This window comes from Marmota monax, unplaced genomic scaffold, assembly GCF_021218885.2.
Source record: "Marmota monax isolate L192 unplaced genomic scaffold, Marmota_monax_Labrador192_F-V1.1 WCK01_AAM20220418_F8-fsc00088, whole genome shotgun sequence".
In the NCBI taxonomy this organism is placed as follows: domain Eukaryota; kingdom Metazoa; phylum Chordata; class Mammalia; order Rodentia; family Sciuridae; genus Marmota; species Marmota monax.
This window is the reverse complement of record NW_026694492.1, coordinates 7,199,017-7,487,374: the sequence shown is the minus strand read 5'-3', so window position 1 is coordinate 7,487,374 and position 288,358 is coordinate 7,199,017. Positions and strand designations below refer to the sequence as shown.

General features: G+C 44.3%; 3 protein-coding genes and 1 long non-coding RNA gene across 24 annotated transcripts in view; 1 reads left to right on the top strand and 3 right to left on the bottom strand.

Annotated features, from left to right (window-relative positions):
- Sec11c (SEC11 homolog C, signal peptidase complex subunit) overlaps nt 1-12,678 on the bottom strand; it is a 17,495-nt gene extending 4,817 nt beyond the window's left edge. The window contains exons 1-3 of the mRNA XM_046419496.1: nt 12,502-12,678; nt 4,206-4,315; nt 344-493 (exon numbers count right to left, since the gene is read on the bottom strand). Of these exons, the coding sequence (XP_046275452.1) occupies nt 344-493; nt 4,206-4,315; nt 12,502-12,588 (347 nt within the window). The 5' untranslated portion in view covers nt 12,589-12,678. The remainder of the gene's footprint in view (nt 1-343; nt 494-4,205; nt 4,316-12,501) is intronic.
- A 40,971-nt stretch (nt 12,679-53,649) lies between these two features.
- On the bottom strand, nt 53,650-105,833 carry LOC124075850 (O-acyltransferase like protein-like). The gene is made up of 15 exons (XM_058571369.1): nt 105,620-105,833; nt 93,056-93,195; nt 91,436-91,514; nt 86,745-86,886; nt 84,758-84,984; nt 81,251-81,430; nt 80,417-80,519; nt 73,862-73,963; nt 67,631-67,796; nt 65,332-65,411; nt 63,166-63,279; nt 61,078-61,210; nt 58,074-58,260; nt 54,856-54,998; nt 53,650-54,533 (listed from the first exon to the last, which is right to left on the bottom strand). The coding sequence occupies exons 1-15, from the start codon at nt 105,765-105,767 to the stop codon at nt 54,408-54,410; spliced, it is 2,070 nt and encodes a 689-aa protein (XP_058427352.1). The 5' UTR covers nt 105,768-105,833; the 3' UTR covers nt 53,650-54,407.
- An 8,874-nt stretch (nt 105,834-114,707) lies between these two features.
- Znf532 (zinc finger protein 532) lies at nt 114,708-221,705 on the bottom strand. Of its 20 annotated transcripts, none has more exons than XM_058571362.1 (11): nt 220,696-220,860; nt 218,891-219,000; nt 209,313-209,407; nt 173,784-176,143; nt 161,446-161,627; nt 156,975-157,151; nt 149,806-149,968; nt 145,701-145,982; nt 121,665-121,777; nt 118,682-118,829; nt 114,708-117,230 (listed from the first exon to the last, which is right to left on the bottom strand). In XM_058571362.1, the coding sequence occupies exons 4-11, from the start codon at nt 176,124-176,126 to the stop codon at nt 116,736-116,738; spliced, it is 3,903 nt and encodes a 1,300-aa protein (XP_058427345.1). In that variant the 5' UTR covers nt 176,127-176,143; nt 209,313-209,407; nt 218,891-219,000; nt 220,696-220,860; the 3' UTR covers nt 114,708-116,735. The 20 variants fall into 20 exon arrangements, with proteins under 20 accessions (XP_058427345.1, XP_046275365.1, XP_046275361.1 ...); XM_046419409.2 differs by lacking the exon at nt 209,313-209,407 and adding an exon at nt 219,086-219,167 and having other exon boundaries at nt 220,696-220,859; XM_046419405.2 differs by lacking the exon at nt 209,313-209,407 and adding an exon at nt 219,086-219,167 and having other exon boundaries at nt 218,891-218,958; nt 220,696-220,859.
- Nucleotides 221,706-244,022: 22,317 nt separating this feature from the next.
- LOC124075865 (uncharacterized) lies at nt 244,023-281,024 on the top strand. 2 transcript variants are annotated; one of them, XR_006846194.2, is made up of 3 exons: nt 244,023-244,515; nt 268,333-268,469; nt 279,857-281,024. It is a non-coding gene; the product is annotated as an uncharacterized LOC124075865 (long non-coding RNA). The 2 variants fall into 2 exon arrangements; XR_009224523.1 differs by lacking the exon at nt 279,857-281,024 and adding an exon at nt 270,723-271,842.
- The last annotated feature ends 7,334 nt before the right edge of the window (nt 281,025-288,358 follow it).

Genomic DNA, 288,358 nt, shown 5'->3' with positions numbered 1-288,358 from the left:
TCAGAAAATAATTCTTTATCAAAAGAATCCTGTTACAATGTGATTTGACCCTGTTCAAGACTCCTTCAAATAACTAATGTAACACATTCCATCTAACATTTGTGTAGTGATTTGACTTTTTAGGTGCTTTTGTGAACATAAGTTCATTTAATTCTCATAATCATCATATGAGTTATTGTGGGCAAAATATTATCACTCTTGCCTTACAAACTGAGGCGGCTGGTCCAAAGTCATTTGGTTAGTAAATGGCAGAACTAGGAACATAACCCAATGCTTTCACTACTTTTTAATTCACCATCTACCAAAATTTACAAAAACAAAAGAAGAAGAAAGGCCTCTTTACTTTTCATGAACTTTGATTACTCTGTGAACTATTGGAATGTCTCGTCCTTCAACTTTAAAAACGACTATTTCACCAGCTCTAATGGGGTCTTCCCGGAAATTTGTGAGGAACAGAAGGTCTCCCCGGTGAAAGGCCGGCTCCATGCTGCCACTGGAAAGAAACACAAAAGTGAACATCAGTGTCACCCAGTGTCCAAAAGGGAATGATGACAAACTTACCAGTCAGAGCTGAAATTCCCGTCAACAGTCTGCAAGTCCAAGACACTCTAAAGGGAGCCCAGTGGTTTCCTTCCTGCTCTGGAGACAGGATGAGAGAGGATACAGTTTCTACCTAGCTTGCGGCAGGCAAGGGTCCCAACAGGCCCCTCTGCAGTTTGCATCAGGGAAGAAAAGAACCAAGGAGCATGTGGACTCTGCACAGTAAAAGCTGCCAGTTTGAGCCTTCAACAAGCCCTACCTCTGCCAATCGGGGACTCCTCACTCAGAACTTTAGGCCAGGACCCACTGGCTAGTGCCTTAGGGCAATTCTTTCATTCCTGGATACCCCAGCACCCAGGACAATGTTACTTGTTTAAGAAAAGAAAAACAGAAAAGTGACTAAACCCTAGGGAGCAGGACCTGTCCTACAGCCTTGCTGAGGGTTGAGACAAAATTTGAACCCTGGTCTTGCTTCCTGCAGCAGCACCCTTCCAACCAGGTCCTTCCTAAAAAGGCCCAGTGTTAATAAGGACTGACTGATTTCGATGTGGAGGTCAACAGATAATCCCCACGCTACCTGTTCAAACTCATGCCAAAGCGTTTGGTGGATATAAAGTGAGCTGCAACCTACTGGGAGCTGGAATTTAAAAACTGGATTCATTTCCACATGCTCCTGCTTTGTTTTAATGTATGAGAAAAGAATAAGACCTAGAAGTGTGCCTGGACTGGGAAGGTGGCCGATCAGCAGACAGCAACACCGGTCTAGCTGGAAAGAAAGGGGAGGAAGCAGCGGGCTGCCAAGGCCACAGAAATGGCCTCAAAGGCAAGCGCAGCACAGGAGGCTGCCCTCCTCTCCATTCCTCCTGCCCCCCTGAACTTCCAGGGGGTGCAGAATGCAGGAGGGAGAAAGGCCTATCCCGGAGCCCCTGCTGGGAGCTTTGTTTTAAAATGAAACTGAGGCAGGATAAAAGAAATAAAGAGAGGGGCAGAGAGGAGACAAAAGGGAGGACGAGGATTAGAACTTTAAAGTCCTGCGGCATACCTTTCTAGGCCTGTCACTCTCCAAGTTAGTTCTTCTCCCAGGCCTGTCACTTCTAAAGTTCTGGGAAATCTATAAATCTTAATTACCATAAACTCACCCACTTATGAAAACTATCTTGTGTACTGTTAATTAGCTATATAGTAAATATATTAAGCAGAGAGAGACAATATTTTAAGAATCGTATAATGTAGGGTACTTGCCAACATTATCTACTGATGGATAACAGAGACCATGTCAAGCCTAAGGATCCCGAGAATTGTCAGACCACCATAAACCATCTTGAGACCACCAGGCTGACGTCATCCTCACATACCTTCCATGCCCACTCCTCACCAAGTAACTTTAAAAGAGCCGGAAAACCCCAAAACATCTCCCACTCTCAAGATGGCCTGCATTCTCCCTTGAACTTGCACTCCTTACTTTACCCCCCTCTTGAGGGACCCACATTATCTCTTGAACATGTCTCTGCTTTCCTAACTAAATCTCCCTACCTCAACTGACACATCCTTAAATTCATTTTTGTGATGTTTATCGAGAGCCCCCCGTGTTCTAAGTTGAGGTCCCCCTCTCCAAGAATTTCTCAGACCTCCTCCAGTGACAAAACCAGTTGCCCCTGAGATAGACACCAGATCAGCACTCAAAACCAAGAAATCTGAATAAAAAGGGAGAAGATAAGCAACAGGAATGGCTAAAAGGGCAAGAAAAAGAAAATATCTGAGCAAAACAAATATGGGTGTTTTCTTTTGTTCCCCAACATGGAATTTTATTTTGTCTTCTTCTGATAATGACTCAAAATTGCTTCAGGGTTTTGTCTTCTTTTAAAGAACAGCAGCTAAACTACTCAAGATGATTTCTTGAGATGGCTTCATCTCTACTCCTTCCACAGAATTCCTGAGGACACACAGTAGGAAGATATTTATAAAAAATGGTCTTGGTCCATGGAAACAGGACCACCATGAGGAGAACCTCCCTCCATAAGTCTCAGAGGTCAGAAGAGCACACTGAAGCTTGGCGTTGAGGGACAGGATGTGTACCATTGGGAAAGTGGTTCTTTTAAATATTTTCCTAATAACAGCTTATTGTTTTCTCCTGAGCCAGGGGTTCCCTCAAGGCCACATACCCTTCAGGACATCAAAAGTTTATGCTGCCAAATTAAATGGCTTTAGAGTAATAAAGGACACTTTTTAAAAGTTCCCATACACTGTACTCTCCCAATAACTTCCATGTGCAAGCATGTCTGTGTGATTTGAGAAGGAGGGCCGGTGATCTCAGATCCAGTATTGTTCTTCATGTAGCCATAAAGTCAGCCAAGGAGAAAAACTTAAGTCAATTTGGAATCAAATGACCATATTTGGGAGCCAGGAGATGCTCCAGGATGGTCTTATCCAGTGTCTTAGATCACTGGGTCTTATTGCCAACTCTGGATCTAGATCACTGGCCTGCCATCTCAAATCATACAGTTTGTTTATAACTTGGTCTCACGAGGCTCCAAGTTCCTTATCTACTAGGTGAGAAGATCCATCTAAATTTGAGGCTTTTAATTCTCCTCTTCCTCCTTCTCCTCCTCTTCCTCCTTATGGTGGTGGAAACAAAATCCAGAACCTTAGACATGGTAGGCATGCACTCTATTACTGAACCCCCTTCTTCTTCAAGGAAAAAAAAAAAAGGCTTAAAGTCCTTCCTTCAATGAGATATGACCAGATAAAATACCTGAAAGTGGAGCTGCTGCAAGTGAAATAAAGCTAGGTGCTGGGGGCCCAGAAGCCTGGTCCCTTTCTCCCTCCTCATCTATTCACCACTCGAGGGACCTCCCAGAGCACAGCGTGAAGACCAGTGAGACAGGGTCCCCTTGGTTCTGTTGTGAGCCACCCCATCCTCAGGCTTCTACATTTACGAAAACTCGACATCTCTACAAGTGTGCCCCTTGGCCAGTCACACGGAAGCGTAGACAGGGCTGCAGCCCATTACATGGTAGCAGGCCCCAGGGAGGGAAAGGGCACTGGCTCCAGCACTGGTCAGCTGTGACTCTGCCCACATGACTGCTGCACCTCCCAGCCTGGAGCAGTGAGCCCCAGTGATCTGAGATTCAGTGGACATGACTTCATAGACTGCATGAAGTTGACTGAAATATTCACTCTTCTAAAACAAACACGCTGTACTTTCATAAGCATAACTGTCTCCAGAAGATAGCAGCCATCTACAACAGTAGCACTGAAGCCTGAAAAAAGAACAGGCCCTTGCTGGGCACCAGGGAGACGCACACATCCTATCAATTGCATGAAGAAGACCAAGAACATTATTAAAATTAATCATGTTTAAAAATCAATTTGCACACCAATAAGGTACTAATACCATATTGCTAAACTGTCATTTTGAAATGGATTAAACGTACCAACATGACATGATTAAAACTATAAAATGTCTTTTGAAAAGGATAAAAATTTTCAACAAAAGTCAAGAAAAAATGAGATATTCTTGAAGCAGATATCAATAAAGAAAACTCTACTAGTTTATTAAATTAGAATCTTTAATCATAGCTGTCACACAGGTTCTTGCTCAAGGCACCCCGTCCTGTCTTGGCTAAGCAGTGTGACAGAGCCCAGGGCCAGCTGGCGGGACCTACCTCAGCACCACCACGATGGGGCTCTCACTGCCCGTGAGGACGATCAAGCCTTTCCATATCATGAGTGCAGAAGACACAATCATGGCAAAGTTTAAAACCTGGTAGTAGAGCTGGAACGAGAAAAGCCAAGCTCAAAGTGAAACCAATGGCAGAATATTCATCAACCCAAAGCTGGAGACCCACTTATGAAATAAAACAAAAAAGATGTGATTTTACAACATGGAACTAATTTAAACAAGGTAGGAAATCAGGTGGCATTCCAACTTTCACCCATGAAATAAGTCCTTCAAATAGAGTCTCTCCTTCAGTGAGAAAAAAGGAAGCAAATCAGAGTTATTCATACTGAGGGCTAGCTTTTTTCAAGCCCCCATGAGGTTCTGCTAACCACTCTCAAACCCCTCAGGGAACTTGCTATACAATTCCACCACCAGGGCCTCCAGCTCTAGACTAGCCACAGGCCACAGTTCTCCAAAAAAAAGCATGTGCCTAATCCTCAGAGGCTTTGTGAATCCACCCAGAACTACCCTTCAGTAGCACAGCTAAAGATAGCCTCAAGTGAAAGGGTCACAGTACTTGGCAATGAGGCCTCTGCACCTGAAAATTACCTGTTGAAAGGAACAGAACCTTTAAATATCCAGATGTTAAATTTTCCGGAAGCATCTAAAAAGGTGAACAGCAAATATTTGGTTGAAACACCCACAAGGTGGGATGATGGAAATCAGTATGGAGATTCCTCAAAAGAGTAGGAAGGCAACTACCATATAACCCAGGTCTACCACCCCTTGGTATCTATCCTGAAGAATTAAAGCCAGCAGAGTACAGCAATACACGCATGCCTATGTTCACAACAGCCAAACTATGGAACCAGCCTAGGTGTCCATCAACGGATGAATAGATACAAAAAATGTGGCATATATACACAATGGAGTTTTATTCAGCCATAAAGAAAAATGAAGTTATGTCATTTGCAGGAAAATGAATGGAATTTGAGAACATTATATTAAGTGAAATAAGCCAAATTCAGAAGGTCAATGGTTGTATGTTTTCCCTCATATGCAGAAGCTGGAGAGGAAAAAGGAAAAGAAAGATGTGTGTGTGTGTGGGGGGGTCTCATGAAAATCAAAGGGAGATTAGTAGAGTAGAGGAAAGGAACCAGGAGGAGGGAGGAGCAGAAGGAAAGGGGAGATACTGGGGAATGCTGTTGGACAATGTTATATCATGGGATGCATGAATATGTAACGATGAGTCCTACCAATATGTATAATTTAATGCATCAATAAAAATATTTTTAAAAACACAGGTGAGGAAGTCACACAAGTCAATATATAATGGCCAGTTGTCAGCTAGGAGAATGATGTGTTAAGCTGCCCTTGGCCCACTTCAGACCACTTCTGAGCTTGACAACCCACACATCTCACTCTTGCTCCCTCCCTGCTCCACAAATGCTAAAACACAGGTGTTTCTCAAGACTGCTGCCTGCCACACCTCTTGGGGACTAAGGGGCAAAGCAACACTTGCACACAGCCCAACTCCCTTTGAAAACTGCAGCAGTATTGTCAGACAAATGCTTATCATCCTTCAAGATGCTAAGTGACTAAGTCCTTTGTACCTAGTACTACCCAAAGGGTAAGCTCCAGAGGGCCTGGCCTTCCCCGCCCACGGGAAGGCGTCTGACTTTGTAGCTGCTTCAGTCTTCCCACTACCAACTCCTGTGTGTGTCGCAGTGATTTGCAGAGCCATGTGGATCCAACTCAAACCCAGACCTCCTCATCTTCAGCGACCTTCTTCCCCCCAACCCCGCTGGACCATCCACATGTGTAGCAACACACCTATAATGTCATCTGCTCCAAACGGATACCTCTCAATGATCCCTCCCACCTGGCTGCATAGGCCTACTCTCCTGGCACCTGGGATCACCTACATGTCAGTTCTCTGGTTCTTTCAGGACCTCCATCCCTCACGTGTGCTTTCTATAATTGGCATACAGCATGCAAGCCGCTCAGGTACAGTGTCCACCTTCCATCAAGCCTGGAAGCCCTTACTCCAAAGGCTTCTGTTCATCCCTCCAGCGAGTGAACTTCTAGACCCTCATCTGGGAGGAGACCTTGGAGTAGAATGGGGAGGACAGTTAGGGGGTCTCACGCTTCTGTTTTTCTAATTTACTTCAGCCCTCCCATCCCCTTTGCCCTCAGCTTCAGAGACATCTGCTGCCATCAATTCTTGAGTCTATGAGGGTTCTGCCACACAAAAAGTGAAGCACTGTTCCTCATTCTCCCCCAGGGCCACACAGGATTTTGGCTTTCTCAGGCAATGTTGGTTATCATTCCTCCATGTATTCTGCAGCTTCTAGTATCTGGCTGATCTTCTTTCCTTGCCTGGCCTCCTTATCTTGGAATAGCTGATGACTTCCAAAATCATCTTACTGTAGTTCTAGTGGTGCTTCAGGGGAACTGAAACTAGATCAGTCAGATCCCCATCTTACCTACACATCAGCTCTCCAGGACATCCTTTAAAACTGGGTTTGGAACTAGGACCCAATCACGTTCTGAACATTGTTTCCTCAAATACCCAAATTTAAAATCAACTGAAACAGAATGTGGGGTATGGGCTCTTTTTGAGGATTGAATGTTGTTTAAGAATAAATTCTGGCATTCTATCGCAAAGTAGTGTGTACGGTATATTTAAAAATAACCAGAGAGAAGATTTTGAATGTTTTACTACGAAGAAATGATAAAGATTTAAGGTGACAGATATGTACTTACCCTTATTTGATCATTACACAATCTACATATGTATTAAAACATCACATTGCACTCCATAAATCTGTATGATTATGTATCAATTAAAAAATTAAACTACAATTTTAAACATAGTTTAAATGGTTTAAAATACAGTTTTAAAAATGCACAGGACTGGGTAAATGTGGCTAAAGACACTCAGGAAGAGCTACTAAGGAAGTGCCATGTCATTTTTTTTCTGGATGTGTAGACCTCCCTTTACAGCAGGGGCTCTCAAACATCAGCATGTACAAGAATCATCTGGAGGCCTGATGACTACATTTCCAACAAGCTCCAGGTGATGCTGAAGCTGTTTGTCTGGGACCACGGCTCTATACCATTGGTTCTCAACCTTGGCTGTATTCTGGATTCAAGTAGGAAGCCTTTCAAAAGTAGGATACCTGGCCTTCATCCCAGACCAAGTGAATCAGTGGTAGGGAAAGGGAACATCCATGTTTCATAAACAGCCTATCCAGTGATTCTGACGCATAGCAAAGGCAGAGCCACTGCTCCTGCCCATCAGCTTAAGTTGCTCCATCTTGAACCCTTCCTCCACTTCATATCCCCCTTCACCTTTAACACTCTTCTCTTTCATAGCCAAACTTCTCAAAAGAGCACCAAACCCAGGCAGAAATCTGAGAGTCCACTCTTTGAACACTTTCTTCTCTGTCTTCCTGCCCGTTCTTCCACTTCCATCTGAACCTCCAAATGAGGCCCTAGTACCATCACACTACCGACTCTCAATCCTGAGATTCCCAGCCACCTCCCTGACACTTGCATGTCTTTAAAGGTAGCTGAAACTCTACATGTCAGAACTGAATTTTCCTTTTCCAGAAAAACTTGCACGTCCAGTGCTGTCCAGCTCAATAAGTGGCATTGCCACCTAGTTGTTTGGAGACACTCCCTTCCCATCCACTCTCTGCAGTTTACCTTCTAGACATTTCCAGGATGAGTACAGTTCTCTCTATTCCCACTGCCACCATTCTCATCTAAGCCACAAACAGAGCCCATGGAGCCCCTGCAAGAGCCTACCATGGGTCTCCAGAGATCCACACATCTCTCCCAATCTATCCTACACTTAGTACTTTTTTTCACATGTATGTCTGGTCATCTGGTCACATCAATGCTCCGCTTAAATCTTTTCAATTGCCTATCACAGCTCAAAGGATTAAGACCAAACCTCAATTTAAGCACAAAGGTTCTGTGTGACAGAGCCGGGAAGTACCCCTATTGTTCAACTTCAACTCGGGAAGCTCACGATGCCCAGATGAACTTGTTGTATTTGTCAATGATCCAAAAAGCATGTGCTTCTTCCCAATTCAGGCTCTTTACTCAGCTCCTTCCTTTGCCCAGAAGGCTCTCGCCCTGGACCCCATGGCACTCATTCATCTTTAAGTCCCACTGTAAACACCAGTGTCCATGAGAGGCCTTCCCTTATCTGCCAGACCAAGAGTCAGTAAACTTTGTGTAAAGGGCCAGACAATAAATATTTGGGGTTTACAGGCCACATGATATCAACCAAAACCACTTAACTCTGCCACTGTAGCCAGAAAATACCCAGAGACAATTTATAAAAGAACGAACATGATTATGTTCCACATGACAACTTTATTTATAAAAACAGGAAGACCACTAGAGTTAGCCAATCTTTACTGTAGGTCAGCCTAGGTCTTCGTATTACATATTCTCACTGCATCCTGTACCTCCCATATTCAACACAGTTCTGGCAAAAAAATAAGTGCCAAAATTGTTGAATAAATAATGATAAAATAAAACATCTTTGATACATGGTGAACGCAAATGAACCATTAGTAAGAAAAACACCATGGGGCTGGGGATATAGCTCAGTTGGTAGAGTGCCTGCTTTGCATGCACAAGGCCCTGGGTTCAATCCCCAGCACCCCATGAAAATAAATAAATAAAATAAAGGTATTGTATCCATCTACAATAAGAAATACTTGAAAAAAAAAAAAACCAACACACCAAAATCCCAACAGAAAGAGGTAAAAACGTAAAACTGTACTTTTCCAAAGAGGAAACACAAATGGCAAATAAACATTTACAATGTTCAAACCAAAAATCCTGCCTGTTTCCCCCTCCCACCCAATCCCCACCCCAGCAAATTTAAAGTTTTTATTTTTTTAATTGTTTTTTAAAGCTAAGACTCAGTGTGGTGGGGATGGAAGTCGTTTTAACCATTCTGAAAGCAATCTGACACTAGTATCAGGAAGTTACTCTTGACCAGGTAATCCCACTTCTGGGAATTCCATCCAAAAAGCAGAGAGGGAAGTATGACCCGAAGATGTTTATCACAGCCAACTAGCTAACTTGTTTGCTTTCTCTGCCTTATTTCTGATAATGTGGAAAAGGAAATAAATTACCAACATCAGGAAAATAATTGAGTAGAAAAATGGCAGATTACTCTTCCAAATAATGCATAAATAACTTCAATGACTTGATCAAACACTTAAAGGATGTTCAGAAAAAAATGTAGACTGCAGTAGAATCTCAACAAACCATAAACAAACACAAGGAAATGCTCCATGACGCTACCAGAGGCAATCTTAGGATGATAGAATTATGAGTCATTGAATTTTCTTCTTTAAACTATTCCCTATTGTTTAAAATTCCTATATGGGCAGGGATTAAGTCCAAAACCTAAGGGGGGAAACGTGTTAAAAGGAAGTGCTATTTGAAAGAAATTAAAACAATCACTTTGAAGAGTGCGGCAAACACTAAAACATATTCTGATGTGATGTAAAGTAGGGAAAGCAAAGCTTGAAATTGCCTCTTGCCAATATTACAACTGTGAAATATGTAATTTGAGATAGTTATGAAGGATACAACTGAAAGTGGAGATATAAAATGCAAACTAAAACAACTGTTAAGGTATTTGGGTGCAATAAATGAAAACAGGAAAGTAAATATAATCCAATACAAAACTACACCATTTTAAACTACTTGGCTACTATGTCAATAGTAAATTATGAAACTATCACTGTATTTCCAGGAGAACAAAAAATGGAAACTGAAGTGCTAAGCGGACACTGTTAAACCACTGCTTTTTAAAGTCAAATCAGCCTTGCAAGTCACATCTGTCTAAAGCAGAAGTTGTCACTGGAGTTCACATTCAAAACCTTTCCCACCTGCTGTGCTTGACTTAAAGGACTTGATAAACAATTGTTCTTTCATTATGAATTACAGGTCTGATTAGGAAAGCCCCAAACCATGGTTTTAAACATTTTAGACAGGTTTTTCAAACCATCAGCCTCCACCTTGATACAAGAAAATTATAAATTCTTGCCACTTGTCTTAGAACTTGTTCTAAGAACATATTTTCTAGTATCATTGTCTATGCTTGAAATTCTTTGAGAGAAAATAAAATCAATTCTTCAATAATAGTTCCTTTGAACTAGGCATCTATCTGCCAAGAAAATGATCAGTAGAAAATGGCATATATAAAAACATAATAATCAAACTAAGTACAAAACCACAAATCACAATTCCAACATCCTACTTTTAACATATGAATCTGAGTGTAGGTTTGACATCCTGGAATCTAGAAACAAAATTTTGACCAAACTACTGACAAACTGAATGAGTTAGAAAACATACACCGCCACATTTTTGTTTGTATTCCTCTTTGGCTACCAAATTTGTATGCTTAGCACTTAACAACTCTAGCAGAGTTTAGAAGTAAGCCCACACTGAGTGGTTGCCAACCAAAGATGAAGTAGTCACTTTATACGAGTTTTAAAAAAACATTTCAGACCAGATATTCTGGCTACAGAGCAGCAGAAATGCCAGTAGCTGTATTTCTTTCTCTCTTCCTCACTGCAGAAACAAAGAGCCCTTGTTTTGCATGTGGCTCTTGCCTTAATTAATAGTAAGCAGGGGCAGCAGAGAAAGGAGGTCCCGCTTCCAACATTGGCAAAGCATGCAGGCCTGACAAGGTGTCACAAGGATGCTAATTTGAAAGGAAAAAAGAAACAAAGAAACAAGCAAAAAAAGATAAACTTTAAAACAAAAAGTACCACAAGGCAGTATATTTCAGCTTCTACATTTGAATTAGAAGATTAATAAAATAAGCAATGCAACTAGCTTCTGACAGGCCCATCCCTGAAGAGTGGGAACACCCAGGGCTTCCAAAGGGCAAACTGGGTTAGGGATTGATACACTCACTGGAAGGCTTTCTCTAATAGTCCGCAATTATAGCCATAAGTAATCAGCACCAGTTTAAGAAACATTTTTAAAAATCTAGCCAATAATCTGGATTTTAAAATACAGCTCTGTTTCCTGGAGAATCTTCCTGCAAACAGCATCAATGCTCAGATCATTAGCTTTTGGTGTTTCAAGCTAGTAGTATACTCTACAATTTCTCTTAATCACGGAAACCACAGGAGCTCATCAGCTATGCATACCTAGATACAATCAGATCCTAAACAGTTTTGAAATCCAAGTCATCAAACTCTCCCACATTGCTACTCTGGTCTGAAATTCTACAGAAAAAAAAAAAAAAAAAAAGCGCCCAAAGGAATAAGCTGTGCCTTGCCACAGGCATCATTTTGCATCCTCATATAACAATAAATGAAACTGGATCAAAATCATGAGCATTAATACCATTTTCAAAGACAATCAAAACCCCCTAGCAAAGGTTTCAGTATCTATCATGATACGGAGCGCAACAGGTCCTCCAACCTAGACGCTTAAGTAATACATTTTTCCTGGCTGAGAGGGCTTCCAGTCCCTTCTCATTCTTGCCATACGTTGAAGGGACAAGGACCCAAAGACAGTGATGATGGCCAAGAACTGGCTAAGGAGAGCAGTTTTCCTCTGAGGTCCTATCACGAAGGAATCAGAAATCAATTTCAGCTAACCAAAGACCCCCCAGGTAACTGCCTCCCATATTCATGGTGCAGACAGCATGATTCAATCTGAGAGGAAAGTTAGAAGACGTCTGGAATTCCCTTTTGAATACTGCTAGGTCCACAATGACTGAGCAGCACCTATGAGATCACTAGGCACGGAAAAACCTGCCCCGGCAGGGAAGAAACAGCTTTGGGAGGTATCACTGGACAGCTCCCATTGTCAAAAAGTTCTTCCCTTCTGCCCGCCTCTCTGCCAATTCCATGCGCGCGCAATCAGGCCTCTGGATGGCTACAAGGAAATGTGTTCCTCCTCACTGAGGGGCCCTTCAAATCTGCGCACAGACAGCTGTCACTCGCGCTCCAGTCATCTCTCCTCGCTTTCCCAGCCATGTCATCCACTGCACTGGGCTTCTTCTATTCTCTTCTCCTTCCTGATCATCCTCCCCTCATTTGCTCTTATCAGTGCAAGAAAGCACACATTTGCCCACACGTGGATCTGGGAGGATTTGAACCCAGAGGCTCTGAAAGCTTCGGGTCGCCACCGGGTCGCAGTCACCCGCAACTGCCCTTGTGCAAACGCTACTCTCTAAACCCAGACACCCAGCTGCCGCAGCGCACCCCCTGCGAGCCCCCAGCCCGGGCATCGGTTACCTGACGCTTGTTCATCTTCCTCAGGTCCCCAAAGATGTCCAAGCCGGACGCGGGGAGGTGCGTCCCCACGGCGCCAGCGCGTACCATGGCAGGGTCTCTGGGGGCCAAAGCGGCCCGCCGGCTCCGGTTGTCACAGACCGCTGCGGAGCACCGCAGGCCCCGCCCACCAGCCCCGCGTTCTTGCGGACCACGTGACCGGCTACATGCTTGGGCGTCTGGGAATCGTAGTCTCGCGAGTCTCGGTCACGGGTCCGCCCCGTACGAATCGAGAAGAGGAAAACTACTATGCCCAGAATGCCGCGGGCCGACAGCCTCGGCCAGTGAAGACCCTGGGCTCCCAGGGAGGGCAGCGACTGGGCTCGGGAGCCTTCACCGACCCTTCCGAGGGACTGTGGGGCAGTGGGTGAATCCGCATGTCTTAGGGGCAACTCGGGGAAGTGACTGCTCAAGAGAAACTGAATTCCCAAGACTCTGGTCAGGCGCCAAAAGGACACCTAAATATCCCTCGCAATTACCTAGCCGTGTATCTTGGCCATTGGATGACTGCGACACGGGAAGGCGGAGCTTCTGCCTGGGGTCGGACAGTGCAGAATCGGGGTGGGGCCCAAAGTGGGCACGCCTGATGGGCGGGGCCTGAAGAGGCGGGGGTTTTGAAACTGCAGGGCTCCGTGTGCTGAAAGACTACAAGAGTAGGGTTTGAATGCAAAGGAGCATCTTTGAATCGTCACGACCAAAATGTGTAGAAACAGATATTAATTAAATGAATAAATAACCACCTAACTCTTATACACAAGGAGTCAGAGACCCAGAAAGGTTTAATGATATGGCCAAGTGGCAGAGTCCGAAATGGTAATCATATTATGAAATGACAAGTCCTACATTACCAAGTCCTAACTTTAGATTACCTTTGATTTATTCACTTACTCGCTTCTGCCTTATTTATTTTGTTCCTTTATTTATAAATCTTCATGGAGCTCCTAATATACACCTAGTTCAATTCTAACACTTGAGGAAAATCAGCAGAAAAATTAGCAAAAATCCTTCGCGTTTTATGAAGGCAAACATAATAAGATAAGCAGATTATAATAGTACCCGAAGGGTAGTGGTGGTGCTGTGGAAACAAACAAGCAGAGAGGCTGGATCCGGATCTCTGGAGGAAGGGAGCATGCTGCGATTTAAAATATGCCAGAACTTGACTTACCATGAAGCTAATAAAAGGTGAGCTTTTAGATGCTTCTTGCATAGATTCTTTCCTGGTAGAAATACAGCCAAAGAGCTTTGTAAAGTTTTCCAAAGAAAGGTACTCAGATTGCTGTTGATTAAGAGTTCTGGGGGTTTTGTTTGTTGGGTTTTGGTTTTTGTTTTGCATTCCAACTTTCTCTCCATCATACTTCTATGGGGGTGGGTACAGTAAGCATTTGGGGATCAAATTAAGGAGAAGTTGAGTTGGAAATACACTTAGTGGATATATTTATGTGACTTATGGTCACTTCCTGTCATCCTAGTATAGAAATGGCTTTAGAAATACTGTCACCCATTGTGCCACCTCATGACAGGAAGTTGCACTAGAGGTGGCATCTGATATGAGGCTATCCTACAACCCCTGGCCTCAGAAGTAGGAGAGGAGAAACAAGGTTTGAAATGTACAGATCCAGAAACTTAGCTGTGTTGCCGAGGGACAGAAAGTGGAGCATCTATGCCCAGCCCCACCCTGGTGCAGTGTTTTCCTCTCTGGGGAAAAGGTGAAAGATGAGATGCTTACCTCTAAACAACTACCATGAGTAAAGAGACTCAACACTCGGTAGGCCTTTTTGTAATCTGGAGGATATATATATATATATATATATATATATATATATGTATGTATATATCTTTGAGTGTATATTTTAATCTATCTACAAGTGACCCCTGAGGCTGCCAGTTTTCAGAGGTAACATAAACCAGGCATGCCTCCAGGGACATGGGAGGCTGAGACAGGAGGATTGAAAGTTGCCAGCCTCAGCAATTTATCAAGTCTTAGCTAATTAAGGAGACCCTGTCTCAAAAATTAAAAGGGGTGGAGCTGTAGCTCAATGATAAAGTGCCCCCTGGGTTCAACTCTAGTACCAAAAAAAAGAAAAGAGGCAACCATAACAAGAAAAGGCTCTGCAGCAAATCCAGCTCCTGTGCATTTAGATCTCATGATCCCACTGATGCAATAGTAACTCAAAGTGTTGTTGATAAATATGACAGATGTATCAAAACTCTAGCAAAAGAGGAACAGGACAGATTTTTAGGATAGTGAAGGAATTTGTGCCCTCTCCATAAATGACTATACTCTTTTTGAGAAACAGCTTCTATATTGCCATTGGTCCTTGGGAGAGCCTGAATGCCCAGCAGTGAGATCTCAGTAGACCATACAGCCCAAGCTTCCTATCAGGTACTAAGTGTTTTATGCCCCATCTAGCCATTAGGATGAATGGATGGATGAATGGAAGGATGGAAAGATGAATGGGGCAGGAATTTATTTACAAATGAAAATGGTACATAAGAGACCACTCTCAGGCAGATCCAGAGGAATGAGTAACTTGAGTAAGCAGGTGTCTCCAGCTCCTGCAGCCTAGTGCATTGCCTCCTCTCCTTCAATCCCTCCCTTCACTCCCCTCTTGAGGATTACCTCATGTGCAGTTAACTAAGAAAGCAAAAACTCAAGTCTCATTTATAATTGGGTCTATATGATACGCCAGTACTCCCAGAAAGTGAGTATTATGTAACACAACAGCCCCACAGAGGTGATCCTAAAGGACACCCAAAAGGAAAATCTTCCCAGTGGACAGAACTGCAAGTAGAACACTAGATTGAAATATGGCCAGAAGTCTGGATCTACAGTAATTTGCGGAATTTTGTCAATGATTTGACTGGGTCACTTTAGATGGGGAAGGAGCACGATTGGAATTTGGTGATGAGGATGTCTTTTTGAAAAAGTATGTGGCTAGCTAGACCTCTCAGAATGGGTACAGCCATGAAGACGGTGATATCCCAACTGAATTCCTACATCTCCTTTAAAGGAGGCTCTTAATAACCAGGTAGGCAGAATTACATTATCCATGAATATCAGTTAGACTCTTTGGTCATTCCAACACTTGCTCAATATTCCCATAACTTAAGTAGGCTTAGTGCAAAGACAGAAGTTTTACATGGGCCAACAACATGGACTTTCCTTCCCTAAGGCTGATCTGAATAATGATTACTGATTGCCCACTGTGAAAATAGTAAGACCAACATTGAGCCCCAATATGACATAATTCCTTGGTCAGAGCAGCCAGTTGTCTAGTCCCAGATTGGTTACATTCGTTATCTTCCACCATGCAAAGGGCAGGGAATTGCACTCACTGATATAGATACATCTGTACCTATGGACATGCCTTCCTTGTCGCTAATGCTTCTGCCAGCATCATCATTTATGGCTTCTGCCAGCATCATCATTTATGAACTCACAACATGACTCACTCACCATCATGGCATCTCATCAAGGAACTATTTTCATAGCAAAGAAACATACAGAAATTGGCATGTGGCTAAGAATAATATGTTTTTACTACATACGTTCTTGTCCATGAACAGCTGGATTGATTGAACAGAAGACTGGCTTTACTGAAGACTTGATAGTGGCACTAATTGGAGACGATACTTTGAAACATTTCCATTTTTTCTTCTGGGATGCAGCATATGCTTTGAATTGATGACCATTCTATAGTGCTCTCTCCATAGCCAGACCATACAGGGCCCAGAAATCAAGGGGTGGGAGTGAAAATGGTTCTTCTCACTATTATACCAAATCAACCATTCTCAATGGTTTAGCTTCCCATCTTGGCAACTTTAAGCTCTGCTAGTTTGGAGGTCTTAAATCCTCAAAAAGGAATGCTCTCACCTGGAAACACAGCAACAAATCCATCAAATTGGCAGAAGAAATGGCCCCCTGATCCCTTGTGGGTCCTTTTACCACAGAACTAGAGAGTATTAAAAAATGACTGATATAATTGATCCTGATTGCCAAGAGAAAATTGGATTATTGCTACATAATGTGGCCAAGGGTGATTATATCTGGAATCTAGTCGATCTTCTGGGATACATTTTAATTTGTCCATGATCAATAGAAATTGTTAATAGAAAACTACAGCAACCCGAAAAAATACTATTGAGGACCTATACCCTTCAGCAATTAAGATGTTGTTCCTTTAGCAGATAATCCTGATTAGCCAAGGCCAGATTGGAAGTAAGGGAACTATATAGAATGAGTAGTGGAAGAAGAAAGTCATATCCTCTTGAGTTTGTGAGCAATTTTAGAAATGAGGATTATATTAGAGTTGCAAATTTTCATTTTTTCTACTATACATACACCTTAATTTTTAATATATAACATTTTCTTCTCCCTCCTTCTTCCCATTACTAATTTACATGAAGTTGTTGGAAGTTAATTTCCCAATTTAGTCTTTAGGCAACAGAATATTCAGTGGAGCTGGGTCTGAATTTGAGAAATAATTAATAGAGCCAGTGAGGATACAATGACTGGGACTGTAAATGACCTCATTTTGGAGAAAGTGAGAACTTTGTTTTGCCTTTACAAATATTAGCTGTAGCTTGTTAGTTGGAAACATAGGGTATTTTTATTGTTTTCCAGAAGTTCAAGTGTGAGTAGAAGAATGTAGATGAAGCAGAGTAGCTGAACCCCTTGCCAGTGGTTAAAAATTATAGTAATTATAAATTACTGCCTCTCTGCAAATCTACCCTTCCTCACCCTGCTTTGTGATATGGAGCCGAACCCTGTAAACATTTCTCCTTTGCCTGCTGGCGCAATGCTAAACCATGCCAGTAGAGAGCGCTGGAAGGACACTGGAGGAAGGAGGGGTGCTGGTGTCGCTTTTCTCCTTGTCCCTGAAGGATGCAGATGCCAGTAGCATTGCAAGACTCAGCGCTGCTCACCCTCCAGCAGGTTGCAACTGGCACCTCAGAGACTAGCTCCCATTGAGTTTTATAAGACCTTAGCTGGCTTCTCAGTCACTCTCACTGGCTCCCCAGTGGGCAGGCTCCTCTTGCAACCTGTCACACCTCAGAGAACTTCTCTGCTACCCAGAGGGTGGCACCCTCACCCTCTAAATGGAAAACTCAGCCCTCAGGAGGCAGAGCCTCTCCCAGGCTTCTTTCCTTGGGTTCTGTGCCTCAGCCCCATAGTGATTGTTACTTTCTGATCTGCTGTTCCTGTATTCTTTACAGTTATTTTTACCTCTTAGTAGTTAATCCACTGTTACTAATATCATTGAATTTTCCTTTTTGGGGTTTTTGTTGAGATCTGTCTCTTGACTGATATAATTAATCATTCAGGAGGCTGCTCCAACCCCCGAACAGTGTCTTACTCAACAAAGTTCGTTGTTCTAGTTATTTTAATCACAAAAGTAACAAATGACTATTCCACTGAAAAACCAAATTACACACACACAAAAAATGGAATTCTCTTCATCCCACTCAACTCAGCGTAGCCCCGTTCACTTCCCAAAGTTGATGTGTGTCCTTCCAGTCCTAGTCTCTCTCCACTGATGAATTTATTTCCCTTTTTGCTTTTGAAACAATGTCACAATGGGTGGTGGGTGTGATTTATGTGTGTTGGATCTGTAAGATGAAATTCCTAGAAACTGAATTATCGAACCAGAGTATGAATATTGAAAATCTAGCTGTCCCTCCAGAATAGCTAAACTAAGAATATCCCTCACAAAAGGTTTGACATCATGTGATGTGAAAATTGGGAGGAACCCAAAAGTCACATGGTTAAAAACTTTTTGACCTTATTAATGACAAACCCAGGGTCCAGAGAGAGAAATGATTTTTCAGAGTCACAGAATTACTAAATCTGGATGGGGTAGGGGAAACTTAAGTCCAACTAGGCTTGAAGGGATTACATTTTAAATAATAGTTAGAGGGAGGACTGAGAAAATGCTTCACATAACACTCTTCTAATGATCCTACATTTCAAATAAAATAGTCTGTGCTTCTTCAGCCATGGTGATTTGGTAGCCTGAGTGACCCAGCTATTGGCCAATTGTTCCGTTTAGGATTGTAAGGTCTAATGTTTCAAAGGGAGTTAAAGTCCTTCTGGGTCAAGTGTCTAGCCACAGATAGCATCTCCTCTGGCAGACTAGATAATCACAAAGCCTCTGTTGAAATGTTATTGAACAGCTCCTCAATTCCCTAGTGAAAATAGAGCAGAAGCTGACTACTTATCAAAAATCATGCTTCCCTCTCTTCCAGTTGCACCTTTTTATATAGTAGACCTTTAAAAACATGGAAGGAGGCTCACCTGATGAAGGTGAACTGGCAGAAATAGGAATACCAGCCTCCCATCCTTCCAGCCTCACATGCCACCCACAGGGCAGGGAACACTCTCGGTGCTGTCACTCTAACAGGTTGGTGTTGGAGACCCCTCTTGGACCAATTCTTGTTGCTGCTGGGCTCCTAGTCTTGTTGGTTTGATTTGTTCCTACAAAGGAAGTCACTAAATCAAGTGAGATCTCAAAATTCCATGGGGCACCTGAAGAGCCTCTGCCCACCCTTGGCTGGCTCTCAGCCTCTCCCTGGCTCTGTCTTTGCTCCTCGTTCCTCATTCCTCCATCTTCAATTGCACTGTGATAGCAAATACAGGATTTTTACTCTTGTGGGCTGATTCCCTCCTAAGACCCATAAAAAAGAGCAGAGTTGACTTACTGTTGGCTTTACTGTCGCCATCTGGGGAGGAGCATTGGCAATCAAGCCTTCCTTTATTATTCCTTTATTTGTCTATTTGTCTTTGTAGATGGATCCTTTTCTTTATTATATGTTGGAAACCAAAACATAGTATTGTTTTATTTCTCCTTTATAAATGGAGAAGGAAACGTGTGAATTTTCCTTATGAAATTCCATAAACACAGGCTGACCCACACACTCTTAGTCGTTCTCTGACGCTTTCGATCCCCTTGGGGGAGAGAGAGAGAGAGAGAGAGCCCAAAAGAGAATTCTAAGAGGTCTCCCATACGACAGTTGGCTCACTCCCTTAAATATTAAGCTATTTGCTCCATCAAGCACTTGGAATTCAGAGCTAAAAAAGACAGTTTTTAGGCACAGCCAATGCTGTGAATGTGTAGGCATGATCACCATGCAGAATGAGAGAGGACCTCCGTAGACTCAGAGGTGTACCGTCTGGTTCAGAACCCCTTAGCACACCAGCATGACCTTTGTGAGCAGGAGGGGTGATTGCTCATGGAAATTCAAACACTGCAGAATCTTGGGGATTCTGGTCTGCTAAGGTGTGATGAGAAGACGTGGCACCCATTTACAAATGGGAGCACAAACAGGAAGACATCAGATGAATGACTTGGACTTCGGTGGACTCCAGCACTTCTGCTGGGAAGGACTCATGATGTCTCAGATCTGAGTCAGAGGCACTTGATTAATGGTGCCAGACACCAGCTTTTTGAGTCACTCCTGACCTTCTCCATCTTTTGTACCTGCAGAAGGATATGCTTCAGAAGAACAGCACCGTTACCCAGGGATGTCACAATCCAGGGTGGAAACTGGGGCTGCCTGTCCCTCCTCCACAACTCTTCTTCTACTCCACTGCCCGAAAGACTCTGGTCAAAATCAGTCATTTCTTATATTACCACCCTCTTCTACCCCAGCTGACTGCTTTGATGACCCCTTCCTCCTTGTAGCTGCTGCAACAAGCCCCAACCAGTGTGATGCTTTGGAATGTGTCAGAAATAGTTAGGGGTGGGGAGGTGGAAAAGAACATGACATTCATTAACAAAAGATGCTCATTTTGATTTTGTGTCTCATGTTATTGATGCTCATGAAACAATCAAGAGCTCTTAAAATTTGGCCTCAAAGTTTAACTAAATGCTGTGTGTGTGTGTATGTGTGTGTGTACACACGCGCGTGCACCCTAGCATAGGACCTTGTGATCTAGCATAGGACCTTGTGCGTGTGAGGCCAGCACTCTACCCAATGAGCTACATCCCCAGCCCTGAATGCTTTAGTTTTAAAAATCTTAGGGAGACATTTTCTCCCTACATGCTGATACATCAGTAATTTCCACAGGAATTTGAATAGACACAAGAAGGCTGCATCCTGTGGAATTGAGCAGCCTGGAACAAGACACAGGACATCCACATTGTCCCCAGGCTGTGTTCACAAAGAGCAGAGTCACCTTGAGCTACCCATCTCTGGGCCCCAGCTTCCCTACCTCTATGGAAACAAATCTGTAGCCTCTAACATTTTGTGGCAAGTTCCCCAATCATAGCCTCCAGAAAACAAAAATGGTTTAAATTTTATTTTCCTGAAACTCAGAGAAGTTATATTAAAGTCGTCTTCTGTCTGGTTAGCAGCAACAAAATAATCACTCTCTGTGTCACAAGTGGTCAGTTTGAGGGGACGTTTAAACTCCCTGCTCTGCCCACTCTTTCTCCCCAGATAACAGTGAGTTCAGGGAAGTGTGTGGTCACTTGCGGGGCAGTTTTTTTTTTGTCTGCTTTTCCCTCTGATCTGTCTCATTCTTGCTCCAGCATCCTTTGAAGTGGAACTTGTCTGGTCTGGTCCTCAGGTGTGACCTCTCTTCATAGGGACACTGTCTGAGTCGCCGGCCTCTGTCCTCACTGCCCCACTAAAGTGTCTGAGGCACTGCCATGGCCTCTGGCCTTCCTAGCCACATGCATCATTAGTGGTCTTCTTTGAGTTCACCAGTCCTCTGCTTTTGGGGCCTTTCTTGACTAACTTCCCGAGCTCATCTCTGTTCTGTTATCCTACACCTTTGCAGTTCAGGGACGTGGCAAGGGAGTTGACACTCAGAGATCCAAGTGACACATTTCCACTCTGGAATTATCAGTCTTGGAGAAGACAGGTATTTTTATCCCTCACTCCCCTTTGGGGAGTTGGGACTCAGCTGGAAAAGGTCAGATGCCAAGACAGCCCTTGCAACCTCAACTCAGTTTTTTCTAACTTTCCTTCCCATGCCTCAGCTTCGAGAGCTTTGAAGGAGGTTCAAAGGAAAATGGGTGATTCTAGACATTTTCCTCTTGAGATTTCTCTGGTCTTATATCTACATGGTGTCTCTGGCCTTAGAAGTCAAGAATTTACCACCTGAGCCTCTGGCTTTATAATAACTTCTTTTTTCACCAAAGTTGGTAACTCATGTGTAGCTGTCTTTGCTGGGACAAGGACCGTGTCTTGGGATTGAAATGACACTATTAAAAGAGTGGACATGGGGATGTAAAGCAAAGCTATGGGTCCTATACATGTCAGTATGACAATTCAATGACTGGGTGAACTAACCTAAGTTAAGAGTGCTACTCATTCAGAAAACTTCCTAAAAATCAGGAATTCACAGATCCTCACTACTTACACTGTTCTAGAACCCAAGGATTCAACAAGCACAAGACAGACAAGGTCCTTGCTTGCATGATACTTTATTCTAGTAAGGAAAGATACTAAACAAACAAAAAAATAATTAGACTAATACAAAACATTTATAATTGTTATAAATGATGAGAAGTGTCCAGCCATTCCATATCCTAGGGGAAGAACATTTGGAACCTTGAGATCAACAATTACAAAAGCCTGAGATAGAAAAGAAACTAGAGGAGATGTGTAAGAAGGATGTAAGAAATCTGTGCAAGGCAGGTCAAACATCAGAATAGCACAAAGGCATTATTCACATATTGAAATTTAGATAGAATAGGGTGTTTCAATGAGGTAGGGTCCCCTGAAATTGAGATGGTGGTAGGGAAGTAGGGACAACCAGAATGTCATTTAATGATATATTTTTCCATCATTAATTCAGTTACTCATTCATTCATCCTCTAATTACTCATGGAGAACTCTAGGGGTTATACAAACAGAAAAATCATGGTCCTGAATCTCAAAATGCCTACAAATCAGGGTTGGGGATTTAACTTAGTGGTGTAGCATGTGCTTAGCATTCATGAGGCCCTGATTTACATCCCTAGCACTGCAAAAACAAAAGGAAGAAAGGAAGAAAGAAAGAGAAACTACAAGGAAGGGAGAACCTATCAAGGAAGGAATTGGGACATATAATGAATTACATTCAGGTGCAATGCATTAAATGCACACAAACACATGCATGCACAGATCTTCAGTGCATCCTGGTCTGGAGGCAATGGAAACCCAGATAGACTGAAAGGGAGCCAAAAGTGCCCAAGGTTATTTGTCACTTGCTTTGCAAACCAAACCTTTGGAGGGAGAAGCAAATTCTCTTTTATAGGTTCTAAGGTTCTGATTTTTTTTATTTCTTTTTTTTTTTTGTTAGTGCTGGGGATCAAACTACCACTGAGCCATATTCCCAGCCCTGGGTTCTGATGCTTGCAATCAAAAGTCCTGACTTTGAAAACGATAACTTCTACAGGGAGTTTAAAAGTCTACGGTAATTAGATGGTAGCATGAGGAGCTCCATGGACCCATTCACTAGTGAAAAAAAAAAGCAAAACTGGTGAAAACAATCATGTGAAGTCTCTGGAAATTGTCAAAAGGAATGTACAACCAATGAAGAAACACTTATTCAAGAGGACCTATTAGTGCTCAATAAGAATAGTAAAAGTTAATGGCGTCTGAGCCACAACCCGGTCCCCTCTGCCCAGCTCAGCTTGACAGAAGCTCCACTCTGGGTGGGAGGGTAAAGAAGATGGGCCACATGTGGCTACTTCGGGAGGCTAAGTCCCAGATGAAAGCACCAGCAGCTAAGTGTCTTGTAAGGGTTCACTCTCTGCTACCAAGAATGGCTCCTGGCTGCTGTCTCTTCATATGGCAGAAGGGACAGAATGGCAGAAGGGCAAAAGGGGACATGCAGGCTCCCTCAAGCCTTTTTATCATCTCATCTGTAAAGGCAGAGCCCTCACCACCTAATCACCCGGCAAAGGCACCACCTCTTAATGCTATTGTACTGGGGGTCAAGTCTCAGCAAGAATTTTAGAGGGGCCTTAACATTCAAACCATCCCAGCTAGCTAGTTCACCAGCAAGAACCAGGGCAACAGGCGGCTCCCAAGAGCCCTCCCAGGGTCAGGAAAACCTTCCACTGCCCTTGGGTATATAAAATGGTGCCATCACTCTGGGAAGCATGTAGCAATCCTCAAATGCTTAGTTTAGACATAGAAGTACTGTATGAGCCAGTAATTCTACTCCTAAGTATGTGCCCAAGAGGAATGAAAATATAAACCCATGCAAAACCATACATGTTGGTTAAATCAGTATCATTTATAACAACAAAAGCAGAAAAAATCCAAATTATCCATCAGCTGATGAATGGACTAGTAAAATACAATATCTTCATACAATGAAATATATGACAATAAAAGAGAAATGTAATACTGATACATGCTACAACATGGATGAACCTTGGAAAGCATTATGCTAAGTAAAAGAAGTGACGTACAGGAGACCACATATTGTATGTCTACATTTATATGAAATATCCAGAATAAGTAAATCTTATATAGAGAGAGATCTATAGAGACAGAACTGGTGTGTATGGAGACAGGACGGGGGGGATGGGAAGCGTGGGAAGGTGACAGGGAGACTGATAGGTGAAGAATATAGGGATTCTTTTAGGGGTGATGAAAATACCCTAAAATTGTGTTCATGGTTGCACATCTCCATGCATACACTAAAAGCTCTTAAAGTGGGTAAGTTATACGGCATGTCAACTATACCTCAATAAAGCTGTTTTTTAAGGGTTCTATAATGCTTTGATTCTCTGTTATTGGCTATGACAGCATAGAGAAAACCACTACTGCTCCAGAAGATTGGGTGCAGAGTCCTGGTTAGGGTACCATAGGAATAAGGAAGAAAGCAGGTCACAAGGCAGCCCCAATACCAGAGGTAGGAAAAAAGATTCTTCCCCATTATTAGAGCAGTAAAGAATAATGTGCATTTTTATAATAAACCACACATACCTTAACTTGTGCACTGCAGGTTTCTGTTTAAATTTTCCTTGATTTCATAACAGAATTTTCTTTGGGGAAGTTTTAGAATTTGAATGTCCATCTACTCCCTGGGGAAGGACAGTTTTGGGGCCATTAGTCCTCAAAGCAGGTTTTGGGGGTCAGTGCAGGGCAGTGTAGAAAATCCAGTGCCTCAAGGGGTAGAAGAGGGAGCAGCAGGTGTGTCCTGGAGTCCTCTGCTTTGGGAGGACAAAGTCTAGAATGGAGCATCCAAACAGGCAGGAGTGCTAGGGAAGAACCTTCTCAGGTGACAGGGGATCCTGCAGGCTGGCTGACCCCAGGCAGCCAGCCATGTGTCAGCAGCAGAACACCCCCACCTGCCAGAGCTGTGGGATGTTAATCTGGGACCAGGATCTTAAGATGTTTCCATAACAACAACGAAGTTGTTCTTGTGAGCCTAGACCAAGTCCCCGATACCAGGCAGAAGGCAATTCCCAGGACAGGGGCTGGGATCAACCAGCAGCAGACCTGGGAAGAAGGGCTTCTCCTGCCTTTGCTCGGGATGAATTCCGGATCCAGCAGCAGGGATGAGCCAGACAGCTCTGAGAGGAAGAAGTCGGACAGAGGCCGGCCCCCCGTGCTGGACCCTGGACTCAGGCCTAGAACTAAGGGAATTTTCACAGACTAAAAATTGAAAGTAATCGTGAACGTGAAGAAAGAGGAGGCCCCAAGTGAGAGGAATGAGTGGAAACGTGAGCTGCAGCGTGTCTGCAGCCGTGTGCTCATTTTTCTCTGGGCTGAGGAGGGCCCCCCTGGAGCAAGGTTTCTATGCTGATCAAAATTCCTTAAGAGGATCCTTCACAAACAACAGCATGTCGAGAGAAGAGCTCTGAAACTGGGGAGAGAGCACTGAAGTGCCACAGCACGTTAGAGATGGATGAGGAAAAAAAAGAAACGAAGCCTCATTGGGGTCGTAAACAAGAAGAGGGGCAGATGGGGGGAGTAGGGACAGAATTATAAGTGCTTTAAACTAGTCGGTGGGGAGGACAGACTCAGAAGGAAAAGCCAGGACCAATCTGTGAAAGATGTCACTTTACAGGGAAAATCCAGAGTGGAAAAATGAAATAGGATTTCTGGTAGGGGTAATGAGTCCCTGGTCCCTGGAGGTATACAAGCAGAGATTGTTGGGAAACTATAGAAGAAATCTGTGCATTTAATAAAGAGAAAACCAGGATGAACTCTAAGTATCTTATGATCAGAGATTCTAAGTCTCTGAGACCTAAAGGGAGGAGCAGTAAACATAGTTAGCAGGAGTCCTTTATGGAGAATGGATTTCAGGGAGAGCAGTTAATCAGTAAGTAAAACAGATTGGAGAGTGTGGGGGCTGGGGGTGGTGGCCAGTTGGCAGAACAGTGGACATCCCTAAGATGGGGTTCCTGCTGCTCCTCTTTTCTTAGGAACTGGCCCCTCTGCTCGATAGCCACAGGCTGCGGAAGTATCCTCTGGGTTGAATAGGATCCTGACCTCAGTCATACAACTGACCAGCCCCAGTGTCTACTCCAGTGGACTTCCTGGGCCCTGTCCAGAATGGGCTTCTGCCTGAGCTTACCCAGTAATCCCTTCTCCAGCAATTTTAGATCTGGAAGTCTTTCCCTTGGTGGCCAAGACTACCCACTGCTATGTGTGCTTCATGAGCCAGACAAGAAGAGACAGGGAGAAGGAGCCCTGCAGGGGTGCCCAGGAAGACAGAGGTTGGAGGTGAACAAGCCCTGCTCACCAAGTTCCACTGTTTGCCAGCATAACCTTGTTCCTACCCTGGATTTCTGGAGATCCCCTGGTGTCCTCATAATAAAGTCCCTTTTGGTTTAAGTTGGATAAAGAGCAGTTTCTGTCACTTGCTACCAAGAAAGTCTCAACCAATTCAAAGCGTTTTTAACAACAGCATAAGAGGAACAGTCGGAACAGAAGGGGGGTGCTGACTTCAGTCAGAGACGGAAATGATGGGCCGTCACACTTCCTGTCTGACTCCCCACAGAGGCTCTGAGGCTGATGCCTGAGAACATGCTCAAGTGCCAATTTACTGTGAAGCTGGTAAATTGGCCCTGGAACAGATGCTATGCAGAATGTGACTTAATTTCATTAGCAACTTTGCATTTGCCAAACAATGTTTTTGCCAGAAGTGCCAGCACATCAGGGTTGCGTGTTTGTTAAAATTAAGCAAGATCCCAGGGAGCCCTGGAGAGGGTCATAGGCTGCCTGGCAGATTGTCTCCCGGCTTCCTGCAGCAGACCCACAGAGTTGAGATTCCCAGGAGCCTCTGTTGCTCGCTGCCCCCAGCTGGACTGGGATGGACCACAGGGGAGGTTTTCCACCAGAGCATCACTCAGTCCAGAAGGCTCTCTAAGAGCTTCCTAACACCCACATTGTTCCACAAGTGGCACCGCTCATGCCCACCCCCTACCCCAGAGGGACAGCCATCGCCTCTGCAGTTGGTAGTCAGTTTTCAGTCATTAGAGTGCCTTTCCTCTCCTCTTAACTGCTTTCAGTGGTGTTCAAGCAACTACGCCCTCCCCTCACACAGAGTGGATGAGCCTTAGTTGACTTCTCTCACTGGTAGCAATCCTTCTTTCCTTTGAAGCAAATGCTCTTTTTCATTAGGGCCTAATGATAATGGCTTTGAATTTGCCAGAAGGACTGTCTCAGCCACCCACACCTCACCTTTGGGGCAAGACCCCAGTCCCCGTCACCAGTTTCACCATCAACAGCTTCATGCCCCTCAAGGAACATGGTCTCAACAAGTTCAAGGCTCTTTATAAGACATCTTCGGGTTGTTCTCTCACCAGCAAACATGCTCACTGGGGCTATTTTTCATCCACTTGTGGACTATGAGCATGTATTCACACACAACTAAATATTGTAGGTCATATGTCTCCGTATTGGCCTATCCCTGAGCACAGAATACCTTAACAATAATTTTGTCATGAATTTGCACTAATAGTATGTTTAGCTTAACAGATTTACATGATCTTTGGTCTAGAAATAATTCCTATGGTCAGGACTTGCCAGAATTCTTTGGATGGTAAGTGACTCAAGGCGGATTCGGCTTTCTACAACCTTCTAAGGAAAGGCAGGTTGTTGAACCTCAGGACTCACGTTTCCTATTTTTTTTTCTCTTCCTCTTATGAACACGTTAGTTTCATTCTCCCAGGCTGACTTTTTCCATGGGGCCAAAATCTAGCTACCTTCCCTGCTTCACCTCCAGAGAGGAAAAAAAAATCACCTAATCCAGAGGAGAAGCTCTGGAGTCTTCTACCAGGTTTACTTACCCCTTACTCCAGCCAGGGGTAAGAGGAACCATGACTGGAGCCTCCTCCCCAGCGCCATGATTGGGAGGCTACAGGTTCTGGGAGGGGGCTGTTTCCCAAACAACCACGTAGTCCCCACAAGATGGAGGAGGTTCTGGATAGGACCAGACAACAAAGAGCCACTCTGGAGGTGTCCGTACCATTTCCAGAAGAGGAGGCAGAGGTCGAGAGGCTGGGTGATTTGTCCATCCAAATCCCAGACTGGAAAGATAGTTATAGTTTCCAATCCAAGAGTGAGACAGAGTTCTGACAACTGTTGTTGAACATTAGGGGTTGAATATTTGAGATCACAGCAGTCTTGGAAACTCTGGATTTTTTAAAGAGCCAAATACTCCCAGGACAAAACTTCACATGTGGTGGAAGCTCAAATGCACTGAATTCTACAACATGTCAGCACTTAATTATTTTCTTCTTATTCCTAGTCTCTCGTCCTCTCTTCCCTGGCGTCTATGATGTCATGAGAGGGGGAAATGAAAGACTCAGAGCCTCCTGGTATAACCAGAATGGCAACTCAGTTCTAGAGCTTTTTACCTTCTCTCAATCCGCTTGTCACAGTCAGCTCCCCAAATGCTGAGGAGCAAGCAGGATTCCGGAACAGTGCAGGTGAATGTGCTGTTTCAATGCAGCTTTTGTGCAAAGCAATCGGGGAAAGAGGCCTGTAGCTGGGGGATGGCAGGTATTCTGCTGATGGTGTTCTGAGTGATCTACCTCTTTGCCCTTGAAGAGGTCCAGTCATATGGCAGTTGTAAGCTTCCCTACAGGACAGACCCCTTGGGCTTGGGTAGGAAACGCCCAACCTTCTTGTAACTCTATCCTCCTTCTGTTGTCTCTCCTCCCAGACTCCAGTGCCCCAAATCCTCCCCCTATACCAGACCCAGCCTCAGAACGGGCCTATGTTTCTCTTTCCTATCCCAGCCTTCCTCCCATCCATGATGACTTTGCGATAATCTGGAAGTTTTTGATGGGAAACCCGCAGAGACATTATCCTTATCCAAGTCTTTGATTTGCAAAACATAGTGAGTGCTTAACTGCGAAAAAGTCAATTGGAAGGACTTCCATTTTGAACAATATGGCAGACTAGCTTTCAGAGACTCAATACAGCACACGGAACTCTGCTTTAGAAACGGAATGCACAGTTGAACTGTCAGGAGAATAAAGGAATTACAGATATGTATAAGATGTAGATTCCTAGCAGCATAGAACCTGGATTTTAATGGGCCACATGCACAGGGACCATGAATATCCCAATTTACTTTTCAAAATGTTTAAAAATATAAAATTCTCATACAGTGAGAACAAATCAAAGTTTTATTTAACTCAGTAATGAGAGAAGCAGAAGATGGCAAAACTAGTTCGAGGGGGAGATACCAGGAATCCACGTGTTAAAATGGTTCAGGGACACTGGTTACACAACTCTGAAGTCAAACAGAAAGAGGGGAGTGGGGCTCCCGGAGAGTCAAGGATCTATCTTGGGAGTGTTCTAGTTCTTAAAATTGTTGGTGGGTATATATTTACTTATTTATTTTTACTGAAACTATGAAGATAAATTAAATAACCTCTTGTAGGCATGATTTATTTATGATATATTACACAAACACACGTGCACACGCGCACGCACACAGTCAATTGGTATGAAAACCAGCAAACCGAAAGAGAGTGAGAGAGCAGAGGAGCTTCCTAGATGCCTGGATGTCCCTTAGATTGTTTAGGGAAACACCTCCTCTCCATCTTCTGCATGCCAGAAACTGCACTGACCTGCTCTGACACCTCCATCCCTCCACACCCTCTTGTGGATGTTCCGAGTCCATGCCTCCCCTGGCTGGCTGTCCTACCCATGCAGGAGACTCTGTCACAGAGACTTGCTCCTGTTACGATTCCTTTGTCCTCCTTACTAGACTAAATAGCTTCTGAGGGTTAGGTCTATGTTTCGTTCAGATCCTGTATCTCTTCAGTGACAAGAACACAAAAATAAATACATACACACACACACATACACACACACACACACACTTTCCCGATTTTTTTCCCCTCTAAATTGGGAGGACTATGATTTGGGGAAGGATGGATTTAGGCATGTAATGGTTTGGATCTGGAATGTCTCCCAAAGGTTTGTGTGTTGAAAGCTCGGTCCCCAGGGCAGCAATGCTTAAAGGTGGGGCCCTTGGAAAATGTTTGGAGCAGAGGGCTCTGACCTCATCCATGGATTCATCCATTGAAGGATTCATAGGTGAGTAGACTCTTGAGAGGTGATGGAAAGAGAAGGTAGGATCTAATTGAAGGGATTTGGTTCCTGGTGGCATGCTCTTGGGGACTAAAACTTGTCCTTGGCTGCCTCCCCCCACCCTAACTCTCTTTCCTGTTTGCCATGAGGCTAGAAGCTTTCCTCCACCAAATCCTTCTGCCATGATACTACTACTTTCTACAAGCCTAAACGCAATGGAGCCAGCTGACTCTGGACTGAAACTATGAGCCAAAATGAACCTTTCCTCCTTTAAATTGGTTTTCTCAGGTATTTCATCACAGCAACAAAAAATCTGACCCACATTTTTATTAAACTAATAGCTCAATAGATGCTGCTGTTAGTAATAATAGAAGTTCTATCACTGAGCAATCTACTGGGCACAGAGAACCTTCAGATCCTCCAAAGGAGCCCTCATTGGGGAATACACTGGACCCAGCCTTGGCTTGAGGCAGGCAATGGCACATCCTACCCCTCTGCCCAGGATGAGTCCTCAGCACCATCATTAATTAACAGCCTTCCTTTTAGCACAACCTAGATTTTATATAACAAATAAGGGAAGGAAAGTATCTAAAGTCTTCTTAAAATAGACCTTATTCTTGGATAGAGCCCATAGGTCTCTCTTCATACGCTAAATGTTGTCATGTCAGTAGGTGATACCTGGAATTGTTGCAGTCATATTTGTGACTAATCTGAAAATGAAACTAATTCCAAGGATGGCAAACTAGAGAGATGACGTTATCAGTCAGCTGGAGGTAAGTTATGCTGCAGTAACAAAACATCTACAAACCTTAGTAGTTAACAACGATATGGGTTTATTTCTTGCTAACATGACATGTCCAACATGGATGAGCTTTGCCTGGATCTTTTTTCTGGAATCACTTTGTGCAGACATCTCCTATCTGGAATCTGTTGATCTCATGACAGAAGGAAAAGAGAAATAACAAAACCTTCCAAGAGAGCATTTAATGCTTCTGCTTAGAACTGGATTATCTCCCTAAGCTCACATTTCGCTCACCAAAGGACATCATATGGCCAAGCCTGATGTGAATGGAGTGGCATGGCATAATCTTAACTGAAGGGTTGTGGCAAATATTTTGGAACAATCACGCAACCTACCTAGGTTGGTGAGAACCTAAGAATCTGGGTCCTTATTGACATCACTGAGTTACACTCTGTAACCTTATAATTTTCCACATCTCTGGACTTACTTGGGAGATATTTTTAATTGACTTCTTCACCTCTTCATTGTTTAAACCATAGTTGCTTTAGTCCACAGAGATTGGGTGACCTCTTCCAAGGACATTGGTTATTTGCACATTTTTAAGCAAGAAAGCTCAAGATTTCTGATTATTTGACCCCATAAACATGACATAGCAGTCCTTAAGCTTTATAAATAGCCTCAAAGAGGTCAGGGGGATTTTTGTGGAGCAAGGCCAGTTAGCAGAATTTTCAGACTCATAATTCAGCTAATTTGCAGTACCTTTATTCAGATAGTTGTAGAGGTGTGTGATGAATTTTATTTATCCAGCAAATAATCCCCCCCCCACACACACACACAGGGGATATTTTTCTAATACTGAGGATTTACCCTAGGGGTGCTCTAACACTGTGCTATATCCCTTTTTATTTTTTTTTTTTATTTTTGAGACAGGGTCTCACCAAGTTTCTGAGGCTGGTCTCAAATTTGTGATCCTCCTGCCTCAGCCTACTGGGATTACAGGCACGTGCCACCATTTTCAGCTCAAACCACTCCTGCCCCCTTTTTGTTGGCACACTATAATTATACATAATAGTGGGATTAATCATGCCATATTCATATATGCATATAATTTGTCAAACAGCCCCATCTCTTCTATGCGGAATGTCTGTCCCCTTCAACGTGTGCCTCAGGCTGACTCTGACTAGTGTCTGTTCTTCAACTTTCTGGCCATAGAGAGCCTCCCTGGAGTCTCCAAAATGGCAGATTGCAAACAATAGAAAAACACCCCATCTCCAGCACACCAAGTAACAGAATTACTGTAAGCAGGCTGCAGAGATGGGACCCAGAATTGAACGACCTGCTTCCCCCAGAACCTTGACCAGGGGAGAGGTGGGGCCTGGCTTCAAAACTGAGTGAAGCCTGAGAATGACACACACACTCTCTCATTGTGTGTGTGTGTGTGTGTGTGTGTGTGTAGATCAGCTTCCTCCACATGACACAAAGGTATCTGTTGAGAACTCTCGAGTTTTAGGTTTTCTGACTCCCCCAGTTCAAGTCCTACATCCCAGGGAAAGCCCAGCTTGGCCTGGCTTGGGGCAAAGATCTACCCCTAGTCAACTAACCTAGGTCAGGGCCTTATGATTGGCCCAGTGGGGTCAGGGGCCAGGTATGCAAGGACCCAGCAGCTTCTGCAGGGACCACCACGTTGGAAAGTGGAAAGGAGCAGTTCCTAAAACGTCGGGGGAGCTGCCCTTAGAGGATGGGCAGGAGATGCTGGGCAGACACAGGACAGACATCCACTCTGCCTTTGTGCTGTGACTGCATGTCTGCTCACTCCCCAACTAAGCTGCGTCTTGGGGTAGAAAGCTGGTTTTCCCCAGTGAAGACACACCTCAGGCAATGGGGTGCAGTGGAATGACCTCTGACACCTAGTCCAGGCCTGATCCTATCAGTGTGACCTCAGATAACATCCCCATCTCTAGGTGACAATATGCAGAGTGGTGCCAACCAGGAAGCTTGACCAAGCCTCAAGGCCTAGCATTTTATTGAGAGTCCATCACGTAGACATCTGCAGAGCTGCCTCCAGCCCCTCCAGAGATCGAGCTAATACCAGGTGATCCAAAACCTCCCTCTCAAGTTAGACTATATGATGTCACCCCAAGCCCCCAAGGAACCACACTCTTGCTGGGCATAGAGATCCAAGGAGTTGGAAATCATCTCTTCGGAGTCACAAAGAGGAGACTGCTCTTGGTTAAGGCTGATTCCTCATTGCATCGTCATAAATTTCTTATATTATTAGGTATAAATAGTGCCTCAATCAACCCTGTACCTTGTCTTATCTTACCTTTACATCATGCCATCTAACTGGGGATGGAGCCCTTGGCAATCGTAGAACAAATATTTGTACCAGATCAGTTGAAGACTGACACACTTTAGCACATACTGAGAAGTGGACACTCTTGCGTCCAGGAATGGCGCAAACAAAAGAGAGAGGCTGGGTATGCAGGGACCATTTCCCAGAATTTTCTCTCGAAAAATTCTGGGAAAAGCAGCCAGCAGTGCATTTTGAATTTGCAGGCAATTTAAAAACAAAACATCTTCATTCAATTTGCTTTTTAGGGAGTCTATAGTCATATACTCAAGTTCAAAAAGTAGAAAGTGTGTATAATGAGATGTCCTCCCTCTCAGGCAGGCAACCCCAAATGGAATTCAAACTGATGGAAACATCTGCTTATTTGCTATCCCCACCCTTGTGTCCCTGGAAATATTCTGCTCTCAAGAATGATTTGAGGGAACTTCATTCAGGTTTCGTTTGGACCAAATGAGCCGCATATACAAACGACAGTCTTCATCTGAGTTGTGTGTCCTGCTCTCTGCCAGGCAGGCATGGGGTAGAATTCATTAGAAAATCCTGTCGTTCTATTGTGACCTGGTCACCTTGCTCTGAGACTCTTTCCTGCGTATTTTGGCAAACTCGGGGCAGCTTCCCCGGGATGATAAAAGATGATCTGTCCATGGAGTGAGGGTCTAAACCCGCACATCCCCTTTGCATTCAACGTGTGGATCTCCTCCCGTCTCTATCCAGGTGAACTTTATTTTACTTTGCTAAATAATGTGTTTTCCGTCCCTTTGCCTTGCCAACTGGAGGCCCTGAGACCAACACATACGTTCAGCTATTCACCTGGAAAATAAAGCAACAGTATTCTAGGTCTGTTCATCTCCAGGAAGCCTGCTGAAGCGCCATGCGTCAGGCGGGCATGCTGCAGAGCACACAGGTTAATAGGGACCAGCTTTGCAAACAGCAAAGCCCAGCTGGTGAAAACCAGGGAGAAATGACATTTGCAATTACCTGTTTGTCAGAAGCCGTGTGGAGAGTGTCTGGGGAGCATTTCATTTTGAAAGCACTCCCCGCACGCCCACTGCACTTCTTGGCATCCATTATCAGAGTTGGCAGCAACTGGGCATCTCTTCCCTGTTTCTCACCATTTGTGCCAAGAGAACAGAAGACAGGGAAAACAAAGCCCGGAGGGTCGGTTACCTGAACACTGCCAGCTCTCTTTCCCAGCAGAGCTTCTAAAACCCTCAGAATTGTCTTTTTGAAATGCTGCTTGGGACTCTTGACCCTACCTAATGCGCTGATGCCACACCTTGACCTTACAGTCTGCAGGGGGTCTCAGGAGCCTGGCCTGGGTGTGCCTCCTGGCTCCATGGGTCCATCTGCTAGGGCTTCCATCACAAGTGCCAACTGGGCTGCCTGAGCAACAGACATCTATTGTCTGGACTCCCTGGAGGCTGGAAGAGTGAGAGAAAGGTGTCCACAGGTTGGTTCCTTCTGGGTCTATGAGGGAAAATCTGCTCCAGGTCTCTTGCCTAGCTTCTGCCAGCTGTGAACACTCTTTGGCCTCCCTAGCCTTATAGGTGTATTAGTACGTCCACCTTCCATGGCATCCTCCCTGCACGCGTATCTGTGCCCCCATTTATAAGGCATGGTCGTGTTGGAACACGACCCTTCTCCAGTGTGGTCTCACTTTCCCTAGGTACACCTGCAGTGACCCTGTGTCTAGTGTCGTCACATCCTGAGGTACTGGACGTTAGGACTTCAACATTGGAACTTTGGGGGAGACACAGTTGGATTCATAACACCAGGTGAGTGACCTGGACAGGTTTCTCAACCTCAGATCCTCCACTTCCTTAAAAGTCAGAGCCTGCCTTCCAGTGGACACCTGTGAGCTGCGCATTTGATAGTTCTGCACAGAACCTGGCACATAAAGTCCGTCCGGTCTCTTCAAATGATCACAAGGGCTTCCAGATTCATACTCTGTTGTTGTCTGATCAGTTTGGCCTTCAAAGGTCTTATTTATTGGGTTCTACTTCTGTTTAGAGAGAAATCTGTACTGCTTAAAAACAAACCAATGATCTAAAAACAGCAGCACTTGAGGAGGATGCAGAGTAGTACTCGAGATCAGACGAGTGGGACCCGAGCTCACCCAGCCCTGGACTGAGCCACAGGTGATGGTGAACAGTGGGCCCCTCATGTGGAGACAGGATGACCCTCCCAGCCCTCTCACTCTAGGGGACAGCAAGCAAAAGAACTTCTGGGAAAGCCCTCTGTGAATTGTACACAGGAGAAACACAAATACGAGAGGGAGTCGCTTCTCACCCACACCAGTTGAGAGAACTGTTTGCCAACTCCGCATCCTATTGATCCCAGTAATCGCTGTCTCCATCGCTGCCCACTGATTTATGGGGTAAGAGGCACCTGTAATGTCAACATCATTCATTAGACCTCACACCACCCCCAAAATCAATATCAACGTTTCAGGATGGAACAAGTCTTCAGGATTTGCACCACGCCCATAAATTAAGCAAAGTTCTGGGCTTTGTCATTTAATGCAGCTGAGTGTTGGCAAAAGAGAGAAGAAGAGATGGAGAGAAAAGGAAGGAACAGGTCCAAGGAAACCGGGATCCCAAATGCAAGACTTTGGGACTCCATGGCTCCAGTGGGCGCTGGCACTTAGCCAGTTTTTTGGCCCCCGATCAACCACACCTCCTGATTGACACCTTCACAATCTTCCCAACTTCTTGCCACCGGTTCATGCAGATTCCACTCGCCAGCCCCCTGCGGCTCTGGGTTCAGGTTTTTCTCCCACTTAGGACTGTGCCATTTCTTCAGCCCAGGCTTCACCGTGGCCTGACGGCATTCCTTCCTCGCAGACCCTGCAGGCTCATTCGCCCCTCTCCTTCTGTCCCCTCACTTAGGTCTGACGTCTACGCTGGCGCCTGTCCCTAGCTTTAATGTTCTTGGTCGGCATGTACTTTCCAGAAAGATATTTCCCTGAGCAGTGGGATGATCAAGGCGGATGGACAGCCAGGGCTCCCTTGGGGCTATGAGGCCAACCAGGCAGGGCTGAGAGACAGACCCACCAGAAGAACCCGGGCACTGGAGGAAGGCAAGACAGCCAGTGATCTGGAAAACACTCAGAATCCCAGAAAAGCAGCAGGAAGGCCAGACTCCCCCAGGGACTCAGGGAAAGCAGGTCAAGAAACCCAGGGAGAAGCTGTTAGGAAAACCCAGTCCTTCCCCCAGATGCCAATCTAACAACAAGCACAGGCTTCTGAGGAAAGGAGTGAGGAGAGTTATTGCTTTGCTAGCAAAGGAGAAATGCAGGACTCCTATCCCAGGGGCTGTGACTGGGGCAGGGAACAGGGGCTTTTTAAAAATGTGATTCAAAGGCTACACCCCAGCTGTGCCCTGTCAGGGGTCATAGTTCACTTGTAGCCTTCAGTGAGTCATTCGTAGCCAACTTGCGAGTCTGGACTCCTCGATTCCTGTGGTCTATGAGCCGAAGAATGGATACCTGGGCCTAGGATAGGAAGACGGCTAACCTTGCCTCCCTCCATGAGGAGTGAGGGAGAAGGGGAGAAGAGAACGGAAAAAAAGAAAGGGGGAAAAATATATCAGTTTTAAAATAAGCCGCAGTGGCAGAGCAGCAAGGGTTATGTTCAAAGCATGAAGTGGACCCCTGTTACAAAGCCAAAGACCCAGTGCAAAGTCCTGTACGTTATTGTCAAATAAACAGATGACCTTGAAGGCTGAAAAGAGAAGCCCCTGACCCTAACGCAAACATTTAGCCCATCAAAGGAACTTGCCTATGATTCTTCCATGGGCAGGGCGAGACAGTGCAGGGAGGAGCTACGTAGGCACCCGTGCTTCAACTCGAAGACAGGGCCAAGGCCGAGACCGTGGTGGGTTGCAGACACCACTTTTCTCTCATCCCTGCATTCCTGAGCTCTCAGCCAGGCCACGTGAGGGTTTCCGAAGCAGCCTGTGTGCCCAGGTGAATACTCAGCCTTCCTCAGAATGGGCCTCTCAGCCACCCACGGTGTCCCAGGTCCTTTGTCATCATCTCTCTTTAGAGCTCCAAGACCCTTTGATTGGATTTTTAGAAAAGGCTGTAACTGGAAAATATCCGCCACAAGAACTGTGCAAGAGAAAGTCCCTAGTCCCTGTGACCTGATGGGCAGGACAAGCGAAAGGAAAGGTCACCACCTCCAGGAGGCAGGTCACAAGCTGTGTCAGTCAGCTCCTTGTCACTGTGACAAATACCTGAGAAAAACAGCTTAGCAGCGGAAAGGCTTATTTGGGCTCCTGGTTTCAGAGGTTCAGTCCGTGGTCAGCCGGCTCGTGGCTCTGGGCTTGAAGTGAGGCAGAGCATCATGGCAGGAGCTCATAGTTCCTTTGTAGCCTTCAGAGAGCCATTCGTAGCCAACTTGCCCAGGAAAGCTGCTCAGCTCACGGTACCCCGGAACCAGGGGTGGGGAGAGGAAGGAGCCAGGGACAAGGTATAGTCCCAGTGGCATGCCCCCAGTGACCTACTTCTCCAGCCTTGCCCCACCCTAGGGTGGAAGCGCATTGGTCCCCACGCCACGGGTGAGGGGAGGGTGTCTTTGCTGGACAGTTTTGCATTGTAATGTCATGGGCAGCAGCTATCTTATAGACAAAGTTCCACTATTTTTTTTTTTTAAGAAAAGGGTTTCTTTTATACATCTCCTCTTCAACACTGGGAAATATTGTCTCAAAGAGTACCTAGAAATACCTTAGTAGAAACCTAAAGTTTTGAAAAGTGTTCTGGGTTAAATCGTGAACTCCAAATTTATATTTTGAAGTCCTTCCTCTTGATACCTCAAGTGTGGCCTTGGAAACAGGACCATTGCAGATGTAACTTGTTAGGAGGGGGTCATCCTGGAGTAGGGTGGGCCCCTTTTTCAACATGACTGATGTCCTTATAAAAAGGGGACTTTGCAGACAGAAACATAATCAAGGGGAATGCCATAGGCATTTGTGCATCAAAATGTGGATCTGTAAGCCAAGGAACTCCAAAGTTGGCCAGCAAACCTCTGGAAGCTCAAGTAAGGCCTGGGGAATTCTCCCTCGCAGTTCTCTGAAGAGCCAACCCTGCCAGTGCCTTGACCTTGAACTTCTAGCCTCCAGAACTGTGGAATAGTCATTTCAGCCACCTACTTGGTGGTACTTTACTATCATAGCCCTAAAATCCTCATACCAAAGGCACAGCAGTGGATATGAAAGATAAAGGACAATTTGAACAAAACTGTCTATTGCTGTGTAAGGAATTCAATAGAATCCAGGTGTTGGGGGAAGCTGAGAAGCACATAGTTCAAGAGAAGATTATTTTGCTTTCTAGGAAAGAATTCTCTGCTAGAGAACCAACACACTCATTTGGAAATCAAGCCTTGGGGTTTTAACCAAATTCTAACTCTTACTTCCTTTTGTTAAAAGTAGCATCCTAGCTGGGCATGATGGTACATGCTGAAGTGACCAGACCCCTGGGACTTGACCAATGGGGGGACACAAGGCAAGCACTTGAGCTCTCCCTTTCTTGCCAAAAAAAGAGGCTGAAGCAGGAGGATCACAAATTCAAGGCCAGCCTCAACAACTTAGAAAGGCCCTAAGTAATTTAATGAGATTCTGTCTCAAAATAAAAAGGGTTGGGGATGTGGCTCCGTGGTGAAGTGCCCCTGGTTTCAATCCCTGGTATAAAAAAAAAAAAAAAAGTAATGTCATAATGTGATCTCAGGTTTCAGTTCCAGCTCCTAGTTCTTTCCTGTATGTGGGATAAATCCCTGGTCAAGCACAGTGGCCAGGTGTCTCAGCCCACAAGACAAGAACAGTCCCTGGGCCTGCCAACTAGAGGTTCCCTGTCCTTCTTGACCTCTTAGAGAGATTTGGCAAGAAAGGGAGAGCTCAAGTGCTTGCCTTGTGTCCACCCGTTGGTCAAGTCCCAGGGGGTCTGGTCACCAGCTCTTGGTCTTCTCCAGGGAACAGAGGCTGGAGGATCAGGCCATGGAAAGGAGGGGTGGGGAGGGGTGGCAGAGCCCTGTAAGCCTCTGCAGGGGGAAGTAGGGAAGGTCTCATCCTGCAGCCAAGGGACAGGTGCCAGCAGAGGACAAGGCCAAGTGGGGGAGCTGCCCACAGTCCGCAGCCTCTGTGTACTCAACCCAATGCTTCCCTGAGCACCTTTGTCCTCAGGCCTGGAATCTGCTGCCCAGGATTGTCTCCTGGTCCTTAAAGAGTGCTGAGAGAGGGCAAAGCCGGGGGAACTGGCTGGCCTTGGCTCAAACTTTCCTCTCAGTTAAGAGCTGTGGGCCTTGGGCAAGTTACTCAACCTCGGAGTCTCACTGTCCTTGGCGGTATTATGGAAACAATAGATCAGATTAATTATGAAGTGAATGAGGTAAAATAATCTATCTAAAGGGATTGGCACATCGTCCAGTGCCTGGCTGTCACAAGGCACAGACTCCCCCCCCCCTCCTCTCTCCTCCTTCACACACACATCCTCCTCCTCTGACTGGCAGATCCAGCAGACCCCTAGGCACTGACCGTTAGGCGTTGATTTGACTCATTCTATTAGTGCAGTGAGAGAACATGGTTTCTCTGTCCCCACTGCAAAGTTCCAGGGGCAGGGGCTGTGCTACCTGTGGTTAGAGAATGAGGCAGATCTTCCTGCTGCACATGAGAGGACACTTTTTCCACTTTAACAAAGAGCCACAGAGAGGTGATGTGAGTACCCTGGTGACCAGGCAAAGAAACCGCATCCTACTCCCAGATTGCACCTCAGCTGGGAGTAGGAGAGTGACAGAGTGTGGAGGAAACTGGCCCTCCTGCCTTCCTGAGTGGGTGGCACATCTCTGCTCAGGAGGCCAGCGTCAGGCGGACCCCACCTGGATTACACAGAGTGAAGGCATCTGCCTCTAACAGTAGGGTTTCGGATTATTAAGAACTTACACTGAAGTGTATATTATGGACATGAACTTCAAATATACTAAAAGAGTTTTTAAGACATTAAGTCTTAATTTTCTTATGTTTATGCTATTATTGAAAGAAAAAAATAATTTTTTTGATATCAAAGATTGAACCCAGGGGTGCTTTACCAGTGAGCCACAACCCCAGCCCTTTTTATTTTGAGACAGGGTCTCTCTACATTGCTTAGGGCTTTGGTAAGTTGCTGAGTCTGGCCTTGAATTTTCAGTCCTCCTGCTTCAGCCTCCCAAGTTGCTGAGATTATGGCTCCAATTTTTTCTTTTTAATGGAATACCAAAAAAAAAAAGTTTAGAGTCAATCGTTTTGTGATTTCAAAATCAAAAGTAAAATGTGGATATGGTAAGACATGAACTGACAAAGTGACTGGAATTCAATTTAAACAGACATTTAAATTTGTTTAGAGGGAAAAATGAGTGCATGGGAAAACACTCCTGTAATTGTACATACGCATGAACAGCCATCTGTCCCCTCTCTGGGGCAGTAAAATTGTGAGTGATTTTATTTTTTCAGGTTCGTTTCTTTTCCTTTCGCTCCCATTGGGCTCTGCAAGTTTTCTGAATTGAGAATGTGTTTCATAATCAGAAAGAAAAAAGTCATTTTCAAGAGATGTTTGAGGTTGGTCGTCGTCTAAGATGGAGGCAATTAGGCTCACATTCTCCTGTCTTTCTACTAATGAAGGCAAGGAGAGCTCCAGGGGGTGCGTGAGTGCTGAAGAATCCCTAATAGAGAAGATTCTGGAAACTTGCGGGTGGACAGACGGTGAGAGGCAAGAGTTTGAGGACAGGGCCATCATGGCCAGGGGTGGGTCTCCACCACGTTGGAGTCCCAGCTGCAGGAAGAAGGACTAGCCCCAGGAGCCAGCAGTCCCCTCCTTCCTCCAGGTGGAGCCATCCATTGGTGGAGCTTGGTCACAAGGCCGTCCCTGCAATGGGAGCCGGGCTGTGGGGCCTGCTGGGCGGCCACCTGCCTGGCTAGGAGTCTGCTGTGAGGAAAGGAGAAAATGGATGCTGGGCTCAAACAGCAGCCTCTCGCACAAAGATGGCGAAAAAGGAGAAGACGCAGGGGACTGGAAAGTGAGAACAGAGAAAAAGGAAGACTCTACGTGGAAGGGAAACCTCCATTTGCTGGGGAAAGCCCTGGGCTAGGTTTCGGCCAGCCCCTGCAGCATCAGCAGGCCCCTGGGTAGCTCTTCTGTGCTGGGGGATGGGGGTCCGTGGCTGCCCCAGGGAAGGAGGCTGTCCTACCTGCCGGGACTTACCTGGCTACACTTCAGACTCAGTGGCTTCTGTTTGTGAATCGTTGCTTCAGACTTTGTAAAACCATTTTTCCTTTTCCTTCTTATGAGTCCACTCTGCTTAAACAACTTGACCAGACCACTTGAGTGGACTGGACAGGAAAGTTGGGGACCATCCCCTACTAGCTTGAAAAATACAGTAGACTTTGCTCCCTTTATATAGTGCTTTCTCCTTTTCAAAAGGTTCTTACAGATGTCTCACTTCCCTCCTTTAACAGAACTGCAAGGAGGAAGAGCCGCTGTAATACTAAGAATTATGGAGAGCCAATCCTCTGGGGTCAGACTTCCTGACTGTAATCCCAGCTCTGCCATTGACAAGCGGTGTGACCTTGGTGACTCACTCAACCCCTATGAGCTTCCCTTTTCTCAAGTGTTAAATAGGACTCTAAGTAGTGTCTACTTGAAAAAATTATTCAGTAAGTATTTCTAACAGTTGCTATAAGGATTAAATGAGATAATTCTATCTGGTATAGGGCAAGTACTTTATGATGGGGAAACTGAGGTTGATTCCAGTGGTTTGCTCCAAGATTCAAATCTGTCTTTTAACTTCTAATTCTACTCTACCTCAAGGCATGGATTCGGGGAGCTCAACAAAACAGGTGAGTGGCTTGCCAGATAAAATAAAAACTGATTTAAAATAATGAAGCAAACACAAAACATGTGGATCAGAAAAGAAATCCAAGGAGTGGAGATACCTGTAGCACAGAAAAGAGCCCAGAAGAATGAGACATGGACAGAAGGGTACGAAGGCCTGGACCTCATGTCCCAAACAGGGAAACTGAGGCATGAGGCAGTTGATGCAACTCCGGAAACTGGGCTGCATAGAGTCAGATCCTCAGATGGATGCAGGAGAACTTTCTCATTCTGGAACGTTCCACCCAGCCATCCACCTGGGCTTCAGCCTCCCAGCTCCTGTGGAATTAATTGTCGGGAAGGACTTGGGAGGCTTCTCCCTGGCTGTGCTCACTGCAGTCAGACAGGCATGGCTGGCGGAGGGAGGAAGGCACACATCACAGTGTGCTCTCCTTCCCATTTCATTGTAATCTCCTCTGGGGGCAGGAGACAGATAACCTTTCAATAATCTGAAATTCCAATAAAAAGAAACCCTCTCTGAAAAGTACACAGTGTTTGGGAGGCTTTGGTATTTAGTAGACTTTAAGGATTTTCATCAGCCCTCCAACTCCTCTGTGTGCTTTGGAGGCATGGAGGAGACTCATATTAGCTGAATCAAAGGTCACTACCACAGAGTTGTTTTTCAGCAAAATAAATTTGACACAGCAAAGTGGAAAGCTGTAGATAGATAGGGAGCTGCTCCTAACACCCCCAGGGCAGGTGCAGCTATCATTTCTCACATCCCGCAGGTGCAGAGGAAGGTCTTTCCACCGGTGCTTGTAAATTTTTTTCTTCTCAGTTTTTATTCTTTTCCTACCTTCTCACTCTTATTTCCTCTCTACCCCAAGATTCACCTGGCTTTTCAACCATGCACATCTCCACTCAAGTAATCCCTTGCTGGTTCTCAAACTTGAGAATACATCAGAATTACCTGGAGAGTCTGTGGAGGGGGACCCCAGAGTTTCTGATGCTAGAAGTCAGGGAGGTATGGAGAACTGGCATTCCTAAGGAGTTCCCAGGGATGTGCTGATGGTGACCGAGGGACCAGGAATGACTTGCTTAGATAACCTTCCTTCAACATGTCCCTTAGCCAGTGCTTCCAGATATCTCTACACTCTCTTCTTACTGTGGTTATAAGGAGACCTTCATTGTCAATATCACAGCACTCCGATCAAGACTCCAAGATACACCAGTGCAGCTTCCAGAAGGATCTGTGGAAGCTAGCCTGAGAGCCTGGCACAGCCAGAAGGCAGGAGGAAGTCCTAGCCCCAAAGCCATCCCAGAGAGCACTCTGACCTTCCTTAACTCCAAATGTAGTCGCAGGTTCCATGTTTCTCCCTAGTTTGTGACATCTCTGGATTGGCCCTCGACGCTGGTTAGGATCCGAGGTCCTGGAGGCTGGAGCTGAACAGGAGTCCCAGCCATCCTCTGACCCAGGAATGCCGGAGGCCTCTAAGGGATCTCCACCACCAGGAGCCAACATCCTCCCTCAGTCCTGGTGGGGGTAGAGGGCAGGGGGACACAGCAGGGCACTTGACTGATGCATTGGGCATTAAAGACCCAGGGACACTGATAGGCAGTCCTCATCATGAAAAATGAAAAATAAATAAAACATCAGGTGTTTCAAGTTCCTCGGAGGGAAGGTAGTGGAAGTCACTGAAAGATAGGTTGTTTTCTGATGAAAATAAATATATTGAAATAATAGCTTTTTCCAAAAGGATTAAGTGCAAACCTTATTTGGGCATTCTAATTTTCACTGGGCTTGCCATTTGAAAGGAAGCCACCAGTCTCCTTTGACTATCCTAGTCCGATTAACAAGTTTTCCTAGGAAGCTTCTGAGGCATTTCCAGAAGGCTGTGAGGGCCCTCTGCAGGTTCCTCAGCTGCTGCCCTCTTGTGGTCACCTAAGCGCATGCCACTAAAGCACCTGTTTGTTCCAGCCCACAGGCGCAGACAGAGCCCAGCACTTGAGTGTGCTCAGTTCTCTCTCTCTCTCTCTCTCTCTCTCTCTCTCTCTCTCTCTCTCTCTCTCTCTCCTTCCCTAGTGACTGACCCTCAGTACCATCTCGCCTTAGTGGCAGTATCCCCCTTACCTGCAAGGTGCAGCTTTAAACCTCATGAAGTTCTGAGGAATACCCAGAGGCCAGCTGAGCATGGAGAACAGTTTCTAGGTTTGGTCCTGGCAGGAAGTGCCCGCCCTCTTTTCCAGCCCAGAAGTTATCACAGTGGAAAACGGGCAGCGGGAAAGCAGCTCCTGTGCTGATGGCTTCTCCATGCACTTCTCACTGGGAGGGGTTGAGACCCACAGTGGTCCTAAAAGGGGACATGACTCTGAGACTGGCAGTTGGGAAGGCACAGTCAGGGGAAAGGACAAGTTTCACTGCAAATCATTTGCCAAGTGCAGAGAGCCTCCTCTTGTCCCTCTGCGGCTACCTCTTCCCTGGCTTCCTGCAGCCACTCAGGCAGAAACTGTCTCTGATGTTCCCATCTGCCCTGGTCCCTGTCACCACTGACCCACCTGCCCCTGGGTGAAGTCCTACCAATGATCGCTTAATCCTAGAAACTCTAAACCTCTATCTTCTCCATCGTGGTCATTACAACCTGCTTAGGTGCTTTGTACAAAATTGCAACTGAGAAACCAAATTTCTGCAGCTGGGCATGGTTGACGTCACCACCCAAATGTCAAAGGTCAGACTGTGATGGAGCCAATATTTTGCATTTTTAAAATTTAGTTACAGTTCAACAGTGTTTCTCCAACACTCCCCAAAGTGTTGGAAGAAGAGGAGAATCTCTAAACCCTTAAAAGTCTCCTGCTGCCCCTCACAGTGGTTGTATAAAAGAAGACCAGGAGGCACAGTTGTCCTCCAGCCTAGAGATGGTAGTGGGGATCCATTCAGGGTAAACAAAGTCCCCATGGGACTCGGGTTCTGTTGATCATGCTGGACACTGATTTGCTGTGTAACTTGAAGCATGTTTGTCTCAAGTTCACTCTGTAATAGTTTTTTTTAAATGTCATAAATCTTTTTTCCCTATTTTTATTGGTGCATCATAGTTGTACATATGGTGGGATTTGTTGTTACATGTCTGTACATGCACACAATATAACAGTATAATTTGGCCAATATTATTTTCAGTATTTCCCCTTCCTTCTCCTCTCCTCCCTCCCTCTGGTCTATTTTCTCCGTTCTACTGATCTCCCTTCAATTTTCATGAGATTCCCCAGCACCACCACCTTTCTTTTCCTCTTTTCCCTGTAGCTCCCACATCTGAGAGAAAACAGACAACACTTTGCCTTCTGAGTTTGGCCACTTTCGCTTAACATAATGTTCTCTAGTTCTAACCATTTTCCTGCAAATGACATAATTTCATTTTTCTTTATGACTGAATAAAACTCCATTGTGTATACACCACAGTTCTAAGAAGGGGTTTCTACTTATCTCAGAAGGTTTTATGAGGCCAAAGGAAGCTATTTCCTGCTCCATCCATTCCCAGTGCAGAGCTGAAGGCCACAGTGTTCCAGGCTCTCCAAGGGCCCTCTGGGTTTCTGGCCTAGCTAAACCCATGAAGAGTCCGACCATGTTTGCAACATCTGGGACAACAGGGGCGCCTCCTGGGAAATGTTAGGAGGCCGAGTGTCACTGAGAAGAAGGTAACATCTTGGAGGAGATGTGGGCCCCTCAGGTCTCCCTTAAGCCTCCTTGGTCCTTGTTACCCTTCAGGTACTGAGGAAACAAACCTCTTTGCAGGATCCTCAATGCAAACATACTAGATCATTCCCATCTTCGAAGCCCCCCTCCCACTCCAGCTTCCAGGTCTCCCTCCTGCCTGTCTCAACCAAACTTCTGGAAAGAATTTTTCACAACCCCCCTACCCCTGCCACCTGGTTAATCTGCTCATCCACAAAGCCACCAGGACCTGGAGACTGAGAGGGGGCTCTAGAGGCAACCCACATAGCGCCCCACCTTGCACAAGCGACTTCTCTCTGTGCCTCACTTCCTCCATATGTAAACCAGGATGGTGAGAGCACTTGCCTGGGAGTGAGCTGCAGTTTCTGCAAAGTGCTAGATGAGCCCTCCACATACATTAGCCTTCATTGTCCTTCAAGTCTCGGTTGAAAACTAGTTTCTCAGAAATTCCATCTCTGGCCTCTCAATTCCGATCACGCTGTCATAGTTCTCTGCTAAGTTGTAAACATGGATTTTTGGTATGATTGTTATTATCCTCACCCAGGACACTAGAAGATCAAAGAGAGTAGAAATGGCACATTTTCCATATTATATTCCCCACAGTTTGACACAGTACCCAGCATGTAGCAGGAACAAATAAATATCTGTTGAACATACAAAGGAATGAATGAATGAAAGCTCAGTCCAAAGAATTTGTGCCCCAAGTTCCTGGATGAATTCACCATGGAAGAAATCTTTGGTCACAGGATCCCTGGTGGCTGAAACATCCACTGCGGCTCCCAATGTGAGCCTATCAGGGACTTCACTTCTGCATGAGCAAGCTCACTTTGAGCCACAGCCTGTGCAGGTCTTGGAGAAGTTGCTATTTGCATTTAAACATTATACATTCAGACTCAGAGATGTAGAACAGGTCTGTTTTAGTCAGCTACTCCAGCACTGTGATTAAAAGACCCAACCAGCACGATTAAAAAAAAAATTAAAAATGTAGATGAGGAAAGGTTTATTTGAGGGCTCTCAGTTTCAAAGGTCTCAATCCATAGACAGAAGGCTCCGTTCCTCGGGGTTCACAGTGAGGCAGAACATTGTGACAGAAGAATGTGGCAGAGGGAAGCGACTCACATGGTGATCAGGAAGCAGAGAGAGAGAGAGAGAGATCTACTCTCCAGATACAAATATATACCCCCAAACCACACCTCAATCCCTACCTCCTCCAGCCACACCCTACCACCTGTTACCACTCAGTTAATTCCTATCAGGGGATGAATTCACTGATTGGGTTAAGACTCTTTCAACCCAGTCATTTCTCTGAACCTTTTTGCATTGTCTCGCACATGAGCTTTTGGGGGACACCTTCCATCCAAACCATAACAAGGTCCTATCACTCATTGAGTCCAGTGGCTCAGAAACCCAGTTACTCATAACTTTGTGAAGTTTTGGGGAAAAAAAGAAAGAGAGAAAGAAAGTACCTCCAACCCGCAAATTGCCAGGAGTCTATCCTAGAACCCTGGAGTTTTCAAAAGCTCTTTGGGTCATTCTGTTGCAGAGGTTCTAGGACAGAGACCAGCATGCCCTCATCTTGTCATATGGTCTTTTTACAGAGGAGGAAATGTTTACTCTCTCTCTCTATAAAGATGGTGTGAACTTTTGAATGAACACAGAAGTTAGCTGATAATTCGCCTGGGACTGGAAAAACTTCAGTGGCCTTACAAAACAGCACATGAGACAATTACTACCTGGAGGATTCATTAGCATACCAATGAGGTCTGATCAAAAGGCCGTGACAGCACCTCCTCCTCCTCCTCTTATGAGGAGGGTAAATATCAGCTTGTTTGGTGACTCAGTCACACGTCCTCCAATAGACTCCTCACACTTGGCAGGGGCACTTTTGCCAAGTTCAACACAGTATGGCCCAGTGTTTCCAAGGGCTGACAGCCCGGTCACCAGTCACCTGTGAACACTGCAGTCATCACCATGATCCTCTAAGGCAGGTTTATCAACCTAGGCACTTATGACATTTTTTATTGGATAATTCCTTGTCAGGTATGGTGGGGAGTGAACTATCCTGTTCACTGTAGGATGTTTAGCACATCTGTGGCCTCTACCCACTAAAAACAACTAAAAATGCCTAAGGCCCCAGCATATCTCTCCTGGGAGGACAAAGTCCTCCCACTCTTCCTTCCCACAGAGCATGCCTCTAACCTCATGAATCCACCTAACTAAGAACCTCAAGGACTGCAACATGAGATCAGGAAGTTTCCCTGGAGCCTTTTTCCCCATGGAGAAAATATAAAAGAATATTGCTAAGGATTCCATGAACAAGACTCAAAAAAAGATAAACCAAAAAGAAAGGACTAATAATTTTGCCTGCATTAAAGTGTAAAATGGTCACAGGAGAGACATCATATATGAAGTTTCAGCAGACCAGAAGAAACTCTTTGCAACTCAAATAATTGACAAAGGATTAATTTTCAGAAAACATAACAGATATCTCAAAATCAGGAATAAAAAGACAAGCACCCAATAGAAATATAGGCAATGGAAAAGGTAGGCTATCGGTGAACAGGTAACCAAATGGTCAAAGCACACATGGAAAGGACCAGCTACCTTGGTGGACAGGCAAATGCAAATTGAAATGCTCATATGCTCCCTTACACAAAGTACCAGGGAGGCAGGAAATGAACAAGTTAACAGAGCCAAGTGGTGGGAAGGCACCTAGGCACTGGCATCTACCACCACACATTACTAGTGAAGGCGAAAACTGCTTTAAAAAATCCCTTCAGAACATTATCTGTCATTATTGGTAAGGCTGACTCTGCCATTACTCTCCTAAGACATCTCCACAAGGGTACAGCCATGTTTGCAACCGTGCAAAATTGAAGACAATCCAAATGTCTGTCTACCAACTGGTGAATGGGTCAACAATTAAAATGCACAGGCACACAATGGAATAGGATTAGCATTAAAAATTAATGGACTGGCTCTATGAACCCTGTTTAATGGGGAAAAAAACACATTTTTGAAAGGACGATCCAGCATGGATCAATTACACAGAGCTTAAAAGCAAAGAGTGCTACATACCATTTGTAAACAAATGCATGTTGTTAAAAAAAATTCAGAACATGGATGAAACTTGGATAAAAGGGAGGAAAGAAATGGCATGCAGGGGTTCTACAACTGTGTTTATGATATTTTATTTTTAAAACAAAAAAATGCTTGGAGAGGAAACACAGTGGTATGCTAACCTGTATTTAATTAGGATGACAGGGATGTGAGGTATCAATTATGTCATTCTCTAGACTTATTTGAATGTCTGAAATATTTTATGTACTGAACAATAACTATGTCTGGAAGAAGCAAAACTACAGGGATTGAAAACAGGTGGTTGCCAACAGCTAAGGAGGAGGGTCGGCTTAACTATAAAGGGGCCCAGAGAATTTTCACGGATGAGGGGACCATTGTATATTTGCTGTGGTGGCATAGAGTTTGTTAAAACTCACAGACAGTACACTTTCTTAAAGGCGAATTTCATTGTATGTGAGTTATGTGTTAATAAAAATCAAAAATATCTACTGACAATGGTAGGAACAGGAGGTACAGAATTAGACATCAATTAATGTATAAGTTATGGAAAAAGAAATGCTACAAACAATTGGTTGTTACTTGAGATGAACGCATTCCTCCTTGTAAGCAACGCATCCTCTAAACTCAATCCACATTGGAAATGTGGGGAGTCAGTGCATCTGTCTATACTGCAGAATGTGCTGAAATGACCGGTGCTTTGTCCATCCAGAGCAAAAACACACTTCCGGGCTGGGGATATAGCTCAGTTGGTAGAGTGCTTGCCTCACAAGTACAAGGCCCTGGGTTCAATCCCCAGCACCACACACACACACACACACACACACACACACTTCGAGTCCTTTTCTCCTGCTCAGGTCACCCAAATAGATTTGAAGATCCTTCAAGACAGGATTCCCAACACCTATTAATATTCCTGATGTCTTACAACTAGGTGGCTTTCAGAAATATTTGGCTTGGACTGAATGAATGACTGAAGGAAAAAGATCACTTCTTGCCTTGGCATCTGCTTCTGTGTTATTGGAAGTAATGTCTTCTCCTTCCTCCCTGACAGAACGATGGTTTTGTTGATTTCTCTCCTTCCTACATGATCGCTTCTCTGCAAATCCCTCTTACACTCACCCTTCCAGATGTCAGAGCTGTTCTCAGGTTTGTGGTCACCCTTGGCTGTCCTTCTCATGATCAAGAGTGAGCCACTGAAAAGGAGGCGAAGCTTTCTTAGGGTCAGCAGCCTCCCTGTCTGTCCAGCATAGAGGGGTCCCAGAATAGGAAAGGCTCAGTGTTAAAACCAAGAAGGTTCTAGGAAAATCAGGCTGCATCAATCCCCCTTCTCAGCGTCCACGGTTTGAGCTAGTCCACTTTCAGCTCCACTGGAGAGGGTGTGGCTGGAACGTTTTTGGAACAGCCTCTTAGGTTAATATGTTGGGCTTTCATCTTGGGCTAGACCTCCCTGGAGAAACTTCCAGCCTCCTGCCTGAGGAGCCAAGGCCTGTCCAGCCAGGGTTCTGGCAGCCTGCAGGACGGGGTATCCATACAGTCCCTTCCTTCTTGAGATTTCAGTGCAGTGCCCACATCCTCCCTTGTGCCTGGCAGCCTCTGTCCAGAGTCCTGCTCTGTTGGCCTCAGCGCATCAGCCTTGCCCACCCTCATGATTATAAGATGCTACTGCAAGTCTAGATACCTGGTCTGACAAGACTGAGGGTGGCAAGGACGAGGACTCACCCTGATGTCTACTCCTTCCCTTCAGCCAAGCAAGACCATCTTTCCCAGAAGTCCCCAGGGCACGTGTCCTTGTGTCTCATTGACTTATATTCTATTTGGGGTCGAGGGAATAAAGCTGTAAAGGCTTCCCACCCTTCCAGGTGCCCTTTGACCTCCCAACTTTGAACATTACTGACAGGGGGACCAGGTGGGCATTGGGGGGATGATTCTTATAAAATGGATCATATCTAAGACCTGGCTGAGAGGGGCTTGCCTATCTGATGAGAAGCTTCCTGGATTAGACTCATGGGAAGGAAGGAAGGGTGGCCTCCATCACTTTGTCAGCTAATGTCTATTTAGCACTGACCGTGAGCTCGTTGGGGCGCTAAGGGGTACAGACACAGCGGTGAACAGGAAAATGGGGGAGAGAAAGCGATCATCACCCAGACCGCCTGACCACCCTCCACCCCAGAATCTAGACTCCCGCTGCACCCAGGGGAGATGGGCCTGTGTCAGGATGGCTGAAAACTATAAGAGCAATTTTCGTCAAGATGCTAACCCTAACCCTAACTTTAACCCTAACCCTAACCAGTGCTGCTCTAAGGCCTGGCTGAGGAGGCACACAGGGCATGAGTAGGGGCAGAGGGTGCTCTACTACTTGTGGCATTTGTGCTCTGAATGCACACCGTGGTGGGAGCACCCGCCAGCTCAGCCCATGTGAAGGCTTGGGAGAGAGGCATGGGGACATCAGCAGGTGTTGACGCGTTGCCCACCCCTGGTCTATTTGTCTCCACAGGCTAGTTCTTGGGGATAAAACATGGGTGTCAGAATTTAGAAGAATTGGAGGAGGCACCTATCAATTTATACCTATTCTGCTCTGAAAATGTTATTTTGGTAGATTTTTCCCCTCTGTCATTATATGAATTTCAAACACATACAAAAATGGAGAAAATTGTCTAATGAGGTACTATGTACCCATCACCCACCCAGCTTCAAAAATTAACCACATGAGGCAGGGGTGGTGGAACACACCAGCTACTCAGGAAGCTGAGGCAGGAAGATCTCGAGTTTGAGGCCAACTTGTGCAGCTCAAAATGAGTTATTTTTTAGATTTTAAAAAAATTGTGGCTCAGAGGTAGAGCACTCGCCTAGCACGTGAGAGGCCCTGGGTTTGATCCTCAGCATCATGTATAAATAAATAAATAGATAGATAGATATTGATAGATAAATAAAGGTATTGTGTCAACTACAACTAAAAAATATTTTTTTTTTAATTAAAAGGAACTGTGAAGGTAGGTCAGTGGTAGAGCACTTCCTCAGCATGCATGGATTCCACCCCTAGTACTGCAGCAATAAAACAATTACCCACCTCAGTATTCATTTCTGCCAGTTTCTCCCAAAATTATTTTGTATCATTTTGTTCATAATTATTTAAATATGCATACAAAAAATTAGGAACTTAAAATATATATGACCATAATACTATTACTGCATGAAACATTTGATAAGTCCTTAATATCATCAAATATAATTAGGTATTTGATCAGTGTTCAAATTCCAATTGTCTGATAAATGTCACATGCCTTTTACAATAAAAAATTTATTTCAGCATCCAAATAAGGTCCACAGTTCTATAAATTTTAAACCTCCAGGGAATTCTGGTTGAAAGAACAGAATTACACTTCTCTAACACCAAGGTTTACATAACCACAATAGGAGGGAAGGTGGTTTTTTTTTTTTTTTTTTTCCTTCCTTATTAAAAAAAAAAAAAAATCATTGCAAGGCTGTCAATGGAAAATCATTTCCCCAGGCCCCAGGTTTCCAGCCTCATAACTAGAAGCATTTAGCAATTTGGCCAAAGAACAAAGTTGGCAGGTGAGTCATTTCCCCCTGGAGTCCACCCACGTTGCCAGGTTACCTGGTCAGTGCCACTGGCCCTTAGAACTCCTCTGAGGTCTAATTAAGTTAGAGGGCTCAGGTGCCCGTGGAGCCACCAGGGGGCGCCCAAGGAACTCAATGAACTTCACCATCATCTTAAACCCAAAGTGGCTGCTTTATTTTAGACAGAAGAGATAGAAGACGCCAAGTGAAGATTGATCCTCCCTCCTTCAGGTCAGATTTCAGCAGCCAAAGACCAGCTCTCAGGGAAATGTGGTGCTCATTCCCTCTGCAGCCTGGAAAAGGCCAAGGTAGCTGTCAATTGCCTTGTCGGAGGATTTGAAGTTTCCAGACCTCCCCACACAGCAGTGGCCTTTCTCTTCAATCTACTTGACAGCAAAGTGCATAGCAGTGGCCCATCCCATGTACAGGAGCACCTGGTAGCTCCATGACTATTAATATGTACTTTGATTACTAAGTAAACCGAGAGCTGTATTCTCAGCAATGTTAAACATCTGTAATAAGGATGTAGTTCAATGGTGGAATGCTACCTTAGCATGTGCAAGGCCCTGGGTTCAATCTCCAGCACCACCAAAAGAAAGAGATATTCATAAGTGTAGATAGTTGAGGTGAAGCTAAAAACCCAAGGCCGAGAGCCTGGTCCTCCGGCCTTATGAGTCCTAGAGTGGTTATCACGGAGCACCACAAACTAGGTGACTTAAGACCACAGAAACATATCCTTCCTTCACAGTTGTAAGGGTTACAAGTTAGAAAGCAAGGTACCAACAGGGCCACATTCCCTGACAGCTCTAGGGACGGCCCATCCTGCCTCTTCCCTGGTGTTCACCAGCATGCTTGGCGTTCCTTGGCTTGTACACAGTCATCTTCTCCCTGTGTGTCTTACATTGTCCTCCCTCTCTGTGTGTGTCTGTCTCTGGGTCCAAATTTCCTCTTTTTATAAGGACACCACTAGGTTAGATTAGTCTTCCAGCTCAGCAGCCTCATTTAAACTTAATTACCCCTGTAAAGATGATCTCCAAATAAGGACACATGCTGAGGAACTAGGGATTAGGACTTAGGCATATCTTTTTGGAAGGACATAATTCAATCCACGACAGGAACCATGTTGTAGAAAAGATCATGTTCAAGAAGAAAGTGATCAGAAACCCCACGAATCATGTGTGCTCATGGGTCATGCCACCCAGAGGTCCCAGAGTAAAGACCACAAAGAGTCATAACAACACACAAATGATCATGGTGTGGAAAGCTACATGTGATTTTACTGAGAAGAGCACGCATCAGAGCCCAAGTGAACCTCATAAGCCAAATTACAATAAATTCACTACATTGGATCATTTTCTATTGTAAAAAAGAAAATTGAAGCACGATCACATTTTAGAGCCATTTGAGCAAATAACAATCACGAATCAAGCAGCCCCAAGGCACAAGTGGTCCAGGAGCTCCCGAGGAGGGAGTGCGAGGGGGACAGGCGCAGGAGGGAAGCAAACACAACATGTGATTGGTGACAGTTACAGAGCTGCCTTATTTAGTCTCTGGCATTGGAAAGTCCCTGGTTATATAAGTTCATTGGCTGCTCCGGGTTGATTAAGTTCTGTTTTTCTTTATTATAAATATTTACAAGAAATAGCTCAAGTTAAGTTTTGCTTACATCTGCCAATCCAGCAAGGTTCAAGGTCACTTAGGAAGGTTAACTGGCTTTGTCTACTCTGGACCCTCCAAGCCTGGCTCCATTTTAATTTTACACTATGATCATTGATACAAGAAAAATCAAATGCAAGCCAAGACCCAAAAAAAGAAATCCAGATTTTTGTTAAAATGATTCAGCCGAGGGCGATTATTGTGCTCCTACAAAAATTATCATAGAACACTCTTTTATTTTAAACACAGAGAACTTGTATGTATTAAATGTTCACGAAACAAGATTCACAGCTCTTCTCAGGAACACAAGCATCCTTTGCTTAATGAGGACACCAGGGCCTCTGCTTGTCACCACCAACAAAGGGCCATCCACTCTTCTGGGTTTTAGTTAGAGTGTTCATGGCTCTGCAGGCACCCGGCCACACAGGGTCCACTTCAGTTCCTGCCACGGCCTCTCAATGAACAGCGTCAGGGCCAGCCCAGAGACGAAGGTCAGCACACAGTGTCCAGTGAAAAGATAGAACTGTAAGGGAAAGGGGTACAGCGGATGCACTTTTACTCTCCAATTCCCTCATGTTTGGATCTTAGAATGTGTCATTCTGGTTATATGAAATGGCTCTGTAGAACAGACAGTCCCAGACATTAAAAACTAAAATAAAGATGTCACCCTGTATAAAGCCCTTCCTCTTTCTCCCCAAGTAAAACAGAACAATCAATCTCTTTGGAAAACCAAACAGGCTTCTCACAAAGCCGACACTTTGCTGTGTCACTGCAGAGAAAAAAAAAAAAAAAAACAACTGTGGTTCTGTGACAGAACTGGGGACTGGGGGCTGGGGCTAACTCACCATGTTGGAATCAGTGTAGTGGATAAGAGTCTCCTGAAGTGCATTGTGCAGGATGATCAGAACCGGGTGCACCAGGTAGCAAGCGTAACTGATGCCGGCCAGGAAACTCCAGATGTCACAAGAAAGCACCCTTTTCACCAGACCTGGAGGGGACACACACTGCCTCGAAGCCACAAGCCCCTCTCTGAGTTCTTTGGGGGCCCTTATTCAGCCTACGGAGTCTCTAGGCTCCCCACTACCCCCACCCCATTGGGTTTTTTCCTTCCCTGTTGCTATATCCCCAGCATCTAGAACATCACTTGGCATAAAAACAAGTATACAAAAGTACTTTTTGTAATTAAGTGAATAAAAAAACAAGATGGATTCAGAGATAAAAGATGTATTTGCTCTGAGCAGAATCCAAATTAAGGTGATCCAAGATATCACCAGGCAACAAAACAAAAAACAGTTGGAGGAAAATTAAGTCATCAAAGAGCCTAATCTCAGACAGGTATGCCAAGCACACAAGAAGGCCCTGCGAAGCCAAGAATCCCACACACAGTGGTGAGCCACAACGGACACCAGCAAATTGTCATCACTTTGTTAATGGAGCTAATGCAGATTTTATTGGTTTTGTAGTTTTATGGTCATTTTATAAATTTGGGGGGGCTTTATAAATGTATGTGCTATAAGAACTTGTATCCAGATTTATGTTTGTTTGTATTTAAGTAAAGTTAGGAGAAAAATAATTGAGGCCAACATGAAAGATCCAAAGAATTTTTAGCCCTTTAGAATGAGTCCAAACATAAGTTCAGGGGCCACAGCTAAAAGTGACAGGATTTCAGCCAAAGGAGTAACATGGTCAGGAGATGAATGGTTGTCTAAGGGGACAACTTAGAGGCTAACGGGATCTGCATGGTCTATGTTGGTACAACTAAAAATGATTGGAACGATCATTTGAACCTATAGATCCTCCTTCATCCTGAGAGTCTCAATTAGACACTTCTTGAAATGTCACCTTTTTCTAAAGGTCATCAGGAATATACATTTTCTCAAAACTTATCTGAACACTTAGATCTCCTGCATTCACTTACTGATCAATATTTTTTTTTTCCTGGTAGTAGGGATTGAACTCAGGGGCACTCAACCACTGAGCCACATCCCCAGCCCTATTTTGTATTTTATTAAGAGACAGGGTCTCACTGAATTGGTTAACACCTTGCTATTCCTGAGGCTGGTTTTGAACTTGTAATCCTCCTGCCTCAGCCTCCCGAGCCACAGGCAAGTGCCACCGTGCCTGGCCTGACAAATTTTGATATCTTGTAAACAGTATTGGAGACATGAACCCAGGATAACAGTCACACCTGTACCTGTGGATTGACTCGTGACAGCCCCCTTTGATACATCACTTGGGAATAAACAAAAGGGCTCATTTGGCACCTGGAGGAAGAGAGATGTCACCTTACTCACACTAATGACTGAGAAAAGTCACTAACGCCACTGTAATGATATAGCTGCAGATTTGTTCAGTCTTCTAACAAGCAAAGTCATTCTTCTCTCATGGTCATTTGCATCAGCTAGTCATTCTTGATAGCAGCAGGACACAGCAGACAGGAATCCCGTGACATTTGCCACAGTACTGTGAACTGCCAGGGCTGGGCCAGGGGCAGTAGCTGCTCACATTCTGAGGTTCTGGGAACTACTCGGGGGCATTGTCCCAGAATGGGGAAGGACCTATGGCTGTGGTCAGGGGGTCTGAAGTTCACCATAAATGAAGACACAATAGTCAGCAAGAACACAGCCCTCTTCCTCTTCAATATCACCTTCATATTTAAGCGAAAGCTTCTAAAATTGGGACATTGGCCTGGGGAAATGGCTCAGTGTTAGACATTTACCTATCAAGCATGAGGCCTTGGGTTCAAGCCCCAGTGCTGTAAAGTGTGTGTGTGTGTGTGTGTGTGCCTTATAGCCAGGCATGGCAGTGCACACCTGTAATCCAACACACAGAGGAGGCTGAGGCAGGAGGATTGCAAGTTCAAGGTCAGCCTCAGCAACTTAATGAGATCCTGACTCGATAGAGAATTAAAAGGGCTGAGGATGTGGCTCAGTGTGGAGTACTTGCCTTGCATGTGCAAGACCCTCATTTCAATCCTCAGTACTAAATGGAATATAACAGAACAAATGATCACTAGATTAAAATTCTCAAAAATTCAAGAATTATTCTAATCAACATCCAAAAGGGGGAATGTTGCTCAGAAACGAAGAGCATCAGCCTTTGACGTTATACTGCCTTGGGTGCTCCTTCTAGCTCGGCCACTTCCCAGCTGTGTGGCTTTCACTTCATGCATTGTGTTCTCCTAGAGAAACAGAGCTCATTATAGGTGTGCCTATTAGGGGCATGACCAGCGTTACCTGGGGCACCAGAGGTGACATTTCCACAGGACCTGGTGCACATCCTGGGCTCCATCAGCCATGTTAGAATCACACCATGTTTCCGACCCCTTTGCTGAGGCTGATAGGTTTGGGTTCCCAGGTGGGGTCTAACCTCATCCCAGAGATGTTCCCAGAGGGTGAAGCTGTCGTGCCTCTGCTGGCCCTGGCTCTTCATCCTCAGGGATTCTGGAAAGTTCAGGGCTGCAACTTTTTGTGGACACTGCCTACCAGCCTAAGTCCTGCCATCTGCTGACCCCATGCCCTCTCTTCCTTCCTATCTCATGCCAAATAGAGAAGAAAGAGAGGAAAATGTTAGAGATCTCTAACCTGGAGATTCTTTTCTTTCCATTTTCACCTTTATCTGCTTGACTCCAGCACCTCAAAAGCTGATTTGACAGCAGCAGTTTCCTGGTTATGGAAGGGGGTCTTGGAAACTTTGACTTTACCTCCTCAGAGGAAGAGACAAAGGCTCAGGGTGGGTTGACCAGAAGTCTTATCTCCTAGCACTAAGTTACTGTTTTCTCAGTGCATTTCTCTACCTGAATTCTTTCCAACTTCTAAACTAGCTTTACTGTCTCCAGTAACAACTTTGTCCTCAGAATTACATTTGTACACAGACCAACATAAAATCTAAAACAGTATGTGGGGTGTTTTCTCCAAGGATATACACAAATGGATGTTTCTGAGTCAGTAGGAGCCATTCATCAACCACTCCAGTACAGAGAAGCCCCTCTGGGTACACACGCTGTGGTTTAGATTTGCCACCCTGTGTGAGCGCCAGAGCAGAGCCCAGGGCCACCTCCTACCTCCATAGCCTTCCTGGCATGCAAAGATGACCCAGCCCACGGCGGCGGCCCACAGGGTCCGGTGGAGGGCCTGGTAGACTGCGGCGGCCACCCAAGTCTCAGCGGAGAGATCGTCCAGCACGTATGCCAGAGTGACAACCGTGAACAGGGTCAGCAGGGAGCAAGTCCACCCCAACAGGGCCTGCACCTACAGGGAAAGGAGAAGTGGCTCACAGCCCATTGAAATAATCGTGCATTCATGTCTGCTTGCACAGACTCACTTTTTTTGGGGGGGGGCGGTTATTTCTGTCGCTTCAGAAACCTCAACTGTGTAAATTTGACTCAGGTAGAGGACTCAGCCTACCAGTTGCCACAGGTGAGCAATGGGTGGGCAGAGAGGTGTGTCTGACTGTAAAGGGGTGGGATGAGAAGGTAACGCCGTGTGGTGATGAAGAGTTGTGCCTTGACTGCGGTGGTGGTTACTCAGATCACCACAGGGGACAACACGGCCCAGAACTACATGTTCATAAATGAATATAGGTGAAATGGGTGGGTCTATGGATTGTGCCTATGTCAATTCCTGGGTGTGGAAATACACCCTGAGCTGTCACTTGGTACCTGGCTGAAGGGTGCACAGGACCTTTCTGTATCCTGTGAATCTACAACCATCTCAAAATGAAGGTTAAAAGAGAAAAAGTCAATTAGGTCATGTTCTAACCTGCTCCTACCACTCCTGACCTCCCATTCTGCCTCTTAACCAGAGGTGGCTCTTTGCTGAATCCTGCCCCACCTAAGTGGGAGAGCCCACAGGCCACCTTGCCTGCCTGGACTGTGCCCTAGACACCAGGACACAAAATGTTGGAAGGGAGAGTGGGGAAGTTCTCAGCTCTGACAGCTCCCTGACTTAAATGCTACTGCTTAGTCTGAGGTCATGTCTTACGGCACCTTTCTTGACCTTTTTATTTCCAAATCATCTTCCACGGCTCTGTCTTGCTTCCCCATGTTCTAGTTCTCCAGCTTCTGTGATGATATCTACAGAATGGAGCCAACTTCAGATCAGTCCACCATCTAGTCTCTTAGACCTTCTAGGGTCTCCGGCTCTTGCCCTAGTTTCCAGCTACAGGGAAGGAGAGGCAAACCCTCAGGGGCTCTGAGCTCTGTCAGCCTAGGATCCCCTTCAGCCCACTGCTAAGTCCTTGGCCTTGACCGCCCTGCAGCCTTATAAAGTGCATCCCAGCTGCATGCTCTCTCCCTGTCCTTTCTTCTACCAGTAGTGCATCCTGCCTGAACTCATCCCAAGACATGGTGCATGCCCAGCTCCTTCCAGCTTGCACTCGGTCCTTATTTTAAACCTTCTTAAGCTTGAGTTTGTTCCACCTAACGTGTCCCTGTTGTTCTTCCTCTGTGTCCTAGTTCCACACTCCCTGTTCCTGACATTGGCTCTTGAAGTGGTTCCCCAATGCTCTGTCTTCATCTTAACCTTTCCCCTTTGCTCACACTCATCTTCACACCCCACGTAACCTGGACTATGTTGAAACAAGCCTTCAATGGTGCTCTGTTATAATCTACAACTGAATATTCTATTTCTATGGAATATCATATACCCAACCTATTAAAAAGTCACATGGCCCCTTTACTTCTGGTTAAATCCTATCTTTTGTTCCTGCCATGATCAACACAAGAAGATTTTTACAAAGACCAGTGTAAAAATGTCTGTGAGGTACACACACAACCGAGGCAAACAAAAGGAGGGTCTTACAGAAGCATTTGGGCAGGAGTTGTATCGTGCTAGTGCAATGGAATTCCTTGCTTCCACTGGAAAGCAAGTTCTCTTTCATTCCTTCATTTATTGAATGGCTTCAGTGAGTTAAGATCTCAGAACCAGGCGCCACAGATTCAGAGGTGAGTAAGAGATGCTGTGCCCTCAAGGAGGAGAAAGATATTGGCCAAATTATATTATTATGTGGTGAGCATGTAGGAAGATGTTACAACGAATCCCACCATTATGTATAATTATATGCACCAATAAAAATATTGTTAAAAAATAAATTAGAAAGATAAGAAGAGACAGAACCAGGCAATGTGCAGGGAGGGATCCAACCGAGCCTGGAGGGATAAGTGAAGGCGACCTATCTGAAAACCTTAAATGAGCCTTTGAGGAGAGACAGGAGTTAAATCAGGTGAAAGGGAGGGGCAGTGGGGGACGTTGGAGGGTGGAAAACACGTTCCCAGCAGAGAATGAAGCATGAGCATCTACACAGATCAAGAAAGAGCAGATCTGGGATCAGCACACCCAGAGGCAAGAAAACTCGTGAAGAAATCTAGGGAAGAGATAACAGCTTCAACAAAGTTGGCTTCAGAGGTCCTGAAAGCACAGCAAGAGAAACAATCTGCAGGCTGAGGCGGTTGGCTGGAGCTGGAGGAGTGGTCCTTGACCAGGAGGCATGGTCTGTGACCAGGAGGTGTCCCTGCAAGCCCAGGTTTCCAGCCTGAGCAGTGAGCTTGAGTGGTGAGCCAGAATCACTGCCCACAAGAGAGCCAGGGAAGGAAAGATGGGCTCAGGGCCCACATGGAAGGCAAAGGAACAGACTCCCCATGTTTAGACACCTCCCATCTTGATTCCCAGATAGAACCATCAAACCTGACCAGGAATCCTGTCTATAGAAACTGCAGGGATTTAAAAACCCAACCCACTCTGTCCCCTCCCATGAGGGCCTTGCCATGATAATCTCATGGGCATGCATTCCCAGATCATTGTCTGAACCAAAGTTCTAATGGAGGAGACTCCACTGAGCTCTAAATTGGAAGCTTGGTAACAGAAACTCCTTGAAGAGAATTGGGATCTGGCAAGAAAATCAATTCCTTCCTATCTTTTAGCACAAAGATACATCCACAACACACAGCAGCACAGTAAATTACCCTATAGTCTGATTCCTCCTGCCCACGGCTAGGATGAGTGTGAACAGATGGCTGCACCAAGCCAACCAACCCAGTGCCCTTACAGGGAGGCATGGGAAAACCATACCTTGGTCTTGAGAATATTTGACTGATGGTTTTGGTGCATGAAAATGCTCAGAAAGAGGCCCACAAGGAATGGTCCATATCGGCAGTAGGGCTTGGTGTAGTATTCCAAGAAATACATTACAGTCTCATTTTCACTGAAAAAATACAAGAAAATAAAATAAAAGGTTATGTTTCTTCTAGATATAGAAATGGGAATCTCTGAGATGTCCATTGGGGTAACCAGCAAAACCAAAGGTAAATTTGGGCACATTTGTTCATTTATCTACCAATAGTGACCTGCCTTGGGTTGCAGTTGGCTTGTCCAAATTCCATGCCCAATCCCTAGGATACAGGATGACATTGTTCACTTTAAATAATTGTTTCTGGTGGCTGATACTCCAGGATAGCTCTGAGAACATGATGCCCAGAAGAGACTAATATGAGGGAAAAGCGTTCTGAGAGGTCCAAGCTGGGCTCCTGAGAAGATACCAAAGAGTATTCTTGGATGCTGTGATTTCCAAAGTATGGTCCCCTGACGTTAACAGCAGCAGCATGTTTAGAACTTATTAGGAAGTCAAATTCCTGCCTTCCCCTCCCTTGACCTACTGAATAGGGGGAAACTGGTAGAGGAGCCAGCCATCTTGTGATAAGAAGCCTTCCAGGGGACCCTGATACCTGTCAAGCTCGAGAAGCACCACCTATGGAGTATCTGTCACAGGAAATGTCCAGGTTACACTCAGGCGCATTAAATAAGAAACTGTGGGCATGATACCCAGAGAGGAAGATGGTCAAAGCTCATCTGGGCTTGCAAAGCGCAGCCTCGATTGGGAACTGTGCTTTAAATGTATCACTGTTCCCCCACCGAAGCTAAACATGCTCTCAGCTCTGACTCCCCTCACGGCCCATGCAGGGACAACCAGGCAGGGAAGTTTCCTGAGGATCAGGTTCTTCTAACATAGCTGCACACTAAAATACCTGGGGAATGCTTATGAAAGTCAGTTGTCTGGATTCCATCTCCAGAGATTCCCAAACAATTGGCCCAAGGTAGGGCTAGAAGCACCAGTAGGATCTAAACTTCCCAGGGGGACTCTAAAGCGCATCCCGCAGAGGGAACCACAGGGGTAGGCATGAGTAAGCCTCCTTTCTCCATCACCTGGACACACCCACAGAGGCAGATGACATTTATGGGAAGGGCATGTGCTCTCCTGGCCAGGAGGTTTGCTGTGTAGTTTCATCCATTCATTTAGCAACACGTCCCGCCCACTCACAAATACGTAGGGAGCACTTATGTACCAGGCCTGTCCGGACCATTTTATATGGGGAGGTCCATGAAGGGGAGGCTGGGAATGTGACATTTCACAGACATCTGAAAGAGGTGAAGGAGAAAGCCCTATAGAGATCTTAGATCCTATGGAAGAGCATTCTAGACAGGGGGAAGGATAAGTGTGACGGCCCTGTGCCAGGAGTGTGCTATGTGGTGGACGTGAGGTCACTGTGGGTCTGGAGGCAGCAGGCAGGAGGGGGAACAGATGAAGCCAGTCACTGGGGGAATCAGCCCAGATGGCTGACCTGTCTGATGCTCTGTGTCACTCTGCTGAATTGAGAATAGATGAGCTGGTGATTCCACAGCGTGGTTATTAGGAAGAATCATACACGTTGCTCATCGGAGAGGAAAAATAGCATCGTGGGTAAGGTCCTAGGTTCAATCACATCCAGGCCATCTAGTAGTAGCCTTGTCACCTCGAAAAGTTAGCCCCTAATTCCTAAATTCCGGTCCTTCCATCCAACAATAGAGATTCGGAGCAGCCATTCACACACTAGAGGAGAAGCACCTTTTCGCCACGCGGGGGCGCTCCTTTCCTCTGAGAAGCATTTCCATGGGCGGCGGCGTGAGTTCAAGAGCACCCCTCGAGGCAAGTTGAAAGGTTCAGAAGTTTGGAAGCAAAAATGCAACCGGCTTTCTCAAGCAGATGGAAAATTTCCCACCCAGCTTTCCCAGGAGCCGAGCCGGTGGACACAGAGCAAGCAGCCTGGCATTCAGCCGCCCTCCCTGGGAGGTCTGGCATGGGAGGGCAGGAGAGGGACAGAGGGACAGGCTGGGAACCATTACCTGGCTGCCGATGGAGACGACACGGGAAGTCTGTAAGCCAGTGTGAGCAGAGCAGTGGCAGTGAAAGATGCCAGGAACAGCAGGGCCCCGAGGAGGACAAGCACATGTTTGCTTCTGCAAAGAGAGGACATGGGGAGGAGGGCCCTGCAGGTCCTTGCACCACCAGGTTTATAAAGCCTGACAACCAAGGAGCTCCTGCTGGCCTCGCTTTGCCAGGGGGTGGGGGTGGGGAGACCCGATGGACCAGGCGAGCTGGGCTGAGGTGGGAGGACCTTTACTAGCTGTGTGACCCTGGACAGGGCCTTGAACTCGAGTTTCCTTGTCTAGAAGCTTATGATGCCGCTCAAAATGAGGCCATGCCAGGGAAAGTCCTTTGTCATCTACACAATACTATACGGATGTAAATGGTTGATTAAAGAGAGAAATGAATTGCTCAAGGCAGGTAAGGTGGACACTGACACTCACTCCAAGGACATGGGAGGGGGACAGAGTAGGAAGGCGATCCTGGTGTCCCCCTGCCAATCTGGAAGCAGGCCAGAGATAAATGGGTGTGCACAGTTCTTGTGGAAGTAGGATTGGGGATGGGGAAGAAGAACAAGAAAGCGGGAAAAGCCAGTACAAGGTTATGTGCTATCAAGGTCACCAGTGCTCAGTTCTTCCAGAATGTTCTTCAGAGCCTCATGAAATGTATCTCAGAACTGTCCTGGGGATGAAAGAGGGAAGCATTTTCCCAGTGTATTTCATTTCCCATGGGTCAAGGGTGGCCCCACACAAATTAGTGCTTGTGCACCTTGGAATTTTGCATGTGTAAGACTAGAGGGTCCCTGGAGTCCCAGCTATAATACTGAGAGGCTCTGGTAAGAAACAAGAGCTTTGTAAACCCAGGCTCTGAGCAAGGTGGAGTCTGTACTGGCTCATAGTAGTAAGTAAGGGTTGGGACTAAGAGGCTCTGCAGTTTTGTAGAAATGTCAAACACGGGTGTCTCGATTTTTAAAAAGTAATTCATCGTTATGATTCAAGAGCCCCAAAGACATTCATACCCTTTGGCCCAGTAATTCCTCCTAAGGATATGCTTTCTAAAGAAATATTGGAGTTGGAGGTAAATGATTGCCATGAATATATTCATCAGGCCATTATTTATAAAAAGCATAAAATTGGAAAGAATCCAAGTATTTAACAATGGGAGAAGGTATAAGTAAATCACAGTTCATCCAGGAAATGGAACGTTATGCAGGCTTTATGATTATGTTTTCTAAAAGTAAAATAGTACAGGGAAATGTGTGGGTCACAAGCTATTAAATAAAAGATAGAAACATATTTATACAGAACATTTTCATGTATATAATGCTGGGCAGAAAAAAATATCAGTAGCATAATCATCAAAATATTAACAGTGATTTTGCCTCACCTTCAGTGACGAGAGACTGGGTGACTGTATCTCCCTCTTTTAATCCTAATATTTTCCAATATTTCTTAAATTGAACAAGTACTTGGACAAAAAACAGAATAATAAATCTCTTAAAATATGGCATGAGTGGTCCACAAACTATAAATCTCTGCATGAATTATTGAGGCCATAAAGTATTTCTAAAACTAACAAAAATTAAGATGATAAATACCCAATGTGGGGAAGCAGGTACCCTGATACATTGTTGAGTGTGCTGTAAATTTCTTTTCTTTCCAGAGAGCAATCTACACTAAGAAACGAGCAGCACAGAATTGCTCCTACCCTTTGACCTAGTAATTCCACTTGGAAATCTGCCCCCATGGAAATAACCAGGAGAAGAAGTAGTGTGTTCAAAGACATTCATTGATGTGCCATTTATAATCATGAAAAACTGGGCTCAATCTAGTTGCCCAGCCACAAAAATGACATATAAATCCTAAAAGTGACAGGTATGCAGGTTATGTCAATAAGTGGAAGTGTTTATAAGAAGAGTTGACGTGGAAAAACCTGAACGGTAGATATTACCTACATGCTAATTATAACTCTGCAAAAACGTACTGACCTGGGCCATAAAAAGAGAATGTGGAAGAAGGTAAACACAGAGGACATGGGACCTGCATTTCTGAAAACTCATTTTCTCAATTTAAAAAATCTGCTCTACACACAACTAGAGCACTTTCTTTAGAGTCTCAAGGGGCAGTTATCCCAGTTAGACTCACTTTCTGTAGACAAGGACAATCAGCGGTGTGGTGAGGTGGAACTGGAAGTCGTTGGCAAGGTACCAGGTCCAGCCATTACACTGCAAAGAGAAGCCAAAGTGACCTCTTGCCTTCAGGTCTTTCCTCTTGCTCCACATCTCCCACCTGCCTGGACTTGGAGGAAGAGCTCAGTAGGTGGTTGGGATGAGGAGCTGGCTGGGGAAGAGAAGGAAATTTGAGCAAGCGCTATTTCACATCCCTTGGTCCATGGATTCTTGGAACGAGTCTGGATAGTAGATTTTACCACATGGAGATTCGGACAGTTTTCTCTTTTGTTTTTAAAAAACCAGTAACCCCGTCTCTTTTTTTTTTTTTTTCAGTAATTCAATAATTTATTCCTCTAAAAAAGTGTGTAAAAGTATATATCTCTCATCCACAAGGTATATATGAATGACATTTAAAATGGAGGCCTTTTATTATTGTTTCTTTTTATCAAAGTCTTTTAGTGTACTGTACCAGCGCTATACTGTAGTCTTTTTTTTTAAATGAACTTCACATATTTTTGTATTCTTTCAAATTGTTTGCTATATATAAAAGAAGCTCACTGCAAAATGCTTGAAGGAAAAAAGAAAACAAAAAGAAATTCAGAACTTCCCAGAAATGTACAGCTTTTACATTTAAAAAAGTTTCTGAAATATACATACAAGCATGCTGGACAATCCCACCCTTCTCCCCTCCCCACTGCCCCTTTTTAGTTCAAACCATGGTTAAGAGTTCTGATTTCTGCAGAATTTCCAAAATTAAAAATAAAAAAAAATAAAATAACTTTTCACTCTGTAGCAAATCCAGGGCTTGTACATTTCAGATTAATTCAGTAAAAAAACTCACAAGTAAAATAATGCATATTTAAGGGAAATATTATACAGACTTTTTCACACAGAAGTACATAATAAGATTTTTTTTAAATCTATTGCCATTCATTTATTTTTGCACAAAAACGTATAAATATGTCACCAGCTTTTCTTAACTTAAAAAACTTAAATAAAAGACACCAGATGAAAACTACCCTTTGCTGCCTTTTTAAAATTTTTGTTGGTTTTGTTTTTTTTTTTTTTTTTTTTTTTTTTTTTTTTTTTCTTTTTCTGCTAACCCCGTCTCTTTGAACAGTTGTGGGAACTGGACTCCATCATGTTACAGGAATGTGCAAGGTAATTATCAAAACAGTGCAGTTGGAACTCAGCAGTTGGTGTTATTTTCTTTCCCTTGCCTGGTCTTCGCCCCCAACTTTAGGTGGCAAAACTGTGCTCATTTGGAACCACGGCGTGGCTCCAGATGCACTTGGGTGGAAGCCCCTGTGTTCCCATACAGGGTCCACGTGGGATCGTCTAGGCAAAACCACATGGTTGGAACTGTCCATGGATATTGAGAAATAAGGTAGTTACCTCCACTTTTCCTTCAATGTGAGGGGACGGTTTTCCTGTGCCTTGGACCCCAGGGTCCCAGGGCACTCAGACTTCTGCCAAGGAAGGGGCATCTTTGTCCACAGTTGAAGACAATGTTTCATAGTGGGGAAAAGCATGAGTAGCAGTCTTGAGGGCCTTGGCACCCTAGCTTCTGGGTATCTAAGGTGGACTTCACCTCAAAGAGGTAACTGGCTTCTGTCCTTGTCCCTGACTCCCCAAAATGGGAACACAGTCTGCTGGGAAGACAGACTGTCTCCCAGGACCCCTGTCACCAATGGACTGCTCGTCAAAGCTGCTGGGCATTGGCCATTTCATTAGTAAGTGGTTATGTACAATAATTAGGGACCTGCCACACTTAGGAAATTCTCTTTTGGTTCCACTTTCAAGACATTTGAGGGATTGGTGACATGATCTAATTACAGTTATTTCAGTTTTTTTCATTCCACATTTATTATGAGGACTCTGGGGCTTTGGGGTAGCCACAACATGAACGGATCTTGTAGTTCTGAACAAGCTCTGTCAGGTCTGGCTAGAAATTGAGTAGAATTTCCTATGGTGAGGGTGTGGTGGGAGGCTCCACCCCAGGATAGGCTCTTGGTGCATATGGTGAAGATGGTGTCCTTTCCTTTGGGGTGAAGGACATGCACTGGTACGGGACCATGATGGGGTTGGGGCTGTCACCTAGGGACATGGACCTTGGAGGTTACCCCTCACTAACACTACTATGCCCTCCTCTGCTTCCCACAGCAGCTGCCCCCTGTGTAGACCGACACAGCTCCACCCCAGGTTGGCTCTATCCCGTGACTGAGGCACCGGTGACCCACCTGCCCTTACAAAGCCAACAGCTCGAGACTCACCGCATTCTGGACGGACACAAAGTTATTTAGCAACAGCAGATTGGTCCACCAAGCTTGCCGGCAGTTGTCCCAGTGGAATTTGGGTACTTCCCAGACAGGTCCCCAGGGAACAACAGGGAACAATCCAACCAACAAGCACACTGAGTGCAGGTGAAGAGGCTGCAGTCTGGCAGGAAAGAGCAGGAGAGAGGAGGTGACTCTCCAGAGGTCCGCTCAGCCCCATGGTGGGCGCCTGGGGGACGGAGGGTAGGTGCTCTACAACAGACTGTGTCGGAGGCCAGCCTCCTGCCAGCACGCTCCAGCATTCAGGCATCCAGGGGTCCAGGATCACTGCTAAGCTGCTCCCATGTGCTGTGTCATGCTACCTCCTGACACAAAATCACCGTCATTTACTGCCTCTGTGATAGAAGCTTTTTAGATATTTCTAACCCTCAGACTATCCAGTCAGGTAGCCCTTTCCTCCCTTTTACTGATGAGGAGATTAGGGTGACTTGCCCTAATCACACAGCAGTGCTGAGATCTGACACGGGTTCGTGTTCTTTCCACAGCGCCTCGAGCAATAACGATCTCCTTCCTCGCTCCCTCTTTCCCTCTCCCCTTCTGGGCCTTCATCTCTTCCTTCCTTCGTACCCCTCCTGCTCCGATGCAGGACCCACAGTAGTCACAAAGGTGAAGCATAAGACTCCAGGTGTCCAGATCAGTGTGGCTCAGTGGAAATGGAACGTGAACCCTGTCTATCACCCCCCATTTGGCATTTTCTAGTAGCTGCACTTTACAGAGTAAAAAAAAAAAAAAAAAAAAAAAGTACAATTAATTTTAAGATCACTTATTTAGCCCAAAATATTATCATTTCAAACATGTAACCAACCTAAAAATGTATTAGCAAGCTATTTTATATTCTTTTTTACTAAATCTTCAGAACCCAGCACATACTTTGCACCTGAGGGACATCTCAGTTGGCCACTGGTGTCTGGCAGAGTTGGGAGTGAGGTGTGACAGGGCATCACATACAGTTCTGGAAGGGATTCTGGGTGCACTGAGGTCAGATCACTCTTTTTAAAAAGTACATTCTGGGCTGAGAGTAGATCAGTAGTAGGATAAATATTTAGCAAGGCCCTGGGTTCAATCCCTAGCACCACAAAAAACTAAAAATGAAAGAATATATATGCAAATGCTAACTCAGAATAAAGCGGGGGGCACTAGGGAAGAATAGCCTTAGATATATACCTTAGATTAGATAGAGGGAAGTTATGGGAGTGGAAGGGGATGTGGGGATAGGAAAGGTAGTAGAAGGAAACAGGCATTATTACTGTATGAATATATGTGACTGCATGACCAGTATGATTATGCAACATGTACACTCAGGAAAATGAAATTATATCCCACCTATTTATGATGTATCAAAGTGCATAAATGCATTCTACTGTCATGTATTAATTAAAACAAATAAAATTTTAATTAAAAAATTAATTTAAAAAAATAATACATCTTGATATTCACTGTAGTTTTTCTCAAGTAGAGCAAGTAGACCCCATAGAACCTCTTTTATGGTTTAGATATGAGCTGTCTCCCAAAAGCTCATTGTTAGACAATGCAAGAAGGTTCAGAGGAGAAATGACTGGGTTGTAAGAGTCTTAACCGAATCAGTGATTTAATCCCTTGGTAGGGATTAACTGAGTGGTAACTGAAGTGGCAGGGTGTGGCTGGAGGAGGTGGGAATTGGAGCATGGCTTTGACTATATATTTGAGTCTACCAAGTGGAGTCTCTGTCTCAGCTTTCAGTTCACCATGATATGAGCTGCTTCCCTCGACCACTCTCCCCTGCCATGATGTTCAGCCTCACCTCGAGCCTTGAGGAATGGAGCCAGCCTTCTATGGACCAAGACTTCTGAAACCCTAAGCCCTAAAATAAACTCTTCTTCCTTTATAATTGTGCTGGTCAGGTCCTTTAGTCACAGCATTGAAAAAGCCAACTAACACAACCTCAGATCATTGGGATGAGGCATCCGGGCTGGGTGGGGTGCAGGCAGGACTTGGAGCATCTCCACCCACAGCTGCAGGACAGTGAATCAGTACCAAGCATCAGGCCCGTTGGGCTCCCGGGCCTCTGGGCAATGAGAGCATCCTACACAATGTCCACTGGGCATGCGAGGAACAGAGATGGAATTGTTGATCAAAGCGAGAAAAAGCAGGTGAGGATGTCAAGTGCACCTTCCCAGATCAGCTCACCTCAGTGTCTGCTTGGGCAGCAGCCCTCCTGGGGCCTGAGGCCTGCCCTGCCAGCCATCTGACCAGAGGCACTGCAGCTGCTCCTCCGAGCCTCTGGCTCCCACCTCCCTGGACGCCCTTCCCACCATCTGCCACCTTCCTCTCCCTGGAGAGAGTGTCTACCCTGCTCCCCTCAGAAGCAGCACTCAGGACAGATGCAGTCAGGGGGGACATCCCTCCTGCCCCACCCCAGCAGTGCGCCCACCCCTTCTCCATCTACCTCCCCTGGTACTTGTGAAAATGAAGGCTCAGAATCAGTGGGTCTCGGGGGGATGGGCCAATGCTGTTGGGGGAGGGCAGCTACAGGAAAAGAACCAGAACGTGACTTCTAGATTTGCCTTAAGTCTTCACATCTGACTTCTCTTCTTCCTTCTTCTTTAAAAGAAGGATGATGCTTTCTGCCTCCTAAGCTTTTTTGAGAATGCAATGAGCTAAATACACGGACAGTTTGACACAGAGGACCACAGAAATTAATATGTGCTGTTTCTTTTTTTTTCCCCCTTTGGTACAGGGGATTGAACCCAGGGGCATTTAATCTCTGAACCACATCCCCAGCCCTCTTTATTTTTTATTTTGACACAAGGCCTCACTACGTTGTTACGGATAGCCTTGAACTTGTGATCCTCCTGCCTCAATCTCCAAGTCCCTGGGATTAAAGGCGTGTGCTACCACACCTGGAGTAGTGCATCTTTATCCAAGCTTCCAAGAGTTAAAGTCAAAGCGGGTTTGAAAAGTGGGATCCTTGGACCAGGGTGTAGCTTAGCAGTAGAGCACATTGCCTAGCATGCATGAGGCCCTGGGTTCAATCCCCAGTACTCCAAAATAAATCATTTAAATAAATAAATAAATAAAAATAAAGACAGAAAAAATTTAGAGGCATACAAATCACCAACTCCACTTGAAGGAATTTACCCCACAAACATACCCATCCAAGTGCACAATAACATATATACATTGTCTTCTTGCCTAAGACAAGAAGTTATAAATTACCTCCATGCCCATCAATGGAACAGGCTAAATGCATAATGGCTTCCTACAACATAATGCCATGCAGGTGACCTCTAACATCAGCGACACCAAATCATTAAGTAAAAAAGCCACGTGCAAAACTGTGCAATATGTAGGACAATGCTCTTAGGGGTGGGGAGCAGGGGGCAGTGCTTACAAATACAAGGAAAGTCTCCACTAGAATTCAACTGTTAACAGATGTGTGCTGTGGGGAGAGAGGCTGGAAGGGGACCCCCTTATTTTAGTTATAACTTTCGACTACAGTTAGACACTGTTCATCAGAAGCTATAATATAAAACAATTTTTAACATGTGGCTCTCAGTTGGAATTATCCTGCAGCTCCCGGGTGTCTGTGCCCTTCATTTCCCAGTAGATGATCTTTTTCTGATTTGCCCCCAGCCGTGGGGTTTTTTGAATTTTCTTATAACTTGCAATAGCTCCCAACTGGTCTCCCCACTCCAGCCCTGCCCCCTCACGTCCAGCTCGCTGTGCTGCAGCCAGGGTGAATCTTGTAATCTGACTGGACCACTCCCCTGCAGACCCCTTCGAAGGCTTCCATCTTAAAACGACGTGGAAATTGCTCCCCCAGGCCCCACGTAACATGCCCTCTGACCTCATTCCCTCCTGCCCTCCAGGCTGCTGGCTCTGCTCCCAAGAGCGTGTCTGGGCTCCTTGAAGTCCTTCCAACACACCAACTGCACCCCTTCTCAGGACTTTTTCACTTGGTTCCCCCTGAGCATTTCTTTGTTTAGAACATTCCTTTTCTTCTTTCAAAGTCACCTTCTCTGACTACCCTTCCAGAAGCAGACCCCACCTCACTTCCCTCTCCAAATGACCACTTGGTGGCCCTCGTCACCACTGACCCGTTCTCCATTGACTGGTATGCTGTAACTTGATGTTGACTCTCTATGTGTTGAATGTGTTCCTCAACGCTGGGAGGAGCTTATTAAAACACTGAATCTAGAACAGTGCCTGGCACAGAGTGAGTGGACGAAGGATCTCGCCTCCTGTCCTCTTGGAGTATTAAATCCTAACCAGGTAGAATCAGGGAGTTCTGCCGGCATGAATGAGAACACCTGAATGTCCCAGCCCGTGGTGGTTTTGTCCCTGGGGACCTCACAGGCTGTGAGTTCAGACTGTGTGTTGGTGTCAGGTTGGAGTCATCTTCTTCCTAGTCTCACTGCAATCTGCCACTTTCCCGGAGTTCTCTGACCGACAATACTTCCATCAGGCACCATGTTGCTCAGGCCAGGAAATGCTAGATTTCTCCAGTCCTTACTCCCTCTGCCAATCACCAAACCCTGCTCTCCTTCCTGGATATTGCAGTCACTTACCCACAAGTTCTCACCACTACTCCACTTCCACTGGGGCTTCTCCCACCCCACTTCTTTATCCGCTTGTAAAAACCCTCCTGGATCCTCCATCCTAGCTCCAGATTTTTCTCCTGAAGCAGGTTTCCCAGAGAAACCTGCCAGACGATGGCATCTGATCCCTAATGGTCTCCAACTTTGGCCTTTAAGCCAGTCCCTCTCCTTCAGGAATCCTCAGGGAAGAACAGGCTGCTTAACCCAGAGCCTGTCACCCAAAAGACATTGTGCATTCTATCCTTCCCAGGAGGAGGGCTAGATTTGGTAGCACCTTGGAAAAAACCACAAGGACCATGGTAAAAAGCCAATAAAGGTCCACTCCTGAGCTCATCCTCATTCTTAGCCAATAGGAAGGAAAAGGGAAAAGGAATAAATAACAACAATAACAATGGTAGCTTATACTCACTGAATGCTTACTACCCACCAAGCATTTTCTAAATTCTTCACAGGCATTATCTCGATTAATCCTTGCAAGAGTCCTACAAGGTTAAGTGCCATTATTTGCCCCATTTCAGAGATGAGAAAACTCAAGCACAGAAAGGCTGAGATGCTTACTCAGTCACACAGCAGTGTCTGAGCCAGAATGCCGGCTCAGCAGTAGAGCTATGGCCTCTGCTCTTGCCCACTTCATTTAACTAGCCCTGAAGGTGGCTTTCACTATTTTGTGAACAATGTGGTGTACCAAGATGGGACTGGAACAGGAGTCCTGAAAGTGGGGGTCCAGCTCAACTCTAAGCAGGACTGAAAAGATGTATAAATGGAAGAGTTGGAGTACAGGTGTTGAAGTCTCCTTTTCGCCTTAACTTTGACATCGCATTCTATCACTGCCACTTTGCCATCACTGGTTCTGTATTGTGTCAATCTTGGAATCCTTTCTGCTTCAACCAACCCCCTTCCCGCAGGAAGCCATAATTTCCCGCCTCCCTCTCAGCAGAATGGCCATTGAGCTGAGCTTCACCCTGTTCCCTTCCCGGCTGTGTCGTCTTTTATTTTTATCATTACTATTCATACTCTGATTTACAAGGTCCAGTGTCGGCCAACTCGCAGTCACACTGATTCTCCAGTAGCATATAGATATCATGGAAATTGGTAGTACTTTTATCAAAATCTGCTTTCCATTTTTTGAGGAATTAGGGAGCTTTTGCCAGTGGAAGATACAAATTTCATGGCATTTATTCTACCAGAACTTGAACTACACACACACACACACACACACATTTTTTGTATAGGGGATTGAGCTCAGGGGCACTCAACCACTGAGCCACATCCCCAGTTCTATTTTGTATTTTATTTAGAGATAGGGTCTCATTGTATTGCTTAGTGCCTCACTTTTACTGAGGTTGACTTTGAACTCGCCACTCTCCTGCCTCAGCCTCCTGAGCCGTTGGGATTACTGGCGTGAGCCACCATACCCAGCTAGAACTTGAACCATATTAAATCAGCAAAAACCAACTGTATTTAAGGAAAAAAAATATTTTCTTAGTATATTTTGCTTTGGAAATTCTTTCAAAAGAGGATTAAGCACTGAAAAAAAATAAGAACTTATTATACAGCTACAATGAAGTAAGAAATTATATAAAAAACCTACCTTATAAGACGATTAAGAAAGTATCTGAGTATGACTTTAGGGGTTAGTCCTTTGTCTGAATTCTGTTGAATCTTTAGAAATGACCTTGCACTTAACCAACCACTAAGAGAAAGAAAAGAGGAATTACTTATCAATAATATAGTTCATTTGTTGATAAATGGTCATGTCAGTCAGGATAGACTAAGTGATACTGCAGTAACAAACAAGCTCCAAATATGAAAGCAACAGTTGTTTGGGTTGTTTTATTTTGCTCATGAAACATACAACCGATTGCCTGGGTCTTGATATCTCCTTGCTTTGGAACTTAGGCTGATGGAGTTGCTGCTATCTGAAAGTTCACCAGTGACCATAGCACAGAACAAGAGTTCTGGAGGATTTTAACTCAACAATTCAGTTCTAGTCTAAACATGACACGTTCAAAGTTCTCAGCATAGGATTTAAAGCACTTTGCATAATGGCAATACGAGGTGCTACTTGTTAGTCAGAACTAGTGATGTGGCCCACCCAGGCCCAGTGGGGCTTGGAGAGTGAAATGTTGCCAAGTTCCTGGAGGGTGGAGTTCCAGAAATACTTGGTCAACAATGCTGATAGCTACCATGTTGGTCTTTTCAAGTAGAAACATCAAGGACTTCCATTTCTACAGTATGGCATCACCTTCAAAGTACTTTCCCCAATGAGATTGCCTTTGCTTCTGCAGCCACACCAAGAACTACTTCCAATAAATGTTTATTGAGTGAATGAACTCACAGGTCTATTAAGTCAAAGGGAAGACATTATCATTCCTCATCCCTAACAGGAAAAGTGAAATTCAGAGATGATTAAGAGGGTTGCTCAAGATCACAGTTAGAATTCCTAACCGACACATCCCAGTGGAAAACTCATGACAGACAGAATGTTCAGCAAGAGGAACGGAGGTGGTGGGTCATGGCGCTGAGTTATAACTTTTAGGTGAGCAAGTGCGTGAGTGAGTTGCCCAACCCTGTGGCATTTAGACCCATGACCTTTGTGGGTGTTTCTCTAAGGATCAAATTTATTTCCTATTGCAAAACAAGGCTGTGTGTGTTGGGCCCAACTTGGAAGGGATCCTGGAGGGCTGGAGAATGTCTTCATTCTCTCCCTGCTAAATTTGCCTTTGAAAAGCAAGTTGGATTCATTATAATAGGAACAAAATTTATAGAGACATGTAAGAAAGAGTGCTGCAGGGTGGAAGTAGGACAGCCAATTCTGATTCCGGCTTCCTCTTCATTTCAGAAAAGGATAAATCAGGGCCATCCTTTCTTTTCAGAGAGACTGGGCACTCCCCTCTACAGCGCCGCCCAGCCTTCAGGTTCATAAGCAGAGGGCACTGAGAAGCCTGGCAGGAAAACAGGCTGTGGGCAGGATGATGGGCTGCAAAAGACTACGTCCCAGAGTCCTGAGCAGGATGGGAATGGAGAAGTGTGAGGCCAGCTGGCGAGGTAGGAAAGGATCCCAAACAGTCATCCACTAGTCACTTTTTTTTTTTTACAGTGCTAGGGATTGAACCCAGATGTCCTCTAGAACTGAGCTACAATCCCCAGTCCTTTTATTTTTAATTTGGAGACAGTGTCTCATTAGGTTGAGGATGGCCTCCTCCTCCCACCAAGCCTCCCAAGTAGCTGGGCTCCATTAGTTATTATTATTTTTTAAATATTTATTAAGTTATAGTTAGGCACAATACCTTTATTTTATTTGTTTATTTTTATGTGGTGCTGAGGATTGAACCCAGCACCTTGCACGTGCTAGGCGAGCGCTCTACCGCTGAGCCACAACCCCAGGCCCTTCCATTAGTTATTCTTAAAGACAATCAGCAGTCTTTGGTTCTGATGCATATATATCAGTGACGTGGCAATTAAAACATAGCTTCCATGAAAAACATATTAGAGGCTGAATATCTGAAAGGCTTGGGACAAGAAGTGTTTACAGAGTTTGAAATGTTTATACATAATGAGTTATCTTGGAAAAGGAATCCAAATCTAAACACAAAATCCATTCATTTCACACTCACGTAGCACATGTAGCTTTGAGGCAGCAGCATGTTTAGTGTGCTTGCATTTTGTCTGCAGCCTGTCACATGAGGCCGGAGTGGACATTTCCACTTGTGGCATCATGTTGGTCCTCGAAGGTTTGAGAACAGTTTAGATTTCAGATTTGGCATGCTCAACCTGCATTCTTAGGTTCTGATTGACACCTTACTTGCTGGGGAGATATGGACAAATCAGTTCATCTCCAAATACTGAATTTCTCATCTGTAAAAATGTAGATAATATTGTTCCATTGTTCAAATAAAAATTTTAAATAAAGGCAAATGGGACCCTTCTAAAGGAATAAAATAAATACTGAAGGAAAAAAGTCACAGAGATAGGCAGTAAAAAAACAGAAACAAATAAGGACAAAGAAGAAAGAAATGTCTTTCTTTGACTCTAGATTGGAATCAGGATCTACCTCGTTCCCCCATCTGTCATCCCCAGCTCTTCCCCCACCCACCCGCCCTGGGCTCATATGGGGCTTGACCTTAGCAGGCATCAGGATCATTTGGGGGGCTTGTGACACCCCAGACTGCTGGTCCCACTCCCTGAGGGAGTGGAGTTGGGTTGGGCTGGGCCTGAGAATCTGCACTGCTACCAAGCTTCCAGGTGATGCTGATCTGAGCATCACTGGTAAAAGGCTCAGCTCTCTTCCGCCCAGACCAGTCCACATGTGAGGAAGGCAGTCTCCACATATTTGGAGTATTCGTGGATATTTGGCAGTTCAACAACTTTGGCCTGTGGATATAGGGATACATGAGGCTACTCGGTGGCTCCTCTGGTGTCTGAGATTCCCACTGATGGCACAAGGATGGCCAGTGGCTTTTCATGCCCTTCATCCTTCCCTCCTACTGGCTGCTTTCCCAGTCTCCAGATTGGTTCTAGCCATCTTGGTTTGTCCTTGCCAGCTTTCCTCCCAGGGCTCAGGCCTGCCAGTCAGACCCGTTCCAGCCTATGGCATGGGTGTGTGTGTGTGTGTGTGTGTGTGTGTGTGTGTGATGTGCATGTGCATGTATGCATGCCTGGTTTTGCCCTTTCAGGGAAAAGAGTTCTGGTGTCTGATGCTGTCCCACAGGCAGCCCTCCCCATTCCCCAGGGATCCTTCACAGGTGTCCTGTAACTGTGTGCCTCACCTGTCTGCCCAGACCCCACTGTGCTCTCTGGAAAAGTCTAGTGCCCAGTGGCTCCTGTATCAATACTAGACTTTTTGCCGAGTGCTCTGAACTCCGCCTGACTGGGCTGCTCTCTCTTGTCACCTTGGCCACCTTCTAGCTTGAGCCACTGCCCTCACAGGTAGGTCTCAGCTCATTCTGCACCCCACTTGCTCTGCATTATAAAGAATTATCACAGCAGAGTCTTGAGATAAAACAATGGAGAAATGATTCATTTCAATGTAGAGCAGCCCTCTATGGCTATCCTTGCTCCAGGCCCTGGTGACACAGCAGCACACAGCAGAGAAAAAAGTCCTACTGTACATTCCAGTGGAAAAAGAAGGAGAACAATCAATCAACCCATCAATAGTATGTTACATAAAGAAAATCTCAGGAAAAAATGAACTAGAGAATGCTGGAGGGGTTCATTTTAAATGGGGACCAGGGACAAGAAACACTGGGCTGTGAAGGTGACATTTGAGAAGACATCTGATGGAGAAGAGAGGAAGCCACCAGGAGAGTAGGGAGGTAGGTGTTGCAAGGCTGGATGGGGATTAGTAATCCATTACTAATGCTTTGCCCAGCTGGGAGCTAGTTCTCTCCTAACGCCATGGTTCATATACTTTTGAATTTCCTGGGCTTGGAAAAAAGAATTTTTTTTTTTAATGTGGAAACATTGCTCTGTTGCTATGGTTATTTGGCATCTCCATCATGTACCCATGTGTCCCTTTCTCTTCAGTCATTCCCAACACACTATAGCTATGCCCTGAAGCATTCTGTGGATGACCAACCACCCTGTGTCCCCCACAAATCATACGGCCCACTCCATTCCTTTTCGCCCTTAAACAGCAAGATGTCTTAAAAGAGCTCCCCACAGTAAGTGCCTCTACCTCCCCCCATCTTTACCTCACCCTGATGGGCTTCCGTTTCCAGCACTTCACTGACCATGGCCCTGATGAGGATACCCAAAGTCTCCAGCTGCCAAGTCCAGGGATCACTTCTCTGCATATTCAGCTCCCAGGGCTAGGTCCCTCTGACCACACCCCTCCTTGAGCAGCTCTCTTCCCTGGGCTTTCTGGTGTCCACAGGGTCTACCTTGTGCCCCCTTTCACAGTCAGTCATTCTCAATCTCCTTTGTGGGCTCCTCCTCTTCTTCCCAGCTTCTAAGGGTTAGGACACCAGAGACCCTGGTATTCAGTCCAGATCTGTCTTTCTATTACCCTCCTAGTGTGATCAGTTTCAATACTATGGCTTTAAACCCTCCTCTCTCCCAAGGATTCCAAAATCTATGCCCCCAGCCTTGACATTTCCACCCATCCCCATAGTCATGTAATGTCAGTCATAGTCTCATGACATCTCCATGTGCATGTCCCAAGGGCCCATGTCCCAAACAGAAGTCGTATCCTTCCCCTCCCTGCTTCTCCTCCAGTGTCACCCATCTCAGTGAATGAGTCACCACAGACTCAGTAACTGAAGCCAAAACTTAGAAATGGTCCCCAGCTCCCCTGTTCTTACACTTCACATCCAATCCATCAGCAGGTCCTACCAATTCCACCTCTAAGACCCATCTTGACATGACCTTCTCCCTGCCCCAGCCTTATTAATTCTTATCTGAAATATGATGAAGATCACATAATCGACCTCCCGCCTCCACTCCTGCCCTTCTTGGGTTTATCATTCAAATACACAGGAGCCAGAGTGATGGTTTCTAAAAATAAATAAAACCATATCACTTTCTGAATTAAAACAACCAACTTCCTGATCCACCAACACAAAGTCAAACTCCTTGGTGTTCCCGTCAGGTCCTCCGTGGCCTGGCCCGGCCCGTGGCTCCTCTTCACCTCCCCCTCCCCCTCCCCCCCACCTCCCCCCTCCCCCTCCGTCCCCCCTCCCCCTCCCCCCACCTCCCCACCATGGCTCTGCTCCAGCCTCCTTTCCTCTCCTTCACAGGGTCTCCTCGCTCTTACCCTGGCTCTTCTGCACTAGTCAATCCCTCAGCCTGAAACCTTCTCCCCTGGTTAGCTTTCCCCAAATCTGTTTCCTTCCTGCCATTTTGGTCTCCGCTCAAACAGCACCTCACCAGGTAGCCTCCTCAGACCTTCTCTAAACATCTGCCCACTCCCTCTCCTCCACAGCCCTGTTCTGTTTTTTTCCTGGTATTTACTTAGACTATTTTTTCTTTTGTTAATTACCTCCCACCCCCTCCCCACTCACTAATGGAAGCACCAAGCAAGATCCTCATTTGTTTTATCCATGAAATAACCTTAGGGCATGGAACAATGGCTGACAGAGGGCATTCAGTACATAGTGGGTGGTGACTGAATGCACACCCTCTACTGTCACCATCTCCCTGGGAAAGAGGTGAGGACATGGAAAAACACAGAACATGAACTCTGGAGTCAGATCCTGGGCTCAGATCCCATGTCCACTAGAACTATCTCCCTCAGTCTCAGCCTCCCTGTCTTCAAGTGGGGATCTTTAGTGCATGCCCACGATGGCTATTACAGAGCCCTCCAAAGGAATGGGGTGCTGACCCATGCTACAGCGTGGTGTACCTCAAAAACCTCATGTTAACTGAAAGAAGGCAGGCCCAAGGGCTGTGTGTTGCATGACTGCACACACATGAATTCTCTAGAAAGGGTCAATCCATGCAGACAAAAAGCAGACAGGTGGTCTCTAGGATCTGAGCAGGAGGTACTGGGGAGTAACTGCTCCATGGGCATGTGGGGTGATGAAAACGTTTAGGAGCCAGATAGGGGTCATTGCCAACATTACTGAGTGTGCTGAATGCCACTGGGTTTTACACTTTGGTTAATTTTATGTTATATGAATCGCATCTCAGGAAAAGGAGGAAAGAAGGAAACAATCCCTTTATTACACAGGGATATCAAGAGGATTAAGTGAGGTAATGCTTCCAAGTACTTAACACAATACCTGCCATTTATTAAACAATTAGGAAATTTTAACTTTGCATTAGTTTAAATAAACACAATTTTAGGAAACATCACATCATTTTCTTCATTTTTCACATTTCACTGTAGTGAGAATTAGAAACTTCATCATGAATCTGCACCAGTCTAAGGACCAGATTTTGAGAACCAATGAAATAGACAATTTTGGTAAAGAAAATTGACTTTTGTCAAAGGCCCAATTCTTAGAGTCATCCTAACTTGTTCAATGAACCATGGATACTGAAGGGAGTAGCCTGTGACAACAGCATCGTCTATAAAAGGACAGAAGCAAAGGCCCAGGCAGGTAAGTGTGGAAGATCAGCCTTGCTCACTAAGGCGAGAACGGCGATGTGCGTGCACACGGCCCAGAACCAGCAAAACAGAGGCAAATGCAGTCAACTTGATTACCTGATCAGGAAGAAGGTATCAACCCCAAGATAGAAGGGGCCACTCCGAGAATAAAGGTACAGTGGGTTTTTAAGCACTCTGGTTTTCCATTCAAGCACGTTATCTGTAACAAACATGAAAAAGCAGGGGTTTTTTGTTTAATGGAGGAAAGTCACATGATTTCTCAATTCAGAAAAGCAAGAGGAACACCATCAACATTCGGTGCATTGGGAGGCCCTATGAGCCACTGGCCTTCACTAAGGGAACTTAGATTGGGAACAAAGGTGTTGACTAAAGTCGCTGTCACTAAGGCTGTGACCTCCCTTGTGCTCTCACGGTGCTTACAGCCCCCATGGACTCTAGCAACGTCAGTCCAGGTGCAGGTCACCTAGGAGGCTCCTTCAGTCTGCCCTGGACCAGCCCCCTCTCTGATTCTGATTCATGTGTGGTCCCCTGCTAGACAGCAGCATGGTTATGGTAGAGAGTGGCAGCAGAGGGCTGTCAAGAAAGGCTGATTCGATGCCAGCAAATCAGGTTTACTTATGCTTGCCTGTTTCCAGGTAGGAAAAAAAAAGAAAAAGAAGTTACTTTCTGATTTTATCAACCATGTCCCAGAGGAAACCCAGCTCTCTGACTGATGAATATATAATACCCAGGAATCGCTATGTATGTGATTATATGTAGTATTTATACCTAGGAGTGGCTCCTCTGAGCCACTCACTATAGAGGTCACAGGCTAGAGTCTCTAAAACAGGGGAGCTGCCATGCTCATGTCCCATGGCCCAACTCCATCTCACATGGAAGGTTCTATCCTCCCTGACAGTTCTCAGAGGGAAGGCACACAGCTCTCCGCACCCAAAGACAGCCACGCGGTCATCTGGCTGGTGTGTCCTGAGATGATCCAGAGGAGACTTAAGACACGGATGCCATTCAGTGCAGGGCAGGTGCCTCCTGGCATCTTTGTAGTCCAGATGGCCGGCATGTTCCTCTGCCAAGAAAAGCACTGCAGAGCATGATCCACGGCTCCTAGAAACCCTGGGCCAGAGCAAAGTTGTTACTGTCCACCCTGAAGGCCAGCCCTATCAACACAGCACCCCTTAACAGGAGCCAAAACACACAGAGATCTTGGCAGCCACCTGAAGCTCTCATTCCAACCCTGGACTGCTCCACGGTCCCCACTAGACCCATCTGCAGACTCTTGCACACCTCCCCACCCCCAAACCTTGATCCTCCCTAACAAGTTTGACCTGAGGTTGGTGACCCACAAAGCCCTGCACAGAATGCACTGTCCAGATGAGGCCCCAGGATGCCAGTTCCTGTCCCCAGGCCTTTATGAAGGTTGGGGGAAGAAGGTAGACATCAGTAAGTAATCACCTGATCCACAGAACCTGTATTCCACTTGAAGCGGCATAGCTGGTGCTCACCCAAGGATGAACCACCACAGTAACACCTTAACTCTGATCTAGGACAGGCATGGAGATAAGAAAGGTGGCACAGTAACAAAGGTACAGGCCTTATAGGTGCTCCTGGCTCTGAATCTGGCTGTCATTTATTAGCTCTGGGATCTCCGGAAAGAGAATTAACTTCTCTGTGTCTGTCTCCACACCTGCAAAATGGGACTCAGAATAGATCTTATAATCCCAGGATCATCATGAAGAACAAAGGAGCTAATACCCTGAAGAGAGACCAATCCATAGACAACATGAGATCACAGCTACTGTTATCACTATTTTAAGCCTTATTGCTTTAGGAATGAACACTCACTCCTAGTTAATTTATTTCCTGTATTTTTTAAGATTTAATTTGAACTACCTTAAGAGCAGATTAAGTGGCTGGAATTGTGAAATAAGAATCTATGAAGCTCAAAATAACTTCAAAAGACTCCCAGTTTTTCCTGTACAGAACTTAGTGCCTTAAATTGAACATCAATGTTTCTTTGCAGAATTAGAACTTATTCACGAATGAGACCTGGCTTATAACCAAACTCTGGAAATCTAAATCAATTTCTTAAATGAAAGAACTTAATTACCTAGCATTTGAGGTTCTAGGGGTAAATCTGAGTTTTCCACGAAGCCACTCACTGCGAAGTACCTCTGCCCAGAGGCCCAGCACTCGCCCTTTCATTTAGGAAAATCGTCCTGCACTGAGACTTGGCAATTAACTGCACACAGCCAGCAGCTTTCTACACCTGGTGTCACCTGACTCCTCCTCGGTTTCCTGAGAAGACCCGTGCTGTGATACAGACACAGGACCAGGGCCTGCCAGGTTCCCACAAGTGCTCTAACCTCCTTGATCCTAGTTTCCTCACTTTTAGAATGGACAGTTTGGGTAAGATTCTAGAACAATGCCAAAGGTCTAGCTGAGCTCAGTGCTACCTGGGTGAGCAGGTACTCAATACATTGTTGTTGTTGATGATGTTGTTGTTGTTGTTATTATTATTTTCTCTAATTCTATTTGGGGATGAACTTAACCATCAGGGTCATAAAAATCATCTGAAAATAACTGGTCTGTAGGGAAGACAGCGTCTCTGATTCCCCTTTGGCTCATTTGTAAATGGAAAGTTTTGTAAACCACAGGGACATGGGGAGGACTGGATGAAATAATGCATGTGGTCACTGGTTCTCAAAATGGGAGTCCCCAGACCAGTGATCAGAGTTGTCACAAGTCCTCCAGGTGATTCGGATGCACACTGAGGTTTGAGAACCACTGAGTTTCTCTGATCACAGAGTTTCAATTCGGGTGAGGAACCTCAAGTTTCATCGGTGGATGCCTGACGCCACGCCAGGTGTGTCTGCCCTAAACCTTGCCAACTGGTCTGAAGTGGGGTCTCTGGGGGCTGGAGAAGTGCTGATGAGAGCCATGCAGGATTCTTCAGTTCCCTTCACTCTGAAATGCAGCTGTCCCTGCTGCCTACTCAGCAAGGTCAACGCAGTCCAAGCAGAAAGTTTGAGTAAATCAAAATCCTAACCTGTCCCTCTCCTGGTTTGACTGAAAAGAATAAGGGAAAGGAGGATGAATTCAGAGGAGGTAAATTCACATAATCTCATTTAATTCCTTCAACAAGTCCCATCTTGTGCCCTTGTTTACACATGTAGAATCTGAGGCTCATAGAGGTCAAACAATCTGACCAAGGTCAGAGTTAGCAATTAAGGCAGGCTTAGTTGGGGATCTCTGAGCCTGTACTCTCTGCTATGCTGACCATGCCACCCAACGAAGAGCAGAGCAAAGTCTGGAACTTCATCGTGCAAGAAGTCATTGAGAGATTCCAAGATCTGGGCAGTCACCATAATTGTTCTCAAGATCTGACAGGATCATCAGGAGAGTCGATCTTCCAGATTGATCTTCCAGGGCCCAGCAGGCAAAACCAGACCCACGTGTAGACGTTGCAGGGCAGCAGGACCCTTGCCCAGGAGCTAAAAAATCTGCCCTCCATCACAGCTGCATCCTGGGGAGCTGCCAACTGCTTCTGACTTGGAGAACAAGTGGGTACCAGTGACCTTGAGGTCCTCTCAGCTCCTCCTTGGACTATCTCCAGCTTAACACAAATATGTTTTGTTGTTTTTCTCCTTGCTGTTGTTTTTGTTTAAAATGCAAATGGGGGTCAGGAAAAAATCATTGCTATGCTTTCCACCATGGACATGTTCCCTGAAGCACTTTATCCCATATCATTTTCTTCTGGCCCATTCACTGATTTTTTTTTTTTAATTTCTTTTGCCCTCATTCAAGTTAAGGAAGAACACTTGTATAGCCCTAAAGAGAATCTGCCCAAATTACTCCACGTGTCCTAGAGGTCTTTGCCTGGTGAGGCAGTTCTTGTGCACAGTGTGTGCATAGGTGCTCTCCCCTGCAGATGGACAGGTGCACATGAAGTCAGTGCCCGTGGCTTCCCACTAAAACAAAACACAGAGCATCCCTCTCAAGTCCAGCCTCGTGCGACATCTCTCTCTGGCTCAGATCCACTCATCAGCTTGTGTTGCACACTCACCCCTACCCGGGCTTCAGGTTGTGTATAAAGCATTTATTTACCTTAGTGATGGCAGAAGCACCTCTGAGCCCTGTTGAGTTGTCCTGAGACTGACCACAGCACAACCCTGAGCTCGGTCCTGACCCAGTCTTTGATGAGCACAAAAACACACTGGATAATTGTACCCAAGAAATAAAGCGGCCTTTTTGGTGACCTTGCTTTGCCTGGGCACCCGGGTGGGAAACAAAGGCGGACTTGTGAGCAGCAGGGAGCCGGCCTCCTCAGTGACATTTAGAAGCTGCTGGGCATTCACTAGAACCCAGCGCTGGAGGGGTCATTTTCCAACCAAGTCACCTCTCTTGGGTGGTCTTAGGTTCATGAAAACGCAAAATGCCTACCTTTTCCTCCACTCGTGGCTCCTGGGGGAGAGAGCTGGGTGGGGCAAGCCGTCCACTGGAACCTGCTTCTTGGCCACCTGCTCTCTGCCTCTCTCAAAGGCACACTCCCATACTGGGTGGAAGGTGTCCCAGGTGTTGGTGAAGTCCCAGGGTTAGGGCCCTGTCCCCTGGCCGCCACGAGGATGGTTCCAGCCAGAGGGAGTGCCAGGCCCAGCAAGGTGAGAAAGCTGCGAGGAGAAGACACAGGGCTGGGCCTTACCTCCCTGACCCCAAAGGGAGGGGCCAAGGAAGGAGCCGACAAACACACCCACTGAGTATTCATAACAATTTTAATAGTGGGGAATGACATTCTAAAGATAACAAATAATGAAAAAAATGACAAAGGAGAAGATTAATGAGTTTCACTTAACTCCTTATTATCATTGGAAAAATTATCATAAGCAAACCAAACACGGAGGAAGATATTTGCAGCGATATGACTAAGGATTAATATACTTTATAAATGTAAGAAACTTTAAAAATCAATAAGAACCCAACTAATGCACACAGGAGAGGGTGAGGAAAATAATATAAGAGAAAAATACAGCGGTGGATAAACTCAGGGGAAAAAAATCTTCCTTACCAGTTTTTTTTTAAAAATGTAATTTAAACCAATTTATTCATTTATCAGATTGATGCCAGTTTTTATAAAGGTGGTTTTCGATGCTGGTGAGATGGGAACAAAGAAGACGTGGTCATTCCCACTGGGACAGTAGGAATGAACTGTTGAGGAAAACATGGTCAAATGAGTCCGTTGTTAGGACCTGACAATTCCACATCTATCTGCTTTGTCCTCGGGAACAATTAAAAATGCAAACAAGAAGGAAAGGGCAAGATACTCACAGGAGAGGCAACACCTCCAAGCAAAGAAATTCTCTTCACTGCAGTCACATGACAGCTAAGTTCTGGACCATTCTGCGACAGGACTTGTTTCTCAGTGGTTATGAAACCCAGCCATGTATGGGTGTGGTCAGCCTTTCCCTGGTACATTTTGCTTCTTCTTGTGAAGATTAATGGAGACCTCTCTATTCCTTATCCCACTCAGGATACTGTGACAAAGTGCCACAGATCCGGTGGCTTATGAACCATAGAACTTGATTTCTCCCAGTTCTGGAGGCTGGGAAGAGCAAGACCAAGGAGCCAGTGGATTCGGGATCTGTAGGGCCAGCTCTCTAGTTCCTGGAACCTACTAGCTGAGCTCACATGGCAGAAGGGGCTAGGGAGCTCTCTGGGGTCCCTTTTATAAGGGCACTAATCCCACTCATGAGGGCTCCATCCCACAATCTCATCACCTCCCAGAGGCCCTATAGGGTACTGATTTAACATCTGAGCAGCCATCTTAAATGTTGACCGCCATCTTATGAGGTAAGTTTCACTTTCCTGTACTTCTTACCCGAACTCCCCCTACCCCATTAGTGAACTACCCCATGGTACCATAACCCCAAGCCAGTCCCAGAAGCACACCACCCCTTGACTCTGGAAAACCCCATGGTGCCCCAATCCCATGCTCTTCCCACCGGCCTAGCCCTGATGTAACACCCGCGAGCCTATCCCACAGCGCCACAGCTACAACTCCAGGCCCCTACCCCACAAAAGCGGAACACCCAAACTTCCTGGGGCCTCTCTCCTCTCTATGGACAGATGGCCTTTGTGTGTCAGCTTTGAAGAATAAACTTCCGCGTGGCTCTCTACCTGGTCTCCATCCTTCATTTCTCGCTTGCCTGTCTCTTGCTGTCTCACTTTCCTTTCAGGCCCCACCTCCCCAAACCACTACATTGGGGTTAAGTTCCAACACAGGGGTTTGGGGGACAAACATCCAGGCAAGGCACATTGGCCAGACATGGCTCCGTGAAGGAAATTAGGTAACTAAAAGCAGTGGGGGAGGGGAAGTTGATAAAGAGGTCCCAACAAGACCACCGGGCCAGGTGCCTCAGACGCCTCTACTCACAGACACAGGGCAGCAAATGTGTCCAGGGGGAACAGTCCAGCAGCACATCTGGCCACACTCCCAGCCGACAAGGAGGAAGAATTTGCTGTAAAGAGGGAGAGGGAAGGAGCCAAGAACGAAGTGTTTCTGAACCTCAAAATATCTACCAAGAGAGAAGAAGAGGCTGTGTTAATTCCTGAGTTTACTACGATCCTTTGCACTTTCACAAGTACTTTCCTATTATTTTAAAATGAAAGTCTGACATTAGAAAGGGAAGATGGCCTTTGTATACAGATCTTTCATTTCCCTGGATGGATCCAACCTCAAACCAAAAATATTCTTTTTGAAAAATCCTATCTGTAATGAGCGCAGACAGACTCTCTTCCTTCTCATTATTTCCTAAACAATACAGTATTATTTACGCAGCATTCACCTGAGATGCTGGGCATCATAAGTAACCTAGAGATGATTCAAAGCATTCAGGAAGACATGTGAAGTTTCTACGCAAGCACCACACGGTTTTATCTAAGGGACTTCGGCACCCATGGAGCTGGGGATCCTCGGGCGTCTTGGAATCACTGTGTGTGCTGTAGGGAGAGGGTAGGGGAACCAGGGCACAAATATGCTGGAAGCCACAGAGCTTGGCCCTCAGCCCAGCTGGAAATGGACCACGTGTCCTGAATGCACAGCCTGTCCGCTCTCCTGCATCCTTTCCTAGCACACCACCCTGGGAATGAGAAGCCTAATAATGAGCCATTTCTGGTTCAGATCTCTCTCTGTGAACAGGTCGCCACAAGAGAGAGAAACAAATGCAATATTAGATGAAAAAATACAAAAGGAAGCTGGAAGTCTGGGGGAGGGAACCATCCCAAATGGAAGCCGAGAAGCATTGGCTTAGGACACAGTTAATGAGTCTCTGGAAGAAATCATAAAGATCTTACTAGAAGACAAGCACCAGTGTCTCAAATGTTATTGAGGCTTCAAATCACCTGGAAAGCCTACTAAGGGTCACTCTCTGCCTCCCCTTCCTACAAGCTTCTGATGCAGAGGTCCAGGAGAGACCCAAGAATCTGCATTCCTGCAAGCTCTCAGGCAGCACTTTCCAAGGCTCAGCAAAGGGTGAGGATGTGGTGGGTTTCATATAGCCACAGGGCCAATCATGAATAACAACACATGCTGCTGTTTGTTAAGTGCCTACTAGATGTCAGGCATGTTTTGTTCATTATTTCTAATCTTACAACAACCCTACATGGGGATTACTACATTCCTTATTTTACAGACAAGGAGAATCAGCCTCTGATAAATTCATAAATTGAGCATAGTGATTAAGAACAGGTTCTGCTGGGTGTGTATATCTGGAGTTCCAGCAACTCGGGAGGCTAAGACAGGAGGATTGCAGCTTCAAGGCCAGCCTCAGCAACTTTCTCAGACACTGCCTCAAAACGAAACTTTAAAAGGGGCTGGGGATGTAGCACAGAGTGCAAAAAGAACGTCCTAGGTTTGGGATCCTGGGTCTATCTGTACTATGTGACCTTGGGCAAATTATATAATCTCTCCTTGACTTAGATCCCCACTCTTGGTAAAATGGGGATAACAATAGTACCTCCCTTCCAGTGTTGTGAATTCACACCCAGCTCTAAATTCTGCTACAGTCGATAAAATCAATGAGCTGCCGGTGCACATTCCATCGGCCTTAAGTGTCTGTGCCATCCCGGGTTCCAGACCAACACAGGAGACTATGAAGCCTTTACTAGAAACTTCATTGATCTGTTTCCCACTGACCTCCCACCCCACCCACCTTGCCTCTTCCTTTGCACCCACAGACCAAGCCCTCTCCATGAAGTTTCCTTTCCCCTGTCCACTGCACTCCCCACTGCCCCTCAGGTTGATGCTCACCCCGAGCACTCAGTGTAGGATCAACATTCATTTCTTAATAATGTCTCCTAATAGCTCAGGTCCACATATGTTCCTGGCTAACTTGCAGGTTTCCCAAAATGAGTAACACTGAGTTGATTTGGTACCCCCAGCACACGCGTGCGACATCTCATAAGGCCAGCTATGAAATTGCTCAAGAAATACTTTCTGGATTAAACTAAGAACAGAAGATGACATTCTGTGAAGTATTTTAGATTCCTTTTGAATTCCTCACCAGAAAGGCACTTCTGGGGATAATTTAAGGAGTTGCTACATATCCAGTTTCTCAGTCAGCAACGGGGTATCCATTCTGCAAAGTGCTGGTTGGTCTACTAATTCTAATCATAATAGGCAAAGCAAGATGAAATTGGCTTAATAAGGTGCAGAAAATAGAAGTCTTAAGCACTGATTCCAAGCCACTAAGAACTCAGTGCTTTTGGTCTCTGCAGAACAGTGTGATCATCATAAAATGATATAAAATTTCCGACCAGACAGACTCCTAGCAAACCCCTGAGAGTAGAAATCTGTAGCCCTCTGGTGTTGCCTCTGGAATTTGTTGACTCGGTGCTAAACAGACCCTTAGAACAAGGCTCTTCTGTTTTAGCTCTTGTGCTGTCCGCACGACAGGTAAAGTGGCTGGCTTCACATTGCACTTCAGTAGGCTTTGTCCAATGTTTGCAAGCGTTCTGAGTGCAGCGCCCTGGGCTAAGAGGACTAGGAGTCCTACACCACATGACCAATGCCCTGTTGCACTTAAGGGAACTCAGATAATGGAACCAGTCCAACAAGTCCATGTTAGGTAGTGTTCTAGGTTAAATTAAGTCTCTTCAAAAAGGTGAGTCCAGACTTGGGTGTGGTGGCACACACCGGTAGTTCCAGCAACTCTGGAGGCTAATACAGGAGGATCAAAAGTTGGAGATCAGCCTGAGCAAATTAGAAAGGCCCTCAGCCACTTAGTGAGATTCTGTCTTAAAAAATAAAAAGGGTTGGGGATGTGGCTCAGTGGTAAAACACCTCTGGGCTCAATCCCTAGTACCAAAAAATAAAAATAAAATAAACCCAAAAGGTTCAAGCCCTAATCCCTGGTCTCTGGGAATGTAACCTTATTTGGAAATAGGATCATCCTCAAGATAGCTCATTCTCAAGAGCTCACAGTCTGTTGGGTAAAATTTTACAACCGCTTTATCCCAGCCTGTGGCCACAGCTGTCCTTTCCGCCTGCCCTGCGTCTCGATCCCAGTAACACTGTGGTCATCTTCACTTGGCCTTTCTCCTACAGTGGCCCCTCAGCTGGGCCTTGCTAAGCTGATTGTCCCCACATCTATAGAGGGAACCTTGGCAGCTCCATCAAAAACCTTCAAGGCATACCTGACAAATCCCTTCCGGATAGGGACCTTCCCCGGGGCAGAGATGCTCTCATTCCTACCCTGGCCTCTGTGCCAAAGCGGGAGAAAGGCCTTAACCCCAAAGACTAACTTCCACTAATACCCACTAATCCCCGTGTCGGCTCTGCTCACCCAAACCAGGGCCTTCCAGTTCATCAAAGAGGACCTTCTCATCTTTCTCAGAGTGTGAATTTCTCAAAATATCTTTTTTATTGATAGCAGTTTTCCAAATGTTTCATTTTATTCCAAAGGCGACTCTGGCAGGTAAGCTTAACATGAGCCAGAAAAAATTAAATCTCTTTAATAAGAAACATGATTTACTCATTAGACTTAGGGAGTCACTCGCTCACATGAAATGCCAATTTTACAAGACTTTCTAATGCATCTTTGTTTCTAGGATACTTATGGCTTATCCAATAAGAATTGAATTTGATTCTTAACAAATTGAGGCTTTTGGAGTTTGTTTTTCTGATGACTCTGGGGACCAAATCCAGGGCCTCACATGTTCTAGGCAAGAACTTTACCACTAAACTACACTTACCAGCTCTTGTTTATTTAAAAAAAAATGAATTATTAGGCTAGATAGACAGTGAACCCAAAGCTGCAGTGATCATTATTAGTCAGAGGACAAGTTAGGTTTTCAAAAACTTAGCTGCCATATCAACGTTTTAAAGGAGAACTCTTAATAATTGTCCCATTAGTTCTCTCTTAGATGACCACAATCAATACAAAAGACATGAGTGGAAAAAGAATTTAGGCTTTCAAGCTCTTGCTCGGAAAAATCTGAAAGACTTAAAGGAAGTCAAGCCAATTTCCATACAGAAGCTAAAATTTATTCTTTCTCCATAGCCAAGGTCAGGAGTGGTCATAAAGCCACAGAAAGCTAGAGCCAGGTGAACCTGAGAGCCCGCCCACTTGCTGCATAGAGGAAGAGACTGAGCCTGTGGAGATTGAGTGATTTGCCCAGGATCACGAAGCTGGGAGGTGACAACCAGGACCAAATGCTGGGCTCTTAACACCGCAATGCTCCGGCCTCCCCAGTCCTGGTTCAGGAGCACCTTCTGATGAAGCAGGTGCCAAACACATGCGCCCGAGCAGAGTGCACACACCGTGAAACCCAAGGCCACCCACCTCCTATCTCAGGCCTGAGAGGCAGCGGTGTGAAGGAAGACGGTTTAACTCCACATTGTTATTACGTGAATGTTCAGCTCTTGTCTCCTCCTCTTCTTTCTCTTTGCCTCCTGCCTACTCCATGACATTCACTTCTGCTCCCAGCCCTCAACTCTTTTCTCTCAGTTGAGAGGATTGATTGGGCTGGAAGGTTGGCTCACTCCCTGGGAACCACCCGTCTTGCCTCTAAGGAGTTGGGGATGTTCAAACTTGATACTGAAATAATAGTTCCTCTTGTACCTACCCAGCCGAGACATCGTCGTCACATCCTCTTCAGCACAGGAATCAGGGACACATATGCCCACACTATAATCGGCTCCATCCTGAGAAACAAACGACACAAAGCTCTTTAATTTTAGTGTTCGCAGCATGTATGCATGATCATTTCCAAGTAATGCTGCCACCACACACCACCCATAAATTCAGCAGATTGGAAGAAGGATAGAAGGGTGTTGGAAGGAGAAAGTTTTCTCACTTAAGACATGGATTTTCCATCACAGAGCGATTCCAGTGAATGTCTACATCATCAGATGCACATATATTTAAATTAAAATGTATCTCCAGATTTAATGGAGCCGATTATTTAAGAAGCAGCCACCGACGGGTTTTGGATAATCTGACCCAATGAATCTCTCCTCCAGATTAGAAGTCATTAAGTGCTGATTCCCCTATCATTTTCAACACAATTGATAAGTTGCCATTTCAGGGTAACAGGACACAAGAATCTAGTAAAGATTTCATTAATCAATCAATCTGATAATTAGAATGTCTGTCCCAATAAAGAGAAGATCAAATTATAAGTAAATTCTGGAATGCTTCTTCTAAATGTATAACATTCCTGATTAGGCCTGACCTTTTTGCTGTGATATCAAAACCATTAATCTGCTTTGAAAATGACGTTTGTACACACTGATTAAAGTCTCAAGCAATCATTATCCCAATCCTCAGCAAGACAAATGAGGCTGACTGATAATATCCCTGTCTCCATGGTTAACCACTGCAAGCATTTCATAAGCTTTAATGTCAGAGAGCTTGCATTTCTTATTGTTATTTCAGATAACGGGTTTTAGCCAACTAGTAATGTTTCTTTTAGTCTTGTGTGACAAGTATAAAAACCTATCCTCTAGTTAATAAAAGGCTGTGCTATTCCTAGGGTTTTTCCCCTGAGCTGTAAAAGGATTAACATACTTTGAAGACAGTGAGCCCCACATCATTGGTCAACTGATTTAGCAATGTATTCATAAAGTCAAGACCCATCTGCTAGGATAACCTCAAATTGGTGTTTAGAGCTATGTTTCTGGAAAAAAGGGTTATAGGTAAAGGAAAGTCTATCCTCCTCTGGTATTCCAAAAATTGATGGGGATTCAGGAGCTAGTGCTTAGAACTGTGTTCCAAGCTCCTTGATTTGATACACACCATACCAAGCAGTGTCATATCTTTGAGAGTAAGGATGTCGAGAAGGGACATGGGGAGAATGGTGAAAGCCCTAAGAACCCCAAGAATAGAAGACTGAGCTTATAAAGAACATCCAACAAACCCAAAGAACATGTACAGGATCTTGCTATCGAAGGTGCTGGCCAGGACTTGAACTTGAATTCCCTATGAAGGCCCTCCAGAGGTCTTGCCCCACACCATGTGGTAGGAGGAATATGTCAAGATCCATGTGGTTTGGGGATAAGTGCCTCAAATAATTCCCCACACTCAGAAGAAGCTGAGCAACTATTTAAATAGTTTTGATTTTTTTGCAAAACATGGCAATAATTTTTGATGTTTTTAATTAAGAAAAGCAATCCGTAGAGTTGTATTGTGTTCTGTATCTTTATACTCACTTGACCTTCAAGAGCAAGCAGTCCCCAACACTCACCTGCTGTACATAAAGCTTGCAGTACTGCCCTTGGAAGCTCCCTGCTGGGCCCCGGGCGGAGAGGCACTCACTGTATGATCCCAGCCTGTCCACGTTTCCATTAAGAACGTTGCTCCCAAGCTTCCCCACAGAGTCATACACTGAATTTCAAAGCAGAAAAGGTTTGCAAAATTAGCATCCTTATGTCACTTTCAAATGAATTTATAGGAACTTGGCTTCACCTTCCAAACCTATCACACACTTGTTTGACCAAAAAAGGAGGAGAGACAGATTCACACAGCCTCGCTCATCACCAGGACAGAATGGTGAAGTGCGTACTCTTGCCATTACAGGACCTGTCAGCAGTTGCCGAAAAGATTTTAAAAAAAGAAAGAAAGAAAAGAAAAGAAATCAAACTCTTTAATAAATGCTTTCTGAGGAATGAAAAAAATGTAACTACAATCTGGTAGCTTTTCTTTCTCCACTCACATACTCATGAGAGAATACTCATGTCTTAAAACAAATAAATAAATCTATGTGTCTGATTTTGTGGGATCTTATTTTTGGAGAGAGCTAATTTTTTTTTTTTGAACCTTAGAGCAGAAGGGACGAGGGATCAAGCTGCACAGTCAATGCCATTCTCAGCCCTCGTCTTGCAGAGGTCCTCTTTTGCTTGGGTGATTTTTTTTCTTTCATTTAAAAAATTTATGTCCTTTCATATTTCTTCATCTACTCCTTTCCCGTCCCCAATTTCCCCTATGTTGGAAGTTTTTGTTTGATGCCTTATGTTTGAAGCGTATCCTCTCATTTATAGGTGTTCTTGTTTTGTATATGTGCGTTTGCCACTTACATGAACAGTTGTGTGTTCCAATATCCTTCTGTTTATACACATGTTGCTCAGTGCTTCATTTTTAGTATTTTATGCATATCTAGTGCAGGGTTTCTAATTGATGTATAGTAATCCATCACTAAATTTGATTTAGCTATTCTTCAGGTGATGGACACATAAATGGCCCCACCTATGCAAACACATGGTGGTCAATTCCTTGCACCTGTGCAGACACTCACACACAAACATGTATACACACATACTCAGACCCTAAGTAACAGCCGAATCTATCACACTGTGGGCGCAACAACCAACATGAAGCTGGAATGTGTCAGGCACAGCTTTGAGCACCTTCTGTACACTCTCTCCCTTGACCCTGGGAGATAACAAGAGAAGTAACCATTGTAATCCCCATTTTTCAGATGTGGACACTGAGGGAAGTCAAGTCCCTCACCCAAGGTCACATTACTAGTAAGCAGTGGGGCAGGTAGGAAAACTGAGGCCCAGAGGTGATAGGCAATGTGTACATCATGTAAACGTGCCTCTTAGTGGTTTTTCTTTTTCCTTCAATTTTTATTGTTTTCTTTTATATTGTAAATCTACCTTTTTTTTTAAGAGATAGCAAAAATCAGAGCTATGTGTTCAAACTAACTGGTCAAGACTGGAGGTGGGTGTTTAACCCAGTTTAACCTGAACCCTCTAAAATAGACAAAAAGACCCTATTTTTACTTGTCAGTTTGGAAGATAACTTCTTGTACATAACTAAAAATAATGATATTCCTTAGAGTGAGCAGAGAGAAAACCCCAAATATAGCTCCTCAAATTACCGAGCTACTCTCACACGGCTGTCTTTCTCCTCACAACCACGACTGAGCTCCTGAGGTTTAACCCATTTTGTCCCATGGTCCCTTGTGTTGTACACCCATAAAATCTTAAATATTGATATTAAATATAGTATCAATACATAATATAATCATGTAAACTGTAACATAATAATAATATAAGAAGAATATGATTATATTAATGCATAAGTTCTACAGCATGATTTCCAACCTATTTTAACATGCCTGTGTCAAATTTGTTGAAACATCCACACACCTGAAAATGTGGGACTTAATGGATTTTAATTTTGATATCAAGTTGAGATAACTGCATTTTGTTTACATGTATGCTTTTTTCAAAAAAGTGCTATGCTATTTTGAAAACCTCCTGGCCATTATTGGGCCAAAAAAAAAAAAAAATCCCCTTGGCCATTTGTAGCCAGCAGTCATTTTTTAGGCTAAAACTGAATAAAAATGATGAACCATGTCCTTCCCCTCTTTTATTTTTTATTTTATCTTTGTGTGTGTGTGTGTGTGTGTGTTTTGTGTACCAGGGATTGAGCCCAGGGGCACTTAACCACCGAGCCACATCCTCAGCCCTTTTTATTTTTTATTTTGAGACAGGGTGTTTTAGTCACTTTTTTTGCTGCTGTAACTGAGAAACCCGACCAGAACAGCTGTATAGGAGGAAAAGTTTATTTAGGGGCTCACGGTTTCAGAGGTCTCAATCCATAGACAGCAGACTCCATTCTCCAGGGCTCCAGGTGAGACTGAACATCATGGCGGAGAGTATGGCGGAGGGAAGCGGCTCACATGATGATCAGGAAACAGAGATAGACTCCATCTCCAGATACAAAATATATACCCCATAGTCACGCCTCCAATGAACCACTTCCTCCAGCCATAACCTGTCTCCTGTTACCACTCGGTTAATCCCATGGGGATTAATTCACTGATTAGGGTAAGGCTATAACCCAATTATTTCTCCCTCCCCCTCATGGTGACACGAGGTTTACTGTTTCCCAAGATTTGGACGGAGTAAAACAAGGAACAAACCAAATATGGCCACCATCCACCCACCAGTGCCCCGCTGAGAGGCTGTGGAGTGGACACTGCCATTGAGACTGTTTGGTCCTGACGGGTCCAAAGGCCAGGCTTTTGTCCTTCCTCTCCATCTCATGAGCTGCCCCACAGCCTGCCAATAGCTGCTCTTTATGTTGAAGTTTACCAGAGTTGGTACCTGGAGTTTAACCCAAGATTCCTTCCTAACTGATGTGCCCAGTGACCAGAAGTTCAATGTCTTAGAATCTGCCCAGGGAAATATGTGAGCACGCATTGCAAGATGCTTGTGGTGATAATGCTTGTAATGGCCATAAAAATAGGATTCAGAACAGTAGATTGAACCAAGTGAAAGCACCATCTTATAGGACAAAACTAGCTTAGTGTTGGCAGTTTCAAATAGTTCTCCCACTCAGGAAATAATTCAATGAGCAGTAGGACTTTCGTGTTTCACAATACCATGCAAAAACAACAACAAAAAAAATAGATAAACATATTATTATGTGGGGGAAAAGATAGTTCAAGAACATCTGCAATCCTGGCTACTCAGAAGTCTGAGACAGAAGGATCACAAGTTCAAGGCTAGCCTCTGCAACTTAGTGAGGCCCTAAGAAACTTAGCAAGACCCTGTCTCAAAATGAAAAATAAAAAGGACTGGGGTGTAACTCAGTGATAGAGCACCTGTGGGCTCAATCCCCAGTATAGGGAAAAAAAAGAAAAAGACAAACTATAAATATACTAAACAAACTCATCTTTCTATTAGATGTATATATTTTTAAAAAAAAAAAAGCAAGAAGAAGGTTCTTGGAAGTTCTAGAAAAACATACACCATTGTAACACTTTGTTATCCAGGAAGGGGTCTGGTATTTGAATGACAGAATTAAAAAACAAACAAACAAAAAACACCTTGGGCTTTGTATTGTTTAGATTCCTTTACAGTGTGGGTAGATTCATTTATTACTTATATGTCATAAAATATAAATGCAATTTCAAATTAGTTCATTTTTTTAAACTTCAATCGCTCCCCATTGTCTAGAGCGGGGCTTGGTAGAGCACACCCCACCTTTTGTCAGTAGGCTCTGTGGCACACAGCCACAGTCATTTGTTTTCCTATCTTCAGGGCTTTTGTATTCACACGGACAGAACAGCAGGCTTAAGTAGTTGCCCCAGAGGATATCTGGCCCACAGAACTGAAAATCTTTACTATTTGATCCTTTAGAGAAAATTTTTCAACTTCTTATTTAGAGCTGTGATTCTCAATCCTGGGACGTTTTTTTTTTTTAATACTAGTGCCCTGGCTCTATCTTTGCAAAGGATGCAATGTGGGCTCGGGCATTGATGTTTTTCAGTTCCCCAGGTGATTTCCAAGAGCAGCCAGGCCTGCCTACTCTGACCTGTAGGATGAACTCTGAATTCCCAAGACCAAGCGCTTCCTCGGCTCCATGGTAAGGACGCACCAGGCTGCCACTTGTCTTTCTGCCTGGGTTATCCCGCCTTCTCCTCTACTGGCACATGGTGAATCATCCTTATTCCGTCTCACCCAGGAAATACTCCAGACTCTTGCTCAATGCATCACACCGTAAGGTATGTCACTGTGTACCTGTCCCCCAAGAAGGCAGGGTCACACCATGTCTTAGTTAATGCATAGCTCAGAGAAGGAGCCCAGTGAACACTTGCTGAACTGAATTAATAATTGAATTGGTAAAGTTGGCTCAAATGCCCCAAATCCAACTGGGCACACTTATATTCCCAGCTGTTCTGGGGGCTGAGGCCAGAGTATCACAAGTTCAAGGCCAACCTAAGCAATTTAGCCAGACCCTGTCTCAAAATAAAATTTTACAAGTCTGGGTATGTAAATCAGAAGTACAGCACATATTTACCATGTGAGATGCCCTGGGTTCCATTCCCAGTACTGGAAAAAAAAAATCCAAAATCCAGCTTCACTGTCCCATAAAACAAAACAAACAAAATGATCATTGGATGCATTTATTAGAAATAGACGAATGATTTTCTAGGTACCTTCTCCATCACTGATGGGGTACCCCACACTCTTCACCTAGAGTTTAAGGGTCTGGAACTGTAAGGGTTGAGGGGACAGAAACAAGAGAAGTGCCAACACTGAGCATGCCTTCCCCTGGGGTAAACTCTCGAGGGTGCTTATAGAGGGTACCCAATTCCTCATCTGAGAACAGTAAATTTTAGTTTTTTCTTCCACTTGGCATTTTGCTTTGCAAACTGGTTGCACTTGTGGTTTTTTAGCTCAGTGTGTTTTGTGTGCTATACAAAATCTCAAATTTCAATTACTTCTTTCCTGATGATGAACTCAAATGGACAAGTCGCCCTTTTCCAGCCTCATCCCTAATTAGTTTCTGTCAAGAACCTAAGAGATAACCAGGGCAAGGCCACCATCTAAATCAAAATGCACTGTGTCATCGGGGGAGGGAGGAACAGAAAAAACTAATGATTAATCACACCTGCTACTTCAGATCACATGGTAGTTATTCCAGATTTTCATTTTCAAAAGATTAAAAAAACAACTTGTTTCAATTCTGTAGGCCTAATTGGCAGACGAATCTTTCTCATAAGGTGGCAATGATATGTGGATATTAAAACACGCAGCCAATGTGTTTTTGGCTGGATTTGAATGGCAGAAAGGAAGACCTGGGCCGACTGACTTAAATTTTAAAATGTGATGGGATCTGGGTGTGTGGCTCAGTGCTAGAGTGCTTGGCTAGCATGCACATGGCCTTGGGTTTCATCCCCTACACCACAAAAAAAATCAATAAATAAAATGTGACACATTTACACAATGAAGTTAAAGGCAATAGAAGCTTCTGGAATGCTAAGCCACAAATAAATCCCAAAAGAAATAATCACCTTCAGCATTAACAGCAAATATTTATTAAGCATCTAACAGATTTTTTTTCACTACAATGAAGATTTTTTTAAAAAACTAGAATGCATACTTGTTGCCCTATAGTTGATGATACAGGGCAAACACACATAAAATGCTGACCATCCTGTGCTGGGAATTTCCTTGTGGTGAGAAAGAGATCTGCACATGCTATCAATTTCATGTCCAATTCCCAAGTCAGGCTCTTTGCAAACACTCCCTTTGTGTCTGGTCAATGATTAATCTTAGACCTGCAGAAAAGAACAGCATGTATTTTCATTTCCTGTAGCTACTATAACAAATTACCACAAGCCTAATGGCTTAAAACAACAAAAATTTATTTTCTCACAGATCTAAAAAGCCAGAAGTCTAAAATCTCTATCACTGTGACAAAATCAAGGTGTTAACAGGGCTGCTCTCCTTCTGGAGGCTCAAAGGGAGAATTTATTCATTGCTTCTTTCAACTTCTGGTGACTGCCAGCCTCCCTTGGCTTGCAGCCACATCAGTCTCTGCCTCTGTGGCCACATCAACTTTGTGTGTGTGTCTGTGTCACATCTCCTTATGCCTCCCTCTCTTAGAATACATGTGGTTATGTATATGACCCAACTGAATAATCTAGCACAATCTCCCCATTTTAAGATCCTTAACTTTATTTGGGGGTTGGGGTACCAGAGATTGATCTCAGGGGCACTCAACCACTGAGCCACATCCCCAGCCCTATTTTGTATATTATTTAGAGACAGGGTCTCACCGAGTTGCTTAGCACCTCAGTGTTGCTGAGGCTGGCTTTGAACTCGTGATCCTCCTGTCTCAGCTTCCCATACTGCTGCAATTACAGACATGTGCCAGCGTGCCCAGTGGTCCTTAACTTAATCACATTTATAAACACCCTGTTTTCATATCAAGTAAAATTTGTAGATTCCCCAAATTAGGATGTAGATAGCTTTGGGGAGAGGGCGTGTTACAGCCTGCCACAGCAAGGATATCTGATATCCAGCAAACCCAGAAGTTCCATGGAGCCCACTATGTCACCCTCGCTCTAATGGATTTTCTGATTTCTGCATCTTTTCTGTTCCAAACTCCAGCACCGGCAGAGGGACTGGCACTGAGTAAAATACCTTCCAGATTGCAAGCTGGGTGGGAGAAGAGGCAACATCCAAAGACTAGAAAACCAAATAACCCATTCCTCCTCTCCTGATGATGAAGAGCAATGGCTGGGGTGGAGTTCTGGTGCCCACCTACGAAGTGTCCACTTACCGACCACCTCCCCTGACATGGTAGTCTCATTATCCCTTTCAGCACCAATGATGAAGGACACAGATGAGGCATAAAATAATCTCTCCAGGAGATCAACTGTGAAGCCCGAGGAAGCCAGCCATGGGCATAGGAAGCGAGGCATCCTGGCCACAGGGACTTCGTATAGGAACCAGGGAGGAAAAGGGTTAAGAAAAAGTGAGAGCAAAAGTAGCCACTTGGGGAAGATTTTGAGGATGTTAAGAGATGAGAGAAAACAGGAAATGAACAGCCCTGCAGGCTGCTTAGGAACCAGTAGGATCCCTTCCTCCATCACTCTGTCCAGAGGGAGAAAGTCCAGGAAAATGCAGAAGTCCCCGGAAGCCAGGGCCCAGTGCAGAGCAGACTTAGAATTCCATGTGAGCAGCTCCTCCAAAAGCCTCAGCCGCAGACAGTGTCAGGAGCGGTCAGCCTGGATTTGATAAACGGCTTCCCACGGGTCAGCGGCATCTCAGGGAAGAGGAGGCCCAGGCCCTACCCACGATGGATTGGCTTGTTTCTTTTTTTCCATCCCAGTTGATAAATGTGAGCTTTTAATTCTAGAGAGGGCGTTTGACAAGCCGCAGTGAGCTGCATTCATTTCTGTATTCATTTTCTAGAGTTGACCTAACAGATCTCCAAACAGACCGGCGGCTTAGACAAGGGGAATGGATTCTCCTGTGGCTGCGGAGACAAGAAGTCTGAGATCACACGCTGGCAGGCTTGGCTCCGTCTGGAGGCTCCGAGGGAGAGTCTGTCCTGTGCTCTCTCCTGGCTCCCGGGGTGGCCAGCCTTCCCTGGCGTTCCTGTGCTTCCAGCTGCAGCGCTCCCGTCTACGCCTCCACCGCTGCAGGGCGTCTCCCTGTGGGTGTCTGTGTCTGAACCGTCCTTTTTTAAGGAGGCCAAGCGTTGGGGGCCCACCCTCACCCAGTATCACCTCATCTTGACTGCCTGCAAAATCTTGACCCCTCTCTCCAAGGAACCAGAGAGTTAAGGCATCACCATATCTTTTTGGTGACAAAATTCTGACCTCAACACTCTCCAAGTGGGTGGTTTTATAAACTGTACTGACATAAAGGACGTGTGGCATGTATTAGTTTGCTAGCATTGCCAAAACAAAATGACTCAGACTGGGTGCTTTAACAAATAAGAATTCACTGTCTCACAGTTCTGCAGCCTGTTGTGTCCAAGACCTGGCTGTTGGTAGAGTTGGTCTCTTCCAAGGCCTCTCTCGGGGATGCCAGATGGCTGCTTTCATGCTGTGTCCTCAAGCCGGCTCTCCTCTAAGCATGTCTGTCCTAATCCCTCCTTTCTACAAGGGCACCTGTTGTTGGATGGAGACGTTCTAGTCGTCTCATGGTTGTCTCATTATCTCTTTGAGCACCAATCTCCACATACAGTCACGAGCTGACTTCCTGAGGTTAGGATCTCAACACACGAATATGGGGGAACACAACACATAACAAACACAAATGACAAGTAATAGTGAAATCCACAATATTTCTTAGTATAATTCCACATATAGCCAATTGATCTTCATAGAATCCTTGACTGACTCTTTTTTTCCCCCTCCAAACTCTTGCATCCACAGCCAATCTATGGTTTTCGTTGGCCAAAAAGGATTATCCTGACATGAATATTGGTTGGTATTTCTGTTCATCTTAGTGAGTCATATGAACGTGAAATAAGAAAGCTGTGTGTCAAAACTGCACTCATGAGCTGGGGTTGTGGCTCAAGCAGTAGCACACTCGCCTGGCATGCGCGGGGCGCTGAGTTCGATCCTCAGCACCACATTAAAAAAATAAAATAAAATAAAGATGTTGTGTCCGCCAAAAACTAAAAAATAAATTTAAAAAAAAAATGCACTCATGTGTCCGAGATGTGCTGAATTAGATGATGGGCTGAGTGTTAAAGAATATTGCCTCACCTTTCTGTGATGTTGATGGGAGGGCTCAATGCTCTACACATCTTTAAGTCAATCTGCCTTCCTAACCATGCCTCCATCAATTTCTTAAATGGAGACAATCAATGAAACAAGAAAGTAAACTCTAACTTGTAGCACTTACTGACCTCTATGGTGAAGATACTTCCTCCATGACTGATTCTACCTCCCAACACGATGTCCTGACCGTGGAGACAGAAGGCCATGAGCAGCAGTGTAGCAGCAATTCCCACCATTCAGACACAAGCAATGTGAGTACCTTCAAAAGAACTGATGACAGAGGGCTGGGGATGTGGCCCAGAGGTACAGCACTTGCGCAGCATGAGTGAGGCCCTGGGTTCCATCCCCAGCTCCCCCCTCCACTCACACACACACATAATAATAAAATGTAGTCCAATAACCAGAGAGTGATGGACATTGATCACTTTTTACTTTTGTTCTGAACAACTTAATTGTGAATTCACATGATTTAACCCTTAAAAACAACGGTTCAACAACCAGCTTGACCATTTAGCAGTTGACTCTGGCAAGCCAGCCAGATGGGCTGTCGCATACTGCTGGACCTAGAAGTTGAAAGTTTTTAAAAGCTGCTATAGATTTCCAGAATGAGGGACACACCGCCCAGCCATTTCACAGGTGAGGAAACTCGTGGAGCAAACTGACAGGACTTGGGTGCAGTCACAGCTTAGCACAGTTCATAGGACTTGAGGGCGCCACCTCCAGTCACTAAAGCTTGATTCATTTACAAGAAACAATGGGAAAAGGGACCAAGTACCTTGGGAAAGTTCTAGAGGTCAGATAGAGAAAAGGAATGAGGAAGAAGGCCGGTCAGCAAGGCAGGGCGTCCCAGAGGGCACAGTCCCTGGCGTGGAAAGAGGTGAAGGTCAAGAAAAAGGAGGCAGCTAACACTACACTGGTCAGAGAGAAAGACAACTGAGAAGTCGGTCAGCAGGGAGGACGCCAGGGTTCTTGAGCTTGTGAGACTCTGGCCTCAGCCTCCAGAATAGCTGGAAATACAAGGGTGCCCAGTTGGATTTGGGGCATTTGAACCAACTTTATCAAAGATGCAGTTTCTATATGTGATAAGACATTTCTGTGGATTATGGAGTTTAAAACAACAAAGTCAAAGAGGAAGACAACTGAGAACTAAAGAGACCAGAACGTTCTCTCAAGGGCTCAACAGTAAACAGATATTAAATAAGACCACCAGATCCCATGGAGCACACAAGAGTATTTGGGGCATTTCTTTCCCATTTAAGATGGTAAACCTGTGTCTGCTAAAAAGCAAATGGGAGGCGTAGTGGAAAGGAAGACACACAGCCTCGTTTTAGAGATGTAGGATGAGTCTTCTGTCTACCCCTGAGACCATCCTCTCTGCTCAGACTGAGTCTCTAGACTTCAGTCTTCTGCTCTAGAGCAGCCACGACTCCAGTTGCCCTCTGCAAGACCAAACATCCCTGCATGTAGTCCACGGGCCTTTTTTCCACCGTACTCCTCAGCACCCACTCGTTACCCAGAATCAACACCAGTTACCATCTCTGCACCACTGGGAATGATGTTTTAAATGTAATTATGCGATATTTAATACATTTAGTGGGTGGGGTTGTGGTTCAGTGGTAGAGCGTGTACTTTGCACGTGTGAGGGAGGCACTGGGTTTGAGCCTCAGCACCACATAAAAAAAATAAATAAAATAAAGATATTGTGTTTAGAAAATTTTTAAAAATATTTAAAAGGCATAAAAAAACCCAGACATCTATATTCTTATCATTTATCTTAAAACAAAACTTGACTACTCATTTGAAATCTCATATGCGCCCCATGTATCTCCACCCTTACCACCCCTCCAGACCTGCCTCGGGACTGAATTTGGAAGTTGGTCTCATGTTTTCCTTAACATTTATACTACGGACACCCAGCCACACAGAGCCTTCATTTGCATTAGTTTAAACTTATATACTGTATATAATCTTCTGCAACTTGTTTTCTTCCTTCTTGATGTTATTTCTGTGTATCTGTGGGCTGATACATATACCTCTCATCCCTTTTTGCTGCTGGATCTTTTGTTTTTGGTTATTTCAGGCAAGGATGGAAAGTAGGCTCTGAATCGGGGGCTCCGGAATCTGACGACTGTGGGCTGTCATAATGTGGGCTCAAGGCCTGTCTCTACCCCTTGCTTCAAGTCAGATTGTTGACATCTCTGTGGCTTGGTTTCCTCATTTATAAGTCAATGCTAATAATTCTCTCCCCCTCCTTAAGGGGGGTTTTGGGGACTAAAAGGGGCAACTGCACAGGGAGCAGAAGGGGGTCTGCTCCGTCCAAGTGCTCACTAACTAGTTCTCTTCCCTCCACATGCCTGTCAGGAAAACCATGCTGAGAACCAAGGTCAGAAACACACGCTGTGCTCAAAAAATATCAGGCAAAATGTCAGAGCGACGATGCCAAGTATTTTCTGGTACATTAGAATGAAAATCGGTTAAAACAACTATAGATAGATGTGTTCATCTATTAGCATAAATTAACAGTCACCTAGGCTACTGATGTTTGTCATTCAATTCTCTCGACCACTTATCTTGGGCAATTTTTTTAACTAAAAAAAAAAATAGTTTTCACATATCAGGCTCCCACAGATGGAACATGGTTGGTGTATGAGGAGCGTAACTTGTGACTGTGACTAATGATGACAATATGTGCCACCACCTCGTCACCAGAAATCTGAGCCAGCCATCGCACCTTCTGGGTTCTCTTGGCTGGCTTATTTGGCCGGTGTTTGTCACAATGTTCCCTATCAATATCACCAAGTGTTGTAGCAAAACATGATCAATTCCAAAATGAGACTTGAAGAATGGCTACTGGACTTAATTGGGTTTATATTTTATCACCATTTCATTGGATACCAGGACATCTGAACACTATAGAATAGCAACTGTTTCAAATCATGTGTGATTTTGAGTTACCCTACATTCTATCAAAATGCTTTTCCTTATGATATATATTATGCTACTAAGTGGTTTTCAATACAAAATAAACTAGTTGTGAATTCTCCATGGAAGTGGAAATTGCTATGTTGGTTTATCTGGCTCTAGAAAGAGGGAGTTTTTACATTTTTCTTTGTTAGTGGTTTTCATCAGCCACAGGGAATCTTGCTCCTGGGACAGAGTTTTATCCCACTAAAAATGAATCCAATTTCCTGACCCTTTAGCTGCAAGAATAACTTTGGGAAACATACACAGAAAAAAGAAAAACCAAAACACAAATTGTAGCTGCTCGAAGTCCATACATATCACATGCAAAGAGGCCGGGCTATAAATTCACTTCTGGCCCAAGGTCAGCGCATATTTCAACACACTCATTAGAATCTAGTATCAAGGGCATACATAATGAACAAGAACTTTTTCCCTAAATAACAAAGCAACTCATTATCTACAGCAGACTAAACATCTAGAAAAAGAAATAAACCAAGCTATGCCTTGGGACAGTAAAATGTTATCAACTTCAATAATAGTAATCAGTACCACAGTTTATAAGCAATTCTCTTCTCATTTGAAGTTGGTTCTCCTGAGAGTTCTCTGATGAGACAGGCAACCGAGCTTTCTGCAATAAAGTCTCCTCCCTCTTTGATTCCTGGTGCCATTTGTAAGCTAAGCCTCTCTCACTTCTTTATTTGGTCCTGTGTTTTTCATTCTTACGAGTTTGTTTACCATCCTTCTAGCACAAACCTCAGACTGCCCTGCGTCCACCTCCCCAATGGTCCAGGGAAGCCTACTTACTTCTCAGAGCGTATTCTTTGGGCTTCACTGAATTCAAATCAAAAAGGAATTCATCAGTATCTTGCATGCACTTGAGAGAAATGTTTCTTGCAGAAAAAACAAATGATAATTGAAAAGAGAGCAGGCAAAATAGTAAAGTTGAAGCCATTATGATCTCTCAACCCGTCAGAATAAACCTTCCTTCTTAGACAAAGAGCCTTATATTTAGGAAGCACTTCTCTACGATGTGTTGGGGGTAAATGTGACATTGCTCGCTCCTTAACAAGCAAAGAGACAAACCCGTCTCTTCAGCCACCTGCAGAGATGAACAAACCATGGAAACCAATTTATATACAACTTGTTATTGTTGAGTGAAATAACTGCTACGCACATGGGCACCGCCGACCACCTGGCTTCCTTTAGTTATGCAGATTAACCTTTCCAGCTAACGTGGATAAGGCTTGATTTTCTCCAGTTAGATGATGTGGTGTATCTCTCTGGGTTTAAAAATATACCAATGACGTTAAGTGGCAATATTTGGGTTTTGCCCAGGAACGATGATTAAATCCAACCTATGACATGTTTGGACAGATGATAAGCAGAGAAGGGCTTTTCTGTGATCCGGATAGATCATGCATCTGTTGATGGCTCTGCTGGACTTTGAAAGTGGTGTCAGCCCTGGAGTGACGCACTCCCCCACAGGAAGGAGAAGCGATCGCAATAGGACAGATGGACACACATCCACACAAGCAGATTTAGAGCACACATCCTGGGAAGGAAGTGTTGCTGACGAAAGACGGGGTACCTGTGTCCACCAGCTTCAAGGAAACATAGAAAGTGTCAATTGGGATTTCTCTTGATGTAAATATTCGTTCCAGAAAGGCTTTCTTTAAATAGCAACCTCTAGATCTCCATTTAAAAGGTGACGCAATGTCTGGGAATCTTGTTGACAGTGCTGGTTATACATCTGCTCATGGGGGCGGTTGCGACTTGGTGCCACTTCCTGCTGCCTGTGGGTTTCAGAGCGTCTTCCAGCATCCCAAGCCACTGCCTCTCTCCTGGCATGTGCTCTGCCTCTCCTCTTGGTTCTTGTTCCTACTACGCTCCTGTCCAGCATTCCCTTCTCTGTCTATCCTCATCTGGAGCCGTATCATCCATTCCTATTTATTCTCAGTAGGCGTTGACTCCTCTGGCACATCCTCCCTGCAGGGAACAGGCAGGGGAACAGCCTGGCTGAGAACTCCTGGCTTAAGTACTGCCTGGCTGAGTACTCCTGGCTTAAGTACTGCCTGGCTGAGTACTCCTGGCTTAAGTACTGCCTGGCTGAGTACTCCTGGCTTAAGTACTGCCTGGCTTGAGTACTCCTTTATGTGCTCACATTGGAGGCATCTTCCGACTGGAAGCTCCAGGAGGGCAGACACCATCCTCCTTTTATTTTCCTGGACTTCTTTCAGAGGCAATTCATGCCATGATTAAAAGTCAAACTTGTCACTACCCATGTGACCTCTGCAATTAGGCTGTCTCATTGACCTCATCTGGGAAATGAGAATAATGATAGTCTCTACATCCTGAAACCATGAGATTTAAATAACATTTTTAAACTCCTAAGAATACTTGACCCACCAAATACTCAAGAAATATTAGCTGTAGTTTTTATATTCTAAATGTCTACTATTTTTTGCATCTGGCTATGTATTTACATCAGACATCTAGAAAATGTACACTCAAGGGGACCTTGAAGTCATAGACCTGTCATAGATCCTTAATGAACAGCAGCTATTGCAATGATGTGTTACTTTTTGTTATCAGGCTAAATTTAAAACAAACATTCAAATACCACAGGCTCAGATTGTTAAGGCCTTGTTGGGTGGGTAGTTTTCTGAAAAACAAACAAACAAACAAAACCAGATCATTAGATCCAAGTTGTAAAGGTGAGAGTTTCAAAACATTAGAAAAGAACTTTCTAGCCATCAAAATAAGAAGCCAGGCATGGTGGCAAATGCTTGTAGTCATAGACACTTGGGAGGCTGAGGCAGGTAGATCCCCTGTGCTCACCAACTCAAGACCAAGCCTGGGCAGCATGTGAAACCCTGTCTCAAATAAATAAATAAAACCCTCGAAGATGAAGGGGGGTTTTTCAAATGCAGCAGAAGGCTCCAACCTTGGAGGGTTTCTGTTACTGGCTGAACACTGGACTAGTGTGTTAAGAGAAGAGATTCAAGGACTGAATGATCCTTGTGGAAGGGAGGTCTTCCATGACTGAAATCCTCTGTGTTCCCTTCAGGAGTATCTCCTGCTATATTGGTCCATCGGTTGGAGAACGTTGTCAAAATGAAGTAGAATATTTCAGTGCAAAAAGCAAGATAGCATCCAGCCCAGAACTATACCCCAAACAGCAACTTGTGTTGAACAGGGAACCTGGCGAGAAGGGGAAGCTCTGGGAATGAGATGGAGCAAATTATGCGGTGTGCCTGCACAACTATGTCACAATAAACTCCACGATTATGAATAATTACGATGCAATAATCAAAACATAATGAAAAAAAAAGAAAGAAAAGGAACCTAATTTGACCACAAACCAGGGTTTATGTTTTGGCTCTTAGAATCTGGTTCAGTTTCACTGGCTTAAAGTCATTAATGAGCCTACCACGCAAGGGTTTTGTTTATTAATTTGGAGCTCATAACACAAAAACATTAGACTCTTGTCGTGAACGAATGTGTCACCATTAGAGTTCCTTACTAAGCCCTCTTCCTATCTTAAAAAATGTGTGGAAGAAGGGAATTGGAAAAACTAGAAGCTTACATAATTTGCATGTTTATGAATCAGAAAAATTTCAATCTGGATTTACTTACAAGACAGTTGCTGACATAGAGTCATTAAAAATAAGAATGATATTGCTTTTAGGATTCAGTGTTAAATACCCCATCTTTTGTCAAATAGGGGAAAAAATATGAGCACAACTCACAAGCACAGATTAATCATTAGCAGTTCAAACCACTTAAAATGGTTTTAAGACATCACCTAGATAAAAGGGAAAAAGAAAATTTTGCTTTGGGGTAATTAATAGTTCAAGACCCTTCTAATGTTTGCCCCTCACCAAGAAATAAAATTATGACTGGTCAAGGTTCAAGAATACGCAGTCATTTTACCAAGATATGCTAGGCCTCTGTTTTATGCAGGGCAGTGTACTGAAGGAAAACAGGACAGGAAGATAAATAATGCCTTCCTTCCCTGAAAGCAGCCTTTATCATGTCCTGAAGCAGAAGCCACCAGCTGGCCCATGCTGTTGTGAACACCAGTCGCTTAATTCAGGGGACCGGCTATGGAAAGGCCTGAAGCCTCTATCATTTGGCAGTGAGTTTGAGAAAACAAGGATCTGTCTTTGCTGACAAGAATCAAGATCATCTTGATGGAAAAAAATGTAATATCTGCTGTTCTCAGGCTGCAGAATGAAAAATGCCTCTTGCACTGAGAAGAAATGGCGACTGCAGATTAGGAAGCAAGCAGAGTTCATGGAAAAGCTTAGAACATTCATCCAGAGGATGGCAGGCAGCAAACAGGCATATAACACCAGGCAGGGCTGAGGGCCGGGAAGAGCCCCGGGGAGCAGGTGCGTGCTGCTGGCCCGTGGATCATCTGGACAAAGGAACTGGAAATGGTTTTCTGAGCAGGAAGCTTCTGAGCCGACCAGAAAGAAATGAAACAGGCCACATGGGAATAACTGGAGGAAGAGGCCACCAGAAAAAGGAGCGGTGAGGGCCAAGGTCCTGAGATGGGAATGTGAACAGTACATGGGAACAGAAAAGAGGGGGAGGTGACAGGATGTGGCCGAGGCAGATCTGGGATTAGGTCCCACGGCTACTGAAAAGCACACATTTATGTTGGCAAATCTCTTCTAAAATAGCTGACACGGGCATGTCTGCATGGTGGCTTATTCAGAGGGCAGCAAGGCTCTCAGCTTCATGCTGTCCCACCTTGGCGTGGGCACTCCATGCATTCTAGATGGCTCAGAAGCTCCTTTAAGGCAGCCTAGCTTTCCTCACTGTGATCAAACAGGTGCAATTCACTCGTCACCACGGTGCTACCATCATGCTGTCACCATGTCACCAGAAGGAACATGTTCAACTGTCTCTGCTTCTCTTTTTTCCCCATATTAAAATATATGTATATATTTTTTTAATATATTATCATAGTCATAGATGGACACAATACCTTTGTTTTACTTGTTTATTTTTATGTGGTGCCAGGGATCAAACCCAGTGCCTCCCACACGCTAGGCAAGCCTTCTACCACTGAGCCACAACCCTGGTCTCTTCCCCACGTTTTTATTAGTGCATTGCAGTTGTACAGAATGGTGGGATTTGTTCTTACATATTCACACATGCACACGATATCACAATATAGTTTGGCCAATATCATTCCCAGTGTTCCCCCTTCCTCCCTCCCCCAGAGTCCCTTTCCTCTATTTCATTGCTCTTCCCTTGATTTCCATGAGACCTGCCCCCCCCCCACTTTTTCTTCCTTTTCCCTCTCTAACTCTCACATGTAGGTCTCTGCTTCTTTGTGCCACCTACTCCAGAGTCAAGTCAGGAGCATGGTTTTGGTTAAGGGTTGGTCTTCATCCCAGGCCAGAGGTTAGGCTGCCAGGGCTCAGGCATGTGACCTTCTGGCCTCCACAGCAGGAGGTTAGATGGGTCTTTGGCCATGATTCATACAACAGCAGATCCCCCAGCACTGGAAGGGGAAGTTCAGGTGCTCAACTGGCAAAACCAAGATGAATATTGAGTCCCCTGCTTACAAAGACACCTTACAGCCTCCACACCATGGCAGCAGAGGCAGTTGCTTCCGATTGACTCAGCCTCAGCCTCCTCTCCCATCAGCAAATCTGCGCCTTACTTGTCCATTTTCACAAGTGACGTCTATTCTCCAGAAATAACTAGTCCAGTTAAGCCTGACTCGACCCAAAAATCAGAAAATTACTTGTGGGTAAAACCCTCAGTTTCTGCAGCTGAGTTGGAGGTGTGCTGTAGAGTGCTCTAATCCTAGTCTTTTTCTAACATGGTCTTGCAGACGTGGCCTTCCTTGTGTTCAGAAACAGATCTGCCGCGGAGTGTAATTTACAATTATAACTTTGAGAAAAAGCTTGGGGAGAAGCAGCCTGCCATAAAATAGCAAAGCGAATTGAATAATCAGCTCCCTTAAATACCATAGAACACTAGAAGTAGTGCTTTGTTGCGACTCAGAACTAACCTCACAAGTTGAATTTAGAAACTAGTAAAAACTATGTCCTGGGGAATGCTATTCTGTGTCCTTGATTAAAAATGCTCCCTGGGGATAGGGGCTAGGATGAACCTGGTGAGGGGACCAGGAAGAGAAGGAAAATGTCGACTCTCCCTAAGCACCCTTTTTGTTCAGACAGCCTACCTGGGAGGTGGCATGCACGTAGGTCTGCCATCCCCCCTTCCTGTCCCGCTGGTGCCCAGCATGCTGACCTCTATGGGCTATTACCGTGGCTTCCTTGTCCTCTTAGCTTTGGTCAGTGGGAAGTGCAGGCAGGAATATTTATGAGGAGACAGCTCCCTGGGCTTGTCACCGTGGCCCTGCGGTGGCTGTGCTCTGCCCTGGCCATGGCTGCTGTTGAACGGCCCGGATTCATAGCTCTCTCACGTCTACTTAGGGTTTTCAGACCTGAGGGTTACAACCCAAGCTTCTTTAAAGCGTGCTGTTTCCAGCTGGGACCCTAATTAAACAAAATCAAATGTGGGGCCCCCCTAGATCTACCCTTTCAAAGAAGGCAGCAAATATAAATAAGCAAATTCCCAGAAAAACAGGCTGATTATGAAGGTTTTTTTCATCTGAAAGTATTTTTTACTAAAATGTTCACCCAAATCCACCAGGATGGGAAAGTGGGACAATGAATGAGAAAAGAGAATCCTCAGGGGAAACTGGCAGTATGGTGACACACAACTAAACCATCAGGGTCACCACGGGTGAACTAATCACACAGAGACAGAGAAAGGCCTTTTTCTTTGGGTTCTGTGACAGCTCCTCTGACCCAGCTCTGACAAAGGAGGCAAGGCCGGCAAGAAAGAGAAAGAGCAGGCCTGAACCCGGTTTTATTGGGGAGAAGCCATTTAAATGAGGCAAGGGGTCAGGTTTCAGGGGGTTGAGTCTAGCTTCCTGATGTCTTGCAGGTCAGCGGGTTGACTGACATCTTGGAAGGCCACGCCCATCTCATGTGCTGTGTGATGATCAAAGGCAGAACCAGCGAACGGGACACCTACGTGCATGGTCCAGAAAGAGCTGGGTCGTCAGTCCAGTCTGCTTTGTGCGCTTGAGATGCTCACAGCTCACACACACAGCCCACAGCTGGCTCGCCCCATCTCCATATTCCCATCGCTCAAAGTTAGGGGGCGCTCATCTCCTATGTGGCAGCTCCCGACATGGCAATAAATGTGAAGAGAACACAATAGCCAAGTCTCAAATTCAGCCTCACACCCAAACCACGTTGACTGAGGCTGGACTGTTCAGAATGAGTGATTTGGGGGTAATGATGACTACAGGATTACAACTGGCTAGCCTCAAAACTTCTGGTAGCAGAGAGGCTCTTTGCAGAGATATAGGAATTTAGGGCTATTAATTTCCCTCTTTGTAGTACTTTTGCTGCATCCCATAATCTTGGTATGTTGTGTTTCTGTTTTCATTTGTTCCAAGACGTTTTTATCTCTTATTTTGAGTCATTTTTTTAGCAGCATGTTCAATTTCCATATGCTTGAAAAATTTCCAAGATTTCTATTATTACTAGTTTCATATCCATTGTGGTCAGAAAAGACATTGATATAATTTCAATACTATTAAATTTGTTCAGATCTGTTTTGTGGTCTAAACTAATGATCGATTCTGGAGAAATTTCCTGTGTACTTAAAAACCATGTTTATTCTGATGGTCGTGTTGCTCATCTCAAAATGAAAAAGGGGCTGAGTATGCAACTCAGTGGTGAGCACTTGCCTAGCACATGTGAAGCCCTCAGTTCAATCCCCATTCTCTCTCTCTCTCTCTCTCTCTCACACACACACACACACACACACACACACACACACACAATTATACAATGATAAAGGAGTCAGTTCATCAAGAGGTTATACCAATTGTAAATATATATGCACCAACATCTAAATATATAAAGAAAATATTAATAGATTTGGAGAGAAAGATAAACTAATACTGAAATAGTAGAGGACTTTAACACTCCACTTTCAACAATGAATACAGCCAACAGGAAATGAATAAAGAAACATTGGACTTTAACTACACTTCATTTTTTATTTTTACTTGGGATTGAACCCAGAGGTGCTTTACCACCAGTTACATCATTGGCTAATTTTTTTTGGCAGGGGGCATGAGTACTGAGGATTGAACTCAGCCACTAAGCCACATCCCCAGCCCTATTTTGTATTTTATTTAGAGACAGGGTCTCACTGAGTTGCTTAGCGCCTCACTTTCCCTGAGGCTGGCATTGAACCAGCAATCCTCCTGCCTCAGCCTCCCGAGCTGTTGGGATTATAGGCATGCACCACTGTACCCAGCATTAGCTAAATTTTTAATTGAAAAACACTTTAAACAGTTCTTGCCAAATCACCCAGGTTGTCCTCAAACTTGTATTCCTCCTTCCTCAGTCTCTCAAGATGCTGGGATTATAGGTATGTGCTACCATGCCCAGTTTCCTCCCCCTCTCCTAAAACTTTTGGCTTTAAGTCCATTTTGGTTAAATAAAAAGCTTAAAGCTCTCTTTTGGTTTCCATTGGCACTGAATATCTTTTCCCATCCCTTCACTTTCAGTCTCTGTGTATCCTTATAAAAGTGGGAGAGTCAGTTTCTTAAAACAGAGCATCTAGTTGAGTCTTTTAAAATTTTGAGACAGGATCTCGATAAATTGCTTTAGTTGACCTTGAACTTGCAATCCTTTGGTCTCAGTCTCTGGAGTCCGTGGGATTAAAGGTGTGTGCCTCCACACCTGGCTTTTTTTTTTTTAAACTTAATCACTATCTTTTAATTGGGGAATATAATCCATTCACATTCAAAAGTAATTACCTCTCACTAAAAGATTTGCTGCCATTTTGTTATTTATTTTGTGATTTTAAGGGCTATACTTTGTTATCTTCCCTTTTGGTCTTATGGGTTTCTGAAGCACTGTGCTTCAAATCCTTTCTGTTTAGTGCATCTACTATAGTTTTTTGCTTTACAGAGAAGTTCATATGGTCATGTCCCAGTGGCTTACAACTTCAATGAGGATGTGAGGTTCATAATTGAAAAAAAATAATTTTAAAAAACTACTTCAGTAAAAACAAGAACAGTCGGGAATCCATTTAAACAAAAGAACAAATTATGCCTGAGTAGGAGCCAAGTTTTTAAGGTAACTGAGTGTACGGTTTCTCATTTTAGAAAATTTATGCTAAAATTAAGAATCACAATCTGGAATCTTTATAGCACCTGAAGTTTGTAGGGTCTCTGTATCTGCACGCGTGCGTGCGAACTAAATAAACAGGGATGTGCTAGATAGCATTGCCCATCTAGCACAACCCTGTTTATTTGTAGACTATCCTTTGGGGTAGGTCAAGTGTTCCTCCAAGTCATATTTTATAAAGTTCTTCAGGAATATCTCCCTCTTTTTCTCTTTCCAAGTATGCATTTGTTTTTTGAAGTACTTATAGCATGCATATATTAATGTGAATTTTTATAGTAATATTGGTTGCCCTAAGTTTTCAAGAGGAAATTTCACTGTTGATCAAATATTCTGGGGTGAATCACACTGGTGAAAAGCACCCACCAGACCTTTGGGATGGGACAGTTATTCTTTGGACTACTTAGTGTGGTAGGAGTTAGGAAATTTGCAGAAAATGTGTTTTGGAACAAGAAGTGGTCTATGCCATGTAGTCTAAGCCTATATTTTCCCTTTTCTCACTTTTGTTAGGTATCATTTTGCTGTAATTCTTTCTGGAACTCCAGACATTTTTAGAGACTTTCATGTACCAGGCATGGTATTTCAGAATAGAAAGACTTTCAGGTTATCTTATAAAAGCCACAGTGCCAAAAACAAAAGTTCTAGTATCGTGTTTTGCACATACTTTTTATTTGTTGAATAAATGAATATTTGTCAATATGTACATAACCACATAGAGCGAGCACTAGATTTAGAGCAAAATATTTGGGTTCTAATATGCAAAGCCACTTACCAGCTATGAGGGCTTAGGCAAAGAAGTTAATCTGAGCTCAGCTTCCTCAACTGTAAAACTAGGCTATACAGACCTGTGCAGCCCATCACACAGGTTTATTGCAAGGTTCAAATGCAGAAACATGTGAAAGTGCTATGAATACAACTTAGAGCAATACAAATATAACCATAACAAGTAACAGCAATTGAATTTCAAGTTGAGGAATACTTAATCACACCCTTGGATTGTACCGATGTACTGATGGAGTCAAGAAGAAAGTGACAAAATAGCTGATCACCAATGAGAACAAATACGCTGTTCTTCTGAGTGGAAGAATTCTGCAATATCCTGTAGCCTGTCCCAGCAATTAATCACTTCCTAAACTTCATGAAGATGTCAGAGACCCACCATCAATAACTCTCTCACAGAAGCACAAGGGCCAAATGTCCCACGTTTATTTACATATGAAATGTGTGTAATACAGTTATGATGGATGTAGTCATAACACCTGACAGCAGCAAGACCTTTTGAGGAACCGAACGTTGGCTACAGTCTATCATGCAAGTATCTATATATACACAAAAGAATTTCTTTTCTTAGAAAAAAAAAATACAAAACATGTTCAGGGATAAATATAAAATGCAAAGGAAAACACAAAACAAAAACCAAAAAATGATAACTCCCAGAGAACTATAAACGGAAGGGACAGAAGAGTACCTCTGCAGTGCTTCAATAAAGCAGAACTACGGATGAGAGCTGTACTTATTGAAATGACTGAACAAACCCAGGTGGCTCAGTGCTTCATCTAATGGCCAATTGCAATATGCAGGCTGCTGCGTTGCCAAGTCGGTGGTTGAAGTTGTGCATCCCAACTCTAAGTACCAGAACATTTGGCAGTAGCACCCAGAACAGGAAACACCAACTGTTTAGACAGCTAAAGGGTTAAGTCAACTGTGACTTTTTTTTCCCTGTCAAGAGTCAGAGAAATACTTGATATTCTTAGTTGTGTCTGTGTGATAGTTAATAAGTTATGTGACAAAAACCTGACTAGACATCTATTGATCTAACTACGGATTTGTAACTTTTACAGTAGTCCAGCCCTTTCGTAGCTTGATCTCCTTGTGCTCTTATAAGTCAGCCTTGGAAATTTCCCTAGAGAACAATGAACCCCATATTTTCCCCCTTTAGAATTAATTCCTTTCTTCCCCATTCCTCAAAATGGAATTAAGGAAACCCACAACCCTTACAGGATTCTTGGCCTGTTCTGCCACTGCTGGGAAAGAAGGGACCACAAGGCTGCTTTAATCAAGCTGGTGGCTCTGACCGAGCCTTGCCACTCTGAGCTGGAGTGCGGGTGTCCCAGCGGCGCCCTGGCCCACTTCGGGCAGGCACGCTGAGGATAGTGCTAAGACACTTAGAAGTTTCTAGTGTTTTTGAGACCCACGATCACCTACAATTTATGTAGTGAATTCTAAAAATAAAAAACACTAAAAAAAGGCATTATGTTAGCCTGTAATTTGTTAACCCATTCAAATGTGTAACATACAAAATGGTCTTTTTGAATTCAGGAACTGCCCCTGTTACTAAGAACTCTGTTTTAAAGAAACAGTACAAAAAAGAAAAATTTTAACCCAAAAAAACTCAAAAAACATTTTCCACTAAATACTGATACAAACATGTAACAAAGAGTATAAAAAGTTATTCATTTAAATATATACAAACTCTTTTAAACTCAAATACTGTTGTAATACTTATCGAGGATATATCCAAGGAGGTGAGGAAGGTACATTGAAAGAGAATATATTGCAACAGCCTAGACAGTACTGTTAACTCTATTATACTGCAAACTTTTTGTAACAAAAATGTCCTTTTTCTGTCTTTTGAATTCCAATGTGGACAGGGGTTTTCCGGGGGAGTGCCTGCGCTATTTCTCGGCGGAGCTCATTCTTTTGGATTTGATGAAGGCCATGCCGTGTGTCCGCATGTGCGTGTTTAAGGCAGCTTCCGTCTCAAAGGTCTTGGCGCACACTTTGCACTTGCGGTCGGACGCCACGCCGTCCGCGGCCTCGTCCTCGGGGTTGGGCTTGTTCTCCTGCTGGATGTCTTCCCCGGCCCCGTTCTGCTTGGACACGGGCTGCGGCTCCTTGAGCTTGTGCACGATGAAGAGGTGCCGGGACAGCGACACGTGCGACGTGTAGCACAGGCCGCACTCGCGGCACTGGTAGGAGGAGCCGTCCGACTTGTGCTGGGGGATGTGCTCGTGGAACTGCAGCAGGTTCTCGGTGGTGAAGCCGCACACGGCGCACTTGTGCACCTTGAAGACGTTGATCTTGAGCTTTTTCAGGGGTTGAGTGATGGCTCCCCGGGGAGGCCTGAACTCTAAAACCGGCTCTTCCAACTTCCGCTTGGGGCTGGGAACCTTTGAGGAAAAACACAAATCAGCACACAACTGAAAACCGCCCTGCTCTGCGGCGGATCCACGCCTTTGGAGCTGCCAACATACTGTATGCTGTGGGCTTGGGGACCCTACAACGCTCCTTCACCCCTAACAGGTCTGGAGTTCCCAAATTCCCAGGCATTGCTCCACTTGGGGTGGAGGGGGGACAACAGGGAACAAAGAAGTCGCTGCTGCTGTGGCACTTCTGATCCAGTGGTGCAGGACAACCCCAAACAGAACAAGGAATCTAGGAGGAGTCAGACCCAGGACGACAAAACAGGGTGGAGCGGACATGCAGGGAGTGTTAGGTGAGTGGGGCTTGTTAAGTGAGCCAGGGAAGGCCATGGTGACAAGGGACAGGCCAACAGGGACCTGACACAGTGAAGGGCAGAGGCCCAGATACACGAAGCTGAGGGTAAAGGTGTTAGGGGGAAACAGGCCTGAGTGCTCAGGGACAGCAGGGCAGCTGTCCACTGTGGATGAAGTCAGGGAGGGAAGGGGGACTGTAGAGGACCTTGTGGGAGACAGAATGCTGGGGCTCTTGCTTTCACAATGTGAAGCTGAGGAGCCAGTGCAGGGTCCACCTGGCCAGCACCTGCTCCCACCACAGGCAACAGCCCTCCGTGTCCTCACTCAGCTTCCTGCTGGATCTACCTTTTCCCTCCATTCCAGCTTCTAAATCCCTGACTACATAGAATCCCCTCACTGCCACAAACCCAAAACCAAGTGGTATTTCCTCTTGAGGCCCAGTGGCTTTGCCCTATTCCCAGGGCACTTCTCTCACACTACCTTGACCCAAAGCTCCTTCTGCACATGCGTTCTTTAACTTCCTGGGGGAAGGCCAGCGTCTTGTTGCAACCCTACTCTGACTGGTATTCTGATGAGGTTTATCTCAACAATTAACTGGGTAAACTGCTTTTAGCCGGTAATGGCTGCTGAACAGTCATCCCTCGATTTCAGGACCACTTGGCACAGCACAATGCCTTGCATGCAGGCTTGTGTATGGGTATACACTGCAGGCTGATTGAAGTCCACTACCTACTAATGTAAGAACAAGGCACAAATTTGTGGTCTTATCTTTTATCCATTCTAAAGAGAATTAAGGAATTGCTTTATTTGTTATGAGGAATGATACACTGCCAATAAAAAAAAAAGAATCTAGCTTTAACATATTCCTCTAAAAGACAACTGTTGTAAGTCGACATAAAATTTGGCAAGTTATCTATGCAAGTAGATCCCTCAAGCTGTTTTCCAGAAGGATACAGAGGAACAAAGGTTATCTTTCAGGAGAAGCTGAGGGGTTAGATTAGCCATTATTTTACACCTTTACACATAGTGTAGAATTTTTAAATCGTGAAACTGTACACACAAATGGAGACTTAGAGACAGAATAGGGAAAGCCAGCCACACAAGAGCCAGCAGCAATGTCTGACCTTGGTGTCTTCCTTTATTTCCGTCTCCTCCTCGTTGGTGGCTTCCGTCATTTCTTTCAGGTCAGGGTCCTTGATCCCGTGCATCAGCTGGATATGCTTCTCCAGCATCAGCCGCTTGGTGAAGGTCCGCCTCGAGTCCGGGCAGTGCCTGCGGAGCACAGGGAGAGAGACTGCCGCTGAGGAGCGGCACCTGGCACCAGAGGGCTGCACCACCAACCGCACACACAGACCCTCAGAGGGGCCGCACCACACCAGGGGCTCAAAGCAAGATGAGCAGTGCTGCTGTGCATCGTGGGAGTCCCTGGACACTGGGAAAGTTTGTTTTTCTTCTTTCCTTCTTTATTTTTTTTGTTGTTGTTTGTTTGTAAACCACTGTTTATTTTGTGTCCTTACCGGACCAGTCCAATTTGTTTCAGAGTATTTATTTTGTAGCTTTGGTCAAAGTAGGACTTAATTTGTTAATTCTAAATGGATCTTGATTTTTTTAATTTTTTTTTTTTGTAGTTTAGATGGACACAATACCTTTTTTTATTTATTTATCTTTATGTGGTGCTGAGGATCGAAGCCGGTGCCTCACAATTGCTAGGTGAGTGCGCTACCACCGAGCCACAACCCCAACCCTAAATGATCTTAATTTTAAAATGTAGAATTTAAAATTTCCAAGTTTCCTTTACAATGACTCAGAGAATCTCCTCAGAATTTACATCACAATAGATGTGCCAGCCTAAAAACAGTCCCTCTTGGACCCTGTCCTTCTGATATTAATTCTCCCAGGCTACTCTGCTGTGACAAGATGGAACATCTGGCCCAGCCTCCTCATCAAAACAGAGGCAGCGTATTTATAATCACAGCACCAAATACGGTTGTGCATCAGTAGATCAGGAAGAAGAAAAGTGAACAGATATCCAAGGTAGTTAATTTATTTAAGTTTTCATTTAATTTTGGGGAAAAAAATACTAGATTATGAAGATCCTTTCTTGGAAAGATATGAATTACTGTCATCTTAATGAAACAGGCCAAAAACAGGTTTAAGAAAGGTTAAGAGCCCTGGTGACTATGGATAACATATGTCAAACACCAAGAACACCACAGCAGGGAAGGGGGATGAAAGGCACCCGGGGTCTTATTGAGCACCAAATCTGCCTCCTTTGAAAAGGTTTCTGAGGGTTTTGCAAGGACAGGCCTCAAACCCTGATGATTCCAGCAGCATCAGGAGCTGGCCAGCACCATGAGCAAGCACTATGTGTTATAAAGGGATTTGCTGGCAGTATATCAGCTGGAGAATCCCAGCCTTTCACCACCTTGGGGTGACATCACCAGGATAGAAATAAAGTTACTGTAAAGGAGACCAGGGCATCCCTCCAGATTCTGACCAAGTGTGTCATCTCTCCCACCCCCCATGCTGGGGATTGAACCCAGGCCCTCACACACACTAGGCAAGAGCTCTGTGCTACATCCCCAGACTTTTTTATTTTGAGACGGAGTCTCACGAAGTTGCTGAGGCTAGCCTCAAACTTGTGATCCTCCTGCCTCAGCCTCAGAGCATCTGGGATCACAGTCCTGGGCCACATACCCAGCTAGATTCTCATTCTTTTGGCTCAGTCTTGAAACACAGTATCTGTAGAACATTCTCACCTCACCAAGACCACTCCCCACTTCAATTTCATTCCTGTGTTTTGCTACTCAGGAAACTCTCCCTAATTCACCAAGTCCCAGCAAACACCTGCTGATCTGAGAGCCAACCTCAGGACTGTCTTCATCATGAGGCCAGCCACCCTCCTCGCTTTACACACTGGCTCTCTGTCTTCAGGGTCCCTCTCAGTGCCCTCTCTTGTGAGAAGTGCCGTGTTCTCTCAGCTCACTTCACACATGTTCTGGTGCAGTGTGTGAGGAAGACTCTCCTCTAACAATGTGATGCAACCTGTTCTTCACATACAAAGCAGTTTCTGACCAGCCACTGACGTGGGATTTGTGTTGGTCACTCCGTGCCTCACATCAGTTTGATCCCAGCCAAGGGTGTGTGCTGGGAAAAGGCTATTTGCCCTAGTGGCAGATGGTAGCCAAAGTGCCCAAGACCTGGTCCAGTACTAAATCCATGACTGGCCCTCTTTGGGCCTCCTGTGAACTCAAGTAAACCACCCCACCAAATCAACTTGGCAAGACCAACCATTTCATGGGAACCCAGAGTTGGGTGGCTCATTCAATGTAGGCCAAAAAAACAATCCCTTTCCCCAAATCCTCAGTAATAAAAATATATGCCAAACAAGCCAGACTCTGAAAATCAAGGGTTGAATGTTTCCTCTCATATGTGGAAGCAACAGCAAAATATGGGGAGGAGGTGGAGAGGTGGTTGGATGTCATAGGATATAGGGAAGATCAGTGGAGCAGAGGAAGGAGATGGAGGGGATGAGGGAGGGAATGGGAAAGGGGAAGAAACACAGAATGAATCCAACAAAACCACACTCTGTGCACATATAAATACACAGTGAATTCCACCTTTATGTATAAATCAAAAATAAATAAACAAGAGGAAGATCAGTAGAGGAGAGGAAGGAGAACAGGGAGAGGAAGGGAGGGAAATGGTGGGGGATTGGGGTCTGAAATGGAGTAAATCAAATTCCATGCATGTATGATTTTGTCATAATGACCCAACTATTATGTATAACTATAATGCCCTAATAATACATACATACATACATACATGCCACTGAATAACGTGAGAATATACACAGGGTGTGCAGGAAAGTATTCCAATATTTTTAAGCATGACTAGTGAGGGTCTTCTCGCAGGCATTGTTCTGTTGAAATTTCAATTGAAAAACCCAATTGAAACACCCAAGGCCAAAACAGAATATAGCTAAGACAGAAATTTAGAAACTGGTGCAGAGGAAGAGGAATTAAAAGTTCCTGGTGAAATATGAAACCCTTAGGGACACCCCGACAGTCCCTCCCCTGTGCTTTTGTGGCAGCGACGGCAACTTACGAGCAGGTGTACACCTTCCTGATGCCTTTGTGCTTGATCCGATTGTGGCGGCACAGGCTGTGCGAGGAGCTGAAAGACTTGTCACACTGGCGGCACGGGTGCTTCTTCATTTGCTGCATCAGGAGAGAAGAGAAGGTCACTGGAGACAGGGATGACAGGAACATGCTAGAGGCAAGGGCTCTTCCAGAGGTGCGGGTTCAACAACCAGTACATGGGAGTACAATAGCAAAATTTCAACAGAACAGTGCCTGCGAGGAGACCCTCGGTGGCCGGAGGGAGGAACAGCCAGGCTAGGTCTCTTCTCAGAGAGCTGATGATATCAAAGGCAGTGCATCCCCCTTTCCTGGTCTTTATGAAAACATGCAGAAATGAAGCCCAAACAGAGCACAGCTTCAGATCACTAGTGACAAGAAGATGAGAAGTTTAAGTACTAGCACCCAGATCGAGCCCAAAGGTTCCTACGACCCAACAAAACAAATGGCTCTCTTTCTTTTTGGTGCTCTAGGGCCTCAGCACGCTAAGCAAGTGGCTAAAGCTGACTTTCATCTCCGTAAAATCTTTTTTTTTTTTTAACACAACACCTTTATTTTATTTATTTATATTTATATGGTGCTGAGGATCAAACCCAGTGCCTCACACATGCTAGGTAAGCGCTCTACCACTGAGCTACAACCCCCGCCCTAAATATTAGTTTATTCAAGGTGCTCTAACTTTATTCATAACTTCTAAATTCAAATTTTATGAGTTCATTATGGCTACTCAGTGACACTGGGAACAACAAAAATGGAAAAATGGTGTGAAGAAAGTGCAAAGTAGATAATTCTGTTTCTGAGATTTTTCTTCCCACTACTGGGGATTGAAACCAGGGTCTCCTGCATGATACGCAAGTACTCTATCACTGAGCTATACCTCCACTGTTTTTGTTTTGAGACAAGTTCTTGCTAAGCTGCTAAGTCTGGCCTTGAACTTGCAATCCTCCTGCCTCAGCCTCCTGCAGCAGCAGTGGTAGCAGCAACTGTTTCTTGGATTTTAAGGCCATATGCGTCCTATTTCCAATGCAGTGAAAGCAGATACTGAGGGAACCAAGGCTTTGAGTGGACTTTGGATAGTTAACTACAGTCAGAAAAGGACCAAGTTTTCCTGCTCAATTCTGAGTTATTTTTGTTTTTAAATCTTTAAAGAAGCAGCTAATTTATAACCTGGCAAGGTCCCCAAAATGTTCACATAGAACTTTCATCAGATAACAAATGCAGCAAACATGTGGGAGCCCTTCCTAAGCTTCCTCGCCATCTACTCCCTTATCTTGGCAGCTTTCAGGGCAGAAAGCCTTTCTCCTCTGGCCAGAGCCCTCTGCTGAGTCCCCGGCACGGGCACACTCTGGGCCCTGGGGTGCAGACTCTGACGGCCACTGCTTCCCCTCTGCTGAGTCCCCTGCGCAGGCACATTCTGGGCCCTGGGGTGCAGACTCTGACGGCCACTGCTTCCAGATGGCTCTTGGGAGTGTGTCCTGGCTCGCTGTGGACTCCCCCACAATTGGACATTCCCATTCTGATAACAGGTTTCTTCTTGTTTCTTCGTTTTCAGGTCTCTTTCTTTTGCAGGTGACTTTGAAGAGGTTTGAGGAAAGTCACAATGTCACACCACCTGAAGAAATAGCTGCTTCACCTTTTCCTGAGAGTTCCACCTCACCCCCAAGAGGCATCTGCCTCACACCATCATGCAAAAAGCCTCCTCAACAGCCATCACCCTTCAGAAACACCCACACACCCAAGGTTAAAGGCTGTACAGATTAACCTCAAGTCATGCGATCCACCTCCTTCAGCTCTATCCTAACACTTTTTTTTTTATGAAAAAAGAAAAGCCAAACCAATTCTACATTTTAATTCTACAATTTAATTTTATAATTTATCACAGCAGCAGTTCCTTTAAACATTAACTCCTAAACTCCAAACCCTTCCACAGGGACTCTGTTCTGCAGATACACAGCCTCTACCCACCGCCTTGTTGCCAGGGACATGTTCCAAGTTTCCCAACAGGTGTCTTAAAGCCTCAGGTAGCACCAAACCCCACAGATATCACATCTTTTCCTATACAGAGGTTCCTTGACTTAGGAAGGGGCTATATCCCCATAAACCGATAGGTGGAAAATGCATTTAATACCTCAATAAACCCACTAGAAAGCTGAAATGTAAGTCAAACCACCTCAAGTGGGAGACAATCTGTAAATACATACCTATGATAGAGTTTAATTAATAAATGAGGCACAGTGAAAAATTCAACAACAAATAAAATAGAACAATTATAACAATTTAACATACTCAAAGTTATGTGCATGTAGTCAGTCTCTCAAAAGATCTCACAGTATTTTCACCTTTTCACTTACATGAAGCATTCTGGCATTCCTGAACTGCTGATGTCACTTATTCTCACACTTTGGGGCCATTACTAGTAAAATAAAGGTTACCTGAACACGAGTCCTACAACCACAATAGCCAAGATGGCTACAAAGTGACAGTTCAATTCCTGGGTGAGATGGAGCTGCCATGACAATCAAAATATGTAACAGATGTAATGGACCTCTAAAACTCCCAAGTGTCCCCCCATAGAGGTAAGGCCTCTCCTACACCCGGCTCTTAGCAACCATGACCTGTTTTCCAGCCCCCTAGCCTTGTTCACCAGAGCCTGCGTGAACAACTCTTCTCTGTAGCACATTAAATACTCAGTAAGTACTGTGAATGAAAGGATAATGAAGAATAATTCTCCATCAGAAGAAAATGAGTAGGTCTACAAAGTAATCACAAGCTGATAAAGTTAGGACTAAGCACCGGACACAGCACAAGCACTGCCTATTTTTCAGAGGGCAGGTGAGACATAAGCATGTTTAAGTACTGATGAGAAAAAGACTGAAAGAGGACAGGCCAGGAGTCAAAGACAGGGAGGCGGGAGAGCTCCGGCAGAAGGAAGAGCAGCTCTTCCTGTGGCCTGAGCAGAGGCCCACCCCGAGACAGGTGCAAAGCCTGTTAGAGTAAGTAGTGGGTGGGGGAGAAAGAGACCAGGAAATTGAGGGAATTCCTGCCCACCAGCTTCCGGTTCCAACCTGAAATATATATGGCACTTTTAAATACTGTGGCCTTCCTTTATTGTAAAAGTAAAAAATGCCTATTTCAAAATGAGAGAATATAGATGGCCACCCAACCATTTTCAATTTCTAGTAATAGATCCTTCCCATTTCTATTCTGAATATATATACTCATCAGTATTGATAAAAATGAGCTGACATTAGATTTTTTCCATCTGATCATTTTCACTGATGAAGTACACACATCTACCTATATTTTAACATGTTTACATTCTTTTTAATGAGTGCAGTGTATTACATTGTATAAATGGACATAATTTATTTAACTAATGTCTAATGATGGTTTAGGTGTTTCAACTTCTTCCTGAGAGTCTCTAATCCCAGCTCACTGTTATTCAACTCTGCCCAAGTGGTCCGTAAAATATATTTCCCTTTTTCTTCAAGGCAAGTGATGCTGAACTCCCTCTGTGTACTCTCTGGTCTCTATTTCTTTAGTGACTTACCCAGTCATGTCTTTTATTCAGTTTTCTGTGGAGCAAGGGCAGGAGAGAAAGGAGGTCAGAGAACAGATTGGAAGATCCATGGTCTACGGTGAGGCCTGGAGATGGTCATGGAGAAGACACTGGAGAGACTGAGTGGAGGAGTCATATGACCTACACGTTTGATGTGCCATTCTAGCTGTCAAGTGTGGCTTCTGGGAAACCAGTGAGGAGGCAGTGAAGCTCAATGGCTAGAAGGTAGCCAGCTGCAGAATTTGTGGATAGGGGAATGTGAGTGACAGAGGGGAGAGCAAAAGGGGCAAAGGATCCTTCCAAATTTTTTGACCCAGATCTCTGTTAGAAGAATGTTGCTGGTTACTAAGTAGGAAAGAGTGAGAGAAGTAGGGTTAGGGTGCAGAGGGATCAAGAATTCTGTTTTAAATATACTAACTCTGAGGGCCCCATGGAAGATCTAAACAGAGAAGGCAAACAAGTGGTTAGATTCAAGTCTAGCTCTCGGGAAAGGCACCCAGGAGTCACAAAGACATGAGCTAAGACCTTCTGAGAATAAATGGACACATTAACATTCCTAGCTGGATGGATGAGAAGACTGAGGTAGGAGGAGAAGAGAGTATCCCGGAGGCCTGGCAGCGAGCATTTCAAGCAGGACCTCCAGACAACTGCTGCAGACAAGGCAAGGGGAAGACAACCGAGAAAGCCAAGACCAGGCGTGGAAGTCACTGGAAACCTCCTCAGTATGTTGGTCAACGGGGAAGATCACAGTCTAGCTCGGAGGACACAGGGGAGTGCAAGCACAGAAAACTGCTTCAGGGAGACGTGGTAAAGGGAAGCGGAGGGAAAAAATGGCAGCAGGGAAGGTGGGGTTGGATAATTGTGCTTTATCTACTGTGGTAAGAGGTACCTTGGCATGATTTTGAAAACTATTGAGAAAAGCTGAAGATACCCCTGAGTGGTCAACAAAGGGGCTGGAGATGGAGGGACACAGAGTCCCCACGGAATGGAAGAGCACAGAGTATGTAAATTCAGATCAAGAGAGTCTTCACAGCCACTGCTCCTGAAGTGTACCACAAAATCAACTTCCTGGCCTCTGCAACTGTCCACAATCTAAAGAAGACAAGGACATTAAAGACAGCCTTTGTTGCTAGCAACTCTTCTGACAGTGGATTAATATCTAGAATACGTAAAGAATCAAAAAGCTTAACAAAAAAATTTAAAAACCCAATTGAGAAACGTGCAAATGACACTTTTCAAAAGAAGAAATACAAATGGCCAACAACCATGAAAAAATGTCCAACATCATTACAACTAGGGAAATGCAAAGCAAAACTACACTGAGATTTCATCTCACTCCAGTCAGAAGGGCAGTCATCAAGAATATAAAACTAATAAATGCTGGAGAGGATATAGAGAAAAAGGAACTTTTACACTGTTGGTGGAACTGTAAATTAGTGCAACCCCGATGGAAATCAATATGGAGGTTCCTTAAAAGACGAGGCATGGAACCATCAGATGTCCGAGTTATTCCATTCCCCAGTATTTATCCTGAAGAATAAAGCCATCATACTAGTGATACATGCAAACCCATGTTTATAGTAGCACAATTCACAACAGCCAAACTATGGAACCAGCCTAGATATTAGTGGATGAATGAATAAAGAAAATGTGAGATAGATACATATTCTCACAATGAAATCTTATTCAACCATAAAGAAACATGAAGTTATATCATTTCCAAGAAAATGGATAGAACCACTGACCATTATTTCAAGTGAAATAAGTCAAACCCAGAAGGTCAAGGGTCATATGTTTTCTCTCATATGCGGAAGGTAGAGAGGAAAAAGGAATTTAAAAGGTGGGGGCTGGGTAGGGATCTCAAAAGAAATCAAAGAGAGATCAGAAGAGGAAAGGGACAGGGGATTGAGAGGCAAAGGATGGGGGAAGTGCTAAGGAGTAATACTGGTCAAACTACACTGTCATATTGTGTGTATGTACAGATATGTAACAGTGAATCCCACCATTATGTACAATTATAATGCACCAATAAAAACATGTGGAAAGAGGTGTGGGGGTGGGGGCAGTTTTTGATCTCCTTGCGGTCCATTCAAACCCTTCCTGACCTCTCCAGCCACCCATGGTCTTCTCTTCCTCTCATCCATATCCCATACACCTACCAGAGCAAACCACTGGGATTGCACATTGTGAAGGTCACTCCTCTGCCTAACACCCATATGGTGCTCCTTATAACAGGAGTGAGATCTGAGGCCCTTGGACTTGACCCCTCCCCAATCCCAACCTCCCTCCACATGCTTTAGCTCAAAATGCTCAGAACTAGGTGTCTACAGGCACTGATCATGTAGCATGCTCTTTGTACCAACCAGCTCTATCCTCCTTCTGACTGCTCAGCTCATGGACAAATACCTCCTGTATATTCTTCAAACACCATTCCGGGCAGTCTCTTCTGTGAAGCCTTTCCTGGCATCTCCCATCCCCTGCCAATCTCCCATGAAAGAGTGGCCCTTAAATCTTTGCTTCTTTGGATCCTAGATATAAGTTTAATTCCTCTCTTCTACACATCATGCTGAGCTTCAATTTTTAATTCATTTCTATCCTCTAACCTTTTCCAATGTGGGACTGTATTTCATTGTTCACTCCAGTCACTGGGCCTCAATAAGCACCGAGCTGAAATCTGAATTCAAAGGTCTCATTTAGTAATTAAATATTCCCTTGCAATTCCTCTTAGACACCCAACTCTTACACTAACTTTTGCTTTTAAAACATTTATCTCTTCTCTTTCTATCAAACCAAAAGCATCTGTAAGGCATGGTTTCATATACATTGTTCATATCAAATTATATGCAATTTGGAAAGTATTTCTTGAATTAAGGAGAGAGGTACATACAGAAGAACACACACATGCCCAGGGTTCAGCATGCCAGGGTGTGAATGATGACCTGTTTTTAGTTTCAGAAGTGCACGTCATACCTGTGATATGCAAGTGCCCAGAAGAGAGAAAGAAGAAAGGAAAGGGAAAGAGAAAAAGGAAGATAGGTTGAACATCCCTAATCTGAAAACAAATGAGTGAAAGTCAATGCAAATATTTCAAATTCCAAAAATATCCAAAATCTGAAACACTTTTGATCCCAAACACTTTGGTTAGAGATGCTCAACCTGTAGTACAGACTGATAAATCTGAACAAGTTTTTCAAAAAATCTACAATCTAATCTGTCTCCTATAAAATAAATGAGCTTTTCTACAAAATAGAAATACACTGATTATATAAGTTACACTTTAATAAAGTTGATTTTTTTTTAAAATCACTTAACATGAAATATTAGTATACATATAGTAAATGAAAGTTCTAATTTTAATTCAGGTTTAAGCTTTTCATCAGGATAAATAAAAACCAATACTTTGTAGGGAGTAAAGTTTCTCAGTTACTCCTATTAGATCAGGATATGGTCACTATGTAGACACAAAGTGGAAAGATTTCACTCCTGCTATATAAATCTGACCTCCAGTTATACCAGGTAAATTACAGGAAATAAACCTGCTTATCCAAGCCACTGTGCTCCCTTAGCAAGTGGTCCTTAACACAGACAAGAAGTAGCCTTCTCCTGAAATTTGAAATACTGTGAGTCATAAATTCTAAAGTCTTTACTGAGAAAATTTACCGTCTGGGGCACTAGTGAGGTTTTTCAGTTCCAATTTTACTACATCTAAGAATAGACAAAGAAAGGGGTATTTTGATGCACACAGCACAGGAAACTTAAACTGCCTACATGTAAAAAAGCTTGGAGAAATATAATTGTTGCATGCTAAAATTAACTACACCATCAGGGTTGCTACAAATTGGAATTGAGTAGCTTGGGGGAAAATACCTAGGCACAGAATATAAATTTAGAACATGGGCCAGTCAACTTTTTCTATACAGGGACAAAGAATAAACATATTAGGGGGTTGGAGTCGTAGCTCAGTGGTAGAACTCTTGCCTCGCACGTGTGAGGCCCTGGGTTCAATCCTCAGCATTACATTGAAAAAAATATATATATGCAAACACATACACACATATATAATAAACATGTCTATCTACAACTAAAAAAAAATTAACAAAAAACACATTAGGGGCTGGGGTTGTGGGTCAGTGGTAGAGCACTCGCCTAGCATGTGTGAGGCCCTGGGTTCGATCCTCAGCACCACATAAAAATGAATATTTTGTGTACAACTAAAAAATCAAAAAACCAAAATAAATAAATAAATAAATGCAGTCGTTAAAACACACACACACACACACACACACACACACACATTAGGCTTTGAAGGCCATAAAATTTCTGCTGCAACTACTCAATTTTGCTCTTGTAGTTTGAAACCAGACACAGCCAATAGTACATGAATGAATGGGCATGGCTGTGGTTCAATAAATTATTTACAAAAAGGGATGGCAGGACCATGAAATGTAGTTTGCTAATCCCTGATTTAGCCCATTGTCTCACACTCAATAGAAAAGACAGACAAATCACAAAGATGTCAGGACCTGTCTATTTAACATAGTGGATAATCGATCTAGGTAATCTATTCAACAATGTGGATATCAGTCTAGGTAAACCAAGTCCTAACTTACAAAGCAAGGGGAATGCTTTTGTTTCATGGAACATGCTTTGCACAAGTTCTGAGTACCAGCAATACCATTGTCATGTACCTAGACTATTGAGGTAAAAATTTTGAAATCAACATTTTTCATAAGCATGAGTGTTTGCTGCTATGCTTATTTAAAAGAACAAAGCAAAAACAAGTCTCCCGACTTTCTAATTATAAGAATACCTGGTTTGCTCATGACATCATACAATTTAAAACGTAGTGACACAGACAAGTAATAAATACACAGTAACGCAAGGCCAAATCCAGAGCCGATGAGAAATAAACATGTGCTGCTCCACAGCATCCATGCCCAGAGCACATCCAGACACTGGGATATGGAAAGTTCTGGAATGAAAGGCTCACTTCCTAACAAAGCTGCAGAAACCAGGGCAATGAAACTCAGCAACGCCTGCCAGGTTTGGTGGGGCTGCCTGGGATGCCCCACGTCTGCCCCCACTGAGCAGTGGCCCTCTACAGTAGAGGTTTGGGGTTCCCACCAGAGATGCTGAACAGCCCACATCTGAGGCCCTCACACAATAGATCCTGACTAACCCTTCCTCCTCCTCCTCCTCCTCTTCCTCCTCCCCACAATCAACATTCAAAAGAGAGGCTGGAGCTGAGTGGTACAGCACCTGCCTACCGTGGGCAAGATCCTGAGTTCAGGCTCCAGGAGAGAAGGGTGGGGGAGGAAGAGAGAAGGCAGACAGGTCCTCTGTGGCTTACGCTGTAGCCTCCTGAGCTGCGTGATGTGAAGCTCACCCCAGCTGCCCAATCTTCTGCATCTGGTCAGTTTCGTTCCCCCTTCTACTTTCAGGGGTTGGTCCTATCTCCAAAATCTCCCTGTTGCCTAAAATGTTTGCCTATAGAGGTGACCTGGCATCGCCCATCCTCAGAGAATCCAGGCTTCAAGGAGGGCCCACTGCAGGGTATATAGAACATTTCCTTCTCATATGACTCTTCATAGAATCTTTTTGCCCTTTTTCATTAAAAAAATGATGTAAATAAGAAAAGGTCATTGTCAAAGTTTTTTCCCTATCATCAATAGTATTTTATAAAAGGACTGCTATGGAATATTTTTTAAAAAGTAGAATCTTTCTAAATATTATTCATCTCCACAAATAAAAAGACAAAAAATGAATCATTTCTTTTAAATATAATTATTTTTTTTTTTTTACCAAATGATCTGCAAGGAATCTGTTAATAACTTTAAAAAGTGAAAAAAAGCACAATTAAACATTCCAAAAGCGAACATTAAAATTCATGAACTGGTTACTTTCTGTATGATGTAGTCCTAACCCTGCATCACACAGGATTTTTTCATTGGTCTAAATAAGTCATTTTAATGAAGAGCTGCTGCTAGGTACAATCAAGCAACAAATCCAAAGGGGTAAGGAAAAAAAGGGCTGATGCCCCAGCGACCCCTGGAGTGTTCCCAGGGAGGCATCCTGTGTGCTGTATGAAAACAAGCTCACAGACAGCTGGGCAGAGGCTCCTCCGTGCTCCTTGACTTGGTGTTGAGCTCCGTTCAAATTCCTTGCTTTGGGGCATGAGACTCTGAGTTCCCCTTCTCTTCCCTGAACCAGCCTGCTAGCTCGCTTCATGTTCTGCAGTGTCATCCACGCACTCCCCGGCATTTCTGGGGACTTGCTGAAGCTGACTGCTCTGAGCCTTTCTCCACGTCCGCATCTCACCCTAGGGTCTGGCTCTTCTGCCAAACAATAAGAATTTGTTCTCCCTCCAAAACCTGAGGTGGCTACTTTAAAGCCACACCTGTAAGCTTTGGCACAGGGGCTAAACTGAAAAAAATTCCTGCTGTCCTTCTGGGTCTGAAGTTTGCCCCATCCATAAACTAAAGAGAGTAGGAATCCATGACCCCTGTTACTTCCAGGGCCCTGTTTTACAATTCCTTATTAACTCTGTCCCAGAATGACCTTTTATTTCCTTTGACATTCCCACTTGTGACATGTTATTTATTTTCTGGCTTTTGAGAGGTTTTTCAAGGTAATGTCAATCAGCAAGCAGTCATGGATTAAATTCTGAAAAGCTAAAAATCTAACTTGCCAGTTGGATTTAGGAACACTTTCCTTAAGAAATTACAAAGGATGGTTGCATTCTTGTACAAGTCCGTGACAGCCTCAGTGCACAGCAGAACCTCAATCCCGTAACAGTATCAGGAGTCTGACCACACGGTCAGCACTGCTTCCATCAGCAAACAGAATCCCAGACCAACCTGGACCCTCAAGACATGAAGAAATGACTCCCTGTCCCCACAAGACTTGCAGCCCCTCTACTGCCAGGGATCCCAGAGAGGGAGGGAGCCTGAGGCACAAGAAAATTGGACAGATGGATGATGAGAGGCATCACAGGAAGGGACTCTAGACTGGAGAGATGGATGGGCCCGGGGCAGGTAGCAGAGGGAGAAGCCAAGGCTTTGCTATCTAGTAAGTTCCCCTGGGGTAGAGAGCTGCACAGAGAGAAAACTCCAAACTCAAAGTGGAGGGAAAGAACCGGGAGCTAGGCCCACTGTAGCCGCATGCAATGGAGGGAAAGAACCGGGAGCTAGGCCCACTGTAGCCGCATGCAATGGAGGGAAAGAACCGGGAGCTAGGCCCACTGTAGCCGCATGCAATGGAGGGAAAGAACCGGGAGCTAGGCCCACTGTAGCCGCATGCAATGGAAGCAGAGCAGTGCTGTCTGGGACGGTGTGGGAACTTGGCCTCTGGCTGTGGTGGTATTTTTAATAAGCTAAATATTATTTATTAATTAAATATTAAATAAATTTTAATAAGCTAAGCTAGCAAGTCCTGGTACATTCACCCAAAGCAGACAGCGACGGGAACGAGGCTCATGTTTTTCCTGTCTCGGAAATAGTGCCAGCCCGGCGTCAAGGAAGCCTCCACCTTTTGAGCATCCTAGAAATAAACAGGAAAGGCTGGGGGCAGGAAGCATCTTCCAAAATAACAGCAGCCCTGCAGGCAACACACTACATGTGTCTGGATGTCGGTAAACATCTTAGTCACTGTGTTTTTTAAGCACCCAACCTGAACCAGCCACACTGCCCGCGCCTTGTGGGGAATGGACTCTTTGGAGACACGCCATATGTACTGTACTTTCTGTGCAAAGATCCAACCCGATATCCCCAGCCCCAGTGCTCTCAGTGACTGTCCCACCCCTGTTTAGTGAGCCTGCACAGATCCATGCCCTCATGGGGATAATTCTGGCCCAAGGCTTGCCTCTGCCAGGTGGCAAGGTAAAACCAAAGATGCAAATCTGTGGTTATGAAAAGGAGTGAGCACAGGGCCACCGTCAGCCCTCAGCCACACTGCAAGCTTGACCCAGCCTCACTAGCCCAGCATACCACGAGGGCGACCACTGTGAGCCCTGACTCCTTTCTTCTCATCCACTGAGCTCTAGCATTAAAGTGCCAGGATCTTTCTGCCCTTGAGGACATTATGATCTGTTGAAGAAGGAAGACAAAATACAAAGAGGTCATTCCAGATGCAAGAGGGCCACAGCAGGGAATAAGAGAGCCTGGTGCTGGCCATGAAGAGCTCACAGGTGCAATGAGGCAAGGAAGGAGATTTTTGGCAGAAGGTACTGAAGGAGCAATGACAAGGGAGAATATGGCACATGCCAAGCAGCTACAAACGGTACTATATTGCTGGAACAAGAACAGGCAACAGGGGACATGAAAGAGGCAGAGCCTGCATGCTCAGGGCTTCAACCCTCCACATTAAAACACTCAGAAGGGGCCCCCCAGTACAGGCAGACCTCTGCTTACAAAAGAGGACCCTGGCAGCTGTGAGGATCTGCCAAGGCAAGTGCTGTTATAGGGGGGTCTAATCTATAGTCGGCTCTCCACATCCATGGGTGCTGCATCCCCAGCTTCAACCAAACACAGAATGAAAATACTTGGAAACACGACTGCATCTGTACTGAACATGTATAGACTTTTAACGACAATTTGCATAGCATTTGCATTGTATCAGGTAATCTAGAGATGAATTAAAGTACACAGGAGGATGAATGTCAATTACACACAACCACTGTGCCATTTTACATAAGGGACTTGAGCATCCTGAAATTTTTGGTATGGGGGCAGGGAATAGCAGCAGTTCTGGAACCTAGCCCTGTGATACTGAGGGATAACTATATGGGATTCTAATCACTAGGGTCTGGCTCTTTGGGGGGATTGGGCCCCCCACCTACTCTAGCACTACAAAATAAACAAACAAACAAAAGTAAGCTTATATTAGCTCCTGAAATGCAAGTTATTCTTCAGCATCATCTTCCTGCTGGGGCAGCTTTTACAAGCTCTCCAGCATGGAGAGCTAGTACCCTAAATAGCTTCTCTCTCAGCTGTCAACTGACTTAATTCCTTTACAGCAAACTTCTCCGAGGGCAGGAGAGTAGGAAGGAAGGCGTGTGAGTGTGAAGGTATCACCATTAACCAGGAGAATCTAAAAATAGACTTCACTCCCACCCAGGTCCTGCTCACCTCCCCAGTCCCAACCCAGACAACAGAGCCAGAAGAGAAAGCTCCCTGTCTCTGATGGTGACCAGAGGACCTCTGTTCTGACACCCACTGACAGGCAGGGGCCTCTCCCGTGCACCTCTCCATGTCCTGAAATTCCTCCAGAAACCACTCAAAACCTTTGCCAGGGTCCAAGTCTGGCTATAATCCATTCAGGGCCCAAATACCTTCTAGGTGATCACTAAGAAATAAAATGCAGGCTACTCTAAAATATGTCACGACTTTTCAAGACACCTGCTCCATGCACTTATGATTCCACAGTGCTACTAATCTCAACTGTGACTGGGTCCACTGAAGTGCTGGGTCCCAGCCAGGACTCTGACTTGTACACGCAAACCTGCTACCCACACTGCCACACGCTCACAGGATGGGGGGAGCCAGCTTCCACCTCCACCCGACACTCCACTGAAACCACTGAACGTACAACAGAAGGAAAAACTTGATGGAAAGGTGCACCTGGGGCTGGGGTTGTGGCTCAGCGGTAGAGCGCTCGCCCAGCACGTGTGAGGCCCTGGGTTCGATCCTCAGCACCACATAAAAATAAATAAACAAAATAAAGACATTGTGTCTAACTACAACTAAAAAATAAATACTAAAAGAAAAACTATAAAAAAAAAAAAAAGAAAAGAAAGGTGCACCTGATCGAAAAGACTGAATGAAATGAAAATTAGGCCGTTTTTGAAATGGCAGCTGCTGTGTCATGCAAACACCACTGCTAGGCACAGCACCAGTCCTCTGAGCTCTCAGCCTGAACCCAGTCCTGGAGGGTCCCTGAGCCTTGCTGCCCTGTCCGGTAACAGCATGTACCTCAGGGACTTACTTCAAGGTCCAAAGGAGGTAACAGATAATGCCACCCAGAAAAGTCCTTGATCTATTAGCCCCTGTCACCATCACCATCCCATCTTCAAATTTAGCCACAAGTTACCAAAATCATCAACAGTTAGATCTATGTTTCAATGGTCTTTGAACTAAAAAGTTTCAACATCATTTGACAAGTCATTTAAGTTTTTCATTAAGTCATAAAATAGGACTTGGATAAAACTAGATAAACTATACCATTATAATATCCAATAAAGTAAAAGCAAACCTAATATATATAAATTACAATAATTAACTTTTATTACAACAATGAAATTATGAAATATATAAGAGGCAAGGTCTAAAAATATCTAAAATATGACAATAAAAAATACTGATGAAATACTAATTTTGGTGGCCAAAATTAGCAAGTTTCATAAAGACAGCAGTGATGAACATTTCTAACACAAAGCATTAACAGATGAACTCTAATTTATGTTTTCTTAGCCCTTGGATTTCACATCTGATCCAAATGTAGAACCAAGTAAGAAGCCACACTTTTCCAACAACTGAACAGGAAACAGAATATCCAACTGCTTTTTCTTTTTGCAGTGCTGGGGATGAACCTGGGGCTTTGTGCATTTATACATGCTAGGCAGCACTCTACTAGTGTGCTTTCAGCCTCCGAAGATGCAACTGATTTAAATACATCTCTCCAAAAACCTTGAGTGATCACAAATAAGCTCTGTACCAAAAAAAAAAAAAAAAAAAGATAGGAAAAATGATTTTCCACCTCTTGCTGGAGTAATATGATTTTGGCAGAAAGTAAATATCCCCACAGCTAGAAGATGGCTTAAGAAGGATAAAAATCTCTCATCTTCCCACACTTAGATTAAATAAAAGATCTTTTAGTATTCAGAGTAACACACAACTCACGGCAACAGTAGGAACTATAATGGTAAAAAAAAAAAAATGAAAATGAAACCATCCGGCTAAACTATGCAAACTAGACGCTATTTTCATAACCTTAATTAACTGTCATCACCAGGGTAAAGGAGGAGGATAGAAACAAAAGGAAGGGGTGATACTTTCAGTTTCACAAATTTCACAAAGATTGGGGGAGGAAATTATGCCCTCCAGATAAATATGAGTAGGATCCAGGTGGAGTAGGGGGGTACTTTAAAAAAAATTATGTGCAAAAAATACTGTGCAAGTGCGAGACTCTGCAAAGCCCCACAGTCCACCTGACCCTGACCATGGCTGCCCCGAGCTGGGGACCTGACCCGGCCAGCACCTGCGCATCAATGGCTCCACTAAAGCTCCAGGGCTCCTGTTCATTCTCCCCTCTCCTTTTCTGCTACTGCCCTTTTCCTTAATGAACAGCAGGCATTCCAAGTCCCCTGCACCTATAGGAAAAGCAGGAGGTAGGGTCTGTGGCTTTACCTTGAAGGGGTTACGAACTCTTTAGGAACAAAACACCAATGCATCCTAAGACCAGGCATTAAATTATACCAAACAGACTTTGAGCTTAACTGCCCCTCTACTTAATAAAGCTGAAATCTCCTACTTCTACAGAGTTGTCCCTTAAATTCACCACCAGGAGAGAACACTGGGTGGAGTCATGTGAACAATAGCACCTGGGATCAACCCTTCTCAAACATAAACCAGCAAAGGAATACGGCCAAGTCACACAAGAGAGGGCCACAGCAACACGCTGTATTGGCAGACCCCGGTGACAGTTTCCAGCCCTGGCAACACACTGGAATTAGCTTCACAAATGCTAGAGTGGGGCCCAAACAAGGCCAACTAACTGATGTGGAGAGCAGCTCCCCTGGGAGATTCTAGGGTGTGGCCCTGTGTTCCACACATGACCCTACAGCAGACAGTGACTTCTTCCTGGAAGTTGTTTCCATCCAGAAATCAGATCAACTGTGCAAAGAAGTGCTTTTTATTGGCTTTGGTTAGTTCAAGGAATGACTTTGGGACAGTGACTGGTTTAAAACAGCCCCCTCAGATTGGCTATGGCTCTACTCCATGTGCCGCTGCATAGTAGGTGGTCTCACTTCATTCCTATGTCAGAGACTGGAAGGCCACTTTAGCCCTGGGGTCCTTCCGGTTTCATGTATTTACAGATGGGCATTTGGCCACTGCCTGAATAATTCTAGTGACATGTGGACAATTCACCCATCCTCGGCTCCAGTTGGCCTGTAATTACCCTGCACCAGACCTCTGAAGACATATTTCGAAACTCCCTTTGACCCCGAGTTCTCCAGTCTTCCAGGCACTGTCTGCAGTCGACTCTCACCAACCTGGTCACCCTCCCCAAGGCCTAGTTTGTTGGCCTGCACCATCTCGGATTCAGTGAGGCAGCTTGCTGGGGGTGGTTTATGCTACTTGTCATTCCTTCTCCCTCAGGGTACACAGAAGAATACACTCCTCAGTCTCCTTCAATTGGGTTCTCCTATGATTGCTTCTGGCTAATGACATGTGTGGTGCATCACATCAGAGTAAGAGAGGATGAGTATCAGGTATGGTTCTCCAGTGCCCATCTGCCAACTGGGTACCTATGTTCAAAGAGTAAGGTTTAAAGAAATAGCCTTGACCACTGAGTTTCTAGTGGAAGAGCTGGCTCCCCCAGAGAAAAGCTCAAACCATGGCAACCCCAGCATGAGCAAACTTGTATTGTATAAATCAATGGGCTTCGGAGGATTATACTGCCACTTAGACTAAGCCAGGGGTTCTGAAAGTACAGTCCCAAGTGTAGCATCACCCGTCACGTGGAACTCACAGGAAGGCAAATGATTAGGTTCCAACCCAGACCTGCTGAATCACAAACTCTGGGGGTGGTGACAATCAGGAGTTTAACAAGCTCCAGGGGATTTGGAGGTATGTTCAAGTTCTGAGAAGCAATGACTAGGTGACAGTGCCAAATCAGGAAAGGGTACTGGCCTCCTGGATATGATGCCATCTCTGCAGCTGCAAAAAAGATGGGCAGTGTCGACAAGACACAAACGAAGACAAAATGTTTTCTCACATAACTTAGCTAAGTCACATCTACCTCACATAATATCTGTGTGCTTGGCTTTTCTTTAGTGAAAAGCTCTTGATCAAATTAACAACTATCTTGCAAAATCCCTCCCAGCTCCATTCCCTATCACATTGCTCATAGAAAGCTTAGGCAGAATCTGATCCCGGGTGGAAGCTCTCTCCGGCACAGCTTCCACGATCAGCTGTGTATTCAACACTCCATTCAGCCCCTTTTGCACTGTGCTAGGCAGACTAATATCCAGGGAGAAAGTCTGTCGAAAGTTTTACTGACTCCAACTTTCTGGCTGTGGGGTCATTCTATCGATCACCTCTGAGAAGCAAATAAGATTAATTAGATGTTCTTAGTCTCCATCACATTCTTTTCCCCAGTGCTCAGGCAGGACCCAACTACTTTATAATTCTGCGTCCCCCATAGTCAGGCAGACTTTGTACTCTTGTGAATCCACGGGAACTCCTCGTATTAGATGAGCAGACTATTCGGGTAGACCTCATGTTCCATGACATACCTATCTGCAAGCTCCTTTGCCCCATGTGACGATGGAGAAGTGGACATCCTTACACCAGCTAGACCACTTGTCAGGGCCTTGGCTCTCTTTCTAGGCATCTGCCCCTTATGAACACTGGTTCCATTTAAAGAAGCAAGTGGAGTTGTGCAGTTTTTTCTGTCTCTTATCAACTGTGAATGTCACATCATTTCCCTCAACAACAGTCCAAGTTTGTCCTGCCCCTTCAGTTCACAAAACATGTCCATCAAGTATTCCTTCCAGTAGCTTACTCTAATTATAACTGAAAGCATCTGATAAGAGCCTACAAATTGCCAGATATATCACTGCCTCACACTACATAACTGGGAAGTCACTTTGAGGCTTATTACCTTTTCCACCCACACGGTTTCCCCAGTTACAACTTCCCATGCTCAGCAGGAATCAAAATATAAATCTAGTTTCTTAAAATTGTGTTTGCTACCAGGAATGATAGTGTAACCCCAGTGTCTTGGGAAGCTGAGGCAGGAGGATCACAAGTTCAAGGCCAGCCTGGGTAATTTAGTGAGATTCTATCTCAAAATAAAAAGGCCTGGGGTCACAGTCCAAAGGGACAACATCCCCTGGGTTCTATCCCTGCAAAAAGAACTAGATCTGGAAAAAAAAAAAAAAGTTTACTATCATTCTCAACTGAAGGATCTGTGGGCTCCCAAAAGAAATGGATGACTGTAGGGCTGAGGAAGGGAAAATAACAAATGAGCCATGCACACACTGTGACACCAGAGAGATGTCCTACAAAGGGGTTTGTCAAGAAGTCATGGGAGCTGGGAAAGGAAAACCCTCTGGTCATTTCTGGGGCCATTTGAGCAAAAGTATAAAGAACAAAAGCAATGGATTCTGTGTCACTGGGGAAAATAATTATTTATAAGTCTATACAGCTCTTAATAAAAACTGAGCTCATCCTTACAACAGAGTTTCAACGAATAAACACAGAAGCAGGGATGGAAGCAGAAAGTGACCAGGAGGCAAACACCAATGGTCACTGTGGAGGGTGGATGTTCAAAGCAGCAGGTGAGAGAATGATGAGAAACAGTTATGTTCTGCAGAGTCTCAAAGTATCTCCCCACACGGTACTTATTAATAGCAATTTTCAGAGAGAAACCTGTTAGAAACCACCACTACCAAGTGTTCAGGAGCTGAGTCATGAGTCACCAGGCACAGCTAGTCAGACTGCACTGAGAAGGGACAGCACTATTTCTGTGATATCCCAACCAAAACAGACAGCCAGAACTAGTCACGAGAAACGGCAGACAAATCCAATGGCAGGGCATATATCCAATAACTATCATGCTCAAGCGCCCACATTGTTGAGAGATGAGGAAGAAAACTGTCATGGAGGAGACTCAGGAGACAGGCAGCTGAATGCAAAACTGCATCCTAGGCTGGATCCCAGATAGGAAGAGGAACAACTGGTCAAAGTGGAATGAGGTCTTGAGTTTTGTTAATAGTACCTACTGATGTTCAAGGTAGCTGCTGCGCTGTGAGTATGTAAGGCGTCAGCATCAGGAAAGCTGGGTGACAGCTCTACGTACAGAAGCCATTCACTATCTTTGCAATTTTTTCTGAGTCTAAAATCACCCCAAAATGAAAAGATTTAAAAATACATTTACATGATGTGAATTTAGAAAGTCTAAACCATTTATCCTGAAGAGCTTCTTTCATGGAAAATTTAATTTTTTAAAACGTTAGCCTTTGGAGAGGAAATACATAGAGAAAGCGGCTACCTCCTAAGACATTTGATCTTGCGGTTTAAAGGACGCTTCTTGGTGAGTATTATTATTTCTACACTAGAACTATGTAGAATGAAGCTGAACAGGTACTTTCTTATAAAGTCACTGCAGGTTATGGTGCCAGAACTCAAACCCAAGTCTGTCCGGCTCCAGAACCCCAGGCTGCTCCCAAGTTACAACACAAAATTGATCCACATCCACACGAGGAAGAACCTCAAAAGGTGGTAAGATTCCTCTGGTTGCATCTGAGCTCCATAATTCAGTACATGCCACTCTGCTTTAGACTCTTCCGATGAACAAGTTTAGGAATAGTTTCTTCATGAATAGGGGTGGGGTGACCAGGCGGCGAATGAGAAAAGGACTACAATTATCAGATTTCACAAATACAAGTAATTTTTACTTTTTTATTTTACTACCAGCACCGATAATTGCAGAAAGTTTGATCTATCTATAAGAATGACTTCAGATATTATTTCTTCCGGAGGATCTTAATTTGAGGTTTCTGGAAAGGGTTAATGGTTTGGTGAGTTCATCAAGTTAACGACACAGATGAGCCCATTTTATGGCTGAGAGCAGAGATTTCAAATTTGAAAGAATTTCTGTAGTTAGTAAAATGATCAGATGTCTGAACCTAGCCCTCTGCTGGCATGGCATATGGACTTGTGGCTCAAACAGAGCCCCTTCCCATGGATGCCTGCGACAATCCACAGAAAACTGCTTTCAATTTTGTGTCCCTCCAGGGGCTCCTTCAGCAAGCACAATGCTGTAAGCCAGAGAGGGCATGGTAATAAAACAGACTCAGAGACTGCCTGCCAGAGCTCATCACTAAAAAGAACACCTGAACCTAGCCACCACAACAGAGGGTAACACCAGCTTCACTAAGTGATCCATTTTACTAGTGGTTTTAAGAAATTTCTGTAACCATAACTATTTTAAATGCTCATGTTTTATATATTTTTCTTTTTAAAATGCTAAAGTAATAATTCAGCAAGTTATAGGTTTTTAAAATTACACCTTTAGTAAATGTATCTGGCTTATTGTCAAAAAATGTGTGTTTTGACACGATATCATATTACAACAAATTACTGGAAAAAATTTTGAACCACTGAAAGCGGTACCCGGTTAGTAGTTTGAAAATGCCTTAGAGAGACAGAGAAGCTAGTCACTGAATATTTTTTAAAATATTAAAGACAAAGTTACAGAATATTTTCCTGTAATAAGTGAAGCTCTATACAAAATATCTTTTAGTAAAGATTTCTTGGTTGGGAACTGAGAAGAGGAAGATGGTCAAAAGCAACCAATGAAACCAAAAAAGCCAATGAGAAGCAATGATTTATCTTAACATAAAACTTTAACTTACACCAGTTGGGCTTAACCTTAAATCTTTTCTCCAAGCTATGCCCAAGTAATAATCATACTTAATAGTAGAAATAACAGTGTATTATGGTTAGCAGAAAATGTCTAGATTATTCCAAATTATTCTATACACATATTTATTTTTAAGTCATTATTATGGTATTGAAATCACGTACATCTTCACAGTTCACTGGTTCAGAACATTTTACATACTTACCCTGATATATAGTAATATTTTATCAGCTAATCCAATAAATATTATGAGCTCCTGAGACCTTCAGCCAAATAGAGTTTTCAATGTCCTACATGTGTACAGCATAGTTCATGTTTACGTCTAACCTTAAAGGACTGGAGGATGCTCACCACCTGACATATAGATCTTTCTAGGTCCCTACAACACTAGAAACTGGGAGGTCACTGAAGCCCATGTAACTGCCATTCTAAAGAGGAAGGTAAGCCCAGGGATTAGATGTTTGCCAAATCAGGACACAATCTAGATACTTTAATTCAAAAAAATTTTTTTTCAACTTACTACAACGTAGGTGCTGTCTAGCAACTGAAGAAAGGAGGGAAACACAAAGTCTAATGAGAGAAAGAGATAACGGACGTGCTTTGTCCAGTCTGTTCTGATAAGGAAAGTGTTGTCATGGAAACATTCAGGCAATTGGTTTCATTGGTTGCTTTTGACCATCTTCCACTTCCCATTCAGTCTTGGGACCTGCGAGGAATTTCCAGCTGAGGTTGCGGTCCATACTGAGACCTAAAGGACTAAGAAGTTAGCCACCAGAGAGGTTTGATCTTTCAAATTAATGAAACATCACCTGAGAAGCTCTACAGGCCCATGAGCAAATGTTGCTAGAAACACTGAAGGTAGTTTGGGAAGGGTGCACCATATGAAGACAGGGCTAGAGGAGGGTGGAAAAATCAGACCTAGTACACCATGTTAGGCAGGCTAGACTCGTCTAGGGTGATGGCAGCACAACATTTTATGTAACAACATGACATAATCAGATCTGTACCTCAGAAAATACTCACTGCCTACAGTGACAGTAATAATCCAGGCAAGAACTGATAGAATAGGTAGTGGCTATGAGAACAGATAAATGGCTGGAGAAAAGGGTACCTAAGAGATGGCTGGGAGCTTTGAAGAAAGGAGGAATCAATCACCAAACCAGTAAGATACAAGGCTCTTGTGAAAGCTGGGGGTAGGTGAATAGGTGGGTTCTCTGGAGAGCTTCCAGGTAGTTTCTGTGAGTTATGCAAGAGGTTATAACACCTCCTAAGTGGTCGGATTTTAAAACTGGAATTCATGCAAGAAACCATGGCTGGAGACACAGATTTGGATGGTCGAGGTAGAGATGAAGCTGAATTTCCCAGAGGAGTTAAAAAGTTCCTAGGACAGAAGCGTGGTCGGTGTTCTAGCAACTGTGAGAAAACCCAAGAGAGTAGAATTCAATAAGGGCAGAAAATGAGTTTTTGAAAGAGCTGCCCATCATGTGAAACACAAGTCAACAGAAATAAGGACTGGAACGTGTCCAGTGGACTCGAGGAGGAGATCTGAGCAAGATGGGTTGGGCGACACGGTGGCGTTGACACACACAGGTGTGACGGCGCATTCCACAGAAAGGGAAGGAAGCTTGGCGCCTTGCAGGAGGTCTGAGACGGCACAGGCAACTGGAGGCTTGGTGTTTAGAGGGAAGAGAGGGGTGTTCTGTCAGAAAGAAGAAAAGAACTGGAGTAGACATGAGTGTGCTTGCAGGGGTTCTAGTTGGACACAGGGGTGCAGAACGTGAGCCCTGGTGTGACACATGACACTCTGCGTTTGCACCCAAAGACAGACAGATCTCTCCTTCCCCCTCTACTGTCCCTTTGTTCTTTCAGGATTGGAACTGCAAATTAATGTGATGTTCCTCGTTCTGAAAGGCAGGCTCCCCAGCCCTCTGGAGGCCAACCCCACCTGTTCCCCTCTGCAGACCCGCACACCCAGCCCAAGTGCTCCCAAGTGCTCCACGGAACACGCATACACGTGGGTACACCCCAGGCGAACTCCATGGTTTCAGCGAATGCCAACTTTCACCTCTCTTTTCCAGAGCCATCTCCTCATCTTATTTTCTAGATCTGGCAACTATTAGATGTGCAAGAGAAGGTTTCTTTGGTTTTGTTTTTGTTTTTGTTTTTAATAAAAAGAAAGAATTTGGAAATGTTACACACTTGACAGAACATGTACAAGCAGTGAAAGCACTGAACCACATGTAAATATTAAGGTTGCTCCTGTTTTAACAATGATGAAATCCAACTTGGGCACCAAGTGAAGAAGATCTCCCTGACTCACCACAGCAGGCTCTAGAGAGTCACAGTGGGGCATTGACAGAGGGTGGGCAGGAACTGCTCCAAAGGAACCACCCAGTATGTACAATGAATGTGTAAGGTTCTACATTAGGGAAGCCTAAAATCAAGACAATTAAATAAGTGATGTGCCACTAAAGCCAAATATATGCCATAAGTAATATTTTTAATATGATAGAGCTACTATAGTGAGAACACATACAATAAAAACACTTCTTTGCAATCTTCGATCACTGTGAGGTTCAATGGCATTATCCCACTTGAATGATTAACAAGGTAACATGTTAGTTAACTTCCTTAGTAGCTCAAATAAATATAAATAAATTAGATCAATAAATGTAATTAACACATAATATAACAAACTTTAAGGAACTATTACAAATTAACTCCCATGTACTCTTGACACAGTATTGTTGTTCTACTGCTAAAGCAACTTTCTTCAAAAATATTATGTATCTGAACCCACTAACCAATTTTAGTGTCCCTAAAGATGGGATAAGATGGTATTATGTTCCTTATGACATGATACAAAAAGAATACACCACCTATAACATATTCTTACCTAAAAACCTCAACCTGGATCTAATCATAATTCTCAGTTATGGGATAAAGAGGAACAAGTTAACCAGTGTAAAAAAGAAGCAATTACCCCAAACCAGTAATGTGAGGGATAATCTAAGAAACAAATAACCCAATTTTTCCAACAAGTCAATGGCACATTAAAAATAAAAATAAAGCAGAAGGATTGCTTAAAGAGATTTAAATTATACAACAGCCAAATGCAATATGCAGAGTTTCTGAATCCTGACCAGACAATCAGAAAATGTGAGCACAGTCTACTATCAATATGTAAGTACAGTATTAGATGACACTGAAGATAACTGCTGATTTTCATTAGGTCTAACAAGGGGTGTTTTAAAAATTTCTTATCAGTTGGAGATAAATACTAATCATTAAAAAAAAAAAAGAAAGAAAGAATGTGAGTATTGCGACTCCGATTTTTCAAGATTTTGAGTTGCAGGACTTCTCCTAGGAGTCAGGGATGAGGGTTTCTCTTCCCACTACAAAGGAAGAACCATGTCAAGTCACACGCACGCCACCAGCGGTTCTCAGCACGTCCACTGCCTGCCTTCCTCCTCTCCCTGGTCGGTCACAGAGCTGAGAGGTAAATCCAGATGCCTGTGACTCTGGTTTACCTGGTTCAGCTTCCTCAGCTGTAAACACGACGTAGTGCACAACTTACTCCTCGTCTTGGGGTGTGCAAGTGAAGGCAGTTAGCAAAAATCACAGAATGAGCCTGGGAGGATTTGAAAATGTCCATTTTACAGATAAAAGAACCGAGGCACAGAGACATGGAGTGATTTTCAAGGTCACGCTACAAATTGCTGACAGAGCCAAGCCAAGAACTGAGTCTTGGAAGGTCGCCAGCTGGCGCTCCTCCTTGCGCTCTTCCCTCTCACTGACCTTCCCGTGTTCCTTCCTCATGTGGGAGATGTACACATCCCTCTGCGTGAACAGGCGGTCACACTCCCAGCACGTCCACCCGGGACTGGCCACTTTCTTGCTTTCCATTGACTTTTTCACAGGAGATGGAGATTTCTTTTCCGATTTCTCTTTCCCATTCATGGACTTGGTGTCCTCTTTGTTCTGGTTTGCTGAATTTTGAGTTGCAGGCTTAATGCTCAAAGGCAAGTTTATGCCCAAGTTTGGAGGCCCTTCAATGCTTTTCAATGTTCCATGCATAGACTGCATTATAAAAAGAAAAGAAATATCATCACAAATCACACTACCAAAGGAAAACACGTGTGTAGACTACTGCCAATGCTTTACAGACACTTCAGCGGGATTTTATATTCATTCAGAAATACCTCCTAATATATAAAGGAGCAAACCTGAGCTAAAAAGACACATTTTAAAAATGTTTATAAAGGAGCATTACCTTTTATGGTTATTGTAAGTTATATATTTCTACTTCAAGGAATTTTTAAAAGTTTACATATCTGTGCCATTTTAAAACTCTTTAGAGATAGACCTCTGAAATGAATCAAATTAATCCTGGTACTCTGTCCTCCTCCATGTTCTAGAGTAAGTCCTTCCTACCACAGACTATTTCTACAGAGCATTTTACTTCCCTTTCTGCAGAAACGTTTAAACAGGCTAATATACCAATATGCATCCACAAGCTTCAGCTCAGCTTGAACCTACACCGGAGAGCTAAAGTTAATAGGAACCTTTCTCATCTTTCCCGTTTTTCGCATTCTTGAGATATTTGCAGGTTGGGTTTTTGCTGGGTTTTCCGGGTACCTATCCTGATCCATCCCTTATTACTAATAGCACCCAGATTTGCAAACTGTACATGGTTGTATTCAAAAAGCCTTTTGAAGTCACATAGTTTATTAACATAATAGCAAAATAATCGTCTTAACTCACGGGATTTCAAATGTGAGTTAGGTAAAATTAGTGCAATTTGATCTATAGACCAGCTCACTTTAGTTTTCATGTCTGCTCTGAAGACATGGAGTCCAGAGAGAAAAGGAAACAAATCTGAATCTCAGATACAATCTCTTCAGGAGGACTTCCTCTTCCCATCAGGACTTGGGCAAGCACCTCTCCACTCCTGAACCTCTTGGTTACAGAGACTGGCGGTGTGGAAGTGCTCCATGCTCCTCAGCAAGTGTGCATTGAAGACGCCATTCCTTCTACCTGCTCCAGCACACTCTCAAGGGAAGGTCTTCTCTAAATAGCACCAAGAAGTGGCCTCCTTTATCTAGCACCATCTTTCCCCAGGAGGAAAAGGGGTTCTACTGACTTCCTCATCAGCAGAGGTTACAAGGTTTACTCCCCAACAGACAGCCAGTCTAAGGGTGGCAGAGAAGGTCTACTCACGCTCCTCTGGGAGACAAGGTTTCCAGCAGACACAAACCACTCCTGCTGCTTCCCACCATGTGAGCAGAAGGTTTGTGTATCTGAATGGCTGTTTTCAAATCAGATTCTGATTTTTTACCTTTCTTAAGCATTTTAAACCCAAAGAAACAAAACTCAAAACCTTCTAAAAAAGGTTTTCCTGAGTTCTTAGGCAAATACATTTTTACTAACTGAAAAGCTGAAGAGAGGGTAAAGTAATAAAATAACATCAAAACCAAAATGTCTTTTTTTTTTTTTAACAATACTGGGGTTTGAACCTAGGAGTGCTCTGCCATTGAACTACACCCCTGGACCTTTTTATTTTGAGACAATCTAACTAAGTTGCTGAGGCTGGCCTCAAATTTGCATTCCTCTTGCCTCAGCCTGCCTCGTAACTGGGATTATAGAAATGTACCACCACACCCAGCACAAATGTCTTTTTTTAATAAAAGAAATTCACCTTGTGATGGAGGTGTTGTTCAGTGGTAGAGCATTTGCCTAGTATGTGCAGGGTCCTGGATTTGATCTCCAGGACCTCAAAACAAACAAACAAACAAAAAAAAGCAAAGAAAGAACTATAATTTAATTCCTTTAGAATTGATTTTTTCTTTGCTCTTATAACAAAAAAATAACTTGAATGACTATAACAAAAAGATTGCTTCAAATGTGAATGTCAACATGAAGTTGACTACAAAGTCAATGAATCTATATTTGTTAGAACAAAGAAATAATAAACAGGGTGCAGTGGCACATGTCTGTAATCCCAGCTACTCGGGGGGCGGAGGTAGGAGGATGACAAGTGTGAGGCCAGCCTGGACAACTTAGCAAGACCCTGTTTCAAAATAAAATATAAAAGGTGCTGGGAATGTAGCTCTGTAGCAGAGTACCCCTGGATTCAATCAAAGAGGGAAAAAAGGACAGGCAGGAAGAAATGAAGGGAGGGAGGGAGGGAACAAACAGGGTCAAGTTGGGCAAATAAAGAGTCACCTATAAATGAGTGTGTGGAATGTCCCCATCCACTTCTTCTTTCCTTCCTCACAGACACCAGGCAAAGTAATGAATGACACAGCAAAACCTAGACATGTCATCTTAAAAAGCAGGGCACCCCTACAACTTTATCTTTACCCCAAACATAGACATGCAGAACATTTTAAGATGCACTGAATATACTTGAGAACATCAGTGAACATTCCCACTGGTTTCGTTTCATGCAGTCTTGTAAAGGTTTAGATTTTTTTTTTTTTAGATCCTGTCCTTGTGGCCATAGGTCTTTACCACCCCTCTCAGTCTCTACTCCTTGGAACCTCATCCACCTCCAAACCTGCTATTAACACAAAGAAGACCCTAACCAAAAAGCCCACAGCCCGACCTGCAGATGCAAAGACAGTCCCAGACAGCAGATCGCTGAGAAAACTCCTCGGAGGCAATGTGTCTCCTCTTTTTCTCTCTCTTTTCTTTCTTTGATTGGTCTCATACGTGGTTTATTAAAATATTTTGTTCTAATTTCAATGACCCCATGTTTTTATCAGTAGCTTCTATTTTCCTGTCTTTGTTAGTATTTATTGTTGGAACATTCTTTTATAATGTGTAAAATATCTTAAAAGGATTGTATTGGACTCCCACATACTTCTCGTGCATTTTACTCACAACAGTAAAACCGCCACAACTACCTACACCTGCCTGCAGGAGCAGTCTCTCCAAGGCACTGTGTGGATTGCTGGTAGAAGTTGACTCTGTATAAACTCACACACGATCAAGACAGGGATCTGCAAGGACTCGCAGTCCATTCACTGAACTGATACAAGACTAGAATAATTTACAGACTTTATTTACTCTCTAACTGACTTTTTATTTTTGGTATTTTAAAAAGAAAACAACTAAAAGAAAAGAAATTGAGTTTATGATGGCATTGGATAGTGCCACTGGGTAGCACTTCCTAGGTGCACACGGAGTGAGCTGCCACCCACCATGGTGACGGCCAAGCAACGAAGGTGAAGCACAGCCTCAGAGACTTAGAAGGCTGAAAACAGATCTCAGTGCCCTTTTGGGAAATAGAGAGCAGATAATCCAACAGAATATTTATTTACTTCATTAGTTGAACTCTTAATAGGTGCCAGGTACCTGCTACATCCTGAACATTTAAGAGTCAATTCACATGCAATTTTTATTTGGGGGGCGTGGAGAGGACAAAAAGACCCAAGAACATCAAATAGGAAGCAAACTTCTTAAATGCTTAAAACTTGAGTGCTTAAACAATTTCAAGGGGAAACATTCATTTATCTAAATACACCAATATTTGAATGAAGTGATATAATTCATCAGAGCCCCTATTTCTAATCTCATACAACACAGAGATCTCAAAACTGTAAACTTCACAGTCATCATTTTATAGACATAAAGAGGAAAACTAATACTTTAACATTCTTATTATTCTTTTAAAATCAAGGCACATTTGCTCCTTTTCATGATTTTTATGGCGGGCAGATCAGGACTCAGTGAAGTGGACACACGATGACGGCATGTAGGTTACTCATGACAATGACCAGCATCCATCCCTTCCCTGGACAGTGCAGCATGCTTTACAGCAATCTGCAGTTCAGCTGGGGCTGATGACCAAAGCAAGAATCTGCAATTCACTTAGAGGAGAGGAGAGATGCTCACACACCTTGATATGATCCATCATAAGTTGCTTCTGTGCATATAAAAGAGAACAGTCTGGACACTTGAAAACAGACACCTTCTGGTTTTCAATGTGCTGGTCAAAGTGGCGGTACAGCAAGGTTTGCAGGGTGAACACAGTGTCGCACATGGAACACTTATAGATTATTCTAAAATAGAAGAAGCGCAGCAAAATAAGGTCAGTCAACCTCATCGCTCAAGTCAAAGGAGCTGCTACTTGACATCTGAAGAACTCAGGAGGCAGAAGCACACATACAAACACAATTAAAAGAACATTTTAGCTTTGAAACAAACTTTTCAAGACAACTGGCATCACTCAATCACAGATCTTAACATTTGAGTAAAGATGTATTTGCTACATTTGTTTATAAGTGTAAATTAGTGGCTATTTTACTACTCACAAATCTACAGCTGACATGCAAAAAAAGCATTCTTTTTTTTTTCTTTTCTTTTTTTTAAGGTACTTTTTAGTATCAGACAGGGCAATAATACAGCTCAAAGGTAGTACCCTGGCTTGGAAAACAGTTTAATCAAGAGTTAAGCAGCCCACTCAATTCTAATGCCAGAATGAATCGTTACTTGTTACAAGTTTTTAAGTCAGCAGTAATTTTACACTTAAGTGTGAACATTTCTATACCAGTTCTTAACACAGGAAACCCTATGCCAGTAAACAACTATACACTGAGACAAGAAGACAAAAAAGGAAACCCAGGGCTGGGCATGTAGCTCTGTGGTAGAGCACTTGTCTAGCATGTATGAGGACCTGGCTTCTGCAAATAAAGAAAAAAAGAAAAGAAAATTAAAAAAGAAAACCCATGCCACAAGAAAGTTCAGTGTTTCTTGTGCTTTAAATGGCGTGGGTACTCCCTTGGCCACTGCAACCATTTCCACATCTGCCACATTACACCCAGTTCATGCAGCAGACTGAGTCTTCTGCACAGAATCCGTTCTACCTGTCCACATGCTTCACTCAAACTTGGGCAAGACAGGCCACCCCATCCTCCACCTCAACTGACCAGGAACTCCAGCCACAGTAGATCATCCCTTCTGGGTGACTGCTGTGGGTCATCCCGGCCCTCAGAGGAGGCCCTGTGGGAATCTGCTTGTCCTCCAAAGAATGTGCGAACAGGGTACAAAAAAAATCTAGGGAGCAGCTTGGGAAAATGTCAGAGGAAAACTGGTGAACGTAAAGGCCAGGGAGGAGGGAGGAGCGAGGAGCAAGGCCAAGGCCGCTGCAGAGCTAGAGGAAGGAATGCCCCCTAAGGCCACTCAGGGTCCTTCTTAACACAATGCTTCTCAAGATAGCTTCACACTTCACTGTGCAGTGTGCTGCCAAAACAATTACAGATTTTACTTTTTTCTACACAAGATTTTAAAATTTAATTGGAGTGGCATATGCTTTCCCAAAGTCCTGCCTGATGTTTTCCCTTCCACCTCTGACTGGGAGTGGGGGGTGAAGACCAGAAGAGACCAAAGGATTTGTAAGACCTTAAATACAGCCCAATAATGATGCAACTGTCACAAGTGTGACGAGAATTATCTCTTTACTGATGGAATCACTCAGGACTGTGACAGCCCCAATGTTCAATGAGATAAGTGCTTAAATGCAGCAACTATATGGAGATCTTTTTTAAAAACTATATTGTAGTATGTCAGAATACATTCTACTGCCATGTATAATGAAAAAGAATAAGAAAATAAAACTTTTTAAAAAGATATCACATACATATACCAATGATATAGAGAGATTTTCACAAAAAGTAAAATAAAAAACACTAGATAACAAGACAGTTATATGATCACATTTTTTTAAAGGTGTAGAAAATAGAAGGCATATAATTATCATCATCTCTGTTGGGTGACAGCATATGTGTTCTTTTTACTGTTCTGCTTTGCTTGTTCATATTTCCTCCCCCCCCCCGCCCCCTGTAATTAAGATATAACCATTAAAAGAAGAAGAGCTTCAAGAAAAGAACTAAAACTTATCAGCTGGACTGAGAATTTTCTCAGGATTCTATTCTCCCATTTTCAGAAATAACTGCTTCATGAAAAGCAGCACCGCTCTCAGGTTACTCGCTCCACATTCCTTTGGGGAGGGTTGGTCTGTTCCGTTGTTGTTTCATACTTACTAACAGGGAAAGTATAAAATGAGGTCATTCACTTAGCATATTTCTGAGTCACCTGAGGATCAAGTGGTCAGGATGGTACTGGAATACCTCCCACAAAATACTACAGAGCACAGAGAGAGATGTGGTGACATGACAGTGGAGGGGCCGGGAGACGGGGAAGGCCACATCACCACTAAGGAGCAGGACAGGTGAACGTGGCCTGCGCAGGCGAGCACAGAATCCCTTCTGAGGCATTCCTGCAAGAGTGCACGCCCTGGGCCAGCTGTGAGAAAACAGCCAAGGGCCGGCGGGTCATCCCCAGGACAACAGGCAGGACTGTGATCCCTTTTGGATGGCCATGGCATGGGGCCAGTAGGAGAGTATCTGAGCAACTATTCCAGATGGAGGCCGGGGAAGAAACAGGACAACTAAATCCAAAGGGCGTACCCAGATTAGGATCTTGGACATGAAAAGAAAAATACACTGACGGCCATCTAAGAACTGGAAGACACTGTAATCAACACCTGCTTCCTGAGAGCGGCTTGTGAAAAGGGCTGACATGAGTGTCCTTTCCAGGGGGGGAATAGAACACAAAGAAGCATTTAGGTCATGATGCCCAACCTCCTAAACATGAGGGGTGACAGGATACGAGAACAATGGGAAGGACCAAATACTGTAAATGAAAATAACCAAAGAACCTGGGTGAAGGGGATGCGTAAGTTCTAGTAAATGCTCCCCACGCTGTTGCAGGACTGAGACTATTACCAACTGCTGCTAACATTTAGAAAAGTAAATAAAGGTACCACAAAGCTCACAGGCATGATTTTTAGGGATGGACCATAAAGATGGAGCCAACTTTCCAACAATAACCAAGAAGCCCCAGGGAGACAGTGTGCCAGGCAAGGGTGGGAGAGGCTTTCAGACAGGGAAGGTCTCCTTGGTGCTAAGGGAACTCTGCACCTGCGCAGCATGAGGGGACAGAGAGAACCCTGGTGTGACGGGTCCCCAGAGTGAAAGGGGGGGTGCTACTGAGTTGTGAAGAGCTTGGGAAGCCAACCGTAATATTAATCCCGTGTGTAAGCCATGCAAATGGCAGGATTAACTATACCATAACACAGAGGGGAGGAAAGGGGAGAAGAGGAGAGAAGAAAGGGAGGCAGAGGGCGGAAAAGAAAAGAACAGAAAGCTAAACCCAAATGTTCTCATTCAGGTCAAATTTACAGCCGCCAAAACTCCCCGGAACACTGTGTTACACTTGAACTAGGTGTAAAGACATAAATGCATAAAGGACTCTAAGCCTTGAAACTGTTGCCATAAACCCCACATTACCATTGACTGATCCCACCAGATGGGAAGTGCACATCACACACCTAACCCCCATACCCAGGCTAGGTGGATTTACACTCATGCCAGTTCCCAGGTGGCATGCTGACACTTAGATTAGATAGTTTGCTTCATGTTAAATAAACCCAGGGCCATGGTTCAAATTCAGCTGTTTCTGAGACCTGCGTAGTCCTCTACCATGCTGATATCCTAACCTGACATGTCTTTATGTCTTAGGAACTTGGTAAAAATTCTGTCTCTTACATAATTCTAAACTTTGGAGTTCTCATTTCTCCACTGATATACATTTAGAAATAGCAAATAAAAGGAAAGCACAGCAAAAGAAACTGCAGTTAATCAGATGTCAAGGAAAAATTAAAAGACAACATTTTATCCCTACAAAATACAGAGGTCAACACTGAAAATGCTTCTTGAATAATCCAGAGAAGATTAAGGGGTGTCCAAAGGTTCCTTTTAGAAAACAGAGACATACGCCTGCCCATAAACTGAAAAGCAAGAAGCAACAGGCTTCCAGCAGTCCTGGCACTCAGTGAACATTGTGCAAGTGTGGTGAGGTCAAAATCCTGCAGGAAGGAGATGGAGGCGAAGGAAGGGGGCATGGGGTTGGAAAGACAGTGGAATGTGATGGTTATCATTACCCTAAGTACATGTATGAAGCCACAAAGAATGTGACTCTACTTTGTGTACAACCAGAGATAAAAAAAAAAAAATTGTGCTCTATACATGTAATATGTATTTTAAGGCATTCTGTTGTTATAACAAATTAAATTTAAAAAATAAATAAAAATAAAATCCTGAATTGTGCTTTTCAAATTGAGGTGCTAGGGTTGCAGGCTTTTATGGTGTATTTTCAAATACCCATGTATTCACTAAATATAGTAGGAATTATTTCAGAACTAATCATTAAGAAATAGTGCAAATTGTGTGTGATTTTAGATCATTTGCATAACCACCTGTCAACTAAACACTGTTGGAAGATTTCAGGCTCAAATTTCCTTTGGAGTACGGACTACTTAATGCCAAAATAAAGCTTTTGGGTCAAATGTAGGCCAAGCAACTACAGGATGAGAAGTTTCACGGTGGTTGGAACTGGGGCAGGTGGCAAGGGAAGCACTGTCTCAGGCTCTGGTCACATAGGCCCACAAGCCCCTCGGAGCTACATCAGCAGCATCCTTTGCTATAGACAGGCTGCAAGCAAAGACAACAGCCCAGCCCAGCCACACATCAAACTAATACTAACTTACACTTCATTAGTGTGTGAGTTTTGTTTGCCATTTCATCTGCAAATTTGTTTTAGTTTTATAGTTTAAACCACAATAGTTTATAATCAATTTTAGGCCTGTACTTATTAAAGTATCATGGTAGTAAATCTATTTAAGAAAATATGGGAATAATTTCTTCCTAAGCAATACAGTAGCCTCCTCCCTTTACCCACCAGGTACAATGTTCCAAGATGCCTGGTGGATGCCTGAAAGCCTCAGATAGTACCAAGCCCTATAGTTTATTGCTTTTCTCTCTTAACAGTGCTTATCACACATTGTGGCTATAACGTTTGATGGACAACAGCAAAACTAGCACTAATACGTTTTTCCTTCATAATTTCACAAATAGAAGATTTGTTCTTACGGTAGACCTTAGCAACCTCAACTTAAGATTTTTATTTTCTTTCCCTATTAAGGTCAAAAACTTTCACCCCTTTTTATTTAAAGGTAGCACTTTATGGCTTCTCTTTGGCATATCTGAATTGCCAGTATCACTATATCTGGGCTTTAGGTCCATTATTAAGAAAAACAAAGGTTACCTGGCCACAAAGGTTACCTAACTGTGGTGTGCCTTCCACCAAAGTCCATCTACTAACCAAGCTTGTCACCAGTGACAAACAGGCCAGCAGCATACACGGTGTGGACACAATGAATAAAAGGATGATTTGTGTCCTGACAAAGCAGGATGGTGGGAGAGTCTTTATAAATTGTTTATTTCTAGAATTTCCATTTAATATTTTTAGACCATGGCTGATACTAAGATCAAAGAAAATAAAATGGCAGATGCAGGAAGTAGAGTGATCACTGTACTAAAATTTGAGAAATACTATTTTAGCTTATTTTAATATCTGCTGCCCTGTATTTTCAGGTTAAAACTACTATGCCAGATTTCAAACAACAAAGTTTCATTTATTTGAACAGAGAATCAAATAACTATATTCACGTGAGAAAAAGGTTACATTAGTGCCCAGAAGTTTTATTTTTATCAACACCGAAGACGCTAACATTCACTAATCCCCATCTTCATAGTCAACATCTCAACGTGCACACAGATCCTCGAATTTGCAACTGATTTCACTCTGAGAAACGATATACAAAAGATCAAAGTAAAAGTCCTATTAGTATAAAATCAGATTTTAACATTTTTTTAGCAAACAGTTATTTCTAAGTATTCAATAACATTTTCCCAAAACTAAATACTATAATAAAAACTAGATATAATAGCGAGAGAAAAAAATACAGATATTATATCACATACCTGCATTTTCTCCCCAATAATTCCTTGATAAGCAGTTATGGGCAAAAATACACCAATGGGGGCTGGGGTGTAGCTCAATGGTAGAGCATTTGCCAAGCATGTGTGAGGCACTGAGTTCAATTCTCAGCACCAAATACATACAAATAAGTAAATAAATAAATACAATAAAGGTTCATTAACAACTAAAAAAATATTTTAAAAAAAAACTTATTTGAACAGCAAATCCAGCCTCATGTAATTAGCAAACTCTACATTGCAAATGAATTCAGGAATAAAACGAACACAACCAGAAGCATGTAATCCAGTGCCGTGTCCACAAGGGGCAGAGCCATGAAGAAAGGAACAAATGCTTAGAGCCTACTGCAATAGCCACACAGGATCCATGAGTTACACTTTTTTTTTTTTTTTTAATTCTTATATAGTGCTGAGGCTTAGAACCCAGTGCCTCATACATGCTGGGCAAGCGCTCTACCACCGAGCTATAACCACAGCTCCAAGCTACATATTTTTCAGATATATGATCTCATCTTCTTCTACAGACCCTGGGATGTAAGCATTACCCCCACTTTAGAGGAGAGAAAATAACAATCAAGACAAGTAAGCAACAGTCAAAAGCTATGCAGCCGGCCCATGGTAGAATTCCTTCTCTCCTGTGGGCAGGAGGCCCCCTCTGCTGAAGGCCACTCCACTATTACTCCACAAAGCAACAATCAATAAAATGAAGAGTGAGGTGAAGACAAAAACAAACTTTAATTCTACTCATCAAGGACTTATGCTGGCTCTATAATTAAGTTCAGTAACCAATGTCTTCTGTTGACTTCATTTTATAAACATTACTGGGAAAAGTGTATCCTATAGAAACTATGTAAAATTTTAAAGTGGAGAGGTTGGTGATGTTGTTACTATTTTCCTAGAAGTTGAAATCATCTTAAGAATAAAATAAATATTTGCTTGTTCAGCAAAAATTTGTGAAAGAACATGAATAGTAAGTGACATTTTTGGACAAGGACTTTACCTGAAAAAAACAGAAAGATTTGGGTGAGCTATGATTTATATTCATAGAGCATCAAAATCAGCATTGCTGAATAAATGTTTATATCTTAAATGTCATTGAGAGAACAATCACCTCCTCTAAATGACTATTTCAGCAGCGGAGTAAACATGAGAAGTCAGCGTGACTTACTTTGGTTCTCCTATCTTGATGCCAGGATGCTGTGTATAGGAGTGGGAATGTGTACTCGGGGCAGACTTAAACGCCATTGGGCAGATAGGGCACTTGTAGAAGACTTCACAGTGAGAGCCTTGAATGTGAGACTTCAGTGCAGCCACATCAGAGTACACAACATTGCAATGTACACATCTGTCAGAAAAACAACACAGTCGTTAGCACAGAGCACTAAACACACGTGACTTTGCTGTTGAAGAACTGGGTAAAAGGAACCTATTTTATGGCCCCTTTGGGTTTCCAATGGCTTTTTGGAGGTATTTTGTTTTTCTGTTTTCACCAGATTAAACTTATTTCTACAGGATTAAGAGGGAAGATCATGAAAAAAAAAGAAACTCAAGTGAGTTTTTTGAGCATCTTTACACTAACAGACTATGACAACCAGGTCAAGACCCAGGAACACAGCAAGACGCCATGACTCCTGCCTTTGAGGAGGACTTCCAAGGCACCAGGGACTAGGGTTTCCCATCCTTCCCAATATCTAGTGGAAGATACCTCCACAGTCTAAACTGCACACCTCAACAGAGGCCAGACGTGACAATGAACACTGGTCCCAAAGCCATAGGCCACTGTCTCCCAGTGCACACTGTATGTTAATGGATGGTCACCCATAGGGTTACCATAGGATGGAGGTCAACCGCCTAATTTCTGTCTCCTGAAAATAAATGAACACACCTGCATTTGTTATTAAAATTACATGAGTTATAAGCTTCTGAAAAATCAGCATTTCTTAAAAAAAATGCCTCCTAGATAATCTCCTTATTTGTTTGTTTGTTTATTTACTTATTTATTTATTTTGGGGGTAGTGAGAAGTGAACTCAGGGGCACTCTACCAGAGCTATATCCCAGGTCCTTTATTGTGAGACAGTGTCGCGCAGGCGGCCTTTGAACTTGCAATCCTCCCACCTAAGCCTCCCAAAGTAGATGGTTTTATAGGCATACAACAACTGTGCCTGGCTTTACTTCTTGAATTTCTAAATAATTTGACAACTAGCTCATTCCCTGTTCAATTTAACCCCACAGAAACAAACTATAAAATTAAGAAACATTTCTCCCTTACCTCATCTTTTTCACACAAGGACTCTCAACAACACTTACAACTCCTCCCACATGATGGCAGAGTCTTCTTTGTTCATAACTGGAAACCAGTTAAGAGTGGTCTCGCTGTAGACCCTTAGGAATCTCCAAAGATATACCTCAAATGCAACTGAACATGTGTTCCTGGATATGTGTACATGAGTCACCTGGGGGGGGAGGCTCAGATAGGGCCCACCATCCAAGAAGCAGTGCCCAGGGACTTCTAATAACCTAAGACATCTCTATTCTTAGATGCTCCCTTCCAAATCAAGGAAAATGCTTCTAAAGTCACACAGACATGGCATGGTGTGAATTATACGTGTTCAATAAATCATGCCATATTGGTTTTACAAGAATTTTTTTGAGTTGTAATTAATGCATTAGCATTTTCAATGTCTTAAGGCATAATGTTCAGCAACACAGGCACTAAAAACATTACTAACAACAGGAGAATAGAAGGAAAGCTTCGCTATGCTATCTACTGGAACTGTAATTTTAAGCAAAAGAGGAGTCACCCAACATACTCAAATTCTTTTGGGTTAACTTACTGTGTTATTTTGAATAGGTTAATGTTCCTCTGCGGGCCAGTTGCTCATGTGTTAAATGACAAGCATTGAAATATATCAGTCTTACTTCTTACCCACTCTAGAAGTCTATGATCCCAAGGAAAGGGGGAGACTGTCAAACAGGAAGATGGGTTACTAATGAAAACCAAGAATACACTACGCCATAAACCTCAAATAAAGATCTTCCCATCAGATGTAGGAAGGTGGTGTTCAAAATGCAAAACACCAAGGAAAGACAAAAAGGAGCAAAGATAAAAGCTTAATCCCATGAAGTCAGTGGGACTAGAACGTTTAATTTATAGAAAGTATGAAGTATCTAAACTACAGGTGGCATTTTTTGAGACAGGAGAAAGTGGCAATGACTCAGTCCAAAAAGTATTATAGAGGTGAAGGGGAAGTCCTCCTTAAGAAAAGAAAGCAGGGCATGTTTAAAGTCCTAAGAAAGGACAATGTTGTAAAGCCTCTGCCCAGAGAGGACAGGGAGGTTCAGGGCAACCGAAATCAATAGGGAATGCAAATGAGACAGGCTAAAAGAAACAGAATTTAAAGGGCTCATAGTTTTACAACGCTACTAAAAATCCTATCGATTGAGAAATATTTGTATACCCGACGTCTTTTATATGCTGGGTACCAGTCACGGTTCTTTATTTTTTGAATATTTTTTAAATGTTTATAGTATGTAATCCTATAATAATCCCCTTGTAAGATGTAGAGCCAATGTTTTGGGAGGCAGAAAAATTCAGAAAAATACTTGACTTTTATCCATATTCAATATTTATCAAGTTACCAGGAGCCAGGGTGACCCCTCAGTATTCAGGAGATGCAATATGAGCAAGAAGAGAGAAAGTGAGGCTGGGGGTGCCTGCAGGCCTTCATCCAGGGAGGAAGAAAACAAAACAAAGGAAGGCCTGGGAACCCAGTGAGCGGCTTCTCTGGCTACAGATAACAAACTGAAAACAATTAACCCTGGAGCCAAAAAGGAGAGAGAGGCACAGCAGGGCCAACCCAGCCAAAAATCAGAATGGACCATTATGTACAACAGCAAGAAAAGAAACTTTATTTCTCTTCTAGAGAAGAAATAAACACAAATTAAACTTCAAAATAAACAAACAGAATATTTTTACAGTTCACAAATCCTCAAGTCCAGGGTAGAGGAAAGGTCATCTATACTTAACACAAAACTTTTAACAAAAATTGGAACTCTGTTATTCAAAGCACCACATTTAAGCAACTCTAAAGATGGGGCAAAAGCAAAGCTGGATGTCTTTTCCAAAACAAGTGACTGCTTTCAGGCTGCATGAGGAGCATTTTAATTTACAAAACATACAAGAAGCTGCTCCTTCTTTGTCCGCTCCACCTAGGTTTGCTTTCATTATATCAGAGGGAGAAGGGAAAAGTTTGAGAGAAGTCTAGACAAGAGAACTAACAGCACCGGTAGAAAGGGGGGGGGGGGGGGGTCTACTCTCACATGCAGGGTCCACTGAGAGTTTCAAAACGTGATGATAAGGACAAAGGGTTAGCCTGCGTGGACTTGTGGAAACAGGGACCTGAGTATCTTATTTAGCTCTATAAAATCCCGAGCCACTAAAGGCAGGTACTCCCCCAGTTTGTTCTCTGAAGCACAGAGAGAATACATGAATTTCTATACAATCAGTTATGGACAAAACTGATACAAAAAAAAAACAAACCTGGTTTCTTGATTTCTAAACCAAAAATTTCCTAACAGGATAGATCCAATCAATAAAATAATTGTACACTAAAAATTTGAAGGCATGAGCTGAAAATGGAAAGCCAGCCTCATATTTTAGTATTAGAAAATATGGGGAAAGCCACCCAGGAACCAATGATACCATAACCCAAGTTTAAATAAAGTAAGATCATAAAATCATACCAACTAGACCTTGTTCCTATAAAATACAACTGGATTACAACTAAAAAAACAAAAAACCTACCGCATATTAACAGTCCATTATTAAAGCTACCAAATAACCAATGTTAAGATAAACACACAATACAGTAATACCTCTATTAACAAAGACACTTATCAATGACAAGTTCACTTGGGAAATTTTAATCAAATCGAAATAAAATATAGCACATGAATGCATTTTAGAAGGTCATGAAGTAGAGAATAAAGTACTTCATCACTCAACACTAACTAAACTAGCCTTGAATTTGCCAGATGTTGTAAAATACACATCTGGGAATCTTCAGAGACAGTGAAAGGGACCATAGTTATGATACATAAAAGAGACAAAGGAAAAACCTAGACTCAGGTAAAAGAGAAGGAAGGGAAAGAAGGTCATTTGAAATGGAAATCCTTTCCAAAAAGAGCAATGTTAGAAAAGGACGTAAACCGGATCCTTCAATGTGGATAAAGTAACCAACCATCATACCATTTCTATCTTCACTAGCAAAGCAGAAGTGTTTAGAGGTGCAGGAATGCATATTTTTGCAGGGGTTAAAATGTGGGGAATGTGACAATGAAAGTATGTTTAAAGGGTGCAGAAAGAAAGTCAATCAAAGCCAAACCTCCATACGTGTGCATTTTGGCTACAAGACGTGCATTTTGGCTACAAGACGGGCCCTCTTCCTCAGCTTTGTGTGGAGCAGAAAGGGCCAATGTTGAAAGGATTAAACAGACCAACTCTACTACAAACCAACTAGGACCTGTTAATCGAGGTATCACCACACCACCCTGAGAACTGTGAGCTCAGACCACTCAAACAGCAGTGTAGTTATAAGTGTACGAGCTGAACTTGCACATAAGTGAACAATATACTAACCGAAAACCAACTCTCCGCGTGTAGTGCAGACAGTTCTTGGTGACGTGGGTCTGGAAGTGCACCGACCTGCAGATGGCCCCACACTCAGGGCAGGTGTAGGGAGATTTGTGCTGATGGATTCTCTGGTGTGATGCGTAACTGCACTGGTTAGGAAGCAGCATCTGGCAGATAGTGCAAGTCTTCTAAATAAACCAAAGGGGGAAACAGGGTTGGTCCTGCTAAGTTTCTTCTAATAGGCAAAGAACCTTGGTTAAACCTCACAGTAATTACACTTCTCTCATTTCAAACACTACTGCAATTGATTCTAAGTCAAAGGGAAATGCAATGGAAAATTCTTTACCCTGTAAAAGAAAAATAATCTCTACTATGCAGTCAGGTTTGTCTCAAAATAGGAGTTCCAATTTTATTATTTTTAATTTGTTTAGCGTGAAGAAAAGTTATTAGGAAAGCTGTTCCTGTGAATTATGTTAGCAATTCAACTTTCATGTAAAATAATAAGTTCATGGGTATGTGTATCTTGACGGTAGTCACAGTTTCCATAGTTCATAAATTTTCTTCAAAATTACAAAAATTAAACAGAGGCTAATCCAGTTTCTTTTTTTCTCCCCGTCACTTCAGTTATTTAAAATCTGAAATACAGGAATGCAAAAGGATGGCCATTAGTTTTCTTTGCACTTAAAATCGTCTTAAATGGATGAACTGGCCATAATATGATTTATAATTAAAACCAATAAACTCAAGCCTCAACATGAGTTTAGATATTAAATTGAAATTTTATAGCTTAAGATCTGATTACATATAAAATAAAATGAAAACTGAAATCCTTTTTGAAAAAGGTTTTATCATTAACTATCCATGAAAAACCAAAATCACTATTTTTCTTCCCTTTATATGTAAGTAGCAAACATAGTCTATTTTAAATACATAAAAGAAAAAACCTTAAAATGTAAACTAAAGACTTATTACTTCCACCCTAAAAATACACCCAGCATAGCATATGAGATAAAATGTGCTTGAATACTTTTAAACATTCATGCAAAAACAAGTATCTACTATCTTCTAAAATACACAACTTGAATTAAAGTCAAAGTCTCAAAATTTATAGATTTTTGCTAATATTTAAAACACTCTTAATATATTAACAACAGAGCTAGAAATTTTTTAAAGGCTTTTTTAATGCCCTAGGTTTAATCCCCCATAAACCCCTCCCTCAAAAAAACAAAACAAAACAAAACCAAAAAAAACCCTCATATCCTTCTAGCTTTTGAATCAAGCCCAAAACTTAAGATTTAAAATTTAAACTACAGAGTGACTTAGACCAAGAAAAATAGGAAACTCACTTGAAAATTCTCTCTTGGTTTTCTCCTGAAAGGACTAAAGTACAAATTTTATCCCATAAAATGTTTATTATAATCATAAAATAAGAACATTACAGGCAGCTTTGATGAGGTTAGTGTCATTTAAAAATAGCATTCCTTTTCTAATAACATATTTCAAAGGTTAAACAAGCCACAACAAGGAAAACCAATCAACAGATTCATTAATTACAACATTCTGTTAACGTCTACATTATCACCAGTAATCATTTGTTTCTTTGAACTAAAGTCTTCTATCTACCTTCACAGAGTCATTAATACCAGGCATCCAATTATGATGACTAGTTTTCCACAGGCATCTTAAAATGTCTTGAATTTACTTGGGAATAAAACTCAAATTTTTCAATTTTAAAAAAGTCAAAAGACATTATTTATCTACACATATACACATTTATGCATATATACATACACATAAATTATATGAATGTGTGTATATATAAAATATAAATATAGACTGTCCCATTTCACCATGAGCCAAGTGGCAAATTGGGTACATAAATAAGTTTAAATACACCATCTCATTTATTTTTCATAATAATTTGTGAAGTAGATAATATCTCCATTTTACAGGTGAGGAAATGAGGCTTTGCAAAGTTAAGAGACTTTCCTAAGGCCCCCAGCTTTAAGTGCAAGAACCAGCATTTGAACCAGGCTCTATCAATCCAGAGGCATCTTGATGGAGGGGTAGGGAAGAAGTAGGATGGAGGTCACAAGAAATAAACAACAAAAAATGCACATCATTAAAAAACTATTAGCAAATACACTGAATGCCAAAGATGACCATGTTATGTTAGGATCAGAAATTATTCGTCTTCCCCCAAAGACTCTGTTATGAAAGTAATGTGATTATACTATTTTTATAATAGGAACAAATAACACCTAAAAGGGAAGAAGGTGTGTTTCCTAAAAGCTGAAAAAACTTTTCATCAGGATATAATTTCAACTGGTTACCCCACAGAACACAAAAAATTCACAATGCACCACTGAGGTCCTTCACCACCATCATCATCGTCACCACCCTGCCTCCCGCCTCCCACGCAGGAGGAACCTGCACTCATCCATTTCCACCAGCTGAGGCTTTTCACTCACAGGGTATAGAAGGCCTGGGAGAAAGGGGGCCAGGAGGATACAGCCTCAAATCAAAGTGCTTTCACATTCGCAATGGCTGAAACAGGAGCGTGTGGTCATCTGGGAATCGTGCTGGGACTCAGGGACCTTACCTGTACTTCACACAGACCTATGTGTATTCTTGTGCATACACTGCTTTTACTCCTGAAAGGGGGCAGGGTGGTCTTTTGGTTGTAGACATTCTCCTCCTCCATGCTCACTCAGTACCAGTACTTTCAAACTGATATGACATCGTTTACTTAACTGTACTCCCTCCTGTTATGTAACTGCACCTGTTACAGAAAACATGTCATCCCAGCTCCCGAGACAGTGGTGATGGGTTTTCACAGCACAAAGGGGGTATATTCCACTGCTTTTCTGGAAGCTCTGAATTCATGACAAAAATGCACATTCTCTAGATTTAGGGAATACATTTGAGCAGAGAGACAGACAAGGATTTCTCCACAGACTATAAGAATATGGCTTTCCCTTTCTTTTTTAATCAAGGAAAGTAAAATATACCTGAAAAGTCTAACTCTTCATTGCACAAAATTGAGACTACTTTACTAGAAGAAAGCAGTTCACCCTGACAGTTCCTGTCTTTTGAAAAGAAGAAAGCGTTTCATGTGTCTCTTGACGTTTAATTTACACTATTAGAAAAATGGATATTTTCAATACCTAAATAATAAATAGCTAATTTCTACTTGGGGCAGGTTCATTTGCTCGGGGAACTGTTAAAAGTAGACATTACTTTTCAACAGCATCACTTAGTCCTAGAAAGCTATACGAAAACAAGGCTGAAAAGTAATTATGTTCTGCTTCATAGTTACTCTTCTTAAGCCTTTTTTAAGCCAATTGTGGCACTAAAACTGATGGCAGGCTTGCAAATACTGGCTGGGGAAAGGGAAGGGGCCGTAATGGCCTGGGAGTCAGAATGTGGAGCTTGGCACTCTCTTCCCCTAAGTGAGGAAATGTCTGAGTAACAAGGAAAATAATTCTACATATTTCAATTCATATTTCAGGCAGAAAAACAGCCTCGGGAAGGTACAAAGAGAGGGTGAGAAAGGCTAGAGAAACATGAGCCAACATATCTAATATTTACGCTCAACTTCAAATGGACCAACGCCTGCAACAGCATGAAACATGGATCCAAAGGCCCAACACTGCCAGCTCAGCAGTCAGCCAGATGCTAAGTAAATTACTCCGCCTCATTAGCAGCAGTTCCATGATCTCTGTCTATAATTACCAAAAAAATAGTAATAACAAAGCATACCAGTTTGCTTTCTGGCCTTCGTTTTCATCCAACTTCACAAAAAGAACACAAAGAAAACATTCTGTTTCAGATCTCACTTAAGTGGGAATAGCACTTGCTGCACATACCTTTGTTCCCAAAATACCTTTGTCCTCAAGTCATTGGCCACAATCAAAATCCCTAATAAGAGTTCACTGTTTAAAATGAGCAGATTTACAGAAAGCATGTATCTGACTAAGATGATCATCTAGGTACACTGAGCTGGTAACACTAAAATACAAACTGGGACAGGACTAGTCAGATCAAAATAAAACTTCAGTATTTCAGAAAGCAGGATCCAATACAAAGAGTCAAGTGTCTTTAGCTCATAATATCATCAGGGAGGAGCTGGGGTCCTCAGTTTTCAAAAGAAACTGCCTGAGTAGAGTATACCCGGAAAGTCGAACTGGCAAAGACTGCTCAAAAGAATTTAATACTTGCTCTGTTGTGTTAATGACACCTGAAACTAAAATGAATGAACAATCTGAAAATGAGGACCACTGTGGATATGTAACCTTTATCTGTACTCTTAAAGCTCATGTGGTGTAATCCCAAAGTCTGTTCTTACATGATTCCTAAGCTCCCACCAGCTGTAAAATTCTATGCTTCTATATCCTAAGGAATCTGTGTGAAGTGGGAAGATACAGAAGCAGCAGTAAAGAAACCCTGCTCTGAAACCCTGGTTCTGCCGCTAATTGGACATTTGTTTTTCCAATTGTAAAGAGTAGACCAAAGGGCCTAGCACATGTGGCTGGTGTAGATTCCAAAGAAAGAAAACAGATTTTTAATGATTAACAGGGTACCACATCCATTTCCAGTCTGTACTTGGCTAAATTCAGTCATGGTTTTATTAAGAGGTGAAGCAGTGACATTCCAATGCTGAAATATCAATTATGAAAGCTACAAAAAACTAGAGCCATCAGCTCCTGCCTAGCTCAGGAAAAGGCGCAGGCCCCTCCAGCCTCAGTCTGCTGCTCACTCTCTCAAGGTGCCCCACAGCAGAGATTACCAATCAGACAGGTCAGAACAGGGACCCACAACAGGGACAGATTTATTGTTCACTGCCCTGAAGGGCTGAGACCCACCCCTCGGTGCCATCACCTCCTCTGTGTAAATGCACATGGGCAGGCCTGTTTAACCTCAGCCTGTGCATGCTTTAGGTTCCTGGACCACATCACCTGCCATGTGTGATAAAATTCCAAGACTCAGATACAGGCTTGGGAAATGTCAGCGAAGAGGGCTGGGGCCAAGCCCTGTGCTTCAGCCCAGCTCTCCCCAGAGACCTGGGCCAGGGTGCCGCCGAGCACAGAAACGATGCTCTAGGCATTGCTACTTCTGTACAGATCAGCCGCAGAGCATCAGGGGAAGAAGAGCAGGCGGCAAGCAGAACTCAGCAAATGCCACCAAAGCCTTCCTTCAGGACGTAACCGATGGGCACGCCCTTGGAAGGCTGAGCACCCAAGCAAGGGAGGTGGTTCGGGAAGACGGCCAAGCAGAGCCACAACCCACGTTCGCGGAATGGGAGGCCTCACCAGGTTCACTGGGTTTGAAGAAGTACAGGGGAAGTGGCAAAACGGAAGAGAGAAGATTGAAGTAAGAAGGGAAGCGTGCAGGCTTCTTACAGCTTGGTGTAGAGCACTTGTTTGCCCACAGTCCCTGGGATCCATCGCTAGCACCAGAAAAAGATGGGCCTTGAGTAACCAGCAAAAGGCTGCCCTCTGGGCTCACCAGAGGAAGAAAGAGGAAGACCCTCCTTCCTTCCCGACTGCTGTGACAGAGGGGGCTGAGGACAAGGAGGCCGACACTGGGCAATTGAGACAAAATCCCAAAGAGTCATACTGAACAGGAAGGAAGCCTAACTCCAAAAACCAGCCCAGAAAAGCCCCAGGCGAGAACATGGTGGACAGGACATATCCCTGAAGACAGAACCGCACTGGACCTCTAAAAAAGGGTGTAGAACTTCTAATTCCAGGAAAGGAGAAAGAAAGCACCTTTCCCTATGCTTCGAACTGAGGACTACTAGAAACCCTGAGCACCCACAAAAGGACTCTGGCAGCGGGGAGCAAGAAGGCAGACTGGCGAGGGACCTGGGACGGAGGAGTGCCAGGCTGGGGTTCCCCCATTTCTTCCAGCCTCACATGTCCCAGACTAGAGCGAAGAAGCTGGCAGCCCAGACATGCCAGAGGCTAGAGACAAAGCCCGAGGAACAGGAAAGGGCGGCCTCAGAAGAGAGGAAATGCTCAGACAACGGCTCTGCTCCAGCCAAATCCCACAGAAACACTGTGGCCCCACCAAGCTGTGCCAGGCTCCTGCCCCCTGAGACTGCTATGAGCTGTCCCAAGAGTCCTGCCCAGATGGTGTCAGAGGCGCAGAGAGAAGGGGCCTTGATAATGAGCCTCCACCAGCTCAGGGAGTATTAAAAAAGTGCCCCCAAGGAAATCTCGGGGCCCAAATGATTTCACTGGAGAATTCATCAAATGTTGAATTATATACACTCTCATCCAGAAAACAGAAAACGAAGGATCACTTCTCAATTCATTATATAAAACTAGTATCAAACTACCCCAAACCAGACAAGGACAGGAGGAAAAAAGAAACACTCGTGAATATAGATGCAAAACTCCTTCGCAATGCCAGGTGCAGTGCACATCTATAATCCCAGCTACTCAGGAGGCTGGGGCAGGAGGATCACAAAGTTCAAGGCCAGCCCGGGCAACATACTTAGTGAGACCCTGTTCCAAAATAAAATATATATTCTTTTCAATCAGGGTGTGCTGGGGGATGTAGCTCATTGATAGAGTTCTCCTAGTCTAAATCCCCAGTACTACCAAAAAGAAAAAGAAAAAATTCCTAACAAAATATTAGCAAATTAATTCACAATATAGAAAAATAATTATGTTGCTTGACCAAGTGGGATTCATCCCAGGGATGCAAGGCTGTTTCAACATCTGAAAAATCAATACAATTTACCCCTAAAATATTCTGAAACCAATAAATAAGTTTAAAAGAATCAGAGAATACACAATAAATATACGAAAACAGGTAGCATATCTACATGTTTGCAATGAATATACGTACACCAAAAATATGAATGTGTACTTCCAAAAAACAATTTGGCTGGTACGTGTAACTCAGTGGCAGAGTACATGCCAACCATGCAGAGGACCCTGGGTACTATCCCCAGCATAGCAAATTTAAAAAAAAAAGGAGGAAAAGGAATATGAACAGAATTTATATAACCAAAATAAACAAAAAAGAGCTAAATAAATGGACAGCCTGAATTCACAGACTGAAAAAGTTAACACAATGAAAATTGTTTCTCTCCCAAATTGACATAAAAGCTTAATGCAAGTCCTGTCTAAATCCCAGCAAGACAGAAAGATTTTGGAAGACATAGCCAAGATTATTCTAAAACTTATACGGAAAGGCAAAAGAATAAGAACAGCTGAAACGATTCTGAGAAAGAACAAGGTCTACTGGGTGTGAAGATATCACATGGTTACAGCGCTCAGGGCTGGTGGCAGTGCTAGAGGGCAGACAGATGTAGGCTGGGCAGAACAAAAAAGCCAGAGACCACCCGACACAAGCACACCTGACTGACCAACCCCTGGCACCTGCCAAAGGCACACAGGTAGTTCACTGGAGGAGAGAGCCTTTTCAATAAATGGTGTTGGAGGAAGTAGACATGAAAGAGCAGAAAAAGAAACTTGCTAAGTTTACATCGTACGCGAAAATTAACTCCAGCAGGCTTAATGTAAAACACAAAACTAAAACCCTTTAGAAGCCCAAGAGAAATTCTTCAGGATTTAGAAATTCTTCAGGATCTTGAGTTCTTGGCATCAAGAGCATAAGCCATAAAAGATAAAAGGGAAAATTGACAAACTGAGCCTCATCATAATTTTTTTTTTTTTTTTGGCTTGGCCAGGGACTTGTTAGGAGGGTAAGGAGATATGCTACCAACTGGGAGAAAAGACTTACAACCACATATTCAACTAAGGACTAATATCTGAACTCATGCCAGGTGTGGTGGCATATGCCTATAATTCTAGTGGCTCAGGAGGCTGAGGCAGGAGGATCACAAGTTCAAAGCCAGTCTCAGCAACTTAGTGAGGCACTTAGGAACTCAGCAAGACCCTGACTCTAAATAAAATACAAAAAAGGGCTGGAGATATAGCCAAGTGGTTAAGCATCCCAGTACAAAAAAAAAAAAAGAACTCATAAACCTAGTTTTAAAAAAATCTAATTAGAAAATAGGCAAAAGATATGAAGAGATTTCACATAACAGGATATATCGCAAACCCATAAAAAGACATTTACCATCATCAGTCAATGGGGAACCAAAACCACAATGAAATAACACTATATACCTACTAGATGAGCAAAAATAAAATTTAAAATGGTACCATATCAAATGCTGGCAAAGATGCAGAGAATGGGATGATTCACACAGTTTACGGGAATAGCCACTCTGGAAAACAGTTTCTTAAAAATCTAATGTGATCTGGGTTGTGGATATAGCTCAGTTGGTAGAGTGCTTGCCTCACATGCACAAGGCCCTGGGTTCAATCCTCAGCACCGCAAATAATAATAATAATAATAATGAAATGTAATCTAATGGCCACTACCATACACGCCAGTAATTACACCCCTGGGCATTTATCCCAGAAAAATAAAAACCTATGTTCACACAAAAACCTGCACACAAATGTTCACAGCAGCTGTGTTCCTAAGAACCCCAAACTGGAAACAATGCAGGTGTTATTCAAAGAGTGATTGATTATGTAAACAAACTGGTACAACCTCATAATACATACCACACAGCAATAAAAAGGGACAAATGGTGGAGGGTCCCCAACTTGCAATGGTTTGATGTATGATTTTTTTGATGTCTAAAAGCGATACACATTCAGTAGAGCCATACCAGGGAGTTTTGAATCTTTTTATCTTTTCCCAGGATACACACACACACACACACACACACACGCACACACACAGTCTGATATTCTCTCAATACGCTGGCAGTGGCGGCCAACGTGTCACAGCTGACAGTTAGCCATGCCATCACAAAAGGAAACCCTCTACAGCACCCTGCTGCTAAGCTAGGATGTTAGGCAGATCAGGAGAATTCTGTACATTTTTTACTTATGCGATATTTTCAACATGATAGGTTTATGGAGAACATAACCCCATCATAAGTCAAGGAGCATCTGGACTGATATAGGCAACAAGCTGGATGAATCTCCAGGGAACTGTGCTGAGGGAAAAGAGAGTTGTATAGCCATATGGTTCCATCTATATGACATTTCGAAAATGACAAAATACAGAAATGAAACAAATAGTAATCACTCGGCATTAAGGTTGGGGTGGCAACTGGAGTAACTTTTACGGTGATGAAACTGTTCCATTTCTTGACTCATCAGTGTCCACATCCTGTTGTGATACTGTTCTACAGCTCTGTGAGATGTTACCATCAGGGGAACCTGATGAAGGGTACATGAGCCCTCTCTATATTAATGATTCCATGAATCTAAAATATCTCAAAATAAAAAGGAAAGAAGGGAGACAGATCCCTACTGCCAGTGAACTAGTACCCCTTTCTCCAGGCCTGTTAACTCAACTCAAAGGCGCCAATGAAGGGTGGTGGTCTTACTGGTCTAGCCAGGACCCATGGTCAACCCCTTCCAACCCTCGGAACCGTAACAGAGGTGGCCAGGCCAGTTCAGGAAACTACTATGGATGGTTCTCTGAGACGAGTGTGCAGACTGAGGGAACGCTGTCTCCAGACAGATCTCCCAAGAGCCATGAGCTGTGGGAATAAGGCTTTGCTCCATAGGGGCCCTACCTCAAAAGGCAGCTGCAGTGAGGCTATGGGGAAGTCCTTACAAATGTGGGTAAGGAGCCCTGAGTCTCTCAATTCACCAATAAGTTACCAAGAGCAGGGAGGTCAATGGAAGATGGGAGGCAACATTTCAAATTCACAGACACAGGAGGCAACACGGCAAAGAAGGGGCTCAGCCAAGGTTAGGGTACTGGAGATGCCACTCAACTCCTAAATTCTATGAGAAGACAAAAGTATTCTAAGTGCCAATCTCAGGAAATTTTCTTTTTCTTTTTCTTTCTTTTTTTAAAAATTTTGTTTAGTTGTAGATAGACACAACACCTTTATTTTATTTATTGATTTTATGTGGTGCTGAGGATTGAACCCAGTGCCTCACAGGTGCTAGGCAAGCACTCCATCACTGAGCTATACCCACACCCATCAGAAAGGAAATATTTCTATAGGAAGATTTTTTTCCCAACTAAGTTTAAGTTCACAGACTGTAAATTGGCCAAGCGCCATGTGATGAGCAGACTGGAAAGACGGACTATGGACTGATCCCTATTCATCTGGTCCTTCTGTCTTACTGCAGCCCTACCGCCCGCTACCACGCTTACCCAATGCCACACCTGGTGGCAGCAAGGGCGAGGAGGCCCCAGCTCCCGCATTACGAAGCCAGCGTTTCCAGCTTGCCTCCCAGGCAAGTCTAACTGCGAGTGCAGAAGGAGAAGCAGCCGCTCCATACAGAGCTGGTGCAGCCCGGGCTGCTGAGGCAGAACCAGACTCCCCATCCGTCCACGGGAGAACCACAGCAGTGTCTGAGGCAAACAAGAGGTCGTGGGGGGTCTTCTGGGCCATGACTGCAGTGAGTGGTGGGGCATCAAACACCAGAAGAAGGTGACAGGGGCACTTCTGTCTCCCGCCATTCAGGCCTGGCTATACAGTCGGATGAAGCTCACTACCTGTAAATCCTCTTCTCAGGGGTGCTGAGGGGGTGACTTAGGCAGGCTTAACTGGAGAAAGGAAATGGAATGATGGTCCATTTGTTTACCTTGATGTTTACCTAGGCTTAGAGTTAAAACAGAGTAAGGCAGTTACTTATTCCTTAGGATTCCAGGTGACATAGGGGACCTACATGTTTTACCTGTCCCAACAAAATACAAAAATGACAGTAAAGCAACCACACACAGGAGAGAGAGCCATACCCTTTTGATCCCAGCTTAATGCCGAGCCTAAAAGGTCAATAGAGAACAGGAACGGGGGAATACAAGACCAAGGAAAATGTCTGCATCTTTGCCCATGTCCTTCCATGTTCCTGGAGAAGAAGGGGGTCCCAGAAAAAATAGCCACATCTGAGGGCAGTGCCAAACTGAGAACCTTAAAACTAGGGACCTGTGGGAACCTCCAAGGCCAACAGGGAGCCCACTAACCAGAAACAGGGCTTGGGACAAACACTGTAAACAAATGGCTTTGAGGTTTTCCTTGGCTTCTTTTACTGCATTCTTTTAAGATGAAAACAAATACTACCCTTTTGATGAAGAGGCAATAAGATAAGGGGGCATCCAGATAGAACCCAAGCATCATCGCTAGGTTCCACTAAGTTCCAGCAATCACTCCTGACTACAGAACTGCTTCTCTTCTGACGCACTCAACAGTCGGAGCCAGGGACACATTCAACATGCAAACCCGCAAGAACACTGTCAAAACTCTCATCGCATCTGTTGCCACTAAACTGAAAATCACTGGAAAAATACTGAGGCATTCTCGATCTTTGTTCCCCAAATTCTAAATCCTACAAATAACAACCCAGTAGTTGCCCTTGAAGAACCAATCACCAAAACTACCAGACCAGCACATGCCTCCTGATGAACAAGATACCCGAGAAAGACCACCTCCCCGCTGGATCTCCATAAAGACAGACAGAGTATTAGCTCAAACTGGCACCCCTCCCCCATCAAATTCCACTCATTTGCTGATTTGGACAGTATCATACATTTCTCTAACTGGAAAGTATTTCAGCATGTGAAAATATTTTCGAATAGTAGGTATATTTGTTAAACATTTAACATTTAACTAAAAGTTGTCTCAGAGAGAGAAGCAAATGACAGAGATAAAAGATGAGGTCCACTGTGAAAGATATTTTACCAACACGGATCTGTACTTCACTACAAAATCACAAAAGCTGCAAACACACACAAAGGTATCCCATGTACACAGTGATGGGTTTGTCATTTGTGGCTTCCACTCACTGTAGTAAAGAACATTACAGAACATACTGTTGAACCTTCTTAAGTAGACATGCCATAAAAGTATGTATGCATTGGGTATGTTTATGAAAGCCATTCAGTATTATAAATAATAACAAGTAATTTTTAAATTCCAAAATTGTCACTAGTAACTCAGGAACTGATGACAACTTGATCACTTAACACAATGGGATGACAGTATAATTTTATAGCTAAATCCAGATTCCCAACATATATTCCAATGACCAATTACTTAAACCTAACTACCGTAACTAAGCCATCACATACACTTTTTATATAGCTAAAAGAACCATCTTTATGGTACAACATTGCTTCTATTCTATAGAAACAATCCTTGCTCTCTCCAGTGCTTACCTGCACACACGCGCGTGCATCCCTGTCCACGTAACTGCACTACCACCCCTAAAATCAAGCATCTTATTGAGCACTCACAGCTACAGACCCATCACTGAAACACCAAAATTTAAATGATACTCTACTTGTCCACTCGTATCTGCAGCCTGCTGGAAATGTGTGGCCAGCGACGTCTCGTCCTGGAAGACTTCGTTACACTCCAAACATTTGAGACTGTGTCTACAGAGTTTGGAGGGGTCTTCATCTAGGGGCATAGCTGGAGTGATGGGTGTGCTTGAAGGAGCGGATATGACGGTCCCAGTTATGCCAGACTGGATTTTTGTTACAGTGTGTGTGCCAGTTCCCACAGAACTCTGCGGAGTGGAGGATGAAGCGGGAGTATTGCTAGACGGAGAAACTATCATTTGATCTGCTGGGACTGGCTTTAAAATTAAATGGGAGCACTGCATTACCACTCCTTTCTCCTTATGCCCACGAGCATGGGAAAGGAGGCTGCATTTGTTGTAAAAAACAAGGTTCTTTGTACAATGGTTGCACGTTACTTCGATGCGCACACTACGCCTGTCGTAGTGCTGGGTCAGGCTCTTTTCCAGTGCAAAGGAGTCCCCACACTCCAAGCACTTGTACCCACGCGTCGGTAACGTGATCCCTGCATTGGCGGGAGGACTGAGGTTTGGGATGTAAACTGGGACTGGATTGACACTGCTCAGCACCTTGTTGAAAGCTTCCACCACAGAACTCTGCAAGGACGACACCACCTGGACCCGAGACACCTTTTTGGGTGGTTGTGAGGCCGCTGCATTGATTATTGCCTGCTTTATTTGTTGCTGAGGTTTGGTTAGCACTTGGCGGAGTTCAGAGGTGGCCTGGGCACCCTGAGGCAGAAGGTTAAGGTTGGCAAGGTGCACAGTCTTTGGCACGAGTTTGGCGTTGGCCAGGCTGGATGCCGGGACCACGACAGTTTGCTGCTGGATGGCGTTGGCGGCTTTAATGATGGCGCTGCTGGCACTCTGAACAGAGGCAGCAGATATGACTGTGGCTTTCACCGTGGTGTTATTAGCGAGCTTCAAATTGATGACCTGGGACCCTGCCGTCTTGACAGCAGACACAGGGAGGAAAGCAGTGGCCACAGGCTTGATGGTGACCTGTTTAGGGGTCAGCTCTGCAGGGGAAACTGCATTGGTAACAACAGCTGACTGGAGAGGCGCCCTGGGCGGGGAGGAAAGGACAGCAGCAGATGCTGGAGATGAGAGGAGGGATGTCACAGAGGCCATCACGGATGCTGTCTGCTCAGAAGGCTTCTTCACAGAGTCGAGATCGACTTCCGGCAACACCCTCGTCACAGTTCTCTTGATCTCGCCGGAAGACGTCTTGATGGTTTTGATGCGGACCTTGGGGATGGCAGGTGTGGGTCCTGCGGGGGAGGATGGGGAGCCTTTGCTGCTGTTCTCGCTAGACACGCTCCGGGGACTGTCCGGTGGCTTTAGGGAGGCTTTCTTGGTGCCATCAATAAGACTCTGGGATTCGGGAGACTTGTCGGCGGCCCTCGGGCTATCGTGCGCGTCTTTTGGTAACGGAGAGGGTTCCCTGGAGTTGGCCACTGGCTCTTTGCTGCAGTCCGAGGCCGCCTTCTTGGCGCTCAGGGCTGCGATGGCTGCTATGCACGAGGAGAGCTTGGAGGAAGACTTGGTCTTAGGCGGGGCGACACCAGCAAGGCTCACGTCACTCTTCTCGGAGCTCAGCTTCCCATCCAGGACCCTGTTCTCAAGCACCTTTTCCGAATTCTCCTTCAACTTATCCTCCACTTTTCTGACTTTAAAAGGTTCATAAACACTCAGATTTATGGAGTTGGTTTCTGTTTCTCTCTTAACTTTGTTTTTTTCTACGCTGCCTGAAGTAGAGATTCCAGTTTTGCTGGAGTTTTCCCCTGCAAGAGCCTTCAGCTTGTCGTAGTCCTGCTGGGGTACGGACCCCGCCAGCACATTCGGTCTGAAGCCTGAACGCACGTCCTCCTTATCAGGGGGGTCGTCCACCTCAATTTTCTCGTCGTCATCAAACTCTTCAGCACTTGAGATGGGGCTGAACTGGCTGAACGTGGAGTCTTTCAGAGTCCCCTCGGAGGCAGGTGCGTCCCCTTTCAAGGACTTCGCTCCATCTTTACTGTAACTGTCCAGCGAGGATGCAGTGAGAAACCCGTTATGCAAGCCATTGCCTGTGGGGTTGTGTCCGTCCTTCTCGGGGCCCTCCGAGGAGTCAATGTTGCGAACATTCTTAACGATCACGCTGACACCCACATCGGAAGAGGATGGCGTGTGAGAGTCCTCGTCCCCATGGGCGTTCTGCTTAATGTGGCTTTCGTGGTCATCGTGTCCAGACTCAATAGCTGCTTTGGGATCGACCATATCTGGGATGTCAAATGCTGCCAGGAGGTCATCAAAGTCTGGGGTCTTCATATCCCCCATGGTCATGAATTTGATCAGATGTTCTGTTAAAGGAAGATAAAAGAATTCCATCAACTGGTGAGGTCACTCTCCCTGTGGGGTTTATACCAATACACTGATGATCACCAAGGAAGCACAAGTTGGCAAAGGCACTTGGTGTAACATTCAGAGAATATGTACAAGATCCATATTTACAGTTTCAAAAGTAACCTCTCTAAAATGCTATCCGATATCACCAGTGTGACTCCTATCTCAGGAAAAGTCAGCCAGTCAACACTGCATAGGTCAGAAAGGCGGGTTTGGTATAGAAACTAAAAAGCTGTCACGTATAACTGAATTTATCACACCATTTTCATACACACTGACTTCCAAACATATTTTGAACTTGAAAGTATTTAATTCCACAGCAAAATTATCAGTATTATAGTCACCATCAGACTTTGGAATACTATAATAAAGCAAATAGATTATGATCAAAAAACCAATTATAAATTTCAATATTCATCCATCAGAAGAAAGAAATGGGCACTCAAACCCACCACAGGATATCCACTACTAAGTTCCACATGGGACTTTTTAAAAACCCCTAAGGAGCTGATTCCATCCATATTTATTTAACCCTAATTTTCCCTATTATGTTAAAAGAGAAATAGTCCTGGTCAGGTACAGTGGTGCATGCTTATAATCCCAGTGGCTGGGGGGGCGGGGCGCTGTGGCAAAAGGATACCGAGTTCAAGACCAGCCTCAGCAACTTAGAAAAGCCCCAAGCAGCTTAGTGAGATCTGATATCAAAATAAGAAATGAAAAGGACTTGGATGTAGTTCAGGGGTTAAGTGACTCTGGGTTCAATTCTTAGTATCAAATAAATAAGTGAATGAATCATTGAATGAATCAATCAATCAAAGGAGCACTCCTGGATGGAAGGATAGTTAGTTTTAGGAAAATGGACAGTCACAGCCATTACCAAAGATGAAAGGGAAATGCATGCAGTACTTGGGGTCTTCACAGGGGGCCCTTCATCCCACCTGCAGAAGACAAGTGATAGTAAGGATCAGATACAATTTCCACTTCAGGAGAGATCATTCTGCTCTCTGAACCCCATACTGCTCATCTTCAGATTCTATTATGTCCTGGCATGTCCTCCAGTGTGTGTGTGTGTGTGTGTGCTTGTCTCTTCTCACCCCCTGGCCTGTAAACTGCCTGAGGACAATGTGCCACTCCTCTGTACACTACCCACACAGAGCATTACTGGGTCTAAGTCAAGGCCAGAGGCTGGATTTATAACAGAAGAACAGGTGTCGGCCCAGCTTTGTCACTAGGGCTGAGACCCTCGGGAAGCAGCAGAATCTCCTTGGACTTGGTCCTTCTTTCTGCATTGGAGGCAAGCAGCCAGAAAGAGAAGGAAAGGAAAGAAGGAAGAAGAAAGGAGAATGGACGATAGGAAAGGGAGAGAAAGAGAAAAGGGTCGGGGAGAAGAGATTAAAAGGAAAGGAAGAGCCGGGCGCTGTGGCCTCACACCTGTAATCCCAGCTGCTCAGGAGGCCGAGGCAGGAGATCACGAGTTCAAAGCCAGCTTCAGCAACAGCAAGGCACTAAGCAACTCATGAAACCCTGTCACTAAATAAAATATAAAATAGGGCTGGGGATGTGGCCCCTGAGTTCAATCCCCAGTACCAAAAAAAGGGCAGTTGGAGAGAAAGAGGCATTGAACAAGCGACAAAGTCGTAAGGGAGGAGGGTTACCACTGACACAGGCAACCGCAAAGGAAGAATGAGACTAACCAGGTGCACACATACCAGCTCTCCAGGATTTACTATGCTATTCCTCCTCTAACCTATTCAGTGGCTCCCGGGATGCTGTCTTCCTCATTTTCCTCAAGTACTTGTGCTTTTATTTCTTGTACAATCTGTAAAAGATGGAGCATTCCTGGTGAAACTAGCAACACAGGGGTCAGGGATCTGGCCCTGAATATGCATCCCTATGAAAACTGATAAACCACAAATGCACAACTCTCTCTGGGAAGACAAACCCATTGAGGATGAAATACATACCTGAAGTATTAATCACCTTCCATTCACACATCTCAGCCACACAGAGCTGGAGAAATCTTGGTATAAGTTTCTCCCAGTGGTTTGCTTAGCTTGAAGCAAACTGGTCACTATTCTCTGCCTACTCCATCAGACTGGGAAATATATATACCCTCAGCATCAAACCACTACTAAGATAAAAGATGCTTAGAAGGGGCTGGGGCTGTGGCTCAGCAGTAGAGCACTTGGCTAGCACATGCAAGGCCCTGGGTTCAATCCTCACCACCACATAAAAATAAATAAAATGAAGGTATTATATCCAACTACAACTAAAAAATAAATATTTTTTAAAAAGATGCTTAGAAAAGAAAATATTAATATTTTACTGATGTGAAAATATACATGAGAAGTCATACCCAGGAGGAAAATGTAACTAAACATTTAGACTGCAAAATGTGGAGAATAAAAAATCCATCTGTCGATCCTATATCCACACAGGAATCCACCCACGTATGAATAGCCCTTGAATGCCACCACTTTCACTTTTAAGCCTCACTCTGCTGTTGTGAATTGAATGCCCACAATAAGCTGCCTAAGCAGAGCCGCCCTGCAGTCTGTCTTTACCAACCACAGGGCCCTAGGTTATAGGCCACCATATTTTGAAAACTTATATAAAGGATCACGACTCACTCCCTGCCCCAGTACCAGGGTGGGAAGGTGAATCTTTACCCAGCTCCAAGACAACCCCAGTGGTAACTAGGCCCTGCCTAAGTCCTCCTAGCCTATCCTTACAGCTGCATGGGACTTTTGTCACTAACCATGTCTTTGTGATTTGGTAAGCAAAACACATCACACTATTCCTACCAAAGCACGGTCAGTTCAGGTACAAAATGATGGAAAAGATAATTCAAATATCTGCTGGTCATGAGAACCAGGACATACCACCGCAAGAAATGACAAAAGGTCACCATGTGACACAAAACTTGAGCAACTGGCAGTTCAGATGGCAGTGCAGTGGGTAGGTATTCCCATAAACACTTGCAAGATTAAAATGCGATTTTGAACACCTTCCATTCCTGCTGAACCACAGGCTGCAGCATTAGACCCTTCAGTAAGGGCTGACTTGTTGCACCCACACCAGCACATCCTTTGCTATCCACCCAGCAGGGTATATGCATGGGTGCCTGGCCTGCAAAGCCCAGGGGTCAACGAGGCACTCAGAAAATGCTCCAGCAGTTGCTCCTCCATCGGGACTGAGTGTGCCCGGCCTCCCATTTCTTAACTCCACCCAAAGTTTACCTTCCTTTTTTCTTGCAAGGTATGAGAAAGCCCAGGGTAAAACAGTGGGGCACCCTGAAGATGTGAAAGTGAATTACCAGATTGAAAAATATGAACCAGCAGGGCGCAGTGGCACATGCCTATAATCTCACCAGCTCAGGAGACTGAGGCAGGGGGATCTCGAGTTCAAAGCCAGCTTCAGCAACGGCAAAGTGCTAAGCAACTCAGTGAGACCCTGTCTCTAAATAAAATACAAAATAGGGTGGGAGATGTGGCTCAGTGGTTGAGTGCCCCTGAGTTCAATCCCTGGCACCATAAATAAATAAATGAATAAATAAAGTGAAGCAGCTGTCCTCTTCCCCTGAAGGAAGCCTCACCACAAGCTCAAGAGGCATCATGAGTGAGTGGCCAATGGGAGGCCCGTCACGTGGTCTGAAACTTGAGGTCACTGTGGCAGGTGGACTCATCTGTGCCATGTAGTCAAGGTAATAAACATCCTGTTGGGTAACTTCACACTCCACTTCTACACCCACAGGCACACTGGCCTGTCACCGCCTCCCCTTCCCACACTCTGGAAGGCAGAAGCTAATGTTCCCGGTGAAGGGAGAAACCCACTCCACTCCCACTGCATTTCTCAGTTACACTGAGCACAAAGAGAACGACTGTATCTGGAAGTTTCCCTCTTTCCCACCCAATCCCCAGTACTACCATCTTAAAAATAGATTCTTGTTCTTAAAAACATTACAAAAATAAACTTCAGTCTTCTCTTTTAAAAGATAATATAGAGCAAGCACCCTTGTTTTAGATTCCCTTGACAGTTTGATTTCCAAACAGAATAATCTTTGCTTACTGTAACTATGACTTTCATTTCATTTACACCCTACAAAATATATCTTCTTTCAAAGGTTATCAATGGTGTTTTAATTTAAACCAAACCCCATATCAATAACTAATAATTCACTAACGGCAATTGTGCTTAATGTATAACATCCTTTCCCACCAAAGACACTGAAAGTATCTGGAGGAAAAAAATACTAGGCCCATTTACAAAAAAAGGAAATCAAAAGAACTGAAGTCTGTCACATGGCTGCTGCATTCCATCCTATAAGACAGATGGACAAAACACTTCCTTTCCTACCAAAGTTTCTTAAAATTACAGAAAGATATTTCACCTTTGTTGACAGAAACCAAAATTTAACAAATAGTCAAGAAAAAATTGAGGAAAACCTATTTATTACTTAATTATATACTTCTTATCCTTTGCAATTAAAAAAAATGTTCAATAAAAAATAGTGTTCTTCTCAGTAATAAAAGAGGATGGGTGACTTCCCAATTTCCAACCAGAGAAGTCAGTGTTAAAACCACTGAGTCCTGACTACAATGATTCCCACAGGGGAGACACGGGCCTAATCATCCCCAGCTCTACCTCCAAGACACAGAGAGGTTAATCTGACCAGTGAAAACATGAGATGCCCCATTTAAAAGAAGAAACTAGCATTCCCCTTAATGAAAATCAATAAAACTCTAAATCATAATAGTCCTATTTAAAGAAAAACAAATGAGTCTAATGACTATCTTGACAGTATTCTACAAGCATCCCATTAAACAACTAGATATGTCATTCTCTTTTGGAACTTCCTGTTGCTATTCTAGACAATCTGGTCATTGTAATTGTTTTTTTTAATGCCATTGAATTTTTTAAAGAAATAATTTAACAGATTAATGGATCTAATGCATGTTCTTATATCCTTCTTATCCTTCTTTCAAATATGAAATGTTCTTATAACACATGTTTACATTATGCAATGTTTCAAATTTAATTTGTTCCTTGTGACAAATGAAGCAAGCATCCCCAGTCTTCAAGGGAGCACACAGGGATGGGCTTCCTCTGGCTGCCTACATCACATTCTAGCTTCTCCCACAGCCCACGATCCAAACTTCAGCTCTTCCTCCATTCCCAATCTCTTCCACCTGGAGGAGTTTCAGGACCCTCTACAGTACAGTTCTTCGACCCACTGACCTTCTGCTTCTATCCCCCTCCAATCTGAACTGCTTATCAAAAAAAAACTTCCTCCCTACAATTCCATTCCCAGCACCCACTCAGTCCAGTTATGCAGTCAGCCTCATGCTTCTTCACTGTTCCTAAACAGCAATGGCCAAGTTAAAAAAAAACAAAAACAAAAAACTAATCATCTGCACCTCTGGAGCAGCCGTGAAGGATCCCTGGCTTCCTCAGTAGAGGAAGGTGCGGGGGACACACTGGGCCTCAAAATGTGAAGATACCCCAATTTTAGAAAACCATACACATGCATGCATATGTGAATACTTAAGTGCATAGAGTTTGAGGGAAAATAAGCAATAACAAAAGGACCGATGTGATCTCTTAAAAATTCAAACCCTGAGTAACTCTCAACCACAGGCCAGAGCACCATATAGGTCTAAGTTACTTTCAACCACAGAGAAGAAAGGTGACATATAAGAACACTGAGTCCCCTCAATCCTCTCCCCTTGCAGCACTGGTGGGGGTCGGATGGCAAAGCCACGTTGAAGGCAGAACTTCATTTTCTAAACAGCCTACTCTGGGGTGACACTGCAACAGCAGAGTTTATTATATGCAGGTGAGAACAGACTATACATTTAGTTAATTCTGTACACGTGTTAACACAATTCTGTCAAATATAGTTGCTATTATCCAGGATAGATAGATGGATATACTGGCTTCATTAATCCTGACGATATCAATTACGAATCTACAAATTGATATTTGGCCAAGACAATATGTTTTCTTCTTCAGCTAACAATATTTCTGATTTGAAATACAACAGATGTGAACATTCAAACTACTTCTGAAAATATAAACATGAAGCTGCTCACTAATGCCATTAATCAGGGCATGGTCTTGGGAAATACAGAAATAAACCTAGCTAGGGCCCTTGCTTTCAGTATTCTACACTTTCCCCTCAAGGGTCTACACACAGGGTCCACCCTACCCATTTTCCCTCAGCCCTGCAGAAGCAGCTAAAAGAACTTGCCATCCACGTTGGCAAAGACGCCCGCAAATCTCGGTCCTCCCCAGAAGATCAGCTTGCTCCCCTTACTCCCAGAACTCCTGGCCCAAAAGCTCAGTGAAAACTGGCTTTTTTGCCTTTTCCAATTATTAAGGGAAGCTCCTGAGAAAGACCTCTCAAGGCCTGACTGTGCAAGTCTCTGCGTCTACCCTCCTGTGGTCAGGCCGCAATGTCAATAGGCACTGAAATTTCCCCCTCTTGCCTTTCTTATGAACACCCACTCTGCAAGGGGAGAGTGGCTCTTTCCAATTTTCCCTCCTGGACTCCACCTCTGTTTATTTTTCTGCAGTTAATGTAAAGAAAACAGTCACAAGGCTGCCCAGGGCCTTTCTTCACAGTCCTCCATTGGTCACCGCCCTTCCACTCTGAGTCACACGTATCACTTCTGCCTGCTGGCATGGAGGCTCCCCAGCCTTACCCAAGGGACCCTGGATGCTTCTGTCCCCATTCATGTGCCTCCACTGCTCAAGTTTCCCAGCACTGGGACAAATCCTCACTTCCCGATGCCTTCCCAGACCTCGGCAATCCACTCTATGGAAACCACTGTCAAAATTCAGGAGGACTCAGGGGAGAATCTGGGGAACGATGGAACTATTCTGTATTACAAATTTGACGATAGAGACATACTTCTATGTACCTGTCAAAACCCTGAGAATTTTAAGGTACCTGTGGGAAGGGATACATATATTTTATATGTAAATATAAACTAAAAAAATGCCAGATGCTGTGGCCCACACCTGTAATCTCAGCTACTTGGGAAGCTGAGGTAGGAGGATCACAAGTTCAAGGCTAGCCTCAGTAACTTAGCAAGATCTTGTCTCAAATAAAAAGGGCTAGGGATGTGGCTCAATGGCAGAGGGCCCCTGAGTTGAATACCAAGTATTGCCAAAAATAGAAACAAAATATTAAAATGTTTAAAAATCAACTAAGAATGGAAGGGGAAGACCAAAACAAAAGACCAACTTTAACAAGAACCAAATCATACACCGTAAGGCCAAAGAGGAAAGGAACAAATACTGTCCTCTGATTAGTTAACAACAACAACAACAAAGACTGCTGAAATCTGAATAAAGGTTCTAGTCTCATTAGCAATATTGAACCAACTTTTTGTTTTTTACTTTTGATAAGTGTGTTATAATTAATGCAAAACATTAACCTAAAGGAAAGCTGAGTAAACAGTACATGAAAACTCTATACTATTTTTGCAACTTTTTTATAAGTAAAAATTATTTCAAGATAAAAAGTTAAAAAGGAAAACACAGGCTTTGTGATATAAGAGAAAGAAGACAGGCCTGGAAATGAATTCTTTTTTTTTTTTTAAACTAAGCTTTATTTTATTTATTTATTTAATATTTATTTTTTAGTTATCGGTGGACACAACATCGCCGTTTGTATGTGGTGCTGAGGATCGAACCCAGGCCGCACGCATGCCAGGCGAGCGCGCTACCACTTGAGCCACATCCCCAAGCCTGGAAATGAATTCTTGTTGCACTACTCACCACTGCTAGCCAGGAGCCCAAGGCAGTCCCCTCACCTCTGAGCATCCCCTCCTCACAGGTACAAATGAAGGGGCACACTGTCACTAAACAAGGTCAGGCATCCCCAATCTGGAAATTTAAAATATGAAATGCTCCCAAATTACAAGCTTTTTGAACATCATGAAGGTACTAAAAAGTTTTGCTTTTCAGAGCGCTTTGAATTTTCAAATTAGGGATGCTCAACCAGCAAAATCTAGGGGAATATCCCAAAAACCTGAAAACTCCAAAATCTGAAATACTTCTGATCCCAACAATTTCAAATAAGGGATACTCAACCTACAGCACAGGGCTACTATGAAACAAAGCAAGTTTCTCACAGCTAGAAAACACTCCAGCAGGGCTGGGGTGCAGCTCATGGTAGAGCACTTGCCCTACATGTGCAAGGCCCTGGGTTCAATCCCCATGATTACCCGCCAAAAAAAGACTCCAAAAGCAATCCATTCCCAATCTTTGTTCCCTTGTCCCTGTTCTTGTTGCCCGTGACTTTTCTGTAGAATTTCATTTTCCAGTCGTCCTTTCCTCTTGCGGACGTCAGGGCACTGCCAAGGGCCTGCTTGGCTTCTCTGATTTACTGGGAACTTTTGCTTCTCGCCCTTCAAGAGTCCCTTCAGACTTGGTCATCTACCTTTGTTCAACGGCAATCTCAACAACTCCCACAGTGCATTCCAAGAATGCCCAGGTTTCTGCCCTCACCAGGTTCACCCTTAAGGGCCATCCAGCCAACGGCCAGTATGATATTCTGCCTGGCTCTCCCAACAGGATGCCAAACTTCAATGCAGCCCTGGTGTTCCTACAACCTACTCCTCCTCCAAACCCTGACCATGTTTTGCCCATGACAATCACCTTCTCTACGAAACAATAAAACTCCTCAGGCATCCTTTCAACTTTGATACTGGTTCTGTAGTGTGTTACCAAGTTTTGAACAGAGACAAGACAGAAATACATATAACCAATGCTAGATTTTTCTAAGTTAGGCAGATTTCCTTCATAGACTCTATTATGCTAATGAAAACCATAAATCTCTAAACTGCAATGTCAATACTTTTCCAATTTTGATCAACAAACAGGTCATCTTTCCTGCTCTGAACACAGATGTCAACATAGTCTGCCAAAGGATACAAACATTTTTATTACTACCAGTTATGCATTATTACAGTTTTTAGTGTATCTTGTCCCCTAACTCTGTAAATACCTATTAGCTAATGTCAAAGGCAACAAAATGATGCTTTACAATACTTCAATTTCCACATTATTAGAAAGTTAATACCTTTTCCCTTGTGGTTTGCTTACTAGTAATAATAGAACTATTTGTTCAATGAATACTGAATGAAGCAATGAAAGAACATGAATTTCCTATTTGCTTCTCTGCAGCTCCGGAGAGTTAAGTCAGTGTCTAAGGACAAACCCAGGAAAAGGGAACAAACATTAAGCTCCTAACTGCCAACACACAGCAGCAGGTGGGAGGGCACAGGGCCTCCAGCGCAACTCCACTCTAACACTAAAGGATCCCTGGCTGTTTGCATCCCCAAATTTTCCACCTAAACAATGAGGGAACCAACACACACAGGGGTATGTAGAGGGAATCACATCATAATCAAACCCGTGGCACAGAACATTAAGCACAGAATTCAAATCACAAGGAACCAGGAGTCAGAGAATTTCAAGCATTCCCTTCCCTTTCCATCAATCGAGCATAGACAGACCTACTTGGCTGACAGCTGGGAACCCTCAGCTAAGGAGTACAGAACGAGGGTCAGAGGGGGTCAGCCTTGTCAAACCCAGAACCAGGGGCTGCAAACAAATGACCCCCCCAGATCAGAAACAGGGAGGCAGGCAGAAGAGCTGCTCAGACAGGAGGCTTGATCGCACGCGACATGCTCACCTGAGCCCCCAAGCCACAACACCACCACAGACACCAACGTGGCACTTCCCAGTTCATAAAATGTCCCAGGAGCAGCCGTCACATCTGAAAGGCCCCCAGCTCCTCTGTGGTGCAGGATGCAGGGGTTTCCCCTCTATGCCGGGTGGGAGGTCAGCAAGACGAGTCCTGAGAGCCCTCCTTCTCCAGGTGTCAGGACCCCACCAGGAGTGCTGCCCAAAGCAGCCGAGGATTTGTAGAAACTGAGTTGAAGGTCTCAACTAATTAAAAAATTAATCAATAATGACTGTAGCATGAGGAGCAGAAAAAGAAAAAACATAACGATCTGTTTTGAGAAAAAGAGTATATTATTTTTAGTTTACAGTTTATTCACTTAGCAGTGAGAAAGTAGTTCTCAGAAAGGGTTTCCTATAAAGGGCAAACATAGAGAACAGACAACATCCTCAAGATGTGAGTCTGCACTGTGCCACTTGTCCAGACTTTAATTAGCCTCCTTCATGGAACTCTCTGCCAATCCTGGACATCCTACACAGTGCAGCTGCACTTTCAACTGGGAATACCACAAAGGTACTACTTCCTGGGACCATGTTATTTAAATTATTTATTTTTGTCTTGACAAAACCAGATACTCAAAATATAACTTTCCTAAATTTTTAACTAACTCATGAATCTGTAAAATTCTTAGAAAACTGTAATAAAAGACACAAGATTACAAAGCAAAAATACCATCACCCAAATTCTATCTTTATAGCCAGGTTTCTATAGAGTATCAACACTGGAATCCAGACCACATAAACAAGCGGCTAATTCCTTATCTGAGTAATAATATTTTGTTATTAGTCTGGCATTCTAAATTTGACAACTATTAAAATTGAAACTGGGCAAGCCTGCCTGCCTGCCTGCCTGCCTTCCTTTCTTTGTATCTCTCTCTGTTTCTTTTTATTATTTTGCAATACTAGGGATTGAACCCAGGGACACTCTATCCCTAAGCAACATTCCCATCCCTCTTTTTAATTTTTTTATTATGGGGCAATAACTACCAACTAACTACCAACACACAGCAGCAGGTTGGAGGGCACAGGGCCCTGCAGCGCAACTCCACTCAAACACTAAGGGCTCCCTGGCTGTTTTGCATCCCCAAATTTTCAACCCAAACAATGAGGGTATCAACACACACAGGGGTATGTAGAGGGAACCTCGTCATAATCCAACCCGTGGCCCAGAGGCTAGCCTAGATTTTGCGATCCTCCTGCCTCAGTCTGAGCAGCTAGGATTACAGGCATGCACCACCACACCCAGCTCAAAGCTGGGCAATCTTATAGGAAGATTAGATAGGAAAAAGTGAGGCCAGGAAAGGTGAATCCTGGCACAGATACCTCAGTGACCAAAAGTGAGGAAGCCATCTTGGACCCAAGATGAGTCGCTTCTAACACAGCCCCATTCCTTGGAGTAGGGAGAAAATGCATCAGAAGATTTTGGAGCATCTTGCAATGCCAGAAAGTAAAACTCACCTCCCAAGATGTAAGAACTACAAAGATGGATCGTGTCAAAGGGATACAGAAGCCAGTGGAAAGCTGAAATTATGAGTGGTAAAATAAATAAAGCAGGAATAATTACAACTTAAAATATAAAATAAATAGCCACAGGTCCACATTGATATAAATTATAAATAAGTAGATAAATAGGGAAAAGTACCAAATCTCTGTGAATTCCAACAATTTATGAACAACCCCCCCCCCACCATGCTTGCCAGCACACTGGGGCCCAGGGTTCAACCCCCAGCACGGGGGAAAGAATCTCAAAGAAAGAAAAAAACTACCCCCCACCCTTAAGGAAGTAAACAGCAACTCCCACCTCTTAAGTGACCTTCTTCCAAAGAATGCAAAATGGAAAGGGACAACAAAAGTAACAGCAGAGAGGCCTGTCCACTCTTCCTTGCCTGGTGACCAGGGACAAGAGCACCATGATAAATCACGCTTGACAGTACATCTCCTTGATGTAAAAAGAACAAGCACGTCACTTCTGAACTCTCCTTCCAGAAACACAGTGCCCCGCTAAACATCAGATCACTCCTCAGGGGGAGCCTAAAAAATCCCCACCCGTCCTCCTCAAAACTGCCAAGGTCACAGCAAAGGAGGCCAAGGGGCACAGCAAGCTGCCAGAGTCAAGGGCGGCCGAGGGAGACACCTTGGCTAAATGAAGCATGATGTTCTGGGTGGCCCTGGGACAGAACAGGACATTAAGTAAAAACTCAGGATCCCTGAATCGCGCTTTATAAAACAAGGTGGACTCTGGCCTTATAAAACTAGGTGGAGAGCACGATAGTTAACAGGGGTACGAACGTGCGAGGTGGCGCAGGGGGCAGAAGCTGTGAGCCCCGGCCCTTCCACTGCAAAGGGGCCAGACAGAGAGAAATCACTCCTAACGTGCCACATAACAGCTCAGACATGGGGTGATTAAGTTTCTATTTTATCCTCTTACCAATACATTGCCTCAAGGTCAGTCACTGACTAAACAAAATGACTTAGCAACTTCTAAATCAGAGTTCATTAGAAATAGAATTTTCGAAAGTGCATTTTCCATGCTTTCAGCACACAGTGATGGAGCTGATCAAAGCTGATCTTCCATGGCTTCCCAGCCCCAGTCTGTGGCCAGAGGTGATAAATTATTTACCTGGCTTATCTTGTGGACCAATAGCAGATAGGCCACCTGACAACGGAGTCACTGATAACCTAACATACAGAACTAACAGCTTTAAAAAGCAAGACAGGGCCTTCCTAAAGGTCTCATGGAAAGAAATGGACTCTGTCCCCTTTACCATCCCTCAGCATGTCCTGACCAGGCCAGCCTGTTCTTCCCCAGAAACATAACCAGGTCTTATGATTCCAAAAGCTAACAGCCATAAATGGGAACTACTGTTTCCCTTTAAATAACTTATGTACAGTATAGTTTCCCAACCACTCATGAAATCAAGTATGAAAATTCACATATACCACAAAGCCAATATATTTACATTAATAGCCAACACACAGGAAAAGAGAACAATATATACATTTACATTTTTTAAACTATGGTGAAATACATACAAGAGAATTTCATCTTAAGAATAGATATTTATTTTTTATATGAAGAGTCTATAAAATAGCAAAAGCAAAACTGCTACCTATTTATTATTAAGGAAAGACACATAGAAAAAGAAAAAAAGTTATTTGATCTGTCCTCAAGGTAGGCTGAAAATTTCTTTAAAACCTCTAACAGGCAATTTAATAAATGTACACACTCTACAATGCTTGGACTTCAGTTTTCTAAAAACATGTTTACTAAACACCCACACATGATATACTAGTCACTCCCCTTCTGAAGTTAGACCATAGCTCTGTATTTTCTTGAGCTACCTGGGTGAAGGGGATTTATAATCAGATACCTCACAATCCTTTCAAATAAATTTAAGAGGAATCCATCATCTTTTCCTCAAAATCAGACTCCTCTCTTTCTACACTACTAATTCCTCCAACTAGAGTTTCACCTCCTATTATTCTTTCTCGCCAGGCCCTGTGCACGCTCCTTTGGCAACGTGGTTTACACGCATCCTTTTTAGAAACCATGTCACTTGTCTCTCACGCAACTTGTCTTATGCCTGGACAAATAACGGGCTACTCCATTTCCCCACCCTCTCATTAGAACTGACAGATTCATCTTCCCAAACACTCTTTTAAATTTTATCATTCTGCCTGTTAAAATTACTTAAATCTCTTTCCAAACTACATCTAAACTCCTTGGCCTCCCACCCAACACCCTGTTCCATCTGACCCCTGCCCACTGCCCACATTGCAGGCCTGGGTGTGTTCTCGACAACCCGCCCTTCCTTCTTGATACAAGCTTCTCCCTGACGTTGTGTGCCTACACACACACACACACACACACACACACACACCCCTCTCCAATGTGCATAACCCATTCCTCAGCTTCTGAAAGGAGAGACTCAAATTTTCTCATCTTTAAAACGGGAACTAATAACAACCCTATCACAGGGAGCAGGAATACTGTGCATATGAAAACATATAGAAAGCGCTGAGCACACAAACCTTAAAATACTATTTTCTTCCTTTCTTTATTAGTTCTAACTAAACAAAGTAGAAAAAAAGAAAGAAACCTGTATTAACAGATAATGAAGAAGTTCTAAGGTGACGGAGTTTGGAGGAAGAGGAGGAGGCGGGTTCCTGGGCACTCTGCAGAGGGCAGCACAGCCTCCCCAGCACACTGCACCTCAGCTTGGAACGAGGACATGCCTCCTGATCTACTCTGGGGATCGGTCATTAGGAGAGTCACCTGGAGTTCACAAGTAGAAAAGATGCAGCATTTGCTCTTAAAAGGAAGCAAAATTTCATCAATTCTCAAAACACATTATCTCAGTGTTTTTCTCTGACTCTTGGGACATGTCTTCACAGTTGACCACTATCCAAGAAAGGGCTGGCATCTCAGCCCACCCTGCCTAACCCACCTCTGCCACTTGACACCTGGAGCCCACATCCAAACCAGTCCAAACCCACACTGCTAAGGCCGACATATACTCATCACAGAGCTCAGTATGATGTCTCCTCCATGTTAATATTTGAAATGTGGCGAGGACTGGCCACAAAACAAGCGGAATGAATTATGAGTTTCTAACCCTTTCCTCCTGAAGTCTCACAAAGATGGCATTAGAAGTGTTCTGTTAAAGATATAAACAAGCAAGTACAGGGAAGGGTGGGTACAGCCCAGCAGCAGGGTACTTGCCTCACAAGTGCAAAGCCCTGGGTTCAATCCCCAGCACCATTTTTTCTAAAAAAGCAAATACAAAGACACAGAAATACATTAGTAGTTGCTTAGGGCCGGGGGTTTGGGAGAACCAGGGAGGGACAGCTAAAGGGACAAGTTTCTTTATGAGATGACTAAAATGTCCTACTACTGATATAACGCTGGTGAACACAAAAACAACATCAAATGGTACACTTTACACGGGTGAGTCATGTGGCATGTGAACTACAGCTCAATAACTGTCACCAAAATTACGCGTGCCCAAGGACAGAGCATTAAGAATGGGGTCAAAACTGAGGTAAGCCTGGACAAAGGAAGAGGACAGGGAGAGAGAGATGCCTCCACAAGTGGACAAGTTCCATGCCAAGGTCTGGGGAAGTCTCAGTGTAGGTGGAGGATGCTCAGTCAGAGGATCTCCAGGACACTCAGAGCCCGGAATTAGCAGACAAGGGGCCAAGCATGAAGGAAGCGGGTGCAGCCTAAAGCAGGGCCAGATAGAAGTGAGTCCACCCAGCCCTTGGCTCCTGTTTCAATGGGCAGAGAGAAAGGAAGAGGAGACGTCCCTAGGTTATCAAAACTTTGGAGGCTCTGCAGGGAAGGAGATGAGACAGGAGGCAGCACAGAGTTGGGCCATCCACTTCCTTCACCCCTAAGGCCAAGGCCACGCCTACTCCCCAGCAAGAGCCCAAAGGAATGTGCAGGAAATTGGCTCCAGATGCTGGCCTGAGGGGTCCCATCCAGAGAAGAGTTCAGCTCCCTAAGGAATCAGAGAAGCCCCCTGGGGACAGTTCCCCCTGGGCAGGCACAGCTCCCAAGCAGCTATTAATAGCTGCATCTCCAAAGCCGATCAATCACCAGGCCTATGATCACAGGCCTATGCCGCTAGCACAAGAAATCTAAGGCGAAAAACAAAAGGTAAAAAAAGTAAGACACCACAAGGAGTTAAGAGAAGAATATCATATACATACATTTAGAAGCCTCAGAGAAAAACAAAGTTATAAATATTTTTTAGAAATTATAAATATTCATAACCAAAGTAAAAGATAAAAGTGAAAAAACAGTTAAGGAAACCAGGATATCTCTCAGAGAGTAGAACTAGAAAAAAATAAAGATAATAGGAGGAAAAAAGAAACATGAAAATCGAAAGTTCAATCCCATTGGTCCAATATCTGACTAATAAGAGTGTTCCAGAGGGTTGGGCACGTGGCTCAGTGATAGAGTGATGGCCTGACTCATATTTCCAAGGTAAGGGGGTAGGGATGGGAGCGCAGAAAAAGAAAATGCACAAAGAATACTATCTAAGAAATAAAAGAACCTCTCCCAAGACCAAAGGAGCCAACTTTAAAGGACTCTCACAGAACCACCAGACAAAATACCCAGATAAACAACAAATAATCTTTTCACGTAAGTCTCAGTCCATTGTTTATCTGAGCATCTTGTGCTTTCATTTGCCACATCCAATAACCCTCTACCTCTGACAGCTCAGCATATCACATGGAAAGGTCCAGAGTGGGCTGGGGATGTGGCTCAAGCGGTAGCGTGCTGGCCTGGCATGCATGCGGCCCGGGTTCGATCCTCAGCACCACATACAAACAAAGATGTTGTGTCCACCGAAAACTGAAAAATAAATATTTAATAAAAAAAAAAAGAAAGGTCCAAAGTGCAGAGAAAATCAGAGCACCAGAAGCGCAGCAGCAGCGCAGCAGCAGCCCAGCAAGCCGGGGCGCAGGTTCGCAGAGCCCAGGCATGGGTGAAGTGGGGTGCTGGGTGCAGGTGTTGTCATGAGCGCCCACAGCAATCAGTGGGGCACTTGGTACCTTCAGAGGAAAGGGCCTCTGCCTGGGCCTGTGCGCTGGACTACCCATTGATCTCAAGAACTAACAGAGTCTGGTTTTTTTCAGTCTCATAGGACAGTTTGGCTCAGTTTTAATTTTGGAAACTGGCTAAGCAGATGGGAATTCTGGGAGGGAGCTAAATGTGGGGGTAGGAGGTAGCCTATGTGCACGGTCATAGCCTCTGCCCTTGACAGCCTGGGAATCCCAGTTAACTTCCCCTCTGCAGGGGCAGGAGTTTGAGGAGGTGAAAGGCAGGGGAAAATAAAAGAGTTATCTTAGACAGAAAATCCCTCCGAAGCTTCCACTGCTAAGACACCCGGGGCCCAGAGGATCCCCATTACAGCCCACTTCCACCCTGTGCTCCCTGCAGATCCAGCTGTCACTCCAGCTCTGGCCATCCAAGCACGAAGGCATGTTAAACCCCAGTGTGGAAGCAGATGCCAGAGAAGCCAGCTGCAGGCTTTGGATGGACATTAAGGGCCAGGCCACAGACAGAGCTTGATTTAAACCTTTTAAATATTTAGGCATATAGTATAGCTTTTTAAATATTTAAATGTACCTTTTAAATATTTAATTATATCTTTTAAATATTTAGCCATCTGGACTCCATTTAGATTCTTGCCCCAGGTCCTACAAACATTAAGAGCAGATTTTGGGCGATTATTATTATCATCACTATTATTCCTATTGTATACGTCTAGTAAGAAAGTTTATTTACCTTTCTCAAGGACATATGGCCAGTAAGTGAGAGAAGGTGGTGAGAATCCAGACCTGCCTCCACACTTCAGGCTTATAACCTTCTCTATGACCACAGACAGCTAAAATGAAGTCATCCAAATTTAGCAGTATAAGCACATTATTTAGAAATAAGAAAGTCAATAATAACAGATCAAAAACTTCAAATTAACTGCCTACAGGAATTATGACTGGAAAATTCTATTTGATTTTTTAAAGTACGTGTGTACACACACACACACACACACACACACACACACACCAAAAATTCCCAGCAGCTTGAGAGGCTGAGGCAGGAGGATCATGAGTTCAAAACCAGCCTCAGCTATGGCCAGGCATTAAGCAACTCAGTAAGATCCTGTCTCTAAATAAAATACAAAATAGGGCTGGGAATGTAGCTCAGTGGTTGAGTGCCTCTTTCAATCCCCAGTACCAAAAAAAAAAGCTTAAAATTTTTAAAAACAGTTAAAAACTAACTTCATGTCTCTTTCCTCAATGTAAGCAACTTAAAAATCACAGCTCCTCCAGCCTCATTCCTCCCAAAACACAAAATATGGGAATTGTGGTTTTTCTAATGGGAAAGCACATCTGACACAGTAGGAAAATGTTTCACTCTCTGTAACCATTAAAGAGTCCTCCTGCATTCGGTGTGGTCTCAAAACTGTTTACAGTAAAATACGCAAATGCTATATCATTCTCACAAAATGTTAAGTAAATGAAAACTCAGGTAGCAATTTTAAATTGCAAAATTACATTTTGTGAATATGCAGGAAGGACTATTCAATGTATTTTTCTTTTTGAACACCAACCTCTCAATCTCAATGAATTTAACACCCTCAGTCAGTGAGAGGTTTTTTCTTTTTTAAATTAAGGAGAAGGGGGAGGGCAGAAAAGCTCTCAGTGTTGGACTACTTTTAGATTTACATTCCAAAAAACCATACAGCTTATAAAATTATTTGTTAATTTAGACACAGAGGACTGTCATGTCAAACTTAAAATCTAATAAGAGTTCACATAATGAAATATTAATAACAATCTCCTCTTAGACCAAGACCCGTATCAAAGAGAAATTCTAACCCAGAGAATGTTGTGTATGTATCTGTTCAAGCCCTAGGGGAAAAACAGAAAGAAAAAAGAAAAAGACTTACAACCCAAGACCTGACCCCAAACAAGCCAGGGCTCTTTGAAGAGTCAGGTCATGGGGCCTTTCATGCCTCCTCCACCCTGCCAGGCTGCCCGCTTTAAAACCACAGTCCCTAAGTCCCCAGGGGCTGGGATCTGTCTCCCACACACTTTGCTTCTTTATCTTCATGAGCTCCATGTGTCAGCCTTGCCTGGCCGTCTGTCCTCCTCCCTCCCAGAGCTCCTGACAATGCCTCCATCTAAGTGATCAAGCTCAACTTCACATCCTTCCTATGTATTGGTCTTTTCAATATTATACACATGCTGTGTTGTCACTTTATTTATTAAATACCTCCAAAGAAGGAATTGAGGTAGCTGAAAGAAATACATATATAAGAACCACAGTCAAAGACAGAAGGACGCAAAGCTATCATATTCCTGTATGGAGGTAAACACATGGATGCAGACGGCATGTGCAGGAAATCTCCTTCCCTTCACCAGCTTCCTCTCCTGTGGCCTGGCCAGGTCACAGGACACTCGCCAAACAGAGCTGCAGCCTGCACTTCCTTGAGGGCCTAGATCAGGAAAATCAGAGACAGAAAGCAGAACTGCAGTTACCAGAGGCTGGGGAAGGTGAGAAGGGAGAGTGTTCTTTATCTGGTTCAGCCTATGTTAGAGATGATGAAAAAGTTTTAATAGAAATACCACAGTTCACTATATTTTCATGAATGGTTAAGATGAAAAGCATGTTATGCACGTTTTACAACAATTGAAAAAAAAAAAGTTCCGCTGATTTAAAAACTAAAAAATTTTAATAATGAATTCTAACGTCTGCAGCCTTTGTGACATCATCAAGGAAATGGTCAGATAAACACCAAGAGTACGTTAGTTAACACCAGCACTGAAAGGGGTAAGAAGCCCTGGTTATCCTCATTTGTCCATTTCTGTGACTTAATACTCCCACCATGTAGGTTCCAGGCAACGAGTAAGATGTCACATGTGCGGCTGTAAAGAAAGATACACAACAGGCTGGTGAGCTGACAAGAGCACTGACATTTCCCCAAATGCATTGTATGCACAGATCTAGGAGCAAAGAAACATCAGGGTCAGATGGCTACACAAAGTTTAAAACTGGTTTCTTAACCACACACCTTTCCCAAATGTTTATTCCCACTCCTCCTTTGCGAACTTCAATATACTTGTGCACATTCTACTTGCAGTATAGAATGTTTTCTAAATCTACCTGACCTCCGAACCCTCTTGCCCCTAAAAGCATCTCAGGGGTGTGCTGTTCCTTTCTGGGAAAGGCCGCCTTTGAGAAATGGGTCTGCTGGCTTGCAGCCAAGCACAGAGCAGCAACAGCCAGGCCTGCAGGAAGAGCTGGCCACCTTCAGCAGAGAGCCATGAGACCTTCAGTGACTGGCACCTTGGTGGACAGTCCAAGTTGGGCAAGCTGATTTGGGGTCAACCTGTAGCAATAATTTACAATAAAAGCCCCATTAGAGCCTCTGCCAATGGCCCCATGCCACAGGGTTGGGAGGAAAGGAAAGGGAAGGTTTGGGCACGTTTCCTTTGTCCTTTCTTCCAGGATAGCAACTTTTCTCTCAGTTCCACATGCTTACAATGCTACAAAGCCCTTATGATTCCAGTAGCTCCCCAATATCTTACTGTTCACGCTAGTCTCTAAAACATTCCAGGCAGGAAACATGAAGAAAAAGTGCTAAAATATCTAGAAAAAAAGCAGAGAAAAACTCTGTTCATAAAATGCCCAGGAATGCCCCCAAATCAAGGATTTCTAGTCTAATGAAATTGAAGGGGGTCAAAGGGAGAAGAAAGCTGCACACAGGGAAGTAACAAGGAGGAAAGACTGAGGCCCACGCCCAGCTAAAACCCAGCCCAGCCCTGTACTAGTTTGGGTTAGTAAGAATGTTACTTTCACTTATTTTATTATTTAAAGCCTTTCTAGACAGAGGAAGTCTTTCTACTTTCAATGGAAAGATGAAATCACACATGCACGCTTTGGAAAAGTGCTCTGAAGAACGGCAAGACCAATGAGGGTCCCCAGGAACAAGACAGGAATTGGCCACAGGAGGCTGGGGAGACTAAAACGGGCTGGGAGCTTCGCTCTTCTCTCAGTGGTGAGTCTAGAACCAGAAGAAAATGCTTCTTCTTACTACCAAAGACGGAAAATGTGAGACAGGAAAAAGCCACAGTAAACACACTGAACATTTTTTTTTTTAAGCTTTTCGAAGGATTGGGAAACTCAGGAACCACCCAGGAGATCTATAGCTTAGGTAAAGACATGGTCATTCTCCCCCGACATCCATCATGGCTCTCTGTGGCTTATACCATGGGAAACATAAGGAAAACCCTTTGCAGATAAAATTCAAGCCAACCATTCACAGGTAGAGTGAGATCTCCAAGCAAGACCAATACACTGCATACTAAGTGCTTGGGCCCAAAAATTTATGCAGCTTCCCAATTATCTTATTTCTAAAAGCCAACTATTAACTTAATAATAGGGAAACAGTCATTGATGTCTAAAGCAATTCACAGAAACTTCTAATTATTCTTCTTTTTCCTTTGAACTACAAATCAGAAAGAACTGAGTTGATAATCTAGAATAACTTGCTTTCAGTTAATTGATGAGCATATTCCTTAAGACTCTACATACACAGAGCACTACAGAAACTAGTAAAGAGCCTCATGTCACCTGCCAGCAGCATCACCTGCAGTGATGGCAGGCCCATCCTGTGCCTTCCACACCATTCCATCCAGGGACCTTCCAGCCAAAAACACTGCTTCTTCATTAGAACCACTCCAACTTGAATGCCCAAGTAGTATCTTTGCAAAGAGTTGTATTTAAGGGTGAGATAAAGCTCAGTGGTGGAGGGCTTGCCTACCTAGCATGCATGAGGACCTGGGTTCAATCCCTCATGTATTTAGCTCACAGGCTGCCATCTATTCAAATGTACCTCTTTCACTCCTGGACTGTATTATCAGAGCAGTACCTACTCCACCACTCTAAAACCCAGAGGTACAAACAGAAGGCAAAAGCCTCTGGGAGACCAACCCACCAGAGTGCAACTCAGATAACATTTGGAACAGAGACTTCAAACACATTCATAAGCACAAATACACATACATACACCACTTCCACATAATAGCCTCTTCTATTCAACAATATATAACAGACATCATTCCATGTCTATGCATGTTTCCATCATATCACAGGCATGTTTCCAAGCCAACATGAAACACAAAGTCACTTAAGAGTATCCTTTTAAATTTAGATTATGGTATTTTTTAAAGAGACTTCAAATCCAAAGCAAGGAACCCCAAAAGATCTTCACTAATCTTTGAAAAATAAAATACTACTACTAATAATAATAATATGTAAGACAGTGTCAAGTTTCACTCATTTGCTTTAAAATCCTAAAGAGATATTTTAAACTCACATGGTAAAATTAAAGATGAGGGAAACATATATTAAAGTAATTTACTCGTGCCAAGAGCGTTGGCTGACACCTGTAATCCCAGCAACTGGGAGGCTGAGGCAGGAGGATCAAAAGTTCAAGGTCAACCTCAGTAACTTAGTAGGACCCTGTCTCAAAATAAAAAATAAAAAGGGTTGGGAATATAACTCAGTGGTACAGCACCCCTGGGTTCAATCTTCAAAACCAAAACAAATAAAAAATAAAATAAAATAATTTACTCATGCTCTTAACTCAGAAGAGTTAGGGTTGGGGTTAGAGAGTGCTTGCCTAGCATGCACAAAGCCCTGGGTCCTATCACTAGCATACACAAAAAAAAAAAAAAAATTTTTTTAACTTTTTTTTTTTTTTAAATAAATCATAGCCTTTAAAGTTCAACATGTCTCAAAGAACACCTGGTCATTCCATCCGTCAAGATGTGTACTCCTGATTTCTGGGTTAACCAGGCCTGCTGTAGGCAAGTGGTACCTGGCACATCAGCACTTTCACTTTCCTAAAGCATCTTAGCCTGAAGGAAATCTTCTAGGACACACAACAAACTACTTCCCCCAACTCAAGAAGAACACAACTCAGAAGTGCTAGTCTTTTTTTTTTTTAAATAAAGCAGATAGGTGTATATGCTTTATTTTTATTTATTTTTTTTTTTAGAGAGAGAGAGAGAGAGAGAATTTTAATATTTATTTTTTAGTCTTCGGCAGACACAACATCTTTGTTTGTACGTGGTGCTGAGTATCGAACCCGGGCTGCACGCAGGCCAGGCGAGCGCGCTACCACTTGAGCCACATCCCCAGCCCAGCAGTTCTAGTCTTAAAGACTAGAAGTCATTAAGGAGATAATAACTACCCTGTACAGAGGGCAAACTAGACAACAGAGGCCCTTAACATCATACCAGATGAAAACGGCACAGTCCATCCCAAGGAAGGCTGCGCAGGAGCAGACAGCCAATTTTTGCAGGCATGTAGCTCAGTGACAAAGCACATGACTAGCACGCACAAGGCCCTGGTTCCATTCCCTGAATCAAAAAGACAAAGTCAGGCATGGTGGCACACCCCTGTAATCCCAGCAACTTGGGAAGCTGAGGCAGGAAGATCCCAAATTCAAGGCCTATCTCTGCAACTTAGCAAGGCCCAAACAATTTAGTGAGACCCTGTCTCTAAATAAAAGATGAAAAGAGCTGCGAATGTGGCTTTGTGGTTAAGTGCCCCTGAGTTCAATCCCTGGTACCAAAAAACAAAAGAAAAAGAAAAGAGACGGCCAATTTTCTAAGACACCTTTAGTCAAACTCATTATCAATAAATTTCTATTTTAAATTTATAACATAAAAAAACACAGACCAAAGCCAAGTATAAGAAATCTTTTTAACCCCACTTACAAAGCCTGATCCATTTTATCTACTGCTTTTTAAATGTCCATAAGTACAGGGTCCCAGGAGGGGAGCCATTTACCCACTGGGAGAGCTGGAGAGGCAGGAGGTAGAAGAGCGGAGGAGAGAAAGGAGGGAAGAGGCAAACAAAGAAGGGAGAAAAAGGGAATAGTACAACCTTAAGAAGAAGAGACACCCACCGGTTCACAGCAGCTGGTGAGAACACAGGCAGCACCTGGTAAGTAGTTCATTTGCTCTTCCTTCCAAAGTTAATTTCTCAATAACAAAAACACAAACAAAATGGGGTGGGGAGCCAGGCGTGGTGCACATGCCTGTAATCCCAGCTACACAGCAACTCAGGAGACTGAGACAGGAGGATCGCAAGTTCCAGGGCAGCCTCAGCAACTTAACAAAGCCCTAAGCACCTTACTGAGACCCTGTCTCAAAATAAAAAATAGAAAAGGGCTGGGGATGTGGCTCTGTAGTAAAGGGCCTCAGCTCAATCTCCAGTACCCCCAAAAAATGGCTAGGGGAGAAGAAAAGAAAAAAGTATTCCTTTAATAGGGCATATTGGAACCAGGAAATTTTGCTGAGTAGATACCTATAGTTGAAGGTTAGAAAAAAGACTAGAAGTCATTAAGGAGATAATAACTACCCTGTCAGCAAAAAAGAGCCCGGAACAACCCCACAGCCATAGGCAGTTAACTGCCCTCCCCATGAAAGCAAAGCAAATGTTTGGATAAGCTCAGATCGTAACAGTTAAGTAGTAAGAAGGGTACTTAATTTACTCAAAAGTTTATATTTCTTAAGCACCTGCTCCACTTCTGGAAAAAATGTCCTTTTAAATAGAATGTACAAGTTACCGTGAGTAGCATAGTTTTTGTATTAACTACATTTTATTTAAAAAGATGAGCTTGTCTGTTACTCGCTGTTGGAGGACGAGCTGGTGGAGCGCAGGTAAGCCTGAACAAGCACCTTCTATACCTGGGGCAGCAACAGGGAGCCAATAGGGTGAGGGCTAGTCACCTCTGCCTAGCAAACTCCAGAGCGTTTAACAGCTGTGTGTTAACTGTGAAGCAAACACACCTCAAATGCTTGGGAGCAGGGCACGGGTGTGCAGGCCTGTAATCCCAGCAACTCTAGAGGCTGGGTTCAAGACCTGCCTCAAAATAAAAAAGAACTGGGAATATAGCTTAGTGGTTAAGCACCCCTGGGTTCAATCCCTGGTACCAAAAAGTAAAATAGATAAAATGAAATGCTTGTAAAATCAAGGAAACAGAGAATATGAGCAGCAATATGCTAAAGATAGAAAAAAGAAAAGTATGAATCACATGCATTTCTATTTTTAAAAAGAAATTTCAAAATGAAAATATTTGATTTCATATTTATAAAATTAGAATATATGTGAAATTGAGCCATGATAGGGTACACTGTGATTCTTTACTTTCACATGGAGTTAACTGATTCAAAACTTGACTTTGATTTGTAGTTTGTTAAAATTGCATGCAAGTTCCAAAATGCTCAATTTTCTTGTTAATGAACAACCTAGGGATTTTCTCCTGACTCTGCTTATGTAAAATTCTCCATGAAGGTTGTTTTACTATTCAACTGAGTTGATTCCATTAAAATATTAAATTTTCATCATTTATATCAGAGCATAATCCTAGGAAACCCTTTAGAAAAAGACATAAAGTTCTGTTCTTTCAACTGTCTTGAGAACTAGAATAGAAACAGTTAAGGAATAATTTATGAAGGCAAAGGACTGACCTAACAGAAGATTGTTGGAGGGGGGTTTCTTTAATTCCAAGCCCCTGCTCTGAAGAAAATCCATCTGCAGAGACCTGTACTCCCCAGGCCTGGCCCAGCAGGTCCCGGGGGAAAAAGCCACTTTCACAACACCCAGGGCTGTGGCGCTTCCTCAGGAAGTGGCAGGAACCACAGCAGCTCCCCCTAGACTCCGGAGGCCTCCACTCCTGAGAGGCAGCAGGACTGGGAAGAGGACCCGTAACCACAACCAGCAATACTGCAACCCCGCGTGACAGACTGCGGTGAGCCCAGAGGCCAGTCCTGTTCTGGTTTGCGGCCTTGGTAGAGCAGGGTGAAAGATGACAAGACCCGAATGACGCCACCGCGCAGCTCTCTCACCTCTTCCCCAGCAGACCATCTCGCCTACCCAAGGTGGCTGAGCGGCAGGGTGCTGCACCACCCTGGGACTAAATCTGTATCAAACCATATCCACATTAAGTAAACCCACATGGCCCGTGTCATCTTCTTGCTCAAGAGTCAAAAATAAAATGGTGCTGACCTACCATGAGATGAAGGTTCTTAAACAGTGGAATATCTACTTAGTGAATACAAAGCTTCCAAAAATACCTGCCTGGTGTTTTTCTGTAGAAAACAAAATGTGAATTTTAAAGGGCAAGACTGCCCAAAGGTTAGTATTTCAAAATGATGGTCTCCAGGAAAAACTTATACACAGAAAATTTACTAAATGCCAAACCAATGCATGGAAACAGAAACAGCCCAAGAGGGCCTCAGTCTCTGTGAGCCCCTGAATTACTGTGCATGAGCCATTAACCCAGCTATCAGAGACAGTTATTTGGCTGTGTTCTCCCTCAAGGGCTCCTTCATTTCACCTCCTAAGTGCCTCTGGGGACCAGGTAAGCTATCTGGGTGACCATGCCTGCCTGTAAATATCTGGTACTGAACCAGTCAAAAAAGTGAAATGATCGCCCGTGTACCTGCTGAACTATGGGCTAATGAAAGAAAATTCTCAGCTGAGCTATACCTCCAGCTCCATCTTTACCATTTGTTAAGTGTACAGTACAGTAGTGTTAAGTACACTCACATTGGCTTGGGTATAGTTATTTTGTTGTAGTTTTTGTGGTACTGAGGCTTGAACCCAGGGATGCTCTCCCACTAAGTTACAGCCCCAACTCTTTATTTTTCATTTTGAGATAGAGTCTCACTAAGTTATCCAGGCTAGCCCAGAACTTGTGATCTTCCTGCCTCAGCCTCATGACTCATTGGAATTATAGGCATATGGAACATACCCAGGGCCAAGTACCCCTGAGCTCAAACCCCAGTACCCCAAAAATAAATAAATAAAGCATAAACAGGACTGGGGAGGCTAAGGTTGTGGCTCAGCGGAACAGTGTTTGCCTAGCGGGGCCCTGGGTTTGATCCTATGCTCCATATAAAAATAAATAAACAAAATAAGGGTATTTGTCCATCTACAATTTAAAAAAAAAAAAAAAAAAAAAAAAAAGGACTAGGGATATACCTCAGTGGTAAAACGCCCCTGGGTTCAAACTCCAATACCAAAAAAAAAAAAAAAAAAAAAATCCTAGAAAAGTTTAGAAGGATGCACACGAGATATTTTGATCCTTGATCTAGAAAGGGCAGTGGGACAGAGGGCAGGGGTGGGGAGTAAAGCAAGATTTTGAACTTTTATTCCATACTTCTATTTATATTCTCTTAAAACTAAAGAAAAAAAATTCAAGTTTCACCCACAGAAATACACATTTGAATTTTAAAAATCTCCCATCTATACACAAGGAAGCAGGGAGAAGTTTAAATTTCCCACAAACTTAGGACCTGTCAAAATATAAACCCTGACAATCTGTGGAAGGAACTGTTGTATAAACTTTATTTCCCAATGGATCCACTATGTTCTTTTAACTCCAAGATGTCATCTAGATACCAGAAGCTTTCTTTTGGCGTTTTGTAAATACCATGCTTTTGAGAAGCATTTCCACAATTCCAGTTTGAAGCAAAATATAGATTTCCTAGATTACAAGTGATGTTTTGAATACAAAAAAGAAAGCTTCAAAATAATTTTCCTTTGTCACCTAAATAAGCCTTTGAATTTCTGCACCAAGGTCCTAAACCCTGCACAGCAGCCTTTGTCCCTGAAATGCTCCAAACCCTCAGCCACATTCCCTATTTCTTCTCAGTTGGTTTTTTTTCTTTCTTTCTTTTTAATTTTAAGTACTAAATAAAAAATATTTGCAAACATTTTGAAACTCCCAGCATTAGAAAACATGGAAGAAAACCAGGCATGGTGGTGCAGCCTGTAATCCCAGCAGTGAAGGATCTCAAGTTCAAGGCCAGCCTCAAAAACTTTGTGAGATCCTGTCTCAAAATACAAAATAAAAAGGTCTGGGGATGTAGCTCAGAGGTAGAGCGCCCCTGGGTTCAATATCCAGTACAAAAAAAAAGGGAAAGAGAGAAAACCAGTAGCTGCAGGGACCTGTGCTTCTGTGAAGACTTGACCATGTACAGGCTGCTTCCCTCATCAAAGGTCTTCTTTTTGGAATTTTCACCTCCCAAAGTTTGGAAGTATTGTTTTTTGCAAGGTTTGAAGTCAGTGGCTGGTGGTGGGAAGTCAGTTCCCACCACCAACAACATTTAGCAAAAGCCAGAGATATTCGGGTGTCATAACTTAGGGGCGGAGGCGTGCTACTAACATGCAGTGGGGAGAGGCTGAGGATGCAGCTAAACATCCTCCACAGCACAAGACAGCTCCCCACAACAAACAATATCAACAGTCCAGGGCTGGGAACACAGCACAGTGGAAGAGTGCTTGCCTAGCATGTGTAGGGCCTTAGGTTCAGTTCCCAACATCACCAAAAAAGAGAAAAGGATGTCAACAGTCAATATTTTCAATAGTGCTGAGATTGAAAAACCCTAGTCCACAGCACATACGAGAGGCAGACAGGCAAGCATAGTGCTGGCAAAGAGGCGTGCTGCACACCTGTAATCCCAGCAACTCAGGAGGCTGAAGCAGGAGAATCACAAGTTGGAGGCCAGCCTCAGTAACTTAATAAGGCCCTAAGCAATTTAGAGAGACTCTGTCTCAAAAGAAAAAAGGGGATACTGGGAACGTATTTCAGTAAAGCACCCTGGGTTTAATCCACAGTACCAAAAAAAGAGGTAAAAAAAGGAAAAATCCTGCCCCATGAAAGCACAGACACTTTCCTTATATGACCTCCTCCCACCAACACCGAATCCTGCTGAAATCATGACAAATTCACTTTCCTGGGTCTCCCAAGCCAGAATGCAGGCAGCAGCAAGCCACTGCTCCAGCCAGCCCTGCCCCTCATCTCTCACCAGTCTGGGGGAGGGGGTGGGGGGAGCAGCTCCCAGCACAGTTATCACCATGCTTCCTACATTCCCAAAGGATACCTTGGCCAGCCATGAAACAGTTCTCACTAGACACCAAATTCACTACAAACATTTTCTGAATTATGAATCATAGTACTTTCATCTATAAAACAGACTGAGTTCATCCCTGAAGTTATCGTTCACAGCATGCCTACCACCACTGATTTTAAAAATAAGCTCATTTAAAAGCTCTTTTCCAGAGTAGACAAAAAAAGGAAAAAAGAGAACTAATTGCATCACTTCATCAATCACTGTTATATTAACAGGAGGGGAAGGGACAGAGCCAAGTATCCTCACAAGTCCCGCCCTCATCTTTCATTCATTTAATCAAAGACAACCAATAGCGCAAAATAATATTCATCCAGACATGCACCTCCCGTTACTGCAACTTTCCACCAAAAAAGGGGGAAAAGAGGCCTTATAGTCTAGGAATCTAGAAAACACTAGGTTAAATACACATATAATCTTCTTTTCTCTCAAGGTGTCTCAAAAAACTTTCTGGTGCTGACTGTGTACCTACAGTGCAAGTATTCAAAATGGATCACAACATCGAGGTCAGCCTGAACAATTCAGGGAGACTCTATCTCAAAATAAGAAATAGGCTGGGGATGTAGCTCAGTGATAGAGTACCCCTGGTTTTAAACTCTAGTACCAAATTAAACAAATCAAGAAAAAAATAAAAAGACTTTTCTTTGATTTCAGACATAGAAATGATTACTAAAAACCTGGCCTGGCTGGCTCTGTAAGAGTTGACAGAAGCAGGCTATCTGGGTTGTGAAAGTCACATGCACCTACAGGAAGGCACACACAGGTATGGAAAAGGAAGACAGGTTGGGAAGGCAGCGTGCTGTCCCTTCAGCGGCCACAACCACCACTGGGGTCAGGCAGGAAGCAAGAAACACCGCTTGGACAAGGTAGCAGGAGAAACACTGGCTGGCTTTGAACCTCAAAGACATTTGAGCCTGCTACCAATTAGCTGCAAAATGACACCTACAGACCACAGCACACTGTAGTGGTCATAGCCTCAGCTGTGGAGCAAGACAAACTGAGGTGAGCCCTGGCTTTTCCCTTTAAAAGTCACAAAATCCAAGTCAGTCACATAATTTCATTAGGATTCTATTCCCACAGATGTAGAGATGAGAAGATCAACCTCCTGGAGGGACTGTGAGGATTAAATGAAACAATCCAGTACCCGGTATTTACCAGTATTTACCAATTGTGAGTTATTTTAAACAAGGTGAGTGATAGGATGCTATCACAAAGAAAGTGCAGAAGAAATTAAGCCACACACTGGTGCTCCCCGACAAGCAAAACCAAGACAGCTGTCCTCAGATTTTCCAACATTCATGGAGGGTAACAAAGCATCCTCAAGTGCCCCTTGCAGTCAGGCTGCTCAGCAAGGTCTTCTAAGAAGCCAAACAGACGCAGAAAAGATGTTTCCTATCCTCGATGACCTGCAAGTACAGCACTGTGTAACCAAAGACATTACAGCCACATCTGAAATTCCAACCGAGTCAACACTATCCTAATGCTCCAGATCAGAGGAATAATTTTTTTTTTTAATTCTGAGTCATCTAAATCAAAACCACTAAGTAGGCTACTGTTATGTCAAGTGTTAAACTACATGTTTAATCTTTCCCAAAATGAACACTGGCCAGCTAAACCAGACTCGTATTTTGCCAAATATTACATACACCTCCAAGGGGCCTCAAACACACACACACACACACACACACATGCACACCCCTAAGAGAAGCCTCAAATACACATCCCTGTGTGCCATGAAAGACCCTAAACACTAGGCATGAACAAGTCCTCTAGACTCTCAGCCAAGCTTCCTAGCTCAGTGTCGCAGTCCAGTGCATTACTCAGACAACCAGCAAAAGCTATGCATTTATGGAGTAAATACTACAGGCCAAACACTGTTTCTGTGATTTTGAGTAAATAGAAAACAGATTCACTTTCTATACTTGAAAGAGCTCATGCACCCTGGCCCCTACGCTGAGGAGTGAGGCGAAGGGTAGCTGAGGGTCTGAAAGACCCAGTTATGAATGCCAACTTGACCCACCCTTGGCAAATTCCTTAGGCTCTCTGAGCCTCAATTCCTCAGGTGTAAAATGGGACAACAGGGCGGCCACTTTCTGGGGTTGCTATGAGCTCTAATGACTCAGAAATCAAAAGTGGCTCCAAACAGACGCAGTTTTCTTGGCTGCCTTTCCCAAGGTGACCAAGTCCCCCAGTCAGCTCATGTTCTGGGCAACTCGTTGCTCATCATTTCCTAGTAAACTTCCCTCCAGCCAGGGGAGAGGTTCAGGGGCCTCTGCAGACATTTTCTTCTCATGGCAACCGTGGACAGCCCCCTTTATTTCTCTCTCTGGACTGTCCCTGCCTTTTTGTCACACTCCCTCCTTCACCTTCTTTACAATTCCACCAAGACTTAAATCTCTCAGAACCTTCTCTGAAATCCAACCCTTTCCTCTTCTCATATTCTTCCCAGCCCTGCCCTAGAATCCAGTAACTGTGACGGTAAGTGTGAAAATGAAGTGCACAAATTCAATTCACTTATGGCTAAGTTGCCACTGTGACAACACAGTGATAAATTAAGGCAAAGCTACAAAGCACCCCTAAAACAGAACTGTCATGGAACAACTCTGCGCTGGAGGCTACAGGAACAGATGAAGAATATAATGAACTGAGGAACTTCATCCTTACCATTGAAAAGACTAACCGTTGCCAACAATGCCATTTGTATATATGAACAAACGATATTCTACATGAAAAGGCAGCCCCCACTTTCATTGCCTTTTTGCCTGCAGCGTATTAAATTTACCTAATAAACACACGTAGCACACTTTTCACTGACTTGACTCATTCAGTTGATGCAGATCCTGCTCCCCTGGTAACACTCTCTAGAAGGCACAGCATTTTGAAATGAGGAAGGAATACTTTGACTATACAGGAGAGAAGGCCAACGTTGCAGCGATTTTACTTTTATGGTTTTTACTGTGGTCGAGCACTGGGGTGTCTCGGGAGCCCACTGGCCACCTTCACTGACAACGACCGTCAGCCAAGACACTGCCCTCCCAGGCACTGCCAATGACACCATGTCTGGTCTTGAAAAGCGGAAGTAGGACTGAGGAACACAGATTACATCCACTAGTATTTTAAATGCAGACATGGAAATATAGGAACTTTTGGCCACGTACACAGGAAAGAAGAAAATGCAGTTCAACCAAGGGCAGGGCACAATGGACAACCGAGCTTATGTGGCCTGGAGAACGAAGAGTAAGCTTAGTGCAAGATGGAGGCCAACCAAGTTCCTGGACTCGGGTCCTGGCAGTTGCTGAGGCAGGGCCTTTAAAGAGCTCCCTTTTCATTATGTTAAAGGACGGCTCTGTCTTCGCCCCATATCCTCCATGCCATGCAAACTCCAAACAATCTAGTCTTTCAATGCCTCCCACAGGAATCCAGCCTACAAGGAGCCACTGCTTCTGACCCACATGCCTCACTCCTGCCACCTGGGCCACCAGATGTCCTCCATCACCATCCCACATGAGGGCTGCCAGGTAAGGTCGGTTCCCACTCAGTTCTGCAGTAATCCCGGGTATGGCATCGCATACTAGCCTCCCTCATTCACCTATTTACTCACATTCCAGGTCATCCAATGGCCTTTCCTGCCAGCACCATCCATCATTCAGAGAGCCTGATTCTTGCCGTCTTGTACTTTCAAGTATCCATCTTTTCTGCACCCACGTGCCCTCCTGGTCTTGCCCATTTCATTGTACTTGTGACCACCCATCCCTGTTTCACCTTCTGATGTCCTCCACAGATCTGGTCCCAGTCTTTGATTCCTACTTCACCCACTCTTGGCACGTGACAGCCAAGCTTCTGACTTCTACCTCAGCTACTTTCTAAACTCACCTCCAAATCGGATTGATGCCCACAGTTCCATTCCCTTTCTTCAAGTCTGGCCCCATAGTCTTGCCTGTACTAACACCCAACCTTGTCCCTGTTCTTCCAAACCCCATCACACTCCCCTTCTAGCCACCACCACTGGCCCTGAGCAGAGGTTCCCACCATGCCAGGATAGGACTCTGCACTCAATAGGGAGAGATCATGGGTTTAGCTAACAACTAATAATCACATTCAATGTCCCAGATTCATTCCACAGAACTCTCGGTGTTGAAATATTCAATAAGATCTAAAACTCAACTAAGAATTCTATGAAACAGTGGGCTTTTGCAGAGATGGGGTGGTAAACTATCTCATGTGACAGACATAATTTTATTGCCACAGTTGATTTAATCAATGTGTCTTCCCACAGGAAGAAACCCACTAAACTCTTCTAGTCTCTTATAGTTCAAGCACTTAATACATTAACTCCTTCCTGAGACTCAACTTTGCCTTTGGCGAGGGCCCTATGGTGACCTCCTCGGGAGAGGTGGGCCCAAGAACTCAATGGTGGTTGTCTCCATCATGTGCTAGAGAAACAGTGTCATTAGCCACTTTCCAACAGAGCTCTGTGAGGTGTTCTTTTGTGACTGTCATCCTGAGGAAAAGTCACAAGTCACCTCAATTCCCTGTCAGGCATTTTGGCAGCAACAGGGGTGGACTAATAGTTTGGAGTCTTCATCTCTCATTGGGCACTAAATATCTGAACCAACCACACATGGCGCAGTCACTCTTACATGCCGACCAAAGGCCTGACAGTCTTCACGACAATGAGTTATAACAGGAACCCCTACCACACATCTCCTGGATCTAATGTTAACATCAAAATTACGTTCCGTCTAGTTGGTATCAAGGAAATAACCAATGATCCAGTCAGATCCTGAATACTTAGAAGTCAATGTTCACGCCAGAACTGAACATCTATGACCAAAAATCAGTTCTGGCCCCATTTGCACTTACTGATGCCATCACATGCCAAGCCAGAAGGTGAGTCCTTGTGGAGTCCGACAAGAATTAGAGAATCAGATGGTTCTGGAAGCAGAGAAGCAGCATGTCTAAGACCAAGGAAAAGAGACACCACTCAAAGTGTGGTCCACAGACCAGCAGTGTCAACATTAAGCCACTTAGAAATGCAGAAGCTTGGGGCCACCCGGGTCCTACTGAATCACTAATCAGCATTTTAACAAGACCCCCACCCCATGACCTACATGCAAATTAAAATGTGATAAATGCAATCTAGGCAATAAGAGTAACCCAGGACACCCTGGGTGACAGGTACTGAACATCAGCAGCTCATGGAGCTTTTACATGACAAGCAGTAGGAAGGGCTGGAATCAGGGGAAGAACCTGACCATGGTTCAAATCTAGGGCCAATCGTTCACCAGCGGAGCAATATTCAGCTGGTCACTTCCTCCCTCTGACTCTTAAGGGGGATATTAAGTATACCTTACAGGATACAATCTAATGCATAGGAATCTAGCACACACACAGTAACCAGCAGGAAACACTGCTTCCTTCCCATTCAGAAGCACATACCACCCAGCATGGCTGTGTGTACCCTGTGATAGAGAGCAACAAGTTAGGAATATTCAGGAGACAAAAAGAGCCCAACCAGGGGAGGATGAGTTTCTCCAATAAGGAGACACTAAAACAGTTATTACACTTTTTTTCCAACCTAAGGAGGGCCTCAATGACATCAATAAATATGAATACTGCCAAGCATCAGAGATTACACTGCTAAATTTATTTAAACATCCAGACCAGCACTGTTCAATATAAATACATGAAAGTCACATATATAGTTTTAAATTTTCTAATAGCCACATTTTAGAAAGAGAAAATAGAGGGATGAGATAAATTTTAATAATAAAGTATAAGGGCTAGGGATAGCTCAGTGGTAAATCAAGTGCTTAGCATATGCAAAGTCCTAAGTTCAAGTCCCAGCACAAAAATAATAATAAAAGGTGTTTAACCAAAATATTATCAGTTCAATATATATTCAATATAAAAAAAAAAACTGTTGTATATCTTATACTTACAGCTCACCTCAGTCAGGACTAGACACATCTCAAGTGCTCAGTAGCCATTTGAATAAATAAATCATTGGGAACCCCTGGATCCCTTCTCCTCTCAACCCCCCATTACCCCCAAGCCCAGAATGCAGGACATAAGCATCTAGTCATTGTCATATCACATGGGAAGAAAGCACTGGGGATGGCTTTTGCTAACCTGTCATATTTTCACAGACAAGTTTTGTCTTAAACTTTGATCAATATAAAATTATATCAATAGAAAACCTTGACTACAGTCAGGCATTGATTGGGCTGAATTTTTCTGGAAACCAAAACAGTTGAAGTGCAAGATAATAATGAAAGAGTTTGGGCAAGATTTTCAACTAAATGAAAGCACTGTCAAGTTGGGACGTCTATACTGCCTTCTTGCCTAGATTTCACCCACTTTTAACCAGATATTGGGCAGCTATATCTGAAGTCCTACAGAGAGACAGGAGACATATCTTCTATGTATTTTCATGGTCAAAAACAAACACTACTCACAAATAAGGTTAAACCAGGACAGGAGACAATACTCTCCAAGACAGGGAAAAAAAGACAAGTCATTCTCCTAAAACATGCAGACCAAGAAACACAGAATGACAGCTACAATTTTAGAAAGGATATATTAGCATACACTCTGCAAAGCACTGTGTATGTATTTAATCCTCAAATCCTTAAGAAAAGTATGGTTTGGAATTTAAGAAGCTTGCTCCAGGTCTCAGTGCTAGTAAGCAGCAGAGCACAGGTTTATAACATTGGGGGTTAAGCAAACAGATTGATGTCACTGAGACCTGGGAATGGCATCTGGAAATCTCCATGGCCTTATCACACAGATTCAACTAGAACACTAGGAACAATCAGTTCTCCAACTTCCTCTCCTGTTCCTGCTATGTAAAATCAGTAAAACTGTTAAGGATCAGCTTATTAATTAAAGGTGAGTCTTAATTTGATTAACTCATGCTTTCAGGCTCATCAGATAAAAGGATTATAAATATGAATAGGATTATATGCACATATGATAAATGTTGGAAGGCAAGAAAAAGCCATGATGGTGGCCATACTGGACCACAAGTCCAGATGCTGGGCTCCAGCTCAGACTGCTGTTAATGACCTGTCCCCATGCCCCATTCAGGCTCACTGCAGAAAATGAGGAGGAGATCATAAATATCTGAAGCATTTCAGCTACATGCTCCTTTAAAATAGAGGGCTTTTAATTTTCTGACCTGTTAAGTTGTTCAACAACCTATTTCTTACTATTCAGATCCCTAGAAAGAATCTATTCCTCACAGAAGAAAATTATAAAATCAATACCCATTACCAGCCCCAAGAATCAGCTTCCGAAAGGAGTTTGTATCCCTCAAAAAAAGGCTGATGATGAGAACCGTCAAGAACTACAACACCCCAGTTATCTTTAGATCCCTATGGATGAGTCCAGATGCCTGGAAGCTCTAATTATGTAAAGTTATGATAACTGAAAAGGAAACCATATAAAACCGGCATTTTCCATCCCTTGAGCCCATGGAGGAAAGGCTCTTTAGTAGGGAATATGTGGGGCAGCTAAGAAACCACACGGAATTTGTCTAAAATTACTTATTTTTCTGTCTCCAGATGTAGATTAAACAGAATCTGCTCTCACTGTTCATTCTAAAACACCAGAATTTAGAACTTCCTGCCTGGAGGAAATGATTTCAAAGAATTCTTTAAACTATGTTTGTTTATTGTTGGATTTTTCTCAGCACTTTCAATTTACTTCGATTTTCTCCTTTTCAATGAGAATGTGAAACAAAAGCATTTCTCTAGCCCTTCTCCCTTTCAATTTGTATACTCACCCTAGTACCCGGCAAAATTGTTTAAGACTTTTCAATGTGCTATTTCTAGAGACGTCTCTGGTGCCAATAACAGATTCTCTTCTGTCTGTGCTAACCACGGTCAAGAAAAGCTGGCTAACTATGAAGGCCCTTAGTGTACCTCAAGAACCCGGAGGCACTTAACCACTGAGCTACATCCCCAGCCCTTTTTATTTTGAGACAGGGTCTCGCTAAGTTGCTTAGGGCCTTGTTAAGTTGCTGCAGCTGCTTTGAACTTGCAATCCTCCTGCCTCAGTCTCCGAAGTGCTAGGATTACAGGCGTGCCGACCATTTCCCCAATACACATTCTCACAGGGCAGTCATCAACCAATCTGTGTGCCATTGCTGGCAGTGTCCCTGCTGCTTGGCAATGCTATGCCCTATGGGCTCCTCCTCCAGGTTGCTACACCTCTAAACCACCTTCCAGGCTCCCCCAAGACAGAACCGCCCAGTGAAAGGAAGCATGAGCAAATCCTGCCTCCACTACCAGGCATGACCTAAAAGACCTTGGCCAGTGTCTCTGCCTCAGTTTCCCCCCACTGGTACTATGTGGATAATAATACACAGCTCATTCCCCTGTTCAAGAATTAACGAGATAGCCTAAGTGAAGGGCTGCCACATACAGGTGCTAGCTACTAACAACATTTTCTACCTTTCTGAAAATGTTCTGTCCTCCAAATTGCTTTTGTATGTGTGTGCCAGGCTGGGAATAAAAACTAGGGCTTTGCACATGCTAGAAAAACACTCTACAACTGAGCCACACTCCTAGCCCTCCCCCAACTTTCTGAAGCATGCATTTTAAGTTCTTCAACTACCCATCCCTCTTCATGTATGGGTTTTTACTATATAAGCCATTATTTTAGGGGACCCCAAACTCAATCCTTTTCTACACTTTTCTTCTATCATCTCTGTCCTTTGCTAATTATAGCTCACCACAGCAGTCTTCCCTTATCTGTGACTTTACTTTCCAAGGTTTCAGTTACCCGAGGTCAACAGCAGTCTGAAAACATTAAATGGAAAATTCCAGAGGTAATTAATAGCCAGGCATGGTGGAACCTATACCAACAGCCCTGTAATCCCAGTTACTCAGGAAGCTAAGGCAGGAGGACAGCAAGTTCAAGACCAGCCTCATAAACTTAGTGAGACCCTGTCTCAAAATAAAAGATTAAAAAGGGTGGGGGTATAGCTTAGTGGTAAAGCACCCCTTAGCATTTCAATCCCTAGGATCCCCCGCAAAACATTAAATTTAACATAATTTATATTAGTATACTATAATTGCTGTCTTTTGTTATTGTTAATCTCTTACTATGCCTAATTTACAAATTAAATTTCCCATAGTTATGCATGTATAGGGAAAAAAAAAAATCACAGGTAGGGTTCAGTCATTGCAAGGTTTCAGGAACTCACCGAAAGTCTCAAAACCTGTTCCCATGGATTAGGGGATACTACAGGGCTCAAACCTAAACCTCTAGACCAAACAACACTACTGAATCCCAGACCGAAGAGCCTGGAGGCAAAGGGTGCCTCCAGGGGCAATGAATCCAAATCTGAACTCACCACATCCATCCCCTCCCACCTCCATTCTCCAGTCTCTTCTGCCTTCTCACCCTGCCATCTCATAGAAAGGACCAGCTGCCAAATAACCACAGGGGACATCTTGGCAGCATCCTCCACCCCTTCTTCTCCCATCACTCCCAACATCTAGTTGGGTACCACCACAACACGCTCCTGGCCCCTTGTGCAGACAAAACCTACCCCACAAGCAACACCCTAGATCTTTGTGGTTTCTCTCTCCCAAACTCCTGTAGTGGTCCCCTCATCTGACTTCCCTGCCTCGAGCCTCTGCAGCCTCCACTCCATCTTCCAATGTGCTGCCACAGGACCTCTGTGATGAAGGATGTCCTCCTGCCAATACTAGCTATATAAGGAAATCCACACTGGAAGAGACTGTACACAAAAACCTTCTTCAGTCTGTCCCTTGACTGCCTCCCAGATGCACTGACTGTGGGACCCAAACCCAACTGGTAGACTAAGCCCTGACCTCCCGCTGGCTACTCCCTCCACTCACATGCTCTGCCCAGCATATTATTCCCAGAGCTGTGGCCTTGCTGGTCTCACTGGTCCTGCCTGGTTCAGCTGAGAAGCGGCTTCTTCAGAGGTCCTCCCCTGACCCTTGGCACTGGACTGCCATTCACATTGCTATCTGTAGGTTACTTCCCACACTATATTTTTCTCTATTGTTCCTTTTCCCTTTGTATTCCCAAGACCTAACCAATGCTTGGTGCTCAGTAAACACTCAGGAAGTGTCTGTTAAATGGATGAAAGCATCCTCAAATTAACATTGCTGCTTCCCTCCTTGCTCTACGCCACCAGCACCTCTATTTGCTCTTCTTGATCCTAAAAATTGTTTTATCTCCTTTCAAATCTCCCCTCTTCATTGCTTTGATAGTGCCTAAATATTTTTACTTCCTTACAAGGTATCAAAGCAGAACAATGATTTCAAATTTTAGAATGCCACCAATATTTTAGCTGTAGTCTAAATCAAATTATAATTAAGTAGTTGTTAAGACACAACCAAGATCTCAACAAAAATCTTTGGAATCACTTTCCAAAATTTCAACTCTATTACTGAGTTGTATTTTATGGAACCTAAAGACAAATGTAAAAATTAAACTGCCAAGTGTTTCTGAAGAGATTAAAAACAATTGCTGGAGGAAATAAAGGATATTTTACCACTTGGAGTTTTGTGTTTCCACTTTTGGCTAATTCCGATTAGTTCAGGGTTATAAAGCATGTCATCCTATTAAAGAGTGTTCTCTCAGGATCATCTCCTGAATGTCTTTAATGTTTACCACCATCTCTTTCTTAGAAATCTTAACTGCAGCTGTCAAGACCAGATCTTTTCTGTGAGTTATGATGAGCTGAATTTATTTTCATCCAAACCCCTCTCTTATGTCTATACCATATGACCCGACCAAGTATTTACAGAAGAGAAACTATGCGCGTGGCTAGGATGTAGCTCAGTGGTAGAGCAATTGCCTAGCTGCCTAGCATGTGCAAAGCTCTGGGCTCAATATCCCCACACTGGAAAAAAAAATAGAAAAGAAAAGAAAAAAACTATTTTCATGCTCAGCAGTCTGAGGCAGGAGGAGCACCTGAGCTCAGGGACTTCAAGACCAGCTTAGGCAATATAGTAAGACCTAGTCTCAAAAAAAGCAAACGATGTTCACATGAAAACCTATACACAAATGTTTACAACAGCTGCTTCCCCCCCCCCCAATCACCAAAAACTGGAAACAACTCTGATGTCCTTCAACCAGTGAGTGGATAAATATACTGTGGTACATCCATACAGTGGAACGCTACTCAGCAATCAAAATGCATCTTGCTAAGTCAAAGAAGCTATTTATATGACATTCTGGAAAAGACCAAACAATGGGGACAGAGAACAACAATGATTGCAGGAACAGAGGTGGAAGAAGTCTGGTTACAAATGGGTGGGCAACAGAAGGAAATTTTGGTGTGATGGAATTATTTTGCATTGATTGCAGTGGTACATACATAATTCCATACATGTCAAAACCCAAAGAGTTACAATGGATTTCACTGTATGTAAATTAAAAATTTAAAGTTTATTCTTTTCTTTTTCTTTTTTTTTTTTTTTTTAAAGTACACTGGGGACTGAACCCAGGGCCTCACTAGAGCATACTAGGCAAGTGCTCTACCACTGAGCTACATCCCCATCACTTTTTAAAAATTATTGTTTTGGGACAGGATCTCAATAGATTGCCCAGGCTGGCCTTGAACTTGCAATCCTCCTGCCTTGGCCTCTGGAACAGCTGGGATTACAGGCATGTGCCACCATGCCTAGTAAGAGTTAACTCTTTAATCATGACTTGGTTAAAGATCATCCCTAAAATATAATTAACACAAAGGTGTGGATTTCTGTAAGGTCCATCATGGCTGCTGCTGTTCTCATCTTGCCATAAGGATTAGGAAGGGATCTCAAGGGATGAGGAAGGCGCCACCCCTAATGTCTTGCAGATCTTTTCAGTTTCCCTTGCACTGGCATCCTTTATAAGGTTCCTCATCAAAGGCAACCTCTGCGTCAGCTGTGTGCTGTGAGGTGGCGGTCTACCAAGAACATGGGAAAGGTTTCTCAAAACCTGCAGACAAACTGCACTCCAGAGCAAAGCCCCGGAGTGCAGTTCAAGGGAAGAAATAGAGGGGCGTGGAGAACACAGATTCTAACATTCCAACCTGTCCAAGCAAAGGTAGGAGCAAAAAAATTCCACTTACATGCTGGTTCCTCCTTCCTAGACCTCCCTTAAAAATGACTGGGGGTGGGGAGTCTGAACAAGGAAGAGAGACAGTGTTCCTGAACCAGGTTAGCTGAGAGTTCTAAAAGTCCTGGATCCAGTGTTCTTTAACTTGGAAAATGTGACTCTAAATTTCAGGCAGATGATAAAAATAATCAAGGATTCAACACCCAGTTACACATTTTTTCCAGTGTATGGCTGGGCCACCCCACACAGCCCTGCTGCAAGGAGATGGCCCAAAGGTCCTCCTGGGAGATTGCCGCAGGCAACCCCAACCAGGCATCAGGCTTGGGCTCCAGCTCCAGCACAGGCCCCGCCCCCAGTGTGGGTGCCTGGGTGTTCCCTCCTGGCTCTCCCAGGAAGGAACATGCCCTTACATATTCTCCAAAGCACGCTGGGAACCTCTCCCTGGAGGCCTGGGCCTGCTAGGTTGTTATACCCCAGCCTGAGATCAACACCTGAGGCAAGCCCCGTCCATGATGAGCTCATGATCACTGCCCTGGAGAACCAGCTCTCCAACCTTAAGCAGCATTTGCAGCTGGAAAGACTGGCCTAAATGCAAAACAAATGCTATTTTCAGGAGACTTCTGGGGGGAGGGGAGGAACAAAGCTAAAAACCACCAAGAGAGTAAACCAGAACATTCCACGACATGCAGTGCCCAAAAAAGCTTTTTTAAATATATTCTCAAGAAATAGCCACTGCAAGGAGTGAGCTGTCAAAGTTAAATAAAAATCACTGACTCCAGAAAGACAGGAATGAAGGACTAAATGATAAAACAGCTTATTGTATTAAGCTAATTAAGGTTTATCATGTTAGCCATCTGAGTTTTAGTTGGCACCAGAAACGCAGGAACAGCATATCATGCAACATGGATTCGGATCTGCTTTGCAAGCATATTTCTGCCACAGTCATCCACAGAACCTCTGGCAGTCGAAAATGAGGTAGAACTGAAAACCAATTTTAGCACAGTGATTTGCAAAGAATTTTGTTCCATCGTGTAAGCTATTTGCTGGTATATCTGTCCGAGATTACATTTATCTGTATTAAATACTGCATAAAGTATTCCAAGCTAACCATGCACTCCTGTTTCCCCTTTTGCCAGTTTTATCAGACAGGCAATGTTGTGCAGCCAAATGAAAAACATTTAAACAATAAAAACCCTTGCATACTGAACACCCTCACTGCAGATATGCTGCCCACCAACTGCCAGCACACAACTTAACCAATTCTAAGATTCTCGGCATTTCTGAAAATACTGCTCTGCTGAACACGGAGAGGAACGAGATACCCACTTCAAAATGAGGGAGAAATGTATTTGCAATGTCTCCTATGGGCTCCTCTTGACTGTACTTTTACCAGACCAGCCGAAAGGCAGAACCAGTTCTGTTGCTGAGATCATGTCGGATCCAACTCTGGAGCGACTGGTTTCCTGTTTGGGGAAGTTGCAGTTCTTTTCACAAGGAACCCCAAGGCAAAATGTTTAGTGTTCCCCTCACAGCCTTTGTTCTTCTCTTTGCTACACTCCTTACTGCTCTCTCCTCTCCTCTCCTTTCCTCTCTCCTCCTCTCCCACCTCTGGTTTGGGAAGGTGCATGAAAATGCCAGCTCAAATCTAACTGCAATCTTTTAAGGCATGAGACATTTTCCACCACCCATTCCAGTAGAGCTGAGAGTTAACAGGCATCTTTGCACAGATGAAGCCAGACTACCCGGTCTCCCCCTGGTCTTGCATTAGTATTCCACATTAAAATGTATGCCAGAAATAATCCAATGGCGAACTCACCGTAGACAGCCCCCAAAATCAATAAGACATTCCACCACTTGACTCGGAGTGAAAAATCTTTCAGGTTAACACTGAGAGCATGGTAAAAGAAAGGTGATGAATGAACAAAAGGAGAATCTACCTCCAGGCTCCTCAAATCCTAGAAAGGTAGCCAGGCTGCCTCGATTTGGTGAAGCCCTTCCTTTTCTTATCATCATCAGGAAAATGCTACATGTGTACTGCTTCAGTCTAATGCAAAACAGCGCATTCTCCACAAGGCCCTGCCGCCTACCATTCTCTAAACTTGCCTCTTTCCAGGCCTGATTGTTCCAAATGCCCAGGGCACATGAGATTTAATGAAGGCATTCAGATTTCACGTTGATAGCAATACCATCAAAAAGTCACTCGGATCCCATCAAATGTGGATAACATTAAGAGTATTTCTTCTCCACCATGAACCCCATTTTATCTCCAGGGTACCAGTCCACCGTCAGTCTGTGTTTGAATGGATCTGTAAATTAATATTTAAATTCATGCTCAAAACAGCACATCTCACCTTGTGAACCTTGACCTTTTGGAAAGACTTTGGACCAGTGCTCAGTTACTGTCACACGGTTGCATTCTCTGCAAATATGAAAGGGTTAAAAGCAGCCCCAGTCAACAGGCCTACAAGGAAAAAAAAAGACAGCATGTATGGCTAACAGCATCACTGGAAGGCATTTATGCTCATTTCCTAGAACAATATTGTTACCTTTTGGCCTTCATAATAGTCAGAAGTATCCCCAACACCCTTTAGTAGCTTCTAAAAGGAAAAGCACAAAACAGAACATACCCTGCAAGAGAAAAAAGGCATGCAAAGTAGCATTCTCCAGCAACAAACAAACTACCATTACAAATCCATCAGTTCACTCTGGTTTTGTTTTGTTAAAAACACAGAGAAGAGACTGCACAAACCAAGTGTCCCCACCCTAGCAAGGCACATTTTTTTCTTTAATAAGGGTCATAAATCTCAGCTCCTTGTCCATCCCTTAAGCAAAAGAAAAAGGCAGGAAAAGCCCAAGTAATCTCAGACCCTGCAAACCTGCACCTTTTTTTCCATCGTCTCTACACAGGATCTTTTAGGGCTCCATTAGTCACGTACCAGTGCTGTGTGGTGTCTAAGTGTGCATTCACATACTGTGTTGGGATGGCACCTTCCTGCAAGCTCCTCTGCTTTTGGCTGCCATGAAGGGAGGAAGCTGCTATCCTACTGTAGTAGCTCAGTGACTGCATTGTGTTCAGGAGCTGATCTGCCTCAAACCAGTTTCAGCCGGTTCTGGTCACCCTACATAAAAAAGCTATGGCAACCCTCGCTGAGTTGCCAACAAGTCCCTGAAAATCATCAGCACAGGGGGGATCTCGCTGGGGGTTGCCTCTCCCTTTTAGGTCTTCCTGAGGAGGGGAAGGTCATCGTGTGTCCCCCCGCACCACACAAGCACACAGCCTTGGAAATGCTCACCTCACAAGCCCCCACAGAGCCCCTGAGGGCTCTTTCCCCCTCCCCTTCACCCCGAAGCCCACCGCAGACACTGTTTCCCCCTCCTTCTCCTTCCCCCACTTACCTCCCACAACCTGGCTCAGATCTTTGTGTACGTGTGTGTCAGTGTGTGTTCTCTGTGTTGGTGGCTGACAAAGAGCCCCCAAGAAAGCAATCTATGTGTGTCTCCTCACACAGGATGCGTCGGCTGCAGGAGCCGGCCTGGCCTCCTAGCAGAGTGGTGCTGGCTTGTTGACCAGGCTCCTCTCTGCCTGTCACCCCCACCCCACCCAGCCCCCTCCTCCCTTCCGTCCCTCTCCTCTCTCTCCCAGCCCTGTCACCATCACCAGCAGCCCCCCCAGTCTCCTCCTCCTCCTCCTCCAACCTTCTCTTCTTTCAAGCACCTGGGGGGAGAAGTCCAAATCCCTTCACCTCAGGGTAGAACTCTGGGGATGTCTGAGGAGGGTGGGGGGAGCAAGTGAAGGGGCAGTGGGGGAGAGGGGACACAGAGGCCTTGGAAAAATCATCTGTGCAGAGCCAGCGCTGGGTAGGTGGGGGGAGCGCCCGCGCTCACGTGGCCCCCTCTCTGAGCCGGTGGGGCCTAGCAAAACCGGCCCTTCCTCGGCCCCCCAAGGAAGCTGGCGGGGCGCGAAGGCCAGCTGTCCCTAGGGCGAGGGTGGGACAGGCCACTGCAGTCAGGCCAAGGGGCCTGAGCCTCGCGCGCTCACCCCGACCCGCTGGGGTGGCACGAGGGGCGGCTCCCCCGCCTCTCCCGGCGCCCACCCGCGCCCCTGGCTCGCCCCGGCCGCCCCCTGGTCGCCCCCGCCGCAGAGGCGCACACCCACCCCCGGCCCGGGGTTGGCCTTCGCAGCGGTCAAGCCCGGGCGTCTGGGCCGCAGCTCGGATGACCTTTGTTCCGCGCGGCGCCGCCGGCGGCTGCTGCTGCTGTGGCGGCTGCTGCTGTCGTCGGAGCGGCGGCGGCGGCGGCGGCGGCGGCGGCTTCCATGTTACGGGCGTGTCATCCGCATTCCCGCAGCCGGGGTCTGAGTGTGCGTGTGCGGTGCAGCGGCCTCGCCGCCGCCCCGGCTGCCGGGCTCCCGGGCCGCCGCCGCCGCCGCGGCCTCGCCGTGCGCCCGGCCGGCCCCGCGCCTCCCCGGGCGCCGCGCTCTAGGCCGCGCGGCGGCGGCGGCGGCCGGCCCGCCACGCCGGGGCCTACGGCTGGGGGTGCGGGCCCGGGCGGCGGCGGCGGCGGCTCGGCCCGGGCGGCGAGCGAACAAAAGGGAGCGCGGGCGAGGGGGAGGGGGCGTGGGGGAAGGGAGACTCGGGAGCCAGGCGGCGGCGGGAGCGCGAAGCCCCGCGGCCGGCGGGCGCCGACGCCCGGCCGCTGCCGAGCCCGAGCCCCGCGGCGGCGGAGAGGCGCCCCGCAGACCTGCCAAGTCTCGCCCCTACGGGCTGCCGCCTCGCAGCTTCGCCCCGGAGAGCAGAGCGGGTGGTGGTGGTGGTGAGGGGCCGGAGGGAGGGCTGCTTTTTTTTCAAACGACATTTCAGACTCTCACCCAGTCCTTTCCATGGCCCCAAGCCGCGACTTACTCGAGTGGAAGGAAGCAAGGCCTCGCCAAAGATGGTTGAAAAAGACCGTGAGCCTCTCTCTACCCAGGATCTTGAAGCCAAGGTGGTGTTCTGTTCTCCTCGTAATGGTGGCAAATAAGTAAGAAGAGAGCACGCTATCTTCGGATAAATTGAGTCTGAAATCCTCCCTGGAGGTGAAGGAAGGGGCTCTCCTCTGGTTAGTTAGTGGTTTGGAGCCCTTTTCGCCTTAAACTGAGCCACAAAAGAATGGAAGACACCCCCTGGGGTGGGGAGAAAGCCCTGGTGTAAAAGACACACGTTTTGCTTTCAGAGAAAAAGCCACTGGGGCCAGATTGAAACATGGCATGTTCAGTTCATGTAGGGTTTTTTTTTTTTTTTTAAATGGGGGAATGATATTGAGTAAACAAGATGTAATAGCTGGATCTTTAAATTCTCGAAGGGAGATGGTGTTCAAATGTAACAAGCACATATTGTACATACAGCAGGTGCTCATAGCTTACAGAACACAAAAACCATACATACATAAACCCACCAAAGGCCACGAGGGGTATACTCGGAGCCCATCCGAGAGCGAGACAATGTATTTCCATTCCAGATGAAGTGTGCTGTTTCCAGCCCCGTGCCCTGGTTCCTACATTGTTCACAGACGTGTACTCCATTGAAAGGATTTTAAAATGAGAGACAAACCCCCATGTCAAAGTAATTGTGCTGAACGCTGGAAATAGGACAAAATGGAAGGAGCTGAAAAAATGTCACCATTACCTTCCCAAAAGGCTCACTCCTGTTTGATCCGACTCTGAAGACACTAATAGACTGGAGTAGCCGCGAAGACTCCCAGCATAGAAAGTATTCCTCTATGTTTTATTTTAAATTATATTGATTGGCTAATGTCTGCAAAGTGTGCACAAAAGTTTCATTCTAAATGTCAGTATTCCCCTCTTGCATTAACTCTCATGGAGGAAGCCATTGTTCTCTAACACTGAAGTAAATTTCAAGTAGCATTTTTGCTCTTTAGGACTTCTCATGCAAACAACCCAAATTATTGTCTCACAGAAGAGTTGTCTTTAATTTCAAACAGCAAATTGGAGTTGCACAGAAGTTGGAATACACAGCTACATATTTACACACGTTTAGAAAGACCTATGTACAATCTGCAAATTTTGCCAGCACATTTATCATTGTTCCAAGATGATGAAATTGAAACTCTCATCTTCTTTTAGCTGGAAAACAATGCCACTACTCTGTGTGTTGAGTTTCAACTTTACCTGGGCTTGATTTCATTTGAAAAGAAGGCTTTTTTTCTTCTCCCAAAGGTGGGCCCTTATTAATATGCATGTAAAAAACATTATGTGCACTAAAGAGCATACAAGGACCTGCTCATTTGAAATCTTGATGGGCTGGGGATATTACAATGTATGGAATTTCATAATTTACGTGCCATAGTAAATCCTAGCTTTCATGGATTTGGAATCTTTGTTTACTTAAAACTCTGTTGCCCCTCCCCCATTCTCTTAGAGGGGAAAGCACAGCAAAGCAGCATTTGAATGGTGACAAGAGTTGTACTCCCAAAATCAAAGTCTGAATTGCTTATCATTAGGAGTCTTCTACAGTCTTCTACAACTGCCTCCTGGCTTCAAAATGTCAAATACTGTAGAAGCAGAGCTCTGTATAACCCAATGTTTTGATCAACCGTAGTCTGGAGGAAATTTGATTTAAAAAGCACAATTCTTCATTCGCACAAACAGCAACTGATAACATTGCCTCTGCTTTTCAATTCCACAAACAACCAAAAAGTAAAAGATAATCATTTCTAGCAGATTATCTCAGTTCTATCTTTACAAGGATTTCAGAGATGTTCCTTTGCCAGGTTGACTCAACAGTTAAAAGCAAAGCATCCATCTTAGTCCATTCTGCAAAAATCATCGAATTTCTCAGCTGAAGAAGCTTTTATTCCAAGTTTTAAAAAAAGACACTACCCCTCTGCCATAAAAAATATTTTTAAAAAAATTAAGGTTCATTGTATTGTTCTACATATGCAAAGCTATCTTGTGTACCAGTATACTTTGAACAACAATAAAACAGTAATTTGACTACAAAAATGAAATATAACTATTATCTGAATGTAGCAGATAGGGAAGGGCAGAACAAAGAAACCATATGATTCACATGCCAAATAGAAACTAAAGGAATTCCAAACCCTTTGGGATTTTGTTGTTGCTGTTTTTATTGCTAACTATCAATGTCTTGGTTATTCCTCCAATCAGTGTATTGCAAAATCCCAGATTCTTTTTTTTTTTTTTTAAGTCTTTTGTGGTTGGAAGCCGGCTTTGTAGAAGCATGTCGATATCATTCTTTCCCTCCAAATTCCACTATGAAATTGGGAAATTCCTTTGTCAGGCAGAGCACACAAAAGGTGTGTTCCTGAAGGGGAGTGGGGGGGGGGGGGCGAGTGGAGAAAGAAAAGGCTTTTCTTTATCTCACCATCAAAGGCCTTGCAAAGTACTCCTGAACTGAGCAGCCCCAAGACTTGAGCTGCACATTTTTTAGCTAAAAATCAAGCTAGGCCTAGGTATTTATAGAGAGGTTAACATGTAAAATTTGTTAGCATATTTCTAAAGGAATTATTACAATGTTTGACCGTAGAATAATAATTTCAAGATTTGCAGCAGAGTGGCTTTTTAAACATCAACCTATTGAAAGAATTAGGATTTTTTTCTAAATTTCCAAAAACATACCCTGGAAGAAATCATAACCAGGTTTAATTTATTACCGGCCTGCCAGAAATAGACTGAGGAAAGAATTTGCCTTATCCTTTGTTAGTGATTTCATAAATAGACTTTCTATAGCAAAACTGCCTCTCCTTTTCTGAGCCTCAATTTGGAAACCCCACAAAGGACTTTTTCTGGGAGACCTGCAGGGGTGGGGGTTGGGCTCAGAGTTGGGCATTATTTAGGAGGCCCCTGGATATTTGAATGACCTCCTAAGTCCTGGCTACTGGCTGGATCCATTCATTCTTACCTCCTGCTGTCTCTTTAGGCCTAAATGCTGGAAAGCTGGCCTTGTCCAAGGAAAGAGAGGGTAGAGACAAAGGAAAGTGGATAGTTTCCATAAGCAAAACCTTCGGGAATTAAAGGAAAGCCAGAAGTACCAGGTTTGGGATAGCAGTTAAGAGTCATCTTCAGAAACTATGGCCCAAAGAAAAAGTCTGTTGAGAACCTTGTAAGACTTACTAACCCTTGTAAAATTTCACATCACAGTTGGGCTTCCCTAAAAGGAATGGGTTTGGATTTGTTTCCCAGCCTCTAAATCCAAGAGGAGGGACAGAGAAAGAAGCAGTTAGGAAGGTGTCTGAGAAACAGAAGAGCGATCAGGCTTAATCCTTTGAGGACCAACCAGAAAAAGAAGAGGACCCACAGCACTTGGGGATTGAGTTCCTCTTGAGAAGGAATCTCAAGGATCTTACGGGATACAGAGACCACCTGCACACCATGCATGTGTCTTAGCATCCCAACAGCTCCATCCATACACAATGCTTTGCACATCCCATTGTTGACAGGAGCTAACCAAACCCACAGGAACCTGAAAGTAAATGTCCTAAATTAAACTTAAGATCTTTGCCATGATATCAGATACTGAAGTTTTCTATCCTGGGTCTCTCTTCAAGGAATTCACCTCCAACTCTAAGCTGCTGGAAAAGATAGTTTCTGACCACTCACAGCTGAGTCTCTCACTGCACAGGGCTTTGGCCACTTTCTTATGACAGTTCTTGGGATCTGCCCCACCCAGCAGTGCACCCCTTCCCAAAGAGCAGCCAACCTCTGTGTTAGCACAAATGAGGCACCATGATGAAGGAGACGAGCAGCAAACTTCAGATCAGCAAGCTTTTCTTTATTCAGGATTGAGTGAGGAATTAATGGGTCGAATGCCTGGCATGGCTCATTTTGGGGACAGAAAACGGCGGTAGCCTTAAGCAAGATCTGGGTCATATAGGCCTGCCTCCCTCAGGGTGGGAAAGAACGGGGTTCATTCCTGGGGTTCACTGTATTGGGGTCCCCGCAGATCCATTAGGATGGGCCAAGAATGTGAATAGGGAATTACCTGGGGCTTATAGTATTGGGGTCAGATGACCCATTAGGGTGTGTGTGTGGGGGGGGGTGGGTCCAGGTGCCAGTCAGTTCCTTTGGTGTTCCTTAACTTTGGTTGAGGTCTGGACCTTTAAATGACAAAAACTTCAATTTTACCCCCATAAAGCAGGTGGGGGAACAGCTGTGGATGCGGGGGAAAGTCCTTGGGCTTATTTTCCACATCCTTCACTCTGGCTGAAAAAGAGATAGAAAGCCTTGCCCCTCTTCCCTGAGTTTGGGCCAACCCTAAGGAGCCACCCACTCTCCACAGCTTCTCATCCACTGGCTCTGGCCTTAGTCACCATAGCATTGTGTCAACTTCTTTCTAAACCTGCCTGCTCACTCCCTCACAGGTTTATCTCCAGAGATTTCTCAGTCTACTTGTGGGTAATTCAGCCTGACGCACTCACCTAACCAGATCCCCCATCTCAGCTACTGCTTTCTCTGAAAATGGTATTTATTTCCTCTCATCTACCCCCATCAGCATGTACTGGGCAGACTTTACTTCCCTTGCATTGATCCCAATCCCTCCTCTCCACAGCTGTCACCCAATCTGAAACTCAGTCCCGTCACCTCAGTTTAGAATTTGTCCCTGTGGGGCTAGGGTTGTGGCTCAGTGGTAGAGTGGTTGCCTAGCATGTGTGAGGCACTGGGTTCGATTCTCAGCACCACATATAAATAAATGAATAAAATAAAGGCCCATCAATGTCTAATAAATAAATTTTAAAAACCTTAAAAAAAAAAAAAAAGAATTTGTCCCTAACTGGTCTCCCGACTCCACCCATTCCCCATCCCCCTCCCTCGCCTCTTCCTGCTCACATTCCCAGATCCAGACTTACTGAACTTTCTGTTCTCTTGCCTGTGGCCTGTTTCCTCCTCCTCCGTCAAGCCTGCACAGATGTTGCTCCCTCTTTCTGAATGAGTCTCTCCACCTTCCCCACCTCCTCCATCTAATGCCTGCAAACCTTCAGGTCTAAATGTCTGTCACTCAAGCAGAGAAGTCTCCCTCACTCACCTCCCCACACATACAAACCGGGTTTGGGTGCCCTGACATGTGTTGCTAGGTTGCTTTTTTTCACATGAAACCTGAGATTTAGCTGACTCTGTCTTCCAAAGGACAAGAAGCCCGTGAGGGCAGGGACAATGACACTCAGGCCCACTGGGGTCTCCACTGTACCATCATTATTAGCAAGATATTTAAAAATTAAGTGATTGGAACATCAGTTTTATCAGGAACAGGGTTTTTTGTTTGTTTTAATGACATTTAAAGATAAAATACGATCAAATACTTTACAATTCTCTGCTAAACTTAGTAATAAATATTTTGAAGCTTTTTTGAGGTTTCTTATTTAATACCAAAAGACCAAAAGCCACGTTGGTTATTCCTGGAAAAGTTTTTAAAAATATATAAAATGCAAAGTAAAGTAGATTCATTTTGTCAGCAAACAGTTGAAAGATGCTTAGAAAATATTGCTGTAGATTTAAAGAAACATGTATTAGAATAAATTACTGAGTGTGGGAGGTTTGCTCAACTGTTTAAAGAAAAATACAACTATTTCTAACATGCTGCTGCTCAGGGTAAGTGCTTGATACTGTTCCAATGCTAACATACCTGGAAATGCTTTTTTTTTTTTTTTAATGAACTGCTAAATAAAAAGTTTAGCAGAAGTAGGCACAGGAATATCTCAAGTTCAAGACTATCTGGGCAACTTAGTAAGACCCTATCTCAAAATAATAAATTAAAAGAAAAATTGGGGATGAACTCTGCAGTAAAACACCCCTAGTTTCAATCCCCAGTGCCCCACCCCCCACAAAAAAAGAAAAAAACAGAGCAGACTTTTGAATTTGCTGATTTTTTTCTTCAGAAGTGTGGTCCATAATCCATAATGTGCTGCCAGAAGGGTATTTTGTGTGTGTGTGTGTGTGTGTGTGATCAAAAACGTTAAAGCTGTCCCTTTGAGGTAAAAATAATATCTTTACCACCACAAAGAAGAAATTACCTTTAGGAAGAAACTCATGCTGTTGAAAGAGAATTTTACAGATGTTGCTGAGGCAAGAGGATCAGCAAAGCCATCCTGGGCGACCCAGTCTCAAAATAAAAATGAAAAGGGCTGGGGGTATAGTTCAATGGTAGAGCATCCCTAGTTTGATCCTCAGTACCAGATGAAAAAAAAAAAAAAACACTGAATGCAATTTACATTGCAAAAATACTTGATTAATAACAGGAAACACCAATTTACCAGTCAAAACTCAACTAAACCTTTTGCATAGTTGGTAGATGAGATTGAAAAGTTAGTATTACATTAAGTAAATGGTGAAAATAATCCATCTCTTCCAAAACTTTATTACATAACTTTGTGAGACATCTTTTCTCATGACAGTTTTTAAAACAAGCCAGGTTGAGATCTTCAAATCGTTTTATCGCAATGCATTATACTAAGATTTCCAAAAAAGAAGCATGTTCAATCATACTGAGTCCAAAATATTAAGATCTTTGAGAGCAAAATACTTTGTATTGATAAAAATTAACTTTAATGATATTTAATCGATCATAATTTCAATTTCAATCTTCTTTATTTTTATTTATTTATTTATTTGGGGGGGCTTAGGATCAAACCCAGGGCCTGGTGGATATAAAGCATGTGTACTGAGCTATTCCTCCAGCTTTACTTTCTATTTTTGTGTTTACTTTGTAATGCACATAACATATTAGGCTAGTACTACCAGTATTTAATGTATAAGAAATTCTTATAAGCTTATTTTATAAGTGAGTAAATAAGTGAGAAATTTAGATGAATAGTGAATTTTTTTTTTCTTTTACTAAAGTCATGATGTACCATAAAAAAGGTAAAGGCCACACGTTAGAAAAATTGCCCGGGTAGACAAGTTTAACATGAAACCTAAACTATACTTTCATTTCTCCAGCAGTCTAAATTTGAGGAAATTAAATGCATATGGCCCTAAATACGTTCATTCTGCTTTAAAAAAAAAAAATCTATCATGTTCATGCTGTGTTTGAAAAGGCCCTGAGAACAGTCCAGGTTTGTGTTTCCACGTCAGCCTTGGAACAGATGGACCCAGAGTCTAGATTTTGCCACGTTACAGAGAGCTCCCGCATCCTCCCTCTCGGGCAGCGTGGCTCCTCTCCCCTTTCTTCTGACATGTCCATCCCAGATGGTGAGTGTTAAGTCGACTTGATGGTAACATAATAAAAAAATTTAGAGCATAAACCACACCAGTGCCTCGTCCAGGCACGCTGTTCCCCACGCCACCCTCAGGGGCTTTGTCTGGAAGCACTGACCCAGCCCTGAAGGTGCTGCCTGTCTGTCCACTCTCATGGAGTCCATCCTCCTCCTACCATCCCCAAAGCAAATTAAGTTAAAGGGAATACAAATCCTTCCCCTCAGGACCCTCTATGGCACCTCGCTCAATGAATTCTGCATAACCCTCTCATCGGAGAGGCTGTCCACTTTAGTTCTGCGTGGGGCACTCTGCAACAGCCCCTTCGGATGTTTCTTTAAGAAATTCAGATTTAGACATGAAGAGGGCCAAAGATAGAACCTTGAGACATATCCCTATTTCAGAGAGAAAGGCAGAAAAATCACTGAGGAAGAAAGAGTGAGAAGAAATGGCTTTATGGAAACTAGGCAAGAGCTAGCTTCCATGACAAGAGCTAGCTTCCTCTTCCCTTAGCTTCCATGACATCTCCCTAATGTCTGTATGTCTGTCTGTCTTTCTTTCCTTCTCTCTCTCTTTTATAGAATTATAGGAGATTGAACCCAGGGGTTGCTCTAACACTAAGCTGCATTCCCCAACACTTTTTATTATTTTTTATTTTGGGACAGAGTCTCACTTGGTTGTCCAGGCTGACCTTGAACTTGTGACCCTCCTGCCTCAATCTCCAGAGCAGCTGGGATTATAGGTGGGCACCCCCCACACCTAGTTCTTGCCCTCTTTCCATAAAGCCATTTCTTCTCACTCTTTCTTCCCTAATGATTTTTCTGCATTTCTCTCTGAAATAGGGATTTGTCTCAAGGTTCCATCTTCATGTCCAAACCTGCCATTTCCCAAAGAAACATATTTGCTCTCAGGGCTTCAGTTCTTCTCCCCAGCCCCACCCCCACTCCAGTACTGGGGATTGAACTCAGGGGCACTTTGCCACTGAACTACATCCCAGCCATTTTTAATTTTATTTTCAGATAGGGTCTCACTAAATTGCTGAGACTGGCCACAAACTTGCAATCCTCCTGCTTAGCCTAACTGCTGGGATTCCAGATGTGTGCCACCCTGCCCAGAAGGCCTTCAAATGTATTCAAGTGATCCCCAAATCTGTGTTTCTATGTCTGCTCTCTCCCCTAATTCCAGATCATGATGAGTTCACAAGTAACAGACAGATGTCCTAAAACCTCTCCAACCCAGGAAGCCCAAAATGTACCTCCTCCTCCACTCCATGTCATTTAATGCCATTCATGCACTCCTTCCATTCCTGCTTCCTCACTTTCCGCCCCTCCCTCCACATCCAAGAAAGGGGCCTACCGCTTCTTCCTACAGCCCTAGCCCTGTCAAGTCAACACCTCAGTTGAAGCAGTTATCTATTATTGAAGCAGTTATCTAAATCTGATCTATTACAGAGACTTCATAACTAATCACTCTTTTTTTTTTAAAGAGAGAGTGAGAGAGAGAGAGAGAGAGAGAGAGAGAATTTTTTTTAATATATATATTTTTTTTTTTTTTAGTTTTCGGCGGACACAACATCTTTGTTTGTATGTGGTGCTGAGGATCGAACCCAGGCCGCAGGCATGCCAGGCGAGCGCGCTACCACTAGAGCCACATCCCCAGCCCAATAATCACTCTTTTTAACAGTCTTTGGACAACCAAGGTTTATCTAGTAAGTGCAAGCTGGGGTTGTATCTCAGTGGTATAGTGTGGGCTCAGCCTGCCAGAGGTTCAGGCATTAGCACCCACACATGGGGGGGAAAGCTGCCATATTAAAGGCATGTAAAACCCCCATGGTCTTCTTTCTCTAAAAGAGCAAAGGTTCTTCTGTCAAAAGGTGTGTTCCTTGGGGCTGGAGGTATATATAGCTCAGTGGTAAAGCCCTAAGTTCATTCCCAGTGAGAGAAAGTGGGGGGGGAGAAGGATGGAGAGAAGGGGACCGAGGGTGGGGGGAGAGATATTGATTGATTCTGCTACAATATCACAAAATAAAATTTTTTACTATTCTAGTTAAGATGTAAATATGCCCTTACAATCAAATAGGAAAATCTCATTGACAAATATGAAACAGGGAAGGCCTCCCTTTGCCTTAGAGCTGTAGATCTCCACATTCACTGGAAACCCAACAGCATTGGGACACCATTCTTGTTTTTTTTGTTTGTTTTTTTTTTTTTAATATTTTTAGTTGTAGATGGACACAATATCTTTATTTTATTTATTTATTCATTTTTATGTGGTGCTGAAGATTGAACCCAGTGCCTCACGCATGCCAGGCAAGCGCTTTACCTCTGAGCTACAGTCCCAGCCCTGGAAAACCATTCTTTATCTGTTGTCCAGAGCACTTTGGGGGAGATTGGGATGATCATGACAATAGATCCTCCTGTTGTGGAGCAATCATGTTCTCATAACGATGATAGAGTTGCTCACACTATCAAACTAGGTTGGGATTTAAAGCAGCCCTTCCATCCAATGTCCCTTCCTGCTTTCAGACCCCATGTGTTCTCTAGCATGGAGCAAGGTACTAGCACAGTGTCCCAGAGGGGCCCTTCACAGCCTCCAGCATGGACTGAGACTAAACACCATTCTCATGCCACACTCAGCAAGTTCCCATCTACCTGTTTCCTTCCCATTCTTCTTCCTTTTCCACCTCCAACCCTTAGACTTAAAAAAGCTCTTCATATAATTAGAATAAAATATGAATGGCTAATGAAACTGTGGACCCAACTCAGAATCATACCAAGGCATTTCAGTTATTATATGCTTCCTGGGCACAGAACCCACTTCCTGGACACCAGAATTGGAATTCAGGGTCTCTACAAAGCTGCCCCTGCTCTCCTGAATACTACTAGGCTTTGAATGTGTCCCCCCAAAAGTTCTTGTGTTGGAAACTTAATTTCCAATGCAGCAAGTTGGGAGGTGGGACCTCACAGGAGGGTTTAGTTAGGGCTTCCTCAGCTTTCTCTGCTGCGCATAACCACTTGCCCTTCAGCTTTTTGCAAGATGAGGATGCAACACAAGGCTCTTGCCAAATGCATCAACACTTGTGAGTGCCTACTGCCTAATCTTGGACTTCCAGCCTCCATAACGATGAGTTAAATAAATCTCTTTCCTTTATAAATCATAGTCTCAGCTATTCAGTTATAGTCACAGAAAATGGACTAAGAAAGAAGTGCCCCCAACCCCCACCCGCCCCTGCCAGCCAATACCTGCCTGGCTCCCTTCCTCATTTCATTCATGTCTCTGCTCTATTGTAACTTTCCAGAAGGAGCATCCATGACTACCCTAACTAACATTGTACCTTTTCATTTCTAGCTAGCCCTTTTCTCTGCTTTATTTGTCCCTTAGCACTTTCTATTATCAGACACTATATGTTTAAGGTTGCCAGACAAAATAGTCTTGGGGGCTGGGAATGCAGTTCAGTGTTGGAGTATATGCATAGCATGCACAAGGCTCTGGGTTCAATCCCTGGCACTGGACATACTTATACTAAAAATTATTCAATGATTATCTGAAATCCATTTTAACTGATTATTTTGCTTTTTATTTGCTAAATCTGCAACCCTAATTATATTGCTTATTTATTAATTATTTTATTTACACTCAGGATTGAACCCAGGACCTCTTTACCACTGAGCAATATCGCCAGACCTTTTTATATTCTACTTTGAGACAGGGTCTTGCTAAGTTGCTGAGGACCTCAGTAAGTTTCTGATGCTGACCTTGAACTTGCAATCCTCCTGTAGAGTCATTGGGATTTCTGGCAGGGGCCACCACTCTCAGCTATATTGCATATTTAATTCCTTTCTTTCACTTGCAAACTCCATGAGGGCACAGATATGTCTATTGGATTCATTGTTCCAAATTCCCAATATCTGATGTCAGGGCCTTGTGAGGCTTGGCATACAGTAGGTACTCACAAGGGTTCAAAAATGATGAGGAAAAAAGCACAGACTCATTCAGCACTGGCTGAGGATTTCCATGCTAACTGGGCAATTCATGCCACATTCCCATCTGGCCTCCACTGCCTCCTCGGAAATTTTTCAATTGTAACGGGGATTCTGAGGATGCAAATATTTACTTTCTGGTCCAGATATTGGATTAAGACCACTACGTACCAAACTACCAAACCCCATGCAAAAAAAAGCAGCTTACAAATCCAACTAACAAAGGGCTGGGGATGTGGCTCAAGCGGTAGCGCGCTCGCCTGGCATGCGTGCGGCCCGGGTTCGATCTTCAGCACCACATACAAACAAAGATGTTGTCTCCGCCGAAAACTAAAAAATAAATATTAAAAAAAATTCTTTAAAAAAAAAAAAAAAAAAAACAAATCCAACTAACAAATCAGAACTGAGCTATAAATCTGGCAGTGAAAACAATCCCCCCTTTTCTAACGGACCCCCATCCATTCCTTGTCCTCCTAAGTATCTCCTCCTACGACTCTACCCTTCCTTCTCAACCTGCACTTACTCTCACTATCCAGTGAGCTCTGATTCTATACACAGGAAGACAAAACTCTGTCCATCAAATACAGTTCTCCACTGCGGATCTTTAACGTACCTGCACACTTGGAAGGTGCTGGCTGGGGCAGCCTCACCGGATGTTCTGACAGTTGATCATTGTTAGTTCTGACTCAGTTACTTAGACAATACTTTCTCATTCTCTCCCAATCACTGGTGTATTTACTTAACTAAGTAACTCCTGTGACCCATGGCATTCTTCTCACGGGCATTTTCCAGAGGCAGGAAGCCAGAAAACAGGTTAAAGTCCTGAAGACACACCTTTGTATTCAGCAGCAGAATAATAAATGCCTCTTGCCACAGCTGGAACTTTAAGAGTTCTCACTCAGAAGGAAATCACATTTTCTTTTTCGTCTTCTTCTTGATCCATATCCCTAGAGGGAGAAACACATGCACATCAACACACATAATGACATTATGCAAATAAATTGTCATGCATGCTTTTTTCCCCTTAAAAATTCCTTTAAGCTCTGCTGTAACTTAGCCATATTAGTTTTTAGTCATGTTTTTGTTGTTGTTATTTGTTTGTTTTCGGTACTGGGGATTGAATCCGGGGCCTGGCACATGCTAGACAAGCACTCTATCACTGAACTACATTCCCAGCCCTTTTTATTTTAATTTGAAACACAGTCTCCTCAGTTGCCCAGGCTGACTCTGGACTTGTAATCCGCCTGCCTCAGCTGCCCAGAGTATCTGGGCTTACAGGTGTGCGCCAGCATGCTTGGCACATCTCGGGATATCCTGAAGTAAATGTCCAAATACCAAGAATACAGGAAGACAATGAGGTTAACTGGGAAGAATAACTACTGGAAATCTGCCAAGAAAATTTCAAGGATCTCAGAAACAACCCTCCCTACAAAGAAAAAAGAAAAAGTCAAAACAGGAGCAAGATCTAGGCAGCCAGGCAGGTTGGCACTGCAATTTAGAGCTCTCATGCACTGGGCTGTTTCACCCTGGGCCTCTTGTGAATCCACTGTGATGGTCTGATAGCACATTACTTCAAAAGGTTCTAAACCATTCTCCTATTTTAATGGGCAAGCGATATATTCTAAACAGAGCCTTATACTTCCAATAATTCTTCTAGAATACAGCAAAATCTTCAGTACATATTAGGCTTTGGTAGTAGGGATTGAACCCAAGGGAACATTTGCAATCCTTTTTATTTTGAGATAGGATCTCTCAAGTTGGCCAGGCTGGCCTTGAACCTGTGATCCTCCTGCACCACCACGCCAGGCCTTTTAGGATGTTTTAGATGCTCAGGACTTCTGTTCAATGTTTTTATTTATTTATTTTTTAGACATTGATGGGCCTTTATTTTGTTCATTTATTTACATAGGGTGCTGAGAATCAAACCCAGTACCTCACACCTGCTAGGCAAGTGTTCTACCACTGAGCCACAACCCCAGCTCCCTGTCCAATGTTTTAAATGACCAGAGGCCTATTGGCTGTTTCTGCCTGTGTTGCATCCATTTCTCACAGGAGGGCTACAGTCTTCCTTGTACTGTATCCTAGGAGTTATTCCTGCCTTTCCAGGAGAACTGCTTTCAGTAGCAGCTCCCTTTCCAATCATTCATTGACATATGGTGACCAAATTTGCAAGCACCATGACTAAACTAAAAAGAGGCGTTGACCTTCTGGGAGTTTCCATCTTCTACAGTTGATGGGCTTTTCCCTCTCCACATTCCTCAGATGCACGTTAGATGATAGCTGCCTTTGCAGGATCCTTGACTTCTGGGGGTTGTAGGAGCAAGGATAATACCAATGTTTATGGAGAGCCCCTCAGGACTGAGCATTGTTCTTAGCATTTTACTCTGTGAGCAGTGTCTCATTTCACAAAAGCCTCTGAGTTGGATCTTTTTATCATCTCAGAATACAAATAAGATTAGGAAACTACAATGGTTTGGATGTGATTAATGTACTTCTATAAGAGAGTAGGTTGCTATCAAGTGTCTGGCCCCGTTTATCTTCCAGTTCTTTGCACCCCTCCACCCCGCCCTTCCCAATTTTCCCTCAAGCATGTAGCATAAGACCCTCACCAGAAGCCAAGCATATGCAGCCCTCAACTTTAGATTCCCAGCCTTACAAACTAAAAGCTAAATTAACCTCTTTCATTTATAAATGCTCAGTCTCAGGTGTTCTGTTATGGCAACAGAAAATGGACTAAAATAACAAACATCTCAAGCATGCAGCCATGGACAATTAAGCCCTTGGCAGTCTGGAGCCATATTCTTGGAGTCCAAGTTTAAAAGCTCTGAGTCATCTGCAACCTTGTAGCTCAACTCTGTACTCCAATTTTTATCAAGTCTGTGAATCAGAGTCTCCTAAACACTCCAAATCTCTTAAGAGAAGATCCTAAGATTTTTTAGGATTCTCTTCAGAATCCAATCCTAGCTTACTTCCCCAGCCTTCTGGCCCAAATCCCTGGCAAGGAACACTCTTGTATTCGTCAGTGTCTCCTTGTTGGAAGTCTTTCTTGCCTTGAGTACTTTGTATCACGACAGTCCCTTAAACCAGGTGCAGTGGCACAAGCCTATATTCCCAGCAGCTGAGGAGGCTGCTGAGGCACGAGGATCCTGAGTTCAAAGCCTGCCTCAGCAACTTACTGAGACCCTAAGTAACTCAATGAGACCCTGTCTTAAAATATTGAAGGAGGAGGAGGAGGAGGAGGAGGAGGAGGGCTGGAGATGTGGCTCAGTGGTTAAGCATCCCTGAGTTCAGTCCCCAGTGCCCAAAACAAAGACAGTCCCTTAACCTCTTTGTGCCACCAACTCTTAGCATTCTCACCATAACTTGGATCCACCTCCTCCAGGGACCCACAAAGGCCTTGTCACTGGGTTAGGTCTTCTAGCCAGCTCCGTATCTCCTCACTTATTCCATTTTTTCTGAAGCACTGATCCTTTCAGTCCCTGATAGAATGTAGGCTTCCTTGAGAGCTCCACCTCGGGTCTACCATTGAACACCCAAAAAGTAGCTGGGATGGGTGACGGGCACTTATGGTCCCAGCTCCCGTGGAGGTTGATGCAGACTGATTGATCGATGGGCTCAGGACCCATGAAAGAACTTGAAAACTAGGTTCAAAATGTGCCCAAAAATCTAAACTGCAGGAGATAGGCAAGTTCCCCTTAAGAGCCAGAGCCTGTGGGCCAAACCTACTAGACAATTATCTAATTGAACTTATTCACTATACCCAGAGAAAGAATGTGTCCATCAGAGGAGGGGGAGTGGGTTAGATTAGAACCTGGGGAAAAGAATTCCAGGGGGAGTCCTGCTTGGGCAGCGTTCACCCAGAACCTTCCCGGGTGGGAGGTGCCAGCTGAGGCAGCAGGTGTGGCCTGGCGCAGGAAGGATGCAGCCACAGCTGAGTCACCGGCCTGCCTCCCCCGCTCCAGTTCCTGCGGAGTTGGCAACCCGAATGCAATTCCGCTTCCGCCTTCAGGGATCGCCTAATAATAGCTGCCACGTGTTGGTCTGCACCGGTGCTAGGCGCCTGCCTACGCCCCTCGCTGCATTTGGGCCTCACCCACCCCAGCTTCCAGCAGCGGAAGCCTGGCGGGCTGGAGGGCTGGTCCAAGGTCAAGCTGCAGATCCCTAAAAGAGGAAGAGCTGCCGTTTTGACCCAGGCTCCCCAGCTACAGGCTCAAGATGACCTCGCCTGTCCTTTGCAGGTACCGCCCACACGGGCATGCCTGGACTCTGAGAAAATAACTAATTTGGTCTCTGCTTGGTGCCTTTTGCTGGCTGGTTTCATGTCTGCTTCCCTGTTCAGTACCTGGAGATTGAAATTGCTCCACTCTCCTTACCCCCAGCTGCTCCCTGCCCCAGAACAACTCACAAGAACACACTGAGGTTCTGTCCCTCTGCCCTCCTGCCTTCTCTTCCTCAGAACCACCCCTACCATTTACTGGCACAGAACATTCTCCTAGGAACTGAGAGTGCAAGGAGTAAATGGGGGCTTTCCTCTAACCACTGAACAAAACAAACCACTGGACATCTCCACGGTTACACTTTTTTTGAGTGACTGGAGCAGCCCGTTTATAATTATGGCAAGACAGTTGGCATAGCCCAGAACTGATCCCAGCATAGGGGACAGAGTTCACCTCAGGCACTTGGGAGAGACCTGAGAGATGGATCTGCAGGCTGGGTTCAGCCATTATCTAGTGTGTGACCTTGGAAAAGTCACTTAATGTTCCTGAAACTCAGTTACATAATTTTGGAAACTAAGGACTGAAAATTGTCCAGATGTCCTTCTCTTCAAGGTTAGAGCAACTTTAGAAGAAACAGTGACCTGTTTTAGCCTATGCACTGATAGACACCCAATGTATGATTTTAGACACTCGCCCCCTAGTTCTAAATTGACAGGATTGCAGTACCAAGAGAAAAACGTGTCTATGGGTGGTGACCCAAATCGCTCATTCCCCCTTTCCTCTCCCTTTCTCTCCCTTGCTCTTCAAACACGTGCCAAAGCCTCATTAAAGACGGAAAACCAGTCCATTAGGTGCAAATGCATGGAAACATATTCATGATTATTCAAATGAAGCCGTGTAAAATAATCAGCGCTGCCTTCATGCATATTCATCGTCACCATGCTAATCACTCAGTAATCTCACAAGAGGGTGTGCCCCTCTAATCCGGCTCCCTTTCCCCTCTCCCTGCTCCTCCCTTTGTCTGAGACTTTTTCTCCGCTCCTAAGCCTCCCAAGGTCTTCTTAGGTCTTCACAATCTCATTCTGGGGAAAGATATTTCTGGTTCCGAGCTAAAGGTTGCTTTATTTATCTCCATCGGAAGATGATTCTACCAGAAGGTTACCCTTCTTCTGTGAAGCATGCCTGGTTGTGGTTCAACAGCATCGGTACTTCCTGATGCTTCCTGCGATGGAGAAGAGGTTCTCTTCACCATATGGGCACTGGGCAGAGCACCGTGCTGGGCTGAGGGGATCACCCACAAGGACACTTCACAGTCAAGGGCAGGATGAAGACAAGGGAAATGATGCTACAAAAACCTGCAGAAGGGAAATGAAAGGAACAGAGGGGGATAGGGAAAAAGAGAGTGGAATGAAGCTGACATCACTTTCCTATATTGTGTACATCCACAAGAAATCAATGAAAAAAAAAAACTATGGGTAAATGGCAGAAAATCAATAGAGGGAAGGGAGCAGCAGGTAGGGAAGGGGGAAGAGGTACTGGTGTCCTACTTAGAATAAAATACATTCCCTGTTCATGTATTCATATCAAAATGGATTTAACTGTCCTGTATGACTAAAAAGAACCAATAAAATAGCACATCAGAAGTACCAGGCCAGGCCAGCCACCACACCTTAAACCCAGCAACTTGAAGGCGGAGGCAGGAGGATCCTGAGTTCAAAGTCACCCTCAGCAACAGCCAGGCGCTAAGCAGCTCAGTGAGACCCTGTCTCCATTAAATTACAAAATAGGGTTGGGGATGTGGCTCAGTGGTGAGTGCCCCTGAGTTCAATCCCTGCTACCCACACCCCCCCCCCCCAAAAAAAAGAACAATAGTACCAGGCCAGAGCCTTGGAAGTATGAAGGGGGCAGCATTCACCACGGGGAGCCTGAAGATGTGGAGATGGGTAGGGACACTCAGGGCTGAGGGTGGCATTCAGAGTCTTCATGCCAACTCTACATGCTGGCCACTTACACTCTTGATCTCCCCACCCTCTCACCCACACAGAGCTTCCCACATGGTTGGCAAGCATTGTACAACTGAGCCACACCCCCAGATCTGTTTGTGTTCTTTGTTTTTTTGTTTGTTTTGATAGGGGGGATAATCCAGGGATGCTTAACCACTGAGTTACATTCCCAGTCCCACTCCCTATCCCCTTTCTTTTGAATTTTGAATCAGAGTCTCACTAAATTGCCCAGACTAGCCTCAAATCTGTGATCCTCCTGCCTTAGCTTCTTGAGTTGCTGGGAATATAGTTGAACATGCCACAGAGCCCAACTCCATTCGTGGTCTCTTATCCTTCTCTTGGTCCTCTCTCTGTAACTTGACCACGTATCATTGATTGCAGCAACCATGTTCTAAGTTAGAAAATAAGCATGATTGTGGGTGAGACAGGGTACAAGGCAGATCCCTATAATAATGATATGTCACTAAAACTTAATCCCTCTAGTGAAGCCCTCCAGTAGCCTGTTGCAGTTACAAAGACTAAGCACCTTGTCAAGAAAGGGGCCTAGTATGTGCACTTAGAAACCCAGGGGGTTGTCCCATTGCCATTTTTGGTAGTAGCCAGAACAGTATGTAAAGTACTTTTGGTATTTAATGGTAAGGGAGGGTTTTTGGTTTTTTGTTTTGTACTGGGTATTTGAACCCAGGGGCACTTAGCCACTGAACCACATCCGCATCCCTTTCTTAATATTTTATTAAGAAACAGGGTCTCGCTAAGCTGTTTAGAGCCTTGCTAAGTTGCTGAGGCTGGCTTTGAGCTCAGGATCTTCCTGCTTCAGCCTCCTGGGCCACTAGGATTATAGATGTGCACCACCAAGCCCGGCAAGAGAGAGTCTTAAGCCATCTCTATCCTTTGATGGAAAAAGATAGCAGGGAATAGGAACCCTCATAGTTAGGGTCTTTGAAAATTCTAGAATGGAAATAAAAATAACAAAATTAAAGGGGGAGGGGTGATAATAACTACCACAACATCTAGGGCCAAATAAAATGTCTGAGTACTCTTTTTAGATGCCACTCTGTAAAATACAGATGGATCTCTTTATTATCTCTAATTCTATACAAGAAACATTTTACTTCTCGAGCTTTTCAGGGTGTAAAGAAAACCTAGTGTTGCTTTGCTTTTGAATAACATCATTTTTCTTTTCTTTTTTAAAAAAAGTACAATTAGTGCTTATTAATCGTGTAATGCACTTTGATCCTACCTACCTACCTACCTTCCTATTGCTCTCTCTTACCTTCCTCCCCTCTTCCCCTGGAAGCATCATTTTTCTTATCAAATGAGAAGCAAATTGTTCCTAAGTACCAAAAATATATAGGATGAAAATGAATTGAAAATAGTTTCTACAGCAATACTTTCAGGAGTTTCATTTTTCTCCTTAAAGGCCTGAGAATAAAATAGCTCATCAAAGCGAGCCGTCGGTTTCTCTTTTCTATGAAGTGTAAAGAATACTACCAGGGATGTTGGGTGACAAAAACCATTATCAGTTTTTCATGGTTGATTTGTTAGTGGTTGCAGAGAGGGAAATAATATTACTTTCTAATCCAAAGAGGGCTCCTATCTAATATTTGCAACATTATTTCTGAACGTAGCTCTCTCTTTCTAGAAATTGTCGCCCCAAACAGGAGTCCCTGGTTTGATTTAATGAGATTTACACAAAAGGAGCTGTCAGTAACCACAGAAACAGGGCAGGGTTTTCATAATGATTGTGCCTGAATTGTATTCCAGTCTGAAAAGAGCCTTTTTAATTATAGGGTTTGGGGACTGGGGGGGGGGGGGCCAGCAGGTTGTGCCAGAGTAGAAGGGGCAGTGGGGTAGATGTAGTTTTTCTTGGTAAGAAACTGGGAAGTTCTTTTATCTGTTTACGAGGAGAACAGGGGGACTCCACTAACAAGTCTTAACCCCAGGACTTGGCTTAACCTGGGGGAAATGTTGGTCATGTCAACCCCGTGTATTTGCTGGTTCCTCCCTTCTTAAATTGCAAGTTCTTCCAAAGGCTCAGAAGGCCTGGGGAGGGGTAGCTGAAGGGTCAGTCCAGGAAAGTTCAAAGGTTAAGAATACCTCTGCACCTCAGGTTCCAGAGATCTTGAGTTAGAGCACAGGCTGCCCTGAATCAGAACCTCCCAGGCAACACTGAGTAGAGCCATTTTGAAGCTGGTGACATTGCAGTTTGTCTCCTGATTTCACAGAACAGGAGATGGGATTTTTACAGTTTTAGGCAATTCCCTCCCCTCTGAATTTCTCTATTTCAGTTTCTCACGTCAAGCTGAAAGCAGCAGCAGAACTCATTATAGAAAGTGGTACCAAAAAAAAAAAAAAAGAAGAAGAAGAAGAAGAAGAAACAAAGAAAGAAAGCAGCACAATCCGGTTAATGTCACCAACCTGCGGCACAGGACTGTGCCTTTTGCGTGGGTACGCAGAAGGGTAGAACTCAGAGCCCTCTCCCCGGGTGAGCCCATGTGGGTGGCTCCACTGTCTCTGGGTTCTATCTTGTCAGGCTCTACCCCTCCTCTACCACTCTTTTAATTCATTATTTATTTAGCAGCACTGGGGATTGAACTCAGGGTCTTGCATGTGTTAAGCAAGTACTCTATCACTCAGCTACATCCCCAGCCCTTTTTATTTTATTTTTAATTTTAAGACAGGGTCTCAATAAGTTGCCGAGACTAGCATGGAACTTTCCATCCTCCTGCCCTCTCCTCTGGAGACACTGGGATTATAAGTATGTGTCCATGTGTCTGGCTTCTTTGTATTTTTAAATTAGGTTTATTGAGGCATAATTTGCAGGTGATTTGTAAGCTCAACCCTAGCAATTGGATGGGACCAACATGGAGGGGCATGGATCCACAATTATAGTATCATACAGGATCATTCCAGGGCCCTAAAAACCCTCTATGCTCCACCTGCTCATCCTAACAACCGCTGATCTTTTTTACCATCTCCATAGTTTTTCCTTTTCCTGAATGTCACATAATTGGAATTATAATATGCAACATTTTTTGGATTGGCTTCTTTCACTTAATAACATGCGCTTACATTTCCTCCATATCTTTGCATAGCTTGGTATTGCATTGTACTCTGGCTGTACCACAGTTTATTCACTTGCCTGTAGATGATAACATAAATTTTAAGGTAAATTACAAACAAAACTGTTCAGTATGTCGACTATGGTAGTGGACACAGGAACCTACACAGGTATAGAATTGTATAAACTTAATTCCTACACACACACACACACACACACCCACACACAGATGAATACAAGTCATAATGAGGAAACCTAAGTATGATCAATGAACCGTATCAATGCCAATATCCTGAGATATCACGGTACAGTTTTGCAAAATGTTACCATGGGGATTTGGGCAAAAACATACAAAGGATCCCTCTGTGTCATTTCTTACAGCTGTATGTGAATCTATAATTATCTCGGTAAAATTTCAATTAAAAGAAGAATTATAAAAATACTTCGTTTAATGATATCAATACTGAAGTGTGCAGGGTGAAGTATTCTTAGTATATGCACAATGGGTGATTGATGGATGGTGAGAGGGATGTTTAGATGGATAGACGTGATAAAGCACAGATCATAAAATTAATCACAGAAACTAGGTGGTGGGTGTTCACTGTGTAATTCTTTAAACTTCTCTGTATGCTTGAAATTCTTCATAATAAAATGTCAGAGGAAAAAAGCTGGAAAATTACTTGCTTTGGTATAACTTTTCATTGATGCCAACAGAGAGCCATCAATCCTACCTACCAAGTTGGTTTCAACTTGTCCAGCTCATGGTTGCAAGGTAGCTGCCATAGCTGCAGACATCACATCAGCATTAGAGAGAGGGGCAAAAGGGAAAGGGTTGGACTGCTGCCACAGTCCCCTTTCATCAGGAAATGAAAAGCTTTCCCAGAAATATCCCAGCAGATTTCCGCTTACCTATCATTGCTCTGAACTATCTAAGGTGGATGAGAGGTTGGGAAAGTGATTAGTTAGCACCACCATTGTCAACCTCTCCCACTCCCAAATTTGGTTCATTAACAAAGAGGGCAGTATGGACACTGAGTGAGTATTTTGTAGATATCTACAACTCCTATGATTGGCCACACTGCCTGGTGGGAAACATTGCTGTTATCATCAGGTATGTGCTCATTTCTGTGACTTTGGCATTATTACTTCCACTAAATCCCCATATTAGCTGGGTTAGCAGAAATCCCCACATATATGTGAAGTGTATGACTGAAGACTTTACATGACTGTTCTACCCCATAGGTCATATAATTTGGGGCACCTCATGGGGTCATGAGTTGTATGGCTTAAAATTAAAATTAACCCAGTCAAGAAGCTAGCAATATTCCAGAAATGAGAAGCCTTGAATTTCCTCTGTTTTGAAATGACATCTATACAGCTTATTTAAAAGTGGGGCACTAACTAGTTGGGCACAGTGGCACATGCCTGACTGTAATCCCAGCCACTCAGGAGGCTGAGGCAGGAAGATCGCAAGTTAGAGGCCAGCCTCATCAACTTGGTGAGACCCTGTCTCAAAATTAAAATATAAGAAGGGCTGGGACTGCATGTAGCTCAGTGGTAAAGTGCCCCTGAGTTCCCAGTACCAAACAAACAAACAGACCCCATCAGATCTAAATATGCGTTCTTTGTGTAGCAAGCAAACAATGTGAAAATTCCAAAGCTACTACTCAGTACATCCCACACATCTGTTTATTTCAACTTGGTAGAAACTGATATGAATGACCTTGGGCCTGAGATGTGGTAGCCCTGTACAAGTCTATTAACTTTGGTACTAGCAGGTATTTTATTAACTTGGAGCAATAGCTACCTTGAAGGTTTACATTCCATCTCTTCCACACGTAATTTGTTATTGGATGGAACCTTTAATTTTTAGATCCAAAGTAAAACACATAACCTTAAAATAAAACAAAATCTTTACTTGGCTCTTGCTTTTCTTTTTCTTGGTGCTGGGCACTGAACCCAGGGCCTCCCACACGCTAGACAAGTGTTCTACAACTGGGGTGTGCTACCAGCCCTGTGAACTGGACTTGTAAAATTTGGTTGGGGTAATTTTATAAGTCAAGTAACGATCAGCGATGTGGCCACCTCTGGATAGCTTGATAGAATTCCTCGACCTCTGAAGTTGAGAGCTGTGTAGATTTTTGAGGAAATCTCCCACCCTCTATCCTTCAGCTTGGTTCTGGGGCAGGCCTGGCCCCAGGTTGGCTGTATGTATGAGTCCTCCAGCTACACAGGTGAATCAGTGTTCCCTGCCTCTTCTTCAGACACGTAACCTTGTTAGGAGCAGGGACAAATGTGGGCAGACTTTGTCTTTGTGTATTTTGTATTTTGCCAAAGGTCTGGCACCAGAGCTAATAAATAATCTTGGCCCTTTCTTTTGAGTAGCTTGCTATTGTTCTCTGCTCATGAGGCATTTTGTGCCCAGTTCCTGTGTGGAAAGGTCTTGGTTCTGATCAAAGGTGTTACCCAGTGAAAGGCAATTGGACGGCTCAATTATTTACCGAGTACCCGTAAGTACCTACCATGCTAGGGGTTGGAAATATCTATAGCAATGCACGCATTATTAGGGCAAACTATATAGAACATAAAATTGACCATTTTAATAATTTTAAGTATAAAATTCAGCAGCATGAAATATGTTCACAGGGTTGTATGACCATCGACATTCTAGCCCTGGAATCCCATGATCGTCCCAAATAGGAACTCTGTCCCCATTCAGCAGTAATACCCCATTCCCTCTCCTGAGACCCCACCACTTCCTGTGTCTATGAATTTGACTCTTCTGGGCACCTCAGACAAATGGAGCCACACACTATCTGTCCTTTTCTGTCTGACTTATTTCTCTTAGCCTCGCGGTCCTCGGGTTCATCCATGGGTGGCTGGTCTCACTGCAGCCTTCCTTTTGAAATCTGAGTAATATTTCACCATGTGTCTAGGCCACAGTTCATTATCCATTTATCTGTGGGTGGACATTGGGTTGTTTCTACCTCTTGCCTACTGTGAATAATGCTGCTATAAACATTTGTGTACAAAATGCCGGGTGTGGTGGCATAAGCCTGTAACCTAGAGGCTTGGGAGGCTGAGGCAGGAGGATCGCAAGTTCAAAGCCACCCTCAGCAAAAGTGAGGCACTAAGCAACTCAGTGAATCCCTGTCTCTAAATGAAATACAAAATAGGGCTGGGGATGTGGCTCAGTGGTTGAGTGCCCCCGAGATCAATCCCCGGTACCAAAAACAAAACAAAAAGCAAACATTTGTGTACAAGGATCTGCTTATGTCCCTGTTTGAGTCCCTTCTCTGATTTCTCTTGGGTATATAGTAGCAAAAGAATTGCAGGGATATATGGTAGTTCTGTTTAACTCTGTTAAGGAAATGTCACACCCTCATATAATTCTTGTGTGTAGCTATCCTGTTTCCTAATTTCCATTTTACATTTTCACCAGCAGTGCACCAGAATTCCAATTTCACCACATCCTCTCCAATACTTGTTATTTTCTGTTTGTTTATTTTGATGTCTTGTTTGTTTGTTATCCTGGGACTAGAGTGCAGGATCTTTTATGTAGTGGACAAGCACACACCATTTTTTTTTTTTTTATACTGGGGATTGAACTCAGGGGCACTGGACCACTGAGCCACACCCCCAGCCCTATTTTGTATTTTATTTAAAGACAGGGACTCAATGAGTTGCCAAGCACCTCATTGTTGCTGAGGCTGGCTTTGAACTCACCATCCTTCTGTCTCAGCCTCCCTAGCCGCTGGGATTACAGGTGTGCACCACCGTTCTGGTCAAGCACACACCATTGAGCTATATGCTCATTCTGTTTTGTTTTTTAAATAACAATCATCCTCTCGAGTGTGAGGCGGTATCTCTGGTTTTAATTTGCATTTCCTTAGTATAGAAACATATACATGCCTATATATAATTCAAGGACATTACATTTTCCACTCCATTTTATGGATATGGAAGTTGAGTTTCAGTGTTTGCCCTGCTCTTGAGTGGGGGATGCTGATTTAATTCAAGGTGTGTTGGTCTGATTCCAACTCTGCTATGCTGACTCCCCATGTGCTTTGTAAAGTAATAGGTGCTTTGACTTTCAGTAAACATGTACTGTATTAAATATTGAATCTAGAAATGTGGCTGGGGTTCAAAAAATAATTCCTTGACTCCGTCTATCAGAAACTATTTAAAACCCAAAATAGTTTCACTGTGTCACTTTTGCTCTCTGCTAAATGCAGAGTATTCCAGCCAAAAGCAGTAGTTGCTTTGAGAGTGAACAAATCTAGGAAAACTTGGTGCCAATTTTCTTTTTAATGGAAGGAAGTGGAATAGAGGAATGCCCCAGAAGTCTTCGACACAACAAAAGGCTTAGAAACATTGCCATTTCCTCCATATTGGTGGGTACACTGCTAATAGCCTTGTAACCGGATTCTAAGGGAGTTTTTGACAAGTGAAGAAGTTTCCTGGGGATAAACACAATAGGCCTTTTTCCTAGGCAGAGAAATATTCTTCAGTAGCAGAAGAAAATCACCCCTATGGATGTCTAAAATTTTATCTCGCTAGGCTCACACAAATTATCCTAAAAGTAAAACTATAGAAGGGCAAAAAATGGGCTTCTTAGCATCTCAATTCCACCCTTTAGATGGCTGAGAGGAAATGTGGATGATGAGGCACCAACCAGGGGTGGAGGAATGGTGGCTTGGCCCAGGGTGGTGGTGGCAGTGGAAAGAAACTAAATGATTCCGAGAAAACTTCAAGCTGTGTTGGACCAGGGAGGGGTTTAGCTGCATTGCACCGGGGAGGGGTTTAGCTGCATTGCAATTTCTGTCATGCTAGCATAGGAGATGCTGGTGATGTCGCCCCATACCCTTCAGACCACCTTGAACTCACCTGCCGCTTTGAAAAACAGCTGCCCCACACCCTGATGGCATCTGGGCTCAGGTCCTTTTGTCCCCTGCCCGTGGGCCTTCCTTGGCAGCAAAAAGTGTGCTTACCAGCAGGCACCCAGCTGGAAATGCTGCCCAGTGAAAGCTCCCAGAAGCAACTGTGGGTCCACAGGCTCTAGGGGCCCAGTGGTACTCAGCATGCGTGAGCCCCTGGGTTCAACCCCCAGCACCGCCCCCAAACCCCCACAAACCAAACAGGCTGGGAATTGCTGGGTAAACCCCCCAGCTCCCTCTCTTTTCAGTGGGACTCTGTGGGGGTGTGTCCTTTACAGTCTCTCCGATGGTAACGAACCAGCTCAAAGCCAGTTGTCTAAAGGGGTAACCCACTCCTTAGCACCCAACAGATGCACTTCACTCCCTTTTCCATCTCATTTCTCCATTCGCTCAGAGAACTTCCTGGAATCCCAAATAAACCACCAGCACCCAGGGGAATCCAAAACTAAGGCACCTCCCTGCAGGCCACCCAACAGAAGGCTTAGGTTGGTGTTTACTTGCTCAAACCCAGCTTCTCTTCCTACCCATCTTACCCAGGATTTCTGGAGTTGTCCATGTCAGGAGGTGGGGTAGGTCACTTGGTGGGGGGTGGGGGGGTGTAGAAGAGGGAGGGGACCTAGGTTTTAGACCTACAGACTTGGAAGGATGGTGGCACCATCCCCAGAGCTAGGGAATGCTGGACCAGTTTAGGGTAAAGATCCCGGGTGACCGATTTCCTCGCAGGGAGAGCTGGCCCTGTGCCTCTCCTCAATCACTGAGTGTTTATTGCCTGGCTAAGCGGAGGCCAGGACTGGCTCGGGCACTTGTAAGGTCCAGCACGAAAAGAAAAGGCAGGGCCTTTGTTCCAAAGTGAAGAATTTCAAGGCAAACAGAGCATTAAATCCAGCAGGGGCCCCTTCTGAGGGCTGGGCCTGTGCACTGCTCAGGTTGCCCTGGCTAGGGCCCCAGCTAGAGCTGTGGGGCATTGGGGTGGGGTGGGGGAGACAAAGAGGAGGAGGAGAACCCTGGTTGTCACAGAGCTCAGAGGCTACGGGGTCAGAAACAAGTAAACAAACAGTTATAAGAATTGTCCTTACCTTTTAGAGACCCGTGATAAAATGTTTGCAGATGAAATGATATGATATCTGGGATTGCTTTAAATAATTCTGGAGATAAGGGAAAGTGGGTGGGGAGTATACTGCCACCAGTTAATCATTGTTGAAGCAGAGATGGGTCCATGACTGTTCAATGTAATATGCCTTATGACATATACACACACATAGGTTTGACGTATATATGTACGATATGCTTCATACTTTATATGTTTGGTATTTTCCATAGTTCAAAAAATTTTAAACAAAAACAAGCAGGAACAATACTATATGGAAAATGATGGTATGGATGCTGGAATTTGGAGATTATTTACATACCACATCCAGCCCACCCTGTTCCTGATTAACAGTATTTTTGAGATTTATATATTTCAATTTGGAATTTAAATATTTATATACAGCCTCCCATAAAAGCAGAATAGATTGTTTTGCTTTTGTTTTTGAGACAGAGTGTCAGTGTTGCTCAGGCTGGTTTCCAGTTCCTGGGGTCAATCTATCCTCTTGTCTCAGCCTGCCAAATAGCTGGGACTACGGCACATGCCACTAAGCCTAGCTTCCAAAACAGTTTCTAGACATGAAAACCCCTGACCTGTTGAATGATTGCTCTTCATCCTCCACCTTCTGCCCAGCCTTCTTCTAACCCTGTCAACTACTGATCTGCTTTCTGTCTCTGTATCTGCCCGTTCTGGATACTTCATATGAATGGAATAATACAATATGGGACATTTTGTATCTGCCTTCTTTCACTCACTTCGTTTTCAAGTTTCACCCACATTGTAACATGTCAGTACTGTAGTCCTTTATATGGGTCAATAATATTCCATGCTATGACTACCATATTGTGACTATCCAGTCAATAGTTGATACATCTTTGGGTTGTTTACACCTTTGCCTACTGTGAATAATGCTGCTTATTATTAATATCAGATAATTCAAGCGCAAATATTTGCTTGAATTATCTAATATTAACTCTTTTGAGTACATACAGAAGTGAAATTGCTGGGTCCTATGGTAAATCTATTGAACCCTGAGGAATTGCCATACTGATTTCATGGTATTTATATTCTCACTAGCAATGCCTGAGAGCTTCAGCTTCTGCACATCTTCACCAATACTTGGGTTATTTATCATTTTAAAAAAAAATTATAGTCATCCTAAGCCGGGTGCGGTGGCACACACCTGTAATCCCAGCGGCTCTGGAGGCTGAGGCAGGAGGATCATGAGTTCAAAGCCAGCCTCAGCAACAGCGAGGTGCTTGGTAACTCAGTGAGACCCTGTCTCTAAATAAAATATGAAATAGGGCTGGGGATGCGGCTCAGTGGTCGAGTGCCCCTGAGTTTGATCCCCAATACTAAAGAACGAAAAATCATAGTCTTCCTGGTGGGTGTGAAGTGCTATCTTGGGGGTCCTTCCGTGTTTCGTTTCCCTTTTCCTTTCAGATGCTTTTCCTTCCTTTTAAAACCATCTTGATTATAACCATTTACATATATAAAATCTTCCCACTGGGTGTGATGGCAGTCACCTTAATCCCAGCTCCTCGGGAGGCTTGATTGCAAGTTTGAGACCAGCCTGGGCACTTTAGTGAGACCCTGTCTCAAAGTGAAAAATAAAAACGGCTGGAGATGGAGCTCAGGGGTGGAGTGCTCACCTAGCAGGTCTAAGGCTTGGGTTCAATCATCGTATCTCAAGAAACAAATAAACTCACATCTGAAGGTTAATAGTCAGATAAAGCATCTACTGTGTCCAGGCCTATTCTTGGTGGTGCTGACTGCCCCAACATCTAAGTGACAGGATGTGGCCTTGGGAGTTGGGAGGTTTGTCTTGACGCCCTGAGGAAGCAAACTGGGCTCCGGAAAGATCCTGGTGGGGAGGTGGAAAGCGGAGGCCTCCATCTCTCTGTGGCATCATTCAGTTCCTGTGTTAGTTAAGGCTGCCATACAAAGTGTGGCAGACCAGGCTTAAACAATAGAAATGTGTGGTCTCACAGTTCTGGGGTTGGCATGTGTGGTTCTTCCTGAGGCCTCTCTCCTTGCCTGGCCAATGTTTTTTTCTCTCTCTGTGTGTACACATCCCTGGTCTCTTTCTCTTCTTTTATGGTCTCAAGTCATATTGGTTTAGGGTTCCACACTTAAGACCTCATGTAACTTTAATTACCTCTTTAAAGCCTTATCTCTAAACAGTCACCTTGAATAGTAGGGCTTCAAAACATGAATTTTGCAGGGACATAGTTCAGCCCCTCTGAGTTTTGACTTTGTCATCACCTTAAAGGAAACAGAAAGCAACTTGAGAAGCTCATCAACACTAACAAGTAAAACCCTGGCCCTCTACCACACCACTAATTGGCTCATTGAGCCAGGCCAGGTGGAGATCTACAGCAGAAACGGCTCTGCCCCTCAGGCCAGGAGAGGATGGCTTTTAGTTTAGAGGCCACCACTAAAGCCCTTTTATTTCTCTGGCCAGGTAGTTATTACAAGGATCAAAAGAGAAAATGCATTTGAAAGTGTGTTGAAATTTTAAAGCACTATATAAAGAAAGCCATTAGCATTATTATTCTTTTGCTGGGCTCCGGTGGGGGTGGGGTGAGGTGGGTTGGGGGCTTGAACCCAGGGCTTTGTGCATTCTAGCCAAGTGCTCTGCCATTGAACTACACCCAAGTCGTCTTATTGCTTTTGTTGTCCTTATGATGCAGTCTCAGCTAAGTTGTGAAGTTATTAACTTTGTCATTAGGGTGCTACTTCTTTCAGTGTTTTTTTTTTTAATATTTATTTTTAAAAAATAAATATTAAATAAATATTGTGTAGGTAGATATTGTGAAATACATAAAAATGTATTTCATTTTTATGTGGTGCTGAGGATGGAACCCAGTGCCTCACGCGTGCTAGGCGAGCGCTCTACCTCTGAGCCTCAACCCCAGCCCCCCTTTCAGTGTTTTGCTTATACCATTTGCCACTGAATTAGTAATGATTTGGCTTGGCTCTGAGTGACAGAAAACCCCAAATAACAGTTGCTTCATGAGACAGACTAATTGAAAAGCAAGCAGTCTGCTCCAAGCAGTCTTCAGGGACAGTTCTAATGGTCCGAGTGGGCAGCACCGGCATTCCAAGCGCCAGGATAGGAAAAGGAACAGGGAGAGAAGTGAAGGGTTGTGGGCTTGCAGACTTTACGTCATCCACCCTATGGGTCAGGATGTGTCACCTAGCCACACTTGCTTGCAAGGGAGTCCTGCAGATATAATATCAATTCTGGGTGGCCATGCGTTCCACTAAAATTTTTATTCCTAGGAAAGATGAGAAGAACAAATATTACCGAGAACTGGGAATCTCTGTCTTACACTCTGCTCCTGAGGTTCTCTGGACTTCAGTGGGTACATGAGTCAACCAAGAAAATGGGGAATGAGCCAAGAAATACAGTGGGAATTACTTTGATGGGTGTAGTTTGATTTTAATACCTGGTTTCAGAATCTACAGATTCCTTAGGTGAGCTGAAATAGGTAAACTCGTGCATGTTATTATGAAAATGTTACTAAGACAGAATAAAAAATGGCTGTGGAAAGCATCATTGACTCAGTTCGGCAGGCGGCCTCCCATGTCACTTTCTTCCTGGATCGACTGAGAGTGTCCAGAGCTTAGAGATTGGTACCCAGGAGATTATAATTTATGGAGATGACCGAGAGATGATAGAGAGAAGTTAGTACCATGGAAAGATTTTCATGACTTACACTTTCCAAGAGAAGGGGCACACTGCGCCACATAGGGTTAAGGAGGGACACCAAGGGTTGTTCTGGAGACGGAAGCAGGAACCAGGGGAAAGATGAAGTAGAACATGTGTTGGGATATCTGAGTGAAAGGCAAGGCAGGGCCCAGCAAATGACTTAGGCTTGGATAGTTCAAATTATTCCAGTGGGCTTTGGGCTACAGAGGTGGATCCAATCGGTACCTAGCACCAGGATGATTTAGGGCCAAGGTGACATTGGCTTATGCAAGAGTTGGACAGGAGGCTATAGACCTTGGGGTTGGTTTGCATGTGAGGGGCCTGCTCTAGGCAACTTGTTTTTACCCTCAGGAATTAGCTGCCCCAGAAGTGCAGTCCATTCCTGGGTCTGGAACATCCCCTCCCCTCCAGATGTCAAAACATTACAAGAGACAGAAAATAAAATACATGGTTAACACAGAAACAGAACACATGGAATTTCTATCACCAAGAATTGTGCTTCACCCAACAAAGATTAGTGAAGGCTCTGTATGGAGCAGTGATTTCTAAGCCTTAGTCTCCCAAGTTGCTGGGATTCCGGGGGTGTGCCACCACACTCAATTACAAACTTTCTTTTAGGCAGGGAGACAACACTGAATGACTTTAAGGCTTTGGAGTCAGGCCTGACTGTGTGTTTGCAACCATGAGACTTGGGAGAAATGCATGCTATCTCTAAAGCTTGGCTTCTTCATCTATAGAATAGGAAAACCAGTAATATCTCTGCAGAACAGTTGTGAGAATTAAGTAAGGTAATGTGTGTCCCTCTGACTTGGAGGAATGTTACACATCATCATGGATCTCTTCTGGGTTGGTCAGGACGTCTCTTGGAGAACCTCTCCCAGAGTGTTTGGCCTTGAAACTCTATGAGACTTTGCCTCCACAGCAGCCTGCTTCTATCCTAACTGAGAGGCTAGACTTCAGTAATTGTTCTCTGAGTTGTAACTCACTATGTGGTTAATGTACTTGGTCCAGCAAGTGCATTTCCTGTGAGATTTTTGTTCTTTCCAATTTAATCATTATGAAAAAGAAAAAAAAATTGTACGACAATAAACCATGTGATTTGTGAATTCATACTTTGTGTCTTTGTTTTAACCATACAAAGAATTGTTATTGATGTTATTATTATTATTATTATTATTAGCAGCAGCAGCAGCACATCTACACAATGATCTAGAAGTATATGGAAAATGAGCAACTTATTTATCCAGCAGCTACTCTGTGATAGTCGCTCAGGCCTGAGATACACAAGTAAACAGAGGATTCCATTGGCACAGAGTTCACACTCCAGCAGGGGACAAGCCTTAAGCACAGGGATGAACAGAGTCCAGGAAGCTCGGGGGAGAGTGGATGGTCATGAAAACAGCCTCTGTGTTCTCACTGTGTGGCCGGCTCTGTGCTGAGGGCTCTCCATGCAGGGGCCTATTTATTTAATCCTCAGAACAACCCTAGGAGGCAGGCTATTATTATTGCCACCATTTTACAGATGAGCAAAGTGAAGCTCAGAGAACTTACGGTGCCAATAAAGGGCAGAAGCAGGACTCTGACCTCTTCAGAACTATGATATATGGGCTGCCATTTTTCTGCCATTTTGATTACAGCCTCTTAGCCGATAGGAATAAAATTGTATATAAATCAAGGAATGTTCAAAGTGCAGCTCTTGAGCTGAGGATGTAGCTCAGTGGTAGCGCACTTGCCCAGCACAGGCAAGATCCTGGGTTCAATTCCCAGCACCACCACAATAAGCAAATAAATAAATGCTGCTCTTTGTAGTAATTTATAGGGCTCATGTTCTTAAACATAGAATATTCCTGAAAGTGCACTTTATCTGCATTAGTTCTATCCCTGGGAAAACTACTTAATCACCTACTTGGTCAGGAAGCCAAAAGCTCAGAGGCGGACTGCAGCAAAGCCTGGCTCATCACTCTTCTGTCTTATTTATTTATTTTTGAACTGAAGTTTTTTGGCAGAGGACTTGGGAAAATCTCATACTTCACAGGCTGGGAACTTCTGAGCTCAGAGCCTTGGAAAACATAAAGAGGCACAGCTGACCGTTGAGATTTAGAGGGGTACGTGCAGATACTGACACAGGGCTTCACAATGTGCACTCCTCCTTCTAGATGGGGACGGATCCAGGGCTTTGCACATGCAAGGCAAGTACTCTGCCACTTAGCTATGCCCCCACCCCTTTTCTTGCCTCCTTCTCCTTCTCTCTCTCTCTCTCTCTCTCTCTCTCTCTCTTTTTCCCCCACTAAGAACTTTACTTTCTTAGACATCCCCAATTTCTCTTCACTTCCAGAACATAAACTTGGCTTTCGATTGAAGACTATTGCTCAGAGTTGACGTGTTTATCTCTGTGCATGAGCTACTGTGTGGCTAGTTACAAGCAGGAACAACAGGCTGGCTGAGTCAAGGATGCTGGGAGACCCCCGAGGCTCCTTTCCCAACAAGAATGCAGCTCCTCACTGCTCTGTGAGCAAAGGGGACTTCATGGCTTGGTGAAGTGGGAAATAACTACACATGTTTGTATTTGAACTGTTGATGAAAAATTAAAACTAGTAATCCACAATGCCCAGCACATAGTTAGCATATTTTTAAAAAATATGTAATTTTTTGGTTGAAGGTGAACACAATAGCTTTATTTTATTTTTATGTGGTGCTGAGGATCGAACCCAGTGCCTCCGCCTGCCAGGCAAGCGCTCTACCACTGAGCCCCAGCCCCTGCCCCAGAGTTGGTATATTAATTAGCTATTACTGAATAAGAAATAACTCCAAAACATAATAGCTTAAAACAAAATAAAACAAAAGTCATTTATTATCTCCCTTGGTTTTTGTGGGTTAAGAATACAGAGAGGGCAGAGCAGGGATAATTAATCTCTGTTCCACAGTGTTTGGGCCCCTGCAGGGAGACCTGGAGGCTCTGGGCTGAGATCATGTGAAGCCTCATCCACCCCCACATCGGGGGCTGCACTCAGCGTATGATTGGCTGTTGGCTGGGGGACATCCCATGAGTTCTCTCCATGTAGCCTGGGCTTCCTCACAAAATGGTGCTTCAGGTCAAAGGGCAGGCACTTTGGGAGAGGGAGAAAGAAGGAGAGCTAGACACCATAACCTTTTGACTGCCCAGCCTCTGAAGTCACATGCGTCATGTCTGCTGTGCTTCATCAGTCAGGGCAGTCACCACTCAGACACCACGGCTGGGGAAACCTACACTTCCACCCCCAGGAAAGGCATCAGTGCCATTGTGGGGGGAGCACATGAGGCGGGATAAACACTCGGGAGGTTATCTCTGGGAAATAACATCTGCCACCAGTGGTACTCCACTAATACTTAACAGGTACCTCTGTGAGGCCCACTACCTGCTCTGGAAGAAATTACAGTCTACCAATGAAGTAAACCACAGAATCAGGGAGCTCTTGATAAATGGCCCCTAAGTTAGGGAGTTATATGCAACTTAGTTGCCATCACCAGTGGGGTCCAGAGGTAGTCTTGCTAGGTCCTGGACTATCAGGACCATGAACAAGCGTTTCTGTCCCCAGGATTTCTACGTGTGCACACACAGTGAGACATGTCCTCTGCTCACTCCACATGCTGGGTCACCCAGCTTTGGCTCTGAAATGTGCCTTAGGAGAAGCACTGAGCAAAAGCCAGGCAGAGCTTCTTCCCCGTCATGTGATCTTGAACAAGTAAACTCACCTCTCTAAACTTCTGTTTACGCTTGTAACATGGGGTGATTGACTCAGTCAAGAAAAGGTCTCTGTAAGCCTGGGTATAAGGTAAAGGATTGGTGTATGCTCTTTCCTGTCATCCTGGAGCATCGTCCAGCCCAAGGCCCACCTGAGGGCTATCTCCCAGTTCTCTAGAAGATGAGGCTTTGTCTGTTTTGCTGTTTACTTCCAACTAAGGTCCAGGTTTTCTGAAGTTAATGTTGACCATTAGATTTTCTAGAGTGGTGAAGATGATTCCTAAAGTTGTGGGTCTCAATGCTCCTAGGGTCATCGATGATTTTTCTGGAATTGAGAACACGTGTTCAAGGATGCTTTTCCTGTCCGGCTGTGTGGACCTCTGTTGATTAATTTCTCCTCTGTCCCAGTCTTACCATCCTCCTGGCGCTCCCAGGAATGATCACCTACACAATGCACATAAGTTCATTCTGCATTTGTATGAGAGTCAGGTTTGTGACTTTTAGAAAAATATGCATTGATACCCACCAAGTCCTACTGAATCCAGATTTAAAATTAGGTAGTCAGTGTAGTTAGGTAAATCGGGTCTAATATCGAGTAAGATTTAAAATGGAGGCCATGCAGGCCATGCTGAGAATGAATTCCCGGGAAACTCTTGGAATGTTAATGAAGTCCTGAGAAAAGCCCTAGGCCCAAAGTCCATCCCAAAGAAATGTTAATGAACAGCCCCAGCAGATTTGAAGACAGCCCATCCCAAAGAAGTGTTAATGAAGTCCTTCCTGCCCAGATTACCTCTTTGGCCCACCTGTGACCCACCCCTCGGGCCTTCCCACCTACATTCCATTAACGAAAACTATAAAATGGAGAGACAACCGCACTTCCGCGGATTCCACCTCTTGGGTCCCCTTCTTCCTCCAGGAGAAGTCTTTTCTGCTGTCCTTTAATAAACTTCTAATTTCTACTCTGACCTTGCCTCGGCGTGCTTCTCTGGTGTTATTCTTCAACATTGGGGAAGCAAGGACTCGTCACCGGTCAACAGCGGTAACACTATGTGTCACAGGGAAAAAGAAAGTAATTAGCTATCACCGTGCCACCCATCTGTCACTCCAGTTACTCAGGAGGCCGAGGCAGGAGGATGGAAAGCTCAAGCCCAACCTGAGCAACTTCGTAAGACTGAAAATAAATAAAAAGGGCTGGGAATGTAGCTCAGTGGTGGAATGACCCTGAGTTCAATCCCCAGTACTACAAAAAAAAAAAAAAGAAAAAAGAAAGATAGAAAGAAAAATATAAAGTAGAGTCATGGCAATTCACTGGAGGAAGAAATCTGAAGGAATTCAGGAAGACTTTCTAGGAAGGATCTCAATAGTTATAGAGGACAGTCTCACAACCGGAGAGGGCCTTTGAGGGGTGGGAGGCCATCTGCACAGAAGAGGGGCCACATAAACCAGAAAGCCACGGCCTGGAGATGATAATAAATAATATTTTGAAACTAACCACATGAAAGATGACAGATAAGCTACCACCTCATCGATTGTGAGTTATCAAGATGCAAAGCAGCAGTTGGTATGTGTTTGAATTGTATTTGTTTTTGTCTTTCCTGGTTGCTTTGCTTTCCCAACACGGAGGAGAGGGAAATGGGCTCAGGACGGTGCTGTCATCTGCACGAGCCTGCATGGGTGGCCTCTCGTGGGTTTCATTTAGAAAGGAAATGAAATAGTGCTGTTGGTCGTAAAGTTTTTATTTTTTTTCCCCTGGGCTCAGCAGACCAGCCCTGTGAGGAAAGCTGTGTGCCTGGCAGAGGGGTTCCCAGGACCAGCCTGAATTTGTAACAGGTATGAAAAAGAAGTGGTTTCCTGGCTTTGAAATGTTTCTCGAGAACTCATGAATTTTTAATTCTGTAAATGAAAGAATAACCAAGTAGGACCCTTGGAATCAGCCAAGCCAATCCAATGCGGAGAGCTTTGCGACAGGCGCCCTGACTGAAAATAAAGTCTTTTCACCTCTCCTCTCCTTTGTGACCTTCCTTTGTTGGACAGTAGGAATCTCTACTACACTACGTTTCGTTTTTTGGATGTTGTGATAAACTATACAGAACATAAAGTTTACTATTTTCCCCTTTCAGTTTCCAGAATTGCACCCAGGTATGCAGCATACTAAGCATGCAGCCCACCACCAAGCTATACCCCAGTCTCCCATTTTTACCAATTTTCTTGGTACTGGGAGTTCAACCCAGGGGTGCTCCACTACTGAGCAACATCTCCAACCCTTTTTACTTTTTGTTGTTGAGACAGGATTTCACTAAGCCGCTCAGATTGACCTTGAATTTAAAGATCCTCCAACCTCGGCCCCCTGAGTCCCCCCTGAGTCGTGGGATGACAGGCATGCGCCTCTGCACCCAGCTAGAAGTTCCTTATAATTCTCTACCCCTGAGCTTCCCAGGCTTGCCTGGTTCCTGCTCTTAATTCTGTGAGCTGCTCAGTATCACTGAAATAACCTTTTAGGTCTTAGCATTTATAAGTCAATTTCTTTTGCTTTCTATCAAAGACCTTTAAATGATAACAATTCCAAGTCCAATTCTTGAATTTCTTCAAGAAATACAGGAATACCCTAAAACTCACTCGACTTGAAAATGATCTATTTTATTATGGTCCATTTCTCTCGGCATGTCTTGACAGCTATTTTTAAAACATGTCATAGGCAAAAGAAAATCTGTTCTGTTTCCCTCTGTGTCCCCATGTTTCTGTCTTTGGGTCTGCGTCTCAGAGGGGGAGGAGGAGGAAAAAGAAGGCTTGAAGAAGGGAGCAGAGAGAAGAATGTTAATATGGAGTAGAACCTTCAATTGTATAAAATGTGGAAACTTCCAAAAGCGTGTCTGTTCCGCTGCTAGGAGTCTACGCCTTTGTACAAAGAGTGTTTCTAATTCAGGGCTTGATTTACTGTCTCCAGTTCTTGGCGGAGCCTCAAAGTAAAGATGCACTTGGGTTGGAGAGTTACTCCCATCTGAGTGAGAAAAAAAAATTGTGTCTGCATTTTCCAGTATTTGCTTTGTGTTTTCTTAAATGAGAGAAATCCTCTAGAGTCAGAAACTCTCCAAGTTCTCTAAAAACTCGCCTCATTTGGGCCACTGCTCTGTGAGCCCTTTTTTTCTAAAGAGCTGCTTCTGGTCTGGATGCTTCTCCACAAAGCGTTTCAGAATGTGTTGGTCTCTTTTTTTCTGAACCACATCAAAGAGCACAGATTGTTTCCTTTCTGAGAACAAAACTCTTTAATGACAAGAAAGAACAAGAAACTGAGCAGCCAATCATCCCTATCAGGGAAGACACCCGTAACCCTAACAATGACAAATGATCCACTTTGGCAATCTCTAACCTCTTTTTGAAATTTAAGCCCAAGTACAGTAATAATGACCTAGTATGTGTCTCTCACATGCAATCACATCTTTCTACTCTAAAACTTTTCTTGAACCTGGGTTAATGATTCATTTTCACAGGGCAGTTTAGTAAAAACCGTCCAATATTTTACAAAACATTTTTAAAAGCTACAAGTAGTTAGCAAAATGAAGAATGAAATTGAAAATATTTACCAAAATTATAAGTATCCCCACTGCACCATACTGAGGATTGAATACAGGGCCTCACGTGTGCTAGGCAAGTGCTACACTACTGAGCCACATCCTCAGCCCTAAAACAACAAGTATTCTTGTTATTTGACTCAGCAAAGATATTTATAGGACTTGATCTTATAGATACATATATACGTGAAATAATATGCATATGTGAAAATAATAGCCTGCCTGTCTGGTGGAGTAGGATGTAGCTGTTAGAAAAGGGTACATTCATGGGGCATGGTGGGGTACACTTTTAATCCCAGGTACCCAGAAGACTGAGGCAGGTGGATTACAAGTTTGGGACCAGCCTTGGAAACTTAGTGAATCCTGTCTCAAAAATAAAAATAAAATGAAAAGGACTGGGCTTCTAACTCAGTGGTAGAGCACTTGCCTGGTATGTGTGAAGCCCTATGTCCCCTGCCCTTCATGAAAGAGAATGAAGTCTTTTTTTCTTTTTTAAATTTTTTTTTAGTTGTCAATAGACCTTTATTTATTTATTTATTTACTTATATGTGGTGCTGAGAATCAAACCCAGTGCCTCACACATGCTAGGCAAGTGCTCTACCACTGAGCCACAAACCCAGCGCACAAAAGAACTTCTAAGAATCTCTAGTATGTACTGTTAAAAACCAAACAACAACAAAAACAAAAACCAAAAAAAGCAAAACAAAATAAACAAGGTACAGAACAATGTGTACACAGTAGTTATTGACTGTGGATGCATATTAGAATCACCTGTGAATTTGTTGTTGTTGTTGTTGAGGGGGGATACTGGGGATTGAACCCAGGGTCTCACACCCACTAGGCAAGAGCTCCATCACTGAGTGACATCCCTAGCCCTTCTATTTTGAGAGAGGGTCTCTCTATGTTGCCCAAGCAGACTTCAATTTGTGATCCTCCTGTCTCAGCCTCCTACATCTCTGGGATTATCGGTATGTGCCACCATACATGGCCATCTGGGAAAAATTTTTAAAAACTGTCATCTGGACCCTTCCCCAAAGATTATGATTTATGTTTTCTGAAAAAAAAAAAACTCCCCCAAGTGATTCTAATGTACAGCCAAGGTCGAGATAAACTGATAAGTGATATACTTATATTAGCTTAAAAAAAGATTAAAATGCATTCACATTTGTAAGCTGAGATATCTCTAGAAGGATACCTACCCAAGGAAGTACTATCAATGGCTATGTTCGGATGGGAACTGGGCATAACTCCATTTGTATACTCTTTCAACCATTTGAATTTTAAATCTTGGGAATTTTTTTTTTTCTGGGATCAAACCCAGGACCTCCCACATGGTAGGCAGCCACTCTGCCACTGAGCTGAGCCTCTAAAAAAAAAAAAAAAACAGATTGAGACAGTGTCTTGCTAAGTTGCTAAGGCTGGCCTCAAGCAGCCTTGTGATCCCCTCCTCAGCCCTGGGTGGCTGAGATGAACAGGTGAGCACCACCACACCTGGCTCTGAACATATTACCTATTCAAAAATATGTAAGTGAAATAGAATTTTAGAAATAATCTTCTCAAGTGCTACTTTGAAAAGAGCAGGTGAAAACTATTAAGTAATATGATCTCCTCCTCCCCTTTTTCTTCCATCCTCACAGTTCAAGAGACAGAAGCAAGAGGCAGGTGACTGTGAAATGGATCAAAATATCATTTTTCAGGCAGCCCTCCTTTCTGGTTGGCCTGAAAATGGAGCTGTCATTCTGACCATAGGGAGGAAAGAAAGACAGTGGCTCCTATCAACTGTTTCCTGTCCGTCCATGCATCCATGCAAAACGTCAATAAAACATGTGTGGACTGCTTAACAGGCACAGGGTCCCTGTTCTTATGGAGCTCAAACTGGGGGGAAAGGAATTTTAAGCAATAATGATAATGATATTGTTAATAAGAGCAATTCACAGTGATGAGGGCTAACATAGAAATGCATACAGATGATTTTGTGTTCTTAAATACTTGGGATTCTCTATGGCACGTAAAAGTGAAAAATTCTTGGACAAGGAATTTCAGCCTTACTGACATCTGTGTTATCCTCCCTGGGATCAATACATGGAAGTGGGTAGAGGTGGGAAGGGAATGCCAACAATAGGCAAGAACAGGCTGCAAAATCTTTCCCAACATAGCCATTAAACTTTTTTGGCATGCTGACAAGACTTCTACATTCAGAAATATGAATGAACTGAAGCTGGACACAGTGGCACATGCCTATAAACTCAGCTACTTGGGAGGCTGAGGCAGGAGGATCTCAGGTTAGAGGCCAGCCTGGGCAACTTTGTGAGATCCTGAATCAAAAATAAAAAAATAAAAAAGTATCGGGATTGTGGCTTAGTCATAGAGCACCCCTGGGTTCAATCCCCAGTACCAAAATAAATAAATATAAGAAAAAATTTTAAAAATATGAATTAAACTTATTGTTGATTTCAATACAATGTTACCCCGGCTGGCCTGGAACTTGCAATACTCCTGCCTCAGCCTCCCAAGTAGCTGGGACTACAGGTGTGTCTCACCACATTCTGCCAGATGCAGATATTTTAAAGAAAGCTTGGTTGGCATAAAGAAAGCAAGGTGTAATTGTAGTTTTCAGGGAAGGTAAGGTTGCAGAAAATATGCACATGTTGTAGACAAAAGTAGGTACCAGCGGGAAGCATGTGGTTGGAAGAGAGTTTAATAAATGAAACAGCCTCAGAAGAGACAGATGTGAGTGTGATTATAGGAAAGACGGTGTCTGCAAACTTCCTGGGTCACAGGGATTACCTAGGGCACTAGGTAACAATAGATTGGTCTGTACCTTCCCAGGAAAGTCTGATTCATGAGGTCTAGGTTTGGGGTCCTGGAATTTGTATTTTCAGCAGGTTTTCCTTGATGATTAGTAAATAACTCTCATCATTAGAAATCTGGGGACACGATGATTGGAAACTCATCAGTGACAGCCCAGTGGAAGCGAAGTCATTCTAGGTATTTCATCCACCGGAGTCCTCTGCTGCACCAGCTGAGCTGTGGAAGCGCCCCCCCCCCCCCCCCCCCCCCCCGCCGCCACTCTCTAGGTATCTCAGAGGAACCTAATACCAGGAAGCAGATCTGTAGTAGAAGCAGCCAATCCTCCCACCAGTGCCAACAGAATCCAGGAACCACAGAAACGATCGTCATAGCCAGCAACGCCTGGAGCAACCTGAATGTCCATCAGTGTAAGAATGGATGAGGAGCCAGCATGGTGGTCTACACCTGTAATCCCAGGGGCTAGGTGGGCTGAAGCAGGAGGATCACAAGTTCAAAACCAGCCTCAGCAAAATGAGGTGCCAAGCAACTCAGTGAGACCCTGTCTCTAAATAAAATACAAAATAGGGCTGGGGATGTGGCTCAGTGGAAGCGCACCCCTGGGTTCAATCCCCCAGTACCAGGAAAAAAAAATGATGGATGAAGAGTTGCCATATGTTCATAAAATCGACAGCCCCCGGGCATCAAACAGAGGGACTACTGCTTCACACAAGGGGAGGACTCGGGGAAGCAGAACATTGAGCAGAAGCAGCTCGACGCAGCATGGCTCTGTCTACACAAAGTCCCCAGACAGTAAAACTAAACTGTATTATTTAGCATGTCTACCAAGGAGAAAAGGAAGAGGTAATTCTGAAGCTCAAGATAGTGGTGAGCTGTGTTGAAGAAGAAAATAGATTATAACATATTATATTTAACATAATGTATGTATACAGTGTGTGTGTGTGTGTGTGTGCACGTGCAGGCAAGAGGTTGGGTCCTGGTGTGTAAGCAACAATGTATGTCCTGGCTGGATGATGCTCACATGAGTGTTTGTTTTATAATTAGTCATAGAATGGTGCGCGTATCTTATCTCCTTTTCTCTATGTGTGTTATGTCATTTCACAGTAACCTCCCCTCCCCCCACCCCCACGTCCTGGGGATTGAACTCAGGACCTCACGTGTGCTAGGCAAGCACTCTACCACTGAACTACATCCCCAGCCACAGAAACATACTTCAAAAAAAAAGTACCAAGGAGTATCATCAATTCAGCGTGCTCCCTGGCCAGTGAGGAAACTCCTCTGAAATATGGCAGGGAGGCAGGGAGGCTGGGAGGCAGGGAGACAGATAGGCAGGGAGGCTTGCAGCGGGCTTTGTGCTTGTGACCATCGCCCTCTATACAGCCACAATGGCTGTTCACCCCCTTGCAGAGAGGGCCCCCCAGCCTAGTTTCTTCGAGGCCTTTCATTCCTACGTGGCCCCCATCTGCACACGCTTGCTTCTTGCCTTCCCAGCTCGTGGCAGATTTAAAAATAAAACAGCAAAATTTCAAGGAAATGCTCAGTTGCTGAGTGCAGGGCACCAGGGACAAGATGGAAGACAACCAGAAAGTGACAAAGCACAGAGAGTCAGGTGTGAGGCCCTGTGGGGACCGTGGGCCAGTAACCTCAGAGGCCTCCCTGCTTTCAGCCTTGCTGCTAGGGCTGGTCCTGGTCCTCTGGAAATGTGTAGGTGACAATCGGTCTGCTCTAAGAAAGCAGGGGTACATGTCATTTATTGGAGAAAATTTCCATTAAAACAAAAATTTTTTGAGGTTTGGCACTTAAAGGGGTAGGCTTAAAAGTTTTTAATTTTTAAAAATTGTGCCATAATATATAGAGAGTAAAATTGACCATTTTAGCTATTTTTATACAGTTCTCTGGCATGAATTATATCCCCATGGTTGTGCAATTATTACTAGTACCCACCCACAGAACTTTTTCATCTTTGCAAACAGAAACTCTGTACCTACTCTTTTTTTTTTTGGTGGTGCTGGGGATTGAACCCAGGGCCTTGTGCATGCGAGGCAAGCACTCTACCAACTGAGCTATGTCCCCAGCCCCCCATCTCTGTACCCACTAAGCCACAGCTGCCCACTCTCCCCACCACTCACCCCTGGCACTCACCATTCTACTTGCTATCTCTATGAATTTGCATACTCTGGGTCTCTGGGTGCCTCGCTACAATTCTTATCTTTGGCTTATTTCACTTAGCATAACATCTTCAAGGTTAAGTGTATCCATGTTGTAGCGTGTGTCGGAACTTCTTTCCTTCTGAAGGCTGAATGATAATCCATTTTAAATCTATGCCACAGCTTGTTCATCCATCAGCGGGCACTTTAGACTGGAGTTGGTTCCATCTTTTGTCCATTGTGAATAGTGCTGCTATCCATGAACTCGGATATACAAGTGTCTGAATCCCTGGTTTAATTTCTATTGAGTATAGACCCAGAAGTAGAATTTCTGGATTATATGGTAATTCTATGGTGAATCTTTTTTTTTTTTTTTTGGAATTGGGGATTGAACCCATGGGCACTTAACCACTGAGTCATATCCTCAGCCCTTTTTTGTATTTTATTTAGAGATAGGGTCTTGCTGAGTTGCTAAATTGCTGCCGCTGACTTTGAACTCTGATTTGCAATCCTCCTGCCTCAGCCTCCCGAGCCGCTGAGGTCATAGGCATGCACCACCATGCTCGGCTCTGGTTGATCTTTTCACAAACTACTGTTTCCCATAGTGGAAAGTGCCATTTCACATTCCTACCAGCAATTTCCTCACATCCTCAACAACACTTACTGTTTTCTTTTTTGTTTGTTTTGAAAATAGCTTCTCCCTAATGGGAGAAGCTGAAACCTTATTTACATGAAGAAACTCATTCTCCAATGATACCCAATAAAAGAAACGAGACTTTTCCATATATGGCCAAGGTGGGTATTTTCTTATCTCTAGAGGAGTGTTCTAGAGGTTTCCCTTGGAGGTAGGCACCTGCCTCCCTTCTTCTATTCAAGAGAACTTCTGGAATCTCTTCTGCCACTCTGGGAACTGTGATGCATACGGATAGATGGGAAGGTGCACACAGAAAAAGCTGAGAACCAGTTTAGAAAGATGCTCAATAGTTGGTTGATTTTACATTTCCACCTGATTTCTGTGGACTTTCCCCCACTCTCTTTTTGCCCTATTATTTTCCACCTAATCTTTAAACACCAATCTTGCCTTTGCTGTCAGTACACTTGTGCACTAATTAGATATGGTTTTCTGCTCTTTACTCTAATGGCCTATTCCTATGGTAAATTACACCATTCATAATTTCCAGTTTATTGCTTTTCTCCAAACACTTTTGCTTTCATTACAAGTTCATAAATTAAAAGTCAACTGCCCAAAGATTAAAAAGAGAAAAGTCTGCAATACGGGGGAGACCCCCTTCCAAATATGTATGTTACAGAGAACAGACTTTGAACGGTTGCAATCTACTCCAGCAAGAAGGGTTAGTGAGGGAAGGAAGAACTCCAAGCCCTAGGGATCCTGAGCTCAATAGCTCATTAGCGCCAGTGCAACCAAGAATCCAAGACCAAACAGGAGCACCCAAGGAGGGTGGTAGATTGTGAGCTGCACAGTAATTGGCCAGATGATTCCCAAGTCACAGATATCAACCGTTTTTTAGATGACAACCCAAATGAAACACATTTGTGTGGTGTGTGTGTGTGTGTTGGGGAAAAACACAAAAACTTTAAAACTCTCAAAGGATATTTGTGGCCCTTAGTGGAGAAACTGCCATACGGGACAGCTAGCTGTGAATTCTGTCATCCTTTGGGGCCACAGTTCAGTCTTCTGCTGATGTCTGGTTAGGATAATGCATTGCCTTAAAACAGCTGTGCTCTAGACAAGGAGCTGATTGGACGAAGGGTGGTAAACCTGTAAATTGGTAAAGGACAAAGTTGAGATGGCAGGTGTGAAAGTAAATGCTTGCAAACATGGATGATATTCCAAAGGATGGAGGGACACGTTTGCTTAAAAAGAAACTGGGGGGCTGGGACTGTGACTCAGTGGTAGTGCACTTGCCTGGCATGTTGTGAGGGTTCAATTCTCAGCACCACATATAAATAAATAAAAAAGGTCTAACAACAACTAAAAATATATTTTTAAAAAGAAGAAGAAAAGAAAAGAAATACGTGAACCTATTAGTTCAAGATGTTTTGGGAAGAACAATTGAAAGAGAGAAGCCGGAATAAGGTTACTGATGGTTAGGTGCTATGGTGCACACCTGTAATCCCAGCCACTCAGGAGGCTGAGGCAGGAGGATCTCGAGTTTGAGGCCAGCCCTGGCAATTCTTTTAGACCCTGTCTCAAAAAATAAAAAGAACTGGGGATGTGGCTCAGTGCTAAAGTGCCCCTAGATTCAATCCCCAGTAGAAATTAATTAATTAAAGGCTGCCAGTGTCTCATTAGTGTAACTGACTGTCTTCAAAATCGGCCTTTTTCACAAAATGACCTTGGTCAAAAGGACATGCTCATTATCTTCTTCTAGCTAGATACCAGAAGAACATCAGAATGAAAATTGATAAAATTAACTTTTAATTAATTAAAAAACTTATTACCCTGTTATGAGAGGTTTATTTTTTTAAGAAATATTATTCTTTTTTTTTTAATTTATTTTTCAGTTTTCGGTGGACATAACATCTTTATTTTATTTTTTTTATGTGGTGCTGAGGATCGAACCCAGCGCCCTGCGCATGCCAGGTGAGCGCGTTACTGCTTGAGCCACATCCCCAGCCCCAAGAAATATTTATTCTTAAGTTTTAGGTGGGGGCTGGGGATGTGGCTCAAGCGGTAGCGTGCTCGCCTGGCATGCGTGCGGCCCAGGTTCCATCCTCAGCACCACATACAAACAAAGGTGTTGTGTCCGCCGATAACTAGAAAATAAATATTAAAAATTCTCAAAAAAAAAGTTTTAGGTGGACACAATATCTTTATTTTACACTTATGTGGAGCTGAGGATGGAACCCAGTGTTTCCTGCATGCTAGGTGAGCGCTCTACCACTGAGCCACACCCCCAGCCCCGTCAGGAGAGGTTTCTACAGACTCAGTCTGAGGCACAGTTAGGTTCAATCAAATCTATTTTATTAATGCTCATCACACTTCAGACATATCCTAATTCTAAGTCTTAACTGAGTCTACACCTAAGGGTCCCACATGCTCACCTGTGATGTGTTTTAAGTTTGGGTGGCTGGAACTTGATCTGGGCCAGAGGAGTCTGGTGCAGGGGGGACAATAGTGGTGGAGGTCTCTGTCTTTCTGTTTGGGTCCTGTTAGTCCTGCTGGCCCCCCAAAAGTCTGGGTTTTTAAGTCCCAGTTCAGTTGTGCTTGCAGCTGGTAACGGGGTGAGTTGTGGGGTGTAGACTCTTACTCACTAACTTAAGTCTAAGTTCTGCAGTTATCCAAGTTTTGCAGTTCACATTGCATCATGAGCATATTGCTTATAGTTTTTTATCCAACACACACACTAATAGAATCAACAGTCAATAATCTATAGTATTTCTGGTACTCACGTCACCTACACATGTTCTTCCTGCTTCCTTTCCTGTCTTTTTGTCATTTTGCTACTGGTCTACTGTGAGAAGTGGTGAGGAAAGAGAATGTACACCAGTGAGGTCATTTGAGCTTTTTACTAGTGTTTTTGTTTTTGTACCAGGGATTGAACTCGGGGGCACTCGACCACTGAGCCCCATCCCCAGCCCTATTTTGTATTTTATTTAGAGACAGGGTCTCACTGAGTTGCCAAGCACCTTTTGTTGCTGAGGCTGGCTTTGAACTTGCGATCCTCCTGTCTCAGCCTCCCTTGCTGCTGGAATTACAGGCGTGCACCAGTGTGCCCGGCTTTACTAGTTGTTTTTGAGAAAAAAAAAAATGATGAAAGAAGTTTGAAAAGTGGTTTGTGGATGATCTGTGGGTCTTAATGAGCCAGGAAATGTTGTGGAGGCAAGGCTATAATAATAATGAAGTCAGAATTAAGCAATCGAGCTCAATAAACGGCATATCCAAGTAGTCACACTGGGGAATTTGTTTTTAATTTCAATTCCAAAACCCTTTCTCTGCCTGGGTGAACTTGACCCACTGTCATCAGAGAACAGTTTCTCTGGGCAGGCCTGCAACGTGTCTGGACCTTCAAGGGAACCCTAGAACTGGGCTCCATGATGCTTACCTGTGATCCCGGCTATTGGGGAAGGACTGCAAGTTCAAAGCCAGTCTCAGCAACTTAACAAGGCTCTAAGCAACTTAGCAAGACCCTGAATAAAAATAAAACATTAAAAGGGCCGAGGGTGTAGCTCAGTGGTCCAGCTCTTACCTGGCAGGCACACACCCTGGGTTTGATCCTCAGAACTGGGGGGAAAACATCCCCTCATTTATTTTCTTTTTAATATCTGTAAGCTCTGCAAGAATGAATCCACATCGATTTTCTTTTTCCTCCTTCCTTTAGACTAAGATGGCTCTGTGGATGATTACCAGAAAGACTTTAGGAGTGAGCTGAAATCCATGGAGAGATCCATGCCTGAACTGGAAACAGCTGCCCACTAACAGTCAGCCACAGGCACTGCCCATTTCTCCCTGCTGTGTGTAAGCACTCCCAGCTCCCCATGCCTTTCCTCCTCCTTCCTGACTCAGGCTCCCTTTGGAGGTCCCTGCAGCAGACTCTAAGCATCTGCTGTCCCTTAGAGTTAACTTCCCCTTTCGGGTCTCCTGCTGGAGTAGCAGCCCAGGGACAGGCTTCAGGTGGAGCTCTTGTTTGGCTACGTGTGTCACGGAGCCCTGCACTGAAAGCTTCGCACCTAAAATCCTTACCTGTTTGCACCGTATACTCCTCACTTGATTTTCATTCTCAGACCCACACTCTCTCATCAAAACCATGTGGTCTTCATGCCATTGTATATATTGTTTTCCTTTTCTGAAAATAATTCCCTTTTAGAAAATTGTAGCAAAATACACAGAACGTAGCCCATCGAGGTAGTACACGCCTATAATCCCAGGAACTCCAGAAGCTGAGGCAGGAGGATTGCAAGTTCGAGGCCAGCCTCAGCGATTTAGCAAGACCCTGTTTCAAAATTAAAAAATAAAAAGGACTCAGGACATTGCTCTGTGGTAAAGCACTCCTGGGTTTAATCCCCAATACAGAGTAAAAATAAAAGAAAATAAAATTTACCATCTTTTAGGGGTGCTTAACCACTGAGCCACATTCCCAGCCCTTTTTTATATTTTATTTAGAGACAGTGTCTCTCTGAGTTGCTCAGGATATCAGATATCAGGAAAAACCACTCAGGATTCAAAGTACTGGTACAGGGAAGTACAATACCATGATTCTCTTAAATTTGGGGGGATTTGGTAGACAGCATAGCTGTTTTGGAACAGAACCCAGCAAAATCTCCCATATGAAATGAAAAGTGCAAAATGGTAGGAGTTGAGACCAAAAGATTGGAATTGGTTGGCACTGACTGTTAACGGAACAAAACTCGGTTTCAATCTTGGCTCCACTGCTTACTCATGTAGCTTTGTGGTCGGACAAACTACTTAACTTCTCTAAATCCTAGCTGCCCATTTGCAGCTGAGGATGACAATACAACCACTTCATAAGCCCTTGATGTTGACTTGGACAATGCCCACAGTCGGGGAATGCTGGCTGTCTACCCTTCTTCCCAGATTCTTTTTTTGTGTTAATCAGCTTTCCATCACTATAATGAAATACCTGAGATAATCAACTTATAAAGAGAACAGGTTTTTGGTTTACAGTTTGGATCACAATCCATGGTCTGTAGGCCCTGTTGCTTTGGGCCTATGGTGAGGTAGAGGATCATGGCGGGAACAACAGGCAGAGCGAAACTTAATCACTTACGGCCAGGAATCTAAGATAGTGAGGAAGGAGCCAGGATCCACAATTACCTTCTAGGGCATGCCCGCAGAGACCTCAAGACCTCCCACTAGACCTTACCCCTTAGAGGTTTCATGTCTTCCCAGTAATAGTATCTAGGTACCAAGCCCTTAGCATATGGGCCTTTGAGGGACAATCAAGATCCAAACTGTAGCATCCTCTTCTTCTAGATCAAACTGGTCGTCACAAGGGTTAGTCTTTTTTTTTTTTTTTTGGAACTGGGGATTGAACGCAGGGCCACTTAACCACGGAGCCCTATTTGTATTTTATTTAGAGACAGGGTCTCATGAGTTGCTTAGCACCTCACTTTTGCTGAGGCTGGCTTTGAACTCGGGATCCTCCTGCCTCAGCCTCCCGAGCTGCTGGGATTACAGGTGTGTGCCACTGAACCCCGCACCAGGTTTTTAGTCTTCTTCCTCTTTCTTACTTTCTTTAAGTGTGTGTCTGAGAGCAGAGTTGGTGTTTTAAAATACAGGCTTTATAATTATTCATGTTTGGGGACACCCATCGATCAGGAGGCAACTGAAAAGTTGGTTTTGATACACACAGTTCCCTAGAAACAGGCAGCACAGCAAGCCAAGCCAGAGCATATGAGCAGCCCCGGGGCTGGCTGAAGGCAGAGGGCGGTGGGGTGGGGAGAGCATGGGCGAGAGCCTTTGGTATGGTTTTCACAGGGTGAGTGAGCTGGGCAAGCACAGTGGACAGGCTCAGGATGGCTAGTCTGAGTAGGTGAGTGGTTCTGTGGGCACTGGACGCAGGGGTCTCGGTTGTTTGGCATCTGGCTCTGGATGAACAGGGGCAGGGGGGACATTGTCTGCTACAGTAAGAGAGCCAGGCACCACCAGAGAAGGTGGTGGAATGTGGGCTTTGCCTTGGTTAGTGTGTCTCTGAAGTGGGCAGTTTGCTATTTCCTGGAACCGACTAACCCTGCGGCAGTCTCTCCACAGTCAGCAAGGCCCCAGTGTCAGAGCATCAGGAACTCAGAAAAGAAGAAGAAATGCTTAACGCAGCAGGCGAGTGGGGAACACAGACTAGGGATTCCTGCGCTCCTGGGTTTCTTGGTCCAAATCTGTCTCCAGGGCTCAGGAGCCACTGGATCTACCAGCTGAGAAGACGAGTCATTAGGAACACAGCCTCTCTGCCCCAGGTCCCCTGGATTCCTCCGTGGTCAGCCTTCTCACCAGCTGGCTCCTCTGGATTCTTCACACAGAAAGGTTTTAAACGCCTCATGATAAATATCTCAGAGAGGTTAAGAAGTGACCTCGAAGGGAGAAAAGTAAACACTGGCTGGGAACTTTCAACGTAGGACGGACCTTACAAAAGGGGAAACCTTAAAGGGGGGAAAAAAAAAGATGTGCAGGAACACTAGTGACCGTCACAACAAGACATATTTTCAAATGAGGGTCCTGACTCAGCTGTAAAATCTCACCAAAGTCGAATCGTGAAAAAAGACTTTGAAATAATAAACCCAGCTCCAAATTAGGAGTGCTGGCAAATGTAGTAATTTCTACCTAAGAGGCTTTGTGTCCAAACATGTCATTTGAGATCCCAGGCAGACAAAGGAGAATGCCCTTGGAAACAAGGCGGCCATTCAGCCCGTCGCCCTGGGGCATTGGATTTCCTCTCTGGGCTCAATACATTTTCAGCCACATTAGGCACCAGCTTCAAACCTGGTGGGAAGCAAATTTAAGTGTCTCTTTTAGTGGGAAACAATGAGAATGCTGTATTTCACAAAAGAAAGGAATTCTATCACTCTGGATTGGTGGACTCCAGTCTGAATGATTAAATTTGGCTATAGCTGTACTCTTGGATTTTTTTTTTTGTACTGGGAATTGAAAGTGGGGGCGCTTTAACATTGAGCTATATCCCCAGCCCTTTTTAATTTTTTAACTTTTGAGACAGGATTTCTCTTAAAAAAAATGCCCCAGTCCTCCCCCCGCCCATTGAGCACAAACTCTTAAACAGTCTAAGGAAAATGTTTATCCTTTTCATATTTATCTTTAAATTCCCAGGGATGGATACATGAACGAATGAATGGGGCTGTGGTTGTGGCTCTGTGATAGAAGGCTTACCTAGCGTGTGTGAGGCATTGGGTTAGATCCCGGCACCACATAAAAATGAATAAATAAAATAAAGGTATTAAAAAAAGTGTTGTATCAGTTTAAAATAATAATAATAATAATAATAGTCATAATAATAATAATAGTAATAATAGTAATAAAAGAATGAATGAATGATCCATCCCTGTGTCAGAGAGGTGGCCCCAGGATACGGACATCATAGGACTAAGAGAAGATTTAAAAAGCATACATGACTCAAGTTCACCAACCCATCTATTCATTCATTCACTCTTTTCTTCCATTAACAGATGTATACTGATGGCTGCTGTGAGCCAGGCACTTGAGACACAAAGTTGGCAAAAGAGACGTGTGGTGAGGAGTAGAAACAGAAGCATCTGTGCTAGGGAGTAGGACCTCATGCCTACAGGTGGAGGAGAAAAATTTAGGAGCCACAGGAGAAAAGAGAAGGGATGGAGACAGGGGCATGGAAATGGGCAGGGAGCAGGGTCAAAAATCAAAAAAGAAATCTAAAGAAAAAAACGAAGAAGCCAAGAAGGGCTGAGGTGTGGATAGAAAGCCAAGGAAGAACTCAAGTCTGGTTCAGAGGGTAGACTCCAGGGGATAAGGTTAGGAAGGAGAAATGGTGTCTTTTGGGGAGGGAGTGGGGACTGAGGATTGAATCAGTCCAGGGCCTTGTGCATGCTAGGCAAGTGGTCTACAAATGAGCCACACCCCCTGCCTGGGACATGGTGTCTTTTTTTTTAGTACCAGGGATTGAACCCAGGGGCGCTTAACCACTGAACCACTCCCAGCTCTTTTTATATTTTATTTAAGTTGCTTAGGGCCTTGCTAAAGAGGCCGATTTGAACTTGTGATGCTCCTGCCTCAGCCGCCGGAGCTGCTAGGATTACAGACGAGCCCCACTCCACCCTGTGAGAAATGGTGTCTTCTAAAGCCAAAGGACAATGAACCATCTCTGTGCCACTTCTGTCTCAGTGTGGCTGCTGGGCATGAGTGTTAGACAAGCCCAGAACTGGCCAGAGGAGATCAGCTGGAGGGACCCAGCTCCGTCTCCTGTGAATTGGAGGTGTCCAGTGGGGATCATGGCCCCTGGTTAGGTCGACACAGTAGCCAGCAGGAGACTTGTCAGGGTTTGCCATGTCAAGAAGAGTGGGGAGAAACTCCATGGCTGGAGAGCCCCCCATACCAGCATACTCTTACACTCACATATATTCTGAGACCCTTGTGAGAGGAAAAAATCCTCCAATGTCCTGTCCCCAACTTCTTGTCCTAATTCCCGGGGCCTGGAATACCCTGACTACGTTCCGTTCCATTCAGTGTCAAAAAGGGATTTTGCAGATATCATTAAGGTTCCTGATCAGTTGATTCAGAAATAATCTAAAGGGAAATTATCTGGGTGGACCTAATTCAATCATAAATCCATTAAAAGCAAAGAGTTTTATTCAGCCAATGGCAAAAGGGGAAGTCAGAGTGATTGACATCGGGAGAAGGGTGGATGTCCCCTTCCTGGCCTGAACACAGCAGGGATGGCATGTCAGACCCAAGAGCAGCCCCAAGAGTGACCGGGGAGAAGCCCACAAGGGAACAGACCTCAGTCTAAGTTTTGCCATTAACCCAAAGGAGCTTGGAAGTGACGTATTCTCCAGAGACCAGACAACAGCTTGGTTTCAGCCCTGTGAGACCCAGAGCAGGGACCCAGGTAAGCCTACCTGGACTTAGGACCTTATCAGCAGGGACGGTTTTCTATAGCCAAGTTTGTGGCAATTTGTTTGGCAGCAATGGAAAACGAAAACAACTGTCCATTGGGCTGGACAATACAGAGACAGAGCAATAGGTGCAAGCTGTTGTAGAGAAACGTAGGATGAAAGCCAAAGGAGTGGGGCGTGGAAAATCCACTCTTGAGGCCTGGTGGGGTGGTGCATGCATGTGATTCCAGCAGCTCAGGAGGCTTAGTAAGCTCAAGTCTTACAGGAGGCTGATACAGGAGGATCACAGTTCAAAGCCAGCCTCAGCAACTTAGAGAGGCCCTGGGCAATTCAGCGAGACCCTGTCTCTATATAAAATGAAAAAAAGGGTTGCAGAGTAGCTCAGTGGCTAAGTGTCCCTGGGTCCAATCCCTGGTACAACGCCTCCGCCCAACCCCCCAAAAATCACTCCTGAGATGATCTGAGGAAGGGGCTGCAGTGATGAGGATGGTGTCAGAGGTCGCTCCAGTTATAGTCTCCAACATTTAGGTGTCTTGGGGCCCCGACAGTGCTCTATGGAGGAAGGGGTGTGTATATGGGAACAATTCCTCCCTGCCTTTTAAACATCAAAATCAGTGAGAAATAAAATCAGGGATGGACAATTTAAGGAAAAGATACAGGACTAAAGTTCCCTTGTTTCTGAACATTCATGCGCTGTCCTCTAGGATGTTGGTCACAGAGACCATTCATAGACTGTGTCTGCTTTGCTGTAAGAGGCTGCTACTGCCCTATTACCCAAAATTCTGCTTCTTTTCAACAGTACTTTATTAAAAAGTCGGCACATTCACATTAAAGGAATATTTAGGAACCCCAGGCAGAGGCAGGTGTCAGCCAGCTGAGGCAGACACTCTCCTGGGAGCAGATGAATTCCTCCTTTTTGTCTCAGCAGCTCTTCCCCAGGACCCCTGCCCACCACCTACGGTTGAGGATGTCAGCCAAGAAAACACACCTCCACACTTGTCCCTTCTCTAAAGCCTGAGAGGTGGGCAAAAGGGAGGGATGGGGTTGGGCCATGGCAGATGTGAAAGGGAAGCGGACCAATCAGTGCTCATGTTGCAGTGACCACGTGCCTGCAAACGCGTTCAGGAGGGGACTGTTGCATCCTGTCAGTTACCAACGCCCAAAACCTCCATAAATGGTTGACAAAAACATCCACTGGCTTTTTTCCCCTTCCCTGCTCTGTGTGAGAGATAGGACCCAAGGTCACTTTACCACTGAGGTACCACCCCAGCTCTTTTTTATTTTGAGACAGACTGACCTTGAACTTGTGATCCTCCTGCCCCAGCCTCCTAAATTGCTGGGATTACAGGGGTGGCCGCCACACTCAGCCAGTTTTCTGCTTTGTCGTATTTCTCCACGACCATTCCCTCTTCATTAAGCCTAGTAGAAAACTACTCCGATAAAGGCTCCCGTGCTGTGTAAAACTTTTAATTAAACGTGCATGTTTTTCTCTTGTTAATCTGTCTTTTGTTGGAGGGACACAAGCCTTGAACCTAAGACGGGCACAGAGAAAGGTATTTTCCCTCCTCCCCTCATTCCTCTTCAAGGACTCTTCTTCCAGAACAGTCCCCTTTAACTAGCTTCCCTCTCCTTTGTGTTTTCAATCTTTCCCCTCCCCCTTCTCCACTAGCTCCTACTTCCAGGCTGGAAAGCATCTTTAAATTCTCCTTCATTTAAAAAAAGAAGAAACAAACAAACAAAAACATGAAACCACCCCAGCCATCATGCTGTGTACAAAAATACCCCTTGACGGTTGAGGCCCAAGCAGGGGCAGACACACTGGTCTTTCAGGGCCAGGCAGTAAATTTTTTGTGAGCCACGTACGATGTCTGTTGCATATCACTTTGTTTTTCTTTACAACCTGTAAAAAATATAAAAGCCATTTCACAGCTTGTGGACAATATGAAAACAGGCTGCACACCAGATTTGTCCTCTAGGCAATACTTTGCCCATCTCTTGTTTATGGAAACAAGCATTTGCTTCTGAGACAAAGTCGAACATCAGCCCTGCCTCTGCACTGATGCTGGGCAGGGCCACGGGCTTGCTTGGCTGGTAGAATGTTAGCAACTGTGACATGAGAATAAGCCTTGGGTACCTGCCGGTCCAAGAACAATGACAGACATATGGAGCAGACGTGGATACAAGCTCCAGCTTGGAACCGAGCCTGGCTGGGCCCATCTTGGAGCGGCCAAACCTCAGCCTGTGATGTTGTGCAATATTAATTGTTGACTACTTAAAAGTAAACTGTAAAGCGATCCTGGAATTCCAGCAACTCAGGGAGGAGAAGGCAGGAGGATTGCGAGTTTGAGGCCAGCCCGGGTAACTCAGTGACATCCTGTCTCAAAAAATAGTAAGACCTGGAGATGTAGCTCAGCTGCAGCATCTTGACTAGCATGTGTGGGGCCCTGGGCTTGATCTCCAGGATCTTAAAAAATAAATAACTGAACTGCCTAAGGAGGAGAATTCAGTAATTGTAGTTCTTTCTGTTTTGCTCAGGAAAGTCTTACACAGTGTTTCTCTAAGTGTGGTCAGGGACCACCTGCAAGATGTGATCAGAGACAGCTGGGGTGGTTGCTAGGTATCAGTTTCCTAAGCCCTCACCTTGCAGGGAATAATTTAGAATATCTTGGGAGAAAACTTAATAATGTGCATTATTACTAAATTCCCTTGGAAGATGGGAAATTACTGACTTTTTTCCCTTCATTACCAACATGGTGCTGGGTTATTGACCCCAGGGCCACACACACACTAGGCGAGCACTCTACCACCAAGCTGCACTGCCAGTCCTTTGTCTTAGACTTTTTCTGAGGAGTTCTTTGGTTCATTTGGGCAGTATCTGCTTTTGCAGGGCACCAGTTTGGTCTGCATAGATACATGAACTTAATTTAAAACCTGTTACAACTCACTGGGTGTGTAGTGCATGCCTGTATGTAGTGCGTCTCAGGAGGCTGAGGCAGGAGGATCTCAATTTCCAGGTCAGACTCAGCAACTTATTGAGACTGTGTCTCAAAATAGAAAATAAACAGGGCTGGAAAGCTTGGTGTTGAAGTGACCCTCGGGCTCAATCCTTGGTACTGTTAAAAAACAAACAAAAAATTTGTTACAGCTCTGCAAGGTCGCTGTGACTCTCGAGTCTTATAGCTGAGGACACTGAAGCTTAAGGAGATGAGGTCACTCTCCTTGGGTCACATGAGAAGCCAGAAGCAGGGCAGACTCACCCGGTGATTCTTCTGTGCTTGCTTCCTGCTGGCATCCTTAATTTGGTTGACAGCTTTAGACTCACTTGGGTTATATAACTATGCAAATCCACCTATGCAGTCAGCCTTCCAGCCAGAGAGTCCAGGGAAGCAAAAGGGAAAACTAGAGCAAGGGAGGGGGAGGGGGAGGGGGAGGACATGGGCACCGGAAGCTGTGCCGGGGCCTGCAGGGCAGGGCCAGCGCTGGGTCTGCTCCTCAGGCCTGATTGGCTATTTTGGATTCCAGGGAACCTATAGAAAGGAGTTAGGGAGGAGGAAGGGACCTTAGGAAAGCAGGCTTCGGACAGTGGGGTCAAGTGGTCCAACCTGAAGTGCTTTTCTCACCGTGGAGACAGAAACCTTGAAGTTCATGTCAGGATTCTAGTGGGGTGTGCACTTCCCAGCATCCTGGTCTGGAAATGAGGGCTCTTGCCTGGTCCGAGGCAAGCTCCTCCCATCCTGGCTCTGGACCCTCCTGGGCCTCTGAAAGCAGTTGGGCCTTTCAACCTCTAACACTAATCCTGAGGGTCTGCGGGGCTGCAGCTTTCGGTTACAGGGTGTTTGCCCCAAGCCCCAACCTCCCCTCTTCCATGCACATGAGTCCAGCCGGGATGTGTAGGGCTGGCTCAAGGAGCCAAGTGAAACCCGAGGGCAGCCTTTGAACTGCAGCAGCCTGCTCCCCCAGCCCTGCCTCCTGTGCAGGCCTCAGGCCTGTAGCAACAATGCAAAGTTCAAATCTATGGCTACTTGCAAGCCCATTTGGCAGCCATTAGGTGGCCCCTGACCCCCCCCACCCCCGCCCTCTGACATGTGACCCCAGGCCGCCCTCCCTGCCAGAGACTCAGGGTCCTTTCTGAACCAAAAGAAAAATGTATGAGGCCTGTCTGGGGGGGGGGGGAAGAAATGAACTTAAAATACAATCTCTAGTAAATTTTTTTTTTTCTTTTAAGTAATTGGGATAATTGGCTTCAGTCTGAGATAAACAAACAACAAAGCAAATCCTTTAACCTCCTGTTCGGGGCTGTAAAAGGGCCTGCATTTGTATTTCCCCGGTGCTTTTTATGACCTCAGGGCTGGCCTCTCTTTGCCACTGGACTGGGGCCAGCACAAAGCCAGGCTAATCACAGAGCAGTTTCGGAAATGAGGGTCTTGAATGGAATTTCCTCAACACGCCCTCCCCAGTCTGCAGCCTCCTCACTGAGCTTCCCCTTCTGGAAGGCTCCGGGCTCAGCTCTGGACAGGGCAGGAGAACAAAGGACTGTTTCTCTGAGTGTCCCTGGAGCCCACCGAGCCTGGCCTTGTATGAAATTCAATAAAAGCAACTCTTATGCTCCATTCCCTGTCCTGGGGTTGTCAGAAGAAAATAAATCAAGGGCTGTATATTTATGGGGAGTTTACAATGTGTAAATCTCTGTGGAGGGAATAAAAAATTGTATGTTGTGGACAGAAGCCTTGCCCTCAAACAGCGTAATGTTAGGCTGGAATGTTTGGACGAGTCACAGTAAGAGGGGAAAGTCAATCATGGAAATTATTACTTGTGGCAGCAAAGCAATCTTTTTTTTTTTTTTTTTTCAGTACTGGGGAGGAACCCAGGGGTGCTCTATCACTGAGCTACATTCCCACCCCACCCCTGCCCCTACTCCTTTTTAAAAATTTTGAGACAGGGTGTTGCTATTGCTAAGTTGTGGAGGCTGGCCTTGAACTTGCGATCCTCCTGCCTCAGCCTCCTGAGTCATTGGATTTCCAGCACGTTCCACCCCTGGCTCAAGCATTCTTTTGGCAAATAAAAGCTATTGGCTCTGAGTTCAGTCGATGTGAAATACATGTTGGATCAGCCAAGACTGGGGATGGCAAAAGCCCTCCATGGCAGCTTGTCTTCAAAGGGGCTGCCATCAATTCTTGCCTTCCTCTGTATTCATGCCCCTCGCTCTGGGAGGCTGGGAGACTATTTCCCCTCTCCTCTAAGTCTGGACTGGCCTCTGACCACCTTGACAGACAGCGCATGATGGGAGAGAAGCTTGACAGGCACAGGCCTCACCTTTAAGAGGGTGGTAACTCTGCTTCTCGGTTCTTAGAACCCAGCTGGGAGAAAAGTCCCAGGGGTGGACGACCGAGGCTTCAGGACCATTGCCCCAGCTGGGCAACCGGCCCCTGCACTGACTTTCCAGCTCTGTGAGCAAGCCATCTCGAGGGCATCCTCCATCCCCCTCAACCCGCCTCTGACTGTGGGGAGCGGGGATGAGCTGTCCCTGCCAAGCTGGGCCCCAGTTGTAAATGGTAGGCAAATCAGGGACAGTTGCTGCATCTCTGCATCTGCCTTGTTCTCACAGCAAGTCTATGAAGAAGGTTTATCAGCATTATCCCCATTTTGTAGATGAGGAGATGAGGCTGAAGAGGTTAAGTTACTGATCCAAGATCACACGGGTCCTAATGGAGAAGTCGCAGGGTACAGGATGTGTCCTGGGGTTGGGGCATGTACCAATTTGGCGGGAGTAAGGAACATTAATTAGGAAGTTGCATGGTACAAAACAGGAAGATGGATGGGCTGGGATAAGATTAAGGGGGACCCACCTGCTAGGATAAGAAGGTGGCGCTTCATTCAGTAATGGCCGTTTGAAAGTGGTGAGTGGTGGCTTTTGAGCAGAAGTGATGGGCTAAAAAGAACTTAAAAAGAGGTTGGATAGAGGATGGTCTGCAGGGACAAGAGGCTGTAAGCAGCTGGCCCAGCAGAGACCCAGAGTCGGTAGGTGGGAAGTGAAGGGCCTGGGGTGGCAGAAGTGGGAACAGAAAGAGACCGATGGCAAGACTTAAAAACAACAAACAAACAAGCAAACAACAACAAGGAAAGCCCAGCGGCAGGTTCTGACCCGTCAGTAATTTAAAAGGACTTGGACCTGGGCGTCCCCGAGGAGGATGGGCGAAACCTCTCATGAAATTGGAAAGGCAGGAAGGAAAGTCAGCTTGGAGAGGTTTGTGTACTCAACAGTTTTTTCTTTTTCTTTTTGTGCAATTGGAACAGAATCGAGGACATGTTAAGACCAAGGAGCCGGGAAGGAGTGAGGACTTGGAAGTCACAGCCTGGCCCAGGCAGCTTGCAGTCCTGAGTTCTCTCTTGTATGTACAATAGCCGCGGGCACACACACACACACACACACACACACGAATGGGTGCCACACTCATGTGTCCAAACCAGAGAGCAAGTGAAAGGAGTATGTAATAAACAAGAATAAAATGAATGAACTGCCTAAATGTCTGGTACTGAGCATACGCACTGTCGTGAGCTGGGAGAGACCAGTCGGCCCTGCAGCATCCAAAGGAATTAGAGAAGAATCTGACTGTAGAAAAGGAAGATCATCACAGGCGTCACACGCTCTTTGAAACGTGATGTTCAATGACCACCGAGTATCCTACCACACAAGTAACTACAATTGATTAAACTGATCCTCTAGTTTTTTTTTTTTTCAACATGTATGAGGAAGAGAATTTTGGCTATTATAAGTAATGCCAAAATGAAGGTCTCTGTAAATAATTTTTTGGTGTACATCTGATCATTCTTGAAGATAGGTTCCTAGAAATGGAATTAGTGAACTGAAGGGTAAAAAATTTAAAGTATTCTTGATACTCATTGCCAAATTGTATGCTAAAAAAAAAAAAAAATCACCAATTCGCACTTTCCGCCCCGCTGTGTATAAGGGGCCCATCTCACATTAGGCTACAAAGAAAGTCAGTAGAGGCCTTAGAGCTGGGTTTGCTGAATTATCTGTTTTGTACATTAAATCCATGAAGTTAGGTGAAAAGACCTGGGAGTGTTGCTGGCCCCAGGGGCCTAATTTTCTTCTGCACACATTTTTATAACGTTCTGAAATGGTATGCGTACTGCCCGCAGTTTCTTTCTTTCTTTCTCTTTGTTTTGGTAGTGGGAATTGAACCCAGGGCCTATAACCACTGAGCTACATGCCCAGTTTTGTTTTGTTTTTAATTAACGTAAGCTTCCCCGAGCGGCAGGAAAGCCTGAGTGCCTGGATGAAGACTTCCCCAGGGAGCTGGGGGGCAGTGGAGGGTGGTGACCGGCCTCTCCGTGGACCTCGGCAGGGCCTCAGCTGCAGGTAGAGGAGGTCTGATTCACATCCATCACCGACGACGACAGACAAGAGTCACAACGAGGGAAAACCACAGCTCTCAGGGGAGGGAGGCCCGGTCCTCCTGGATTCCAAGTGCTGCTGGGAGAGATCAGGATGGCCATCAGGATGGACGCTGTCGGCTTTGCTGTCCTTCCCTTTGTAGGGGAGTAAAGCTGCTGGCCTCCCAGTTGCGGGGTTTGTGGTTGAGGAGAGGGACGCCGAGACGGGGCTGGAGGGATGGTGGAATTAGGCCTTGGCCCCTGCTTCCTCGGGACCAATGGGGAGCTGCCAGCTCTCAGCGGCCACTGCCCAGCCTCCCCTGAAGCCGGGAGATTAGGGCAATTTAATCCTTTGCTCTCTCCCTTGGCTATTTCCGTAGAGAAGGGGGCTGGGCAGGGCTGTGCGCTGGTTCCCTCAGCAACAGGCCCTGGCCTGGCTCCATTGTGAGGAGGCCCCGCTGGGAAAGGCAGGGGCAGGAAGGGAGGAGATGGCTTTTCCAGGGCCTTCCCTTCTCAGAGGTGGTGGCTGTCAACACCCAGGAGCCCTGGGTTCCAGAGGGGGAGGGGGAGCTTTGGGGACCTCCGCCCCTCCCTGGGAAGGGAAGGCCAGAGAGCGGCCTGTGGGCATGAGTGAGCTCATTGTTTACACGTGGAAAACGCTGCGTTCTCGGGGAGGAGGACCAGGCCAGCCCTTCCATTTGATGGAGCTTGGAGGAGGCCACCAGGCCCTGACAGCCCTGATCCAGCGCGGTGGCCCTCCCTCAGCCTTCTTAGCATTTCTGTTTGCAAAGCCTCTTAAAGGCTTCTGCCCCTAAAGTCCCCTCTCAGTGGTGCCTCTCAGGCCTGCACCTCCCAGGGCGGGCGCTGTCTTTACCTGGCTGTGGTGCTCTCCCCATCTCTCCTCCTCTTGCACATCCCTCCCATCCCCCAAATGAACAGAAATCTCCGTCCTCTTTCCTAATGAAAGTTCTCATGGCCAGGAAAGGGTCGACGGGTTTGCTAAGAGGCTAGCAACCCATGTTGTGCACGGAGGCAAGCGTTGGTCTATAGTCTTCCTGACGCCTTGGTCTTTGAAGACCTGAGCTTCCAGGTCTAAAACAGAGTCTCTGGAAAGGCCATTTTGTGACCACACCCAGTGAGAAAGATGTTAGTATCTTTTACAAACGAGACTTAATTAAGTTCCTTAAAAAGAAAACCAGTGTCTTTTGGAGGGATACATCGCTGTTTTCAGTAATTCCCACAATGCCACTTCCTCAGGGAGTGTTGGTTTAGCCTGGAATATGTCCTGATACTCCGTGTCACACTGAGGAAACTCAGCCACCAGTTTCATGAGGCACCATCTTGTTGTTGAATGCATCACCCACATGAAGGAGACCAATGCCCAGGCCCCTGTAGGACATAGCAAGTAAATCCAAACCCACCTCCTCCAAGGCCTTCTCTCTGCCTCATCTGCCTCATTAAGACCCGGCTTCTTGGTCTGGGGCTGGGGCTCAGTGGTCAAGTGCTTGCCTGGCATGTGTGAGGCACTGGGTTCGATCCTCAGCACCAAATAAGAATAAATAAAGATACTGTGTTTTCACCTACAAATAAGTAAATATTAAACAAACAAACAAACAAACACCAGGCTTCTTTCTCACACAGGGAAAGTGCAGTCCACGCTCCTTGGACTTCATTTTCTACTTCTGTAAAAGAGGACTATTGTGAGGATTAAGGTAAATTATCTGTGCTGGGCTGGGGTTGTCACTCAGAGAGCATGTGCTTAGCATGTGTGAGACTCTGAGTTCAATCACTAGCAACAATGGTGATAATGATAATAATAAGAAGAATGATGATAATAACTTACGTATGTTGAGCAGTGACCACAGTGCCTGCTGCACATTGTACTTGACCTTTTTTCTTTTGTGAATATGCCTATATTATCTCATGTTACCAAGACTCACGATAAAATATTGTATTATCAAGAATCACAATCAGTGCACAAGGATTGTCCACCTCGATCTGCAGACAGAGGGGTGGAAGCACAGGCAGGGTAAGTAATCTGCCCAGGGCCATCCAGCCAGGTAGAGAGTGGAGTCTGGATTTGAACTCCAAGCGCTCATCAGCGCCAACCACAGCCCTTTCCAGAGCACCACCAGCCTCTCGGGCATCGTGACAGTGTTATAAATGGTTCGCCTGCCCTGAGTCCCCAGGGGTTGGTCCTGTGGAGACAAGTCCATTATGTCAATGCGTCTGAAAACTGCTGGAGGCAGCCCTTCAGAGCGTGGCTTTTAATGCCTATTAAGCAGGTGGAGAGAGAACAGATCAATGAAGGCCATGTTTTGCAGCTCCCACTAGGGCGTGCAGTCCTGTCCACACCGCCTGGTTCTCAGGCACTACTGAATGCCGAGGCCTTTGAGGAGATCGGCTTTAGGCAAGGACAGAGGAGGTGGGTTTTCCCATAGAGTGATCTCAGGGGCAGAGGAAGGTTCCTCTGGGTCCCAGTGTCTAACAGGAACAGTGTCTGAAACCCCAGGTTCAGGACTCTTCTTCGGGTCTTAGCTCTGTTCAGAGTCCTCTTTTCAAATGCAGTCGCTTTCACAAGAAGGCACGAGTGATGAGCCATCTTCCCAGACAGCAGCAGAGAACCACGAAGCTGGGGCTGCGGGAGGAGGATAGGGAGGTGGCTCCTGGAAAACACAGACAAGGGGAGACTGGGTTCGCAGGACCATGCTCCTTCCCTCCGTGTCCTGGAAAACAGACCTGACTTGTTTCTCGGTTTCTGCTGGGTTTTCTTGCTCCTTTCTGCTAATTTCTGACCAGGGATGGAGAAGAGGAATGACAGCTAGGGGAGGGGCATAGGTAAGGATGAGAGGTGGGGGTGGACAGGAGGGAAGCTGCCTCAGTCCCAATGAACGCGTGAGCACAGGCCACACGGACACCACATGCCAGATACAGCAGACATATGACACACCACACACACGTCACACCAGTCATATCACACACACATACACCCCCACACCCCACACTACATGCACACATATCCACAAACACACATGTACAAGCCACACAGATCACACCCAACGCTCCACACCTTATCTGCGGTCACACACCCTTGGGCTGTGTAAGAGGACAACAGCGCCACCTGGTGGCAATTTACTCGAAGAGCTTTCCCCACCCCCCACAATAACTCCAGAACAAAAATTGTTATTCTGTACTTATTTACTCTTGTTCCCCACAGTTGTAAGTCCTCCTCTGCCTCCTGACCTTTTCTCAGAAATTGAGCCAAACTGAAAATGCCCTTCTGAGAAGTGGTTTACAATTCCCAGTGGCGCCTCGGGTGAGAGGGACGATACTCAGAACATCTTCTAAACAGAACTCCCTGTGCTCAGCCCCTCAATGCTGTGGCACTAAGCCCATTTGGAAAGGAAGTGCCGAATCCAGGAGGCAGAGAATGGTGAGGAAAAGTCTTGATTTTAGGAACTGATCCTAGCCCCTGTCCCAATTGTACTTTTTTTTTTTTTTTTTTAGCTATAAATGACCAAAACAGAGAACCTTGCATTATCAATATCTATTTCTGCTTTTCTGACCCAAACTTGTGATAATTAAGGGATGCCATCATTTATATCATTGAGTTCCTCCCTGGGCCAGGTCCAGTGTGTGGGAGCCCTGACCCCTGCGGTGACTTCATCCTCCAGGACATGCACACACACTACTGATTTGCTTTTCAACCAGTAACTCAGCCCAGGTCACAGGTGACCTTTGTCTCCCTGCATCAACGCAGTCACAGGGCTCCCCAGGACCAGCTCATGTGTACCACAAGTGGACCTCATAGCCTGGTGCGGTGTAAAGGCCCGGGATAGCCCCTAGTGACGCGTGCAATTAATAACCATGACTGGGGAGAAACACTACGCCTTAAGTGCTTTGAGACTTTTACAAGGACTCACGACAAGGCATCAGCGTTTCCAGCTGGGAGACTTATTTATGAAGGAGTTCAAAGAGTTCTTTCCAAATGTTCATTCTCGAATCCTTGCAACATCCCCCGGAAATGCCTGGCCAGGAACGGGAGCGCTGCTCAGCCATTAATCTGAGAAACATGGCAGCGGAGGTAGGGCAGGGCACAAGCAGTTCCCTGGAGCCTCCCCCAAATCCGGAGCCGGAAAACGAGGTTGCAAACCCCCCGGTACTGCCTGCACCCTATGTCCTAGGTTCAGGGAGACTCCCTGTTTATCCCAAGGCAAAGGAGGCTGGAACCCTGACGAAAGGCTGGGGACTAAGGACTAGCAGAACACAGGAAGCAGCTGGAGGGCAAACATCCTCCCACCTCCTCACCCACCCTTGAACACAGGTGGAATCAGGGTAAAATGGGTATGAAGAGGGTCTCAATTGAGGGAGGACTTAGGCTAGGGATGCAGGGGGACAGCAGTGGGACTTGTGGGACTATGGAGGAGGGGTGGTCTCTGGAGCCTGGTGTTGAGGGGATAAGGGTCAATTCAGGTCTGTGAGGCTCAGATCTTTCCTGGCACGGGCTGCCTTCTTCCCCTTGGCTGCCTGTAAACTGAGGGCTAGGTTGGTTACCTCTCCTTCCTGCTGGGTCAAGTTTCTTAGCCCTGTCTGTGGAGGACCTTTCTAAGTCTCCAGAAGAAAGCCTAAAAAAAAGAAGGTCAAGAAAAAATTTAGCTGGCTAGGTGACACATGCCTGTAATCCCAGCTGTTGGGGAGGCAGAGGCAGGAGGATCACAAGTGCAAGGCCAGCCTCCACAATTATTTAGCAAGACCCCGTTTTAAATTGAAAAGAATAGAAAGGAATGGGAGTAGAGCTCAGTAGTAAAGTGCCCCCTGAGTTCAATGCCCAGTCCTGGGGGTGGGGAAAGAAAAAATAAATTAAAATATATCATCTGCCCATCTGTTAGAAGCAGGGCTTGAGGCCATGTTCCTTCCTAGACAGCCTAGTTCCAGCCTGTTGTTTTTTCTTCTCACCTATTTTAAAGGCTTTTTTTTTCTTTTTTAAAGTTTTGTAATGAAATATTTTAAAACTTACGGAAAAATAGTACAGAAGGTCCCCACATGCCCTCCACTCAGCTTGCACTAGAGTTAACCTCTTACATAACCCGACTACAACAATCCAAACTGTGTGATTCACATGGTACAGAACTGTTTACTAAACTGCAGACTCTGCGTGGGCTTTACTGGCTTCTCCCATGAATGTCACTCTGTGTTCCCGGGTCCCAGAAGAATGCTGCTTCCCATCCCGTTGCCGTGTCTCCTCGGAGTCCTCTGATCTCTGATGGTTTCTCAGTCTTGCCTTGCCTTTCCCAAGGCTGGACACAGCTCATTTTGAGTTGGTTTAATGTTTTCTCATGACTCGACCGAGGCTGTGCATGGTGTAAGAGTCCCCCTGAAGTGATGTGGCCTTGTCTGTGGGCTGTATCAGGGGACGTGATGTTGACAAGCCTCCCCATGGGTGACGTTACTTCGATCACTAGACTAATGTGGTGTCAGCTGGCATTCTCCTCCAGCCTGACCTTGATGGTGGCACTGCCCCTTACAGTTCCAGGGCAGTGCCATCCCCAGCAGGTGGAGCTCCCCCTCTCCTGCAGATCTCAGGATGGGAAGCAGGCTATCTGGCGCCAGGCCAGGGCCTGTATGGGTGCTCTGAGTCTGCTCCTGTTTCCAACTTAAGAGAACTGATTATTTAAATACAGGCTTAGGAAAATGACCAAAAGAGCCCGCTTTATAGCCACAGTTAGAAATAATAGTGACAAAAGAGCTCAATGGTGGAAAGCAAGGGCTTTGGAATCACCAACCTCCACAACCCCCCTCTGCCCTGTAGTCCCACCTGCTGATTGACTTCTGGAGTCTCTGTTACCATTACCATCCCTTCCTAGGGAGGTCAAGGGGGTTCAATGAAGTGATGTGCCAATGCCCAGGATGTGTTTGGACTTTTTTTTTTTTTGCTACTATTTCTCATCATAGTGTAACTTAGAAGTCATAAGAGCCCCTTAAGATGAAGCTATAATGCTATCTTCTAAATTAGGTGCATTTAGTTATCCTCATTTATAATATATACTACATGGAAATTAGCCATAAAGATCAATCATCTTAGGTTTGATCAATAATCAATGCTTTTTCCAAGCGGAGCCGGAGGTACTTTGTTGCAGTACTGCACATACCCAGTTAGTTTGGGCTTTGTCTGATTCAATGTCTAAAACCCACTGTGGGTGGAGGCTGCTGGGCAGGGTCTACACTGGTCACAGGTGTGAATCTGTGTCAGAAGCGCAATTAAAAAAAGATGCTAAGCTGATAATTGACTATTAAAAGCCTGGAACTGTAACAACTGCCTTCCCCATCAGAGCCCCAGCCCTTTTGGAGTGAATAATACCATGACTTGGATTCCAGGCTTTCCCTCAGATGAACTGCATTTGATCCGGCTCTGCTGCTTCCTGGCCCTCCGCTTGGAACATTTGTGAGTCTGAGTTATTATGAGAACTGGATGACAGAACGCGTGGTTCTTGCCCAGCACATATGAAAGCCGCTCCTTTTATCATTGCCCGTGGTGTGATCTTGACCACATGTAGGGTTCCAGGAGGACTTAGAATCAGTCCTGGGCAGCATCTCAAGCCAATGTGTTGAGCCCACTCCCAGGTCCTTTTGGTTGGCACCTTTTCTTTGCAAACCCTGAAGGCCAGGAGGACACTTTCTGTCCCAGAGCCAGTTCAGGACAAATCATGATGCGTGTGTGGGCAGCATCGTGGATGGTGGTTCTTCAAAAGCAGAGCCTGAGGCAGGGGCTTTGATGCAGGTGGTTTATCCAGGAGGTGGTCTCTGGAAGCAGAAAGGAAGTGGGGTGGAGGGGGAGATGGGGCAGGGAAGGAGGAACCTTTAACAAAGGTCATGTGCATCAGGGAGCAAGTTCCCCCAGCAGACAGCCTGGGCAACCCACGCTTAATCTGGTGTAAAAAACAAGCCCCAGAGTTACCCACCTCGGGGTGTGGGAGCTGAGGGACTTTGGCAGGAACAACGTCCTCGGTCACTGGTCGATGGGGTGGGGGTTGGTAAGAATTCCCGGGCACTATACAGTTAAAGACAGAAGAGAGACAGCAGGTGGGAAGATGGTATGAGTGGATTTAAGCCCTAACAGGAGACCTTCCCTGCACAGCTTCTTGAAGCTCCTTCATCTTAGCGTCCCTGCGGGCCAGCACTGTGTCTGGCATATAGTGGGCATTCAGTACCTGTGCTCCATTGTTGAGCAAAAGGAGCTTCTATGCCAGGGAAGGGCAGAAAGTGCCAGGAAGCAGCAGGACAGTGAGCAGGCATTGCTACACCCGTGCTGGGCCATGTTTGCAGCTTCTTCATGAGCCTCGGGAAGTCTGTATTTTGGGAAAGGTGTGGCCTGGACCTGGGGTTCCAGTCACTTGTGGGCCC

Bases quoted from the DNA above. Each gene is read 5' to 3' on its own strand.
- Znf532 (XM_046419405.2), bottom strand. The intron at 157,152-161,445 runs GTTAGTATATTG...TTTTTCTGACAG, and splicing joins ACGCGGAGAGTTGGTTTTCG to ATGTGTACATTGCAATGTTG. The intron at 145,983-149,805 runs GTGTGTGAGCAT...TTTATAATGCAG, and splicing joins TTATGATGGATCATATCAAG to TCTATGCATGGAACATTGAA.
- LOC124075850 (XM_058571369.1), bottom strand. From the start codon at position 105,767: ATGGCTTCAACTTTACTATTTTGCCTGCTCTCTTTTCAATTATCATTT. The intron at 61,211-63,165 runs GTAATGGTTCCC...GTATTTTTTCAG, and splicing joins TCGTCTCCATCGGCAGCCAG to TGAAAATGAGACTGTAATGT. The intron at 54,999-58,073 runs GTAGGAGGTGGC...TGTCCCCTCCAG, and splicing joins ATGCCAGGAAGGCTATGGAG to GTCTGGTGAAAAGGGTGCTT.